The sequence below is a fragment of the Schistocerca nitens genome, unplaced genomic scaffold (assembly GCF_023898315.1).
Source record: "Schistocerca nitens isolate TAMUIC-IGC-003100 unplaced genomic scaffold, iqSchNite1.1 HiC_scaffold_362, whole genome shotgun sequence".
NCBI classification, from domain to species: domain Eukaryota; kingdom Metazoa; phylum Arthropoda; class Insecta; order Orthoptera; family Acrididae; genus Schistocerca; species Schistocerca nitens.
The window spans coordinates 299875-588232 of record NW_026045896.1 but is presented as its reverse complement, the minus strand read 5'-3'; positions in this window follow the sequence as shown (position 1 = coordinate 588232).

Below are 288358 nucleotides of genomic sequence, written 5' to 3'. Positions count from 1 at the left end.
AACAAAAGAAAATGCAATCATTAGCGCACTCCTAAGTCACCAGAATGTGTAATTTTATCTGTATTCTTAAACCATAATGAAAAAAAATTAAAACATCGAGCAGTTACTTACCAAAAAAACTTATTATTCATGAAGTCATCCACTGTACGTAGATACATTCGGTGTGAAGAATGCTATGTGCAAAGCACTAGCGATTTTATTGTAGAATATGTCGCCACTCCCACACACCTCTTGTCAACCTGCTAACGAAAGAAATTGTAAACATTAGCGCACTCCAAAGTCACCAAATGTGTAAATTTATGTGTATCTTTAAAGCATAATAAAAAAAATTTAAACAAATTGCTGTTACTTCCCAAAAAACAAATTATTCACGCAGTCATCCCCTGTACGTAGATACATTCGGTGTGAAGAATGCTATGTGCACAGCACTAGCGATTTTGTTGTAGAATATATCGCCGCTCCCACACATCTCTTGTCAACCTGCTAACAAAAGAAAATGCAATCATTAGCGCATTCCTAAGTCACCAGAATGTGTAATTTTACCTGTATTCTTAAACCATAATGAAAAAAAATTAAAACATCGAGCAGTTACTTACCAAAAAAACTTATTATTCATGAAGTCATCCACTGTACGTAGATACATTCGGTGTGAAGAATGCTATGTGCAAAGCACTAGCGATTTTCTTGTAGAATATGTCGCCACTCCCACACACCTCTTGTCAACCTGCTAACGAAAGAAAATGTAAACATTAGCGCACTCTAAAGTCACCAAATGTGTAAATTTATGTGTATCTTTAAAGCATGATAAAAAATTTTTAAACAAATAGCTGTTACTTCCCAAAAAACAAATTATTCACGCAGTCATCCCCTGTACGTAGATACATTCGGTGTGAAGAATGCTATGTGCACAGCACTAGCGATTTTCTTGTAGAATATATCGCCGCTCCCACACATCTCTTGTCAACCTGCTAACAAAAGAAAATGCAAACATTAGCGCACTCCTAAGTCACCAGAATGTGTAATTTTATCTGTATTCTTAATCCATAATGAAAAAAAATTAAAACATCGAGCAGTTACTTACCAAAAAAATTTATTATTCAGAAGTCATCCACTGTACGTAGATACATTCGGTGTGAAGAATGCTATGTGCAAAGCACTAGCGATTTTCTTGTAGAATATGTCGCCACTCCCACACACCTCTTGGCAACCCGCTAACGAAAGAAAATGTAAACATTAGCGCACTCCAAAGTCACCAAATGTGTAAATTTATGTGTATCTTTAAAGCATTATAAAAAAATTTTAAACAAATTGCTGTTACTTCCCAAAAAACAAATTATTCACGCAGTCATCCCCTGTACGTAGATACATTCGGTGTGAAGAATGCTATGTGCACAGCACTAGCGATTTTCTTGTAAAATATATCGCCGCTCCCACACATCTCTTGTCAACCTGCTAACAAAAGAAAATGCAATCATTAGCGCACTCCTAAGTCACCAGAATGTGTAATTTTATCTGTATTCTTAAACCATAATGAAGAAAAATTGAAACATCGAGCAGTTACTTACCAAAAAAACTTATTATTCATGAAGTCATCCACTGTACGTAGATACATTCGGTGTGATGAATGCTATGTGCAAAGCACTAGCGATTTTCTTGTAGAATATGTCGCCACTCCCACACACCTCTTGTCAACCTGCTAACGAAAGAAAATGTAAACATTAGCGCACTCCAAAGTCACCAAAAGTGTAAATTTATGTAAATCTTTAAAGCATAATAAAAAAATTTAAACAAATTTCTGTTACTTCCCAAAAAACAAATTATTCACGCAGTCATCCCCTGTACGTAGATACATTCGGTGTGACGAATGCTATGTGCACAGCACTAGCGATTTTCTTGTAGAATATATCGCCGCTCCCACACATCTCTTGTCAACCTGCTAACAAAAGAAAATGCAATCATTAGCGCACTCCTAAGTCACCAGAATGTGTAATTTTATCTGTATTCTTAAACCATAATGAAAAAAAATTAAAACATCGAGCAGTTACTTACCAAAAAAACTTATTATTCATGAAGTCATCCACTGTACGTAGATAGATTCGGTGTGAAGAATGCTATGTGCAAAGCACTAGCGATTTTATTGTAGAATATGTCGCCACTCCCACACACCTCTTGTCAACCTGCTAACGAAAGAAATTGTAAACATTAGCGCACTCAAAAGTCACCAAATGTGTAAATTTATGTGTATCTTTAAAGCATAATAAAAAAAATTTAAACAAATTGCTGTTACTTCCCAAAAAACAAATTATTCACGCAGTCATCCCCTGTACGTAGATACATTCGGTGTGAAGAATGCTATGTGCACAGCACTAGCGATTTTCTTGTAGAATATATCGCCGCTCCCACACATCTCTTGGCAACCTGCTAACAAAAGAAAATGCAATCATTAGCGCATTCCTAAGTCACCAGAATGTGTAATTTTACCTGTATTCTTAAACCATAATGAAAAAAAATTAAAACATCGAGCAGTTACTTACCAAAAAAACTTATTATTCATGAAGACATCCACTGTACGTAGATACATTCGGTGTGAAGAATGCTATGTGCAAAGCACTAGCGATTTTCTTGTAGAATATGTCGCCACTCCCACACACCTCTTGTCAACCTGCTAACGAAAGAAAATGTAAACATTAGCGCACTCTAAAGTCACCAAATGTGTAAATTTATGTGTATCTTTAAAGCATAATAAAAAATTTTTAAACAAATAGCTGTTACTTCCCAAAAAACAAATTATTCACGCAGTCATCCCCTGTACGTAGATACATTCGGTGTGAAGAATGCTATGTGCACAGCACTAGCGATTTTCTTGTAGAATATATCGCCGCTCCCACACATCTCTTGTCAACCTGCTAACAAAAGAAAATGCAATCATTAGCGCACTCCTAAGTCACCAGAATGTGTAATTTTATCTGTATTCTTAAACCATAATGAAAAAAAATTGAAACATCGAGCAGTTACTTACCAAAAAAACTTATTATTCATGAAGTCATCCACTGTACGTAGATACATTCGGTGTGAAGAATGCTATGTGCAAAGAACTAGCGATTTTCTTGTAGAATATGTCGCCACTCCCACACACCACTTGTCAACCTGCTAACGAAAGAAAAAGGAAACATTAGCGCACTCCAAAGTCACCAAAAGTGTAAATATATGTGAATCTTTAAAGCATAATAAAAAAAATTTAAACAAATTTCTGTTACTTCCCAAAAAACAAATTATTCTCGCAGTCATCCCCTGTACGTAGATACATTCGGTGTGAAGAATGCTATGTGCACAGCACTAGCGATTTTCTTGAAGAATATATCGCCGCTCCCACACATCTCTTGTCAACCTGCTAACAAAAGAAAATGCAATCATTAGCGCACTCCTAAGTCGACAGAATGTGTAATTTTATCTGTATTCTTAAACCATAATGAAAAAAAAATTAAAACATCGAGCAGTTACTTACCAAAAAAACTTATTATTCATGAAGTCATCCACTGTACGTAGATACATTCGGTGTGAAGAATGCTATGTGCAAAGCACTAGCGATTTTATTGTAGAATATGTCGCCACTCCCACACACCTCTTGTCAACCTGCTAACGAAAGAAAACGTAAACATTAGCGCACTCCAAAGTCACCAAATGTGTGAATTTATGTGTATCTTTAAAGCATAATAAAAAAAATTTAAACAAATTGCAGTTACCTCCCAAAAAACAAATTACTCACGCAGTCATCCCCTGTACGTAGATACATTCGGTGTGAAGAATGCTATGTGCACAGCACTAGCGATTTTCTTGTTGAATATATCGCCGGTCCCACACATCTCTTGTCAACCTGCTAACAAAAGAAAATGCAATCATTAGCGCACTCCTAAGTCACCAGAATGTGTAATTTTATCTGTATTCTTAAATCATAATGAAAACAATTAAAACATCGAGCACTTACTTACCAAAAAAACTTATTATTCAGAAGTCATCCACTGTACGTAGATACATTCGGTGTGAAGAATGCTATGTGCACAGCACTAGCGATTTTATTGTAGAATACATCGCCGCTCCCACACATCTCTTGTCAACCTGCTAACAAAAGAAAATTCAATCATTAGCGCACTCCTAAGTCACCAGAATGTGTAATTTTATCTGTATTCTTAAACCATAATGAAAAAAAATTAAAACATCGAGCAGTTACTTACCAAAAAAACTTATTATTCATGAAGTCATCCACTGTACGTAGATAAATTCGGTGTGAAGAACGCTATGTGCAAAGCACTAGCGATTTTCTTGTAGAATAGGTCGCCACTCCCACACACCTCTTGTCAACCTGCTAACGAAAGAAAATGTAAACATTAGGGCACTCCAAAGTCACCAAATGTGTAAATTTATGTGTATCTTTAAAGCATAATAAGAAAAATTTAAACAAATTGCTGTTACTTCCCAAAAAACAAATTATTCACGCAGTCATCCCCTGTACGTAGATACATTCGGTGTGTAGAATGCTAAGTGCACAGCACTAGCGATTTTCTTGTAGAATATATCGCCGCTCCCACACATCTCTTGTCAACCTGCTAACAAAAGAAAATGCAATCATTAGCGCATTCCAAAGTCACCAGAATGTGTAATTTTACCTGTATTCTTAAACCATAATGAAAAAATTAAAACATCGAGCAGTTACTTACCAAAAAAACTTATTATTCATGAAGTCATCCACTGTACGTAGATACATTCGGTGTGAAGAATGCTATGTGCAAGCACTAGCGATTTTATTGTAGAATATGTCGCCACTCCCACACACCTCTTGTCAACCTGCTAACGAAAGAAAATGTAAACATTAGCGCACTCCAAACTCACCAAATGTGTAAATTTATGTGTATCTTTAAAGCATAATAAAAAAAATTTAAACAAATTGCTGTTACTTCCCATAAAACTAATTATTCACGCAGTCATCCCCTGTACGTAGATACATTCGGTGTGAAGAATGCTAAGTGCACAGCACTAGCGATTTTCTTGTAGAATATATCGCCGCTCCCACACATCTCTTGTCAACCTGCTAACAAAAGAAAATGCAATCATTAGCGCATTCCAAAGTCACCAGAATGTGTAATTTTACCTGTATTCTTAAACCATAATGAAAAAATTAAAACATCGAGCAGTTACTTACCAAAAAAACTTATTATTCATGAAGTCATCCACTGTACGTAGATACATTCGGTGTGAAGAATGCTATGTGCAAAGCACTAGCGATTTTCTTGTAGAATATGTCGCCACTCCCACACACCTCTTGTCAACCTGCTAACGAAAGAAAATGTAAACATTAGCGCACTCCAAACTCACCAAATGTGTAAATTTATGTGTATCTTTAAAGCATAATAAAAAAAATTTAAACAAATTGCTGTTACTTCCCATAAAACAAATTATTCACGCAGTCATCCCCTGTACGTAGATACATTCGGTGTTAAGAATGCTATGTGCACAGCACTAGCGATTTTCTTGTTGAATACATCGCCGCTCCCACACATCTCTTGTCAACCTGCTAACAAAAGAAAATGCAATCATTAGCGCTCTCCTAAGTCACCAGAATGTGTAATTTTATCTGTATTCTTAAACCATAATGAAAAAAATTAAAACATCGAGCAGTTACTTACCAAAAAAACTTATTATTCATGAAGTCATCCACTGTACGTAGATACATTCGGTGTGAAGAATGCTATGTGCACAGCACTAGCGATTTTCTTGTAGAATATATCGCCGCTCCCACACATCTTTTGTCAACCTGCTAACAAAAGAAAATGCAAACATTAGCGCACTCCTAAGTCACCAGAATGTGTAATTTTATCTGTATTCATAATCCATAATGAAAAAAAATTAAAACATCGAGCAGTTACTTACCAAAAAAACTTATTATACATGAAGTCATCCACTGTACGTAGATACATTCGGTGTGAAGAATGCTATGTGCACAGCACTAGTGATTTTATTGTAGAATATATCGCCGCTCCCACACATCTCTTGTCAACCTGCTAACAAAAGAAAATGCAATCATTAGAGCACTCCTAAGTCACCAGAATGTGTAATTTTATCTGTATTCTTAAACCATAATGAAAAAAAAATTAAAACATCGAGCAGTTACTTACCAAAAAAACTTATTATTCATGAAGCCTTCCACTGTACGTAGATACATTCGGTGTGAAGAATGCTATGTGCAAAGCACTAGCGATTTTCTTGTAGAATATGTCGCCACTCCCACACACCTCTTGTCAACCTGCTAACGAAAGAAAATGTAAACATTAGCGCACTCCAAAGTCACCAAATGTGTAAATTTATGTGTATCTTTAAAGCATAATAAAAAAATTTAAACAAATTGCTGTTACTTCCCAAAAAACAAATTTTTCACGCAGTCATCCCCTGTACGTAGATACATTCGGTGTGAAGAATGCTATGTGCACAGCACTAGCGATTTTCTTGTAGAATATATCGCCGCTCCCACACATCTCTTGGCAACCTGCTAGCAAAAGAAAATGCTATCATTAGCGCAGTCCTAAGTCACCAGAATGTGTAATTTTATCTGTATTCTTAAACCATAATAAAAAAAAATTAAAACATCGAGCAGTTACTTACCAAAAAAACTTATTATTCAGAAGTCATCCACTGTACGTAGATGCATTCGGTGTGAAGAATGCTATGTGCAAAGCACTAGCGATTTTCTTGTAGAATATGTCGCCACTCCCACACACCTCTTGTCAACCTGCTAACGAAAGAAAATGTAAACATTAGCGCACTCCAAAGTCACCAAAAGTGTAAATATATGTGAATCTTTAAAGCATAATAAAAAAAATTAAGCAAATTTCTGTTACTTCCCAAAAAACAAATTATTCACGCAGTCATCCCCTGTACGTAGATACATTCGGTGTGAAGAATGCTATGTGCACAGCACTAGCGATTTTCTTGTAGAATATATCGCCGCTCCCACACATCTCTTATCAACCTGCTAACAAAAGAAAATGCAATCATTAGCGCACTCCTTAGTCACCAGAATGTGTAATTTTATCTGTATTCTTAAACCATAATGAAAAAAAATTAAAACATCGAGCAGTTACTTACCAAAAAAACTTATTATTCATGAAGTCATCCACTGCACGTAGATACATTCGGTATGAAGAATGCTATGTGCAAAGCACTAGCGATTTTCTTGTAGAATATGTCGCCTCTCCCACACACCTCTTGTCAACCTGCTAACGAAAGAAAATGTAAACATTAGCGCACTCCAAAGTCACCAAATGTGTAAATTTATGTGTATCTTTAAAGCATAATATAAAAAATTTAAACAAATTGCTGTTAATTCCCAAAAAACAAATTATTCACGCAGTCATCCCCTGTACGTAGATACATTCGGTGTGAAGAATGCTATGTGCACAGCACTAGCGATTTTCTTGTAGAATATATCGCCGCTCCCACACATCTCTTGTCAACCTGCTAACAAAAGAAAATGCAATCATTAGCGCACTCCTAAGTCACCAGAATGTGTAATTTTATCTGTATTCTTAAACCATAATGAAAAAAAAATTAAAACATCGAGCAGTTACTTACCAAAAAAATTATTACCCATGAAGTCATCCACTGTACGTAGATACATTCGGTGTGAAGAATGCTATGTGCAAAGCACTAGCGATTTTCTTGTAGAATATGTCGCCACTCCCACAGACCTCTTGTCAACCTGCTAACGAAAGAAAATGTAAACATTAGCGCACTCCAAAGTCACCAAATGTGTAAATTTATGTGTATCTTTAAAGCATAATAAAAAAAATTTAAACAAATTGCTGTTACTTCCCAAAAAACAAATTTTTCACGCAGTCATCCCATGTACGTAGATAAATTTATGTGTATCTTTAAAGCATAATAAAAAAATTTAAACAAATTGCTGTTACTTCCCAAAAAACAAATTTTTCACGCAGTCATCCCCTGTACGTAGATACATTCGGTGTGAAGAATGCTATGTGCACAGCACTAGCGATTTTCTTGTAGAATATATCGCCGCTCCCACACATCTCTTGGCAACCTGCTAACAAAAGAAAATGCAATCATTAGCGCACTCCTAAGTCACCAGAATGTGTAATTTTATCTGTATTCTTAAACCATAATGAAAAAAAATTAAAACATCGAGCAGTTACTTACCAAAAAAACTTATTATTCAGAAGTCATCCACTGTACGTAGATACATTCGGTGTGAAGAATGCTATGTGCAAAGCACTAGCGATTTTCTTGTAGAATATGTCGCCACTCCCACACACCTCTTGTCAACCTGCTAACGAAAGAAAATGTAAACATTAGCGCACTCCAAAGTCACCAAAAGTGTAAATTTATGTGAATCTTTAAAGAATAATAAAAAAAATTAAGCAAATTTCTGTTACTTCCCAAAAAACAAATTATTCACGCAGTCATCCCCTGTACGTAGATACATTCGGTGTGAAGAATGCTATGTGCACAGCACTAGCGATTTTCTTGTAGAATATATCGCCGCTCCCACACATCTCTTGTCAACCTGCTAACAAAAGAAAATGCAATCATTAGCGCATTCCTAAGTCACCAGAATGTGTAATTTTATCTGTATTCTTAAACCATAATGAAAAAAAATTAAAACATCGAGCAGTTACTTACCAAAAAAACTTATTATTCATGAAGTCATCCACTGCACGTAGATACATTCGGTATGAAGAATGCTATGTGCAAAGCACTAGCGATTTTCTTGTAGAATATGTCGCCTCTCCCACACACCTCTTGTCAACCTGCTAACGAAAGAAAATGTAAACATTAGCGCACTCCAAAGTCACCAAATGTGTAAATTTATGTGTATCTTTAAAGCATAATAAAAAAATTTAAACAAATTGCTGTTACTTCCCAAAAAACAAATTATTCACGCAGTCATCCCCTGTACGTAGATACATTCGGTGTGAGGAATGCTATGTGCACAGCACTAGCGATTTTCTTGTAGAATATATCGCCGCTCCCACACATCTCTTGTCATCCTGCTAACAAAAGAAAATGCAATCATTAGCGCACTCCAAAGTCACCAGAATGTGTAATTTTATCTGTATTCTTAAACCATAATGAAAAAAAATTAAAACATCGAGCAGTTACTTACCAAAAAAACTTATTATTCATGAAGTCATCCACTGTACGTAGATACATTCGGTATGAAGATTACTATGTGCAAAGCACTAGCGATTTTCTTGTAGAATATGTCGCCACTCCCACACACCTCTTGTCAACCTGCTAACGATAGAAAATGTAAACATTAGCGCACTCCAAAGTCACCAAAAGTGTAAATTTATGTGAATCTTTAAAGCATAATAAAAAAAATTAAGCAAATTTCTGTTACTTCCCAAAAAACAAATTATTCACGCAGTCATCCCCTGTACGTAGATACATTCGGTGTGAAGAATGCTATGTGCACAGCACTAGCGATTTTCTTGTAGAATATATCGCCGCTCCCACACATCTCTTGTCAACCTGCTAACAAAAGAAAATGCAATCATTAGCGCACTCCTAAGTCACCAGAATGTGTAATTTTTTCTGTATTCTTAAACCATAATGAAAAAAAATTAAAACATCGAGCAGTTACTTACCAAAAAAACTTATTATCCATGAAGTCATCCACTGTACGTAGATACATTCGGTGTGAAGAATGCTATGTGCAAAGCACTAGCGATTTTCTTGTAGAATATGTCGCCACTCCCACACACCTCTTGTCAACCTGCTAACGAAAGAAAATGTAAACATTAGCGCACTCCAAAGTCACCAAATGTGTAAATTTATGTGTATCATTACAGCATAATAAAAAAAATTTAAACAAATTGCTGTTACTTCCCATAAAACAAATTACTCACGCAGTCATCCCCTGTACGTAGATTCATTCGGTGTGAAGAATGCTATGTGCACAGCACTAGCGATTTTCTTGTTGAATATATCGCCGCTCCCACACATCTCTTGTCAACCTGCTAACAAAAGAAAATGCAATCATTAGCGCACACCTAAGTCACCAGAATGTGTAATTTTATCTGTATTCTTAAACCATAATGAAAAAAATTAAAACATCGAGCAGTTACTTACCAAAAAAACTTATTTTTCAGAAGTCATCCACTGTACGTAGATACATTCGGTGTGAAGAATTCTATGTGCAAAGCACTAGCGATTTTCTTGTAGAATATGTCGCCACTCCCACACACCTCTTGTCAACCTGCTAACGAAAGAAAATGTAAACATTAGCGCACTCCAAAGTCACCAAATGTGTAAATTTATGTGTATCTTTAAAGCATAATAAAAAAAATTTAAACAAATTGCTGTTACTTCCCAAAAAAACAAATTATTCACGCAGTCATCCCCTGTACGTAGATACATTCGGTGTGAAGAATGCTATGTGCACAGCACTAGCGATTTTCTTGTAGAATATATCACCGCTCCCACACATCTCTTGTCAACCTGCTAACAAAAGAAAATGCAATCATTAGCGCACTCCTAAGTCACCAGAATGTGTAATTTTATCAGTATTCTTAAACCATAATGAAAAAAAATTACAACATCGAGCAGTTACTTACTAAAAGAACTTACTATTCATGAAGTCATCCACTGTACGTAGATACATTCGGTGTGAAGAATGCTATGTGCGAAGCACTAGCGATTTTCTTGTAGAATATGTCGCCACTCCCACACACCTCTTGTCAACCTGCTAACGAAAGAAAATGTAAACATTAGCGCACTCCAAAGTCACCAAATGTGTAAATTTATGTGTATCTTTAAAGCATAATAAAAAAAATTTAAACAAATTTCTGTTACTTCCCAAAAAACAAATTATTCACGCAGTCATCCCCTGTACGTAGATACATGCGGTGTGAGGAATGCTATGTGCACAGCACTAGCGTTTTTCTTGTAGAATATATCGCCGCTCCCACACATCTCTTGTCATCCTGCTAACAAAAGAAAATGCAATCATTAGCGCACTCCTAAGTCACCAGAATGTGTAATTTTATCTGTATTCTTAATCCATAATGAAAGAAAATTAAAACATCGAGCAGTTACTTACCAAAAAAACTTATTATTCATGAAGTCATCCACTGTACGTAGATAGATTCGGTGTGAAGAATGCTATGTGCAAAGCACTAGCGATTTTCTTGTAGAATATGTCGCCACTCCCACACACCTCTTGTCAACCTGCTAACGAAAGAAAATGTAAACATTAGCGCACTCCAAAGTCACCAAATGTGTAAATTTATGTGTATCATTAAAGCATAATAAAAAAAATTTAAACAAATTGCTGTTACTTCCCAAAAAACAAATTATTCACGCAGTCATCCCCTGTACGTAGATACATTCGGTGTGAAGAATGCTATGTGCACAGCACTAGCGATTTTCTTGTTGAATATATCGCCGCTCCCACACATCTCTTGTCAACCTGCTAACAAAAGAAAATGCAATCATTAGCGCACTCCTAAGTCACCAGAACGTGTAATTTTATCTGTATTCTTAAACCATAATGAAAAAAAAATTGAAACATCGAGCAGTTACTTACCAAAAAAACTTATTATTCATGAAGTCATCCACTGTACGTAGATACATTCGGTGTGAAGAATGCTATGTGCAAAGCACTAGCGATTTTCTTGTAGAATATGTCGCCACTCCCACACACCTCTTGTCAACCTGCTAACGAAAGAAAATGTAAACATTAGCGCACTCCAAAGTCACCAAATGTGTAAATTTATGTGTATCTTTAAAGCATAATAAAAAAAATTTAAACAAATTGCTGTTACTTCCCAAAAAAACAAATTATTCACGCAGTCATCCCCTGTACGTAGATACATTCGGTGTGAAGAATGCTATGTGCACAGCACTAGCGATTTTCTTGTAGAATATATCACCGCTCCCACACATCTCTTGTCAACCTGCTAACAAAAGAAAATGCAATCATTAGCGCACTCCTAAGTCACCAGAATGTGTAATTTTATCAGTATTCTTAAACCATAATGAAAAAAAATTACAACATCGAGCAGTTACTTACTAAAAGAACTTACTATTCATGAAGTCATCCACTGTACGTAGATACATTCGGTGTGAAGAATGCTATGTGCGAAGCACTAGCGATTTTCTTGTAGAATATGTCGCCACTCCCACACACCTCTTGTCAACCTGCTAACGAAAGAAAATGTAAACATTAGCGCACTCCAAAGTCACCAAATGTGTAAATTTATGTGTATCTTTAAAGCATAATAAAAAAATTTAAACAAATTTCTGTTACTTCCCAAAAAACAAATTATTCACGCAGTCATCCCCTGTACGTAGATACATGCGGTGTGAGGAATGCTATGTGCACAGCACTAGCGTTTTTCTTGTAGAATATATCGCCGCTCCCACACATCTCTTGTCATCCTGCTAACAAAAGAAAATGCAATCATTAGCGCACTCCTAAGTCACCAGAATGTGTAATTTTATCTGTATTCTTAATCCATAATGAAAGAAAATTAAAACATCGAGCAGTTACTTACCAAAAAAACTTATTATTCATGAAGTCATCCACTGTACGTAGATAGATTCGGTGTGAAGAATGCTATGTGCACAGCACTAGCGATTTTCTTGTTGAATATATCGCCGCTCCCACACATCTCTTGTCAACCTGCTAACAAAAGAAATTGCAAACATTAGCGCACTCCTAAGTCACCAGAATGTGTAATTTTATCTCTATTCTTAATCCATAATGAAAGAAAATTAAAACATCGAGCAGTTACTTACCAAAAAAACTTATTATTCATGAAGTCATCCACTGTACGTAGATAGATTCGGTGTGAAGAATGCTATGTGCAAAGCACTAGCGATTTTCTTGTAGAATATGTCGCCACTCCCACACACCTCTTGTCAACCTGCTAACGAAAGAAAATGTAAACATTAGCGCACTCCAAAGTCACCAAATGTGTAAATTTATGTGTATCATTAAAGCATAATAAAAAAAATTTAAACAAATTGCTGTTACTTCCCAAAAAACAAATTATTCACGCAGTCATCCCCTGTACGTAGATACATTCGGTGTGAAGAATGCTATGTGCACAGCACTAGCGATTTTCTTGTTGAATATATCGCCGCTCCCACACATCTCTTGTCAACCTGCTAACAAAAGAAAATGCAATCATTAGCGCACTCCTAAGTCACCAGAACGTGTAATTTTATCTGTATTCTTAAACCATAATGAAAAAAAAATTGAAACATCGAGCAGTTACTTACCAAAAAAACTTATTATTCATGAAGTCATCCACTGTACGTAGATACATTCGGTGTGAAGAATGCTATGTGCAAAGCACTAGCGATTTTCTTGTAGAATATGTCGCCACTCCCGCATACCTCTTGTCAACCTGCTAACGAAAGAAAATGTAAACATTAGCGCACTCCAAAGTCACCAAATGTGTAAATTTATGTGTATCTATTAAGCATAATAAAAAAATTTAAACAAATTGCTGTTACTTCCCAAAAAACAAATTATTCACGCAGTCATCCCCTGTACGTAGATACATTCGGTGTGAGGAATGCTATGTGCACAGCACTAGCGATTTTCTTGTAGAATATATCGCCGCTCCCACACATCTCTTGTCAACCTGCTAACAAAAGAAAATGCAATCATTAGCGCACTCCTAAGTCACCAGAATGTGTAATTTTATCTGTATTCTTAAACCATAATGAAAAAAAATTAAAACATCGAGCAGTTACTTACCAAAAAAACTTATTACTCATGAAGTCATCCACTGCACGTAGATAGATTCGGTGTGAAGAATGCTATGTGCAAAGCACTAGCGATTTTCTTGCAGAATATGTCGCCACTCCCACACACCTTTTGTCAACCTGTTAACGAAAGAAAACGTAAACATTAGCGCACTCCAAAGTCACCAAATGTGTAAATTTATGTGTATCTGTAAAGCATAATAAAAGAAATTTAAACAAATTGCTGTTACTTCCCAAAAAACAAATTATTCACGCAGTCATCCCCTGTACGTAGATACATTCGGTGTGAAGAATGCTATGTGCACAGCACTAGCGATTTTCTTGTAGAATATATCGCCGCTCCCACACATCTCTTGTCAACCTGCTAACAAAAGAAAATGCAATCATTAGCGCACTCCTAAGTCACCAGAATGTGTAATTTTATCAGTATTCTTTAACCATAATGAAAAAAAATTAAAACATCGAGCAGTTACTTACCAAAAAAACTTATTATTCATGAAGTCATCCACTGTACGTAGATACATTCGGTATGAAGAATGCTATGTGCAAAGCACTAGCGATTTTCTTGTGGAATATGTCGCCACTCCCACACACCTCTTGTCAACCTGCTAACGAAAGAAAATGTAAACATTAGCGCACTCCAAAGTCACCAAATGTGTAACTTTATGGGTATCATTAAAGCATAATAAAAAAATTTAAACAAATTGCTGTTACTTCCCAAAAAACAAATTATTCACGCAGTCATCCCCTGTACGTAGATACATTCGGTGTGAAGAATGCTATGTGCACAGCACTAGCGATTTTCTTGTTGAATATATCGCCGCTCCCACACATCTCTTGTCAACCTGCTAACAAAAGAAAATGCAATCATTAGCGCACTCCTAAGTCACCAGAACGTGTAATTTTATCTGTATTCTTAAACCATAATGAAAAAAAATTAAAACATCGAGCAGTTACTTACCAAAAAAACTTATTATTCAGAAGTCATCCACTGTACGTAGATACATTCGGTGTGAAGAATGCTATGTCGAAAGCACTAGCGATTTTCTTGTAGAATATGTCGCCACTCCCACACACCGCTTGTCAACCTGCTAACGAAAGAAAATGTAAACATTAGCGCACTCCAAAGTCACCAAATGTGTAAATTTATGTGTATCATTAAAGCATAATAAAAAAAATTTAAAAAAATTGCTGTTACTTCCCAAAAAACAAATTATTCACGCAGTCATCCCCTGTACGTAGATACATTCGGTGTGAAGAATGCTAAGTGCACAGCACTAGCGATTATCTTGTAGAATATATTGCCGCTCCCACACATCTCTTGTCAACCTGCTAACAAAAGAAAATGCAATCATTAGCGCACACCTAAGTCACCAGAATGTGTAATTGTATCGGTATTCTTAAACCATAATGAAAAAAAATTACAACATCGAGCAGTTACTTACCAAAAAAACTTATTATTCATGAAGTCATCCACTGTACGTAGATACATTCGGTGTGAAGAATGCTATGTGCAAAGCACTAGCGATTTTCTTGTAGAATATGTCGCCACTCCCACACACCTCTTGTCAACCTGCTAACGAAAGAAAACGTAAACATTAGCGCACTCCAAAGTCACCAAATGTGTAAATTTATGTGTATCTTTAAAGCATAATAAAAAAATTTAAACAAATTGCTGTTACTTCCCAAAAAACAAATTATTCACGCAGTCATCCCCTGTACGTAGATACAATCGGTGTGAGGAATGCTATGTGCACAGCACTAGCGATTTTCTTGTAGAATATATCGCCGCTCCCACACATCTCTTGTCATCCTGCTAACAAAAGAAAATGCAATCATTAGCGCACTCCAAAGTCACCAGAATGTGTAATTTTATCTGTATTCTTAATCCATAATGAAAGAAAATTAAAACATCGAGCAGTTACTTACCAAAAAAACTTATTATTCATGAAGTCATCCACTGTACGTAGATACATTCGGTATGAAGAATACTATGTGCAAAGCACTAGCGATTTTCTTGTAGAATATGTCGCCACTCCCACACACCTCTTGTCAACCTGCTAACGATAGAAAATGTAAACATTAGCGCACTCCAAACTCACCAAATGTGTAAATTTATGTGTATCTTTAAAGCATAATAAAAAAAATTTAAACAAATTGCTGTTACTTCCCAAAAATGCTATGTGCACAGCACAGCACAGCACTAGCGATTTTCTTGTAGAATATATCACCGCTCCCACACATCTCTTGTCAACCTGCTAACAAAAGAAAATGCATTCATTAGCGCACTCCTAAGTCACCAGAATGTGTAATTTTATCAGTATTCTTAAACCATAATGAAAAAAAATTACACGAGCAGTTACTTACCAAAAGAACTTACTATTCATGAAGTCATCCACTGTACGTAGATACATTCGGTGTGAAGAATGCTATGTGCGAAGCACTAGCGATTTTCTTGTAGAATATGTCGCCACTCCCACACACCTCTTGTCAACCTGCTAACGAAAGAAAATGTAAACATTAGCGCACTCCAAAGTCACCAAATGTGTAAATTTATGTGTATCTTTAAAGCATAATAAAAAAAATTTAAACAAATTTCTGTTACTTCCCAAAAAACAAATTATTCACGCAGTCATCCCCTGTACGTAGATACATGCGGTGTGAGGAACGCTATGTGCACAGCACTAGCGTTTTTCTTGTAGAATATATCGCCGCTCCCACACATCTCTTGTCATCCTGCTAACAAAAGAAAATGCAATCATTAGCGCACTCCTAAGTCACCAGAATGTGTAATTTTATCTGTATTCTTAAACCATAATGAAAAAAAATTAAAACATCGAGCAGTTACTTACCAAAAAAACTTATTATTCATGAAGTCATCCACTGTACGTAGATACATTCGGTATGAAGAATGCTATGTGCAAAGCACTAGCGATTTTCTTGTAGAATATGTCGCCACTCCCACACACCTCTTGTCAACCTGCTAACGAAAGAAAATGTAAACATTAGCGCACTCCAAAGTCACCAAATGTGTAAATTTATGTGTATCTTTAAAGCATAATATAAGAAATTTAAACAAATTTCTGTTACTTCCCAAAAAACAAATTACTCACGCTGTCATCTCTTGTACGTAGATACATTCGGTGTGAAGAATGCTATGTGCACAGCACTAGCGATTTTCTTGTTGAATATATCGCCGCTCCCACACATCTCTTGTCATCCTGCTAACAAAAGAAAATGCAAACATTAGCGCACTCCTAAGTCACCAGAATGTGTAATTTTATCTGTATTCTTAATCCATAATGAAAGAAAATTAAAACATCGAGCAGTTACTTACCAAAAAAACTTATTATTCATGAAGTCATCCACTGTACGTAGATAGATTCGGTGTGAAGAATGCTATGTGCAAAGCACTAGCGATTTTCTTGTAGAATATGTCGCCACTCCCACACACCTCTTGTCAACCTGCTAACGAAAGAAAATGTAAACATTAGCGCACTCCAAAGTCACCAAATGTGTAAATTTATGTGTATCATTAAAGCATAATAAAAAAAATTTAAACAAATTGCTGTTACTTCCCAAAAAACAAATTATTCACGCAGTCATCCCCTGTACGTAGATACATTCGGTGTGAAGAATGCTATGTGCACAGCACTAGCGATTTTCTTGTTGAATATATCGCCGCTCCCACACATCTCTTGTCAACCTGCTAACAAAAGAAAATGCAATCATTAGCGCACTCCTAAGTCACCAGAACGTGTATTTTATCTGTATTCTTAAACCATAATGAAAAAAAAATTGAAACATCGAGCAGTTACTTACCAAAAAAACTTATTATTCATGAAGTCATCCACTGTACGTAGATACATTCGGTGTGAAGAATGCTATGTGCAAAGCACTAGCGATTTTCTTGTAGAATATGTCGCCACTCCCGCATACCTCTTGTCAACCTGCTAACGAAAGAAAATGTAAACATTAGCGCACTCCAAAGGCACCAAATGTGTAAATTTATGTGTATCTATAAAGCATAATAAAAAAATTTAAACAAATTGCTGTTACTTCCCAAAAAACAAATTATTCACGCAGTCATCCCCTGTACGTAGATACATTCGGTGTGAGGAATGCTATGTGCACAGCACTAGCGATTTTCTTGTAGAATATATCGCCGCTCCCACACATCTCTTGTCAACCTGCTAACAAAAGAAAATGCAATCATTAGCGCACTCCTAAGTCACCAGAATGTGTAATTTTATCTGTATTCTTAATCCATAATGAAAAAAAATTAAAACATCGAGCAGTTACTTACCAAAAAAACTTATTACTCATGAAGTCATCCACTGCACGTAGATAGATTTGGTGTGAAGAATGCTATGTGCAAAGCACTAGCGATTTTCTTGCAGAATATGTCGCCACTCCCACACACCTTTTGTCAACCTGTTAACGAAAGAAAACGTAAACATTAGCGCACTCAAAAGTCACCAAATGTGTAAATTTATGTGTATCTGTAAAGCATAATAAAAGAAATTTAAACAAATTGCTGTTACTTCCCAAAAAACAAATTATTCACGCAGTCATCCCCTGTACGTAGATACATTCGGTGTGAAGAATGCTATGTGCACAGCACTAGCGATTTTCTTGTAGAATATATCGCCGCTCCCACACATCTCTTGTCAACCTGCTAACAAAAGAAAATGCAATCATTAGCGCACTCCTAAGTCACCAGAATGTGTAATTTTATCAGTATTCTTTAACCATAATGAAAAAAAATTAAAACATCGAGCAGTTACTTACCAAAAAAACTTATTATCCATGAAGTCATCCACTGTACGTAGATACATTCGGTGTGAAGAATGCTATGTGGAAAGCACTAGCGATTTTCTTGTAGAATATGTCGCCACTCCCACACACCTCTTGTCAACCTGCTAACGAAAGAAAATGTAAACATTAGCCCACTCCAAAGTCACCAAATGTGTAAATTTATGTGTATCATTAAAGCATAATAAAAAAAATTTAAACAAATTGCTGTTACTTCCCAAAAAACAAATTATTCACGCAGTCATCCCCTGTACGTAGATACATTCGGTGTGAAGAATGCTAAGTGCACAGCACTAGCGATTTTCTTGTAGAATATATTGCCGCTCCCACACATCTCTTGTCAACCTGCTAACAAAAGAAAATGCAATCATTAGCGCATTCCTAAGTCACCAGAATGTGTAATTTTACCTGTATTCTTAAACCATAATGAAAAAAAATTAAAACATCGAGCAGTTACTTACCAAAAAAACTTATTATTCATGAAGTCATCCACTGTACGTAGATACATTCGGTATGAAGAATGCTATGTGCAAAGCACTAGCGATTTTCTTGTGGAATATGTCGCCACTCCCACACACCTCTTGTCAACCTGCTAACGAAAGAAAATGTAAACATTAGCGCACTCCAAAGTCACCAAATGTGTAACTTTATGGGTATCATTAAAGCATAATAAAAAAATTTAAACAAATTGCTCTTACTTCCCAAAAAACAAATTATTCACGCAGTCATCCCCTGTACGTAGATACATTCGGTGTGAAGAATTGTAAGTGCACAGCACTAGCGATTTTCTTGTAGAATATATTGCCGCTCCCACACATCTCTTGTCAAACTGCTAACAAAAGAAAATGCAATTATTAGCGCATTCCTAAGTCACCAGAATGTGTAATTTTATCTGTATTCTTAAACCATAATGAAAAAAAATTAAAACATCGAGCAGTTACTTACCAAAAAAACTTATTATTCATGAAGTCATCCACTGTACGTAGATACATTCGGTATGAAGAATGCTATGTGCAAAGCACTAGCGATTTTCTTGTAGAATATGTCGCCACTCCCACACACCGCTTGTCAACCTGCTAACGAAAGAAAATGTAAACATTAGCGCACTCCAAAGTCACCAAATGTGTAAATTTATGTGTATCTTTAAAGCATAATATAAAAAATTGAAACAAATTGCTGTTACTTCCCAAAAAACAAATTATTCACGCAGTCATCCCCTGTACGTAGATACATTCGGTGTGAAGAATGCTATGTGCACAGCACTAGCGATTTTCTTGTTGAATATATCGCCGCTCCCACACATCTCTTGTCAACCTGCTAACAAAAGAAAATGCAATCATTAGCGCACTCCTAAGTCACCAGAACGTGTAATTTTATCTGTATTCTTAAACCATAATGAAAAAAAATTAAAACATCGAGCAGTTACTTACCAAAAAAACTTATTATTCAGAAGTCATCCACTGTACGTAGATACATTCGGTGTGAAGAATGCTATGTGGAAAGCACTAGCGATTTTCTTGTAGAATATGTCGCCACTCCCACACACCGCTTGTCAACCTGCTAACGAAAGAAAATGTAAACATTAGCGCACTCCAAAGTCACCAAATGTGTAAATTTATGTGTATCATTAAAGCATAATAAAAAAAATTTAAAAAAATTGCTGTTACTTCCCAAAAAACAAATTATTCACGCAGTCATCCCCTGTACGTAGATACATTCGGTGTGAAGAATGCTAAGTGCACAGCACTAGCGATTTTCTTGTAGAATATATTGCCGCTCCCACACATCTCTTGTCAACCTGCTAACAAAAGAAAATGCAATCATTAGCGCATTCCTAAGTCACCAGAATGTGTAATTTTACCTGTATTCTTAAACCATAATGAAAAAAAATTAAAACATCGAGCAGTTACTTACCAAAAAACTTATTATTCATGAAGTCATCCACTGTACGTAGATACATTCGGTGTGAAGAATGCTATGTGCAAAGCACTAGCGATTTTCTTGTAGAATATGTCGCCACTCCCACACACCTCTTGTCAACCTGCTAACGAAAGAAAATGTAAACATTATCGCACTCCAAAGTCACCAAATGTGTAAATTTATGTGTATCTTTAAAGCATAATAATAAAAATTTAAACAAATTTCTGTTACTTCCCAAAAAACAAATTATTCACGCAGTCATCCCCTGTACGTAGATACATTCGGTGTGAGGAATGCTATGTGCGCAGCACTAGCGATTTTCTTGTAGAATATATCGCCGCTCCCACACATCTCTTGTCATCCTGCTAACAAAAGAAAATACAATCATTAGCGCAGTCCTAAGTCACCAGAATGTGTAATTTTATCTGTATTCTTAAACCATAATGAAAAAAAATTAAAACATCGAGCAGTTACTTACCAAAAAAACTTATTATCCATGAAGTCATCCACTGTACGTAGATACATTCGGTGTGAAGAATGCTATGTGCAAAGCACTAGCGATTTTCTTGTAGAATATGTCGCCACTCCCACACACCTCTTGTCAACCTGCTAACGAAAGAAAATGTAAACATTAGCGCACTCCAAAGTCACCAAATGTGTAACTTTATGTGTATCATTAAAGCATAATAAAAAAAATTTAAACAAATTGCTGTTACTTCCCAAAAAACAAATTATTCACGCAGTCATCCCCTGTACGTAGATACATTCGGTGTGAAGAATGCTAAGTGCACAGCACTAGCGATTTTCTTGTAGAATATATTGCCGCTCCCACACATCTGTTGTCAACCGGCTAACAAAAGAAAATGCAATCATTAGCGCATTCCTAAGTCACCAGAATGTGTAATTTTACCTGTATTCTTAAACCATAATGAAAAAAAATTAAAACATCGAGCAGTTACTTATCAAAAAACTTATTATTCATGAAGTCATCCACTGTACGTAGATACATTCGGCGTGAAGAATGTTATGTGCAAAGCACTAGCGATTTTCTTGTAGAATATGTCGCCACTCCCACACACCTCTTTTCAACCTGCTAACGAAAGAAAATGTAAACATTAGCGCACTCCAAAGTCACCAAATGGGTAAATTTATGTGTATCTTTAAAGCATAATAAAAAAAATTTAAACAAATTGCTGTTACTTCCCAAAAAACAAATTATTCACGCAGTCCTTCCCTGTACGTAGATACATTCGGTGTGAAGAATGCTATGTGCACAGCACTAGCGATTTTCTTGTTGAATATATCGCCGCTCCCACACATCTCTTGTCAACCTGCTAACAAAAGAAAATGAAATCATTAGCACACTCCTAAGTCACCAGAATGTGTAATTTTATCTGTATTCTTAAACCATAATGAAAAAAGATTAAAACATCGAGCAGTTACTTACCAAAAAAACTTATTATTCATGAAGTCATCCACTGTACGTAGATACATTCGGTATGAAGAATGCTATGTGCAAAGCACTAGCGATTTTCTTGTAGAATATGTCGCCACTCCCACACTCCTCTTGTCAACCTGCTAACGAAAGAAAATGTAAACATTAGCGCACTCCAAAGTCACCAAATGTGTAAATTTATGTGTATCTTTAAAGCATAATATAAAAAATTTAAACAAATTGTTGTTACTTCCCAAAAAACAAATTATTCACACAGTCATCCCCTGTACGTAGATACATTCGGTGTGAAGAATGCTATGTGCACAGCACTAGCGATTTTCTTGTTGAATATATCGCCGCTCCCACACATCTCTTGTCAACCTGCTAACAAAAGAAAATGCAATCATTAGCGCACTCCTAAGTCACCAGAACGTGTAATTTTATCTGTATTCTTAAACCATAATGAAAAAAAATTGAAACATCGAGCAGTTACTTACCAAAAAAACTTATTATTCATGAAGTCATCCACTGTACGTAGATACATTCGGTGTGAAGCATGCTATGTGCAAAGCACTAGCGATTTTCTTGTAGAATATGTCTCCACTTCCACATACCTCTTGTCAACCTGCTAACGAAAGAAAATGTAAACATTAGCGCACTCCAAAGTCACCAAATGTGTAAATTTATGTGTATCTATAAAGCATAATAAAAAAAATTTAAACAAATTGCTGTTACTTCCCAAAAAACAAATTATTCACGCAGTCATCCCCTGTATGTAGATACATTCGGTGTGAGGAATGCTATGTGCACAGCACTAACGATTTTCTTGTAGAATATATCGCCGCTCCCACACATCTCTTGTCAACCTGCTAACAAAAGAAAATGCAATCATTAGCGCACTCCTAAGTCACCAGAATGTATAATTTTATCTGTATTCTTAATCCATAATGAAAAAAAATTAAAACATCGAGCAGTTACTTACCAAAAAAACTTATTATTCATGAAGTCATCCACTGCACGTAGATAGATTCGGTGTGAAGAATGCTATGTGCAAAGCACTAGCGATTTTCTTGCAGAATATGTCGCCACTCCCACACACCTTTTGTCAACCTGTTAACGAAAGAAAACGTAATCATTAGCGCACTCCAAAGTCACCAAATGTGTAAATTTATGTGTATCTTTAAAGCATAATAAAAAAAATTTAAACAAATTGCTGTTACTTCCCAAAAAACAAATTATTCACGCAGTCATCCCCTGTACGTAGATACATTCGGTGTGAAGAATTCTATGTGCACAGCACTAGCGATTTTCTTGTAGAATATATCGCCGCTCCCACACATCTCTTGTCAACCTGCTAACAAAAGAAAATGCAAACATTAGCGCACTCCTAAGTCACCAGAATGTGTAATTTTATCTGTATTCTTAATCCATAATGAAAAAAAATTAAAACATCGAGCAGTTACTTACCAAAAAAAATTATTATTCATGAAGTCATCCACTGTACGTAGATACATTCGGTGTGAAGAATGCTATGTGCACAGCACTAGCGATTTTCTTGTAGAATATATCGCCGCTCCCACACATCTCTTGTCAACCTGCTAACAAAAGAAAATGCAATCATTAGCGCACTCCTAAGTCACCAGAATGTGTAATTTTATCTGTATTCTTAAACCATAATGAAAAAAAAATAAAACTTCGAGCAGTTACTTACCAAAAAAACTTATTATTCATGAAGTCATCCACTATACGTAGATACATTCGGTGTGAAGAATGCTATGTGCAAAGCACTAGCGATTTTCTTGTTGAATATATCGCCGCTCCCACACATCTCTTGTCAACCTGCTAACAAAAGAAAATGCAATCATTAGCGCATTCCTAAGTCACCAGAATGTGTAATTTTACCTGTATTCTTAAACCATAATGAAAACAAATTAAAACATCGAGCAGTTACTTACCAAAAAACTTATTATTCATGAAGTCATCCGCTGTACGTAGATACATTCGGCGTGAAGAATGCTATGTGCAAAGCACAAGCGATTTTCTTGTAGAATATGTCGCCACTCCCCCACACCTCTTGTCAACCTGCTAACGAAAGAAAATGTAAACATTAGCGCACTCCAAAGTCACCAAATGTGTAAATTTATGTGTATCTTTAAAGCATAATAAAAAAAATTTAAACAAATTGCTGTTACTTCCCAAAAAACAAATTATTCACGCAGTCATCCACTGAACGTAGATACATTCGGTGTGAAGAATGCTATGTGCACAGCACTAGCGATTTTCTTGTTGAATATATCGCCGCTCCCACACATCTCTTGTCAACCTGCTAACAAAAGAAAATGCAATCATTAGCACACTCCTAAGTCACCAGAATGTGTAATTTTATCTGTATTCTTAAACCATAATGAAAAAAAATTAAAACATCGAGCAGTTACTTACCAAAAAAACTTATTATTCATGAAGTCATCCACTGTACGTAGATACATTCGGTATGAAGAATGCTATGTGCAAAGCACTAGCGATTTTCTTGTAGAATATGTCGCCACTCCCACACACCGCTTGTCAACCTGCTAACGAAAGAAAATGTAAACATTAGCGCACTCCAAAGTCACCAAATGTGTAGCTTTATGTGTATCTTCAAAGCATAATATAAAAAATTTAAACAAATTGCTGTTACTTCCCAAAAAACAAATTATTCACGCAGTCATCCCCTGTACGTAGATACATTCGGTGTGAAGAATGCTATGTGCACAGCACTAGCGATTTTCTTGTTGATTATATCGCCGCTCCCACACATCTCTTGTCAACCTGCTAACAAAAGAAAATGCAATCATTAGCGCACTCCTAAGTCACCAGAACGTGTAATTTTATCTGTATTCTTAAACCATAATGAAAAAAAATTAAAACATCGAGCAGTTACTTACCAAAAAAACATATTATTCATGAAGTCATCCACTGTACGTAGATACATTCGGTGTGAAGAATGCTATGTGGAAAGCACTAGCGATTTTCTTGTAGAATATGTCGCCACTCCCACACACCTCTTGTCAACCTGCTAACGAAAGAAAATGTAAACATTAGCCCACTCCAAAGTCACCAAATGTGTAAATTTATGTGTATCATTAAAGCATAATAAAAAAAATTTAAACAAATTGCTGTTACTTCCCAAAAAACAAATTATTCACGCAGTCATCCCCTGTACGTAGATACATTCGGTGTGAAGAATGCTAAGTGCACAGCACTAGCGATTTTCTTGTAGAATATATTGCCGCTCCCACACATCTCTTGTCAACCTGCTAACAAAAGAAAATGCAATCATTAGCGCATTCCTAAGTCGCCAGAATGTGTAATTTTACCTGTATTCTTAAACCATAATGAAAAAAAATTAAAACATCGAGCAGTTACTTACCAAAAAACTTATTATTCATGAAGTCATCCACTGTACGTAGATACATTCGGTGTGAAGAATGCTATGTGCAAAGCACTAGCGATTTTCTTGTAGAATATGTCGCCACTCCCACACACCTCTTGTCAACCTGCTAGCGAAAGAAAATGTAAACATTAGCGCACTCCAAAGTCACCAAATGTGGAAATTTATGTGTATCTTTAAAGCATAATAATAAAAATTTAAACAAATTTCTGTTACTTCCCAAAAAACAAATTATTGACGCAGTCATCCCCTGTACGTAGATACATTCGGTGTGAGGAATGCTATGTGCGCAGCACTAGCGATTTTCTTGTAGAATATATCGCCGCTCCCACACATCTCTTGTCATCCTGCTAACAAAAGAAAATGCAATCATTAGCGCAGTCCTAAGTCACCAGAATGTGTAATTTTATTTGTATTCTTAAACCATAATGAAAAAAAATTAAAACATCGAGCAGTTACTTACCAAAAAAACTTATTATTCATGAAGTCATCCACTGTATGTAGATACATTCGGTATGAAGAATGCTATGTGCAAAGCACTAGCGATTTTCTTGTAGAATATGTCGCCACTCCCACACACCTCTTGTCAACCTGCTAACGAAAGAAAATGTAAACATTAGCGCACTCCAAAGTCACCAAAAGTGTAAATTTATGTGAATCTTTAAAGCATAACAAAAAAAATTAAGCAAATTTCTGTTACTTCCCAAAAAACAAATTATTCACGCAGTCATCCCCTGTACATAGATACATTCGGTGTGAAGATTGCTATGTGCACAGCACTAGCGATTTTCTTGTAGAATATATCGCCGCTCCCACACATCTCTTGTCAACCTGCTAACAAAAGAAAATGCAATCATTAGCGCACTCCTAAGTCACCAGAATGTGTAATTTTATCAGTATTCTTTAACCATAATGAAAAAAAATTAAAACATCGAGCAGTTACTTACCAAAAAAACTTGTTATCCATGAAGTCATCCACTGTACGTAGATACATTCGGTGTGAAGAATGCTATGTGCAAAGCACTAGCGATTTTCTAGTAGAATATGTCGCCACTCCCACACACCTCTTGTCAACCTGCTAACGAAAGAAAATGTAAACATTAGCGCACTCCAAAGTCACCAAATGTGTAAATTTATGTGTATCTTTAAAGCATAATAAAAAAATTTAAACAAATTGCTGTTACTTCCCAAAAAACAAATTACTCACGCAGTCATCCCCTGTACGTAGATACATTCGGTGTGAAGAATGCTATGTGCACAGCACTAGCGATTTTCTTGTAGAATATATCGCCGCTCCCACACATCTCTTGCCGACCTGCTAACAAAAGAAAATGCAATCATTAGCACACTCCTAAGTCACCAGTATGTGTAATTTTATCTGTATTCTTAAACCATAATGAAAAAAAATTAAAACATCGAGCAGTTACTTACCAAAAAAACTTATTATTCATGAAGTCATCCACTGTACGTAGATACATTCGGTATGAAGAATGCTATGTGCAAAGCACTAGCCATTTTCTTGTAGAATATGTCGCCACTCCCACACACCTCTTGTCAACCTGCTAACGAAAGAAAATGTAAACATTAGCGCACTCCAAAGTCACCAAATGTGTAAATTTATGTGTATCTTTAAAAAATAATATAAAAAATTTAAACAAATTGTTGTTACTTCCCAAAAAACAAATTATTCACGCAGTCATCCCCTGTACGTAGATACATTCGGTGTGAAGAATGCTATGTGCACAGCACTAGCGATTTTCTTGTTGAATATATCGCCGCTCCCACACATCTCTTGTCAACCCTCTAACAAAAGAAAATGCAATCATTAGCGCACTCCTAAGTCACCAGAATGTGTAATTTTATCTGTATTCTTAATCCATAATGAAAAAAAATTAAAACATCGAGCAGTTACTTACCAAAAAAACTTAATATTCATGAAGTCATCCACTGCACGTAGATAGATTCGGTGTGAAGAATGCTATGTGCAAAGCACTAGCGATTTTCTTGCAGAATATGTCGCGACTCCCACACACCTTTTGTCAACCTGTTAACGAAAGAAAACGTAAACATTAGCGCACTCCAAAGTCACCAAAAGTGTAAATTTATGTGTATCTTTAAAGCATAAGAAAAAAAATTTAAACAAATTGCTGTTACTTCCCAAAAAACAAACTATTCACGCAGTCATCCCCTGTACGTAGATACATTCGGTGTGAAGAATGCTATGTGCCCAGCACTAGCGATTTTCTTGTAGAATATATCGCCGCTCCCACACATCTCTTGTCAACCTGCTAACAAAAGAAAATGTAATCATTAGCGCAGTCCTAAGTCACCAGAATGTGTAATCTTATCTGTATTCTTAAACCATAATGAAAAAAAAATAAAACATCGAGCAGTTACTTACCAAAAAAACTTATTATTCATGAAGTCATCCACTATACGTAGATACATTCGGTGTGAAGAATGCTATGTGCAAAGCACTAGCGATTTTCTTGCTGAATATATCGCCGCTCCCACACATCTCTTGTCAACCTGCTAACAAAAGAAAATGCAATCATTAGCGCACTCCTAAGTCACCAGAATGTGTAATTTTATCTGTATTCTTAAACCATAATGAAAAAAAATTGAAACATCGAGCAGTTACTTACCAAAAAAACTATTAATCATGAGGTCATCCACTGTACGTAGATACATTCGGTGTGAAGAATGCTATGTGCAAAGCACTAGCGATTTTCTTGTAGAATATGTCGCCACTCCCACATACCTCTTGTCAACCTGCTAACGAAAGAAAATGTAAACATTAGCGCACTCCAAAGTCACCAAATGTGTAAATTTATGTGTATCATTAAAGCATAATAAAAAAAATTTAAACAAATTGCTGTTACTTCCCAAAAAACAAATTATTCACGCAGTCATCCCCTGTACATAGATACATTCGGTGTGAAGAATGCTATGTGCACAGCACTAGCGATTTTCTTGTTGAATATATCGCCGCTCCCACACATCTCTTGTCAACCTGCTAACAAAAGAAAATGCAATCATTAGCACACTCCTAAGTCACCAGAATGTGTAATTTTATCTGTATTCTTAAACCATAATGAAAAAAAATTAAAACATCGAGCAGTTACTTACCAAAAAAACTTATTATTCATGAAGTCATCCACTGTACGTAGATACATTCGGTATGAAGAATGCTATGTGCAAAGCACTAGCGATTTTCTTGTAGAATATGTCGCCACTCCCACACACCGCTTGTCAACCTGCTAACGAAAGAAAATGTAAACATTAGCGCACTCCAAAGTCACCAAATGTGTAAATTTATGTGTATCTTTAAAGCATAATATAAAAAATTTAAACAAATTGCTGTTACTTCCCAAAAAACAAATTATTCACGCAGTCATCCCCTGTACGTAGATACATTCGGTGTAAAGAATGCTATGTGCACAGCACTAGCGATTTTCTTGTTGAATATATCGCCGCTCCCACACATCTCTTGTCAACCTGCTAACAAAAGAAAATGCAATCATTAGCGCACTCCTAAGTCACCAGAACGTGTAATTTTATCTGTATTCTTAAACCATAATGAAAAAAAATTGAAACATCGAGCAGTTACTTACCAAAAAAACTTATTATTCATGAAGTCATCCACTGTACGTAGATACATTCGGTGTGAAGAATGCTATGTGCAAAGCACTAGCGATTTTCTTGTAGAATATGTCGCCACTCCCACACACCTCTTGTCAACCTGCTAACGAAAGAAAATGTAAACATTAGCGCACTCCAATGTCACCAAATGTGTAAATTTATGTGTATCTTTAAAGCATAAGAAAAAAATTTAGACAAATTGCTGTTACTTCCCAAAAAACAAATTTTTCACGCAGTTATCCCCTGTATGTAGATACATTCGGTGTGAAGAATGCTAAGTGCACAGCACTAGCGATTTTCTTCTAGAATATATCGCCGCTCCCACACATCTCTTGTCAACCTGCTAACAAAAGAAAGTGCTATCATTAGCGCACTCCTAAGTCACCAGAATGTGTAATTTTATCTGTATTGTTAAACCATAATGAAAAAAATTGAAACATCGAGCAGTTACTTACCAAAAAAACTTATTATTCATGAAGTCATCCACTGTACGTAGATACATTCGGTGTGATGAATGCTATGTGCAAAGCACTAGCGATTTTCTTGTAGAATATGTCGCCACTCCCACATACCACTTGTCAACCTGCTAACGAAAGAAAAAGTAAACATTAGCGCACTCCAAAGTCACCAAAAGTGTAAATTTATGTGAATCTTTAAAGCATAATAAAAAAAAAATTTAAACAAATTTCTGTTACTTCCCAAAAAACAAATTATTCACGCAGTCGTCCCCTGTACGTAGATACATTCGGTGTGAAGAATGCTATGTGCACAGCACTAGCGATTTTCTTGTAGAATATATCGCCGCTCCCACACATCTCTTGTCAACCTGCTAACAAAAGAAAATGCAATCATTAGCGCACTCCTAAGTCACCAGAATGTGTAATTTTATCTGTATTCTTAAACCATAATGAAAAAAAATTAAAGCATCGAGCAGTTACTTACCAAAAAAACTTATTATCCATGAAGTCATCCACTGTACGTAGATACATTCGGTGTGAAGAATGCTATGTGCAAAGCACTAGCGATTTTCTTGTAGAATATGTCGCCACTCCCACACACCTCTTGTCAACCTGCTAACGAAAGAAAATGTAAACATTAGCGCACTCCAAAGTCACCAAATGTGTAAATTTATGTGTATCTTTAAAGCATAATAAAAAAAATTTAAACAAATTGCTGTTACTTCCAAAAAAACAAATTTTTCACGCAGTCATCCCCTGTACGTAGATACATTCGGTGTGAAGAATGCTAAGTGCACAGCACTAGCGATTTTCTTGTAGAATATATCGCCGCTCCCACACATGTCTTGTCAACCTGCTAACAAAGGAAAATGCTATCATTAGCGCCCTCCTAAGTCACCAGAATGTGTAATTTTATCTGTATTCTTAAACCATAATGAAAAAAATTAAAACATCGATCAGTTTCTTACCAAAAAAACTTATTATTCATGAAGTCATCCACTATACGTAGATACATTCGGTGTTAAGAATGCTAAGTGCACAGCACTAGCGATTTTCTTGTAGAATATATCGCCACTCCCACACACCTCTTGTCAACCTGCTAACGACAGAAAATGTAAACATTAGCGCACTCCAATGTCACTAAATGTGTAAATTTATGTGTACCTTTAAAGCATAATTAAAAAATTTAAACAAATTGCTGTTACTTCCCAAAAAACAAATTATTCACGCAGTCATCCCCTGTACGTAGATACATTCGGTGTGAAGAATGCTAAGTGCACAGCACTAGCGATTTTCTTGTAGAATATATCGCCGCTCCCACACATGTCTTGTCAACCTGCTAACAAAAGAAAATGCAATCATTAGCGCACTCCTAAGTCACCAGAATGTGTAATTTTATCTGTATTCTTAAACCATAATGAAAAAAATTAAAACATCGATCAGTTACTTACCAAAAAAACTTATTATCCATGAAGTCATCCACTGTACGTAGATACATTCGGTGTGATGAATGCTATGTGCAACGCACTAGCGATTTTCTTGTAGAATATGTCGCCACTCCCACACACCTCTTGTCAACTTGCTAACGAAAGAAAATGTAAACATTAGCGCACTCCAAAGTCACCAAAAGTGTAAATTTATGTGGATCTTTAAAGCATAATAAAAAAAATTTAAACAAATTTCTGTTACTTCCCAAAAAACAAATTATTCACGCAGTCATCCCCTGTACGTAGATACATTCGGTGTGAAGAATGCTATGTGCACAGCACTAGCGATTTTCTTGTTGAATATATCGCCGCTCCCACACATCTCTTGTCAACCTGCTAACAAAAGAAAATGCAATCATTAGCGCACTCCTAAGTCACCAGAATGTGTAATTTTATCTGTATTCTTAAACCATAATGGAAAAAATTAGAACATCGAGCAGTTACTTCCGAAAAAAACTTATTATCCATGAAGTCATCCACTGTACGTAGATACATTCGGTGTGAAGAATGCTATGTGCAAAGCACTAGCGATTTTCTTGTAGAATATGTCGCCACTCCCACACACCTCTTGTCAACCTGCTAACGAAAGAAAATGTAAACATTAGCGCACTCCAAAGACACCAAATGTGTAAATTTATGTGTATCTTTAAAGCATAATAAAAAAAATTTAAACAAATTGCTGTTATTTCCCAAAAAACAAATTTTTCACGCAGTCATCCACTGTACGTAGATACATTCGGTGTGAAGAATGCTAAGTGCAAAGCACTAGCGATTTTCTTGTAGAGTATATCGCCGCTCCCACACATCTCTTGTCAACCTGCTAACAAAAGAAAATGCAATCATTAGCGCACTCCTAAGTCACCAGAATGTGTAATTTTATCTCTATTCTTAAACCATAATGAAAAAAAATTAAAACATCGAGCTGTCACATACCAAAAAAAACTTATTATTCATGAAGTCATCCGCTGTACGTAGATACATTCGGTGTGAAGAATGCTATGTGCAAAGCAATAGCGATTTTCTTGTAGAATATGTCGCCACTCCCACACACCTCTTGTCAACCTGCTGACGAAAGAAAATGTAAACATTAGCGCACTCCAAAGTCACCAAAAGTGTAAATTTATGTGAATCTTTAAAGCATAATAAAAAAAATTTAAACAAATTGCTGTTACTTCCCAAAAAACAAATTATTCACGCAGTCATCCCCTGTACGTAGATACATTCGGTGTGAAGAATGCTATGTGCACAGCACTAGCGATTTTCTTGTAGAATATATCGCCGCTCCCACACATCTCTTGTCAACCTGCTAACAAAAGAAAATGCAATCATTAGCGCACTCCTAAGTCACCAGAATGTGTAATTTTATCTGTATTCTTAAACCATAGTGAAAAAAAAATTAAAACATCGAGCAGTTACTTACGAAAAAAACTTATTATCCATGAAGTCATCCACTGTACGTAGATACATTCGGTGTGAAGAATGCTATGTGCAAAGCACTAACGATTTTCTCGTAGAATATGTCGCCACTCCCAAACACCTCTTGTCAACCTGCTAACGAAAGAAAATGTAAACATTAGCGCACACCAAAGTCACCAAATGTGTAAATTTATGTGTATCTTTAAAGCATAATACAAAAAATTTAAACAAATTGCTGTTACTTCCCAAAAAACTAATTATTCACGCAGTCATCCCCTGTACGTAAATACATTCGGTGTGAAGAATGCTATGTGCACAGCACTAGCGATTTTATTGTAGAATATATCGCCGCTCCCACACATCTCTTGTCAACCTGCTAACAAAAGAAAAAGCAATCATTAGCGCACTGCTAAGTCACCAGAATGTGTAATTTTATCTGTATTCTTAAACCAAAAAGAAAAAAATTTAAAACATCGAGCAGTTACTTACCAAAAAAACTTATTATTCATTAAGTCATCTACTGTACGTAGATACATTCGGTGTGAAGAATGCTATGTGCAAAGCACTAGCGATTTTCTTGCAGAATATGTCGCCATTCCCACACACCTCTGGTCAACCTGCTAACGAAAGAAAACGTAAACATTAGCGCACTCCAAAGTCACCATATGTGTAAATATATGTGTATCTTTAAAGCATAATAAAAAAAATTTAAACAAATTGCTGTTACTTCCCAAAAAACTAATTATTCACGCAGTCATCCCCTGTACGTAGATACATTCGGTGTGAAGAATGCTATGTGCACAGCACTAGCGATTTTCTTGTTGAATATATCGCCGCTCCCACACATCTCTTGTCAACCGGCTAACAAAAGAAAATGCAATCATCAGCGCACTCCTAAGTCACCAGAATGTGTAATTTTATCTGTATTCTTAAACCATAATGAAAAAAAAATTAAAACATCGAGCAGTTACTTACCAAAAAAACTTATTATTCATGAAGTCATCCACTGTACGTAGATACATTCGGTGTGAAGAATGCTATGTGCAAAGCACTAGCGATTTTCTTGTAGAATATGTCGCCACTCCCACACACCTCTTGTCAACCTGCTAACGAAAGAAAATGTAAACATTAGCGCACTCCAAAGTCACCAAAGGTGTAAATTTATGTGTATCTTTAAAGCATAATAAAAAAATTTAAACAAATTGCTGTTACTTCCCAAAAAACAAATTTTTCACGCAGTCATCCCCTGTACGTAGATACATTCGGTGTGAAGATTGCTAAGTGCACAGCACTGGCGATTTTCTTGTAGAATATATCGCCGCTCCCACACATCTCTTGTCAACCTGCTAACAAAAGAAAATGCAAATATTAGCGCACTCCTAAGTCACCAGAATGTGTAATTTTATCTGTATTCTTAAACCATAATGAAAAAAATGAAAACATCGAGCAGTCACTTACCAAAAAAAACTTATTATTCATGAAGTCATCCACTGTACGTAGATACATTCGGTGTGAAGAATGCTATGTGCAAAACACTAGCGATTTTCTTGTAGAATATGTCGCCACTCCCACACACCTCTTCTCAACCTGCTAACGAAAGAAAATGTAATCATTAGCGCACTCCAAAGTCACCAAATGTGTAAATTTATGTGTATCTTTAAAGCATAATAAAAAAAATTTAAACAAATTGCTGTTACTTCCCAAAAAACAAATTATTCACGCAGTCATCCCCTGTACGTAGATACATTCGGTGTGAAGAATGCTATGTGCACAGCACTAGCGATTTTCTTGTAGAATATATCGCCGCTCCCACACATCTCTTGACAACCTGCTAACAAACGAAAATGCAATCATTAGCGCACTCTTAAGTCACCAGAATGTGTAATTTTATCTGTATTCTTAAACAATAATGAAAAAAAATTGAAACATCGAGCAGTTAATTACCAAAAAAACTTATTATTCATGAAGTCATCTACTGTACGTAGATACATTCGGTGTGAAGAATGATATGTGCAAAGCACTAGCGATTTTCTTGTAGAATATGTCGCCACTCCCACACACCTCTTGTCAACCTGCTAACGAAAGTAAATGTAAACATTAGCGCACTCCAAAGTCACCAAAAGTGTAAATTTATGTGAACCTTTAAAGCATAATAAAAAAAATTTAAACAAATTTCTGTTACTTCCTAAAAAACAAATTATTCACGCAGTCATCCCCTGTACGTAGATACATTCGGTGTGAAGAATGCTATGTGCACAGCTCTAGCGATTTTCTTGTAGAATATATCGCCGCTCCCACACATCTCTTGTCAACCTGCTAACAAAAGAAAATGCAATCATTAGCGCACTCCTCAGTCACCAGAATGTGTAATTTTATCTGTATTCTTAAACCATAATGAAAAAAATTAAAACATCGAGCTGTTACTTACCAAAAAAACTTATTATTCGTGAAGTCATCCACTGTACGTAGATACATTCGGTGTGAAGAATGCTATGTGCAAAGCACTAGCGATTTTCTTGTAGAATATATCGCCGCTCCCACACATCTCTTGTCAACCTGCTAACAAAAGAAAATGCATTCATTAGCGCACTCATAAGTCACCAGAATGTGTAATTTTATCTGTATTCTTAAACCATAATGAAAAAAATTAAAACATCGAGCTGTTACTTACCAAAAAAACTTATTATTCGTGAAGTCATCCACTGTACGTAGATACATTCGGTGTGAAGAATGCTATGTGCAAAGCACTAGCGATTTTCTTGTAGAATATATCGCCGCTCCCACACATCTCTTGTCAACCTGCTAACAAAAGAAAATGCATTCATTAGCGCACTCATAAGTCACCAGAATGTGTAATTTTATCTGTATTCTTAAACCATAATGAAAAAAATTAAAACATCGAGCTGTTACTTACCAAAAAAACTTATTATTCGTGAAGTCATCCACTGTACGTAGATACATTCGGTGTGAAGAATGCTATGTGCAAAGCACTAGCGATTTTCTTGCAGAATATGTCGCCACTCCCACACACCTCTTGTCAACCTGCTAACGAAAGAAAATGTAAACATTAGCGCACTCCAAAGTCCCCAAATGCGTAAATTTATGTGTATCTTCAAAGCATAATAAAGAAAAATTAAACAAATTGCTGTTACTTCCCAAAAAACTAATTATTCACGCAGTCATCCCCTGTACGTAGATACATTCGGTATGAAGAATGCTATGTGCACAGCACTAGCGATTTTCTTGTAGAATATATCGCCGCTCCCACACATCTCTTGTCAACCTGCTAACAAAAGAAAATGCAATCATTAGCGCACTCCTAAGTCACCAGAATATGTAATTTTATCTGTATTCTTATACCATAATGAAAAAAAATTGAAACATCGAGCAGTTACTTACTAAAAAACTTATTATTCATGAAGTCATTCACTGTACGTAGATACATTCGGTGTGATGAATGCTATGTGCAACGCACTAGCGATTTTCTTGTAGAATATGTCGCCACTCCCACACACCTCTTGTCAACCTGCTGACGAAAGAAAATGTAAACATTAGCGCACTCCAAAGTCACCAAAAGTGTAAATTTATGTGGATCTTTAAAGCATAATAAAAAAAATTTAAACAAATTTCTGTTACTTCCCAAAAAACAAATTATTCACGCAGTCATCCCCTGTACGTAGATACATTCGGTGTGAAGAATGCTATGTGCACAGCACTAGCGATTTTCTTGTAGAATATATCGCCGCTCCCACACATCTCTTGTCAACCTGCTAACAAAAGAAAATGCAATCATTAGCGCACTCATAAGTCACCAGAATGTGTAATTTTATCTGTATTCTTAAACCATAATGAAAAAAAATTAAAACATCGAGCAGTTACTTACCAAAAAAACTTATTATCCATGAAGTCATCCACTGTACGTAGATACATTCGGTGTGAAGTATGCTATGTGCAAAGCACTAGCGATTTTCTTGTAGAATATGTCGCCACTCCCACACACCTCTTGTCAACCTGCTAACGAAAGAAAATGTAAACATTAGCGCACTCCAAAGACACCAAATGTGTAAATTTATGTGTATCTTTAAAGCATAATAAAAAAAATTTAAACAAATTGCTGTTATTTACCAAAAAACAAATTTTTCACGCAGTCATCCACTGTACGTAGATACATTCGGTGTGAAGAATGCTAAGTGCAAAGCACTAGCGATTTTCTTGTAGAATATATCGCCGCTCCCACACATCTCTTGTCAACCTGCTAACAAAAGAAAATGCAATCATTAGCGCACTCCTAAGTCACCAGAATGTGTAATTTTATCTCTATTCTTAAACCATAATGAAAAAAAAATAAAACATCGAGCTGTCACATACCAAAAAAAACTTATTATTCATGAAGTTACCGCTGTACGTAGATACATTCGGTGTGAAGAATGCTATGTGCAAAGCAATAGCGATTTTCTTGTAGAATATGTCGCCACTCCCACACACCTCTTGTCAACCTGCTAACGAAAGAAAATGTAAACATTAGCGCACTCCAAAGACACCAAATGTGTAAATTTATGTGTATCTTTAAAGCATAATAAAAAAAATTTAAACAAATTGCTGTTACTTCCCAAAAAACAAATTATTCACGCAGTCATCCCCTGTACGTAGATACATTCGGTGTGAAGAATACTATGTGCACAGCACTAGCGATTTTCTTGTTGAATATATCGCCGCTCCCACACATCTCTTGTCAACTTGCTAACAAAAGAAAATGCAATCATTAGCGCACTCCTAAGTCACCAGAATGTGTAATTTTATCTGTATTCTTAAACCATAATGAAAAAAATTAAAACATCGGGCAGTTACTTACCAAAAAAACATATTATTCAGAAGTCATCCACTGTACGTAGATACATTCGGTGTGAAGAATGCTAAGTGCAAAGCACTAGCGATTTTCTTGTAGAATATGTCGCCACTCCCACACACCTCTTGTCAACCTGCTAACGAAAGAAAATGTAATCATTAGCGCACTCCAAAGTCACCAAATGTGTATATTTATATGTATCTTTAAAGCATAATAAAAAAAATTTAAACAAATTGCTGTTACTTCCCAAAAAACAAATTATTCACGCAGTCATCCCCTGTACGTAGATACATTCGGTGTGAAGAATGCTATGTGCACAGCACTAGCGATTTTCTTGTAGAATATATCGCCGCTCCCACACATCTCTTGTCAACCTGCGAACAAAAGAAAATGCAATCATTAGCGCACTCCTAAGTCACCAGAATGTGTAATTGTATCTGTATTCTTAAACCATAATGAAAAAAAATTGAAACATCGAGCAGTTACTTACCAAAAAAACTTATTATTCATGAAGTCATCCACTGTACGTAGATACATTCGGTGTGAAGAATGCTATGTGCAAAGCACTAGCGATTTTCTTGTAGAATATGTCGCCACTCCCACACACCTCTTGTCAACCTGCTAACGAAAGAAAATGTAAACATTAGCGCACTCCAAAGTGTCCAAAAGTGTAAATTTATGTGAATCTTTAAAGCATAATAAAAAAAATTTAAACAAATTGCTGTTACTTCCCAAAAAACAAATTATTCACGCAGTCATCCCCTGTACGTAGATACATTCGGTGTGAAGAATGCTATGTGCACAGCACTAGCGATTTTCTTGTAGAATATATCGCCGCTCCCACACATCTCTTGTCAACCTGCTAACAAAAGAAAATGCAATCATTAGCGCACTCCTAAGTCACCAGAATGTGTAATTTTATCTGTATTCTTAAACCATAATGAAAAAAAAATTAAAACATCGAGCAGTTACTTACGAAAAAAACTTATTATCCATTTAGTCATCCACTGTACGTAGATACATTCGGTGTGAAGAATGCTATGTGCAAAGCACTAACGATTTTCTTGTAGAATATGTCGCCACTCCCAAACACCTCTTGTCAACCTGCTAACGAAAGAAAATGTAAACATTAGCGCACTCCAAAGTCACCAAATGTGTAAATTTATGTGTATCTTTAAAGCATAATAAAAAAAATTTAAACAAATTGCTGTTACTTCCCAAAAAACTAATTATTCACGCAGTCATCCCCTGTACGTAAATACATTCGGTGTGAAGAATGCTATGTGCACAGCACTAGCGATTTTATTGTAGAATATATCGCCGCTCCCACACATCTCTTGTCAACCTGCTAACAAAAGAAAAAGCAATCATTAGCGCACTCCTAAGTCACCAGAATGTGTAATTTTATCTGTATTCTTAAACCAAAAAGAAAAAAATTTAAAACATCGAGCAGTTACTTACCAAAAAAACTTATTATTCATTAAGTCATCCACTGTACGTAGATAGATTCGGTGTGAAGAATGCTATGTGCAAAGCACTAGCGATTTTCTTGCAGAATATGTCGCCACTCCCACACACCTCTGGTCAACCTGCTAACGAAAGAAAACGTAAACATTAGCGCACTCCAAAGTCACCATATGTGTAAATATATGTGTATCTTTAAAGCATAATAAAAAAAATTTAAACAAATTGCTGTTACTTCCCAAAAAACTAATTATTCACGCAGTCATCCCCTGTACGTAGATACATTCGGTGTGAAGAATGCTATGTGCACAGCACTAGCGATTTTCTTGTTGAATATATCGCCGCTCCCACACATCTCTTGTCAACCTGCTAACAAAAGAAAATGCAAATATTAGCGCACTCCTAAGTCACCAGAATGTGTAATTTTATCTGTATTCTTAAACCATAATGAAAAAAATGAAAACATCGAGCAGTCACTTACCAAAAAAAACTTATTATTCATGAAGTCATCCACTGTACGTAGATACATTCGGTGTGAAGAATGCTATGTGCAAAACACTAGCGATTTTCTTGTAGAATATGTCGCCACTCCCACACACCTCTTGTCAACCTGCTAACGAAAGAAAATGTAATCATTAGCGCACTCCAAAGTCACCAAATGTGTAAATTTATGTGTATCTTTAAAGCATAATAAAAAAAATTAAAACAAATTGCTGTTACTTCCCAAAAAACAAATTATTCACGCAGTCATCCCCTGTACGTAGATACATTCGGTGTGAAGAATACTATGTGCACAGCACTAGCGATTTTCTTGTTGAATATATCGCCGCTCCCACACATCTCTTGTCAACTTGCTAACAAAAGAAAATGCAATCATTAGCGCACTCCTAAGTCACCAGAATGTGTAATTTTATCTGTATTCTTAAACCATAATGAAAAAAATTAAAACATCGGGCAGTTACTTACCAAAAAAACATATTATTCAGAAGTCATCCACTGTACGTAGATACATTCGGTGTGAAGAATGCTAAGTGCAAAGCACTAGCGATTTTCTTGTAGAATATGTCGCCACTCCCACACACCTCTTGTCAACCTGCTAACGAAAGAAAATGTAATCATTAGCGCACTCCAAAGTCACCAAATGTGTAAATTTATATGTATCTTTAAAGCATAATAAAAAAAATTTAAACAAATTGCTGTTACTTCCCAAAAAACAAATTATTCACGCAGTCATCCCCTGTACGTAGATACATTCGGTGTGAAGAATGCTATGTGCACAGCACTAGCGATTTTCTTGTAGAATATATCGCCGCTCCCACACATCTCTTGTCAACCTGCGAACAAAAGAAAATGCAATCATTAGCGCACTCCTAAGTCACCAGAATGTGTAATTGTATCTGTATTCTTAAACCATAATGAAAAAAAATTGAAACATCGAGCAGTTACTTACCAAAAAAACTTATTATTCATGAAGTCATCCACTGTACGTAGATACATTCGGTGTGAAGAATGCTATGTGCAAAGCACTAGCGATTTTCTTGTAGAATATGTCGCCACTCCCACACACCTCTTGTCAACCTGCTAACGAAAGAAAATGTAAACATTAGCGCACTCCAAAGTGTCCAAAAGTGTAAATTTATGTGAATCTTTAAAGCATAATAAAAAAAATTTAAACAAATTGCTGTTACTTCCCAAAAAACAAATTATTCACGCAGTCATCCCCTGTACGTAGATACATTCGGTGTGAAGAATGCTATGTGCACAGCACTAGCGATTTTCTTGTAGAATATATCGCCGCTCCTACACATCTCTTGTCAACCTGCTAACAAAAGAAAATGCAATCATTAGCGCACTCCTAAGTCACCAGAATGTGTAATTTTATCTGTATTCTTAAACCATAATGAAAAAAAAATTAAAACATCGAGCAGTTACTTACGAAAAAAACTTATTATCCATTTAGTCATCCACTGTACGTAGATACATTCGGTGTGAAGAATGCTATGTGCAAAGCACTAACGATTTTCTTGTAGAATATGTCGCCACTCCCAAACACCTCTTGTCAACCTGCTAACGAAAGAAAATGTAAACATTAGCGCACTCCAAAGTCACCAAATGTGTAAATTTATGTGTATCTTTAAAGCATAATAAAAAAAATTTAAACAAATTGCTGTTACTTCCCAAAAAACTAATTATTCACGCAGTCATCCCCTGTACGTAAATACATTCGGTGTGAAGAATGCTATGTGCACAGCACTAGCGATTTTATTGTAGAATATATCGCCGCTCCCACACATCTCTTGTCAACCTGCTAACAAAAGAAAAAGCAATCATTAGCGCACTCCTAAGTCACCAGAATGTGTAATTTTATCTGTATTCTTAAACCAAAAAGAAAAAAATTTAAAACATCGAGCAGTTACTTACCAAAAAAACTTATTATTCATTAAATCATCCACTGTACGTAGATAGATTCGGTGTGAAGAATGCTATGTGCAAAGCACTAGCGATTTTCTTGCAGAATATGTCGCCACTCCCACACACCTCTGGTCAACCTGCTAACGAAAGAAAACGTAAACATTAGCGCACTCCAAAGTCACCATATGTGTAAATATATGTGTATCTTTAAAGCATAATAAAAAAAATTTAAACAAATTGCTGTTACTTCCCAAAAAACTAATTATTCACGCAGTCATCCCCTGTACGTAGATACATTCGGTGTGAAGAATGCTATGTGCACAGCACTAGCGATTTTCTTGTTGAATATATCGCCGCTCCCACACATCTCTTGTCAACCTGCTAACAAAAGAAAATGCAAATATTAGCGCACTCCTAAGTCACCAGAATGTGTAATTTTATCTGTATTCTTAAACCATAATGAAAAAAATGAAAACATCGAGCAGTCACTTACCAAAAAAAACTTATTATTCATGAAGTCATCCACTGTACGTAGATACATTCGGTGTGAAGAATGCTATGTGCAAAACACTAGCGATTTTCTTGTAGAATATGTCGCCACTCCCACATACCTCCTGTCAACCTGCTAACGAAAGAAAATGTAATCATTAGCGCACTCCAAAGTCACCAAATGTGTAAATTTATGTGTATCTTTAAAGCATAATAAAAAAAATTAAAACAAATTGCTGTTACTTCCCAAAAAACAAATTATTCACGCAGTCTTCCCCTGTACGTAGATACATTCGGTGTGAAGAATGCTATGTGCACAGCACTAGCGATTTTCTTGTAGAATATACCGCCGCTCCCACACATCTCTTGACAACCTGCTAACAAAAGAAAATGCAATCATTAGCGCACTCCTAAGTCACCAGAATGTGTAATTTTATCTGTATTCTTAAACCATAATGAAAAAAAATTGAAACATCGAGCAGTTAATTACCAAAAAAACTTATTATTCATGAAGTCATCTACTGTACGTAGATACATTCGGTGTGAAGAATGATATGTGCAAAGCACTAGCGATTTTCTTGTAGAATATGTCGCCACTCCCACACACCTCTTGTCAACCTGCTAACGAAAGAAAATGTAAACATTAGCGCACTCCAAAGTCACCAAAAGTGTAAATTTATGTGAACCTTTAAAGCATAATAAAAAAAATTTAAACAAATTTCTGTTACTTCCTAAAAAACAAATTATTCACGCAGTCATCCCCTGTACGTAGATACATTCGGTGTGAAGAATGCTATGTGCACAGCACTAGCGATTTTATTGTAGAATATATCGCCGCTCCCACACATCTCTTGTCAACCTGCTAACAAAAGAAAATGCAATCATTAGCGCACTCCTAAGTCACCAGATTGTGTAATTTTATCTGTATTCATAATCCATAATGAAAAAAATTAAAACGTCGAGCTGTTACTTACCAAAAAAACTTATTATTCATGGAGTCATCCACTGTACGTAGATAGATTCGGTGTGAAGAATGCTATGTGCAAAGCACTAGCGATTTTCTTGCAGAAAATGTCGCCACTCCCACACACCACTTGTCAACCTGCTAACGAAAGAAAATGTAAACATTAGCGCACTCCAAAGTCACCAAATGTGTAAATTTATGTGTATCTTTAAAGCATGATAAAAAATTTAAGCAAATTGCTGTTACTTCCCAAAAAACTAATTATTCACGCAGTCATCCCCTGTACGTAGATACATTCGGTATGAAGAATGCTATGTGCACAGCACTAGCGATTTTCTTGTAGAATATATCGCCGCTCCCACACATCTCTTGTCAACCTGCTAACAAAAGAAAATGCATTCATTAGCGCACTCATAAGTCACCAGAATGTGTAATTTTATCTGTATTCTTAAACCATAATGAAAAAAATTAAAACATCGAGCTGTTACTTACCAAAAAAACTTATTATTCGTGAAGTCATCCACTGTACGTAGATACATTCGGTGTGAAGAATGCTATGTGCAAAGCACTAGCGATTTTCTTGCAGAATATGTCGCCACTCCCACACACCTCTTGTCAACCTGCTAACGAAAGAAAATGTAAACATTAGCGCACTCCAAAGTCCCCAAATGCGTAAATTTATGTGTATCTTTAAAGCATAATAAAGAAAAATTAAACAAATTGCTGTTACTTCCCAAAAAACTAATTATTCACGCAGTCATCCCCTGTACGTAGATACATTCGGTATGAAGAATGCTATGTGCACAGCACTAGCGATTTTCTTGTAGAATATATCGCCGCTCCCACACATCTCTTGTCAACCTGCTAACAAAAGAAAATGCAATCATTAGCGCACTCCTAAGTCACCAGAATGTGTAATTTTATCTGTATTCTTAAACCATAATGAAAAAAATTAAAACATCGAGCTGTTACTTACCAAAAAAACTTATTTTTCGTGAAGTCATCCACTGTACGTAGATACATTCGGTGTGAAGAATGCTATGTGCAAAGCACTAGCGATTTTCTTGTAGAATATATCGCCGCTCCCACACATCTCTTGTCAACCTGCTAACAAAAGAAAATGCAATCATTAGCGCACTCCTAAGTCACCAGAATGTGTAATTTTGTCTGTATTCTTAAACCATAATGAAAAAAAATTAAAACATCGAGCAGTTACTTACCAAAAAAACTTATTATTCATGAAGTCATCCACTACACGTAGATACATTCGGTGTGAAGAATGCTATGTGTTAAAGCACTAGCGATTTTCTTGTAGAATATGTCGCCACTCTCACACACATCTTGTCATCCTGCTTACGAAAGAAAATGTAAACATTAGCGCACTCCAATGTCACCAAATGTGTAAATTTATGTGTATCTTTAAAGCATAATAAAAAAAAAAAAATTAAACAAATTGCTGTTACTTCCCAAAAAACAAATTATTCACGCAGTCATCCCCTGTACGTAGATACATTCGGTGTGAAGAATGCTATGTGCCGCCGGCCGAAGTGGCCGTGCGGTTACAGGCGCTGCAGTCTGGAACCGCAAGACCGCTACGGTCGCAGGTTCGAATCCTGCCTCGGGCATGGATGTTTGTGATGTCCTTAGGTTAGTTAGGTTTAACTAGTTCTAAGTTCTAGGGGGCTAATGACCTAGCAGTTGAGTCCCATAGTGCTCAGAGCCATTTGAACCAATGCTATGTGCACAGCAATAGCGATTTTCTTGTTGAATTTATCGCCGCTCCCACACATCTCTTGTCAACCTCCTAACAAAAGAAAATGCAATCATTAGCGCACTCCTAAGTCACCAGAATGTGTAATTTTATCTGTATTCTTAAACCACAAAGAAAAAAAATTGAAAGATCGAGCAGTTACTTACCAAAAAAACTTATTATTCAGAAGTCATCCGCTGTACGTAGATACATTCGGTGTGAAGAATGATATGTGCAAAGCACTAGCGATTTTCTTGTAGAATATGTCGCCACTCCCACACACCTCTTGTCAACCTGCTAACGAAAGAAAATGTAAACTTTAGCGCACTCCAAAGTCACCAAAAGTGTAAATTTGTGTGAATCTTTAAAGCATAATAAAAAAATTAGACAAATTGCTGTTACTTCCCAAAAAGCTAATTATTCACGCAGTCATCCCCTGTACGTAGATACATTCGGTGTGAAGAATGCTATGTGCACAGAACTAGCGATTTTCTTGTAGAATATATCGCCGCTCCCACACATCTCGTGTCAACCTGCTAACAAAAGAAAATGCAATCATTAGCGCACTCCTAAGTCACCAGAATGTGTAATTTTATCTCTATTCTTAAACCATAATGAAAAAAAATTAAAACATCGAGTAGTTACTTACCAAAAAAACTTATTATTCATGAAGTCATCCATTCTACGTAGATACATTCGGTGTGAAGAATGCTATGTGCAAAGCACTAGCGATTTTCTTGTAGAATATGTCGCCACTCCCATACACCTCTTGTCAACCTGCTAACGAAAGAAAATGTAAACGTTAGCGCACTCCAAAGTCACCAAATGTGTAAATTTATGTGTATTTTTAAAGCATAATAAAAAAAATTTAAACAAATTGCTGTTACTTCCCAAAAAACTAATTATTCACGCAGTCATCCCCTGTACGTAGATACATTCGGAGTGAAGAATGCTATGTGCACAGCACTAGCGATTTTATTGTAGAATATATCGCCGCTCCCACACATCTCTTGTCAAGCTGCTAACAAAAGAAAATGCAATCATTAGCGCACTCCTAAGTCACCAGAATGTGTAATTTTATCTGTATTCATAATCCATAATGAAAAAAAATTAAAACAGCGAGCAGTTACTTACCAAAAAAACTTATTATTCATGAAGTCATCCACTGTACGTAGATACATTCGGTGAGAAGAATGCTATGTGCAAAGCACTAGCGATTTTCTTGTAGAATATGTCGCCACTCCCACACACCTCTTGTCAACCTGCTAACGAAAGAAAATGTAAACATTAGCGCACTCCAAAGTCACCAAATGTTTAAATTTATGTGTATCTTTAAAGCATAATAAAAAAAATTTAAACAAATTGCTGTTACTTCCCAAAAAAAAAATTATTCACGCAGTCATCCCCTGTACGTAGATACATTCGGTGTGAAGAATGCTATGTGCACAGCACTAGCGATTTTCTTGTAGAATATATCGCCGCTCCCATACATCTCTTGTCAACCTGCTAACAAAAGAAAATGCAATCATTAGCGCACTCCTAAGTCACCAGAATGTGTAATTTTATCTGTATTCTTAAACCATAATGAAAAAAAATTAAAACATCGAGCTGTTACTTACCAAAAAAACTTATTATTCATGAAGTCATCCACTGTATGTAGATACATTCGGTGTGAAGAATGCTATGTGCAAAGCACTAGCGATTTTCTTGTAGAATATGTCGCCACTCCCACACACCTCTTGTCAACCTGCTAACGAAAGAAAATGTAAACATTAGCGCACTCCAAAGTCACCAAATGTGTAAATTTATGTGTATCTTTAAAGCATAATAAAAAAAATTTAAACAAATTGCTGTTACTTCCCAAAAAACTAATTATTTACGCAGTCATCCCCTGTACGTAGATACATTCGGTGTGAAGAATGCTATGTGCACTGCACTAGCGATTTTCTTGTAGAATATATCGCCGCTCCCACATATCTCTTGTCAACCTGCTAACAAAAGAAAATGCAATCATTAGCGCACTCCTAAGTCACCAGAATGTGTAATTTTATCTGTATTCATAATACATAATGAAAAAAAATTAAAACATCGAGCAGTTACTTACCAAAAAAACTTATTATTCATGAAGTCATCCACTGTACGTAGATACATTCGGTGTGAAGAATGCTATGTGCAAAGCACTAGCGATTTTCTTGCAGAATATGTCGCCACTCCCACACACCTCTTGTCAACCTGCTAACGAAAGAAAACGTAAACATTAGCGCACTGCAAGTCACCAAATGTGAAAATTTATGTGTATCTTTAAAGCATAATAAAAAAATTTAAACAAATTGCTGTTACTTCCCAAAAAACAAATTACTCACGCAGTCATCCCCTGTACGTAGATACATTCGGTGTGAAGAATGCTATGTGCAAAGCACTACCGATTTTCTTGTAGAATATGTCGCCACTCCCACACACCTCTTGTCAACCTGCTAACGAATGAAAATGTAAACATTAGCGCACTCCAAAGTCACCAAAAGTTTAAATTTATGTGTATCTTTAAAGCATAATAAAAAAAATTTAAACAGATAGCTGTTACTTCCCAAAAAACTAATTATTCACGCAGTCATCCCCTGTACGTAGATACATTCGGAGTGCAGAATGCTATGTGCACAGAACTAGCGATTTTATTGTAGAATATATCGCCGCTCCCACACATCTCTTGTCAACCTGCTAACAAAAGAAAATGCAATCATTAGCGCACTCCTAAGTCACCAGAATGTGTAATTTTATCTGTATTCATAATCCATAATGATAAAAAAAATTAAAACATCGAGCAGTTACTTACCAAAAAAACTTATTATTCATGAAGTCATCCACTGTACGTAGATAGATTCGGTGTGAAGAATGCTATGTGTTAAAGCACTAGCGATTTTCTTGTAGAATATGTCGCCACTCTCACACACCTCTTGTCAACCTGCTAACGAAAGAAAATGTAAACATTAGCGCACTCCAAAGTCACCAAATGTGTAAATTTATGTGTATCTTTAAAGCATACTAAAAAAATTTAAACAAATTGCTGTTACTTCCCAAAAAACAAATTATTCACGCAGTCATCCCCTGTACGTAGATACATTCGGTGTGAAGAATGCTATGTGCACTGCACTAGCGATTTTCTTGTAGAATATATCGCCGCTCCCACATATCTCTTGTCAACCTGCTAACAAAAGAAAATGCAATCATTAGCGCACTCCTAAGTCACCAGAATTTGTAATTTTATCTGTATTCTTAAACCATAATGAAAAAGAATTGAAACATCGAGCAGTTACTTACCAAAAAAACTTATTATACATGAATTCATCCACTGTACGTAGATACATTCGGTGTGAAGAATGCTATGTGCAAAGCACTAGCGATTTTCTTGTAGAATATGTCGTCACTCCCACACACCTCTTGTCAACATGCTAACGAAAGGAAATGTAAACATCAGCGCACTCCAAAGTCACCAAAAGTGTAAATTTATGTGAATCTTTAAAGCATAATAAAAAAAATTTAAACAATTTTCTGTTACTTCCCAAAAAACAAATTATTCACGCAGTCATCCCCTGTACGTAGATACATTCGGTGTGAAGAATGCTATGTGCACAGAACTAGCGATTTTCATGTAGAATATATCGCCGCTCCCACACATCTCGTGTCAACCTGCTAACAAAAGAAAATGCAATCATTAGCGCACTCCTAAGTCACCAGAATGTGTAATTTTATCTCTATTCTTAAACCATAATGAAAAAAAATTAAAACATCGAGCAGTTACTTACCAAAAAAACTTATTATTCATGAAGTCATCCACTGTACGTAGATACATTCGGTGTGAAGAATGCTATGTGCAAAGCACTAGCGATTTTCTTGCAGAATATGTCGCCACTCCCACACACTTCTTGTCAACCTGCTAACGAAAGAAAACGTAAACATTAGCGCACTGCAAGTCACCAAATGTGAAAATTTATGTGTATCTTTAAAGCATAATAAAAAAATTTAAACAAATTGCTGTTACTTCCCAAAAAACAAATTACTCACGCAGTCATCCCCTGTACGTAGATACATTCGGTGTGAAGAATGCTATGTGCAAAGCACTACCGATTTTCTTGTAGAATATGTCGCCACTCCCACACACCTCTTGTCAACCTGCTAACGAATGAAAATGTAAACATTAGCGCACTCCAAAGTCACCAAAAGTTTAAAATTATGTGTATTTTTAAAGCATAATAAAAAAATTTAAACAGATAGCTGTTACTTCCCAAAAAACTAATTATTCACGCAGTCATCCCCTGTACGTAGATACATTCGGAGTGCAGAATGCTATGTGCACAGCACTAGCGATTTTATTGTAGAATATATCGCCGCTCCCACACATCTCTTGTCAACCTGCTAACAAAAGAAAATGCAATCATTAGCGCACTCCTAAGTCACCAGAATGTGTAATTTTATCTGTATTCATAATCCATAATGATAAAAAAAATAAAACATCGAGCAGTTACTTACCAAAAAAACTTATTATTCATGAAGTCATCCACTGTACGTAGATAGATTCGGTGTGAAGAATGCTATGTGCAAAGCACCAGCGATTTTCTTGTAGAATGTATCGCCGCTCCCACACATCTCTTGTCAACCTGCTAACAAAAGAAAATGCAATCATTAGCGCACTCCTAAGTCACCAGAATGTGTAATTTTATCTGTATTCTTAAACCATAATGAAAAAAATTAAAACATCGAGCTGTTACTTACCAAAAAAACTTATTATTCATGAAGTCATCCACTGTACGTAGATACATTCGGTGTGAAGAATGCTGTGTGCAAAGAACTAGCGATTTTCTTGTAGAATATATCGCCACTCTCACACACCTCTTGTCAACCTGCTAACGAAAGAAAATGTAAACATTAGCGCACTCCAAAGTCACCAAATGTGTAAATTTATGTGTATCTTTAAAGCATAATAAAAAATTTAAACAAATTGCTGTTACTTCCCAAAAAACTAATTATTCACGCAGTCATCCCCTGTACGTAGATACATTCGGTGTGAAGAATGCTATGTGCACAGAACTAGCGATTTTCTTGTAGAATATATCGCCGCTCCCACACATCTCGTGTCAACCTGCTAACAAAAGAAAATGCAATCATTAGCGCACTCCTAAGTCACCAGAATGTGTAATTTTATCTCTATTCTTAAACCATAATGAAAAAAAATTAAAACATCGAGCAGTTACTTACCAAAAAAACTTATTATTCATGAAGTCATCCCTTCTACGTAGATACATTCGGTGTGAAGAATGCTATGTGCAAAGCACTAGCGATTTTCTTGTAGAATATGTCGCCACTCCCTTACACCTCTTGTCAACCTGCTAACGAAAGAAAATGTAAACGTTAGCGCACTCCAAAGTCACCAAATGTGTAAATTTATGTGTATTTTTAAAGCATAATAAAAAAAATTTAAACAAATTGCTGTTACTTCCCAAAAAACTGATAATTCACGCAGTCATCCCCTGTACGTAGATACATTCGGAGTGAAGAATGCTATGTGCACAGCACTAGCGATTTTATTGTAGAATATATCGCCGCTCCCACACATCTCTTGTCAACCTGCTAACAAAAGAAAATGCAATCATTAGCGCACTCCTAAGTCACCAGAATGTGTAATTTTATCTGTATTCATAATCCATAATGAAAAAAAATTAAAACAGCGAGCAGTTACTTACCAAAAAAACTTATTATTCATGAAGTCATCCACTGTACGTAGATACATTCGGTGAGAAGAATGCTATGTGCAAAGCACTAGCGATTTTCTTGTAGAATATGTCGCCACTCCCACACACCTCTTGTCAACCTGCTAACGAAAGAAAATGTAAACATTAGCGCACTCCAAAGTCACCAAATGTTTAAATTTATGTGTATCTTTAAAGCATAATAAAAAAAATTTAAACAAATTGCTGTTACTTCCCAAAAAAAAAATTATTCACGCAGTCATCCCCTGTACGTAGATACATTCGGTGTGAAGAATGCTATGTGCACAGCACTAGCGATTTTCTTGTAGAATATATCGCCGCTCCCATACATCTCCTGTCAACCTGCTAACAAAAGAAAATGCAATCATTAGCGCACTCCTAAGTCACCAGAATGTGTAATTTTATCTGTATTCTTAAACCATAATGAAAAAAAATTAAAACATCGAGCTGTTACTTACCAAAAAAACTTATTATTCATGAAGTCATCCACTGTATGTAGATACATTCGGTGTGAAGAATGCTATGTGCAAAGCACTAGCGATTTTCTTGTAGAATATGTCGCCACTCCCACACACCTCTTGTCAACCTGCTAACGAAAGAAAATGTAAACATTAGCGCACTCCAAAGTCACCAAATGTGTAAATTTATGTGTATCTTTAAAGCATAATAAAAAAAATTTAAACAAATTGCTGTTACTTCCCAAAAAACTAATTATTTACGCAGTCATCCCCTGTACGTAGATACATTCGGTGTGAAGAATGCTATGTGCACTGCACTAGCGATTTTCTTGTAGAATATATCGCCGCTCCCACATATCTCTTGTCAACCTGCTAACAAAAGAAAATGCAATCATTAGCGCACTCCTAAGTCACCAGAATGTGTAATTTTATCTGTATTCATAATACATAATGAAAAAAAATTAAAACATCGAGCAGTTACTTACCAAAAAAACTTATTATTCATGAAGTCATCCACTGTACGTAGATACATTCGGTGTGAAGAATGCTATGTGCAAAGCACTAGCGATTTTCTTGCAGAATATGTCGCCACTCCCACACACCTCTTGTCAACCTGCTAACGAAAGAAAACGTAAACATTAGCGCACTGCAAGTCACCAAATGTGAAAATTTATGTGTATCTTTAAAGCATAATAAAAAAATTTAAACAAATTGCTGTTACTTCCCAAAAAACAAATTACTCACGCAGTCATCCCCTGTACGTAGATACATTCGGTGTGAAGAATGCTATGTGCAAAGCACTACCGATTTTCTTGTAGAATATGTCGCCACTCCCACACACCTCTTGTCAACCTGCTAACGAATGAAAATGTAAACATTAGCGCACTCCAAAGTCACCAAAAGTTTAAATTTATGTGTATCTTTAAAGCATAATAAAAAAAATTTAAACAGATAGCTGTTACTTCCCAAAAAACTAATTATTCACGCAGTCATCCCCTGTACGTAGATACATTCGGAGTGCAGAATGCTATGTGCACAGCACTAGCGATTTTATTGTAGAATATATCGCCGCTCCCACACATCTCTTGTCAACCTGCTAACAAAAGAAAATGCAATCATTAGCGCACTCCTAAGTCACCAGAATGTGTAATTTTATCTGTATTCATAATCCATAATGATAAAAAAAATTAAAACATCGAGCAGTTACTTACCAAAAAAACTTATTATTCATGAAGTCATCCACTGTACGTAGATAGATTCGGTGTGAAGAATGCTATGTGCAAAGCACCAGCGATTTTCTTGTAGAATGTATCGCCGCTCCCACACATCTCTTGTCAACCTGCTAACAAAAGAAAATGCAATCATTAGCGCACTCCTAAGTCACCAGAATGTGTAATTTTATCTGTATTCTTAAACCATAATGAAAAAAAAATTAAGACATCGAGTTGTTACTTACCAAAAAAACTTATTATTCATGAAGTCATCCACTACACGTAGATACATTAGGTGTGAAGAATGCTATGTGTTAAAGCACTAGCGATTTTCTTGTAGAATATGTCGCCACTCTCACACACCTCTTGTCAACCTGCCAACGAAAGAAAATGTAAACATTAGCGCACTCCAAAGTCACCAAATGTGTAAATTTATGTGTATCTTTAAAGCATACTAAAAAAATTATACAAATTGCTGTTACTTCCCAAAAAACAAATTATTCACGCAATCATCCCCTGTACGTAGATACATTCGGTGTGAAGAATGCTATGTGCACTGCACTAGCGATTTTCTTGTAGAATATATCGCCGCTCCCACATATCTCTTGTCAACCTGCTAACAAAAGAAAATGCAATCATTAGCGCACTCCTAAGTCACCAGAATTTGTAATTTTATCTGTATTCTTAAACCATAATGAAAAAGAATTGAAACATCGAGCAGTTACTTTCCAAAAAAACTTATTATACATAAAGTCATCCACTGTACGTAGATACATTCGGTGTGAAGAATGCTATGTGCAAAGCACTAGCGATTTTCTTGTAGAATATGTCGTCACTCCCACACACCTCTTGTCAACATGCTAACGAAAGGAAATGTAAACATTAGCGCACTCCAAAGTCACCAAAAGTGTAAATTTATGTGAATCTTTAAAGCATAATAAAAAAAATTTAAACAAATTTCTGTTACTTCCCAAAAAAACAAATTATTCACGCAGTCATCCCCTGTACGTAGATACATTCGGTGTGAAGAATGCTATGTGCACAGAACTAGCGATTTTCTTGTAGAATATATCGCCGCTCCCACACATCTCGTGTCAACCTGCTAACAAAAGAAAATGCAATCATTAGCGCACTCCTAAGTCACCAGAATGTGTAATTTTATCTGTATTCTTAAACCATAATGAAAAAAATTAAAACATCGAGCTGTTACTTACCAAAAAAACTTATTATTCATGAAGTCATCCACTGTACGTAGATACATTCGGTGTGAAGAATGCTATGTGCAAAGCACTAGCGATTTTCTTGTAGAATATATCGCCACTCACACACACCTCTTGTCAACCTGCTAACAAAAGAAAATGTAAACATTAGCGCACTCCAAAGTCACCAAATGTGTAAATTTATGTGTATCTTTAAAGCATAATAAAAAAAATTTAAACAAATTGCTGTTACTTCCCAAAAAACTAATTATTCACGCAGTCATCCCCTGTACGTAGATACATTCGGTGTGAAGAATGCTATGTGCACTGCACTAGCGATTTTCTTGTAGAATATATCGCCGCTCCCACATATCTCTTGTCAACCTGCTAACAAAAGAAAATGCAATCATTAGCGCACTCCTAAGTCACCAGAATGTGTAATTTTATCTGTATTCATAATCCATAATGAAAAAAAATTAAAACATCGAGCAGTTACTTACCAAAAAAACTTATTATTCATGAAGTCATCCACTGTACGTAGATACATTCGGTGTGAAGAATGCTATGTGCAAAGCACTAGCGATTTTCTTGCAGAATATGTCGCCACTCCCACACACCTCTTGTCAACCTGCTAACGAAAGAAAACGTAAACATTAGCGCACTGCAAGTCACCAAATGTGAAAATTTATGTGTATCTTTAAAGCATAATAAAAAAATTTAAACAAATTGCTGTTACTTCCCAAAAAACAAATTACTCACGCAGTCATCCCCTGTACGTAGATACATTCGGTGTGAAGAATGCTATGTGCAAAGCACTACCGATTTTCTTGTAGAATATGTCGCCACTCCCACACACCTCTTGTCAACCTGCTAACGAATGAAAATGTAAACATTAGCGCACTCCAAAGTCACCAAAAGTTTAAATTTATGTGTATTTTTAAAGCATAATAAAAAAAACTTAAACAGATAGCTGTTACTTCCCAAAAAACTAATTATTCACGCAGTCATCCCCTGTACGTAGATACATTCGGAGTGCAGAATGCTATGTGCACAGCACTAGCGATTTTATTGTAGAATATATCGCCGCTCCCACACATCTCTTGTCAACCTGCTAACAAAAGAAAATGCAATCATTAGCGCACTCCTAAGTCACCAGAATGTGTAATTTTATCTGTATTCATAATCCATAATGATAAAAAAAATAAAACATCGAGCAGTTACTTACCAAAAAAACTTATTATTCATGAAGTCATCCACTGTACGTAGATAGATTCGGTGTGAAGAATGCTATGTGCAAAGCACCAGCGATTTTCTTGTAGAATGTATCGCCGCTCCCACACATCTCTTGTCAACCTGCTAACAAAAGAAAATGCAATCATTAGCGCACTCCTAAGTCACCAGAATGTGTAATTTTATCTGTATTCTTAAACCATAATGAAAAAAATTAAAACATCGAGCTGTTACTTACCAAAAAAACTTATTATTCATGAAGTCATCCACTGTACGTAGATACATTCGGTGTGAAGAATGCTGTGTGCAAAGCACTAGCGATTTTCTTGTAGAATATATCGCCACTCTCACACACCTCTTGTCAACCTGCTAACGAACGAGAATGTAAACATTAGCGCACTCCAAAGTCACCAAATGTGTAAATTTATGTGTATCTTTAAAGCATAATAAAAAAATTTAAACAAATTGCTGTTACTTCCCAAAAAACTAATTATTCACGCAGTCATCCCCTGTACGTAGATACATTCGGTGTGAAGAATGCTATGTGCACTGCACTAGCGATTTTCTTGTAGAATATATCGCCGCTCCCACATATCTCTTGTCAACCTGCTAACAAAAGAAAATGCAATCATTAGCGCACTCCTAAGTCACCAGAATGTGTAATTTTATCTGTATTCATAATCCATAATGAAAAAAAATTAAAACATCGAGCAGTTACTTACCAAAAAAACTTATTATTCATGAAGTCATCCACTGTACGTAGATACATTCGGTGTGAAGAATGCTATGTGCAAAGCACTAGCGATTTTCTTGCAGAATATGTCGCCACTCCCACACACCTCTTGTCAACCTGCTAACGAAAGAAAACGTAAACATTAGCGCACTGCAAGTCACCAAATGTGAAAATTTATGTGTATCTTTAAAGCATAATAAAAAAATTTAAACAAATTGCTGTTACTTCCCAAAAAACAAATTACTCACGCAGTCATCCCCTGTACGTAGATACATTCGGTGTGAAGAATGCTATGTGCAAAGCACTACCGATTTTCTTGTAGAATATGTCGCCACTCCCACACACCTCTTGTCAACCTGCTAACGAATGAAAATGTAAACATTAGCGCACTCCAAAGTCACCAAAAGTTTAAATTTATGTGTATTTTTAAAGCATAATAAAAAAAATTTAAACAGATAGCTGTTACTTCCCAAAAAACTAATTATTCACGCAGTCATCCCCTGTACGTAGATACATTCGGAGAGCAGAATGATATGTGCACAGCACTAGCGATTTTATTGTAGAATATATCGCCGCTCCCACACATCTCTTGTCAACCTGCTAACAAAAGAAAATGCAATCATTAGCGCACTCCTAAGTCACCAGAATGTGTAATTTTATCTGTATTCTTAAACCATAATGAAAAAAATTAAAACATCGAGCTGTTACTTACCAAAAAAACTTATTATTCATGAAGTCATCCACTGTACGTTGATACATTCGGTGTGAAGAATGCTGTGTGCAAAGCACTAGCGATTTTCTTGTAGAATATATCGCCACTCTCACACACCTCTTGTCAACCTGCTAACGAAAGAAAATGTAAACATTAGCGCACTCCAAAGTCACCAAATGTGTAAATTTATGTGTATCTTTAAAGCATAATAAAAAAATTTAAACAAATTGCTGTTACTTCCCAAAAAACAAATTACTCACGCAGTCATCCCCTGTACGTAGATACATTCGGTGTGAAGAATGCTATGTGCAAAGCACTACCGATTTTCTTGTAGAATATGTCGCCACTCCCACACACCTCTTGTCAACCTGCTAACGAATGAAAATGTAAACATTAGCGCACTCCAAAGTCACCAAAAGTTTAAATTTATGTGTATCTTTAAAGCATAATAAAAAAAATTTAAACAGATAGCTGTTACTTCCCAAAAAACACATTATACACGCAGTCATCCCCTGTACGTAGATACATTCGGTGTGAGGAATGCTATGTGAACAGCACTAGCGATTGTCTTGTAGAATATATCGCCGCTCTCACACATCTCTTGTCAACCTGCTAACAAAATAAAATGCAATCATTAGCGCACTCCTAAGTCACCAGAATGTGTAATTTTATCTGTTTTCTTAAACCATAATGAAAAAAAAATTAAAACATCGAGCTGTTACTTACCAAAAAAACTTATTATTCATGAAGTCATCCACTACACGTAGATACATTCTGTGTGAAGAATGCTATGTGTTAAAGCACTAGCGATTTTCTTGTAGAATATGTCGCCACTCCCACACACCTCTTGTCAACCTGCTAACGAAAGAAAATGTAAACATTAACGCACTCCAAAGTCACCAAATGTTTAAATTTATGTGTATCTTTAAAGCATAATAAAAATATTTAAACAAATTGCTGTTACTTCCCAAAAAACAAATTATTCACGCAGTCATCCCCTGTACGTAGATACATTCGGTGTGAAGAATGCTATGTGCACAGCACTAGCGACTTTCTTGTAGAATATATCGCCGCTCCCACACATCTCTTGTCAACCTGCTAACAAAAGAAAATGCAATCATTAGCGCACTCCTAAGTCACCAGAATGTGTAATTTTATCTGTATTCTTAAACCATAATGAAACAAATTAAAACATCGAGCTGTTACTTACCAAAAAAACTTATTATTCATGAAGTCATCCACTGTACGTAGATACATTCGGTGTGAAGAATGCTATGTGCACAGCACTAGCGATTTTCTTGTAGAATATATCGGTGCTCCCACACATCTCTTGTCAACCTGCTAACAAAAGAAAATGCAATCATTAGCGCACTCCTAAGTCACCAGAATGTGTAATTTTATCTGTATTCTTAAACCATAATGAAAAAAATTAAAACATCGAGCTGTTACTTACCAAAAAAACTTATTATTCATGAAGTCATCCACTGTACGTAGATATATTCGGTGTGAAGAATGCTATGTGCAAAGCACTAGCGATTTTCTTGTAGAATATATCGCCACTCTCACACACCTCTTGTCAACCTGCTAACGAAAGAAAATGTAAACATTAGCGCACTCCAAAGTCACCAAATGTGTAAATTCATGTGTATCTTTAAAGCATAATAAAAAAATTTAAACAAATTGCTGTTACTTCCCAAAAAACTAATTATTCACGCAGTCATCCCCTGTACGTAGATACATTCGGTGTGAAGAATGCTATGTGCACTGCACTAGCGATTTTCTTGTAGAATATATCGCCGCTCCCACATATCTCTTGTCAACCTGCTAACAAAAGAAAATGCAATCATTAGCGCACTCCTAAGTCACCAGAATGTGTAATTTTATCTGTATTCATAATCCATAATGAAAAAAAATTAAAACATCGAGCAGTTACTTACCAAAAAAACTTATTATTCATGAAGTCATCCACTGTACGTAGATACATTCGGTGTGAAGAATGCTATGTGCAAAGCACTAGCGATTTTCTTGCAGAATATGTCGCCACTCCCACACACCTCTTGTCAACCTGCTAACGAAAGAAAACGTAAACATTAGCGCACTGCAAGTCACCAAATGTGAAAATTTATGTGTATCTTTAAAGCATAATAAAAAAATTTAAACAAATTGCTGTTACTTCCCAAAAAACAAATTACTCACGCAGTCATTCCCTGTACGTAGATACATTCGGTGTGAAGAATGCTATGTGCAAGGCACTACCGATTTTCTTGTGGAATATGTCGCCACTCCCACACACCTCTTGTCAACCTGCTAACGAATGAAAATGTAAACATTAGCGCACTCCAAAGTCACCAAAAGTTTAAATTTATGTGTATCTTTAAAGCATAATAAAAAAAATTTAAACAGATAGCTGTTACTTCCCAAAAAACTAATTATTCACGTAGTCATCCCCTGTACGTAGATACATTCGGAGTGCAGAATGCTATTTGCACAGCACTAGCGATTTTATTGTAGAATATATCGCCGCTCCCACACATCTCTTGTCAACCTGCTAACAAAAGAAAATGCAATCATTAGCGCACTCCTAACTCACCAGAATGTGTAATTTTATCTGTATTCATAATCCATAATGATAAAAAAAATTAAAACATCGAGCAGTTACTTACCAAAAAAACTTAATATTCATGAAGTCATCCACTACACGTAGATACATTCGGTGTGAAGAATGCTATGTGCACTGCACTAGCGATTTTCTTGTTGAATATATCGCCGCTCCCACACATCTCTTGTCAACCTGCTAACAAAGGAAAATGCAATCATTAGCGCACTCCTAAGTCACCAGAATTTGTAATTTTATCTGTATTCTTAAACCATAATGAAAAAAAATTGAAACATCGAGCAGTTACTTACCAAAAAAACTTATTATTCATGAAGTCATCCACTGTACGTAGATACATTCGGTGTGAAGAATGCTATGTGCAAAGCACTAGCGATTTTCTTGTAGAATATGTCGTCACTCCCACACACCTCTTGTCAACATGCTAACGAAAGGAAATGTAAACATTAGCGCACTCCAAAGTCACCAAAAATGTAAATTTATGTGAATCTTTAAAGCATAATAAAAAAAATTTAAACAAATTTCTGTTACTTCCCAAAAAACAAATTATTCACGCAGTCATCCCCTGTACGTAGATACATTCGGTGTGAAGAATGCTATGTGCACAGCACTAGCGATTTTCTTGTAGAATATATCGCCGCTCCCACACATCTCTTGTCAACCTGCTAACAAAAGAAAATGCAATCATTAGCGCACTCCTAAGTCACCAGAATGTGTAATTTTATCTCTATTCTTAAACCATAATGAAAAAAAATTAAAACATCGAGCAGTTACTTACCAAAAAAACTTATTATCCATGAAGTCATCCACTGTACGTAGATACATTCGGTGTGAGGAATGCTACGTGCAAAGCACTAGCTATTTTCTTGTAGAATATGTCGCCACTCCCACACACCTCTTGTCAACCTGCTAACGAAAGAAAATGTAAACATTAGCGTACTCCAAAGTCACCAAATGTGTAAATTTATGTGTAACTTTAAAGCATAATAAAAAAATTTAAACAAATTGCTGTTACTTCCCAAAAAACTAATTATTCACGCAGTCATCCCCTGTACGTAGATACATTCGGAGTGAAGAATGCTATGTGCACAGCACTAGCGATTTTCTCGTAGAATATATCGCCGCTCCCACACATCTCTTGTCAACCTTCTAACAAAAGAAAATGCAATCATTAGCGCAGTCCTAAGTCACCAGAATGTGTAATTTTATCTGTATTCTTAAACCATAAAGAAAAAAAATTAAAACATCGAGCAGTTACTTACCAAAAAAACTTATTATTCATGAAGTCATCCACTGTACGTAGATAGATTCGGTGTGAAGAATGCTATGTGCAAAGCACTAGCGATTTTCTTGCAGAATATGTCGCCACTCCCACACACCTCTTGTCAACCTGCTAACGAAAGAAAACGTAAACATTAGCGCACTCCAAAGTCACCAAATGTGTAAATTTATGTGTATCTCTAAAGCATGATAAAAAATTTAAACAAATTGCTGTTACTTCCCAAAAAACAAATTATTCACGCAGTCATCCTCTGTACGTAGATACATTCGGTGTGAAGAATGCTATGTGCACAGCACTAGCGATTTTCTTGTAGAATATATCGCCGCTCCCACACGTCTCCTGTCAACCTGCTAACAAAAGAAAATGCAATCATTAGCGCACTCCTAAGTCACCAGAATGTGTAATTTTATCTGTATTCTTAAACCATAATGAAAAAAATTAAAACATCGAGCTGTTACTTACCAAAAAAACTTATTATTCACGCAGTCATCCCCTGTACGTAGATACATTCGGAGTGAAGAATGCTATGTGCACAGCACTAGCGATTTTATTGTAGAATATATCGCCGCTCCCACACATCTCTTGTCAACCTGCTAACAAAAGAAAATGCAATCATTAGCGCACTCCTAAGTCAGCAGAATGTGTAATTTTATCTGTATTCATAATCCATAATGAAAAAAATTTAAAACATCGAGCTGTTACTTACCAAAAAAACTTATTATTCATGAAGTCATCCACTGTACGTAGATAGATTCGGTGTGAAGAATGCTATGTGCACAGCACTAGCGATTTTCTTGTAGAATATATCGCCGCTCCCACACATCTCTTGTCAACCTGCTAACAAAAGAAAATGCAGTCATTAGCGCTCTCCTAAGTCACCAGAATGTGTACTTTTATCTGTATTCTTAAACCATAATGAAAAAAATTAAAACATCGAGGTGTTACTTACCAAAAAAACTTATTATTCATGAAGTCATCCACTGTACGTAGATACATTCGGTGTGAAGAATGCTATGTGCAAAGCACTAGCGATTTTCTTGTAGAATATATCGCCGCTCCCACACATCTCTTGTCAACCTGCTAACAAAAGAAAATGCAATCATTAGCGCACTCCTAAGTCACCAGAATGTGTAATTTTATCTGTATTCTTAAACCATACTGAAAAAAAATTAAAACATCGAGCTGTTACTTACCAAAAAAACTTATTATTCATGAAGTCATCCACTACACGTAGATACATTATGTGTGAAGAATGCTATGTGTTAAAGCACTAGCGATTTTCTTGTAGAATATGTCGCCACTCTCACACACCTCTTGTCAACCTGCTAACGAAAGAAAATGTAAACATTAGCGCACTCCAAAGTCACCAAATGTGTAAATTTATGTGTATCTTTAAAGAATAATAAAAAAAATTTAAACAAATTGCTGTTACTTCCCAAAAAACAAATTATTCACGCAGTCATCCCCTGTACGTAGATACATTCGGTGTGAAGAATGCTATGTGCACTGCACTAGCGATTTTCTTGTAGAATATATCGCCGCTCCCACATATCTCTTGTCAACCTGCTAACAAAAGAAAATGCAATCATTAGCGCACTCCTAAGTCACCAGAATTTGTAATTTTATCTGTATTCTTAAACCATAATGAAAAAAATTTGAAATATCGAGCAGTTACTTACCAAAAAAACTTATTATTCATGAAGTCATCCACTGTACGTAGATACATTCGGTGTGAAGAATGCTATGTGCAAAGCACTAGCGATTTTCTTGTTGAATATGTCGTCACTCCCACACACCTCTTGTCAACATGCTAACGAAAGGAAATGTAAACATTAGCGCACTCCAAAGTCACCAAAAGTGTAAATTTATGTGAATCTTTAAAGCATAATAAAAAAAATTTAAACAAATTTCTGTTACTTCCCAAAAAACAAATTATTCACGCAGTCATCCCCTGTACGTAGATACATTCGGTGTGAAGAATGCTATGTGCACAGCACTAGCGATTTTCTTGTAGAATATATCGTCGCTCCCACACATCTCTTGTCAACCTGCTAACAAAAGAAAATGCAATCATTAGCTCACTTCTAAGTCACCAGAATGTGTAATTTTATCTCTATTCTTAAACCATAATGAAAAAAAACATTAAAACATCGAGCAGTTACTTACCAAAAAAACTTATTATCCATGAAGTCATCCACTGTACGTAGATACATTCGGTGTGAAGAATGCTACATGCAAAGCACTAGCTATTTTCTTGTAGAATATGTCGCCACTCCCACACATCTCTTGTCAACCTGCTAACAAAAGAAAATGCAATCATTATCGCACTCCTAAGTCACCAGAATGTGTAATTTTATCTCTATTCTTAAACCATAATGAAAAAAAACATTAAAACATCGAGCAGTTACTTACCAAAAAAACTTATTATCCATGAAGTCATCCACTGTACGTAGATAGATTCGGTGTGAAGAATGCTATGTGCAAAGCACTAGCGATTTTCTTGTAGAATTTGTCGCCACTCCCACACACCTCTTGTCAACCTGCTAACGAAAGAAAATGCAATCATTAGCGCACTCCCAAGTCACCAAAAGTGTAAATTTATGTGAATCTTTAAAGCATAATAAAAAAATTTTAAAAAAAAATTTCTGTTACTTCCCAAAAAACACATTATTCACGCAGTCATCCCCTGTACGTAGATACATTCGGTGTGAGGAATGCTATGTGCACAGCACTAGCGATTTTCTTGTAGAATATATCGCCGCTCGCACACATCTCTTGTCAACCTGCTAACAAAAGAAAATGCAATCATTAGCGCAGTCCTAAGTCACCAGAATGTGTAATTTTATCTGTGTTCTTAAACCATAATGAAAAAAATTAAAACATCGAGCAGTTACTTACCAAAAAAACTTATTATCCATGAAGTCATCCACTGTACGTAGATACATTCGGTGTGAAGAATGCTATGTGCACAGCACTAGCGATTTTCTTGTAGAATATATCGCCGCTCCCACACATCTCTTGTCAACTTGCTAACAAAAGAAAATGCAATCATTAGCGCACTCCTATGTCACCAGAATGTGTAATTTTATCTGTATTCTTAAACCATAATGAAAAAAAAATTAAAACATCGAGCTGTTACTTACCAAAAAACTTATTATTCATGAAGTCATCCACTGTACGTAGATACATTCGGTGTGAAGAATGCTATGTGCAAAGCACTAGCGATTTTCTTGTAGAATATGTCGCCACTCCTACAGACCTCTTGTCAACCTGCTAACGAAAGAAAATGTAAACATTAGCGCACTCCAAAGTCACCAAATGTGTAAATTTATGTGTATCTTTAAAGCATAATAAAAAAATTTAATCAAATTGCTGTTACTTCCCAAAAAAAAAATTATTCACGCAGTCATCCCCTGTACGTAGATACATTCGGTGTGAAGAATGCTATGTGCACAGCACTAGCGATTTTCTTGTAGAATATATCGCCGCTCCCACACATCTCTTGTCAACCTGCTAACAAAAGAAAATGCAATCATTAGCGCACTCCTAAGTCACCAGAATGTGTAATTTTATCTGTATTCTTACACCATAATGAAAAAAAATTAAAACATCGAGCAGTTACTTACCAAAAAAACTTATTATTCATGAAGTCATCCACTGTACGTAGATACATTCGGTGTGAAGAATGCTATGTGCAAAGCACTAGCGATTTTCTTGTAGAATATGTCGCCACACCCACACACCTCTTGTCAACCTGCTAGCGAAAGAAAATGTAAACATTAACGCACTCCAAAGTCGCCAAATGTTTAAATTTATATGTATCTTTAAAGCATAATAAAAAAAATTTAAACAAATTGCTGTTACTTCCCAAAAAACAAATTATTCACGCAGTCATCCCCTGTACGTAGATACATTCGGAGTGAAGAATGCTATGTGCACAGCACTAGCGATTTTATTGTAGAATATATCGCCGCTCCCACACATCTCTTGTCAACCTGCTAACAAAAGAAAATTCAATCATTAGCGCACTCCTAAGTCACCAGAATGTGTAATTATATCTGTATTCATAATCCATAATGAAAAAAATTTAAAACATCGAGCTGTTACTTACCAAAAAAACTTATTATTCATGAAGTCATCCACTGTACGTAGATAGATTCGGTGTGAAGAATGCTATGTGCAAAGCACTAGCGATTTTCTTGCAGAATATGTCGCCACTCCCACAAACCTCTTCTCAACCTGCTAACGAAAGAAAACGTAAACATTAGCGCACTCCAAAGTCACCAAATGTGTAAATTTATATGTATCTTTAAAGCATGATAAAAAATTTAAACAAATTGCTGTTACTTCCCAAAAAACAAATTATTCAAGAAGTCATCCACTACACGTAGATACATTTGGTGTGAAGAATGCTATGTGTTAAAGCACTAGCGATTTTCTTGTAGAATATGTCCCCACTCTCACACACCTCTTGTCAACCTGCTAACGAAAGAAAATGTAAACATTAGCGCACTCCAAAGTCACCAAATGGGTAAATTTATGTGTATCTTTAAAGCATAATAAGAAAAATTTAAACAAATTGCTGTTACTTCCCAAAAAACAAATTATTCACGCAGTCATCCCCTGTACGTAGATACATTCGGTGAGAAGAATGCTATGTGCACTGCACTAGCGATTTTCTTGTAGAATATATCGCCGCTCGCACACATCTCTTGTCAACCTGCTAACAAAAGAAAATGGAATCATTAGCGCAGTCCTAAGTCACCAGAATGTGTAATTTTATCTGTATTCTTAAACCATAATGAAAAAAATTAAAACATCGAGCAGTTACTTACCAAAAAAACTTATTATCCATGAAGTCATCCACTGTACGTAGATACATTCGGTGTGAAGAATGCTATGTGCAAAGCACTAGCGATTTTCTTGTAGAATATGTCGCCACTTCCACACACCTCTTGTCAACCTGCTAACGAAAGAAAACGTAAACATTAGCGCACTCCAAAGTCACCAAATGTGTAAATTTATGTGTACCTTTAAAGCATGATAAAAAAATTTAAACAAATTGCTGTTACTTCCCAAAAAACAAATTACTCACGCAGTCATCCCCTGTACGTAGATACATTCGGTGTGAAGAATGCTATGTGCACAGCACTAGCGATTTTCTTGTAGAATATATCGCCGCTCCCACACATCTCTTGTCAACTTGCTAACAAAAGAAAATGCAATCATTAGCGCACTCCTAAGTCACCAGAATGTGTAATTTTATTTGTATTCTTAAACCATAATGAAAAAAAAATTAAAACATCGAGCTGTTACTTACCAAAAAACTTATTATTCATGAAGTCATCCACTGTACGTAGATACATTCGGTGTGAAGAATGCTATGTGCAAAGCACTAGCGATTTTCTTGTAGAATATGTCGCCACTCCCACAGACCTCTTGTCAACCTGCTAACGAAAGAAAATGTAAACATTAGCGCACTCCAAAGTCACCAAATGTGTAAATTTATGTGTATCTTTAAAGCATAATAAAAAAAATTTAATGAAATTGCTGTTACTTCCCAAAAAAAAAAATTATTCACGCAGTCATCCCCTGTACGTAGATACATTCGGTGTGAAGAATGCTATGTGCACAGCACTAGCGATTTTCTTGTAGAATATATCGCCGCTCCCACACATCTCTTGTCAACCTGCTAACAAAAGAAAATGCAATCATTAGCGCACTCCTAAGTCACCAGAATGTGTAATTTTATCTGTATTCTTAAACCATAATGAAACAAATTAAAACATCGAGCTGTTACTTACCAAAAAAACTTATTATTCATGAAGTCATCCACTGTACGTAGATACATTCGGTGTGAAGAATGCTATGTGCACAGCACTAGCGATTTTCTTGTAGAATATATCGGTGCTCCCACACATCTCTTGTCAACCTGCTAACAAAAGAAAATGCAATCATTAGCGCACTCCTAAGTCACCAGAATGTGTAATTTTATCTGTATTCTTAAACCATAATGAAAAAAATTAAAACATCGAGCTGTTACTTACCAAAAAAACTTATTATTCATGAAGTCATCCACTGTACGTAGATATATTCGGTGTGAAGAATGCTATGTGCAAAGCACTAGCGATTTTCTTGTAGAATATATCGCCACTCTCACACACCTCTTGTCAACCTGCTAACGAAAGAAAATGTAAACATTAGCGCACTCCAAAGTCACCAAATGTGTAAATTTATGTGTATCTTTAAAGCATAATAAAAAAATTTAAACAAATTGCTGTTACTTCCCAAAAAACAAATTACTCACGCAGTCATCCCCTGTACGTAGATACATTCGGTGTGAAGAATGCTATGTGCAAAGCACTACCGATTTTCTTGTAGAATATGTCGCCACTCCCACACACCTCTTGTCAACCTGCTAACGAATGAAAATGTAAACATTAGCGCACTCCAAAGTCACCAAAAGTTTAAATTTATGTGTATCTTTAAAGCATAATAAAAAAAATTTAAACAGATAGCTGTTACTTCCCAAAAAACACATTATACACGCAGTCATCCCCTGTACGTAGATACATTCGGTGTGAGGAATGCTATGTGAACAGCACTAGCGATTTTCTTGTAGAATATATCGCCGCTCTCACACATCTCTTGTCAACCTGCTAACAAAAGAAAATGCAATCATTAGCGCACTCCTAAGTCACCAGAATGTGTAATTTTATCTGTTTTCTTAAACCATAATGAAAAAAAAATTAAAACATCGAGCTGTTACTTACCAAAAAAACTTATTATTCATGAAGTCATCCACTACACGTAGATACATTCTGTGTGAAGAATGCTATGTGTTAAAGCACTAGCGATTTTCTTGTAGAATATGTCGCCACTCCCACACACCTCTTGTCAACCTGCTAACGAAAGAAAATGTAAACATTAACGCACTCCAAAGTCACCAAATGTTTAAATTTATGTGTATCTTTAAAGCATAATAAAAATATTTAAACAAATTGCTGTTACTTCCCAAAAAACAAATTATTCACGCAGTCATCCCCTGTACGTAGATACATTCGGTGTGAAGAATGCTATGTGCACAGCACTAGCGACTTTCTTGTAGAATATATCGCCGCTCCCACACATCTCTTGTCAACCTGCTAACAAAAGAAAATGCAATCATTAGCGCACTCCTAAGTCACCAGAATGTGTAATTTTATCTGTATTCTTAAACCATAATGAAACAAATTAAAACATCGAGCTGTTACTTACCAAAAAAACTTATTATTCATGAAGTCATCCACTGTACGTAGATACATTCGGTGTGAAGAATGCTATGTGCACAGCACTAGCGATTTTCTTGTAGAATATATCGGTGCTCCCACACATCTCTTGTCAACCTGCTAACAAAAGAAAATGCAATCATTAGCGCACTCCTAAGTCACCAGAATGTGTAATTTTATCTGTATTCTTAAACCATAATGAAAAAAATTAAAACATCGAGCTGTTACTTACCAAAAAAACTTATTATTCATGAAGTCATCCACTGTACGTAGATATATTCGGTGTGAAGAATGCTATGTGCAAAGCACTAGCGATTTTCTTGTAGAATATATCGCCACTCTCACACACCTCTTGTCAACCTGCTAACGAAAGAAAATGTAAACATTAGCGCACTCCAAAGTCACCAAATGTGTAAATTCATGTGTATCTTTAAAGCATAATAAAAAAATTTAAACAAATTGCTGTTACTTCCCAAAAAACTAATTATTCACGCAGTCATCCCCTGTACGTAGATACATTCGGTGTGAAGAATGCTATGTGCACTGCACTAGCGATTTTCTTGTAGAATATATCGCCGCTCCCACATATCTCTTGTCAACCTGCTAACAAAAGAAAATGCAATCATTAGCGCACTCCTAAGTCACCAGAATGTGTAATTTTATCTGTATTCATAATCCATAATGAAAAAAAATTAAAACATCGAGCAGTTACTTACCAAAAAAACTTATTATTCATGAAGTCATCCACTGTACGTAGATACATTCGGTGTGAAGAATGCTATGTGCAAAGCACTAGCGATTTTCTTGCAGAATATGTCGCCACTCCCACACACCTCTTGTCAACCTGCTAACGAAAGAAAACGTAAACATTAGCGCACTGCAAGTCACCAAATGTGAAAATTTATGTGTATCTTTAAAGCATAATAAAAAAATTTAAACAAATTGCTGTTACTTCCCAAAAAACAAATTACTCACGCAGTCATTCCCTGTACGTAGATACATTCGGTGTGAAGAATGCTATGTGCAAGGCACTACCGATTTTCTTGTGGAATATGTCGCCACTCCCACACACCTCTTGTCAACCTGCTAACGAATGAAAATGTAAACATTAGCGCACTCCAAAGTCACCAAAAGTTTAAATTTATGTGTATCTTTAAAGCATAATAAAAAAAATTTAAACAGATAGCTGTTACTTCCCAAAAAACTAATTATTCACGTAGTCATCCCCTGTACGTAGATACATTCGGAGTGCAGAATGCTATTTGCACAGCACTAGCGATTTTATTGTAGAATATATCGCCGCTCCCACACATCTCTTGTCAACCTGCTAACAAAAGAAAATGCAATCATTAGCGCACTCCTAACTCACCAGAATGTGTAATTTTATCTGTATTCATAATCCATAATGATAAAAAAAATTAAAACATCGAGCAGTTACTTACCAAAAAAACTTAATATTCATGAAGTCATCCACTACACGTAGATACATTCGGTGTGAAGAATGCTATGTGCACTGCACTAGCGATTTTCTTGTTGAATATATCGCCGCTCCCACACATCTCTTGTCAACCTGCTAACAAAGGAAAATGCAATCATTAGCGCACTCCTAAGTCACCAGAATTTGTAATTTTATCTGTATTCTTAAACCATAATGAAAAAAAATTGAAACATCGAGCAGTTACTTACCAAAAAAACTTATTATTCATGAAGTCATCCACTGTACGTAGATACATTCGGTGTGAAGAATGCTATGTGCAAAGCACTAGCGATTTTCTTGTAGAATATGTCGTCACTCCCACACACCTCTTGTCAACATGCTAACGAAAGGAAATGTAAACATTAGCGCACTCCAAAGTCACCAAAAATGTAAATTTATGTGAATCTTTAAAGCATAATAAAAAAAATTTAAACAAATTTCTGTTACTTCCCAAAAAACAAATTATTCACGCAGTCATCCCCTGTACGTAGATACATTCGGTGTGAAGAATGCTATGTGCACAGCACTAGCGATTTTCTTGTAGAATATATCGCCGCTCCCACACATCTCTTGTCAACCTGCTAACAAAAGAAAATGCAATCATTAGCGCACTCCTAAGTCACCAGAATGTGTAATTTTATCTCTATTCTTAAACCATAATGAAAAAAAATTAAAACATCGAGCAGTTACTTACCAAAAAAACTTATTATCCATGAAGTCATCCACTGTACGTAGATACATTCGGTGTGAGGAATGCTACGTGCAAAGCACTAGCTATTTTCTTGTAGAATATGTCGCCACTCCCACACACCTCTTGTCAACCTGCTAACGAAAGAAAATGTAAACATTAGCGTACTCCAAAGTCACCAAATGTGTAAATTTATGTGTAACTTTAAAGCATAATAAAAAAATTTAAACAAATTGCTGTTACTTCCCAAAAAACTAATTATTCACGCAGTCATCCCCTGTACGTAGATACATTCGGAGTGAAGAATGCTATGTGCACAGCACTAGCGATTTTCTCGTAGAATATATCGCCGCTCCCACACATCTCTTGTCAACCTTCTAACAAAAGAAAATGCAATCATTAGCGCAGTCCTAAGTCACCAGAATGTGTAATTTTATCTGTATTCTTAAACCATAAAGAAAAAAAATTAAAACATCGAGCAGTTACTTACCAAAAAAACTTATTATTCATGAAGTCATCCACTGTACGTAGATAGATTCGGTGTGAAGAATGCTATGTGCAAAGCACTAGCGATTTTCTTGCAGAATATGTCGCCACTCCCACACACCTCTTGTCAACCTGCTAACGAAAGAAAACGTAAACATTAGCGCACTCCAAAGTCACCAAATGTGTAAATTTATGTGTATCTCTAAAGCATGATAAAAAATTTAAACAAATTGCTGTTACTTCCCAAAAAACAAATTATTCACGCAGTCATCCTCTGTACGTAGATACATTCGGTGTGAAGAATGCTATGTGCACAGCACTAGCGATTTTCTTGTAGAATATATCGCCGCTCCCACACGTCTCCTGTCAACCTGCTAACAAAAGAAAATGCAATCATTAGCGCACTCCTAAGTCACCAGAATGTGTAATTTTATCTGTATTCTTAAACCATAATGAAAAAAATTAAAACATCGAGCTGTTACTTACCAAAAAAACTTATTATTCACGCAGTCATCCCCTGTACGTAGATACATTCGGAGTGAAGAATGCTATGTGCACAGCACTAGCGATTTTATTGTAGAATATATCGCCGCTCCCACACATCTCTTGTCAACCTGCTAACAAAAGAAAATGCAATCATTAGCGCACTCCTAAGTCAGCAGAATGTGTAATTTTATCTGTATTCATAATCCATAATGAAAAAAATTTAAAACATCGAGCTGTTACTTACCAAAAAAACTTATTATTCATGAAGTCATCCACTGTACGTAGATATATTCGGTGTGAAGAATGCTATGTGCACAGCACTAGCGATTTTCTTGTAGAATATATCGCCGCTCCCACACATCTCTTGTCAACCTGCTAACAAAAGAAAATGCAGTCATTAGCGCTCTCCTAAGTCACCAGAATGTGTACTTTTATCTGTATTCTTAAACCATAATGAAAAAAATTAAAACATCGAGGTGTTACTTACCAAAAAAACTTATTATTCATGAAGTCATCCACTGTACGTAGATACATTCGGTGTGAAGAATGCTATGTGCAAAGCACTAGCGATTTTCTTGTAGAATATATCGCCGCTCCCACACATCTCTTGTCAACCTGCTAACAAAAGAAAATGCAATCATTAGCGCACTCCTAAGTCACCAGAATGTGTAATTTTATCTGTATTCTTAAACCATACTGAAAAAAAAATTAAAACATCGAGCTGTTACTTACCAAAAAAACTTATTATTCATGAAGTCATCCACTACACGTAGATACATTATGTGTGAAGAATGCTATGTGTTAAAGCACTAGCGATTTTCTTGTAGAATATGTCGCCACTCTCACACACCTCTTGTCAACCTGCTAACGAAAGAAAATGTAAACATTAGCGCACTCCAAAGTCACCAAATGTGTAAATTTATGTGTATCTTTAAAGAATAATAAAAAAAATTTAAACAAATTGCTGTTACTTCCCAAAAAACAAATTATTCACGCAGTCATCCCCTGTACGTAGATACATTCGGTGTGAAGAATGCTATGTGCACTGCACTAGCGATTTTCTTGTAGAATATATCGCCGCTCCCACATATCTCTTGTCAACCTGCTAACAAAAGAAAATGCAATCATTAGCGCACTCCTAAGTCACCAGAATTTGTAATTTTATCTGTATTCTTAAACCATAATGAAAAAAATTTGAAATATCGAGCAGTTACTTACCAAAAAAACTTATTATTCATGAAGTCATCCACTGTACGTAGATACATTCGGTGTGAAGAATGCTATGTGCAAAGCACTAGCGATTTTCTTGTTGAATATGTCGTCACTCCCACACACCTCTTGTCAACATGCTAACGAAAGGAAATGTAAACATTAGCGCACTCCAAAGTCACCAAAAGTGTAAATTTATGTGAATCTTTAAAGCATAATAAAAAAAATTTAAACAAATTTCTGTTACTTCCCAAAAAACAAATTATTCACGCAGTCATCCCCTGTACGTAGATACATTCGGTGTGAAGAATGCTATGTGCACAGCACTAGCGATTTTCTTGTAGAATATATCGTCGCTCCCACACATCTCTTGTCAACCTGCTAACAAAAGAAAATGCAATCATTAGCTCACTTCTAAGTCACCAGAATGTGTAATTTTATCTCTATTCTTAAACCATAATGAAAAAAAACATTAAAACATCGAGCAGTTACTTACCAAAAAAACTTATTATCCATGAAGTCATCCACTGTACGTAGATACATTCGGTGTGAAGAATGCTACATGCAAAGCACTAGCTATTTTCTTGTAGAATATGTCGCCACTCCCACACATCTCTTGTCAACCTGCTAACAAAAGAAAATGCAATCATTATCGCACTCCTAAGTCACCAGAATGTGTAATTTTATCTCTATTCTTAAACCATAATGAAAAAAAACATTAAAACATCGAGCAGTTACTTACCAAAAAAACTTATTATCCATGAAGTCATCCACTGTACGTAGATAGATTCGGTGTGAAGAATGCTATGTGCAAAGCACTAGCGATTTTCTTGTAGAATTTGTCGCCACTCCCACACACCTCTTGTCAACCTGCTAACGAAAGAAAATGCAATCATTAGCGCACTCCCAAGTCACCAAAAGTGTAAATTTATGTGAATCTTTAAAGCATAATAAAAAAATTTTAAAAAAAAATTTCTGTTACTTCCCAAAAAACACATTATTCACGCAGTCATCCCCTGTACGTAGATACATTCGGTGTGAGGAATGCTATGTGCACAGCACTAGCGATTTTCTTGTAGAATATATCGCCGCTCGCACACATCTCTTGTCAACCTGCTAACAAAAGAAAATGCAATCATTAGCGCAGTCCTAAGTCACCAGAATGTGTAATTTTATCTGTATTCTTAAACCATAATGAAAAAAATTAAAACATCGAGCAGTTACTTACCAAAAAAACTTATTATCCATGAAGTCATCCACTGTACGTAGATACATTCGGTGTGAAGAATGCTATGTGCACAGCACTAGCGATTTTCTTGTAGAATATATCGCCGCTCCCACACATCTCTTGTCAACTTGCTAACAAAAGAAAATGCAATCATTAGCGCACTCCTATGTCACCAGAATGTGTAATTTTATCTGTATTCTTAAACCATAATGAAAAAAAAATTAAAACATCGAGCTGTTACTTACCAAAAAACTTATTATTCATGAAGTCATCCACTGTACGTAGATACATTCGGTGTGAAGAATGCTATGTGCAAAGCACTAGCGATTTTCTTGTAGAATATGTCGCCACTCCTACAGACCTCTTGTCAACCTGCTAACGAAAGAAAATGTAAACATTAGCGCACTCCAAAGACACCAAATGTGTAAATTTATGTGTATCTTTAAAGCATAATAAAAAAATTTAATCAAATTGCTGTTACTTCCCAAAAAAAAAATTATTCACGCAGTCATCCCCTGTACGTAGATACATTCGGTGTGAAGAATGCTATGTGCACAGCACTAGCGATTTTCTTGTAGAATATATCGCCGCTACCACACATCTCTTGTCAACCTGCTAACAAAAGAAAATGCAATCATTAGCGCACTCCTAAGTCACCAGAATGTGTAATTTTATCTGTATTCTTACACCATAATGAAAAAAAATTAAAACATCGAGCAGTTACTTACCAAAAAAACTTATTATTCATGAAGTCATCCACTGTACGTAGATACATTCGGTGTGAAGAATGCTATGTGCAAAGCACTAGCGATTTTCTTGTAGAATATGTCGCCACACCCACACACCTCTTGTCAACCTGCTAGCGAAAGAAAATGTAAACATTAACGCACTCCAAAGTCGCCAAATGTTTAAATTTATATGTATCTTTAAAGCATAATAAAAAAAATTTAAACAAATTGCTGTTACTTCCCAAAAAACAAATTATTCACGCAGTCATCCCCTGTACGTAGATACATTCGGAGTGAAGAATGCTATGTGCACAGCACTAGCGATTTTATTGTAGAATATATCGCCGCTCCCACACATCTCTTGTCAACCTGCTAACAAAAGAAAATTCAATCATTAGCGCACTCCTAAGTCACCAGAATGTGTAATTATATCTGTATTCATAATCCATAATGAAAAAAATTTAAAACATCGAGCTGTTACTTACCAAAAAAACTTATTATTCATGAAGTCATCCACTGTACGTAGATAGATTCGGTGTGAAGAATGCTATGTGCAAAGCACTAGCGATTTTCTTGCAGAATATGTCGCCACTCCCACAAACCTCTTCTCAACCTGCTAACGAAAGAAAACGTAAACATTAGCGCACTCCAAAGTCACCAAATGTGTAAATTTATATGTATCTTTAAAGCATGATAAAAAATTTAAACAAATTGCTGTTACTTCCCAAAAAACAAATTATTCAAGAAGTCATCCACTACACGTAGATACATTTGGTGTGAAGAATGCTATGTGTTAAAGCACTAGCGATTTTCTTGTAGAATATGTCCCCACTCTCACACACCTCTTGTCAACCTGCTAACGAAAGAAAATGTAAACATTAGCGCACTCCAAAGTCACCAAATGGGTAAATTTATGTGTATCTTTAAAGCATAATAAGAAAAATTTAAACAAATTGCTGTTACTTCCCAAAAAACAAATTATTCACGCAGTCATCCCCTGTACGTAGATACATTCGGTGAGAAGAATGCTATGTGCACTGCACTAGCGATTTTCTTGTAGAATATATCGCCGCTCGCACACATCTCTTGTCAACCTGCTAACAAAAGAAAATGCAATCATTAGCGCAGTCCTAAGTCACCAGAATGTGTAATTTTATCTGTATTCTTAAACCATAATGAAAAAAATTAAAACATCGAGCAGTTACTTACCAAAAAAACTTATTATCCATGAAATCATCCACTGTACGTAGATACATTCGGTGTGAAGAATGCTATGTGCAAAGCACTAGCGATTTTCTTGTAGAATATGTCGCCACTTCCACACACCTCTTGTCAACCTGCTAACGAAAGAAAACGTAAACATTAGCGCACTCCAAAGTCACCAAATGTGTAAATTTATGTGTATCTTTAAAGCATGATAAAAAAATTTAAACAAATTGCTGTTACTTCCCAAAAAACAAATTACTCACGCAGTCATCCCCTGTACGTAGATACATTCGGTGTGAAGAATGCTATGTGCACAGCACTAGCGATTTTCTTGTAGAATATATCGCCGCTCCCACACATCTCTTGTCAACTTGCTAACAAAAGAAAATGCAATCATTAGCGCACTCCTAAGTCACCAGAATGTGTAATTTTATTTGTATTCTTAAACCATAATGAAAAAAAAATTAAAACATCGAGCTGTTACTTACCAAAGAACTTATTATTCATGAAGTCATCCACTGTACGTAGATACATTCGGTGTGAAGAATGCTATGTGCAAAGCACTAGCGATTTTCTTGTAGAATATGTCGCCACTCCCACAGACCTCTTGTCAACCTGCTAACGAAAGAAAATGTAAACATTAGCGCACTCCAAAGTCACCAAATGTGTAAATTTATGTGTATCTTTAAAGCATAATAAAAAAAATTTAATGAAATTGCTGTTACTTCCCAAAAAAAAAAATTATTCACGCAGTCATCCCCTGTACGTAGATACATTCGGTGTGAAGAATGCTATGTGCACAGCACTAGCGATTTTCTTGTAGAATATATCGCCGCTCCCACACATCTCTTGTCAACCTGCTAACAAAAGAAAATGCAATCATTAGCGCACTCCTAAGTCACCAGAATGTGTAATTTTATCTGTATTCTTAAACCATAATAAAAAAATTAAAACATCGAGCAGTTACTTACCAAAAAAACTTATTATTCATGAAGTCATCCACTGTACGTAGATACATTCGGTGTGAAGAATGCTATGTGCAAAGCACTAGCGATTTTCTTGTAGAATATGACGCCACTCCCACACACCTCTTGTCAACATGCTAACGAAAGGAAATGTAAACATTAGCGCACTCCAAAGTCACCAAAAGTGTAAATTTATGTGAATCTTTAAAGCATAATAAAAAAAAATTTAAACAAACTTCTGTTACTTCCCAAAAAACAAATTATTCACGCAGTCATCCCCTGTACGTAGATACATTCGGTGTGAAGAATACTATGTGCACAGCAATAGCGATTTTCTTGTAGAATATGTCGCCGCTCCCACACATCTCTTGTCAACCTGCTAACAAAAGAAAATGCAATCATTAGCGCACTCCTAAGTCACCAGAATGTGTAATTTTATCTGTATTCTTAAACCATACTGAAAAAAAAATTAAAACATCGAGCTGTTACTTACCAAAAAAACTTATTATTCATGAAGTCATCCACTACACGTAGATACATTATGTGTGAAGAATGCTATGTGTTAAAGCACTAGCGATTTTCTTGTAGAATATGTCGCCACTCTCACACACCTCTTGTCAACCTGCTAACGAAAGAAAATGTAAACATTAGCGCACTCCAAAGTCACCAAATGTGTAAATTTATGTGTATCTTTAAAGAATAATAAAAAAAATTTAAACAAATTGCTGTTACTTCCCAAAAAACAAATTATTCACGCAGTCATCCCCTGTACGTAGATACATTCGGTGTGAAGAATGCTATGTGCACTGCACTAGCGATTTTCTTGTAGAATATATCGCCGCTCCCACATATCTCTTGTCAACCTGCTAACAAAAGAAAATGCAATCATTAGCGCACTCCTAAGTCACCAGAATTTGTAATTTTATCTGTATTCTTAAACCATAATGAAAAAAATTTGAAATATCGAGCAGTTACTTACCAAAAAAACTTATTATTCATGAAGTCATCCACTGTACGTAGATACATTCGGTGTGAAGAATGCTATGTGCAAAGCACTAGCGATTTTCTTGTTGAATATGTCGTCACTCCCACACACCTCTTGTCAACATGCTAACGAAAGGAAATGTAAACATTAGCGCACTCCAAAGTCACCAAAAGTGTAAATTTATGTGAATCTTTAAAGCATAATAAAAAAAATTTAAACAAATTTCTGTTACTTCCCAAAAAACAAATTATTCACGCAGTCATCCCCTGTACGTAGATACATTCGGTGTGAAGAATGCTATGTGCACAGCACTAGCGATTTTCTTGTAGAATATGTCGCCGCTCCCACACATCTCTTGTCAACCTGCTAACAAAAGAAAATGCAATCATTAGCTCACTTCTAAGTCACCAGAATGTGTAATTTTATCTCTATTCTTAAACCATAATGAAAAAAAACATTAAAACATCGAGCAGTTACTTACCAAAAAAACTTATTATCCATGAAGTCATCCACTGTACGTAGATACATTCGGTGTGAAGAATGCTACATGCAAAGCACTAGCTATTTTCTTGTAGAATATGTCGCCACTCCCACACATCTCTTGTCAACCTGCTAACAAAAGAAAATGCAATCATTATCGCACTCCTAAGTCACCAGAATGTGTAATTTTATCTCTATTCTTAAACCATAATGAAAAAAAACATTAAAACATCGAGCAGTTACTTACCAAAAAAACTTATTATCCATGAAGTCATCCACTGTACGTAGATAGATTCGGTGTGAAGAATGCTATGTGCAAAGCACTAGCGATTTTCTTGTAGAATTTGTCGCCACTCCCACACACCTCTTGTCAACCTGCTAACGAAAGAAAATGCAATCATTAGCGCACTCCCAAGTCACCAAAAGTGTAAATTTATGTGAATCTTTAAAGCATAATAAAAAAAATTTTAAAAAAAATTTCTGTTACTTCCCAAAAAACACATTATTCACGCAGTCATCCCCTGTACGTAGATACATTCGGTGTGAGGAATGCTATGTGCACAGCACTAGCGATTTTCTTGTAGAATATATCGCCGCTCGCACACATCTCTTGTCAACCTGCTAACAAAAGAAAATGCAATCATTAGCGCAGTCCTAAGTCACCAGAATGTGTAATTTTATCTGTATTCTTAAACCATAATGAAAAAAATTAAAACATCGAGCAGTTACTTACCAAAAAAACTTATTATCCATGAAGTCATCCACTGTACGTAGATACATTCGGTGTGAAGAATGCTATGTGCACAGCACTAGCGATTTTCTTGTAGAATATATCGCCGCTCCCACACATCTCTTGTCAACTTGCTAACAAAAGAAAATGCAATCATTAGCGCACTCCTATGTCACCAGAATGTGTAATTTTATCTGTATTCTTAAACCATAATGAAAAAAAAATTAAAACATCGAGCTGTTACTTACCAAAAAACTTATTATTCATGAAGTCATCCACTGTACGTAGATACATTCGGTGTGAAGAATGCTATGTGCAAAGCACTAGCGATTTTCTTGTAGAATATGTCGCCACTCCTACAGACCTCTTGTCAACCTGCTAACGAAAGAAAATGTAAACATTAGCGCACTCCAAAGTCACCAAATGTGTAAATTTATGTGTATCTTTAAAGCATAATAAAAAAATTTAATCAAATTGCTGTTACTTCCCAAAAAAAAAATTATTCACGCAGTCATCCCCTGTACGTAGATACATTCGGTGTGAAGAATGCTATGTGCACAGCACTAGCGATTTTCTTGTAGAATATATCGCCGCTCCCACACATCTCTTGTCAACCTGCTAACAAAAGAAAATGCAATCATTAGCGCACTCCTAAGTCACCAGAATGTGTAATTTTATCTGTATTCTTACACCATAATGAAAAAAAATTAAAACATCGAGCAGTTACTTACCAAAAAAACTTATTATTCATGAAGTCATCCACTGTACGTAGATACATTCGGTGTGAAGAATGCTATGTGCAAAGCACTAGCGATTTTCTTGTAGAATATGTCGCCACACCCACACACCTCTTGTCAACCTGCTAGCGAAAGAAAATGTAAACATTAACGCACTCCAAAGTCGCCAAATGTTTAAATTTATATGTATCTTTAAAGCATAATAAAAAAAATTTAAACAAATTGCTGTTACTTCCCAAAAAACAAATTATTCACGCAGTCATCCCCTGTTCGTAGATACATTCGGAGTGAAGAATGCTATGTGCACAGCACTAGCGATTTTATTGTAGAATATATCGCCGCTCCCACACATCTCTTGTCAACCTGCTAACAAAAGAAAATTCAATCATTAGCGCACTCCTAAGTCACCAGAATGTGTAATTATATCTGTATTCATAATCCATAATGAAAAAAATTTAAAACATCGAGCTGTTACTTACCAAAAAAACTTATTATTCATGAAGTCATCCACTGTACGTAGATAGATTCGGTGTGAAGAATGCTATGTGCAAAGCACTAGCGATTTTCTTGCAGAATATGTCGCCACTCCCATAAACCTCTTCTCAACCTGCTAACGAAAGAAAACGTAAACATTAGCGCACTCCAAAGTCACCAAATGTGTAAATTTATATGTATCTTTAAAGCATGATAAAAAATTTAAACAAATTGCTGTTACTTCCCAAAAAACAAATTATTCAAGAAGTCATCCACTACACGTAGATACATTTGGTGTGAAGAATGCTATGTGTTAAAGCACTAGCGATTTTCTTGTAGAATATGTCCCCACTCTCACACACCTCTTGTCAACCTGCTAACGAAAGAAAATGTAAACATTAGCGCACTCCAAAGTCACCAAATGGGTAAATTTATGTGTATCTTTAAAGCATAATAAGAAAAATTTAAACAAATTGCTGTTACTTCCCAAAAAACAAATTATTCACGCAGTCATCCCCTGTACGTAGATACATTCGGTGAGAAGAATGCTATGTGCACTGCACTAGCGATTTTCTTGTAGAATATATCGCCGCTCGCACACATCTCTTGTCAACCTGCTAACAAAAGAAAATGCAATCATTAGCGCAGTCCTAAGTCACCAGAATGTGTAATTTTATCTGTATTCTTAAACCATAATGAAAAAAATTAAAACATCGAGCAGTTACTTACCAAAAAAACTTATTATCCATGAAGTCATCCACTGTACGTAGATACATTCGGTGTGAAGAATGCTATGTGCAAAGCACTAGCGATTTTCTTGTAGAATATGTCGCCACTTCCACACACCTCTTGTCAACCTGCTAACGAAAGAAAACGTAAACATTAGCGCACTCCAAAGTCACCAAATGTGTAAATTTATGTGTATCTTTAAAGCATGATAAAAAAATTTAAACAAATTGCTGTTACTTCCCAAAAAACAAATTACTCACGCAGTCATCCCCTGTACGTAGATACATTCGGTGTGAAGAATGCTATGTGCACAGCACTAGCGATTTTCTTGTAGAATATATCGCCGCTCCCACACATCTCTTGTCAACTTGCTAACAAAAGAAAATGCAATCATTAGCGCACTCCTAAGTCACCAGAATGTGTAATTTTATTTGTATTCTTAAACCATAATGAAAAAAAAATTAAAACATCGAGCTGTTACTTACCAAAAAACTTATTATTCATGAAGTCATCCACTGTACGTAGATACATTCGGTGTGAAGAATGCTATGTGCAAAGCACTAGCGATTTTCTTGTAGAATATGTCGCCACTCCCACAGACCTCTTGTCAACCTGCTAACGAAAGAAAATGTAAACATTAGCGCACTCCAAAGTCACCAAATGTGTAAATTTATGTGTATCTTTAAAGCATAATAAAAAAAATTTAATGAAATTGCTGTTACTTCCCAAAAAAAAAAATTATTCACGCAGTCATCCCCTGTACGTAGATACATTCGGTGTGAAGAATGCTATGTGCACAGCACTAGCGATTTTCTTGTAGAATATATCGCCGCTCCCACACATCTCTTGTCAACCTGCTAACAAAAGAAAATGCAATCATTAGCGCACTCCTAAGTCACCAGAATGTGTAATTTTATCTGTATTCTTAAACCATAATAAAAAAATTAAAACATCGAGCAGTTACTTACCAAAAAAACTTATTATTCATGAAGTCATCCACTGTACGTAGATACATTCGGTGTGAAGAATGCTATGTGCAAAGCACTAGCGATTTTCTTGTAGAATATGACGCCACTCCCACACACCTCTTGTCAACATGCTAACGAAAGGAAATGTAAACATTAGCGCACTCCAAAGTCACCAAAAGTGTAAATTTATGTGAATCTTTAAAGCATAATAAAAAAAAATTTAAACAAATTTCTGTTACTTCCCAAAAAACAAATTATTCACGCAGTCATCCCCTGTACGTAGATACATTCGGTGTGAAGAATACTATGTGCACAGCACTAGCGATTTTCTTGTAGAATATGTCGCCGCTCCCACACATCTCTTGTCAACCTGCTAACAAAAGAAAATGCAATCATTAGCGCACTCCTAAGTCACCAGAATGTGTAATTTTATCTGTATTCTTAAACCATAATGAAAAAAAATTGAAACATCGAGCAGTTACTTACCAAAAAAACTTATTATTCATGGAGTCATCCACTGTACGTAGATACATTCGGTGTGAAGAATGCTATGTGCAAAGCACTAGCGATTTTCTTGTAGAATATGACGCCACTCCCACACACCTCTTGTCAACATGCTAACGAAAGTAAATGTAAACATTAGCGCATTCCAAAGTCACCAAAAGTGTAAATTTATGTGAATCTTTAAAGCATAAAAAAAAAATTTAAACAAATTGCTGTTACTTCCCAAAAAACAAATTATTCACGCAGTCATCCCCTGTACGTAGATACATTCGGAGTGAAGAATGCTATGTGCACAGCACTAGCGATTTTATTGTAGAATATATCGCCGCTCCCACACATCTCTTGTCAACCTGCTAACAAAAGAAAATGCAATCATTAGCGCACTCCTAAGTCACCAGAATGTGTAATTATATCTGTATTCATAATCCATAATGAAAAAAATTTAAAACATCGAGCTGTTACTTACCAAAAAAACTTATTATTCATGAAGTCATCCACTGTACGTAGATAGATTCGGTGTGAAGAATGCTATGTGCAAAGCACTAGCGATTTTCTTGCAGAATATGTCGCCACTCCCACACACCTCTTGTCAACCTGCTAACGCAAGAAAACGTAAACATTAGCGCACTCCAAAGTCACCAAATGTTTAAATTTATATGTATCTTTAAAGCATGATAAAAAATTTAAACAAATTGCTGTTACTTCCCAAAAAACAAATTATTCATGAAGTCATCCACTACACGTAGATACATTCGGTGTGAAGAATGCTATGTGTTAAAGCACTAGCGATTTTCTTGTAGAATATGTCCCCACTCTCACACACCTCTTGTCAACCTGCTAACGAAAGAAAATGTAAACATTAGCGCACTCCAAAGTCACCAAATTGGTAAATTTATGTGTATCTTTAAAGCATAATAAGAAAAATTTAAACAAATTGCTGTTACTTCCCAAAAAACAAATTATTCACGGAGTCATCCCCTGTACGTAGATACATTCGGTGAGAAGAATGCTATGTGCACTGCACTAGCGATTTTCTTGTAGAATATATCGCCGCTCCCACATATCTCTTGTCAACCGGCTAACAAAAGAAAATGCAATCATTAGCGCACTCCTAAGTCACCAAAATGTGTAATTTTATCTGTATTCTTAAACCATAATGAAAAAAAATTGAAACATCGAGCAGTTACTTACCAATAAAACTTATTATTCATGAAGACATCCACTGTACGTAGATACATTCGGTGTGAAGAATGCTATGTGCACAGCACTAGCGATTTTCTTGTAGAATATATCGCCGCTCCCACACATCTCTTGTCAACCTGCTAACAAAAGAAAATGCAATCATTAGCGCACTCCTAAGTCACCAGAATGTGTAATTTTATCTGTATTCATAATCCATAATGAAAAAAAATTAAAACATCGAGCAGTTACTTACCAAAAAAACTTATTATTCATGAAGTCATCCACTGTACGTAGATACATTCGGTGTGAAGAATGCTATGTGCAAAGCACTAGCGATTTTCTTGCAGAATATGTCGCCACTCCCACACACCTCTTGTCAACCTGCTAACGAAAGAAAACCTAAACATTAGCGCACTGCAAAGTCACCAAATGTGTAAATATATGTGTATCTTTAAAGCATGATAAAAAAATTTAAACAAATTGCTGTTACTTCCCAAAAAACAAATTACTCACGCAGTCATCCCCTATACGTAGATACATTCGGTGTGAAGAATGCTATGTGCACTGCACTAGCGATTTTCTTGTAGAATATATCGCCTATCCCACACATCTCTTGTCAACCTGCTAACCAAAGAAAATGCAATCATTAGCGCACTCCTAAGTCACCAGAATGTGTCATTTTATCTGTATTCTTAAACCATAATGAAAAAAAATTGAAACATCGACCAGTTACTTACCAAAAAAACTTATTATTCATGAAGTCATCCACTGTACGTAGATACATTCGGTGTGAAGAATGCTATGTGCAAAGCACTAGCTATTTTCTTGTAGAATATGACGCCACTCCCACACACCTCTTGTCAACATGCTAACGAAAGGAAATGTAAACATTAGCGCACTCCAAAGTCACCAAAAGTGTAAATTTATGTGAATCTTTAAAGCATAATAAAAAAAAATTTAAACAAATTTCTGTTACTTCCCAAAAAACAAATTATTCACGCAGTCATCCCCTGTACGTAGATACATTCGGTGTGAAGAATACTATGTGCACAGCACTAGCGATTTTCTTGTAGAATATGTCGCCGCTCCCACACATCTCTTGTCAACCTGCTAACAAAAGAAAATGCAATCATTAGCGCACTCCTAAGTCACCAGAATGTGTAATTTTATCTGTATTCTTAAACCATAATGGAAAAAATTGAAACATCGAGCAGTTACTTACCAAAAAAACTTATTATTCATGAAGTCATCCACTGTCCGTAGATACATTCGGTGTGAAGAATGCTATGTGCAAAGCACTAGCGATTTTCTTGTAGAATATGACGCCACTCCCACACACCTCTTGTCAACATGCTAACGAAAGGAAATGTAAACATTAGCGCACTCCAAAGTCACCAAAAGTGTAAATTTATGTGAATCTTGAAAGCATAATAAAAAAAAATTTAAACAAATTTCTGTTACTTCGCAAAAAACAAATTATTCACGCAGTCATCCCCTGTACGTAGATACATTCGGTGTGAAGAATGCTAAGTGCACAGCACTAGCGATTTTCTTGTAGAATATATCGCCGCTCCCACACATCTCTTGTCAACCTGCTAACAAAAGAAAATGCAATCATTAGCGCACTCCTAAGTCACCAGAATGTGTAATTTTATCTCTATTCTTCAACCATAATGAAAAAAAATTAAAACATCGAGCAGTTACTTACCGAAAAAACTTATTATCCATGAAGTCATCCACTGTACGTAGATACATTCGGTGTGAAGAATGCTATGTGCAAAGCACTAGCGATTTTCTTGTAGAATATGTCGCCACTCCCACACACCTCTTGTCAACCTGCTTACGAAAGAAAATGTAAACATTAGCGCACTCCAAAGTCACCAAAAGTGTTAATTTATGTGTATCTTTAAAGCATAATAAAAAAAATTTAAACAAATAGCTGTTACTTCCCAAAAAACAAATTATTCACGCAGTCATCCCCTGTACGTAGATACATTCGGAGTGAAGAATGCTATGTGCACAGCACTAGCGATTTTATTGTAGAATATATCGCCGCTCCCACACATCTCTTGTCAACCTGCTAACAAAAGAAAATGCAATCATTAGCGCACTCCTAAGTCACCAGAATGTGTAATTTTATCTGTATTCATAATCCATAATGATAAAAAAATTCAAACATCGAGCAGTTACTTACCAAAAAAACTTATTATTCATGAAGTCATCCACTGGAAGTAGATAGATTCGGTGTGAAGAATGCTATGTGCAAAGCACTAGCGATTTTCTTGTAGAATGTATCGCCGCTCCCACACATCTCTTGTCAACCTGCTAACAAAAAAGAAAATGCATTCATTAGCGCACTCCTAAGTCACCAGAATGTGTAATTTTATCTGTATTCTTAAACCATAATGAAAAAAAAATTAAAACATCGAGTTGTTACTTACCAAAAAAACTTATTATTCATGAAGACATCCACTACACGTAGATACATTCGGTGTGAAGAATGCTATGTGTTAAACCACTAGCGATTTTCTTGTAGAATATGTCGCCACTCTCACACACCTCTTGTCAACCTGCTAACGAAAGAAAATGTAAACATTAGCGCACTCCAAAGTCACCAAATGTGTAAATTTACGTATATCTTTAAAGCATGATAAAAGAATTTAAACAAATTGCTGTTACTTCCCAAAAAACAAATTATTCACGCAGTCATCCCCTGTACGTAGATACATTCGGTGTGAAGAATGCTATGTGCACAGCACTAGCGATTTTCTTGTAGAATATATCGCCGCTCCCACACATCTCCCGTCAACCTGCTAACAAAAGAAAGTGCAATCATTAGCGCACTCCTAAGTCACCAGAATGTGTAAGTTTATCTGTATTCTTAAACCATAATGAAAAAAATTAAAACATCGAGCTGTTACTTACCAAAAAAACTTATTATTCATGAAGTCATCCACTGTACGTAGATACATTCGGTGTGAAGAATGCTATGTGCAAAGCACTAGCGATTTTGTTGTAGAATATGTCGCCACTCCCACACACCTCTTGTCAACCTGCTAACAAAAGAAAATGTAAACATTAGCGCACTCCAAAGTCACCAAATGTGTAAATTTATGTGTATATTTAAAGCACAATAAAAAAAATGTAAACAAATTGCTGTTACTTCCCAAAAAACTAATTATTCACGCAGTCATCCCCTGTACGTGGATACATTCTGTGTGAAGAATGCTATGTGCACAGCACTAGGGATTTTCTTGTAGAATATATCGCCGCTCCCACACATCTCTTGTCAACCTGCTAACAAAAGGAAATGCAATCATTAGCGCACCCCTAAGACACCAGAATGTGTAATTTTATCTGTATTCTTAAACCACAATGATAAAAATTTAAAACATCGAGCTGTTACTTACCAAAAAAACTTATTATTCATGAAGTCATCCACTGTACGTGGATACATTCGGTGTGAAGAATGCTATGTGCAAAGCACTAGCGATTTTCTTGTAGAATATATCGCCGCTCCCACACATCTCTTGTCAACCTGCTAACGAAAGAAAATGTAAACATTAGCGCACTCCAAAGTCACCAAATGTGTAAATTTATGTGTATCTTTAAAGCATAATAAAAAAAATTTAAACAAATCGCTGTTACTTCCCAAAAAAGAAATATTCACGCAGTCATCCCCTGTACGTAGATACATTCGGTGTGAAGAATGCTATGTGCACAGCACTAGCGATTTTCTTGTAGAATATACCGCCGCTCCCACACATCTCTTGTCAACTTGCTAACAAAAGAAAATGCAATCATTAGCGCACTCCTAAGTCACCAGAATGTGTAATTTTCTCTGTATTCTTAAACCATAATGAAAAAAAATTAAAACATCGAGCAGTTACTTACCAAAAAAACTTATTATTCATGAAGTCATCCACTGTACGTAGATAAATTAGGTGTGAAGAATGCTGTGTGCAAAGCACTAGCGATTTTCTTGTAGAATATGTCGCCACTCCCACACACCTCTTGTCAACCTGCTAACGAAAGAAAATGTAAACATTAGCGCACTCCAAAGTCACCAAATGTGTAAATTTATGTGTATCTTTAAAGCATAATAAAAAAAATTTAAACAAATTGCTGTTACTTCCCAAAAAACTAATTATTCACGCAGTCATCCCCTGTACGTAGATACATTCGGTGTGAAGAATGCTATGTGCACTGCACTAGCGATTTTCTTGTAGAATATATCGCCGCTCCCACATACCTCTTGTCAACCTGCTAACAAAAGAAAATGCAATCATTAGCGCACTCCTAAGTCACCAGAATGTGTAATTTTATCTGTATTCTTAAACCATAATGAAAAAAAAATTAAAACATCGAGCTGTTACTTACCAAAAAAACTTATTATTCATGAAGTCATCCACTGTACGTGGATACATTCGGTGTGAAGAATGCTATGTGCAAAGCACTAGCGATTTTCTTGTAGAATATGTCGCCATTACCACACACCTCTTGTCAACCTGCTAACGAAAGAAAATGTAAACATTAGCGCACTCCAAAGTCACCAACGGTGTAAATTTACGTATATCTTTAAAGCATGATAAAAGAATTTATACAAATTGCTGTTACTTCCCAAAAAACAAATTACTCACGCAGTCATCCCCTGTACGTAGATACATTCGGTGTGAAGAATGCTATGTGCACAGCACTAGCGATTTTCTTGTAGAATATATCGCTGCTCCCACACATCTCTTGTCAACTTGCTAACAAAAGAAAATGCAATCATTAGCGCACTCCTAAGTCACCAGAATGTGTAATTTTATCTGTATTCTTAAACCATAATGAAAAAAAAATTAAAACATCGAGCTGTTACTTACCAAAAAAACTTATTATTCATGAAGCCATCCACTGTACGTGGATACATTCGGTGTGAAGAATGCTATGTGCAAAGCACTAGCGATTTTCTTGTAGAATATATCGCCGCTCCCACACATCTCTTGTCAACCTGCTAACGAAAGAAAATGTAAACATTAGCGCACTCCAAAGTCACCAAATGTGTAAATTTATGTGTATCTTTAAAGCATAATAAAAAAAATTTAAACAAATCGCTGTTACTTCCCAAAAAAGAAATATTCACGCAGTCATCCCCTGTACGTAGATACATTCGGTGTGAAGAATGCTATGTGCACAGCACTAGCGATTTTCTTGTAGAATATACCGCCGCTCCCACACATCTCTTGTCAACTTGCTAACAAAAGAAAATGTAATCATTAGCGCACTCCTAAGTCACCAGAATGTGTAATTTTATCTGTATTCTTAAACCATAATGAAAAAAAATTAAAACATCGAGCAGTTACTTACCAAAAAAACTTATTATTCATGAAGTCATCCACTGTACGTAGATACATTAAGTGTGAAGAATGCTGTGTGCAAAGCACTAGCGATTTTCTTGTAGAATATGTCGCCACTCCCACACACCTCTTGTCAACCTGCTAACGAAAGAAAATGTAAACATTAGCGCACTCCAAAGTCACCAAATGTGTAAATTTATGTGTATCTTTAAAGCATAATAAAAAAAATTTAAACAAATTGCTGTTACTTCCCAAAAAACTAATTATTCACGCAGTCATCCCCTGTACGTAGATACATTCGGTGTGAAGAATGCTATGTGCACTGCACTAGCGATTTTCTTGTAGAATATATCGCCGCTCCCACATATCTATTGTCAACCTGCTAACAAAAGAAAATGCAATCATTAGCGCACTCCTAAGTCACCAGAATGTGTAATTTTATCTGTATTCTTAAACCATAATGAAAAAAAATTGAAACATCGAGCAATTACTTACCAAAAAAACTTATTATTCATGAAGTCATCCACTGTAGGTAGATACATTCGGTGTGAAGAATGCTATGTGCAAAGCACTAGCGATTTTCTTGTAGAATATGTCGCCACTCCCACACACCTCTTGTCAACCTGCTAACGAAAGAAAATGTAAACATTAGCGCACTCCAAAGTCACCAAATGTGTAAATTTACGTATATCTTTAAAGCATGATAAAAGAATTTAAACAAATTGCTGTTACTTCCCAAAAAACAAATTACTCACGCAGTCATCCCCTGTACGTAGATACGTTCGGTGTGAAGAATGCTATGTGCACAGCACTAGCGATTTTCTTGTAGAATATATCGCTGCTCCCACACATCTCTTGTCAACTTGCTAACAAAAGAAAATGCAATCATTAGCGCACTCCTAAGTCACCAGAATGTGTAATTTTATCTGTATTCTTAGACCATAATGAAAAAAAAAATTAAAACATCGAGCTGTTACTTACCAAAAAAACTTATTATTCATGAAGTCATCCACTGTACGTAGATACATTCGGTGTGAAGAATGCTATGTGCAAAGCACTAGCGATTTTCTTGTAGAATATGTCGCCACTCCCATACACCTATTGTCAACCTGCTAACAAAAGAAAATGTAAACATTAGCGCACTCCAAAGTCACCAAATGTGTAAATTTATGTGTATATTTAAAGCACAATAAAAAAAATGTAAACAAATTGCTGTTACTTCCCAAAAAACTAATTATTCACGCAGTCATCCCCTGTACGTGGATACATTCTGTGTGAAGAATGCTATGTGCACAGCACTAGGGATTTTCTTGTAGAATATATCGCCGCTCCCACACATCTCTTGTCAACCTGCTAACAAAAGGAAATGCAATCATTAGCGCACCCCTAAGACACCAGAATGTGTAATTTTATCTGTATTCTTAAACCACAATGATAAAAATTTAAAACATCGAGCTGTTACTTACCAAAAAAACTTATTATTCATGAAGTCATCCACTGTACGTGGATACATTCGGTGTGAAGAATGCTATGTGCAAAGCACTAGCGATTTTCTTGTAGAATATATCGCCGCTCCCACACATCTCTTGTCAACCTGCTAACGAAAGAAAATGTAAACATTAGCGCACTCCAAAGTCACCAAATGTGTAAATTTATGTGTATCTTTAAAGCATAATAAAAAAAATTTAAACAAATCGCTGTTACTTCCCAAAAAAGAAATATTCACGCAGTCATCCCCTGTACGTAGATACATTCGGTGTGAAGAATGCTATGTGCACAGCACTAGCGATTTTCTTGTAGAATATACCGCCGCTCCCACACATCTCTTGTCAACTTGCTAACAAAAGAAAATGTAATCATTAGCGCACTCCTAAGTCACCAGAATGTGTAATTTTATCTGTATTCTTAAACCATAATGAAAAAAAATTAAAACATCGAGCAGTTACTTACCAAAAAAACTTATTATTCATGAAGTCATCCACTGTACGTAGATACATTAAGTGTGAAGAATGCTGTGTGCAAAGCACTAGCGATTTTCTTGTAGAATATGTCGCCACTCCCACACACCTCTTGTCAACCTGCTAACGAAAGAAAATGTAAACATTAGCGCACTCCAAAGTCACCAAATGTGTAAATTTATGTGTATCTTTAAAGCATAATAAAAAAAATTTAAACAAATTGCTGTTACTTCCCAAAAAACTAATTATTCACGCAGTCATCCCCTGTACGTAGATACATTCGGTGTGAAGAATGCTATGTGCACTGCACTAGCGATTTTCTTGTAGAATATATCGCCGCTCCCACATATCTCTTGTCAACCTGCTAACAAAAGAAAATGCAATCATTAGCGCACTCCTAAGTCACCAGAATGTGTAATTTTATCTGTATTCTTAAACCATAATGAAAAAAAATTGAAACATCGAGCAATTACTTACCAAAAAAACTTATTATTCATGAAGTCATCCACTGTAGGTAGATACATTCGGTGTGAAGAATGCTATGTGCAAAGCACTAGCGATTTTCTTGTAGAATATGTCGCCACTCCCACACACCTCTTGTCAACCTGCTAACGAAAGAAAATGTAAACATTAGCGCACTCCAAAGTCACCAAATGTGTAAATTTACGTATATCTTTAAAGCATGATAAAAGAATTTAAACAAATTGCTGTTACTTCCCAAAAAACAAATTACTCACGCAGTCATCCCCTGTACGTAGATACGTTCGGTGTGAAGAATGCTATGTGCACAGCACTAGCGATTTTCTTGTAGAATATATCGCTGCTCCCACACATCTCTTGTCAACTTGCTAACAAAAGAAAATGCAATCATTAGCGCACTCCTAAGTCACCAGAATGTGTAATTTTATCTGTATTCTTAGACCATAATGAAAAAAAAAATTAAAACATCGAGCTGTTACTTACCAAAAAAACTTATTATTCATGAAGTCATCCACTGTACGTAGATACATTCGGTGTGAAGAATGCTATGTGCAAAGCACTAGCGATTTTCTTGTAGAATATGTCGCCACTCCCATACACCTATTGTCAACCTGCTAACGAAAGAAAATGTAAACATTAGCGCACTCCAAAGTCACCAAATATGTAAATTTACGTGTATCTTTAAAGCATAATAAAAAAAATTTAAACAAATTGCTGTTACTTCCCAAAAAACAAATTATTCACGCAGTCATCCCCTGTACGTAGATACATTCGGTGTGAAGAATGCTTTGTCCACTGCACTAGCGATTTTCTTGTAGAATATATCGCCGCTCCCACACATCTCTTGTCAACCTGCTAACAAAAGAAAATGCAATCATTAGCGCACTCCTAAGTCACCAGAATGTGTAATTTTATCTGTATTCTTAAACCATAATGAAAAAAAAAAATAAAACATCGAGCAGTTACTTACCAAAAAAACTTATTATTCATGAAGTCATCCACTGTACGTAGATACATTCGGTGTGAAGAATGCTATGTGCAAAGCACTAGCGATTTTCTTGTAGAATATGTCGCCACTCCCATACACCTCTTGTCAACCTGCTAACGAAAGAAAATGTAAACATTAGCCCACTCCAAAGTCACCAAATATGTAAATTTATGTGTATCTTTAAAGCATAATAAAAAAAATTTAAACAAATTGCTGTTACTTCCCAAAAAACAAATTATTCACGCAGTCATCCCCTGTACGTAGATACATTCGGTGTGAAGAATGCTATGTGCACAGCACTAGCGATTTTCTTGTAGAATATATCGCCGCTCCCACACATCTCTTGTCAACCTGCTAACAAAAGAAAATGCAATCATTAGCGCACTCCTAAGTCACCAGAATGTGTAATTTTATCTGTATTCTTAAACCATAATGAAAAAAAATTAAAACATCGAGCAGTCACTTACCAAAAAAAACTTATTATTCATGAAGTCATCCACTGTACGTAGATAGATTCGGTGTGAAGAATGCTATGTGCAAAGCACTAGCGATTTTGTTGTAGAATATGTCGCCACTCCCACACACCTCTTGTCAACCTGCTAACAAAAGAAAATGTAAACATTAGCGCACTCCAAAGTCACCAAATGTGTAAATTTATGTGTATATTTAAAGCACAATAAAAAAATTTAAACAAATTGCTGTTACTTCCCAAAAAACTAATTATTCACGCAGTCATCCCCTGTACGTAGATACATTCGGTGTGAAAAATGCTATGTGCACAGCACTAGCGATTTTCTTGTAGAATACATCGCCGCTCCCACACATCTCTTGTCAACCTGCTAACAAAAGAAAATGCAATCATTAGCGCACCCCTAAGACACCAGAATGTATAATTTTATCTGTATTCTTAAACCACAATGAAAAAAATTTAAAACATCGAGCTGTTACTTACGAAAAAAACTTATTATTCATGAAGTCACACACTGTACGTAAATACATTCGGTGTGAAGAATGCTATGTGCAAAGCACTAGCGATTTTCTTGTAGAATATATCGCCGCTCCCACACATCTCTTGTCAACCTGCTAACGAAAGAAAATATAAACATTAGCGCACTCCAAAGTCACCAAATGTGTAAATTTATGTGTATCTTTAAAGCATAATAAAAAAAATTTAAACAAATCGCTGTTACTTCCCAAAAAAGAAATATTCACGCAGTCATCCCCTGTACGTAGATACATTCGGTGTGAAGAATGCTATGTGCACAGCACTAGCGATTTTCTTGTAGAATATACCGCCGCTCCCACACATCTCTTGTCAACTTGCTAACAAAAGAAAATGCAATCATTAGCGCACTCCTAAGTCACCAGAATGTGTAATTTTATCTGTATTCTTAAACCACAATGAAAAAAAATTAAAACATCGAGCAGTTACTTACCAAAAAAACTTATTATTCATGAAGTCATCCACTGTACGTAGATACATTAGGTGTGAAGAATGCTGTGTGCAAAGCACTAGCGATTTTCTTGTAGAATATGTCGCCACTCCCACACACCTCTTGTCAACCTGCTAACGAAAGAAAATGTAAACATTGGCGCACTCCAAAGTCACCAAATGTGTAAATTTATGTGTATCTTTAAAGCATAATAAAAAAAATTTAAACAAATTGCTGTTACTTCCAAAAAACTAATTATTCACGCAGTCATCCCCTGTACGTAGATACATTCGGTGTGAAGAATGCTATGTGCACTGCACTAGCGATTTTCTTGTAGAATATATCGCCGCTCCCACATATCTCTTGTCAACCTGCTAACAAAAGAAAATGCAATCATTAGCGCACTCCTAAGTCACCAGAATGTGTAATTTTATCTGTATTCTTAAACCATAATGAAAAAAAATTGAAACATCGAGCAATTACTTACCAAAAAAACTTATTATTCATGAAGTCATCCACTGTAGGTAGATACATTCGGTGTGAAGAATGCTATGTGCAAAGCACTAGCGATTTTCTTGTAGAATATGTCGCCACCCCCACACACCTCTTGTCAACCTGCTAACGAAAGAAAATGTAAACATTAGCGCACTCCAAAGTCACCAAATGTGTAAATTTATGTATATCTTTAAAGCATGATAAAAGAATTTAAACAAATTGCTGTTACTTCCCAAAAAACAAATTACTCACGCAGTCATCCCCTGTACGTAGATACATTCGGTGTGAAGAATGCTATGTGCACAGCACTAGCGATTTTCTTGTAGAATATATCGCTGCTCCCACACATCTCTTGTCAACTTGCTAACAAAAGAAAATGCAATCATTAGCGCACTCCTAAGTCACCAGAATGTGTAATTTTATCTGTATTCTTAAACCATAATGAAAAAAAAATTAAAACATCGAGCTCTTACTTACCAAAAAAACTTATTATTCATGAAGTCATCCACTGTACGTAGATACATTTGGTGTGAAGAATGCCATGTGCAAAGCACTAGCGATTTTCTTGTAGAATATGTCGCCACTCCCATACACCTCTTGTCAACCTGCTAACGAAAGAAAATGTAAACATTAGCGCACTCCAAAGTCACCAAATATGTAAATTTATGTGTATCTTTAAAGCATAATAAAAAAAATTTAAACAAATTGCTGTTACTTCCCAAAAAACAAATTATTCACGCAGTCATCCCCTGTACGTAGATACATTCGGTGTGAAGAATGCTATGTCCACTGCACTAGCGATTTTCTTGTAGAATATATCGCCGCTCCCACACATCTCTTGTCAACCTGCTAACAAAAGAAAATGCAATCATTAGCGCACTCCTAAGTCACCGGAATGTGTAATTTTATCTGTATTCTGAAACCATAATGAAAAAAATTAAAACATCGAGCTGTTACTTACCAAAAAAACTTATTATTCATGAAGTCATCCACTGTACGTAGATACATTCGGTGTGAAGAATGCTATGTGCAAAGCACTAGCGATTTTGTTGTAGAATATGTCGCCACTCCCACACACCTCTTGTCAACCTGCTAACAAAAGAAAATGTAAACATTAGCGCACTCCAAAGTCACCAAATGTGTAAATTTATGTGTATATTTAAAGCACAATAAAAAAAATGTAAACAAATTGCTGTTACTTCCCAAAAAACTAATTATTCACGCAGTCATCCCCTGTACGTGGATACATTCTGTGTGAAGAATGCTATGTGCACAGCACTAGGGATTTTCTTGTAGAATATATCGCCGCTCCCACACATCTCTTGTCAACCTGCTAACAAAAGGAAATGCAATCATTAGCGCACCCCTAAGACACCAGAATGTGTAATTTTATCTGTATTCTTAAACCACAATGATAAAAATTTAAAACATCGAGCTGTTACTTACCAAAAAAACTTATTATTCATGAAGACATCCACTGTACGTGGATACATTCGGTGTGAAGAATGCTATGTGCAAAGCACTAGCGATTTTCTTGTAGAATATATCGCCGCTCCCACACATCTCTTGTCAACCTGCTAACGAAAGAAAATGTAAACATTAGCGCACTCCAAAGTCACCAAATGTGTAAATTTATGTGTATCTTTAAAGCATAATAAAAAAAATTTAAACAAATCGCTGTTACTTCCCAAAAAAGAAATATTCACGCAGTCATCCCCTGTACGTAGATACATTCGGTGTGAAGAATGCTATGTGCACTGCACTAGCGATTTTCTTGTAGAATATATCGCCGCTCCCACATACCTCTTGTCAACCTGCTAACAAAAGAAAATGCAATCATTAGCGCACTCCTAAGTCACCAGAATGTGTAATTTTATCTGTATTCTTAAACCATAATGAAAAAAAATTGAAACATCGAGCAGTTACTTACCAAAAAAACTTATTATTCATGAAGTCATCCACTGTAGGTAGATACATTCGGTGTGAAGAATGCTATGTGCAAAGCACTAGCGATTTTCTTGTAGAATATGTCGCCATTACCACACACCTCTTGTCAACCTGCTAACGAAAGAAAATGTAAACATTAGCGCACTCCAAAGTCACCAACGGTGTAAATTTACGTATATCTTTAAAGCATGATAAAAGAATTTATACAAATTGCTGTTACTTCCCAAAAAACAAATTACTCACGCAGTCATCCCCTGTACGTAGATACATTCGGTGTGAAGAATGCTATGTGCACAGCACTAGCGATTTTCTTGTAGAATATATCGCTGCTCCCACACATCTCTTGTCAACTTGCTAACAAAAGAAAATGCAATCATTAGCGCACTCCTAAGTCACCAGAATGTGTAATTTTATCTGTATTCTTAAACCATAATGAAAAAAAAATTAAAACATCGAGCTGTTACTTACCAAAAAAACTTATTATTCATGAAGTCATCCACTGTACGTGGATACATTCGGTGTGAAGAATGCTATGTGCAAAGCACTAGCGATTTTCTTGTAGAATATATCGCCGCTCCCACACATCTCTTGTCAACCTGCTAACGAAAGAAAATGTAAACATTAGCGCACTCCAAAGTCACCAAATGTGTAAATTTATGTGTATCTTTAAAGCATAATAAAAAAAATTTAAACAAATCGCTGTTACTTCCCAAAAAAGAAATATTCACGCAGTCATCCCCTGTACGTAGATACATTCGGTGTGAAGAATGCTATGTGCACAGCACTAGCGATTTTCTTGTAGAATATACCGCCGCTCCCACACATCTCTTGTCAACTTGCTAACAAAAGAAAATGTAATCATTAGCGCACTCCTAAGTCACCAGAATGTGTAATTTTATCTGTATTCTTAAACCATAATGAAAAAAAATTAAAACATCGAGCAGTTACTTACCAAAAAAACTTATTATTCATGAAGTCATCCACTGTACGTAGATACATTAAGTGTGAAGAATGCTGTGTGCAAAGAAATAGCGATTTTCTTGTAGAATATGTCGCCACTCCCACACACCTCTTGTCAACCTGCTAACGAAAGAAAATGTAAACATTAGCGCACTCCAAAGTCACCAAATGTGTAAATTTATGTGTATCTTTAAAGCATAATAAAAAAAATTTAAACAAATTGCTGTTACTTCCCAAAAAACTAATTATTCACGCAGTCATCCCCTGTACGTAGATACATTCGGTGTGAAGAATGCTATGTGCACTGCACTAGCCATTTTCTTGTAGAATATATCGCCGCTCCCACACATCTCTTGTCAACCTGCTAACAAAAGAAAATGCAATCATTAGCGCACTCCTAAGTCACCAGAATGTGTAATTTTATCTGTATTCTTAAACCATAATGAAAAAAAAAAATAAAACATCGAGCAGTTACTTACCAAAAAAACTTATTATTCATGAAGTCATCCACTGTACGTAGATACATTCGGTGTGAAGAATGCTATGTGCAAAGCACTAGCGATTTTCTTGTAGAATATGTCGCCACTCCCACACACCTCTTGTCAACCTGCTAACGAAAGAAAATGTAAACATTAGCGCACTCCAAAGTCACCAAATGTGTAAATTTACGTATATCTTTAAAGCATGATAAAAGAATTTAAACAAATTGCTGTTACTTCCCAAAAAACAAATTACTCACGCAGTCATCCCCTGTACGTAGATACGTTCGGTGTGAAGAATGCTATGTGCACAGCACTAGCGATTTTCTTGTAGAATATATCGCTGCTCCCACACATCTCTTGTCAACTTGCTAACAAAAGAAAATGCAATCATTAGCGCACTCCTAAGTCACCAGAATGTGTCATTTTATCTGTATTCTTAGACCATAATGAAAAAAAAAATTAAAACATCGAGCTGTTACTTACCAAAAAAACTTATTATTCATGAAGTCATCCACTGTACGTAGATACATTCGGTGTGAAGAATGCTATGTGCAAAGCACTAGCGATTTTCTTGTAGAATATGTCGCCACTCCCATACACCTATTGTCAACCTGCTAACAAAAGAAAATGTAAACATTAGCGCACTCCAAAGTCACCAAATGTGTAAATTTATGTGTATATTTAAAGCACAATAAAAAAAATGTAAACAAATTGCTGTTACTTCCCAAAAAACTAATTATTCACGCAGTCATCCCCTGTACGTGGATACATTCTGTGTGAAGAATGCTATGTGCACAGCACTAGGGATTTTCTTGTAGAATATATCGCCGCTCCCACACATCTCTTGTCAACCTGCTAACAAAAGGAAATGCAATCATTAGCGCACCCCTAAGACACCAGAATGTGTAATTTTATCTGTATTCTTAAACCACAATGATAAAAATTTAAAACATCGAGCTGTTACTTACCAAAAAAACTTATTATTCATGAAGTCATCCACTGTACGTGGATACATTCGGTATGAAGAATGCTATGTGCAAAGCACTAGCGATTTTCTTGTAGAATATATCGCCGCTCCCACACATCTCTTGTCAACCTGCTAACGAAAGAAAATGTAAACATTAGCGCACTCCAAAGTCACCAAATGTGTAAATTTATGTGTATCTTTAAAGCATAATAAAAAAAATTTAAACAAATCGTTGTTACTTCCCAAAAAAGAAATATTCACGCAGTCATCCCCTGTACGTAGATACATTCGGTGTGAAGAATGCTATGTGCACAGCACTAGCGATTTTCTTGTAGAATATACCGCCGCTCCCACACATCTCTTGTCAACTTGCTAACAAAAGAAAATGCAATCATTAGCGCACTCCTAAGTCACCAGAATGTGTAATTTTCTCTGTATTCTTAAACCATAATGAAAAAAAATTAAAACATCGAGCAGTTACTTACCAAAAAAACTTTTTATTCATGAAGTCATCCACTGTACGTAGATAAATTAGGTGTGAAGAATGCTGTGTGCAAAGCACTAGCGATTTTCTCGTAGAATATGTCGCCACTCCCACACACCTCTTGTCAACCTGCTAACGAAAGAAAATGTAAACATTAGCGCACTCCAAAGTCACCAAATGTGTAAATTTATGTGTATCTTTAAAGCATAATAAAAAAAATTTAAACAAATTGCTGTTACTTCCCAAAAAACTAATTATTCACGCAGTCATCCCCTGTACGTAGATACATTCGGTGTGAAGAATGCTATGTGCACTGCACTAGCGATTTTCTTGTAGAATATATCGGCGCTCCCACATACCTCTTGTCAACCTGCTAACAAAAGAAAATGCAATCATTAGCGCACTCCTAAGTCACCAGAATGTGTAATTTTATCTGTATTCTTAAACCATAATGAAAAAAAATTGAAACATCGAGCAGTTACTTACCAAAAAAACTTATTATTCATGAAGTCATCCACTGTAGGTAGATACATTCGGTGTGAAGAATGCTATGTGCAAAGCACTAGCGATTTTCTTGTAGAATATGTCGCCATTACCACACACCTCTTGTCAACCTGCTAACGAAAGAAAATGTAAACATTAGCGCACTCCAAAGTCACCAACGGTGTAAATTTACGTATATCTTTAAAGCATGATAAAAGAATTTATACAAATTGCTGTTACTTCCCAAAAAACAAATTACTCACGCAGTCATCCCCTGTACGTAGATACATTCGGTGTGAAGAATGCTATGTGCACAGCACTAGCGATTTTCTTGTAGAATATATCGCTGCTCCCACACATCTCTTGTCAACTTGCTAACAAAAGAAAATGCAATCATTAGCGCACTCCTAAGTCACCAGAATGTGTAATTTTATCTGTATTCTTAAACCATAATGAAAAAAAAATTAAAACATCGAGCTGTTACTTACCAAAAAAACTTATTATTCATGAAGTCATCCACTGTACGTGGATACATTCGGTGTGAAGAATGCTATGTGCAAAGCACTAGCGATTTTCTTGTAGAATATATCGCCGCTCCCACACATCTCTTGTCAACCTGCTAACGAAAGAAAATGTAAACATTAGCGCACTCCAAAGTCACCAAATGTGTAAATTTATGTGTATCTTTAAAGCATAATAAAAAAAATTTAAACAAATCGCTGTTACTTCCCAAAAAAGAAATATTCACGCAGTCATCCCCTGTACGTAGATACATTCGGTGTGAAGAATGCTATGTGCACAGCACTAGCGATTTTCTTGTAGAATATACCGCCGCTCCCACACATCTCTTGTCAACTTGCTAACAAAAGAAAATGTAATCATTAGCGCACTCCTAAGTCACCAGAATGTGTAATTTTATCTGTATTCTTAAACCATAATGAAAAAAAATTGAAACATCGAGCAGTTACTTACCAAAAAAACTTATTATTCATGAAGTCATCCACTGTACGTAGATACATTAAGTGTGAAGAATGCTGTGTGCAAAGCACTAGCGATTTTCTTGTAGAATATGTCGCCACTCCCACACACCTCTTGTCAACCTGCTAACGAAAGAAAATGTAAACATTAGCGCACTCCAAAGTCACCAAATGTGTAAATTTATGTGTATCTTTAAAGCATAATAAAAAAAATTTAAACAAATTGCTGTTACTTCCCAAAAAACTAATTATTCACGCAGTCATCCCCTGTACGTAGATACATTCGGTGTGAAGAATGCTATGTGCACTGCACTAGCGATTTTCTTGTAGAATATATCGCCGCTCCCACATATCTCTTGTCAACCTGCTAACAAAAGAAAATGCAATCATTAGCGCACTCCTAAGTCACCAGAATGTGTAATTTTATCTGTATTCTTAAACCATAATGAAAAAAAATTGAAACATCGAGCAATTACTTACCAAAAAAACTTATTATTCATGAAGTCATCCACTGTACGTAGATACATTCGGTGTGAAGAATGCTATGTGCAAAGCACTAGCGATTTTCTTGTAGAATATGTCGCCACTCCCACACACCTCTTGTCAACCTGCTAACGAAAGAAAATGTAAACATTAGCGCACTCCAAAGTCACCAAATGTGTAAATTTACGTATATCTTTAAAGCATGATAAAAGAATTTAAACAAATTGCTGTTACTTCCCAAAAAACAAATTACTCACGCAGTCATCCCCTGTACGTAGATACGTTCGGTGTGAAGAATGCTATGTGCACAGCACTAGCGATTTTCTTGTAGAATATATCGCTGCTCCCACACATCTCTTGTCAACTTGCTAACAAAAGAAAATGCAATCATTAGCGCACTCCTAAGTCACCAGAATGTGTAATTTTATCTGTATTCTTAGACCATAATGAAAAAAAAAATTAAAACATCGAGCTGTTACTTACCAAAAAAACTTATTATTCATGAAGTCATCCACTGTACGTAGATACATTCGGTGTGAAGAATGCTATGTGCAAAGCACTAGCGATTTTCTTGTAGAATATGTCGCCACTCCCATACACCTATTGTCAACCTGCTAACGAAAGAAAATGTAAACATTAGCCCACTCCAAAGTCACCAAATATGTAAATTTATGTGTATCTTTAAAGCATAATAAAAAAAATTTAAACAAATTGCTGTTACTTCCCAAAAAACAAATTATTCACGCAGTCATCCCCTGTACGTAGATACATTCGGTGTGAAGAATGCTATGTGCACAGCACTAGCGATTTTCTTGTAGAATATATCGCCGCTCCCACACATCTCTTGTCAACCTGCTAACAAAAGAAAATGCAATCATTAGCGCACTCCTAAGTCACCAGAATGTGTAATTTTATCTGTATTCTTAAACCATAATGAAAAAAAATTAAAACATCGAGCAGTCACTTACCAAAAAAAACTTATTATTCATGAAGTCATCCACTGTACGTAGATAGATTCGGTGTGAAGAATGCTATGTGCAAAGCACTAGCGATTTTGTTGTACAATATGTCGCCACTCCCACACACCTCTTGTCAACCTGCTAACAAAGGAAAATGTAAACATTAGCGCACTCCAAAGTCACCAAATGTGTAAATTTATGTGTATATTTAAAGCACAATAAAAAAATTTAAACAAATTGCTGTTACTTCCCAAAAAACTAATTATTCACGCAGTCATCCCCTGTACGTAGATTCATTCGGTGTGAAAAATGCTATGTGCACAGCACTAGCGACTTTCTTGTAGAATACATCGCCGCTCCCACACATCTCTTGTCAACCTGCTAACAAAAGAAAATGCAATCATTAGCGCACCCCAAAGACACCAGAATGTATAATTTTATCTGTATTCTTAAACCACAATGAAAAAAATTTAAAACATCGAGCTGTTACTTACGAAAAAAACTTATTATTCATGAAGTCACACACTGTACGTAAATACATTCGGTGTGAAGAATGCTATGTGCAAAGCACTAGCGATTTTCTTGTAGAATATATCGCCGCTCCCACACATCTCTTGTCAACCTGCTAACGAAAGAAAATATAAACATTAGCGCACTCCAAAGTCACCAAATGTGTAAATTTATGTGTATCTTTAAAGCATAATAAAAAAAATTTAAACAAATCGCTGTTACTTCCCAAAAAAGAAATATTCACGCAGTCATCCCCTGTACGTAGATACATTCGGTGTGAAGAATGCTATGTGCACAGCACTAGCGATTTTCTTGTAGAATATACCGCCGCTCCCACACATCTCTTGTCAACTTGCTAACAAAAGAAAATGCAATCATTAGCGCACTCCTAAGTCACCAGAATGTGTAATTTTATCTGTATTCTTAAACCATAATGAAAAAAAATTAAAACATCGAGCAGTTACTTACCAAAAAAACTTATTATTCATGAAGTCATCCACTGTACGTAGATACATTAGGTGTGAAGAATGCTGTGTGCAAAGCACTAGCGATTTTCTTGTAGAATATGTCGCCACTCCCACACACCTCTTGTCAACCTGCTAACGAAAGAAAATGTAAACATTGGCGCACTCCAAAGTCACCAAATGTGTAAATTTATGTGTATCTTTAAAGCATAATAAAAAAAATTTAAACAAATTGCTGTTACTTCCAAAAAACTAATTATTCACGCAGTCATCCCCTGTACGTAGATACATTCGGTGTGAAGAATGCTATGTGCACTGCACTAGCGATTTTCTTGTAGAATATATCGCCGCTCCCACATATCTCTTGTCAACCTGCTAACAAAAGAAAATGCAATCATTAGCGCACTCCTAAGTCACCAGAATGTGTAATTTTATCTGTATTCTTAAACCATAATGAAAAAAAATTGAAACATCGAGCAATTACTTACCAAAAAAACTTATTATTCATGAAGTCATCCACTGTAGGTAGATACATTCGGTGTGAAGAATGCTATGTGCAAAGCACTAGCGATTTTCTTGTAGAATATGTCGCCACCCCCACACACCTCTTGTCAACCTGCTAACGAAAGAAAATGTAAACATTAGCGCACTCCAAAGTCACCAAATGTGTAAATTTATGTATATCTTTAAAGCATGATAAAAGAATTTAAACAAATTGCTGTTACTTCCCAAAAAACAAATTACTCACGCAGTCATCCCCTGTACGTAGATACATTCGGTGTGAAGAATGCTATGTGCACAGCACTAGCGATTTTCTTGTAGAATATATCGCTGCTCCCACACATCTCTTGTCAACTTGCTAACAAAAGAAAATGCAATCATTAGCGCACTCCTAAGTCACCAGAATGTGTAATTTTATCTGTATTCTTAAACCATAATGAAAAAAAAATTAAAACATCGAGCTCTTACTTACCAAAAAAACTTATTATTCATGAAGTCATCCACTGTACGTAGATACATTCGGTGTGAAGAATGCTATGTGCAAAGCACTAGCGATTTTCTTGTAGAATATGTCGCCACTCCCATACACCTCTTGTCAACCTGCTAACGAAAGAAAATGTAAACATTAGCGCACTCCAAAGTCACCAAATATGTAAATTTATGTGTATCTTTAAAGCATAATAAAAAAATTTAAACAAATTGCTGTTACTTCCCAAAAAACAAATTATTCACGCAGTCATCCCCTGTACGTAGATACATTCGGTGTGAAGAATGCTATGTCCACTGCACTAGCGATTTTCTTGTAGAATATATCGCCGCTCCCACACATCTCTTGTCAACCTGCTAACAAAAGAAAATGCAATCATTAGCGCACTCCTAAGTCACCGGAATGTGTAATTTTATCTGTATTCTGAAACCATAATGAAAAAAAAATTAAAACATCGAGCAGTTACTTACCAAAAAAACTTATTATTCATGAAGTCATCCACTGTACGTAGATACATTCGGTGTGAAGAATGCTATGTGCAAAGCACTAGATATTTTCTTGTAGAATATGTCGCCACTCCCATACACCTCTTGTCCACCTGCTAACGAAAGAAAATGAAAACATTAGCGCACTCCAAAGTCACCAAATATGTAAATTTATGTGTATCTTTAAAGCATAATAAAAAAAATTTAAACAAATTGCTGTTACTTCCCAAAAAACAAATTATTCACGCAGTCATCCCCTGTACGTAGATACATTCGGTGTGAAGAATGCTATGTGCACAGCACTAGCGATTTTCTTGTAGAATATATCGCCGCTCCCACACATCTCTTGTCAACCTGCTAACAAAAGAAAATGCAATCATTAGCGCACTCCTAAGTCACCAGAATGTGTAATTTTATCTCTATTCTTAAACCATAATGAAAAAAAAATTAAAACATCGAGCAGTTACTTACCAAAAAAACTTATTATTCATGAAGTCATCCACTGTACGTAGATACATTCGGTGTGAAGAATGCTATGTGCAAAGCACTAGCGATTTTCTTGTAGAATATGTCGCCACTCCCACACACCTCTTGCCAACCTGCTAACGAAAGAAAATGTAAACATTAGCGCACTCCAAAGTCACCATATATGTAAATTTATGTGTATCTTTAAAGCATAATAAAAAAATTTAAACAAATTGCTGTTACTTCCCAAAAAACAAATTTTTCACGCAGTCATCCCCTGTACGTAGATACATTCGGTGTGAAGAATGCTAAGTGCACAGCACTAGCGATTTTCTTGTAGAATATATCGCCGCTCCCACACATCTCTTGTCAACCTGCTAACAAAAGAAAATGCAATCATTAGCGCACTCCTAAGTCACCAGAATGTGTAATTTTATCTGTATTCTTAAACCATAATGAAAACAAATTAAAACATCGAGCAGTCACTTACCAAAAAAAACTTATTATTCATGAAGTCATCCCCTGTACGTAGATACATTCGGTGTGAAGAATGCTATGTGCAAAGCACTAGCCATTTTCTTGTAGAATATATCGCTGCTCCCACACATCTCTTGTCAACTTGCTAACAAAAGAAAATGCAATCATTGGCGCACTCCTAAGTCACCAGAATGTCTAATTTTATCTGTATTCTTAAACCATAAAGAAAAAAAAATTAAAACATCGAGCTGTTACTTACCAAAAAAACTTATTATTCATGAAGTCATCCACTGTACGTAGATACATTCGGTGTGAAGAATGCTATGTGCAAAGCACTAGCGATTTTCTTGTAGAATATGTCGCCACTCCCATACACCTCTTGTCAACCTGCTAACGAAAGAAAATGTAAACATTAGCGCACTCCAAAGTCACCAAATATGTAAATTTATGTGTATCTTTAATGCATAATAAAAAAAATTTAAACAAATTGCTGTTACTTCCCAAAAAACAAATTATTCACGCAGTCATCCCCTGTACGTAGATACATTCGGTGTGAAGAATGCTATGTGCACAGCACTAGCGATTTTCTTGTAGAATATATCGCCGCTCCCACACATCTCTTGTCAACCTGCTAACAAAGGAAAATGCAATCATTAGCGCACTCCTAAGTCACCAGAATGTGTAATTTTATCTGTATTCTTAAACCATAATGAAAAAAAATTAAAACATCGAGCAGTTACTTACCAAAAAAACTTATTATTCATGAAGTCATCCACTGTACGTAGATACATTCGGTGTGAAGAATGCTATGTGCAAAGCACTAGCGATTTTCTTGTAGAATATGTCGCCACTCCCACACACCTCTTGTCAACCTGCTAACGAAAGAAAATGTAAACATTAGCGCACTCCAAAGTCACCAGATGTGTAAATTTATGTGTATCTTTAAAGCATAATAAAAAAATTTAAACAAATTTCTCTTACTTCCAGAAAACAAATTTTTCACGCAGTCATCCCCTGTACGTAGATACATTCGGTTTGAAGAATGCTAAGTGCACAGCACTAGCGATTTTCTTGTAGAATATATCGCCGCTCCCACACATCTCTTGTCAACCTGCTAACAAAAGAAAATGCAATCATTAGCGCACTCCTAAGTCACCAGAATGTGTAATTTTATCTGTATTCTTAAACCATAATGAAAAAAAATTAAAACATCGAGCAGTTACTTACCAAAAAAACTTATTATTCATGAAGTCATCCACTGTACGTAGATAGATTCGGTGTGAAGAATGCTATGTGCAAAGCACTAGCGATTTTCTTCTAGAAGGTGTCGCCACTCCCACACACATCTTGTCAACCTGCTAACGAAAGAAAATGTAAACATTAGCGCACTCCAAAGTCACCAAATGTGTAAATTTATGTGTATCTTTAAAGCATAATAAAAAAAATTTATACAAATTCCTGTTACTTCCCAAAAAACAAATTTTTCACGCAGTCATCCCCTGTACGTAGATACATTCGGTGTGAAGAATGCCATGTGCACAGCACTAGCGATTTTCTTGTAGAATATATCGCCGCTCCCACACATCTCTTGTCAACCTGCTAACAAAAGAAAATGCAATCATTAGCGCACTCCTAAGTCACCAGAATGTGTAATTTTATCTCTATTCTTCAACCATAATGAAAAAAAATTAAAACATCGAGCAGTCACTTACCAAAAAAACTTATTATTCATGAAGTCATCCACTGTACGTAGATACATTCGGTGTGAAGAATGCTATGTGCAAAGCACTAGCGATTTTCTTGTTGAATATATCGCCGCTCCCACACATCTCTTGTCAACCTGCTAACAAAAGAAAGTGCAATCATTAGCGCACTCCTAAGTCACCAGAATGTGTAATTTTATCTGTATTCTTAAACCATAATGAAAAAAAATTAAAACGTCGAGCAGTTATTTACCAAAAAAACTTATTATTCAGAAGTCATCCACTGTACGTAGATACATTCGGTGTGAAGAATGCTATGTGCAAAGCACTAGCGATTTTCTTGTAGAATATGTCGCCACTCCCACACACCTCTTGTCAACCTGCTAACGAAAGAAAATGTAAACATTAGCGCACTCCAAAGTCACCAAATGTGTAAATTTATGTGTATCTTTAAAGCATAATAAAAAAAATTTAAACAAATTGCTGTTACTTCCCAAAAAACTAATTATTCACGCAGTCATCCCCTGTACGTAGATACATTCGGTGTGAAGAATGCTATGTGCACAGCACTAGCGATTTTCTTGTTGAATATATCGCCGCTCCCACACATCTCTTGTCAACCTGCTAACAAAAGAAAATGCAATCATTAGCGCACTCCTAAGTCACCAGAATGTGTAATTTTATCTGTATTCTTAAACCATAATGAAAAAAAAATTGAAACATCGAGCAGTTACTTACCAAAAAAACTTATTATTCAGAAGTCATCCACTGTACGTAGATACATTCGGTGTGAAGAATGCTATGTGCAAAGCACTAGCGATTTTCTTGTAGAATATGTCGCCACTCCCACACACCTCTTGTCAACCTGCTAACGAAAGAAAATGTAAACATTAGCGCACTTCAAAGTCACCAAAAGTGTAAATTTATGTAAATCTTTAAAGCATAATAAAAAAAATTTAAACAAATTTCTGTTACTTCCCAAAAAACTAATTATTCACGCAGTCATCCCCTGTACGTAGATACATTCGGTGTGAAGAATGCTATGTGCACTGCACTAGCGATTTTCTTGTAGAATATATCGCCGCTCCCACACACCTCTTGTCAACCCTCTAACAAAAGAAAATGCAATCATTAGCGCACTCCTAAGTCACCAGAATGTGTAATTTTATCTGTATTCTTAAACCATAATAAAAAAAATTAAAACATCGAGCAGTTACTTACCAAAAAAACATATTATTCATGAAGTCATCCACTGTACGTAGATACATTCGGTGTGAAGAATGCTATGTGCTAAGCACTAGCGATTTTCTTGTAGAATATGTCGCCACACCCACACACCTCTTGTCAACCTGCTAACGAAAGAAAATGTAAACATTAGCGCACTCCAAAGTCACCAAATGTGTAAATTTATGTGTATCTTTAAAGCATGATAAAAAAAATTTAAACAAATTGCTGTTACTTCCCAAAAAACTAATTATTAACGCAGTCATCCCCTGTACGTAGATACATTCGGTGTGAAGAATGCTATGTGCACTGCACTAGCGATTTTCTTGTAGAATATATCGCCGCTCCCACATATCTCTTGTCAACCTGCTAACAAAAGAAAATGCAATCATTAGCGCACTCCTAAGTCACCAGAATTTGTAATTTTATCTGTATTCTTAAACCATAATGAAAAAAATTAAAACATCGAACAGTTACTTTCCAAAAAAACTTATTATTCATGAAGTCATCCACTGTACGTAGATACATTCGGTGTGAAGAATGCTATGTGCAAAGCACTAGCGATTTTCTTGTAGAATATTTCGCCATTCCCACACACCTCTTGTCAACCTGCTAACGAAAGAAAATGTAAACATTAGCGCACTCCAAAGTCACCAAATATGTAAATTTATGTGTATCTTTAAAGCATAATAAAAAAAATTTAAACAAATTGCTGTTACTTCCCAAAAAACAAATTATTCACGCAGTCATCCCCTGTACGTAGATACATTCGGTGTGAAGAATGCTATGTGCACAGCACTAGCGATTTTCTTGTAGAATATATCGCCGCTCCCACACATCTCTTGTCAACCTGCTAACAAAAGAAAATGCAATCATTAGCGCACTCCTAAGTCACCAGAATGTGTAATTTTATCTCTATTCTTAAACCATAATGAAAAAAAAATTAAAACATCGAGCAGTTACTTACCAAAAAAACTTATTATTCATTAAGTCATCCACTGTACGTAGATACATTCGGTGTGAAGAATGCTATGTGCAAAGCACTAGCGATTTTCTTGTAGAATATGTCGCCACTCCCACACACCTCTTGCCAACCTGCTAACGAAAGAAAATGTAAACATTAGCGCACTCCAAAGTCACCATATATGTAAATTTATGTGTATCTTTAAAGCATAATAAAAAAATTTAAACAAATTGCTGTTACTTCCCAAAAAACAAATTTTTCACGCAGTCATCCCCTGTACGTAGATACATTCGGTGTGAAGAATGCTAAGTGCACAGCACTAGTGATTTTCTTGTAGAATATATCGCCGCTCCCACACATCTCTTGTCAACCTGCTAACAAAAGAAAATGCAATCATTAGCGCACTCCTAAGTCACCAGAATGTGTAATTTTATCTGTATTCTTAAACCATAATGAAAAAAATTTAAAACATCGAGCAGTCACTTACCAAAAAAAACTTATTATTCATGAAGTCATCCCCTGTACGTAGATACATTCGGTGTGAAGAATGCTATGTGCACAGCACTAGCGATTTTCTTGTAGAATATATCGCTGCTCCCACACATCTCTTGTCAACTTGCTAACAAAAGAAAATGCAATCATTGGCGCACTCCTAAGTCACCAGAATGTCTAATTTTATCTGTATTCTTAAACCATAAAGAAAAAAAAAATTAAAACATCGAGCTGTTACTTACCAAAAAAACTTATATTCATGAAGTCATCCACTGTACGTAGATACATTCGGTGTGAAGAATGCTATGTGCAAAGCACTAGCGATTTTCTTGTAGAATATGTCGCCACTCCCATACACCTCTTGTCAACCTGCTAACGAAAGAAAATGTAAACATTAGCGCACTCCAAAGTCACCAAATATGTAAATTTATGTGTATCTTTAAAGCATAATAAAAAAATTTAAACAAATTGCTCTTACTTCCAGAAAACAAATTTTTCACGCAGTCATCCCCTGTACGTAGATACATTCGGTGTGAAGAATGCTAAGTGCACAGCACTAGCGATTTTCTTGTAGAATATATCGCCGCTCCCACACATCTCTTGTCAACCTGCTAACAAAAGAAAATGCAATCATTAGCGCACTCCTAAGTCACCAGAATGTGTAATTTTATCTGTATTCTTAAACCATAATGAAAAAAAATTAAAACATCGAGCAGTTACTTACCAAAAAAACTTATTATTCATGAAGTCATCCACTGTACGTAGATACATTCGGTGTGAAGAATGCTATGTGCAAAGCACTAGCGATTTTCTTCTAGAAGGTGTCGCCACTCCCACACACATCTTGTCAACCTGCTAACGAAAGAAAATGTAAACATTAGCGCACTCCTAAGTCACCAGAATGTGTAATTTTATCTGTATTCTTAAACCATTATGAAAAAAAAAATTAAAACATCGAGCAGTTACTTACCAAAAAAACTTATTATTCATGAAGTCATCCACTGTACGTAGATATATTCGGTGTGAAGAATGCTATGTGCAAAGCACTAGCGATTTTCTTGTAGAATATGTCGCCACTCCCACACACCTCTTGTCAACCTGCTAACGAAAGAAAATGTAAACATTAGCGCACTCCAAAGTCACCAAATGTGTAAATTTATGTGTATCTTTAAAGCATAATAAAAAAAATTTAAACAAATTCCTGTTACTTCCCAAAAAACAAATTTTTCACGCAGTCATCCCCTGTACGTAGATACATTCGGTGTGAAGAATGCCATGTGCACAGCACTAGCGATTTTCTTGTAGAATATATCGCCGCTCCCACACATCTCTTGTCAACCTGCTAACAAAAGAAAATGCAATCATTAGCGCACTCCTAAGTCACCAGAATGTGTAATTTTATCTCTATTATTATACCATAATGAAAAAAAATTAAAACATCGAGCAGTCACTTACCAAAAAAACTTATTATTCATGAAGTCATCCACTGTACGTAGATACATTCGGTGTGAAGAATGCTATGTGCAAAGCACTAGCGATTTTCTTGTTGAATATATCGCCGCTCCCACACATCTCTTGTCAACCTGCTAACAAAAGAAAGTGCAATCATTAGCGCACTCCTAAGTCACCAGAATGTGTAATTTTATCTGTATTCTTAAACCATAATGAAAAAAAATTAAAACATCGAGCAGTTATTTACCAAAAAAACTTATTATTCAGAAGTCATCCACTGTACGTAGATACATTCGGTGTGAAGAATGCTATGTGCAAAGTACTAGCGATTTTCTTGTAGAATATGTCGCCACTCCCACACACCTCTTGTCAACCTGCTAACGAAAGAAAATGTAAACATTAGCGCACTCCAAAGTCACCAAATGTGTAAATTTATGTGTATCTTTAAAGCATAATAAAAAAAATTTAAACAAATTGCTGTTACTTCCCAAAAAACAAATTATTCACGCAGTCATCCCCTGTAGGTAGATACATTCGGTGTGAAGAATGCTATGTGCACAGCACTAGCGATTTTCTTGTTGAATATATCGCCGCTCCCACACATCTCTTGTCAACCTGCTAACAAAAGAAAATGCAATCATTAGCGCACTCCTAAGTCACCAGAATGTGTAATTTTATCTGTATTCTTAAACCATAATGAAAAAAAAATTGAAACATCGAGCAGTTACTTACCAAAAAAACTTATTATTCAGAAGTCATCCACTGTACGTAGATACATTCGGTGTGAAGAATGCTATGTGCAAAGCACTAGCGATTTTCTTGTAGAATATGTCGCCACTCCCACACACCTCTTGTCAACCTGCTAACGAAAGAAAATGTTAACATTAGCGCACTTCAAAGTCACCAAAAGTGTAAATTTATGTAAATCTTTAAAGCATAATAAAAAAAATTTAAACAAATTTCTGTTACTTCCCAAAAAACTAATTATTCACGCAGTCATCCCCTGTACGTAGATACATTCGGTGTGAAGAATGCTATGTGCACTGCACTAGCGATTTTCTTGTAGAATATATCGCCGCTCCCACACACCTCTTGTCAACCTTCTAACAAAAGAAAATGCAATCATTAGCGCACTCCTAAGTCACCAGAATGTGTAATCTTATCTGTATTCTTAAACCATAATAAAAAAAATTAAAACATCGAGCAGTTACTTACCAAAAAAACATATTATTCATGAAGTCATCCACTGTACGTAGATACATTCGGTGTGAAGAATGCTATGTGCTAAGCACTAGCGATTTTCTTGTAAAATATGTTGCCACTCCCACACACCTCTTGTCAACCTGCTAACGAAAGAAAATGTAAACATTAGCGCACTCCAAAGTCACCAAATGTGTAAATTTATGTGTATCTTTAAAGCATAATAAAAAAAATTTAAACAAATTGCTGTTACTTCCCAAAAAACTAATTATTAACGCAGTCATCCCCTGTACGTAGATACATTCGGTGTGAAGAATGCTATGTGCACTGAACTAGCGATTTTCTTGTAGAATATATCGCCGCTCCCACATATCTCTTGTCAACCGGCTAACAAAAGAAAATGCTATCATTAGCGCACTCCTAAGTCACCAGAATGTGTAATTTTATCTGTATTCTTAAACCATAATGAAAAAAAATTGAAACATCGAGCAGTTACTTACCAAAAAAACTTATTATTCATGAAGTCATCCACTGTACGTAGATACATTCGGTGTGAAGAATGCTATGTGCAAAGCACTAGCGATTTTCTTGTAGAATATGTCGCCACTCCCACACACCTCTTGTCAACCTGCTAACGAAAGAAAATGTAAACATTAGTGCACTACAAAGTCACCAAAAGTGTAAATTTATGTGTATCTTTAAAGCATAATAAAAAAAATTTAAACAAATTGCTGTTACTTCCCAAAAAACAAATTATTCACGCAGTCATCCCCTGTAGGTAGATACATTCGGTGTGAAGAGTGCTATGTGCACAGCACTAGCGATTTTCTTGTTGAATATATCGCCGCTCCCACACATCTCTTGTCAACCTGCTAACAAAAGAAAATGCAATCATTAGCGCACTCCTAAGTCACCAGAATGTGTAATTTTATCTGTATTCTTAAACGATAGTGAAAAAAAATTGAAACATCGAGCAGTTACTTACCAAAAAAACTTATTAATCATGAAGTCATCCACTGTACGTAAATACATTCGGAGTGAAGAATGTTATGTGCAAAGCACTAGCGATTTTCTTGTAGAATAAGTCGCCACTGCCACACATCTCTTGTCAACCTGCTAACGAAAGAAAATGTAAACATTAGCGCGCTCCAAAGTCACCAAATGTGTAAATTTATGTGTATCTTTACAGCATAATAAAAAAAATTTAAACAAATTGCTGTTACTTCCCAAAAAACTATTTATTCACGCAGTCATCCCCTGTACGTAGATACATTCGGTGTGAAGAATGCTATGTGCACAGCACTAGCGATTTTCTTGTAGAATATATCGCCGCTCCCACACATCTCTTGTCAACCTGCTAACAAAAGAAAATGCAATCATTAGCGCACTCCTAAGTCACCAGTATGTGTAATTTTATCTGTATTCTTAAACCATAATGAAAAAAAATTAAAACATCGAGCAGTTACTTACCAAAAAAACTTATTATTCATGAAGTCATCCACTGTACGTAGATACATTCGGTGTGAAGAATGCTATGTGCAAAGCACTAGCGATTTTCTTGTAGAATATGTCGCCACTCCCACACACCTCTTGTCAACCTGCTAACGAAAGAAAATGTAAACATTAGCGCACTCCAAAGTCACCAAATGTGTAAATTTATGTGTATCTTTACAGCATAATAAAAAAAATTTAAACAAATTGCTGTTACTTCCCAAAAAACTAATTATTCACGCAGTCATCCCCTGTACGTAGATACATTCGGTGTGAAGAATGCTATGTGCACTGAACTAGCGATTTTCTTGTAGAATATATCGCCGCTCCCACATATCTCTTGTCAACCGGCTAACAAAAGAAAATGCAATCATTAGCGCACTCCTAAGTCACCAGAATGTGTAATTTTATCTGTATTCTTAAACCATAATGAATAAAAATTGAAACATCGAGCAGTTACTTACCAAAAAAACTTATTATTCATGAAGTCATCCACTGTACGTAGATACATTCGGTGTGAAGAATGCTATGTGCAAAGCACTAGCGATTTTCTTGTAGAATATGTCGCCACTCCCACACACCTCTTGTCAACCTGCTAACGAAAGAAAATGTAAACATTAGCGCACTACAAAGTCACCAAAAGTGTATATTTATGTGAATCTTTAAAGCATAATAAAAAAAATTTAAACAAATTTCTATTACTTCCCAAAAAACAAATTATTCACGCAGTCATCCTCTGTACGTAGATACATTCGGTGTGAAGAATGCTATGTGCAAAGCACTAGCGATTTTCTTGTTGAATATATCGCCGCTCCCACACATCTCTTGTCAACCTGCTAACAAAAGAAAATGCAATCATTAGCGCACTCCTAAGTCACCAGAATGTGTAATTTTATCTCTATTCTTAAAACATAATGAAAAAAAATTAAAACATCGAGCAGTTACTTACCAAAAAAACTTATTATTCAGAAGTCATCCACTGTACGTAGATACATTCGGTGTGAAGAATGCTATGTGCAAAGCACTAGCGATTTTCTTGTAGAATATGTCGCCACTCCCACACACCTCTTGTCAACCTGCTAACGAAAGAAAATGTAAACATTAGCGCACTCCAAAGTCACCAAATGTGTAAATTTATGTGTATCTTTAAAGCATGATAAAAAAAATTTAAACAAATTGCTGTTACTTCCCAAAAAACTAATTATTCACGCAGTCATCCCCTGTACGTAGATACATTCGGAGTGAAGAATGCTAAGTGCACAGCACTAGCGATTTTCTTGTTGAATATATCGCCGCTCCCACACATCTCTTGTCAAACTGCTAACAAAAGAAAATGCAATCATTAGCGCACTCCTAAGTCACCAGAATGTGTAATTTTATCTGTATTCTTAAACGATAGTGAAAAAAAATTGAAACATCGAGCAGTTACTTACCAAAAAAACTTATTAATCATGAAGTCATCCACTGTACGTAGATACATTCGGTGTGAAGAATGCTATGTGCAAAGCACTAGCGATTTTCTTGTAGAATATGTCGCCACTCCCACACACCTCTTGTCAACCTGCTAACGAAAGAAAATGTTAACATTAGCGCACTCCAAAGTCACCAAAAATTGAAAATTTATGTGAATCTTTAAAGCATAATAAAAAAAAATTTAAACAAATTTCTGTTACTTCCCAAAAAACAAATTATTCACGCAGTCATCCCCTGTACGTAGATACATTCGGTGTGAAGAATGCTATGTGCACTGCACTAGCGATTTTCTTGTAGAATATATCGCCGCTCCCACACATCTCTTGTCAACCTGCTAACAAAAGAAAATGCAATCATTAGCGCACTCCTAAGTCACCAGAATGTGTAATTTTATCTGTATTCTTAAACCATAATGAAAAAAAATTAAAACATCGAGCAGTTACTTACCAAAAAATCTTATTATTCATGAAGTCATCCACTGTACGTAGATACATTCGGTGTGAAGAATGCTATGTGCAAAGCACTAGCGATTTTCTTGTAGAATAAGTCGCCACTGCCACACACCTCTTGTCAACCTGCTAACGAAAGAAAATGTAAACATTAGCGCACTCCAAAGTTACCAAATGTGTAAATTTATGTGTATCTTTACAGCATAATAAAAAAAATTTAAACAAATTGCTGTTACTTCCCAAAAAAACTAATTATTCACGCAGTCATCCCCTGTACGTAGATACATTCGGTGTGAAGAATGCTATGTGCACTGAACTAGCGATTTTCTTGTAGAATATATCTCCGCTCCCACATATCTCTTGTCAACCTGCTAACAAAAGAAAATGCAATCATTAGCGCACTCCTAAGTCACCAGAATGTGTAATTTTATCTGTATTCTTAAACCATAATGAAAAAAAATTGAAACATCGAGCAGTTACTTACCAAAAAAACTTATTATTCATGAAGTCATCCACTGTACGTAGATACATTCGGTGTGATGAATGCTATGTGCAAAGCACTAGCGATTTTCTTGTAGAATATGTCGCCACTCCCACACACCTCTTGTCAACCTGCTAACGAAAGAAAATGTAAACATTAGCGCACTCCAAAGTCACCAAATGTGTAAATTTATGTGTATCTTTAAAGCATAGTAAAAAAAATTTAAACAAATTGCTGTTACTTCCCAATAAACTAATTATTCACGCAGTCATCCCCTGTACGTAGATACATTCGGTGTGAAGAATGCTATGTGCACTGCACTAGCGATTTTCTTGTAGAATATATCGCCGCTGCCACACATCTCTTGTCAACCTGCTAACAAAAGAAAATGCAATCATTAGCGCACTCCTAAGTCACCAGAATGTGTAATTTTATCTGTATTCTTAAACGATAATGAAAAAAAAATTGAAACATCGAGCAGTTACTTACCAAAAAAACTTATTAATCATGAAGTCATCCACTGTACGTAGATACATTCGGTGTGAAGAATACTATGTGCAAAGCACTAGCGATTTTCTTGTAGAATAAGTCGCCACTGCCACACACCTCTTGTCAACCTGCTAACGAAAGAAAATGTAAACATTAGCGCACTCCAAAGTCACCAAATGTGTAAATTTATGTGTATCTTTACAGCATAATAAAAAAAATTTAAACAAATTGCTGTTACTTCCCAAAAAAACTTATTATTCACGCAGTCATCCCCTGTACGTAGATACATTCGGTGTGAAGAATGCTATGTGCACTGAACTAGCGATTTTCTTGTAGAATATATCGCCGCTCCCACATATCTCTTGTCAACCTGCTAACAAAAGAAAATGCAATCATTAGCGCACTCCTAAGTCACCAGAATGTGTAATTTTATCTGTATTCTTAAACCATAATGAAAAAAAATTGAAACATCGAGCAGTTACTTACCAAAAAAACTTATTATTCATGAAGTCATCCACTGTACGTAGATACATTCGGTGTGAAGAATGCTATGTGCACAGCACTAGCGATTTTCATGTAGAATATGTCGCCACTCCCACACACCTCTTGTCAACCTGCTAACCAAAGAAAATGTAAACATTAGCGCACTCCAAAGTCACCAAATGTGTAAATTTATGTGTATCTTTAAAGCATAATAAAAAAAATTTAAACAAATTGCTGTTACTTCCCAAAAAACTAATTATTCACGCAGTCATCCCCTGTACGTAGATACATTCGGTGTGAAGAATGCTATGTGCACTGCACTAGCGATTTTCTTGTAGAATATATCGCCGCTCCCACACATCTCTTGTCAACCTGCTAACAAAAGAAAATGCAATCATTAGCGCACTCCTAAGTCACCAGAATGTGTAATTTTATCTCTATTCTTAAAACATAATGAAAAAAAATTAAAACATCGAGCAGTTACTTACCAAAAAAACTTATTATTCAGAAGTCATCCACTGTACGTAGATACATTCGGTGTGAAGAATGCTATGTGCAAAGCACTAGCGATTTTCTTGTAGAATATGTCGCCACTCCCACACACCTCTTGTCAACCTGCTAACGAAAGAAAATGTAAACATTAGCGCACTCCAAAGTCACCAAATGTGTAAATTTATGTGTATCTTTAAAGCATAATAAAAAAAATTTAAACAAATTGCTGTTACTTCCCAAAAAACTAATTATTCACGCAGTCATCCCCTGTACGTAGATACATTCGGTGTGAAGAATGCTATGTGCACTGCACTAGCGATTTTCTTGTAGAATATATCGCCGCTCCCACACATCTCTTGTCAACCTGCTAACAAAAGAAAATGCAATCATTAGCGCACTCCTAAGTCACCAGAATGTGTAATTTTATCTGTATTCTTAAACCATAATGAAAAAAAATTAAAACATCGAGCAGTTACTTACCAAAAAAACTTATTATTCATGAAGTCATCCACTGTACGTAGATACATTCGGTGTGAAGAATGCTATGTGCAAAGCACTAGCGATTTTCTTGTAGAATAAGTCGCCACTGCCACACACCTCTTGTCAACCTGCTAACGAAAGAAAATGTAAACATTAGCGCACTCCAAAGTTACCAAATGTGTAAATTTATGTGTATCTTTACAGCATAATAAAAAAAATTTAAACAAATTGCTGTTACTTCCCAAAAAAACTAATTATTCACGCAGTCATCCCCTGTACGTAGATACATTCGGTGTGAAGAATGCTATGTGCACTGAACTAGCGATTTTCTTGTAGAATATATCTCCGCTCCCACATATCTCTTGTCAACCTGCTAACAAAAGAAAATGCAATCATTAGCGCACTCCTAAGTCACCAGAATGTGTAATTTTATCTGTATTCTTAAACCATAATGAAAAAAAATTGAAACATCGAGCAGTTACTTACCAAAAAAACTTATTATTCATGAAGTCATCCACTGTACGTAGATACATTCGGTGTGAAGAATGCTATGTGCAAAGCACTAGCGATTTTCTTGTAGAATATGTCGCCACTCCCACACACCTCTTGTCAACCTGCTAACGAAAGAAAATGTAAACATTAGCGCACTCCAAAGTCACCAAATGTGTAAATTTATGTGTATCTTTAAAGCATAGTAAAAAAAATTTAAACAAATTGCTGTTACTTCCCAATAAACTAATTATTCACGCAGTCATCCCCTGTACGTAGATACATTCGGTGTGAAGAATGCTATGTGCACTGCACTAGCGATTTTCTTGTAGAATATATCGCCGCTGCCACACATCTCTTGTCAACCTGCTAACAAAAGAAAATGCAATCATTAGCGCACTCCTAAGTCACCAGAATGTGTAATTTTATCTGTATTCTTAAACGATAATGAAAAAAAAATTGAAACATCGAGCAGTTACTTACCAAAAAAACTTATTAATCATGAAGTCATCCACTGTACGTAGATACATTCGGTGTGAAGAATACTATGTGCAAAGCACTAGCGATTTTCTTGTAGAATAAGTCGCCACTGCCACACACCTCTTGTCAACCTGCTAACGAAAGAAAATGTAAACATTAGCGCACTCCAAAGTCACCAAATGTGTAAATTTATGTGTATCTTTACAGCATAATAAAAAAAATTTAAACAAATTGCTGTTACTTCCCAAAAAAACTTATTATTCACGCAGTCATCCCCTGTACGTAGATACATTCGCTGTGAAGAATGCTATGTGCACTGAACTAGCGATTTTCTTGTAGAATATATCGCCGCTCCCACATATCTCTTGTCAACCTGCTAACAAAAGAAAATGCAATCATTAGCGCACTCCTAAGTCACCAGAACGTGTAATTTTATCTGTATTCTTAAACCATAATGAAAAAAAATTGAAACATCGAGCAGTTACTTACCAAAAAAACTTATTATTCATGAAGTCATCCACTGTACGTAGATACATTCGGTGTGAAGAATGCTATGTGCACAGCACTAGCGATTTTCTTGTAGAATATGTCGCCACTCCCACACACCTCTTGTCAACCTGCTAACCAAAGAAAATGTAAACATTAGCGCACTCCAAAGTCACCAAATGTGTAAATTTATGTGTATCTTTAAAGCATAATAAAAAAAATTTAAACAAATTGCTGTTACTTCCCAAAAAACTAATTATTCACGCAGTCATCCCCTGTACGTAGATACATTCGGTGTGAAGAATGCTATGTGCACTGCACTAGCGATTTTCTTGTAGAATATATCGCCGCTCCCACATATCCCTTGTCAACCTGCTAACAAAAGAAAATGCAATCATTAGCGCACTCCTAAGTCACCAGAATGTGTAATTTTATCTGTATTCTTAAACCATAATGAAAAAATTTGAAACATCGAGCAGTTACTTACCAAAAAAACTTATTATTCATGAAGTCATCCACTGTACGTAGATACATTCGGTGTGAAGAATGCTATGTGCAAAGCACTAGCGATTTTCTTGTAGAATATGTCGCCACTCCCACACACCTCTTGTCAACCTGCTAACGAAAGAAAATGTAAACATTAGCGCACTCCAAAGTCACCAAATGTGTAAATTTATGTGAATCTTTAAAGCATAATAAAAAAAATTTAAACAAATTGCTGTTACTTCCCAAAAAACAAATTATTCACGCAGTCATCCCCTGTACGTAGATACATTCGGTGTGAAGAATGCTATGTGCACTGCACTAGCGATTTTCTTGTTGAATATATCGCCGCTCCCACACATCTCTTGTCAACCTGCTAACAAAAGAAAATGCAATCATTAGCGCACTCCTAAGTCACCAGAATGTATAATTTTATCTCTATTCATAAACCATAATGAAAAAAAATTTAAACATCGAGCAGTTACTTACCAAAAAAACTTATTATTCAGAAGTCATCCACTGTACGTAGATACATTCGGTGTGAAGAATGCTATGTGCAAAGCACTAGCGATTTTCTTGTAGAATATGTCGCCACTCCCACACACCTCTTGTCAACCTGCTAACGAAAGAAAATGTAAACATTAGCGCACTCCAAAGTCACCAAATGTGTAAATTTATGTGTATCTTTAAAGCATAATAAAAAAATTTAAACAAATTGCTGTTACTTCCCAAAAAAACAAATTATTCACGCAGTCATCCCCTGTACGTAGATACATTCGGTGTGAAGAATGCTATGTGCACAGCACTAGCGATTTTCTTGTTGAATATATCGCCGCTCCCACACATCTCTTGTCAACCTGCTAACAAAAGAAAATGCAATCATTAGCGCACTCCTAAGTCACCAGAATGTGTAATTTTATCAGTATTCTTAAACGATAATGAAAAAAAATTCAAACATCGAGCAGTTACTTATCAAAAAAACTTATTATTCATGAAGTCATCCACTGTACGTAGATAGATTCGGTGTGAAGAATGCTATGTGCAAAGCACTAGCGATTTTCTTGTAGAATATGTCGCCACTCCCACACAACTCTTGTCAACCTGCTAACGAAAGAAAATGTAAACATTAGCGCACTCCAAAGTCACCAAAAGTGTAAATTTATGTGAATCTTTACAGCATAATAAAAAAAAATTTAAACAAATTTCGGTTACTTCCCAAAAAACAAATTATTCACGCAGTCATCCCCTGTACGTAGATACATTCGGTGTGAAGAATGCTATGTGCACTGCACTAGCGATTTTCTTGTAGAATATATCGCCGCTCCCACACATCTCTTGTCAACCTGCTAACAAAAGAAAATGCAATCATTAGCGCACTCCTAAGTCACCAGAATGTGTAATTTTATCTGTATTCTTAAACCATAATGAAAAAAAATTAAAACATCGAGCAGTTACTTACCAAAAAAACTTATTATTCATCAAGTCATCCACTGTACGTAGATACATTCGGTGTGAAGAATGCTATGTGCAAAGCACTAGCGATTTTCTTGTAGAATAAGTCGCCACTGCCACACACCTCTTGTCAACCTGCTAACGAAAGAAAATCTAAACATTAGCGCACTCCAAAGTCACCAAATGTGTAAATTTATGTGTATCTTTACAGCATAATAAAAAAAATTTAAACAAATTGCTGTTACTTCCCAAAAAACTAATTATTCACGCAGTCATCCCCTGTACGTAGATACATTCGGTGTGAAGACTGCTATGTGCACAGCACTAGCGATTTTCTTGTAGAATATATCGCCGCTCCCACATATCTCTTGTCAACCTGCTAACAAAAGAAAATGCAATCATTAGCGCACTCCTAAGTCACCAGAATGTGTAATTTTATCTGTATTCTTAAACCATAATGAAAAAAAAATTAAAACATCGAGCAGTTACTTACCAAAAAAACTTATTATTCATGAAGTCATCCACTGTACGTAGATACATTCGGTGTGAAGAATGCTATGTGCAAAGCACTAGCGATTTTCTTGTAGAATATGTCGCCACTCCCACACACCTCTTGTCAACCTGCTAACGAAAGAAAATGTAAACATTAGCGCACTCCAAAGTCACCAAATGTGTAAATTTATGTGTATCTTTAAAGCATAATAAAAAAAATTTAAACAAATTGCTGTTACTTCCCAAAAAACAAATTATTCACGCAGTCATCCCCTGTACGTAGATACATTCGGTGTGAAGAATGCTATGTGCACAGCACTAGCGATTTTCTTGTAGAATATATCGCCGCTCCCACACATCTCTTGTCAACCTGCTAACAAAAGAAAATGCAATCATTAGCGCACTCCTAAGTCACCAGAATGTGTAATTTTATCTCTATTCTTAAACCATAATGAAAAAAAAAATTAAAACATCGAGCAGTTACTTACCAAAAAAACTTATTATTCATGAAGTCATCCACTGTACGTAGATACATTCGGTGTGAAGAATGCTATGTGCAAAGCACTAGCGATTTTCTTGTAGAATATGTCGCCACTCCCACACACCTCTTGTCAACCTGCTAACGAAAGGAAATGTAAACATTAGCGCACTCCAAAGTCACCAAATGTGTAAATTTATGTGTATCTATAAAGCATAATAAAAAAATTTAAACAAATTGCTGTTACTTCCCAAAAAACAAATTTTTCACGCAGTCATCCCCTGTACGTAGATACATTCGGTGTGAAGAATGCTATGTCCACTGCACTAGCGATTTTCTTGTAGAATATATCGCCGCTCCCACACATCTCTTGTCAACCTGCTAACAAAAGAAAATGCAATCATTAGCGCACTCCTAAGTCACCAGAATGTGTAATTTTATCTGTATTCTTAAACGATAATGAAAAAAAAATTGAAACATCGAGCAGTTACTTACCAAAAAAACTTATTAATCATGAAGTCATCCACTGTACGTAGATACATTCGGTGTGAAGAATGCTATGTGCAAAGCACTAGCGATTTTCTTGTAGAATATGTCGCCACTCCCACACACCTCTTGTCAACCTGCTAACGAAAGAAAATGTAAACATTAGCGCACTCCAAAGTCACCAAATGTGTAAATTTATGTGTATCTTTCAAGCATAATAAAAAAAATTTAAACAAATTGCTGTTACTTCCCAAAAAACAAATTATTCACGCAGTCATCCCCTGTACGCAGATACATTCGGTGTGAAGAATGCTATGTGCACAGCACTAGCGATTTTCTTGTAGAATATATCGCCGCTCCCACACATCTCTTGTCAACCTGCTAACAAAAGAAAATGCAATCATTAGCGCACTCCTAAGTCACCAGAATGTGTAATTTTATCTGTATTCTTAAACCATAATGAAAAAAAAATTAAAACATCGAGCTGTTACTTACCAAAAACACTTATTATTCATGAAGTCATCCACTGTACGTAGATACATTCGGTGTGAAGAATGCTATGTGCAAAGCACTAGCGATTTTCTTGTAGAATATGTCGCCACTCCCACACACCTCTTGTCATCCTGCTATCGAAAGAAAATGTAAACATTAGCGCATTCCAAAGTCACCAAATGTGTAAATTTATGTGTATCTTTAAAGCATAATAAAAAAAATTTAAACAAATTGCTGTTACTTCCCAAAAAACAAATTATTCACGCAGTCATCCCCTGTACGTAGATACATTCGGTGTGAAGAATGCTATGTGCACAGCACTAGCGATTTTCTTGTAGAATATATCGCCGCTCCCACACATCTCTTGTCAACCTGCTAACAAAAGAAAATGCAATCATTAGCGCACTCCTAAGTCACCAGAATGTGTAATTTTATCTCTATTCTTAAACCATAATGAAAAAAAAAATTAAAACATCGAGCAGTTACTTACCAAAAAAACTTATTATTCATGAAGTCATCCACTGTACGTAGATACATTCGGTGTGAAGAATGCTATGTGCAAAGCACTAGCGATTTTCTTGTAGAATATGTCGCCACTCCCACACACCTCTTGTCAACCTGCTAACGAAAGGAAATGTAAACATTAGCGCACTCCAAAGTCACCAAATGTGTAAATTTATGTGTATCTTTAAAGCATAATAAAAAAAATTTAAACAAATTGCTGTTACTTCCCAAAAAACAAATTATTCACGCAGTCATCCCCTGTACGCAGATACATTCGCTGTGAAGAATGCTGTGTGCACAGCACTAGCGATTTTCTTGTTGAATATATCGCCGCTCCCACACATCTCTTGTCAACCTGCTAACAAAAGAAAATGAAATCATTAGCGCACTCCTAAGTCACCAGAATGTGTAATTTTATCTTTATTCTTAAACCATAATGAAAAAAATTTGAAACATCGAGCAGTTACTTACCAAAAAAACTTATTATTCATGAAGTCATCCACTGTACGTAGATACATTCGGTGTGAAGAATGCTATGTGCAAAGCACTAGCGATTTTCTTGTAGAATATGTCGCCACTCCCACACACCTCTTGTCAACCTGCTAACGAACGAAAATGTAAACATTAGCGCACTCCAAAGTCACCAAAAGTGTAAATTTATGTGAATCTTTAAAGCATAATAAAAAAAATTTAAACAAATTTCTGTTACTTCCCAAAAAACAAATTATTCACGCAGTCATCCCCTGTACGTAGATACATTCGGTGTGAAGAATGCTATGTGCACAGCACTAGCGATTTTCTTGTAGAATATATCGCCGCTCCCACATATCTCTTGTCAACCTGCTAACAAAAGAAAATGCAATCATTAGCGCACTCCTAAGTCACCAGAATGTGTAATTTTATCTGTATTCTTAAACCATAATGAAAAAAAATTAAAACATCGAGCAGTTACTTACCAAAAAAACTTATTATCCATGAAGTCATCCACTGTACGTAGATACATTCGGTGTGAAGAATGCTATGTGCACAGCACTAGCGATTTTCTTGTAGAATATGTCGCCACTCCCACACACCTCTTGTCAACCTGCTAACGAAAGAAAATGTAAACATTAGCGCACTCCAAAGTCACCAAATGTGTAAATTTATGTGTATCTTTAAAGCATAATAAAAAAAATTTAAACAAATTGCTGTTACTTCCCAAAAAACTAATTATTCACGCAGTCATCCCCTGTACGTAGATACATTCGGTGTGAAGAATGCTATGTGCACTGCACTAGCGATTTTCTTGTAGAATATATCGCCGCTCCCACATATCTCTTGTCAACCTGGTAACAAAAGAAAATGCAATCATTAGCGCACTCCTAAGTCACCAGAATGTGTAATTTTTTCTGTATTCTTAAACCATAATGAAAAAAAATTGAAACATCGAGCAGTTACTTACCAAAAAAACTTATTATTCATGAAGTCATCCACTGTACGTAGATACATTCGGTGTGAAGAATGCTATGTGCAAAGCACTAGCGATTTTCTTGTAGAATATATCGCCGCTCCCACACATCTCTTGTCAACCTGCTAACAAAAGAAAATGCAATCATTAGCGCACTCCTAAGTCACCAGAATGAGTAATTTTATCTCTATTCATAAACCATTATGAAAAAAATTAAAACATCGAGCAGTTACTTACCAAAAAAACTTATTATTCAGAAGTCATCCTCTGTACGTAGATACATTCGGTGTGAAGAATGCTATGTGCAAAGCACTAGCGATTTTCTTGTAGAATATGTCGCCACTCCCACACACCTCTTGTCAACCTGCTAACGAAAGGAAATGTAAACATTAGCGCACTCCAAAGTCACCAAATGTGTAAATTTATGTGTATCTTTAAAGCATAATAAAAAAAATTTAAACAAATTGCTGTTACTTCCCAAAAAACAAATTATTCACGCAGTCATCCCCTGTACGCAGATACATTCGCTGTGAAGAATGCTGTGTGCACAGCACTAGCGATTTTCTTGTTGAATATATCGCCGCTCCCACACATCTCTTGTCAACCTGCTAACAAAAGAAAATGAAATCATTAGCGCACTCCTAAGTCACCAGAATGTGTAATTTTATCTGTATTCTTAAACCATAATGAAAAAAATTTGAAACATCGAGCAGTTACTTACCAAAAAAACTTATTATTCATGAAGTCATCCACTGTACGTAGATACATTCGGTGTGAAGAATGCTATGTGCAAAGCACTAGCGATTTTCTTGTAGAATATGTCGCCACTCCCACACACCTCTTGTCAACCTGCTAACGAACGAAAATGTAAACATTAGCGCACTCCAAAGTCACCAAAAGTGTAAATTTATGTGAATCTTTAAAGCATAATAAAAAAAATTTAAACAAATTTTTGTTACTTCCCAAAAAACAAATTATTCACGCAGTCATCCCCTGTACGTAGATACATTCGGTGTGAAGAATGCTATGTGCACAGCACTAGCGATTTTCTTGTAGAATATATCGCCGCTCCCACATATCTCTTGTCAACCTGCTAACAAAAGAAAATGCAATCATTAGCGCACTCCTAAGTCACCAGAATGTGTAATTTTATCTGTATTCTTAAACCATAATGAAAAAAAATTAAAACATCGAGCAGTTACTTACCAAAAAAACTTATTATCCATGAAGTCATCCACTGTACGTAGATACATTCGGTGTGAAGAATGCTATGTGCACAGCACTAGCGATTTTCTTGTAGAATATGTCGCCACTCCCACACACCTCTTGTCAACCTGCTAACGAAAGAAAATGTATACATTAGCGCACTCCAAAGTCATCAAATGTGTAAATTTATGTGTATCTTTAAAGCATGATAAAAAAAATTTAAACAAATTGCTGTTACTTCCCAAAAAACTAATTATTCACGCAGTCATCCCCTGTACGTAGATACATTCGGTGTGAAGAATGCTATGTGCACTGCACTAGCGATTTTCTTGTAGAATATATCGCCGCTCCCACATATCTCTTGTCAACCTGGTAACAAAAGAAAATGCAATCATTAGCGCACTCCTAAGTCACCAGAATGTGTAATTTTATCTGTATTCTTAAACCATAATGAAAAAAATTTGAAACATCGAGCAGTTACTTACCAAAAAAACTTATTATTCATGAAGTCATCCACTGTACGTAGATACATTCGGTGTGAAGAATGCTATGTGCAAAGCACTAGCGATTTTCTTGTAGAATATGTCGCCACTCCCACACACCTCTTGTCAACCTGCTAACGAAAGAAAATGTAAACATTAGCGCACTCCAAAGTCGACAAAAGAGTAAATTTATGTGAATCTTTAAAGCATAATAAAAAAAATTTAAACAAATTTCTGTTACTTCCCAAAAAACAAATTATTCACGCAGTCATCCCCTGTACGTAGATACATTCGGTGTGAAGAATGCTATGTGCACAGCACTAGCGATTTTCTTGTAGAATATATCGCCGCTCCCACGCATCTCTTGTCAACCTCCTAACAAAAGAAAATGCAATCATTAGCGCACTCCTAAGTCACCAGAATGTGTAATTTTATCTCTATTCTTAAACCATAATAAAAAAAAAATTAAAACATCGAGCTGTTACTTACCAAAAAAACTTATTAATCATGAAGTCATCCACTGTACGTAGATACATTCGATGTGAAGAATGCTATGTGCAAGGCACTAGCGATTTTCTTGTAGAATATGTCGCCACTCCCACACACCTCTTGTCAACCTGCTAACGAAAGAAAATGTAAACATTAGCGCACTCCAAAGTCACCAAATGTGTAAATTTATGTGTATCTTTAAAGCATAATAAAAAAATTTAAACAAATTGCTGTTACTTCCCAAAAAACAAATTTTTCACGCAGTCATCCCCTGTACGTAGATACATTCGGTGTGAACAATGCTAAGTGCACAGCACTAGCGATTTTCTTGTAGAATATATCGCCGCTCCCACACATCTCTTGTCAACCTGCTAACAAAAGAAAATGCAATCATTAGCGCACTCCTAAGTCACCAGAATGTGTAATTTTATCTCTATTCTTAAACCATAACGAAAAAAAAATTAAAACATCGAGCAGTCACTTACCATAAAAAACTTATTATTCATGAAGTCATCCACTGTACGTAGATACATTCGGTGTGAAGAATGCTATGTGCAAAGCACTAGCGATTTTCTTGTAGAATATGTCGCCACTCCCACACACCTCTTGTCAACCTGCTAACGAAAGAAAATGTAAACATTAGCGCACTCCAAAGTCACCAAATGTGTAAATTTATGTGTTTCTTTAAAGCATAATAAAAAAAATATAAACAAATTGCTGTTACTTCCCAAAAAACAAATTTTTCACGCAGTCATCCCCTGTACGTAGATACATTCGCTGTGAAGAATGCTAAGTGCACAGCACTAGCGATTTTCTTGTAGAATATATCGCCGCTCCCACACATCTCTTGTCAACCTGCTAACAAAAGAAAATGCAATCATTAGCGCACTCCTAAGTCACCAGAATGTGTAATTTTATCTGTATTCTTAAACCATAATGAAAAAAAATTAAAACATCGAGCAGTCACTTACCAAAAAAAACTTATTATTCATGAAGTCATCCACTGTATGTAGATAGATTCGGTGTGAAGAATGCTATGTGCAAAGCACTAGCGATTTTCTTGTAAAATATGTTGCCACTCCCACACACCTCTTGTCAACCTGCTAACGAAAGAAAATGTAAACATTAGCGCACTCCAAAGCCACCAAAGGTGTAAATTATTTGAATCTTTAAAGCATAATAAAAAAATTTAAACAAATTTCTGTTACTTCCCAAAAAACAAATTTTTCACGCAGTCATCCCCTGTACGTAGATACATTCGGTGTGAAGAATGCTAAGTGCACAGCACTAGCGATTTTCTTGTAGAACATATCGCCGCTCCCACACATCTCTTGTCAACCTGCTAACAAAAGAAAATGCAATCATTAGCGCACTCCTAAGTCACCAGAATGTGTAATTTTATCTCTATTCTTAAACCATAACGAAAAAAAAATTAAAACATCGAGCAGTCACTTACCATAAAAAACTTATTATTCATGAAGTCATCCACTGTACGTAGATACATTCGGTGTGAAGAATGCTATGTGCAAAGCACTAGCGATTTTCTTGTAGAATATGTCGCCACTCCCACACACCTCTTGTCAACCTGCTAACGAAAGAAAATGTAAACATTAGCGCACTCCAAAGTCACCAAATGTGTAAATTTATGTGTATCTTTAAAGCATAATAAAAAAATTTAAACAAATTGCTGTTACTTCCCAAAAAACAAATTTTTCACGCAGTCATCCCCTGTACGTAGATACATTCGGTGTGAACAATGCTAAGTGCACAGCACTAGCGATTTTCTTGTAGAATATATCGCCGCTCCCACACATCTCTTGTCAACCTGCTAACAAAAGAAAATGCAATCATTAGCGCACTCCTAAGTCACCAGAATGTGTAATTTTATCTCTATTCTTAAACCATAACGAAAAAAAAATTAAAACATCGAGCAGTCACTTACCATAAAAAACTTATTATTCATGAAGTCATCCACTGTACGTAGATACATTCGGTGTGAAGAATGCTATGTGCAAAGCACTAGCGATTTTCTTGTAGAATATGTCGCCACTCCCACACACCTCTTGTCAACCTGCTAACGAAAGAAAATGTAAACATTAGCGCACTCCAAAGTCACCAAATGTGTAAATTTATGTGTTTCTTTAAAGCATAATAAAAAAAATATAAACAAATTGCTGTTACTTCCCAAAAAACAAATTTTTCACGCAGTCATCCCCTGTACGTAGATACATTCGCTGTGAAGAATGCTAAGTGCACAGCACTAGCGATTTTCTTGTAGAATATATCGCCGCTCCCACACATCTCTTGTCAACCTGCTAACAAAAGAAAATGCAATCATTAGCGCACTCCTAAGTCACCAGAATGTGTAATTTTATCTGTATTCTTAAACCATAATGAAAAAAAATTAAAACATCGAGCAGTCACTTACCAAAAAAAACTTATTATTCATGAAGTCATCCACTGTATGTAGATAGATTCGGTGTGAAGAATGCTATGTGCAAAGCACTAGCGATTTTCTTGTAAAATATGTTGCCACTCCCACACACCTCTTGTCAACCTGCTAACGAAAGAAAATGTAAACATTAGCGCACTCCAAAGCCACCAAAGGTGTAAATTATTTGAATCTTTAAAGCATAATAAAAAAATTTAAACAAATTTCTGTTACTTCCCAAAAAACAAATTTTTCACGCAGTCATCCCCTGTACGTAGATACATTCGGTGTGAAGAATGCTAAGTGCACAGCACTAGCGATTTTCTTGTAGAACATATCGCCGCTCCCACACATCTCTTGTCAACCTGCTAACAAAAGAAAATGCAATCATTAGCGCACTCCTAAGTCACCAGAATGTGTAATTTTATCTCTATTCTTAAACCATAACGAAAAAAAAATTAAAACATCGAGCAGTCACTTACCATAAAAAACTTATTATTCATGAAGTCATCCACTGTACGTAGATACATTCGGTGTGAAGAATGCTATGTGCAAAGCACTAGCGATTTTCTTGTAGAATATGTCGCCACTCCCACACACCTCTTGTCAACCTGCTAACGAAAGAAAATGTACACATTAGCGCACTCCAAAGTCACCAAATGTGTAAATTTATGTGTTTCTTTAAAGCATAATAAAAAAAATTTAAACAAATTGCTGTTACTTCCCAAAAAACAAATTATTCACGCAGTCATCCCCTGTACGTAGATACATTCGGTGTGAAGAATGCTATGTGCAAAGCACTAGCGATTTTCTTGTTGAATATATCGCCGCTCCCACACATCTCTTGTCAACCTGCTAACAAAAGAAAATGCAATCATTAGCGCTCTCCTAAGTCACCAGAATGTGTAATTTTATCTCTATTCATAAACCATAATGAAAAAAAATTAAAACATCGAGCAGTTACTTACCAAAAAAACTTATTATTCAGAAGTCATCCACTGTACGTAGATACATTCGGTGTGAAGAATGCTATGTGCAAAGCACTAGCGATTTTCTTGTACAATATGTCGCCACTCCCACACACCTCTTGTCAACCTGCTAATGAAAGAAAATGTAAACATTAGCGCACTCCAAAGTCACCAAATGTGTAAATTTATGTGTATCTTTAAAGCATAACAAAAAAAAATTAAACAAATTGCATTTACTTCCCAAAAACAAATTATTCACGCAGTCATCCCCTGTACGCAGATACATTCGGTGTGAAGAATGCTATGTGCACAGCACTAGCGATTTTCTTGTTGAATAAATTTCCGCTCCCACACATCTCTTGTCAACCTGCTAACAAAAGAAAATGCAATCATTAGCGCACTCCTAAGTCACCAGAATGTATAATTTTATCTGTATTCTTAAACCATAATGAAAAAAAATTGAAACATCGAGCAGTTACTTACCAAAAAAACTTATTATTCATGAAGTCATCCACTGTACGTAGATACATTCGGTGTGAAGAATGCTATGTGCAAAGCACTAGCGATTTTCTTGTAGAATATGTCGCCACTCCCACACACCTCTTGTCAACCTGCTAACGAAAGAAAATGTAAACATTAGCGCACTCCTAAGTCACCAGAATGTGTAATTTTATCTGTATTCTTAAACCATAATGAAAAAAATTAAAACATCGAGCAGTTACTTACCAAAAAAACTTATTATTCATGAAGTCATCCACTGTACGTAGATACATTCGATTGTGAAGAATGCTATGTGCAAAGCACTAGCGATTTTCTTGTAGAATATGTCGCCACTCCCACACACCTCTTGTCAACCTGCTAACGAAAGAAAATGTAAACATTAGCGCACTCCAAAGTCACCAAAAGTGTAAATTTATGTGTATCTTTACAGCATAATAAAAAAAATTTAAACAAATTGCTGTTACTTCCCAAAAAACTAATTATTCACGCAGTCATCCCCTGTACGTAGATGCATTCGGTGTGAAGAATGCTATGTGCACTGAACTAGCGATTTTCTTGTAGAATATATCGCCGCTCCCACATATCTCTTGTCAACCTGCTAACAAAAGAAAATGCAATCATTAGCGCACTCCTAAGTCACCAGAATGTGTAATTTTATCTGTATTCTTAAACCATAATGAAAAAAAATTAAAACATCGAGCAGTTACTTACCAAAAAAACTTATTATTCAGAAGTCATCCACTGTACGTAGATACATTCGGTGTGAAGAATGCTATGTGCAAAGCACTAGCGATTTTCTTGTAGAATATGTCGCCACTCCCACACACCTCTTGTCAACCTGCTAACGAAAGAAAATGTAAACATTAGCGCACTCCAAAGTCACCAAAAGTGTAAATTTATGTGTATCTTTGAAGCATAATAAAAAAAATTTAAACAAATTTCTGTTACTTCCCAAAAAACAAATTATTCACGCAGTCATCCCCTGTACGTAGATACATTCGGTGTGAAGAATGCTATGTGCACAGCACTAGCGATTTTCTTGTAGAATATATCGCCGCTCCCACACATCTCTTGTCAACCTCCTAACAAAAGAAAATGCAATCATTAGCGCACTCCTAAGTCACCAGAATGTGTAATTTTATCTCTATTCTTAATCCATAATGAAAAAAAAATTAAAACATCGAGCTGTTACTTACCAAAAAAACTTATTATTCATGAAGTCATCCACTGTACGTAGATACATTCGATGTGAAGAATGCTATGTGCAAAGCACTAGCGGTTCTCTTGTAGAATATGTCGCCACTCCCACACACCTCTTGTCAACCTGCTAACCAAAGAAAATGTAAACATTAGCGCACTCCAAAGTCACCAAATGTGTAAATTTATGTGTATCTCTAAAGCATAATAAAAAAATTTAAACAAATTGCTGTTACTTCCCAAAAAACAAATTTTTCACGCAGTCATCCCCTGTACGTAGATACATTCGGTGTGAAGAATGCTAAGTGCACAGCACTAGCGATTTTCTTGTAGAATATATCGCCGCTCCCACACATCTCTTGTCAACCTGCTAACAAAAGAAAATGCAATCATTAGCGCATTCCTAAGTCACCAGAATGTGTAATTTTATCTGTATTCTTAAACCATAATGAAAAAAAATTAAAACATCGAGCAGTTACTTACCAAAAAAACTTATTATTCATGAAGTCATCCACTGTACGTAGATACATTCGGTGTGAAGAATGCTATGTGCAAAGCACTAGCGATTTTCTTGTAGAATATGTTGCCACTCCCACACACCTCTTGTCAACCTGCTAACGAAAGAAAATGTAAACATTAGCGCACTCCAAAGTCACCAAAGGTGTAAATTATTTGAATCTTTAAAGCATAATAAAAAAATTTAAACAAATTTCCGTTACTTCCCAAAAAACAAATTTTTCACGCAGTCATCCCCTGTACGTAGATACATTCGGTGTGAAGAATGCTAAGTGCACAGCACTAGCGATTTTCTTGTAGAATATATCGCCGCTCCCACACATCTCTTGTCAACCTGCTAACAAAAGAAAATGCAATCATTAGCGCACTCCTAAGTCACCAGAATGTGTAATTTTATCTCTATTCATAAACCATAATGAAAAAAATTTGAAACATCGAGCAGTTACTTACCAAAAAAACTTATTATTCATGAAGTCATCCACTGTACGTACATACATTCGGTGTGAAGAATGCTATGTGCAAAGCACTAGCGATTTTCTTGTAGAATATGTCGCCACTCCCACACACCTCTTGTCAACCTGCTAACGAAAGAAAATGTAAACATTAGCGCACTCCAAAGTCACCAAAAGAGTAAATTTATGTGAATCTTTAAAGCATAATAAAAAAAATTTAAACAAATTTCTGTTACTTCCCAAAAAACAAATTATTCACGCAGTCATCCCCTGTACGTAGATACATTCGGTGTGAAGAATGCTATGTGCACAGCACTAGCGATTTTCTTGTTGAATATATCGCCGCTCGCACACATCTCTTGTCAACCTCCTAACAAAAGAAAATGCAATCATTAGCACACTCCTAAGTCACCAGAATGTGTAATTTTATCTGTATTCTTAAACCATTATGAAAAAAAAATTAAAACATCGAGATGTTACTTACCAAAAAAACTTATTATTCGTGAAGTCATCCACTGTACGTAGATACATTCGGTGTGAAGAATGCTATGTGCAAAGCACTAGCGATTTTCTTGTACAATATGTCGCCACCCCCACACACCTCTTGTCAACCTGCTAACGAAAGAAAATGTAAACATTAGCGCACTCCAAAGTCACCAAATGTGTAAATTTATGTGTATCTTTAAAGCATAATAAAAAAAATTTAAACAAATTGCTGTTACTTCCCAAAAAACAAATTATTCACGCAGTCATCCCCTGTACGTAGATACATTCGGTGTGAAGAATGCTATGTGCACAGCACTAGCGATTTTCTTGTAGAATATATCGCCGCTCCCACACATCTCTTGTCAACCTGCTAACAAAAGAAAAAGCAATCATTAGCGCACTCCTAAGTCACCAGAATGTGTAATTTTATCTGTATTCTTAAACCATAATGAAAAAAAAATTAAAACATCGAGCAGTTACTTACCAAAAAAACTTATTATTCATGAAGTCATCCACTGTACGTAGATACATTCGGTGTGAAGAATGCTATGTGCAAAGCACTAGCGATTTTCTTGTAGAATATGTCGCCACTCCCACACACCTCTTGTCAACCTGCTAACGAAAGAAAATGTAAACATTAGCGCACTCCAAAGTCACCAAATGTGTAAATTTATGTGTATCTTTAAAGCATAATAAAAAAAATTTAAACAAATTGCTGTTACTTCTCAAAAAACAAATTATTCACGCAGTCATCCCCTGTACGTAGATACATTCGGTGTGAAGAATGCTATGTGCACAGCACTAGCGATTTTCTTGTAGAATATATCGCCGCTCCCACACATCTCTTGTCAACCTGCTAACAAAAGAAAATGCAATCATTAGCGCACTCCTAAGTCACCAGAATGTGTAATTTTATCTGTATTCTTAAACCATAATGAAAAAAATATTAAAACATCGAGCAGTTACTTACCAAAAAAACTTATTATTCATGAAGTCATCCACTGTACGTAGATACATTCGGTGTGAAGAATGCTACGTGCAAAGCACTAGCGATTTTCTTGTAGAATATGTCGCCACTCCCTCACACCCCTTGTCAACCTGCTAACGAAAGAAAATGTAAACATTAGCGCACTCCAAAGTCACCAAATGTGTAAATTTATGTGTATCTTTAAAGCATAATAAAAAAATTTAAACAAATTGCTGTTACTTCCCAAAAAACAAATTTTTCACGCAGTCATCCCCTGTACGTAGATACATTCGGTGTGAAGAATGCTAAGTGCACAGCACTAGCGATTTTCTTGTAGAATATATCGCCGCTCCCACACATCTCTTGTAAACCTGCTAACAAAAGAAAATGCAATCATTAGCGCACTCCTAAGTCACCAGAATGTGTAATTTTATCTCCATTCTTAAACCATAATGTAAAAAAAATTAAAACGTCGAGCAGTCACTTACCATAAAAAACTTATTATTCATGAAGTCACCCACTGTACGTAGATACATTCGGTGTGAAGAATGCTATGTGCAAAGCACTAGCGATTTTCTTGTAGAATATGTCGCCACTCCCACACACCTCTTGTCAACCTGCTAACGAAAGAAAATGTAAACATTAGCGCACTCCAAAGTCACCAAATGTGTAAATTTATGTGTATCTTTAAAGCATAATAAAAAAAATTTAAACAAATTGCTGTTACCCTCCAAAAAACAAATTATTCACGCAGTCATCCCCTGTACGTAGATACATTCGGTGTGAAGAATGTTATGTGCAAAGCACTAGCTATTTTCTTGTTGAATATATCGCCGCTCCCACACATCTCTTGTCAACCTGCTAACAAAAGAAAATGCAATCATTAGCGCACTCCTAAGTCACCAGAATGTGTAATTTTATCTGTATTCTTAAACCATAATGAAAAAAAATTGAAACATCGAGCAGTTACTTACCAAAAAAACTTATTATCCATGAAGTCATCCACTGTACGTAGATACATTCGGTGTGAAGAATGCTATGTGCACAGCACTAGCGATTTTCTTGTAGAATATGTCGCCACTCCCACACACCTCTTGTCAACCTGCTAACGAAAGAAAATGTAAACATTAGCGCACTGTCACCAAAAGTGTAAATTTATGTGTATCTTTAAAGCATAACAAAAAAAAATTTAAACAAATTTCTGTTACTTCCCAAAAAACAAATTATTCACGCAGTCATCCACTGTACGTAGATACATTCGGTGTGAAGAATGCTATGTGCAAAGCACTAGCGATTTTCTTGTAGAATATGTCGCCACTCCCACACACCTCTTGTCAACCTGCTAACGAAAGAAAATGTAAACATTAGCGCACTCCAAAGTCACCAAATGTGTAAATTTATGTGTTTCTTTAAAGCATAATAAAAAAAATTTAAACAAATTGCTGTTACTTCCCAAAAAACAAATTATTCACGCAGTCATCCCCTGTACGTAGATACATTCGGTGTGAAGAATGCTATGTGCAAAGCACTAGCGATTTTCTTGTTGAATATATCGCCGCTCCCACACATCTCTTGTCAACCTGCTAACAAAAGAAAATGCAATCATTAGCGCTCTCCTAAGTCACCAGAATGTGTAATTTTATCTCTATTCATAAACCATAATGAAAAAAAATTAAAACATCGAGCAGTTACTTACCAAAAAAACTTATTATTCAGAAGTCATCCACTGTACGTAGATACATTCGGTGTGAAGAATGCTATGTGCAAAGCACTAGCGATTTTCTTGTACAATATGTCGCCACTCCCACACACCTCTTGTCAACCTGCTAATGAAAGAAAATGTAAACATTAGCGCACTCCAAAGTCACCAAATGTGTAAATTTATGTGTATCTTTAAAGCATAACAAAAAAAAAATTAAACAAATTGCATTTACTTCCCAAAAACAAATTATTCACGCAGTCATCCCCTGTACGCAGATACATTCGGTGTGAAGAATGCTATGTGCACAGCACTAGCGATTTTCTTGTTGAATAAATTTCCGCTCCCACACATCTCTTGTCAACCTGCTAACAAAAGAAAATGCAATCATTAGCGCACTCCTAAGTCACCAGAATGTATAATTTTATCTGTATTCTTAAACCATAATGAAAAAAAAATTGAAACATCGAGCAGTTACTTACCAAAAAAACTTATTATTCATGAAGTCATCCACTGTACGTAGATACATTCGGTGTGAAGAATGCTATGTGCAAAGCACTAGCGATTTTCTTGTAGAATATGTCGCCACTCCCACACACCTCTTGTCAACCTGCTAACGAAAGAAAATGTAAACATTAGCGCACTGTCACCAAAAGTGTAAATTTATGTGTATCTTTAAAGCATAACAAAAAAAAATTTAAACAAATTTCTGTTACTTCCCAAAAAACAAATTATTCACGCAGTCATCCACTGTACGTAGATACATTCGGTGTGAAGAATGCTATGTGCAAAGCACTAGCGATTTTCTTGTAGAATATGTCGCCACTCCCACACACCTCTTGTCAACCTGCTAACGAAAGAAAATGTAAACATTAGCGCACTCCAAAGTCACCAAATGTGTAAATTTATGTGTTTCTTTAAAGCATAATAAAAAAAATTTAAACAAATTGCTGTTACTTCCCAAAAAACAAATTATTCACGCAGTCATCCCCTGTACGTAGATACATTCGGTGTGAAGAATGCTATGTGCAAAGCACTAGCGATTTTCTTGTTGAATATATCGCCGCTCCCACACATCTCTTGTCAACCTGCTAACAAAAGAAAATGCAATCATTAGCGCTCTCCTAAGTCACCAGAATGTGTAATTTTATCTCTATTCATAAACCATAATGAAAAAAAATTAAAACATCGAGCAGTTACTTGCCAAAAAAACTTATTATTCAGAAGTCATCCACTGTACGTAGATACATTCGGTGTGAAGAATGCTATGTGCAAAGCACTAGCGATTTTCTTGTACAATATGTCGCCACTCCCACACACCTCTTGTCAACCTGCTAATGAAAGAAAATGTAAACATTAGCGCACTCCAAAGTCACCAAATGTGTAAATTTATGTGTATCTTTAAAGCATAACAAAAAAAAATTAAACAAATTGCATTTACTTCCCAAAAACAAATTATTCACGCAGTCATCCCCTGTACGCAGATACATTCGGTGTGAAGAATGCTATGTGCACAGCACTAGCGATTTTCTTGTTGAATAAATTTCCGCTCCCACACATCTCTTGTCAACCTGCTAACAAAAGAAAATGCAATCATTAGCGCACTCCTAAGTCACCAGAATGTATAATTTTATCTGTATTCTTAAACCATAATGAAAAAAAATTGAAACATCGAGCAGTTACTTACCAAAAAAACTTATTATTCATGAAGTCATCCACTGTACGTAGATACATTCGGTGTGAAGAATGCTATGTGCAAAGCACTAGCGATTTTCTTGTAGAATATGTCGCCACTCCCACACACCTCTTGTCAACCTGCTAACCAAAGAAAATGTAAACATTAGCGCACTCCAAAGTCACCAAATGTGTAAATTTATGTGTATCTCTAAAGCATAATAAAAAAATTTAAACAAATTGCTGTTACTTCCCAAAAAACAAATTTTTCACGCAGTCATCCCCTGTACGTAGATACATTCGGTGTGAAGAATGCTAAGTGCACAGCACTAGCGATTTTCTTGTAGAATATATCGCCGCTCCCACACATCTCTTGTCAACCTGCTAACAAAAGAAAATGCAATCATTAGCGCACTCCTAAGTCACCAGAATGTGTAATTTTATCTGTATTCTTAAACCATAATGAAAAAAAATTAAAACATCGAGCAGTTACTTACCAAAAAAACTTATTATTCATGAAGTCATCCACTGTACGTAGATACATTCGGTGTGAAGAATGCTATGTGCAAAGCACTAGCGATTTTCTTGTAGAATATGTTGCCACTCCCACACACCTCTTGTCAACCTGCTAACGAAAGAAAATGTAAACATTAGCGCACTCCAAAGTCACCAAAGGTGTAAATTATTTGAATCTTTAAAGCATAATAAAAAAATTTAAACAAATTTCCGTTACTTCCCAAAAAACAAATTTTTCACGCAGTCATCCCCTGTACGTAGATACATTCGGTGTGAAGAATGCTAAGTGCACAGCACTAGCGATTTTCTTGTAGAATATATCGCCGCTCCCACACATCTCTTGTCAACCTGCTAACAAAAGAAAATGCAATCATTAGCGCACTCCTAAGTCACCAGAATGTGTAATTTTATCTCTATTCTTAAACCATAACGAAAAAAAATTAAAACATCGAGCAGTCACTTACCATAAAAAACTTATTATCCATGAAGTCATCCACTGTACGTAGATACATTCGGTGTGAAGAATGCTATGTGCAAAGCACTAGCGATTTTCTTGTAGAATATGTCGCCACTCCCACACACCTCTTGTCAACCTGCTAACGAAAGAAAATGTAAACATTAGCGCACTCCAAAGTCACCAAATGTGTAAATTTATGTGTTTCTTTAAAGCATAATAAAAAAAATTTGAACAAATTGCTGTTACTTCCCAAAAAACAAATTATTCACGCAGTCATCCCCTGTACGTAGATACATTCGGTGTGAAGAATGCTATGTGCAAAGCACTAGCGATTTTCTTGTTGAATATATCGCCGCTCCCACACATCTCTTGTCAACCTGCTAACAAAAGAAAATGCAATCATTAGCGCACTCCTAAGTCACCAGAATGTGTAATTTTATCTCTATTCATAAACCATAATGAAAAAAATTTGAAACATCGAGCAGTTACTTACCAAAAAAACTTATTATTCATGAAGTCATCCACTGTACGTACATACATTCGGTGTGAAGAATGCTATGTGCAAAGCACTAGCGATTTTCTTGTAGAATATGTCGCCACTCCCACACACCTCTTGTCAACCTGCTAACGAAAGAAAATGTAAACATTAGCGCACTCCAAAGTCACCAAAAGAGTAAATTTATGTGAATCTTTAAAGCATAATAAAAAAAATTTAAACAAATTTCTGTTACTTCCCAAAAAACAAATTATTCACGCAGTCATCCCCTGTACGTAGATACATTCGGTGTGAAGAATGCTATGTGCACAGCACTAGCGATTTTCTTGTTGAATATATCGCCGCTCTTACACATCTCTTGTCAACCTCCTAACAAAAGAAAATGCAATCATTAGCACACTCCTAAGTCACCAGAATGTGTAATTTTATCTGTATTCTTAAACCATTATGAAAAAAAAATTAAAACATCGAGATGTTACTTACCAAAAAAACTTATTATTCATGAAGTCATCCACTGTACGTAGATACATTCGGTGTGAAGAATGCTATGTGCAAAGCACTAGCGATTTTCTTGTACAATATGTCGCCACTCCCACACACCTCTTGTCAACCTGCTAACGAAAGAAAATGTAAACATTAGCGCACTCCAAAGTCACCAAATGTGTAAATTTATGTGTATCTTTAAAGCATAATAAAAAAAATTTAAACAAATTGCTGTTACTTCCCAAAAAAGAAATTATTCACGCAGTCATCCCCTGTACGTAGATACATTCGGTGTGAAGAATGCTATGTGCACAGCACTAGCGATTTTCTTGTAGAATATATCGCCGCTCCCACACATCTCTTGTCAACCTGCTAACAAAAGAAAATGCAATCATTAGCGCACTCCTAAGTCACCAGAATGTGTAATTTTATCTGTATTCTTAAACCATAATGAAAAAAAAATTAAAACATCGAGCAGTTACTTAGCAAAAAAACTTATTATTCATGAAGTCATCCACTGTACGTAGATACATTCGGTGTGAAGAATGCTATGTGCAAAGCACTAGCGATTTTCTTGTAGAATATGTCGCCACTCCCACACACCTCTTGTCAACCTGCTAACGAAAGAAAATGTAAGCATTAGCGCACTCCAAAGTCACCAAATGTGTAAATTTATGTGTATCTTTAAAGCATAATAAAAAAATTTAAACAAATTGCTGTTACTTCCCAAAAAACAAATTTTTCACGCAGTCATCCCCTGTACGTAGATACATTCGGTGTGAAGAATGCTAAGTGCACAGCACTAGCGATTTTCTTGTAGAATATATCGCCGCTCCCACACATCTCTTGTAAACCTGCTAACAAAAGAAAATGCAATCATTAGCGCACTCCTAAGTCACCAGAATGTGTAATTTTATCTCCATTCTTAAACCATAATGTAAAAAAAATTAAAACGTCGAGCAGTCACTTACCATAAAAAACTTATTATTCATGAAGTCACCCACTGTACGTAGATACATTCGGTGTGAAGAATGCTATGTGCAAAGCACTAGCGATTTTCTTGTAGAATATGTCGCCACTCCCACACACCTCTTGTCAACCTGCTAACGAAAGAAAATGTAAACATTAGCGCACTCCAAAGTCACCAAATGTGTAAATTTATGTGTATCTTTAAAGCATAATAAAAAAAATTTAAACAAATTGCTGTTACCCTCCAAAAAACAAATTATTCACGCAGTCATCCCCTGTACGTAGATACATTCGGTGTGAAGAATGTTATGTGCAAAGCACTAGCTATTTTCTTGTTGAATATATCGCCGCTCCCACACATCTCTTGTCAACCTGCTAACAAAAGAAAATGCAATCATTAGCGCACTCCTAAGTCACCAGAATGTGTAATTTTATCTGTATTCTTAAACCATAATGAAAAAAAATTGAAACATCGAGCAGTTACTTACCAAAAAAACTTATTATCCATGAAGTCATCCACTGTACGTAGATACATTCGGTGTGAAGAATGCTATGTGCACAGCACTAGCGATTTTCTTGTAGAATATGTCGCCACTCCCACACACCTCTTGTCAACCTGCTAACGAAAGAAAATGTAAACATTAGCGCACTGTCACCAAAAGTGTAAATTTATGTGTATCTTTAAAGCATAACAAAAAAAAATTTAAACAAATTTCTGTTACTTCCCAAAAAAAAAATTATTCACGCAGTCATCCACTGTACGTAGATACATTCGGTGTGAAGAATGCTATGTGCACTGCACTAGCGATTTTCTTGTAGAATATATCGCCGCTCCCACACATCTATTGTCAACCTGCTAACAAAAGAAAATGCAATCATTAGCGCACTCCTAAGTCACCAGAATGTGTAATTTTATCTGTATTCTTAAACCATAATGAAAAAAAATTAAAACATCGAGCAGTTACTTACCAAAAAAACATATTATTCATGAAGTCATCCACTGTACGTAGATACATTCGGTGTGAAGAATGCTATGTGCAAAGCACTAGCGATTTTCTTGTAGAATATGTCGCCACTCCCACACACCTCTTGTCAACCTGCTAACGAAAGAAAATGTAAACATTAGCGCACTCCAAAGTCACCAAAAGAGTAAATTTATGTGAATCTTTAAAGCATAATAAAAAAAATTTAAACAAAAATCTGTTACTTCCCAAAAAACAAATTATTCACGCAGTCATCCCCTGTACGTAGATACATTCGGTGTGAAGAATGCTATGTGCACAGCACTAGCGATTTTCTTGTTGAATATATCGCCGCTCCCACACATCTCTTGTCAACCTCCTAACAAAAGAAAATGCAATCATTAGCACACTCCTAAGTCACCAGAATGTGTAATTTTATCTGTATTCTTAAACCATAATGAAAAAAAAATTAAAACATCGAGCTGTAAATTACCAAAAAAACTTATTATTCATGAAGTCATCCACTGTACGTAGATACATTCGGTGTGAAGAATGCTATGTGCAAAGCACTAGCGATTTTCTTGTAGAATATGTGGCCACTCCCACACACCCCTTGTCAACCTGCTAACGAAAGAAAATGTAAACATTAGCGCACTCCAAAGTCACCAAATGTGTAAATTTATGTGTATCTTTAAAGCATAATAAAAACATTTAAACAAATTGCTGTTACTTCCCAAAAAACAAATTATTCACGCAGTCATCCCCTGTACGTAGATACATTCGGTGTGAAGAATGCTATGTGCACAGCACTAGCGATTTTCTTGTAGAATATATCGCCGCTCCCACACATCTCTTGTCAACCTGCTAACAAAAGAAAATGCAATCATTAGCGCACTCCTAAGTCATCAGAATGTGTAATTTTATCTGTATTCTTAAACCATAATGAAAAAAAAATTAAAACATCGAGCAGTTACTTACCAAAAAAACTTATTATTCATGAAGTCATCCACTGTACGTAGATACATTCGGTGTGAAGAATGCTATGTGCAAAGCACTAGCGATTTTCTTGTAGAATATGTCGCCACTCCCACACACCCCTTGTCAACCTGCTAACGAAAGAAAATGTAAACATTAGCGCACTCCAAAGTCACCAAATGTGTAAATTTATGTGTATCTTTAAAGCATAATAAAAAAATTTAAACAAATTTCTGTTACTTCCCAAAAAACAAATTATTCACGCAGTCATCCCCTGTACGTAGATACATTCGGTGTGAAGAATGCTAAGTGCACAGCACTAGCGATTTTCTTGTAGAATATATCGCCGCTCCCACACATCTCTTGTCAACCAGCTAACAAAAGAAAATGCAATCATTAGCGCACTCCTAAGTCACCAGAATGTGTAATTTTATCTCTATTCTTAAACCATAATGTCAAAAAAATTAAAACGTCGAGCAGTCACTTACCATAAAAAACTTATTATTCATGAAGTCATCCACTGTACGTAGATACATTCGGTGTGAAGAATGCTATGTGCAAAGCACTAGCGATTTTCTTGTAGAATATGTCGCCACTCCCACACACCTCTTGTCAACCTGCTAACGAAAGAAAATGTAAACATTAGCGCACTCCAAAGTCACCAAATGTGTAAATTTATGTGTATCTTTAAAGCATATTCAAAAAAATTTAAACAAATTGCTGTTACCCTCTAAAAAACAAATTATTCACGCAGTCATACCCTGTACGTAGATACATTCGGTGTGAAGAATGCTATGTGCAAAGCACTAGCGATTTTCTTGTTGAATATATCGCCGCTCCCACACATCTCTTGTCAACCTGCTAACAAAAGAAAATGCAATCATTAGCGCACTCCTAAGTCACCAGAATGTGTAATTTTATCCCTATTCATAAATCATAATGAAAAAAAATTAAAACATCGAGCAGTTACTTACCAAAAAAACTTATTATTCAGAAGTCATCCACTGTACGTAGATACATTCGGTGTGAAGAATGCTATGTGCAAAGCACTAGCGATTTTCTTGTAGAATATGTCGCCACACCCACACACCTCTTGTCAACCTGCTAACGAAAGAAAATGTAAACATTAGCGCACTCCAAAGTCACCAAATGTGTAAATTTATGTGTATCTTTAAAGCATAATAAAAAAAATTTAAACAAATTGCTGTTACTTCCCAAAAACAAATTATTCACGCAGTCATCCCCTGTACGCAGATACATTCGGTGTGAAGAATGCTATGTGCACAGCACTAGCGATTTTCTTGTTGAATATATCGCCGCTCCCACACATCTCTTGTCAACCTGCTAACAGAAGAAAATGCAATCATTAGCGCACTCCTAAGTCACCAGAATGTGTAATTTTATCTGTATTCTTAAACCATAATGAAAAAAAATTGAAACATCGTGCAGTTACTTACCAAAAAAACTTATTATTCATGAAGTCATCCACTGTACGTAGATACATTCGGTGTGAAGAATGCTATGTGCAAAGCACTAGCGATTTTCTTGTAGAATATGTCGCCACTCCCACACACCTCTTGTCAACCTGCTAACGAAAGAAAATGTAAACATTAGCGCACTCCAAAGTCACCAAAAGTGTAAATTTATGTGAATCTTTAAAGCATAATAAAAAAAAATTTAAACAAATTTCTGTTACTTCCCAAAAAACAAATTATTCACGCAGTCATCCCCTGTACGTAGATACATTTGGTGTGAAGAATGCTATGTGCACAGCACTAGCGATTTTCTTGTAGAATATATCGCCGCTCCCACATATCTCTTGTCAACCTGCTAACAAAAGAAAATGCAATCATTAGCGCACTCCTAAGTCACCAGAATGTGTAATTTTATCTGTATTCTTAAACCATAATGGAAAAAAAATTAAAACATCGAGCAGTTACTTACCAAAAAAACTTATTATCCATGAAGTCTTCCACTGTACGTAGATACATTCGGTGTGAAGAATGCTATGTGCAAAGCACTAGCGATTTTCTTGCAGAATATGTCGCCACTCCCACACACCACTTGTCAACCTGCTAACGAAAGAAAACGTAAACATTAGCGCACTCCAAAGTCACCAAATGTGTAAATTTATGTGTATCTTTACAGCATGATAAAAAAATTTAAACAAATTGCTGTTACTTCCCAAAAAACAAATTACTCACGCAGTGATCCCCTGTACGTAGATACATTCGGTGTGAAGAATGCTATGTGCAAAGCACTAGCGATTTTCTTGTAGAATATATCGCCGCTCCCACACATCTCTTGTCAACTTGCTAACAAAAGAAAATGCAATCATTAGCGCACTCCTAAGTCACCAGAATGTGTAATTTTATCTGTATTCTTAAACCATAATGAAAAAAAAATTAAAACATCGAGCTGTTCCTTACCAAAAAAACTTATTATTCCTGAAGTCATCCACTGTACGTAGATACATTCGGTGTGAAGAATGCTATGTGCAAAGCACTAGCGATTTTCTTGTAGAATATGTCGCCACTTCCACACACCTCCTGTCAACCTGCTAACGAAAAAAAATGTAAACATTAGCGCACTCCAAAGTCACCAAATGTGTAAATTTATGTGTATCTTTAAAGCATAATAAAAAAAATTTAAACAAATTGCTGTTACTTCCCAAAAAAACAAATTATTCACGCAGTCATCCCCTGTACGTAGATACATTCGGTGTGAAGAATGCTATGTGCACAGCACTAGCGATTTTCTTGTAGAATATATCGCCGCTCCCACACATCTTTTGTCAACCTGCTAACAAAAGAAAATGCAATCATTAGCGCACTCCTAAGTCACCAGAATGTGTAATTTTATCTGTATTCTTAAACCATAATGAAAAAAAAATTAAAACATCGAGCAGTTACTTACCAAAAAAACTTATTAATAATGAAGTCATCCACTGTACGTAGATACATTCGGTGTGAAGAATGCTATGTGCAAAGCACTAGCGATTTTCTTGTAGAATATGTCGCCACTCCCACACACCTCTTGTCAACCTGCTAACGAAAGAAAATGTAAACATTAGCGCACTCCAAAGTCACCAAATGTGTAAATTTATGTGTATCTTTAAAGCATAATAAAAAAATTTAAACAAATTGCTGTTACTTCCCAAAAAACAAATTATTCACGCAGTCATCCCCTGTACGTAGATACATTCGGTGTGAAGAATGCTAAGTGCACAGCACTAGCGATTTTCTTGTAGAATATATCGCCGCTCCCACGCATCTCTTGTCAACCTGCTAACAAAAGAAAATGCAATCATTAGCGCACTCCTAAGTCCCCAGAATGTGTAATTTTATCTCTATTCTTAAACCATAATGTAAAAAAAATTAAAACATCGAGCAGTCACTTACCATAAAAAACTTATTATTCATGAAGTCATCCACTGTACGTAGATACATTCGGTGTGAAGAATGCTATGTGCAAAGCACTAGCGATTTTCTTGTAGAATATATCGCCACTCCCACACACCTCTTGTCAACCTGCTAACGAAAGAAAATGTAAACATTAGCGCACTCCAAAGTCACCAAATGTGTAAATTTATGTGTATCTTTAAAGCATAATAAAAAAAATTTAATCAAATTGCTGTTACTTCCCAAAAACAAATTATTCACGCAGTCATCCCCTGTACGCAGATACATTCGGTGTGAAGAATGCTATGTGCACAGCACTAGCGATTTTCTTGTTGAATATATCGCCGCTCCCACACATCTCTTATCAACCTGCTAACAAAAGAAAATGCAATCATTAGCGCACTCCTAAGTCACCAGAATGTGTAATTTTATCTGTATTCTTAAACCATAATGAAAATGAAAAAAAATTGAAACATCGAGCAGTTACTTACCAAAAAAACTTATTATTCATGACGTCATCCACTGTACGTAGATACATTCGGTGTGAAGAATGCTATGTGCAAAGCACTAGCGATTTTCTTGTAGAATATGTCGCCACTCCCACACACCTCCTGTCAACCTGCTAACGAAAGAAAATGTAAACATTAGCGCACTCCAAAGTCACCAAAAGTGTAAATTTATGTGAATCTTTAAAGCATAATAAAAAAAATTTAAACAAATTGCTGTTACTTCCCAAAAACAAATTATTCACGCAGTCATCGCCTGTACGCAGATACATTCGGTGTGAAGAATGCTATGTGCACAGCACTAGCGATTTTCTTGTTGAATATATCGCCGCTCCCACACATCTCTTGTCAACCTGCTAACAAAAGAAAATGCAATCATTAGCGCACTCCTAAGTCACCAGAATGTGTAATTTTATCTGTATTCTTAAACCATAATGAAAAAAAATTGAAACATCGAGCAGTTACTTACCAAAAAAACTTATTATTCATGAAGTCATCCACTGTACGTAGATACATTCGGTGTGAAGAATGCTATGTGCAAAGCACTAGCGATTTTCTTGTAGAATATGTCGCCACTTCCACACACCTCCTGTCAACCTGCTAACGAAAGAAAATGTAAACATTAGCGCACTCCAAAGTCACCAAATGTGTAAATTTATGTGTATCTTTAAAGCATAATAAAAAAAATTTAAACAAATTGCTGTTACTTCCCAAAAAACAAATTATTCACGCAGTCATCCCCTGTACGTAGATACATTCGGTGTGAAGAATGCTATGTGCACAGCACTAGCGATTTTCTTGTAGAATATATCGCCGCTCCCACACATCTTTTGTCAACCTGCTAACAAAAGAAAATGCAATCATTAGCGCACTCCTAAGTCACCAGAATGTGTAATTTTATCTGTATTCTTAAACCATAATGAAAAAAAAATTAAAACATCGAGCAGTTACTTACCAAAAAAACTTATTAATCATGAAGTCATCCACTGTACGTAGATACATTCGGTGTGAAGAATGCTATGTGCAAAGCACTAGCGATTTTCTTGTAGAATATGTCGCCACTCCCACACACCTCTTGTCAACCTGCTAACGAAAGAAAATATAAACATTAGCGCACTCCAAAGTCACCAAATGTGTAAATTTATGTGTATCTTTAAAGCATAATAAAAAAATTTAAACAAATTTCTGTTACTTCCCAAAAAACAAATTATTCACGCAGTCATCCCCTGTACGTAGATACATTCGGTGTGAAGAATGCTAAGTGCACAGCACTAGCGATTTTCTTGTAGAATATATCGCCGCTCCCACGCATCTCTTGTCAACCTGCTAACAAAAGAAAATGCAATCATTAGCGCACTCCTAAGCCCCAGAATGTGTAATTTTATCTCTATTCTTAAACCATAATGTAAAAAAAATTAAAACATCGAGCAGTCACTTACCATAAAAAACTTATTATTCATGAAGTCATCCACTGTACGTAGATACATTCGGTGTGAAGAATGCTATGTGCAAAGCACTAGCGATTTTCTTGTAGAATATGTCGCCACTCCCACACACCTCTTGTCAACCTGCTAACGAAAGAAAATGTAAACATTAGCGCACTCCAAAGTCACCAAATGTGTAAATTTATGTGTATCTTTAAAGCATAATAAAAAAAATGTAAACAAATTGCTGTTACTTCCCAAAAAACAAATTATTCACGCAGTCATCCCCTGTACGTAGATACATTCGGTGTGAAGAATGCTATGTGCACAGCACTAGCGATTTTCTTGTTGAATATATCGCCGCTCCCACACATCTCTTGTCAACCTGCTAACAAAAGAAAATGCAATCATTAGCGCACTCCTAAGTCACCAGAATGTGTAATTTTATCTCTATTCATAAACCATAATGAAAAAAAATTAAAACATCGAGCAGTTACTTACCAAAAGAACTTATTATTCAGAAGTCATCCACTGTACGTAGATACATTCGGTGTGAAGAATGCTATGTGCAAAGCACTAGCGATTTTCTTGTAGAATATGTCGCCACTCCCACACACCTTTTGTCAACCTGCTAACGAAAGAAAATGTAAACATTAGCGCACTCCAAAGTCACCAAATGTGTAAATTTATGTGTATCTTTAAAGCATAATAAAAAAAATTTAATCAAATTGCTGTTACTTCCCAAAAACAAATTATTCACGCAGTCATCCCCTGTACGCAGATACATTCGGTGTGAAGAATGCTATGTGCACAGCACTAGCGATTTTCTTGTTGAATATATCGCCGCTCCCACACATCTCTTATCAACCTGCTAACAAAAGAAAATGCAATCATTAGCGCACTCCTAAGTCACCAGAATGTGTAATTTTATCTGTATTCTTAAACCATAATGAAAATGAAAAAAAATTGAAACATCGAGCAGTTACTTACCAAAAAAACTTATTATTCATGACGTCATCCACTGTACGTAGATACATTCGGTGTGAAGAATGCTATGTGCACAGCACTAGCGAATTTCTTGTAGAATATATCGCCGCCCCCTCATATCTCTTGTCAACCTGCTAACAAAAGAAAATGCAATCATTAGCGCACTCCTAAGTCGCCAGAATGTGTAATTTTATCTGTATTCTTAAACCATAATGAAAAAAAATTAAAACATCGAGCAGTTACTTACCAAAAAAACTAATTATCCATGAAGTCTTCCACTGTACGTAGATACATTCGGTGTGAAGAATGCTATGTGCAAAGCACTAGCGATTTTCTTGTAGAATATGTCGCCACTCCCACACACCTCTTGTCAACCTGCTAACGAAAGAAAATGTAAACATTAGCGCACTCCAAAGTCACCAAATGTGTAAATTTATGTGTATCTTTAAAGAATAATAAAAAAAATTTAAACAAATTGCTGTTACTTCCCAAAAAACTATTTATTCACGCAGTCATCCCCTGTACGTAGATACATTCGGTGTGAAGAATGCTCTGTGCACAGCACTAGCGATTTTATTGTAGAATATATCGCCGCTCCCACATATCTCTTGTCAACCTGCTAACAAAAAAAAATTCAATCATTAGCGCACTCCTAAGTCACCAGAATGTGTAATTCTATCTGTATTCATAATCCATAATGAAAAAAAATTAAAACATCGAGCAGTTACTTACCAAAAAACTTATTATTCATGAAGTCATCCACTGTACGTAGATAGATTCGGTGTGAAGAATGCTATGTGCAAAGCACTAGCGATTTTCTTGCAGAATATCTCGCCACTCCCACACACCACTTGTCAACCTGCTAACGAAAGAAAACGTAAACATTAGCGCACTCCAAAGTCACCAAATGTGTAAATTTACGTGTATCTTTACAGCATGATAAAAAAATTTAAACAAATTGCTGTTACTTCCCAAACAACAAATTACTCACGCTGTGATCCCCTGTACGTACATACATTCGGTGTGAAGAATGCTATGTGCAAAGCACTAGCGATTTTCTTGTAGAATATGTCGCCACTCCCACACACCTCTTGTCAACCTGCTAACGAAAGAAAATGTAAACATTAGCGCACTCCAAAGTCACCAAATGTGTAAATTTATGTGTATCTTTAAAGCATAATAAAAAAAATGTAAACAAATTGCTGTTACTTCCCAAAAAACAAATTATTCACGCAGTCATCCCCTGTACGTAGATACATTCGGTGTGAAGAATGCTATGTGCAAAGCACTAGCGATTTTCTTGTTGAATATATCGCCGCTCCCACACATCTCTTGTCAACCTGCTAACAAAAGAAAATGCAATCATTAGCGCACTCCTAAGTCACCAGAATGTGTAATTTTATCTCTATTCATAAACCATAATGAAAAAAATTGAAACATCGAGCAGTTACTTACCAAAAAAACTTATTATACATGAAGTCATACACTGTACGTAGATACATTCGGTGTGAAGAATGCTATGTGCAAAGCACTAGCGATTTTCTTGTAGAATATGTCGCCACTCCCACACACCTCTTGTCAACCGGCTAACGAAAAAAATGTAAACATTAGCGCACTCCAAAGTCACCAAAAGTGTAAATTTATGTGAATCTTTAAAGCATAATAAAAAAAATTTAAACAAATTGCTGTTACTTCCCAAAAACAAATTATTCACGCAGTCATCCCCTGTACGCAGATACATTCGGTGTGAAGAATGCTATGTGCACAGCACTAGCGATTTTCTTGTTGAATATATCGCCGCTCCCACACATCTCTTGTCAACCTGCTAACAAAAGAAAATGCAATCATTAGCGCACTCCTAAGTCACCAGAATGTGTAATTTTATCTGTATTCTTAAACCATAATGAAAAAAAATTGAAACATCGAGCAGTTACTTACCAAAAAAACTTATTATTCATGAAGTCATCCACTGTACGTAGATACATTCGGTGTGAAGAATGCTATGTGCAAAGCACTAGCGATTTTCTTGTAGAATATGTCGCCACTCCCACACACCTCTTGTCAACCTGCTAACCAAAGAAAATGTAAACATTAGCGCACTCCAAAGTCACCAAAAGTGTAAATTTATGTGAATCTTTAAAGCATAATAAAAAAAATTTAAACAAATTTCTGTTACTTCTCAAAAAACAAATTATTCACGCAGTCATCCCCTGTACGTAGATACATTCGGTGTGAAGAATGCTATGTGCACAGCAATAGCGATTTTCTTGTAGAATATATCGCCGCTCCCACACATCTCTTGTCAACCTGCTAACAAAAGAAAATGCAATCATTAGCGCACTCCTAAGTCACCAGAATGTGTAATTTTATCTGTATTCTTAAACCATAATGAAAAAAAAATTAAAACATCGAGCAGTTACTTACCAAAAAAACTTATTATTCATGAAGTCATCCACTGTACGTAGATACATTCGGTGTGAAGAATGCTATGTGCAAAGCACTAGCGATTTTCTTGTAGAATATGTCGCCACTCCCACACACCCCTTGTCAACCTGCTAACGAAAGAAAATGTAAACATTAGCGCACTCCAAAGTCACCAAATGTGTAAATTTATGTGTATCTTTAAAGCATAATAAAAAAATTTAAACAAATTGCTGTTACTTCCCAAAAAACAAATTATTCACGCAGTCATCCCCTGTACGTAGATACATTCGGTGTGAAGAATGCTAAGTGCACAGCACTAGCGATTTTCTTGTAGAATATATCGCCGCTCCCACACATCTCTTGTCAACCTGCTAACAAAAGAAAATGCAATCATTAGCGCACTCCTAAGTCACCAGAATGTGTAATTTTATCTCTATTCTTAAACCATAATGTAAAAAAAATTAAAACGTCGAGCAGTCACTTACCATAAAAAACTTATTATTCATGAAGTCATCCACTGTACGTAGATACATTCGGTGTGAAGAATGCTATGTGCAAAGCACTAGCGATTTTCTTGTAGAATATGTCGCCACTCCCACACACCTCTTGTCAACCTGCTAACGAAAGAAAATGTAAACATTAGCGCACTCCAAAGTCACCAAATGTGTAAATTTATGTGTATCTTTAAAGCATAATAAAAAAAATTTAAACAAATTGCTGTTACCCTCCAAAAAACAAATTATTCACGCAGTCATCCCCTGTACGTAGATACATTCGGTGTGAAGAATGCTATGTGCAAAGCACTAGCGATTTTCTTGTTGAATATATCGCCGCTCCCACACATCTCTTGTCAACCTGCTAACAAAAGAAAATGCAATCCATAGCGCACTCCTAAGTCACCAGAATGTGTAATTTTATCTCTATTCATAAACCATAATGAAAAAAAATTGAAACATCGAGCAGTTACTTACCAAAAAAATTTATTATTCATGAAGTCATCCACTGTACGTAGATACATTCGGTGTGAAGAATGCTATGTGCAAAGCACTAGCGATTTTCTTGTAGAATATGTCGCCACTCCCACACACCTCTTGTCAACCTGCTAACGAAAGAAAATGTAAACATTAGCGCACTCCAAAGTCACCAAAAGTGTAAATTTATGTGAATCTTTAAAGCATAATAAAAAAATTTAAACAAATTTCTGTTACTTCCCAAAAAACAAATTATTCACGCAGTCATCCCCTGTACGTAGATACATTCGGTGTGAAGAATGCTATGTGCACAGCACTAGCGATTTTCTTGTAGAATATATCGCCGCTCCCACATATCTCTTGTCAACCTGCTAACAAAAGAAAATTCAATCATTAGCGCACTCCTAAGTCACCAGAATGTGTAATTCTATCTGTATTCATAATCCATAATGAAAAAAAATTAAAACATCGAGCAGTTACTTACCAAAAAACTTATTATTCACGAAGTCATCCACTGTACGTAGATAGATTCGGTGTGAAGAATGCTATGTGCAAAGCACTAGCGATTTTCTTGCAGAATATGTCGCCACTCCCACACACCACTTGTCAACCTGCTAACGAAAGAAAACGTAAACATTAGCGCACTTCAAAGTCACCAAATGTGTAAATTCATGTGTATCTTTACAGCATGATAAAAAAATTTAAACAAATTGCTGTTACTTCCCAAAAAACAAATTACTCACGCAGTGATCCCCTGTACGTAGATACATTCGGTGTGAAGAATGCTATGTGCAAAGCACTAGCGATTTTCTTGTAGAATATATCGCCGCTCCCACACATCTCTTGTCAACTTGCTAACAAAAGAAAATGCAATCATTAGCGCACTCCTAAGTCACCAGAATGTGTAATTTTATCTGTATTCTTAAACCATAATGAAAAAAAATTTAAAACATCGAGCTGTTCCTTACCAAAAAAAGTTATTATTCCTGAAGTCATCCACTGTACGTAGATACATTCGGTGTGAAGAATGCTATGTGCAAAGCACTAGCGATTTTCTTGTAGAATATGTCGCCACTTCCACACACCTCCTGTCAACCTGCTAACGAAAGAAAATGTAAACATTAGCGCACTCCAAAGTCACCAAATGTGTAAATTTATGTGTATCTTTAAAGCATAATAAAAAAAATTTAAACAAATTGCTGTTACTTCCCAAAAAACAAATTATTCATGCAGTCATCCCCTGTACGTAGATACATTCGGTGTGAAGAATGCTATGTGCACAGCACTAGCGATTTTCTTGTAGAATATATCGCCGCTCCCACACATCTTTTGTCAACCTGCTAACAAAAGAAAATGCAATCATTAGCGCACTCCTAAGTCACCAGAATGTGTAATTTTATCTGTATTCTTAAACCATAATGAAAAAAAAATTAAAACATCGAGCAGTTACTTACCAAAAAAACTTATTAATCATGAAGTCATCCACTGTAGGTAGATACATTCGGTGTGAAGAATGCTATGTGCAAAGCACTAGCGATTTTCTTGTAGAATATGTCGCCACTCCCACACACCTCTTGTCAACCAGCTAACGAAAGAAAATGTAAACATTAGCGCACTCCAAAGTCACCAAATGTGTAAATTTATGTGTATCTTTAAAGCATAATAAAAAAATTTAAACAAATTGCTGTTACTTCACAAAAAACAAATTATTCACGCAGTCATCCCCTGTACGTAGATACATTCGGTGTGAAGAATGCTAAGTGCACAGCACTAGCGATTTTCTTGTAGAATATATCGCCGCTCCCACACATCTCTTGTCAACCTGCTAACAAAAGAAAATGCAATCATTAGCGCACTCCTAAGTCACCAGAATGTGTAATTTTATCTCTATTCATCAACCATAATGAAAAAAAATTAAAACATCGAGCAGTTACTTACCAAAAAAACTTATTATTCAGAAGTCATCCACTGTACGTAGATACATTCGGTGTGAAGAATGCTATGTGCAAAGCACTAGCGATTTTCTTGTAGAATATGTCGCCACTCCCACACACCTCTTGTCAACCTGCTAACGAAAGAAAATATAAACATTAGCGCACTCCAAAGTCACCAAATGTGTAAATTTATGTGTATCTTTAAAGCATAATAAAAAAAATTTAAACAAATTGCTGTTACTTCCCAAAAACAAATTATTCACGCAGTCATCCCCTGTACGCAGATACATTCGGTGTGAAGAATGCTATGTGCAAAGCACTAGCGATTTTCTTGTTGAATATATCGCCGCTCCCACACATCTCTTGTCAACCTGCTAACAAAAGAAAATGCAATCATTAGCGCACTCCTAAGTCACCAGAATGTGTAATTTTATCTCTATTCATCAACCATAATTAAAAAAAAATTAAAACATCGAGCAGTTACTTACCAAAAAAACTTATTATTCAGAAGTCATCCACTGTACGTAGATACATTCGGTGTGAAGAATGCTATGTGCAAAGCACTAGCGATTTTCTTGTAGAATATGTCGCCACTCCCACACACCTCTTGTCAACCTGCTAACGAAAGAAAATATAAACATTAGCGCACTCCAAAGTCACCAAATGTGTAAATTTATGTGTATCTTTAAAGCATAATAAAAAAAATGTAAACAAATTGCTGTTACTTCCCAAAAACAAATTATTCACGCAGTCATCCCCTGTACGCAGATACATTCGGTGTGAAGAATGCTATGTGCACAGCACTAGCGATTTTCTTGTTGAATATATCGCCGCTCCCACACATCTCTTGTCAACCTGCTAACAAAAGAAAATGCAATCATTAGCGCACTCCTAAGTCACCAGAACGTGTAATTTTATCTGTATTCTTAAACCATAATGAAAAAAAATTGAAACATCGAGCAGTTACTTACCAAAAAACTTATTATTCATGAAGTCATCCACTGTACGTAGATACATTCGGTGTGAAGAATGCTATGTGCAAAGCCCTAGCGATTTTCTTGTAGAATATGTCGCCACTCCCACACACCTCTTGTCAACCTGCTAACGAAAGAAAATGTAAACATTAGCGCACTCCAAAGTCACCAAATGTGTAAATTTATGTGAATCTTTAAAGCATAATAAAAAAAATTTAAACAAATTGCTGTTACTTCCCAAAAACAAATTATTCACGCAGTCATCCCCTGTACGCAGATACATTCGGTGTGAAGAATGCTATGTGCACAGCACTAGCGATTTTCTTGTTGAATATATCGCCGCTCCCACACATCTCTTGTCAACCTGCTAACAAAAGAAAATGCAATCATTAGCGCACTCCTAAGTCACCAGAATGTGTAATTTTATCTGTATTCTTAAACCATAATGAAAAAAAATTGAAACATCGAGCAGTTACTTACCAAAAAAACTTATTATTCATGAAGTCATCCACTGTACGTAGATACATTCGGTGTGAAGAATGCTATGTGCAAAGCACTAGCGATTTTCTTGTAGAATATGTCGCCACTCCCACACACCTCTTGTCAACCTGCTAACCAAAGAAAATGTAAACATTAGCGCACTCCAAAGTCACCAAAAGTGTAAATTTATGTGAATCTTTAAAGCATAATAAAAAAAATTTAAACAAATTTCTGTTACTTCTCAAAAAACAAATTATTCACGCAGTCATCCCCTGTACGTAGATACATTCGGTGTGAAGAATGCTATGTGCACAGCAATAGCGATTTTCTTGTAGAATATATCGCCGCTCCCACACATCTCTTGTCAACCTGCTAACAAAAGAAAATGCAATCATTAGCGCACTCCTAAGTCACCAGAATGTGTAATTTTATCTGTATTCTTAAACCATAATGAAAAAAAAATTAAAACATCGAGCAGTTACTTACCAAAAAAACTTATTATTCATGAAGTCATCCACTGTACGTAGATACATTCGGTGTGAAGAATGCTATGTGCAAAGCACTAGCGATTTTCTTGTAGAATATGTCGCCACTCCCACACACCCCTTGTCAACCTGCTAACGAAAGAAAATGTAAACATTAGCGCACTCCAAAGTCACCAAATGTGTAAATTTATGTGTATCTTTAAAGCATAATAAAAAAATTTAAACAAATTGCTGTTACTTCCCAAAAAACAAATTATTCACGCAGTCATCCCCTGTACGTAGATACATTCGGTGTGAAGAATGCTAAGTGCACAGCACTAGCGATTTTCTTGTAGAATATATCGCCGCTCCCACACATCTCTTGTCAACCTGCTAACAAAAGAAAATGCAATCATTAGCGCACTCCTAAGTCACCAGAATGTGTAATTTTATCTCTATTCTTAAACCATAATGTAAAAAAAATTAAAACGTCGAGCAGTCACTTACCATAAAAAACTTATTATTCATGAAGTCATCCACTGTACGTAGATACATTCGGTGTGAAGAATGCTATGTGCAAAGCACTAGCGATTTTCTTGTAGAATATGTCGCCACTCCCACACACCTCTTGTCAACCTGCTAACGAAAGAAAATGTAAACATTAGCGCACTCCAAAGTCACCAAATGTGTAAATTTATGTGTATCTTTAAAGCATAATAAAAAAAATTTAAACAAATTGCTGTTACCCTCCAAAAAACAAATTATTCACGCAGTCATCCCCTGTACGTAGATACATTCGGTGTGAAGAATGCTATGTGCAAAGCACTAGCGATTTTCTTGTTGAATATATCGCCGCTCCCACACATCTCTTGTCAACCTGCTAACAAAAGAAAATGCAATCCATAGCGCACTCCTAAGTCACCAGAATGTGTAATTTTATCTCTATTCATAAACCATAATGAAAAAAAATTGAAACATCGAGCAGTTACTTACCAAAAAAACTTATTATTCATGAAGTCATCCACTGTACGTAGATACATTCGGTGTGAAGAATGCTATGTGCAAAGCACTAGCGATTTTCTTGTAGAATATGTCGCCACTCCCACACACCTCTTGTCAACCTGCTAACGAAAGAAAATGTAAACATTAGCGCACTCCAAAGTCACCAAAAGTGTAAATTTATGTGAATCTTTAAAGCATAATAAAAAAAATTTAAACAAATTTCTGTTACTTCCCAAAAAACAAATTATTCACGCAGTCATCCCCTGTACGTAGATACATTCGGTGTGAAGAATGCTATGTGCACAGCACTAGCGATTTTCTTGTAGAATATATCGCCGCTCCCACATATCTCTTGTCAACCTGCTAACAAAAGAAAATGCAATCATTAGCGCACTCCTAAGTCACCAGAATGTGTAATTTTATCTGTATTCTTAAACCATAATGAAAAAAAATTAAAACATCGAGCAGTTACTTACCAAAAAAACTTATTATCCATGAAGTCTTCCACTGTACGTAGATACATTCGGTGTGAAGAATGCTATGTGCAAAGCACTAGCGATTTTCTTGTAGAATATGTCGCCACTCCCACACACCTCTTGTCAACCTGCTAACGAAAGAAAATGTAAACATTAGCGCACTCCAAAGTCACCAAATGTGTAAATTTATGTGTATCTTTAAAGAATAATAAAAAAATTTAAACAAATTGCTGTTACTTCCCAAAAAACTTTTTATTCACGCAGTCATCCCCTGTACGTAGATACATTCGGTGTGAAGAATGCTATGTGCACAGCACTAGCGATTTTCTTGTAGAATATATCGCCGCTCCCACATATCTCTTGTCAACCTGCTAACAAAAGAAAATTCAATCATTAGCGCACTCCTAAGTCACCAGAATGTGTAATTCTATCTGTATTCATAATCCATAATGAAAAAAAATTAAAACATCGAGCAGTTACTTACCAAAAAACTTATTATTCACGAAGTCATCCACTGTACGTAGATAGATTCGGTGTGAAGAATGCTATGTGCAAAGCACTAGCGATTTTCTTGCAGAATATGTCGCCACTCCCACACACCACTTGTCAACCTGCTAACGAAAGAAAACGTAAACATTAGCGCACTTCAAAGTCACCAAATGTGTAAATTCATGTGTATCTTTACAGCATGATAAAAAAATTTAAACAAATTGCTGTTACTTCCCAAAAAACAAATTACTCACGCAGTGATCCCCTGTACGTAGATACATTCGGTGTGAAGAATGCTATGTGCAAAGCACTAGCGATTTTCTTGTAGAATATATCGCCGCTCCCACACATCTCTTGTCAACTTGCTAACAAAAGAAAATGCAATCATTAGCGCACTCCTAAGTCACCAGAATGTGTAATTTTATCTGTATTCTTAAACCATAATGAAAAAAAAAATTAAAACATCGAGCTGTTCCTTACCAAAAAAACTTATTAATCATGAAGTCATCCACTGTAGGTAGATACATTCGGTGTGAAGAATGCTATGTGCAAAGCACTAGCGATTTTCTTGTAGAATATGTCGCCACTCCCACACACCTCTTGTCAACCAGCTAACGAAAGAAAATGTAAACATTAGCGCACTCCAAAGTCACCAAATGTGTAAATTTATGTGTATCTTTAAAGCATAATAAAAAAATTTAAACAAATTGCTGTTACTTCACAAAAAACAAATTATTCACGCAGTCATCCCCTGTACGTAGATACATTCGGTGTGAAGAATGCTAAGTGCACAGCACTAGCGATTTTCTTGTAGAATATATCGCCGCTCCCACACATCTCTTGTCAACCTGCTAACAAAAGAAAATGCAATCATTAGCGCACTCCTAAGTCACCAGAATGTGTAATTTTATCTCTATTCATCAACCATAATGAAAAAAAATTAAAACATCGAGCAGTTACTTACCAAAAAAACTTATTATTCAGAAGTCATCCACTGTACGTAGATACATTCGGTGTGAAGAATGCTATGTGCAAAGCACTAGCGATTTTCTTGTAGAATATGTCGCCACTCCCACACACCTCTTGTCAACCTGCTAACGAAAGAAAATATAAACATTAGCGCACTCCAAAGTCACCAAATGTGTAAATTTATGTGTATCTTTAAAGCATAATAAAAAAAATTTAAACAAATTGCTGTTACTTCCCAAAAACAAATTATTCACGCAGTCATCCCCTGTACGCAGATACATTCGGTGTGAAGAATGCTATGTGCAAAGCACTAGCGATTTTCTTGTTGAATATATCGCCGCTCCCACACATCTCTTGTCAACCTGCTAACAAAAGAAAATGCAATCATTAGCGCACTCCTAAGTCACCAGAATGTGTAATTTTATCTCTATTCATCAACCATAATTAAAAAAAATTAAAACATCGAGCAGTTACTTACCAAAAAAACTTATTATTCAGAAGTCATCCACTGTACGTAGATACATTCGGTGTGAAGAATGCTATGTGCAAAGCACTAGCGATTTTCTTGTAGAATATGTCGCCACTCCCACACACCTCTTGTCAACCTGCTAACGAAAGAAAATATAAACATTAGCGCACTCCAAAGTCACCAAATGTGTAAATTTATGTGTATCTTTAAAGCATAATAAAAAAAATGTAAACAAATTGCTGTTACTTCCCAAAAACAAATTATTCACGCAGTCATCCCCTGTACGCAGATACATTCGGTGTGAAGAATGCTATGTGCACAGCACTAGCGATTTTCTTGTTGAATATATCGCCGCTCCCACACATCTCTTGTCAACCTGCTAACAAAAGAAAATGCAATCATTAGCGCACTCCTAAGTCACCAGAACGTGTAATTTTATCTGTATTCTTAAACCATAATGAAAAAAAATTGAAACATCGAGCAGTTACTTACCAAAAAACTTATTATTCATGAAGTCATCCACTGTACGTAGATACATTCGGTGTGAAGAATGCTATGTGCAAAGCCCTAGCGATTTTCTTGTAGAATATGTCGCCACTCCCACACACCTCTTGTCAACCTGCTAACGAAAGAAAATGTAAACATTAGCGCACTCCAAAGTCACCAAATGTGTAAATTTATGTGAATCTTTAAAGCATAATAAAAAAAATTTAAACAAATTGCTGTTACTTCCCAAAAACAAATTATTCACGCAGTCATCCCCTGTACGCAGATACATTCGGTGTGAAGAATGCTATGTGCACAGCACTAGCGATTTTCTTGTTGAATATATCGCCGCTCCCACACATCTCTTGTCAACCTGCTAACAAAAGAAAATGCAATCATTAGCGCACTCCTAAGTCACCAGAATGTGTAATTTTATCTGTATTCTTAAACCATAATGAAAAAAAATTGAAACATCGAGCAGTTACTTACCAAAAAAACTTATTATTCATGAAGTCATCCACTGTACGTAGATACATTCGGTGTGAAGAATGCTATGTGCAAAGCACTAGCGATTTTCTTGTAGAATATGTCGCCACTCCCACACATCTCTTGTCAACCTGCTAACGAAAGAAAATGTAAACATTAGCGCACTCCAAAGTCACCAAATGTGTAAATTTATGTGAATATTTTAAGCATAATAAAAAAATTTAAACAAATTTCTGTTACTTCCCAAAAAACAAATTATTCACGCAGTCATCCCCTGTACGTAGATACATTCGGTGTGAAGAATGCTATGTGCAAAGCACTAGCGATTTTCTTGTAGAATATATCGCCGCTCCCACACATCTTTTGTCAACCTGCTAACAAAAGAAAATGCAATCATTAGCGCACTCCTAAGTCACCAGAATGTGTAATTTTATCTGTATTCTTAAACCATAATGAAAAAAAAAATTAAAACATCGAGCAGTTACTTACCAAAAAAACTTATTAATCATGAAGTCATCCACTGTACGTAGATACATTCGGTGTGAAGAATGCTATGTGCAAAGCACTAGCGATTTTCTTGTAGAATATGTCGCCACTCCCACACACCTCTTGTCAACCAGCTAACGAAAGAAAATGTAAACATTAGCGCACTCCAAAGTCACCAAATGTGTAAATTTATGTGAATCTTTAAAGCATAATAAAAAAATTTAAACAAATTGCTGTTACTTCCCAAAAAACAAATTATTCACGCAGTCATCCCCTGTACGTAGATACATTCGGTGTGAAGAATGCTAAGTGCACAGCACTAGCGATTTTCTTGTAGAATATATCGCCGCTCCCACACATCTCTTGTCAACCTGCTAACAAAAGAAAATGCAATCATTAGCGCACTTCTAAGTCACCAGAATGTGTAATTTTATCTCTATTCATCAACCATAATGAAAAAAAATTAAAACATCGAGCAGTTACTTACCAAAAAAACTTATTATTCAGAAGTCATCCACTGTACGTAGATACATTCGGTGTGAAGAATGCTATGTGCAAAGCACTAGCGATTTTCTTGTACAATATGTCGCCACTCCCACACACCTCTTGTCAACCTGCTAACGAAAGAAAATATAAACATTAGCGCACTCCAAAGTCACCAAATGTGTAAATTTATGTGTATCTTTAAAGCATAATAAAAAAAATTTAAACAAATTGCTGTTACTTCCCAAAAACAAATTATTCACGCAGTCATCCCCTGTACGCAGATACATTCGGTGTGAAGAATGCTATGTGCAAAGCACTAGCGATTTTCTTGTTGAATATATCGCCGCTCCCACACATCTCTTGTCAACCTGCTAACAAAAGAAAATGCAATCATTAGCGCACTCCTAAGCCACCAGAATGTGTAATTTTATCTCTATTCATCAACCATAATGAAAAAAAATTAAAACATCGAGCAGTTACTTACCAAAAAAACTTATTATTCAGAAGTCATCCACTGTACGTAGATACATTCGGTGTGAAGAATGCTATGTGCAAAGCACTAGCGATTTTCTTGTAGAATATGTCGCCACTCCCACACACCTCTTGTCAACCTGCTAACGAAAGAAAATATAAACATTAGCGCACTCCAAAGTCACCAAATGTGTAAATTTATGTCTATCTTTAAAGCATAATAAAAAAAATTTAAACAAATTGCTGTTACTTCCCAAAAACAAATTATTCACGCAGTCATCCCCTGTACGCAGATACATTCGGTGTGAAGAATGCTATGTGCACAGCACTAGCGATTTTCTTGTTGAATATATCGCCGCTCCCACACATCTCTTGTCAACCTGCTAACAAAAGAAAATGCAATCATTAGCGCACTCCTAAGTCACCAGAACGTGTAATTTTATCTGTATTCTTAAACCATAATGAAAAAAAATTGAAACATCGAGCAGTTACTTACCAAAAAAACTTATTATTCATGAAGTCATCCACTGTACGTAGATACATTCGGTGTGAAGAATGCTATGTGCAAAGCCCTAGCGATTTTCTTGTAGAATATGTCGTCACTCCCACACACCTCTTGTCAACCTGCTAACGAAAGAAAATGTAAACATTAGCGCACTCCAAAGTCACCAAAAGTGTAAATTTATGTGAATCCTTAAAGCATAATAAAAAAAATTTAAACAAATTGCTGTTACTTCCCAAAAACAAATTATTCACGCAGTCATCCCCTGTACGCAGATTCATTCGGTGTGAAGAATGCTATGTGCACAGCACTAGCGATTTTCTTGTTGAATATATCGCCGCTCCCACACATCTCTTGTCAACCTGCTAACAAAAGAAAATGCAATCATTAGCGCACTCCTAAGTCACCAGAATGTGTAATTTTATCTGTATTCTTAAACCATAATGAAAAAAAATTGAAACATCGAGCAGTTACTTACCAAAAAAACTTATTATTCATGAAGTCATCCACTGTACGTAGATACATTCGGTGTGAAGAATGCTATGTGCAAAGCACTAGCGATTTTCTTGTAGAATATGTCGCCACTCCCACACATCTCTTGTCAACCTGCTAACGAAAGAAAATGTGAACATTAGCGCACTCCAAAGTCACCAAATGTGTAAATTTATGTGAATCTTTTAAGCATAATAAAAAAAATTTAAACAAATTTCTGTTACTTCCCAAAAAACAAATTATTCACGCAGTCATCCCCTGTACGTAGATACATTCGGTGTGAAGAATGCTATGTGCACAGCACTAGCGATTTTCTTGTAGAATATATCGCCGCTCCCACATATCTCTTGTCAACCTGCTAACAAAAGAAAATGCAATCATTAGCGCACTCCTAAGTCACCAGAATGTGTAATTTTATCTGTATTCTTAAACCATAATGAAAAAAAATTAAAACATCGAGCAGTTACTTACCAAAAAAACTTATTATCCATGAAGTCATCCACTGTACGTAGATACATTCGGTGTGAAGAATGCTATGTGCAAAGCACTAGCGATTTTCATGCAGAATATGTCGCCACTCCCACACACCACTTGTCAACCTGCTAACGAAAGAAAACGTAAACATTAGCGCACTCCAAAGTCATCAAATGTGTAAATTTATGTGTATGTTTACAGCATGATAAAAAAATTTAAACAAATTGCTGTTACTTCCCAAAAAACAAATTACTCACGCAGTGATCCCCTGTACGTAGATACATTTGGTGTGAAGAATGCTATGTGCAAAGCCCTAGCGATTTTCTTGTAGAATATATCGCCGCTCCCACACATCTCTTGTCAACTTGCTAACAAAAGAAAATGCAATCATTAGCGCACTCCTAAGTCACCAGAATGTGTAATTTTATCTGTATTCTTAAACCATAATGAAAAAAAAAAATTAAAACATCGAGCTGTTCCTTACCAAAAAAACTTATTATTCCTGAAGTCATCCACTGTACGTAGATACATTCGGTGTGAAGAATGCTATGTGCAAAGCACTAGCGATTTTCTTGTAGAATATGTCGCCACTCCCACACACCTCCTGTCAACCTGCTAACGAAAGAAAATGTAAACATTAGCGCACTCCAAAGTCACCAAATGTGTAAATTTATGTGAATCTTTAAAGCATAATAAAAAAAATTTAAACAAATTTCTGTTACTTCCCAAAAAACAAATTATTCACGCAGTCATCCCCTGTACGTAGATACATTCGGTGTAAAGAATGCTATGTGCACTGCACTAGCGATTTTCTTGTAGAATATATCGCCGCTCCCACACATCTCTTGTCAACCTGCTAACAAAAGAAAATGCAATCATTAGCGCACTCCTAAGTCACCAGAATGTGTAATTTTATCTGTATTCTTAAACCATAATGAAAAAAAATTAAAACATCGAGCAGTTACTTACCAAAAAAACTTATTATTCATGAAGTCATCCACTGTACGTAGATACATTCGGTGTGAAGAATGCTATGTGCAAAGCACTAGCGATTTTCTTGTAGAATAAGTCGCCACTCCCACACACCTCTTGTCAACCTGCTAACGAAAGAAAATGTAAACATTAGCGCACTCCAAAGTCGCCAAATGTTTAAATTTATGTGTGTCTTTAAAGCATAATAAAAAAAATTTAAACAAATTGGTGTTACTTCCCAAAAAACAAATTATTCACGCAGTCATCCCCTGTACGTAGATACATTCGGTGTGAAGAATTCTATGTGCACAGCACTAGCGATTTTCTTGTTGAATATATCGCCGCTCCCACACATCTCTTGTCAACCTGCTAACAAAAGAAAATGCAATCATTAGCGCACTCATAAGTCACCAGAATGTGTAATTTTATCTGTATTCTTAAACCATAATGAAAAAAAAATTAAAACATCGAGCAGTTACTTACCAAAAAAACTTATTAATCATGAAGTCATCCACTGTACGTAGATACATTCGGTGTGAAGAATGCTATGTGCAAAGCACTAGCGATTTTCTTGTAGAATATGTCGCCACTCCCACAAACCTCTTGTCAACCTGCTAACTAAAGAAAATGTAAACATTAGCGCAATCCAAAGTCACCAAATGTGTAAATTTATGTGTATCTTTAAAGCATAATAAAAAAAATTTAAACAAATTGCTATTACTTCCCAAAAAACAAATTTTTCACGCAGTCGTCCCCTGTACGTAGATACATTCGGTGTGAAGAATGCTAAGTGCACAGCACTAGCGATTTTCTTGTAGAATATATCGCCGCTCCCACACATCTCTTGTCAACCTGCTAACAAAAGAAAATGCAATCATTAGCGCACTCCTAAGTGACCAGAATGTGTAAATTTATCTCTATTCTTAAACCATAATGAAAAAAAATTAAAACATCGAGCAGTCACTTACCAAAAAAAACTTATTATTCATGAAGTCATCCACTGTACGTAGATACATTCGGTGTGAAGAATGCTATGTGCAAAGCACTAGCGATTTTCTTGTAGAATATGTCGCCACTCCCATACACCTCTTGTCAACCTGCTAACGAAAGAAAATGTAAACATTAGCGCACTATAAAGTCACCAAATGTGTAAATTTATGTGTATCTTTAAAGCGTAATAAAAAAAATTTAAACAAATTGCTGTTACTTCCCAAAAAACAAATTATACACGCAGTCATCCCCTGTACGTAGATACATTCGGTGTGAAGAATGCTATGTGCACAGCACTAGCGATTTTCTTGTTGAATATATCGCCGCTCCCACACATCTCTTGTCAACCTGCTAACAAAAGAAAATGCAATCATTAGCGCACTCCTAAGTCACCAGAATGTGTAATTTTATCTGTTTTCTTAAACCATAATGAAAAAAAATTGAAACATCGAGCAGTTACTTACCAAAAAAACTTATTATTCATGAAGTCATCCACTGTACGTAGATACATTCGGTGTGAAGAATGCTATGTGCAAAGCACTAGCGATTTTCTTGTAGAATATGTCGCCACTCCCACACACCTCTTGTCAACATGCTAACGAAAGAAAATGTAAACATTAGCGTACTCCAAAGTCACCAAAAGTGTAAATTTATGTGAATCTTTAAAGCATAATAAAAAAAATTTAAACAAATTTCTGTTACTTCCCAAAAAACAAATTATTCACGCAGTCATCCCCTGTACGTAGATACATTCGGTGTGAAGAATGCTATGTGCACAGCACTAGCGATTTTCTTGTAGAATATATCGCCGCTCCCACATATCTCTTGTCAACCTGCTAACAAAAGAAAATGCAATCATTAACGCACTCCTAAGTCACCAGAATGTGTAATTTTATCTGTTTTCTTAAACCATAATGAAAAAAAATTAAAACATCGAGCAGTTACTTACCAAAAAAACTTATTATCCATGAAGTCATCCACTGTACGTAGATACATTCGGTGTGAAGAATGCTATGTGCAAAGCACTAGCGATTTTCTTGTAGAATATGTCGCCACTCCCACACACCTCTTGTCAACCTGCTAACGAAAGAATATGGAAACATTAGCGCACTCCAAAGTCACCAAATGTGTAAATTTATGTGTATCTTTAAAGCATGATAAAAAAAATTTAAACAAATTGCTGTTACTTCCCAAATAACTATTGATTCACGCAGTCATCCCCTGTACGTAGATACATTCGGTGTGAAGAATGCTATGTGCACAGCACTAGCGATTTTCTTGTAGAATATATCGCCGCTCCCACATATCTCTTGTCAACCTGCTAACAAAAGAAAATTCAATCATTAGCGCATTCCTAAGTCACCAGAATGTGTAATTCTACCTGTATTCATAATCCATAATGAAAAAACATTAAAACATCGAGCAGTTACTTACCAAAAAACTTATTATTCATGAAGTCATCCACTGTACGTAGATAGATTCGGTGTGAAGAATGCTATGTGCAAAGCACTAGCGATTTTCTTGCAGAATATGTCGCCACTCCCACACACCACTTGTCAACCTGCTAACGAAAGAAAACGTAAACATTAGCGCACTCCAAAGTCACCAAATGTGTAAATTTATGTGTATCTTTACAGCATGATAAAAAAATTTAAACAAATTGCTGTTACTTCCCAAAAAACAAATTACTCACGCAGTGATCCCCTGTACGTAGATACATTCGGTGTGAAGAATGCTATGTGCAAAGCCCTAGCGATTTTCTTGTAGAATATGTCGCCGCTCCCACACATCTCTTGTCAACTTGCTAACAAAAGAAAATGCAATCATTAGCGCACTCCTAAGTCACCAGAATGTGTAATTTTATCTGTATTCTTAAACCATAATGAAAAAAAAAATTAAAAGATCGAGCAGTTACTTACCAAAAAACCTTATAAATCATGAAGTCATCCACTGTACGTAGATACATTCGGTGTGAAGAATGCTATGTGCAAAGCACTAGCTATTTTCTTGTAGAATTAGTCGCCACTCCCACACACCTCTTGTCAACCTGCTAACGAAAGAAAATGTAAACATTAGCGCACTCCAAAGTCGCCAAATGTTTAAATTTATGTGTATCTTTAAAGCATAATAAAAAAAATTTAAACAAATTGCTGTTACTTCCCAAAAAACAAATTATTCACGCAGTCATCCCCTGTACGTAGATACATTCGGTGTGAAGAATTCTATGTGCACAGCACTAGCGATTTTCTTGTAGAATATATCGCCGCTCCCACACATCTCCTGTCAACCTGCTAACAAAAGAAAATGCAATCATTAGCGCACTCCTAAGTCACCAGAATGTGTAATTTTATCTGTATTCTTAAACCATAATGAAAAAAAAATTAAAACATCGAGCAGTTACTTAACAAAAAACTTATTAATCATGAAGTCATCCACTGTACGTAGATACATTCGTTGTTAAGAATGCTATGTGCAAAGCACTAGCGATTTTCTTGTAGAATATGTCGCCACTCCCACACACCTCTTGTCAACATGCTAACGAAAGAAAATGTAAACATTAGCGCACTCCAAAGTCACCAAAAGTGTAAATTTATGTGAATCTTTAAAGCATAATAAAAAAAATTTAAACAAATTTCTGTTACTTCCCAAAAAACTAATTATTCACGCAGTCATCCCCTGTACGTAGATACATTCGGTGTGAAGAATGCTATGTGCACAGCACTAGCGACTTTCTTGTAGAATATATCGCCGCTCCCACATATCTATTGTCAACCTGCTAACAAAAGAAAATGCAATCATTAGCGCACTCCTAAGTCACCAGAATGTGTAATTTTATCTGTATTCTTAAACCATAATGAAAAAAATTAAAACATCGAGCAGTTACTTACCAAAAAAACTTATTATTCATGAAGTCATCCACTGTACGTAGATACATTCGGTGTGAAGAATGCTATGTGCAAAGCACTAGCGATTTTCTTGTAGAATAAGTCGCCACTCCCACACACCTCTTGTCAACCTGCTAACGAAAGAAAATGTAAACATTAGCGCACTCCAAAGTCGCCAAATGTTTAAATTTATGTGTGTCTTTAAAGCATAATAAAAAAAATTTAAACAAATTGCTGTTACTTCCCAAAAAACAAATTATTCACGCAGTCATCCCCTGTACGTAGATGCATTCGGTGTGAAGAATTCTATGTGCACAGCACTAGCGATTTTCTTGTTGAATATATCGCCGCTCCCACACATCTCCTGTCAACCTGATAACAAAAGAAAATGCAATCATTAGCGCACTCCTAAGTCACCAGAATGTGTAATTTTATCTGTATTCTTAAACCATAATGAAAAAAAAATTAAAACATCGAGCAGTTACTTACCAAAAAAACTTATTATTCATGAAGTCATCCACTGTACGTAGATACATTCGGTGTGAAGAATGCTATGTGCAAAGCACTAGCGATTTTCTTGTAGAATAAGTCGCCACTCCCACACACCTCTTGTCAACCTGCTAACGAAAGAAAATGTAAACATTAGCGCACTCCAAAGTCGCCAAATGTTTAAATTTATGTGTGTCTTTAAAGCATAATAAAAAAAATTTAAACAAATTTCTGTTACTTCCCAAAAAACAAATTATTCACGCAGTCATCCCCTGTACGTAGATACATTCGGTGTGAAGAATGCTAAGTGCACAGCACTAGCGATTTTCTTGTAGAATATATCGCCGCTCCCACACATCTCTTGTCAACCTGCTAACAAAAGAAAATGCAATCATTAGCGCACTCCTAAGTCACCAGAATGTGTAATTTTATCTGTATTCTTAAACCATAATGAAAAAAAATTAAAACATCGAGCAGTTACTTACCAAAAAAACTTATTATTCATGAAGTCATCCACTGTACGTAGATACATTCGGTGTGAAGAATGCTATGTGCAAAGCACTAGCGATTTTCTTGTAGAATAAGTCGCCACTCCCACACACCTCTTGTCAACCTGCTAACGAAAGAAAATGTAAACATTAGCCCACTCCAAAGTCGCCAATGTTTAAATTTATGTGTGTCTTTAAAGCATAATAAAAAAAATTTAAACAAATTGCTGTTACTTCCCAAAAAACAAATTATTCACGCAGTCATCCCCTGTACGTAGATACATTCGGTGTGAAGAATTCTATGTGCACAGCACTAGCGATTTTCTTGTTGAATATATCGCCGCTCCCACACATCTCCTGTCAACCTGATAACAAAAGAAAATGCAATCATTAGCGCACTCCTAAGTCACCAGAATGTGTAATTTTATCTGTATTCTTAAACCATAATGAAAAAAAATTAAAACATCGAGCAGTTACTTACCAAAAAAACTTATTATTCATGAAGTCATCCACTGTACGTAGATACATTCGGTGTGAAGAATGCTATGTGCAAAGCACTAGCGATTTTCTTGTAGAATAAGTCGCCACTCCCACACACCTCTTGTCAACATGCTAACGAAAGAAAATGTAAACTTTAGCGCACTCCAAAGTCGCCAAATGTTTAAATTTATGTGTGTCTTTAAAGCATAATAAAAAAAATTTAAAAAAATTGCTGTTACTTCCCAAAAAACAAATTATTCACGCAGTCATCCCCTGTACGTAGATACATTCGGTGTGAAGAATGCTATGTGCACAGCACTAGCGATTTTCTTGTAGAATATATCGCCGCTCCCACATATCTCTTGTCAACCTGCTAACAAAAGAAAATGCAATCATTAACGCACTCCTAAGTCACCAGAATGTGTAATTTTATCTGTTTTCTTAAACCATAATGAAAAAAAATTAAAACATCGAGCAGTTACTTACCAAAAAAACTTATTATCCATGAAGTCATCCACTGTACGTAGATACATTCGGTGTGAAGAATGCTATGTGCAAAGCAATAGCGATTTTTTTATAGAATATGTCGCCACTCCCACACACCTCTTGTCAACCTGCTAACGAAAGAATATGTAAACATTAGCGCACTCCAAAGTCACCAAATGTGTAAATTTATGTGTATCTTTAAAGCATAATAAAAAAAATTTAAACAAATTGCTGTTACTTCCCAAAAAACTATTTATTCACGCAGTCATCCCCTGTACGTAGATACATTCGGTGTGAAGAATGCTATGTGCACAGCACTAGCGATTTTATTGTAGAATATATCGCCGCTCCCACATATCTCTTGTCAACCTGCTAACAAAAGAAAATTCAATCATTAGCGCACTCCTAAGTCACCAGAATTTGTAATTCTATCTGTATTCATAATCCATAATGAAAAAAAATTAAGACATCGAGCAGTTACTTACCAAAAAACTTATTATTCATGAAGTCATCCACTTTACGTAGATAGATTCGGTGTGAAGAATGCTATGTGCAAAGCACTAGCGATTTTCTTGCAGAATATGTCGCCACTCCCACACACCACTTGTCAACCTGCTAACGAAAGAAAACGTAAACATTAGCGCACTCCAAAGTCACCAAATGTTTAAATTTATGTGTATCTTTACAGCATGATAAAAAAATTTAAACAAATTGCTGTTACTTCCCAAAAAACAAATTACTCACGCAGTGATCCCCTGTACGTAGATACATTCGGTGTGAAGAATGCTATGTGCAAAGCCCTAGCGATTTTCTTGTAGAATTTGTCGCCGCTCCCACACATCTCTTGTCAACTTGCTAACAAAAGAAAATGCAATCATTAGCGCACTCCTAAGTCACCAGAATGTGTAATTTTATCTGTATTCTTAAACCATAATGAAAAAAAAAACTAAAACATCGCGCAGTTACTTACCAAAAAAACTTATTAATCATGAAGTCATCCACTGTACGTAGATACATTCGGTGTGAAGAATGCTATGTGCAAAGCACTAGCGATTTTCTTGTAGAATATGTCGCCACTCCCACACACCTCTTGTCAACCTGCTAACAAAAGAAAATGTAAACATTAGCGCACTCCAAAGTCACCAAATGTGTAAATTTATGTGTATCTTTAAAGCATAATAAAAAAAATTTAAACAAATTGCTGTTACTTCCCAAAAAACAAATTATTCACGCAGTCATCCCCTGTACGTAGATACATTCGGTGTGAAGAATGCTATGTGCACAGCACTAGCGATTTTCTTGTAGAATATATCGCCGCTCCCACATATCTCTTGTCAACCTGCTAACAAAAGAAAATGCAATCATTAGCGCACTCCTAAGTCACCAGAATGCGTAATTTTATCTGTATTCTTAAACCATAATGAAAAAAAATTAAAACATCGAGCAGTTACTTACCAAAAAAACTTATTATTCATGAAGTCATCCACTGTACGTAGATAGATTCGGTGTGAAGAATGCTATGTGCAAAGCACTAGTGATTTTCTTGCAGAATATGTCGCCACTCCCACACACCACTTGTCAACCTGCTAACGAAAGAAAACGTAAACATTAGCGCACTCCAAAGTCACCAGATGTGTAAATTTATGTGTATCTTTACAGCATGATATAAAATTTAAACAAATTGCTGTTACTTCCCAAAAAACAAATTACTCACGCAGTGATCCCCTGTACGTAGATACATTCGGTGTGAAGAATGCTATGTGCAAAGCCCTAGCGATTTTCTTGTAGAATATGTCGCCACTTCCACACACCTCCTGTCAACCTGCTAACGAAAGAAAATGTAAACATTAGCGCACTCCAAAGTCACCAAATGTGTAAATTTATGTGTATCTTTAAAGCATAATAAAAAAAATTTAAACAAATTGCTGTTACTTCCCAAAAAACAAATTATGCACGCAGTCATCCCCTGTACGTAGATACATTCGGTGTGAAGAATGCTATGTGGACAGCACTAGCGATTTTCTTGTAGAATATATCGCCGCTCCCACACATCTTTTGTCAACCTGCTAACAAAAGAAAATGCAATCATTAGCGCACTCCTAAGTCACCAGAATGAGTAATTTTATCTGTATTCTTAAACCATAATGAAAAAAAAATTAAAACATCGAGCAGTTACTTACCAAAAAACCTTATTAATCATGAAGTCATCCACTGTACGTAGATACATTCGGTGTGAAGAATGCTATGTGCAAAGCACTAGCGATTTTCGTGTAGAATATGTCGCCACTCCCACACACCTCTTGTCAACCTGCTAACGAAAGAAAATGTAAACATTAGCGCACTCCAAAGTCACCAAATGTGTAAATTTATGTGAATCTTTAAAGCATAATAAAAAAAAAAAAAAAAATTTAAACAAATTTCTGTTACTTCCCAAAAAACAAATTATTCACGCAGTCATCCCCTGTACGTAGATACATTCGGTGTAAAGAATGGGCCGGCCGAAGTGGCCGTGCGGTTAAAGGCGCTGCAGTCTGGAACCGCAAGACCGCTACGGTCGCAGGTTCGAATCCTGCCTCGGGCATGGCTGTTTGTGATGTCCTTAGGTTAGTTAGGTTTAACTAGTTCTAAGTTCTAGGGGACTAATAACCTCAGCAGTTGAGTCCCATAGTGCTCAGAGCCATTTGAACCATTTTTTGTAAAGAATGCTATGTGCACTGCACTAGCGATTTTCTTGTAGAATATATCGCCGCTCCCACACATCTCTTGTCAACCTGCTAACAAAAGAAAATGCAATCATTTGCGCACTCCTAAGTCACCAGAATGTGTAATTTTATCTGTATTCTTAAACCATAATGAAAAAAAATTAAAACATCGAGCAGTTACTTACCAAAAAAACTTATTATTCATGAAGTCATCCACTGTACGTAGATACATTCGGTGTGAAGAATGCTATGTGCAAAGCACTAGCGATTTTCTTGTAGAATAAGTCGCCACTCCCACACACCTCTTGTCAACCTGCTAACGAAAGAAAATGTAAACATTAGCGCACTCCAAAGTCGCCAAATGTTTAAATTTATGTGTATCTTTAAAGCATAATAAAAAAAATTTAAACAAGTTGCTGTTACTTCCCAAAAAACAAATTATTCACTCAGTCATCCCCTGTACGTAGATACATTCGGTGTGAAAAATTCTATGTGCACAGCACTAGCGATTTTCTTGTAGAATATATCGCCGCTCCCACACATCTCCTGTCAACCTGCTAACAAAAGAAAATGCAGTCATTAGCGCACTCCTAAGTCACCAGAATGTGTAATTTTATCTGTATTCTTAAACCATAGTGAAAAAAAAAATTAAAACATTGAGCAGTTACTTACCAAAAAAACTTATTAATCATGAAGTCATCCACTGTACGTAGATACATTCGGTGTGAAGAATGCTATGTGCAAAGCACTAGCGATTTTCTTGTAGAATATGTCGCCACTCCCACACACCTCTTGTCAACATGCTAACGAAAGAAAATGTAAACATTAGCGCACTCCAAAGTCACCAAAAGTGTAAATTTATGTGAATCTTTAAAGCATAATAAAAAAAATTTAAACAAATTTCTGTTACTTCCCGAAAAACTAATTATTCACGCAGTCATCCCCTGTACGTAGATACATTCGGTGTGAAGAATGCTATGTGCACAGCACTAGCGATTTTCTTGTAGAATATAACGCCGCTTCCACATATCTCTTGTCAACCTGCTAACAAAAGAAAATGCAATCATTAGCGCACTCCTAAGTCACCAGAATGTGTAATTCTATCTGTATTCATAATCCATAATGAAAAAAAATTAAAACATCGAGCAGTTACTTACCAAAAAACTTATTATTCATGAAGTCATCCACTGTACGTAGATAGATTCGGTGTGAAGAATGCTATGTGCAAAGCACTAGCGATTTTCTTGCAGAACATGTCGCCACTCCCACAGACCACTTGTCAACCTGCTAACGAAAGAAAACGTAAACATTAGCGCACTCCAAAGTCACCAAATGTGTAAATTTATGTGTATCTTTACAGCATGATAAAAAAATTTAAACAAATTGCTGTTACTTCCCAAAAAACAAATTACTCACGCAGTGATCCCCTGTACGTAGATACATTCGGTGTGAAGAATGCTATGTGCAAAGCCCTAGCGATTTTCTTGTAGAATATATCGCCGCTCCCACACATCTCTTGTCAACTTGCTAACAAAAGAAAATGCAATCATTAGCGCACTCCTAAGTCACCAGAATGTGTAATTTTATCTGTATTCTTAAACCATAATGAAAAAAAAATTAAAACATCGAGCTGTTCCTTAACAAAAAAACTTATTATTCCTGAAGTCATCCACTGCACGTAGATACATTCGGTGTGAAGAATGCTATGTGCAAAGCACTAGCGATTTTCTTGTAGAATATGTCGCCACTTCCACACACCTCCTGTCAACCTGCTAACGAAAGAAAATGTAAACATTAGCGCACTCCAAAGTCACCAAATGTGTAAATTTATGTGTATCTTTAAAGCATAATAAAAAAAATTTAAACAAATTGCTGTTACTTCCCAAAAAACAAATTATTCACGCAGTCATCCCCTGTACGTAGATACATTCGGTGTGAAGAATGCTATGTGGACAGCACTAGCGATTTTCTTGTATAATATATCGCCGCTCCCACACATCTTTTGTCAACCTGCTAACAAAAGAAAATGCAATCATTAGCGCACTCCTAAGTCACCAGAATGTGTAATTTTATCTGTATTCTTAAACCATAATGAAAAAAAATTAAAACATCGAGCAGTTACTTACCAAAAAAACTTATTAATCATGAAGTCATCCACTGTACGTAGATACATTCGGTGTGAAGAATGCTATGTGCAAAGCACTAGCGATTTTCTTGTAGAATATGTCGCCACTCCCACACACCTCTTGTCAACCTGCTAACGAAAGAAAATGTAAACATTAGCGCACTCCAAAGTCACCAAATGTGTAAATTTATGTGAATCTTTAAAGCATAATAAAAAAAAATTTAAACAAATTGCTGTTACTTCCCAAAAAACAAATTATTCACGCAGTCATCCCCTGTACGTAGATACATTCGGTGTGAAGAATGCTATGTGGACAGCACTAGCGATTTTCTTGTAGAATATATCGCCTCTCCCACACATCTCTTGTCAACCTGCTAACAAAAGAAAATGCAATCATTAGCGCACCCCTAAGTCACCAGAATATGTAATTTTATCTGTATTCTTGAACGATAATGAAAAAAAATTGAAACATGGAGCAGTTACTTACCAAAAAAACTTATTATTCATGAAGTCATCCACTGTACGTAGATACATTCGGTGTGAAGAATGCTATGTGCAAAGCACTAGCGATTTTCTTGTGGAATATGTCGCACTCCCACACACCTCTTGTCAACCTGCTAACGAAAGAAAATGTAAACATTAGCGCACTCCAAAGTCACCAAATGTATAAATTTATGTGTATCGTTAAAGCATAATAAAAAAAATTTAAACAAATTGCTGTTACTTCCCAAAAAACTAATTATTCACTCAGTCATCCCCTGTACGTAGATACATTCGGTGTGAAGAATGCTATGTTCACAGCACTAGCGATTTTCTTGTAGAATATATCGCCGCTCCCACACATCTCTTGTCAACCTCCTAACAAAAGAAAATGCAATCATTAGAGCACTCCTAAGTCACCACAATGTGTAATTTTATCTGTATTCTTAAACCATAATGAAACAAAATTAAAACATCGAGCTGTTACTTACCAAAAAAACTTATCATTCATGAAGTCATCCACTGTACGTAGATACATTCGGTGTGAAGAATGCTATGTCCACTGCACTAGCGATTTTCTTGTAGAATATATCGCCGCTCCCACACATCTCTTGTCAACCTGCTAACAAAAGAAAATGCAATCCTTAGCGCACTCCTAAGTCACCAGAATGTGTAAGTTTATCTGTATTCTTAAACCATAATGAAACAAAATTAAAACATCGAGCTGTTACTTACCAAAAAAACTTATTATTCATGAAGTCATCCACTGTACGTAGATACATTCGGTGTGAAGAATGCTATGTGCAAAGCACTAGCGATTTTCTTGTAGAATATGTCGCCACTCCCACACACCTCTTGTCAACCTGCTAACGAAAGAAAATGTAAACATTAGCGCACTTAAAAGTCACCAAATGTGTAAATTTATGTGTATCTTTAAAGCATAATAAAAAAATTTAGACAAATTTCTGTTACTTCCCAAAAAACAAATTATTCACGCAGTCATCCCCTGTACGTAGATACATTCGGTGTGAAGAATGCTATGTGCACAGCACTAGCGATTTTCTTGTAGAATATATCGCCGGTCCCACACATCTCTTGTCAACCTGCTAACAAAAGAAAATGCAATCATTAGCCCACTCCTAAGTCACCAGAATGTGTAATTTTATCTGTATTCTTAAACCATAATGAAAGAAAATTAAAACATCGAGCTGTTACTTACCAAAAAAACTTATTATTCATGAAGTCATCCACTGTACGTAGATACATTCGGTGTGAAGAATGCTATGTGCAAAGCACTAGCGATTTTCTTGTAGAATATGTCGCCGCTCCCACACATCTCTTGTCAACCTGCTAACAAAAAAAAAATGCAATCATTAGCGCACACCTAAGTCAACAGAATGTGTAATTTTATCTATATTCTTAAACCATAATGAAACAAAATTAAAACATCGAGCTGTTACTTACCAAAAAAACCTAGTATTCATGAAGTCATCCACTGTACGTAGATACATTCGGTGAGAAGAATGCTATGTACAAAGCACTAGCGATTTTCTTGTAGAATATGTCGCCACTCCCACACACCTCTTGTCAACCTGCTAACGAAAGAAAATGTAAACAATAGCGCACTCCAAAGTCACCAAATGTGTAAATTTATGTGTATCTTCAAAGCATAATAAAAAAAATTTAAACAAATTGCTGTTACTTCCCAAAAAACAAATCATTCACGCAGTCATCCCCTGTACGTAGATACATTCGGAGTGAACAATGCTATGTGCACAGCACTAGCGATTTTCTTGTAGAATATATCGCCGCTCCCACACTTCTCTTGTCAACCTGCTAACAAAAGAAAATGCAATTATTAGCGCACTCCTAAGTCACCAGAATGTGTAATTTTATCTGTATTCTTAAACCATAATGAAAAAAAAAAATTAAAACATCGAGAAGTTACTTACAAAAAAACTTATTATTCATGCAGTCATACACTGTACGTAGATACATTCGGTCAGAAGAATGCTATGTGTACAGCACTAGCGATTTTCTTGTAGAATATATCGCCGCTCCCACACATCTCTTGTCAACCTGCTAACAAAAGAAAATGCAATAATTACCGCACTCCTAAGTCACCAGAATGTGTAATTTTATCTGTATTCTTAAAACATAATGAAAAAAAAATTAAAACATCAAGCAGTTACTTACCAAAAAAACTTATTATTCATGCAGTCATACACTGTACGCAGATACATTCGGTGAGAAGATTGCTATGTGCACAGCACTAGCGATTTTCTCGCAGAATATATCGCCGCTCCCACACATCTCTTGTCAACCTGCTAACAAAAGAAAATGCAATCATTAGCGCACTCCTAAGTCACCAGAATGTGTAATTTTATCTGTTTTCTTAAACCGTATTGAAAAAAAAATTAAAACATCGAGCAGTTACTTACCAAAAAAACTTATTATTCATTCAGTCATACACTGTACGTAGATACATTCGGTGAGAAGAATACTATGTGCACAGAACTAGCGAATTTCTTGTAGAATATATCGCCGCTCCCACACATCTCTTGTCAACCTGCTAACAAAAGAAAATGCAATCATTAGCGCACTCCTAAGTCACCAGAATGTGTAATTTTATCAGTATTCTTAAACGATAATGAAAAAAAATTAAAACATCGAGCAGTTACTTACCAAAAAAACTTATTATTCATGCAGTCATACACTTTACGTAGATACATTCGGTAAGAAGAATGCTATGTGCACAGCACTAGCGATTTTCTCGTAGAATATATCGCCGCTCCCACACATCTCTTGTCAACCTGCTAAAAAAAGAAAATGCAATCATTACCGCACTCCTAACTCACCAGAATGTGTAATTTTATCTGTATTCTTAAACCATAATGAAAAAAAATTTAAACATCGTGCAGTTACTTACCAAAAAAACTTATTATTCATGCAGTCATACACTGTACGTAGATACATTCAGTGAGAAGAATGCTATGTGCACAGCACTAGCGATTTTCTTGTAGAATAAATCGCCGCTCCCACACATCTCTTGTCAACCTGCTAACAAAAGAAAATGCAATCATTAGCGCACTCCTAAGTCACCAGAATGTGTAATTTTATCTGTATTCTTAAACCACAATGAAAAAAAAATGAAAACATCGAGCAGTTACTTACCAAAAAAACTTATTATTCATGAAGTCATACACTGTACGTAGATACATTCGGTGAGAAGAATGCTATGTGCACAGCACTAGCGATTTTCTTGTAGAATATATCGCCGCTCCCACACATCTCTTGTCAACCTGCTAACAAAAGAAAATGCAATCATTAGCGCACTCCTAAGTCACCAGAATGTGTAATTTTATCTGTATTCTTAAACCATAATGAAAAAAAAATTAAAACATCGAGCAGTTACTTTCGAAAAAAACTTATTATTCATGCAGTCATACACTGTACGTAGATACATTCGGTGTGATGAATGCTATGTGCAAAGCACTAGCGATTTTCTTGTAGAATATGTCGCCACTCCCACACACCTCTTGTCAACCTGCTAACGAAAGAAAATGTAAACATTAGCGCACTTAAAAGTCACCAAATGTTTAAATTTATGTGTATCTTTAAAGCATAATAAAAAAATTTAAACAAATTGCTGTTACTTACCAAAAAACAAATTATTCACGCAGTCATCCCCTGTACGTAGATACATTCGGAGTGAGGAATGCTATGTGCACAGCACTAGCGATTTTCTTGTAGAATATATCGCCGCTCCCACACATCTCTTGTCAACCTGCTAACAAAAGAAAATGCAATCATTAGCGCACTCCTAAGTCACCAGAATGTGTAATTTTATCTGTATTGTTAAACCATAATGAAAAAAAATTAAAACAACGAGCAGTTACTTACCAAAAAATCTTATTATTCATGCTGTCATACACTGTACGTAGATACATTCGGTGAGAAGAATGCTATGTGCACAGCACCAGCGATTTTCTTGTAGAATATATCGCCGCTCCCACACATATCTTGTCAACCTGCTAACAAAAGAAAAAACAATCATTAGCGCACTCCTAAGTCACCAGAATGTGTAATTTTATCTGTATTCTTAAACCATAATGAAAAAAAAATTAAAACATCGAGCAGTTACTTACCAAAAAAACTTATTATTCATGCAGTCATACACTGTACGTAGATACATTTGGTGAGAAGAATGCTATGTGCACAGCACTAGCGATTTTCTTGTAGAATATATCGCCGCTCCCACACATCTCTTGTCAACCTGCTAACAAAAGAAAATGCAATCATTAGCGCACTCCTAAGTCACCAGAATGTGTAATTTTATCTGTATTCTTAAACCATAATGAAAAAAAATTAAAACATCGAGCAGTTACTTACCAAAAAAACTTATTATTCATGAAGTCATCCACTGTACGTAGATACATTCGGTGTGAAGAATGCTATGTGCAAAGCACTAGCGATTTTCTTGTAGAATAAGTCGCCACTCCCACACACCTCTTGTCAACCTGCTAACGAAAGAAAATGTAAACATTAGCGCACTCCAAAGTCGCCAAATGTTTAAATTTATGTATATATTTAAAGCATAATAAAAAAATTTAAACAAATTGCTGTTACTTCCCAAAAAACAAATTATTCACGCAGTCATCCCCTGTACGTAGATACATTCGGTGTGAAGAATTCTATGTGCACAGCACTAGCGATTTTCTTGTAGAATATATCGCCGCTCCCACACATCTCCTGTCAACCTGCTAACAAAAGAAAATGCAGTCATTAGCGCACTCCTAAGTCACCAGAATGTGTAATTTTATCTGTATTCTTAAACCATAATGAAAAAAAAATTAAAACATTGAGCAGTTACTTACCAAAAAAACTTATTTATCATGAAGTCATCCACTGTACGTAGATACATTCGGTGTGAAGAATGCTATGTGCAAAGCACTAGCGATTTTCTTGTAGAATATGTCGCCACTCCCACACACCTCTTGTCAACATGCTAACGAAAGAAAATGTAAACATTAGCGCACTCCAAAGTCACCAAAAGTGTAAATTTATGTGAATCTTTAAAGCATAATAAAAAAAATTTAAACAAATTTCTGTTACTTCCCGAAAAACTAATTATTCACGCAGTCATCCCCTGTACGTAGATACATTCGGTGTGAAGAATGCTATGTGCACAGCACTAGCGATTTTCTTGTAGAATATAACGCCGCTTCCACATATCTCTTGTCAACCTGCTAACAAAAGAAAATGCAATCATTAGCGCACTCCTAAGTCACCAGAATGTGTAATTTTATCTGTATTCTTAAACCATAATGAAAAAAAATTAAAACATCGAGCAGTTACTTACCAAAAAAACTTATTATCCATAAAGTCATCCACTGTACGTAGATACATTCGGTGTGAAGAATGCTATGTGCAAAGCACTAGCGATTTTCTTGTAGAATATGTCGCCACTCCCACACACCTCTTGTCAACCTGCTAACGAAAGAATATGTATACATTAGCGCACTCCAAAGTCACCAAATGTGTAAATTTATGTGTATCTTTAAAGCATAATAGAAAAAATTTAAACAAATTGCTGTTACTTCCCAAAAAACTATTTATTCACGCAGTCATCCCCTGTACGTAGATACATTCGGTGTGAAGAATGCTATGTGCACAGCACTAGCGATTTTATTGTAGAATATATCGCCGCTCCCACATATCTCTTGTCAACCTGCTAACAAAAGAAAATTCAATCATTAGCGCACTCCTAAGTCACCAGAATGTGTAATTCTATCTGTATTCATAATCCATAATGAAAAAAAATTAAAACATCGAGCAGTTACTTACCAAAAAAACTTGTTATTGGTGCAGTCATACACTGTACGTAGATACATTCGGTGTGATGAATGCTATGTGCAAAGCACTAGCGATTTTCTTGCAGAACATGTCGCCACTCCCACAGACCACTTGTCAACCTGCTAACGAAAGAAAACGTAAACATTAGCGCACTCCAAAGTCACCAAATGTGTAAATTTATGTGTATCTTTACAGCATGATAAAAAAATTTAAACAAATTGCTGTTACTTCCCAAAAAACAAATTACTCACGCAGTGATCCCCTGTACGTAGATACATTCGGTGTGAAGAATGCTATGTGCAAAGCCCTAGAGATTTTCTTGTAGAATATATCGCCGCTCCCACACATCTCTTGTCAACTTACTAACAAAAGAAAATGCAATCATTAGCGCACTCCTAAGTCACCAGAATGTGTAATTTTATCGGTATTCTTAAACCATAATGAAAAAAAAATTAAAACATCGAGCTGTTCCTTACCAAAAAAACTTATTATTCCTGAAGTCATCCACTGTACGTAGATACATTCGGTGTGAAGAATGCTATGTGCAAAGCACTAGCGATTTTCTTGTAGAATATGTCGCCACTTCCACACACCTCCTGTCAACCTGCTAACGAAAGAAAATGTAAACATTAGCGCACTCCAAAGTCACCAAATGTGTAAATTTATGTGTATCTTTAAAGCATAATAAAAAAAATTTAAACAAATTGCTGTTACTTCCCAAAAAACAAATTATTCACGCAGTCATCCCCTGTACGTAGATACATTCGGTGTGAAGAATGCTATGTGGACAGCACTAGCGATTTTCTTGTAGAATATATCGCCGCTCCCACACATCTTTTGTCAACCTGCTAACAAAAGAAAATGCAATCATTAGCGCACTCCTAAGTCACCAGAATGTGTAATTTTATCTGTATTCTTAAACCATAATGAAAAAAAATTAAAACATCGAGCAGTTACTTACCAAAAAAACTTATTAATCATGAAGTCATCCACTGTACGTAGATACATTCGGTGTGAAGAATGCTATGTGCAAAGCACTAGCGATTTTCTTGTAGAATATGTCGCCACTCCCACACACCTCTTGTCAACCTGCTAACGAAAGAAAATGTAAACATTAGCGCACTCCAAAGTCACCAAATGTGTAAATTTATGTGAATCTTTAAAGCATAATAAAAAAAATTTAAACAAATTTCTGTTACTTCCCAAAAAACAAATTATTCATGCAGTCATCCCCTGTACGTAGATACATTCGGTGTAAAGAATGCTATGTGCACTGCACTAGCGATTTTCTTGTAGAATATATCGCCGCTCCCACACATCTCTTGTCAACCTGCTAACAAAAGAAAATGCAATCATTAGCGCACTCCTAAGTCACCAGAATGTGTAATTTTATCTGTATTCTTAAACCATAATGAAACAAAATTAAAACATCGAGCTGTTACTTACCAAAAAAACTTATTATTCATGAAGTCATCCACTGTACGTAGATACATTCGGTGTGAAGAATGCTATGTGCAAAGCACTAGCGATTTTCTTGTAGAATATGTCGCCACTCCCACACACCTCTTGTCAACCTGCTAACGAAAGAAAATGTAAACATTAGCGCACTCCAAAGTCACCAAATGTGTAAATTTATGTGTATCTTTAAAGCATAATAAAAAAATTTAGACAAATTTCTGTTACTTCCCAAAAAACAAATTATTCACGCAGTCATCCCCTGTACGTAGATACATTCGGTGTGAAGAATGCTATGTGCACAGCACTAGCGATTTTCTTGTAGAATATATCGCCGCTCCCACATATCTCTTGTCAACCTGCTAACAAAAGAAAATTCAATCATTAGCGCACTCCTAGGTCACCAGAATGTGTAATTTTATCTGTATTCTTAAACCATAATGAAAAAAAATTAAAACATCGAGATGTTACTTACCAAAAAAACTTATTATTCATGAAGTCATCCACTGTACGTAGATACTTTCGGTGTGAAGAATGCTATGTGCAAAGCACTAGCGATTTTCTTGTAGAATATATCGCCGCTCCCACACATCTCTTGTCAACCTGCTAACAAAAAAAAATGCAATCATTAGCGCACTCCTAAGTCAACAGAATGTGTAATTTTATCTATATTCTTAAACCATAATGAAACAAAATTAAAACATCGAGCTGTTACTTACCAAAAAAACCTATTATTCATGAAGTCATCCACTGTACGTAGATACATTCGGTGAGAAGAATGCTATGTGCAAAGCACAAGCGATTTTCTTGTAGAATATATCGCCACTCCCACACACCTCTTGTCAACCTGCTAACGAAAGAAAATGTAAACAATAGCGCACTCCAAAGTCACCAAATGTGTAAATTTATGTGTATCTTCAACGCATAATAAAAAAAATTTAAACAAATTGCTGTTACTTCCCAAAAAACAAATTATTCACGCAGTCATCCCCTGTACGTAGATACATTCGGAGTGAGGAATGCTATGTGCACAGCACTAGCGATTTTCTTGTAGAATAAATCGCCGCTCCCACACATCTCTTGTCAACCTGCTAACAAAAGAAAATGCAATCATTAGCGCACTCCTAAGTCACCAGAATGTGTAATTTTATCTGTATTCTTAAACCATAATGAAAAAAAAATGAAAACATCGAGCAGTTACTTACCAAAAAAACTTATTATTCATGCAGTCATACACTGTACGTAGATACATTCGGTGAGAAGAATGCTATGTGCACAGCACTAGCGATTATCTTGTAGAATATATCGCCGCTCCCACACAACTCTTGTCAACCTGCTAACAAAAGAAAATGCAATCATTAGCGCACTCCTAAGTCACCAGAATGTGTAATTTTATCTGTATTCTTAAACCATAATGAAAAAAAAATTAAAACATCGAGCAGTTACTTACGAAAAAAACTTATTATTCATGCAGTCATACACTGTACGTAGATACACTCGGTGTGATGAATGCTATGTGCAAAGCACTAGCGATTTTCTTGTAGAATATGTCGCCACTCCCACACACCTCTTGTCAACCTGCTAACGAAAGAAAATGTAAACATTAGCGCACTTAAAAGTCACCAAATGTTTAAATTTATGTGTATCTTTAAAGCATAATAAAAAAATTTAAACAAATTGCTGTTACTTCCCAAAAAACAAATTATTCACGCAGTCATCCCCTGTACGTTGATACATTCGGAGTGAGGAATGCTATGTGCACAGCACTAGCGATTTTCTTGTAGAATACGTCGTCGCTCCCACACATCTCTTGTCAACCCGCTAACAAAAAAGAATGCAATCACTAGCGCACTCCTAAGTCAACAGAATGTGTAATTTTATCTGTATTCTTAAACCATAATGAAAAAAAATTAAAACATCGAGCTGTTACTTACCAAAAAAATTATTATTCATGAAGTCATCCACTGTACGTAGATACATTCGGTGTGAAAAATGCAATGTTTTAAAGCACTAGCGATTTTCTTGTAGAATATGTCGACACTCTCACACACCTCTTGTCAACCTGCTAACGAAAGAAAATGTAAACATTAGCGCACTCCAAAGTCACCAAATGTGTAAATTTATGTGTATCTTTAAAGCATAATAAAAAAATTTAAAGAAATTGCTGTTACTTACCAAAAAACAAATTATTCACGCAGTCATCCCCTGTACGTAGATACATTCGGAGTGAGGAATGCTATGTGCACAGCACTAGCGATTTTCTTGTAGAATTTATCGCCGCTCCCACACAATACTTGTCAACCTGCTAACAAAAGATAATGCAATCATTAGCGCACTCCTAAGTCACCAGAATGTGTAATTTTATCTGTATTGTTAAACCATAATGAAAAAAAAATTAAAACATCGAGCAGTTACTTACCAAAAAATCTTATTATTCATGCAGTCATACACTGTACGTAGATACATTCGGTGAGAAGAATGCTATGTGCACAGCACCAGCGATTTTCTTGTAGAATATATCGCCGCTCCCACACATATCTTGTCAACCTCCTAACAAAAGAAAAAACAATCATTAGCGCACTCCTAAGTCACCAGAATGTGTAATTTTATCTGTATTCTTAAACCATAATGAAAAAAAAATTAAAACATCGAGCAGTTACTTACCAAAAAAACTTATTATTCATGCAGTCATACACTGTACGTAGATGCATTTGGTGAGAAGAATGCTATGTGCACAGCACTAGCGATTTTCTTGTAGAATATATCGCCGCTCCCACACATCTCTTGTCAACCTGCTAACAAAAGAAAATGCAATCATTAGCGCACTCCTAAGTCACCAGAATGTGTAATTTTATCTGTATTCTTAAACCATAATGACAAAAAAATTAAAACATCGAGCTGTTACTTACCAAAAAAACTTATTATTCATGCAGTCATCCACTGTACGTAGATACATTCGGTGTGATGAATGCTATGTGCAAAGCACTAGCGATTTTCTTGTAGAATATGTCGCCACTCCCACACACCTCTTGTCAACCTGCTAACGAAAGAAAATGTAAACATTAGCGCACTCCAAAGTCACCAAATGTGTAAATTTATCTGTATTCTTAAACCATAATGAAAAAAATTAAAACATCGAGCAGTTACTTACAAAAAAAACTTATTATTCATGCAGTCATACACTGTACGTAGATACATTAGGTGAGAAGAATGCTATGTGCACAGCACTAGCGATTTTCTTGTAGAATATATCGCCGCTCCCACACATCTCTTGTCAACCTGCTAACAAAAGAAAATGCAATCACTAGCGCACTCCTAAGTCACCAGAATGTGTAATTTTATCTGTATTCTTAAACCATAATGAAAAAAAAATTAAAACATCGAGCAGTTACTTACGAAAAAAACTTATTATTCATGCAGTCATACACTGTACGAAGATACATTCGGTGTGATGAATGCTATGTGCAAAGCACTAGCGATTTTCTTGTAGAATATGTCGCCACTCCCACACACCTCTTGTCAACCTGCTAACGAAAGACAATGTAAACATTAGCGCACTTAAAAGTCACCAAATGTTTAAATCTATGTGTATCTTTAAAGCATAATAAAAAAATTTAAACAAATTGCTGTTACTTCCCAAAAAAACAAATTATTCACGCAGTCATCCCCTGTACGTAGATACATTCGGTGTGAAGAATGCTATGTGCACAGCACTAGCGATTTTCTTGTAGAATATATCGCCGCTCCCACACATCTCTTGTCAACCCGCTAACAAAGAAAAATGCAATCATTAGCGCACTCCTAAGTCAACAGAATGTGTAATTTTATCTGTATTCTTAAACCATAATGAAAAAAAAAATTAAAACATCGAGCTGTTACTTACCAAAAAAATTATTATTCATGAAGTCATCCACTGTACGTAGATACATTCGGTGTGAAGACTGCTAAGTGTTAAAGCACTAGTGATTTTCTTGTAGAATATGTCGCCACTGTCACACACCTCTTGTCAACCTGCTAACGAAAGAAAATGTAAACATTAGCGCACTCCAAAGTCACCAAATGTGTAAATTCATGTGTATCTTTAAAGCATAATAAAAAAAATTTAAACAAATTGATGTTACTTCCCAAAAGGCAAATTATTCACGCAGTCATCCCCTGTACGTAGATACATTTGGTGTGAAGAATGCTATGTGCACAGCACTAGCGATTTTCTTGTAGAATATATCGCCACTCCCACACATCTCTTGTCAACCTGCTAACAAAAGAAAATGCAATCATTAGCACACTCCTAAGTCACCAGAATGTGTAATTTTATCTGCATTCTTAAACCATAATGATAAAAAAATTAAAACATCGAGCTGTTACTTACCAAAAAAACTTATTATTCATGAAGTCATCCACTGTACGTAGATACATTCGGTGTGAAGAATGCTATGTGCAAAGCACTAGCGATTTTCTTGTAGAATATGTCGCCGCTTCCACACATCTCTTATCAACCTGCTGACAAAAAAAAATGCAATCATTAGCGCACTCCTAAGTCAACAGAATGTGTAATTTTATCTATATTCTTAAACCATAATGAAACAAAATTAAAACATCGAGCTGTTACTTACCAAAGAAACCTATTATTCATGAAGTCATCCACTGTACGTAGATACATTCGGTGAGAAGAATGCTATGTACAAAGCACTAGCGATTTTCTTGTAGAAAATGTCGCCACTCCCACACACCTCTTGTCAACCTGCTAACGAAAGAAAATGTAAACAATAGCGCACTCCAAAGTCACCAAATGTGTAAATTTATGTGTATCTTCAAAGCATAATAAAAAAAATTTAAACAAATTGCTGTTACCTCCCAAAAAACAAATTATTCACGCAGTCATCCCCTGTACGTAGATACATTCGGAGTGAACAATGCTATGTGCACAGCACTAGCGATTTTCTTGTATAATATATCGCCGCTCCCACACATCTCTTGTCAACCTGCTAACAAAAGAAAATGCAATCATTAGCGCACTCCTAAGTCACCAGAATGTGTAATTTTATCTGTATTCTTAAACCATAATGAAAAAAAAATGAAAACATCGAGCAGTTACTTACCAAAAAAACTTATTATTCATGCAGTCATACACTCTACGTAGATACATTCGGTGAGAAGAATGCTATGTGCACAGCACTAGCGATTTTCCTGTAGAATATATCGACGCTCCCACACACCTCTTGTCAACCTGCTAACAAAAGAAAATGCAATCATTTGCGCACTCCTAAGTCACCAGAATGTGTAATTTTATCTGTATTCTTAAACGATAATGAAAAAAAATTAAAACATCGAGCAGTTACTTACCAAAAAAACTTATTATTCATGCAGTCATACACTGTACGTAGATACATTCGGTGAGAAGAATGCTATGTGCACAGCACTAGCGATTTTCTCGTAGAATATATCGCCGCTCAAAGACATCTCTTGTCAACCTGATAAAAAAAGAAAATGCAATCATTACCGCACTCCTAAGTCACCAGAATGTGTAATTTTATCTGTATTCTTAAACCATAATGAAAAAAAATTTAAACATCTTGCAGTTACTTACCAAAAAAACTTATTATTCATGCAGTCATACACTGTACGTAGATACATTCAGTGAGAAGAATCCTATGTGCACAGCACTAGCGATTTTCTTCTAGAATATATCGCCGCTCCCACACATCTCTTGTCAACCTGCTAACAAAAGAAAATGCAATCATTAGCGCACTCCTAAGTCACCAGAATGTGTAATTTTATCTGTATTCTTAAACCATAATGAAAAAAAAAATGAAAACATCGAGCAGTTACTTACCAAAAAAACTTATTATTCATGCAGTCATACACTGTACGTAGATACATTCGGTGAGAAGAATGCTATGTGCACAGCACTAGCGATTTTCTTGTAGAATATATCGCCGCTCCCACACATCTCTTGTCAACCTGCTAACAAAAGAAAATGCAATCATTAGCGCACTCCTAAGTCACCAGAATGGGTAATTTTATCTGTATTCTTAAACCATAATGAAAAAAAAATTAAAACATCGAGCAGTTACTTACGAAAAAAACTTATTATTCATGCAGTCATACACTGTACGTAGATACATTCGGTGTGATGAATGCTATGTGCAAAGCACTAGCGATTTTCTTGTAGAATATGTCGCCACTCCCACACACCTCTTGTCAACCTGCTAACGAAAGAAAATGTAAACATTAGCGCACTTAAAAGTCACCAAATGTTTAAATTTATATGTATCTTTAAAGCATAATAAAAAATTTAAACAAATTGCTGTTACTTCCCAAAATACAAATTATTCACGCAGTCATCCCCTGTACGTAGATACATTCGGTGTGAAGAATGCTATGTGCACAGCACTAGCGATTTTCTTGTAGAATATATCGCCGCTCCCACACATCTCTTGTCAACCCGCTAACAAAAAAGAATGCAGTCACTAGCGCACTCCTAAGTCAACAGAATGTGTAATTTTATCTGTATTCTTAAACCATAATGAAAAAAAATTAAATCATCGAGCTGTTACTTACCAAAAAAATTATTATTCATGAAGTCATCCACTGTACGTAGATACATTCGGTGTGAAGAATGCTATGTGTTAAAGCACTAGCGATTTTCTTGTAGAATATGTCGCCACTCTCACACACCTCTTGTCAACCTGCTAACGAAAGAAAATTTAAACATTAGCGCACTCCAAAGTCACCAAATGTGTAAATTCATGTGTATCTTTAAAGCATAATAAAAAAAATTTAAACAAATTGATGTTACTTCCCAAAAGGCAAATTATTCACGCAGTCATCCCCTGTACGTAGATATATTCGGAGTGAGGAATGCTATGTGCACAGCACTAGCGATTTTCTTGTAGAATATATCGCCGCTCCCACACATCTCTTGTCAACCTGCTAACAAAAGAAAATGCAATCATTAGCGCACTCCTAAGTCACCAGAATGTGTAATTTTATCTGTATTGTTAAACCATAATGAAAAAAAAAATAAAACATCGAGCAGTTACTTACCAAAAAATCTTATTATTCATGCAGTCATACACTGTACCTAGATACATTCGGTGTGAAGAATGCTATGTGCACAGCACCAGCGATTTTCTTGTAGAATATATCGCCGCTCCCACACATATCTTCTCAACCTGCTAACAAAAGAAAAAACAATCATTAGCGCACTCCTAAGTCACCAGAATGTGTAATTTTATCTGTATTCTTAAACCAAAATGAAAAAAAAAATTAAAACATCGAGCAGTTACTTACCAAAAAAACTTATTATTCATGCAGTCATACACTGTACGTAGATACATTTGGTGAGAAGAGTGCTATGTGCACAGCACTAGCGATTTTCTTGTAGAATATATCGCCGCTCCCACACATCTCTTGTCAACCTGCTAACAAAAGAAAATGCAATCATTAGCGCACTCCTAAGTCACCAGAATGTGTAATTTTATCTGTATTCTTAAACCATAATGAAACAAAATTAAAACATCGAGCTGTTACTTACCAAAAAAACTTATTATTCATGCAGTCATCCACTGTACGTAGATACATTCGGTGTGATGAATGCTATGTGCAAAGCACTAGCGATTTTCTTGTAGAATATGTCGCCACTCCCACACACCTCTTGTCAACCTGCTAACGAAAGAAAATGTAAACATTAGCGCACTCCAAAGTCACCAAATGTGTAAATTTATGTGTATCTTTAAAGCATAATAAAAAAATTTAAACAAATTGCTGTTACTTCCCAAAAAACAAATTACTCACGCAGTCATCCCCTGTACGTAGATACATTCGCAGTGAGGAATGCTATGTGCACAGCACTAGCGATTTTCTTGTAGAATATATCGCCGCTCCCACACATCTCTTGTCAACCTGCTAACAAAAGAAAATGCAATCATTAGCGCAGTCCTAAGTCACCAGAATGTGTAATTTTATCTGTATTCTTAAACCATAATGAAAAAAAAACTAAAACATCGAGCAGTTGCTTACCAAAAAAACTTATTATTCATGCAGTCATACACTGTACGTAGATACATTCGGTGAGAAGAATTCTATGTGCACAGCACTAGCGATTTTCTCGTTGAATATATCGCCGCTCCCACACATCTCTTGTCAACCTGCTAACAAAAGAAAATGCAATCATTAGCGCACTCCTAAGTCACCAGAATGGGTAATTTTATCTGTATTCTTAAACCATAATGAAAAAAAATTAAAACATCGAGCAGTTACTTACCAAAAAAACTTATTATTCATGCAGTCATACACTGTACGTAGATACATTCGGTGAGAAGACTGCTATGTGCACAGCACTAGCGATTTTCTTGTAGAATATATCGCCGCTCCCACACATCTCTTGTCAACCAGCTAACAAACGAAAATGCAATCATTAGCGCACTCCTAAGTCATCAGAATGTTTAATTTTATCTGTATTCTTAAACCATAATGAAAAAAAAATTAAAACATCGATCTGTTACTTAACAAAAAAACTTATTATTCATGCAGTCATACACTGTACGTAGATACATTCGGTGAGAAGAATGCTATGTGCACAGCACTAGCGATTTTCTTGTAGAATATATCGCCGCTCCCACACATCTCTTGTCAACCTGCTAACAAAAGAAAGTGCAATCATTAGCGCACTCCTAAGTCACCAGAATGTGTAATTTTATCTGTATTCTTAAACCATAATGAAAAAAAAAATTAAAACATCGAGCAGTTACTTACCAAAAAAACTTGTTATTCATGCAGTCATACACTGTACGTAGATACATTCGGTGAGAAGAATGCTATGTGCACAGCACTAGCGATTTTCTTGTAGAATATATCGCCGCTCCCACACATCTCTTGTCAACCTGCTAACAAAAGAAAATGCAATCATTAGCGCACTCCTAAGTCACCAGAATGTGTAATTTTATCTGTATTCTTAAACCATAATGAATAATTTAAAACATCGAGCTGTTACATACCAAAAAAACTTATTATTCATGAAGTCATCCACTGTACGTAGATACACTCGGTGTGATGAATGCTATGTGCATAGCACTAGCGATTTTCTTGTAGAATATGTCGCCACTCCCACACACCTCTTGTCAACCTGCTAACGAAGGATAATGTAAACATTAGCGCACTCCAAAGTCACCAAATGTGTAAATTTATGTGTATCTTTAAAGCATAATAAAAAAATTTAAACAAATTGCTGCTACTTCCCATAATACAAATTATTCACGCAGTCATCCCCTGTACGTAGATACATTCGGAGTGAGGAATGCTATGTGCACAGCACTAGCGATTTTCTTGTAGAATATATCGCCGCTCCCACACATCTCTTGTCAGCCTGCTAACAAAAGAAAATGCAATCATTAGTGCACTCCTAAGTCACCAGAATGTGTCATTTCATCTATATTCTTAAACCATAATGAAAAAAAAAATTAAAACATCGAGCAGTTACTTACCAAAAAAACTTATTATTCATGCAGTCATACACTGTACGTAGATACATTCGGTGAGAAGAATGCTATGTGCACAGCACTAGCGATTTTCTTGTAGAATATATCGCCGCTCCCACACATCTCTTGTCAACCTGCTAACAAAAGAAAATGCAATCATTAGCGCACTCCTAAGTCACCAGAATGTGTAATTTTATCTGTACTCTTAAACCATAATGAAAAAAAAATTAAAACATCAAGCAGTTACTTACCAAAAAAACTTATTATTCATGCAGTCATACACTGTACGTAGATACATTCGGTGAGAAGAATGCTATGTGCACAGCACTAGCGATTTTCCTGTAGAATATATCGACGCTCCCACACACCTCTTGTCAACCTGCTAACAAAAGAAAATGCAATCATTTGCGCACTCCTAAGTCACCAGAATGTGTAATTTTATCTGTATTCTTAAACGATAATGAAAAAAAATTAAAACATCGAGCAGTTACTTACCAAAAAAACTTATTATTCATGCAGTCATACACTGTACGTAGATACATTCGGTGAGAAGAATGCTATGTGCACAGCACTAGCGATTTTCTCGTAGAATATATCGCCGCTCAAAGACATCTCTTGTCAACCTGATAAAAAAAGAAAATGCAATCATTACCGCACTCCTAAGTCACCAGAATGTGTAATTTTATCTGTATTCTTAAACCATAATGAAAAAAAATTTAAACATCTTGCAGTTACTTACCAAAAAAACTTATTATTCATGCAGTCATACACTGTACGTAGATACATTCAGTGAGAAGAATCCTATGTGCACAGCACTAGCGATTTTCTTCTAGAATATATCGCCGCTCCCACACATCTCTTGTCAACCTGCTAACAAAAGAAAATGCAATCATTAGCGCACTCCTAAGTCACCAGAATGTGTAATTTTATCTGTATTCTTAAACCATAATGAAAAAAAAAATGAAAACATCGAGCAGTTACTTACCAAAAAAACTTATTATTCATGCAGTCATACACTGTACGTAGATACATTCGGTGAGAAGAATGCTATGTGCACAGCACTAGCGATTTTCTTGTAGAATATATCGCCGCTCCCACACATCTCTTGTCAACCTGCTAACAAAAGAAAATGCAATCATTAGCGCACTCCTAAGTCACCAGAATGTGTAATTTTATCTGTATTCTTAAACCATAATGAATAATTTAAAACATCGAGCTGTTACATACCAAAAAAACTTATTATTCATGAAGTCATCCACTGTACGTAGATACACTCGGTGTGATGAATGCTATGTGCATAGCACTAGCGATTTTCTTGTAGAATATGTCGCCACTCCCACACACCTCTTGTCAACCTGCTAACGAAGGATAATGTAAACATTAGCGCACTCCAAAGTCACCAAATGTGTAAATTTATGTGTATCTTTAAAGCATAATAAAAAAATTTAAACAAATTGCTGCTACTTCCCATAATACAAATTATTCACGCAGTCATCCCCTGTACGTAGATACATTCGGAGTGAGGAATGCTATGTGCACAGCACTAGCGATTTTCTTGTAGAATATATCGCCGCTCCCACACATCTCTTGTCAGCCTGCTAACAAAAGAAAATGCAATCATTAGTGCACTCCTAAGTCACCAGAATGTGTAATTTCATCTATATTCTTAAACCATAATGAAAAAAAAAATTAAAACATCGAGCAGTTACTTACCAAAAAAACTTATTATTCATGCAGTCATACACTGTACGTAGATACATTCGGTGAGAAGAATGCTATGTGCACAGCACTAGCGATTTTCTTGTAGAATATATCGCCGCTCCCACACATCTCTTGTCAACCTGCTAACAAAAGAAAATGCAATCATTAGCGCACTCCTAAGTCACCAGAATGTGTAATTTTATCTGTACTCTTAAACCATAATGAAAAAAAAATTAAAACATCAAGCAGTTACTTACCAAAAAAACTTATTATTCATGCAGTCATACACTGTACGTAGATACATTCGGTGAGAAGAATGCTATGTGCACAGCACTAGCGATTTTCCTGTAGAATATATCGACGCTCCCACACACCTCTTGTCAACCTGCTAACAAAAGAAAATGCAATCATTTGCGCACTCCTAAGTCACCAGAATGTGTAATTTTATCTGTATTCTTAAACGATAATGAAAAAAAATTAAAACATCGAGCAGTTACTTACCAAAAAAACTTATTATTCATGCAGTCATACACTGTACGTAGATACATTCGGTGAGAAGAATGCTATGTGCACAGCACTAGCGATTTTCTCGTAGAATATATCGCCGCTCAAAGACATCTCTTGTCAACCTGATAAAAAAAGAAAATGCAATCATTACCGCACTCCTAAGTCACCAGAATGTGTAATTTTATCTGTATTCTTAAACCATAATGAAAAAAAATTTAAACATCTTGCAGTTACTTACCAAAAAAACTTATTATTCATGCAGTCATACACTGTACGTAGATACATTCAGTGAGAAGAATCCTATGTGCACAGCACTAGCGATTTTCTTCTAGAATATATCGCCGCTCCCACACATCTCTTGTCAACCTGCTAACAAAAGAAAATGCAATCATTAGCGCACTCCTAAGTCACCAGAATGTGTAATTTTATCTGTATTCTTAAACCATAATGAAAAAAAAAATGAAAACATCGAGCAGTTACTTACCAAAAAAACTTATTATTCATGCAGTCATACACTGTACGTAGATACATTCGGTGAGAAGAATGCTATGTGCACAGCACTAGCGATTTTCTTGTAGAATATATCGCCGCTCCCACACATCTCTTGTCAACCTGCTAACAAAAGAAAATGCAATCATTAGCGCACTCCTAAGTCACCAGAATGGGTAATTTTATCTGTATTCTTAAACCATAATGAAAAAAAAATTAAAACATCGAGCAGTTACTTACGAAAAAAACTTATTATTCATGCAGTCATACACTGTACGTAGATACATTCGGTGTGATGAATGCTATGTGCAAAGCACTAGCGATTTTCTTGTAGAATATGTCGCCACTCCCACACACCTCTTGTCAACCTGCTAACGAAAGAAAATGTAAACATTAGCGCACTTAAAAGTCACCAAATGTTTAAATTTATATGTATCTTTAAAGCATAATAAAAAATTTAAACAAATTGCTGTTACTTCCCAAAATACAAATTATTCACGCAGTCATCCCCTGTACGTAGATACATTCGGTGTGAAGAATGCTATGTGCACAGCACTAGCGATTTTCTTGTAGAATATATCGCCGCTCCCACACATCTCTTGTCAACCCGCTAACAAAAAAGAATGCAGTCACTAGCGCACTCCTAAGTCAACAGAATGTGTAATTTTATCTGTATTCTTAAACCATAATGAAAAAAAATTAAATCATCGAGCTGTTACTTACCAAAAAAATTATTATTCATGAAGTCATCCACTGTACGTAGATACATTCGGTGTGAAGAATGCTATGTGTTAAAGCACTAGCGATTTTCTTGTAGAATATGTCGCCACTCTCACACACCTCTTGTCAACCTGCTAACGAAAGAAAATTTAAACATTAGCGCACTCCAAAGTCACCAAATGTGTAAATTCATGTGTATCTTTAAAGCATAATAAAAAAAATTTAAACAAATTGATGTTACTTCCCAAAAGGCAAATTATTCACGCAGTCATCCCCTGTACGTAGATATATTCGGAGTGAGGAATGCTATGTGCACAGCACTAGCGATTTTCTTGTAGAATATATCGCCGCTCCCACACATCTCTTGTCAACCTGCTAACAAAAGAAAATGCAATCATTAGCGCACTCCTAAGTCACCAGAATGTGTAATTTTATCTGTATTGTTAAACCATAATGAAAAAAAAAAATAAAACATCGAGCAGTTACTTACCAAAAAATCTTATTATTCATGCAGTCATACACTGTACCTAGATACATTCGGTGTGAAGAATGCTATGTGCACAGCACCAGCGATTTTCTTGTAGAATATATCGCCGCTCCCACACATATCTTCTCAACCTGCTAACAAAAGAAAAAACAATCATTAGCGCACTCCTAAGTCACCAGAATGTGTAATTTTATCTGTATTCTTAAACCAAAATGAAAAAAAAAATTAAAACATCGAGCAGTTACTTACCAAAAAAACTTATTATTCATGCAGTCATACACTGTACGTAGATACATTTGGTGAGAAGAATGCTATGTGCACAGCACTAGCGATTTTCTTGTAGAATATATCGCCGCTCCCACACATCTCTTGTCAACCTGCTAACAAAAGAAAATGCAATCATTAGCGCACTCCTAAGTCACCAGAATGTGTAATTTTATCTGTATTCTTAAACCATAATGAAACAAAATTAAAACATCGAGCTGTTACTTACCAAAAAAACTTATTATTCATGCAGTCATCCACTGTACGTAGATACATTCGGTGTGATGAATGCTATGTGCAAAGCACTAGCGATTTTCTTGTAGAATATGTCGCCACTCCCACACACCTCTTGTCAACCTGCTAACGAAAGAAAATGTAAACATTAGCGCACTCCAAAGTCACCAAATGTGTAAATTTATGTGTATCTTTAAAGCATAATAAAAAAATTTAAACAAATTGCTGTTACTTCCCAAAAAACAAATTACTCACGCAGTCATCCCCTGTACGTAGATACATTCGCAGTGAGGAATGCTATGTGCACAGCACTAGCGATTTTCTTGTAGAATATATCGCCGCTCCCACACATCTCTTGTCAACCTGCTAACAAAAGAAAATGCAATCATTAGCGCAGTCCTAAGTCACCAGAATGTGTAATTTTATCTGTATTCTTAAACCATAATGAAAAAAAAACTAAAACATCGAGCAGTTGCTTACCAAAAAAACTTATTATTCATGCAGTCATACACTGTACGTAGATACATTCGGTGAGAAGAATTCTATGTGCACAGCACTAGCGATTTTCTCGTTGAATATATCGCCGCTCCCACACATCTCTTGTCAACCTGCTAACAAAAGAAAATGCAATCATTAGCGCACTCCTAAGTCACCAGAATGGGTAATTTTATCTGTATTCTTAAACCATAATGAAAAAAAATTAAAACATCGAGCAGTTACTTACCAAAAAAACTTATTATTCATGCAGTCATACACTGTACGTAGATACATTCGGTGAGAAGACTGCTATGTGCACAGCACTAGCGATTTTCTTGTAGAATATTTCGCCGCTCCCACACATCTCTTGTCAACCAGCTAACAAACGAAAATGCAATCATTAGCGCACTCCTAAGTCATCAGAATGTTTAATTTTATCTGTATTCTTAAACCATAATGAAAAAAAAATTAAAACATCGATCTGTTACTTAACAAAAAAACTTATTATTCATGCAGTCATACACTGTACGTAGATACATTCGGTGAGAAGAATGCTATGTGCACAGCACTAGCGATTTTCTTGTAGAATATATCGCCGCTCCCACACATCTCTTGTCAACCTGCTAACAAAAGAAAGTGCAATCATTAGCGCACTCCTAAGTCACCAGAATGTGTAATTTTATCTGTATTCTTAAACCATAATGAAAAAAAAAATTAAAACATCGAGCAGTTACTTACCAAAAAAACTTGTTATTCATGCAGTCATACACTGTACGTAGATACATTCGGTGAGAAGAATGCTATGTGCACAGCACTAGCGATTTTCTTGTAGAATATATCGCCGCTCCCACACATCTCTTGTCAACCTGCTAACAAAAGAAAATGCAATCATTAGCGCACTCCTAAGTCACCAGAATGTGTAATTTTATCTGTATTCTTAAACCATAATGAATAATTTAAAACATCGAGCTGTTACATACCAAAAAAACTTATTATTCATGAAGTCATCCACTGTACGTAGATACACTCGGTGTGATGAATGCTATGTGCATAGCACTAGCGATTTTCTTGTAGAATATGTCGCCACTCCCACACACCTCTTGTCAACCTGCTAACGAAGGATAATGTAAACATTAGCGCACTCCAAAGTCACCAAATGTGTAAATTTATGTGTATCTTTAAAGCATAATAAAAAAATTTAAACAAATTGCTGCTACTTCCCATAATACAAATTATTCACGCAGTCATCCCCTGTACGTAGATACATTCGGAGTGAGGAATGCTATGTGCACAGCACTAGCGATTTTCTTGTAGAATATATCGCCGCTCCCACACATCTCTTGTCAGCCTGCTAACAAAAGAAAATGCAATCATTAGTGCACTCCTAAGTCACCAGAATGTGTAATTTCATCTATATTCTTAAACCATAATGAAAAAAAAATTAAAACATCGAGCAGTTACTTACCAAAAAAACTTATTATTCATGCAGTCATACACTGTACGTAGATACATTCGGTGAGAAGAATGCTATGTGCACAGCACTAGCGATTTTCTTGTAGAATATATCGCCGCTCCCACACATCTCTTGTCAACCTGCTAACAAAAGAAAATGCAATCATTAGCGCTCTCCTAAGTCAACAGAATGTGTAATTTTATATGTATTCTTAAACCATAATGAAAAAAAATTAAAACATCGAGCAGTTACTTACCAGAAAAACTTATTATTCATGCAGTCATACACTGTATGTAGATACATTCGGTGATAAGAATGCTATGTGCACAGCACTAGCGATTTTCTTGTAGAATATATCGCCGCTCCCACACATCTCTTGTCAACCTGCTAACAAAAGAAAATGCAATCATTAGCGCACTCCTAAGTCACTAGAATGTGTAATTTTATCTGTATTCTTAAACCATAATGAAAAAAAATTAAAACATCGAGCAGTTACTTACCAAAAAAACTTATTATGCATGCAGTCATACACTCTACGTAGATACATTCGGTGAGAAGAATGCTATGTGCACAGCACTAGCGATTTTCTCGTAGAATATATCGCCGCTCCCACACATCTCTTGTCAACCTGCTAACAGAAGAAAATGCAATCATTAGCGCACGCCTAAGTCACCAGAATGTGTAATTTTATCTGTATTCTTGAACCATAATGAAAAAAAATTAAAACATCGAGCAGTTACTTACCAAAAAAACTTATTATTCATGCAGTCATACATTGTACGTAGATACATTCGGTGAGAAGAATGCTATGTGCACAGCACTAGCGATTTTCTTGTAGAATATATCGCCGCTCCCACACATCTCTTGTCAACCTGCTAACAAAAGAAAATGCAATCATTAGCGCACTCCTAAGTCATCAGAATGTCTAATTATATCTGTATTCTTAACCCATTATGAAAAAAAATTAAAACATCGAGCAGTTACTTACCAAAAAAACTTATTATTCATGCAGTCATACACTGTACGTAGATACATTCGGTGAGAAGAATGCTATGTGCACAGCACTAGCGATTTTCTTGTAGAATATATCGCCGCTCCCACACATCTCTTGTCAACCTGCTAACAAAAGAAAATGCAATCATTAGCGCACTCCTAAGTCACCAGAATGTGTAATTTCATCTATATTCTTATACCATAATGAAAAAAAAATTAAAACATCGAGCTGTTACTTACCAAAAAAACTTATTATTCATGCAGTCATCCACTGTACGTAGATACATTCGGTGTGATGAATGCTATGTGCAAAGCACTAGCGATTTTCTTGTAGAATATGTCGCCACTCCCACACACCTCTTGTCAACCTGCTAACGAAAGAAAATGTAAACATTAGCGCACTCCAAAGTCACCAAATGTGTAAATTTATGTGTATCTTTAAAGCATAATAAAAAAATTTAAACAAATTGCTGTTACTTCCCAAAAAACAAATTACTCACGCAGTCATCCCCTGTACGTAGATACATTCGCAGTGAGGAATGCTATGTGCACAGCACTAGCGATTTTCTTGTAGAATATATCGCCGCTCCCACACATCTCTTGTCAACCTGCTAACAAAAGAAAATGCAATCATTAGCGCAGTCCTAAGTCACCAGAATGTGTAATTTTATCTGTATTCTTAAACCATAATGAAAAAAAAACTAAAACATCGAGCAGTTGCTTACCAAAAAAACTTATTATTCATGCAGTCATACACTGTACGTAGATACATTCGGTGAGAAGAATTCTATGTGCACAGCACTAGCGATTTTCTCGTTGAATATATCGCCGCTCCCACACATCTCTTGTCAACCTGCTAACAAAAGAAAATGCAATCATTAGCGCACTCCTAAGTCACCAGAATGGGTAATTTTATCTGTATTCTTAAACCATAATGAAAAAAAATTAAAACATCGAGCAGTTACTTACCAAAAAAACTTATTATTCATGCAGTCATACACTGTACGTAGATACATTCGGTGGGAAGACTGCTATGTGCACAGCACTAGCGATTTTCTTGTAGAATATATCGCCGCTCCCACACATCTCTTGTCAACCAGCTAACAAACGAAAATGCAATCATTAGCGCACTCCTAAGTCATCAGAATGTTTAATTTTATCTGTATTCTTAAACCATAATGAAAAAAAAATTAAAACATCGATCTGTTACTTAACAAAAAAACTTATTATTCATGCAGTCATACACTGTACGTAGATACATTCGGTGAGAAGAATGCTATGTGCACAGCACTAGCGATTTTCTTGTAGAATATATCGCCGCTCCCACACATCTCTTGTCAACCTGCTAACAAAAGAAAGTGCAATCATTAGCGCACTCCTAAGTCACCAGAATGTGTAATTTTATCCGTATTCTTAAACCATAATGAAAAAAAAAATTAAAACATCGAGCAGTTACTTACCAAAAAAACTTGTTATTCATGCAGTCATACACTGTACGTAGATACATTCGGTGAGAAGAATGCTATGTGCACAGCACTAGCGATTTTCTTGTAGAATATATCGCCGCTCCCACACATCTCTTGTCAACCTGCTAACAAAAGAAAATGCAATCATTAGCGCACTCCTAAGTCACCAGAATGTGTAATTTTATCTGTATTCTTAAACCATAATGAATAATTTAAAACATCGAGCTGTTACATACCAAAAAAACTTATTATTCATGAAGTCATCCACTGTACGTAGATACACTCGGTGTGATGAATGCTATGTGCATAGCACTAGCGATTTTCTTGTAGAATATGTCGCCACTCCCACACACCTCTTGTCAACCTGCTAACGAAGGATAATGTAAACATTAGCGCACTCCAAAGTCACCAAATGTGTAAATTTATGTGTATCTTTAAAGCATAATAAAAAAATTTAAACAAATTGCTGCTACTTCCCATAATACAAATTATTCACGCAGTCATCCCCTGTACGTAGATACATTCGGAGTGAGGAATGCTATGTGCACAGCACTAGCGATTTTCTTGTAGAATATATCGCCGCTCCCACACATCTCTTGTCAGCCTGCTAACAAAAGAAAATGCAATCATTAGTGCACTCCTAAGTCACCAGAATGTGTAATTTCATCTATATTCTTAAACCATAATGAAAAAAAAAATTAAAACATCGAGCAGTTACTTACCAAAAAAACTTATTATTCATGCAGTCATACACTGTACGTAGATACATTCGGTGAGAAGAATGCTATGTGCACAGCACTAGCGATTTTCTTGTAGAATATATCGCCGCTCCCACACATCTCTTGTCAACCTGCTAACAAAAGAAAATGCAATCATTAGCGCTCTCCTAAGTCAACAGAATGTGTAATTTTATATGTATTCTTAAACCATAATGAAAAAAAATTAAAACATCGAGCAGTTACTTACCAGAAAAACTTATTATTCATGCAGTCATACACTGTATGTAGATACATTCGGTGATAAGAATGCTATGTGCACAGCACTAGCGATTTTCTTGTAGAATATATCGCCGCTCCCACACATCTCTTGTCAACCTGCTAACAAAAGAAAATGCAATCATTAGCGCACTCCTAAGTCACTAGAATGTGTAATTTTATCTGTATTCTTAAACCATAATGAAAAAAAATTAAAACATCGAGCAGTTACTTACCAAAAAAACTTATTATGCATGCAGTCATACACTCTACGTAGATACATTCGGTGTGAAGAATGCTATGTGCACAGCACTAGCGATTTTCTCGTAGAATATATCGCCGCTCCCACACATCTCTTGTCAACCTGCTAACAGAAGAAAATGCAATCATTAGCGCACGCCTAAGTCACCAGAATGTGTAATTTTATCTGTATTCTTGAACCATAATGAAAAAAAATTAAAACATCGAGCAGTTACTTACCAAAAAAACTTATTATTCATGCAGTCATACATTGTACGTAGATACATTCGGTGAGAAGAATGCTATGTGCACAGCACTAGCGATTTTCTTGTAGAATATATCGCCGCTCCCACACATCTCTTGTCAACCTGCTAACAAAAGAAAATGCAATCATTAGCGCACTCCTAAGTCATCAGAATGTCTAATTATATCTGTATTCTTAACCCATTATGAAAAAAAATTAAAACATCGAGCAGTTACTTACCAAAAAAACTTATTATTCATGCAGTCATACACTGTACGTAGATACATTCGGTGAGAAGAATGCTATGTGCACAGCACTAGCGATTTTCTTGTAGAATATATCGCCGCTCCCACACATCTCTTGTCAACCTGCTAACAAAAGAAAATGCAATCATTAGCGCACTCCTAAGTCACCAGAATGTGTAATTTCATCTATATTCTTATACCATAATGAAAAAAAAATTAAAACGTCGAGCAGTTACTTACCAAAAAAACTTATTATTCATGCAGTCATACACTGTACGTAGATACATTCGGTGAGAAGAATGCTATGCGCACAGCACTAGCGATTTTCTTGTAGAATATATCGCCGCTCCCACACATCTCTTGTCAACCTGCTAACAAAAGAAAATGCAATCATTAGCGCACTCCTAAATCACCAGAATGAGTAATTTTATCTGTATTCTTAAACCATAATGAAAAAAAAATTAATACATCGAGCAGTTACTTACCAAACAAACTTATTATTCATGCAGTCATACACTGTACGTAGATACATTCGGTGTGATGAATGCTATGTTCAAAGCACTAGCGATTTTCTTGTAGAATATGTCGCCACTCCCACACACCTCTTGTCAACCTGCTAACGAAAGAAAATGTAAACATTAGCGCACTCCAAAGTCACCAAATGTGTAAATTTATGTGTATCTTTAAACCATAATAAAAAAAATTTAATCAAATTGCTGTTAATTCCCAAAAAGAAATTATTCACGCAGTCATACCCTGTACGTAGATACATTCGGTGTGAAGAATGCTATGTGCACAGCACTAGCGATTTTCTTGTAGAATATATCGTCGCTCCCACACATCTCTTGTCAACCTCCTAACAAAAGAAAATGCAATCATTAGCGCACTCCTAAGTCACCAGAATGTGTAATTTTATCTGTATTCTTAAACCACAATGAGAAAAAATTATAACATCGAGCTCTTACTTACCAAAAAAACTTATTATTCATGAAGTCATCCACTGTACGAAGATACATTCGGTGTGAAGAATGCTATTTGCAAAGCACTAGCGATTTTCTTGTAGAATATGTCGCCACTCCCACACACCTCTTGTCAACCTGCTAACGAAAGAAACTGTAAACATTAGCGCACTCCAAAGTCACCGAATGTGTAAATTTATGTGTATCTTTAAAGCAAAATAAAAAAATTTAAACATATAGCTGATACTTCACAAAAAACAAATTATTCACGCAGTCATCCACTGTACGTAGATACATTCGGAGTGAGGAATGCTATGTGCACAGCACTAGCGATTTTCTTGTAGAATACGTCGTCTCTCCCACACATCTCTTGTCAACCTGCTAACAAATGAAAATGCAATCATTAGCGCACTCCTAAGACACCAGAATGTGTAATTTTATCTGTATTCTTAAACCATAATGAAAAAAAAATTAAAACATCGAGCTGTTACTTACCAAAAAAACTTATTATTCATGAAGTCATCCACTGTACGTAGATACATTCGGTGTGAAGAATGCTATGTGCAAAGCACTAGCGATTTTCTTGTAGAATATGTCGCCACTCCCACACACCTCTTGTCAACCTGCTAACGAAAGAAAATGTAAACATTAGCGCACTCCAAAGTCACCAAATGTGTAATTTTATCTGTATCATTAAAGCATAATAAAAAAATTTAAACAAATTGCTGTTACTTCCCAAAAAACAAATGATTCACGCAGTCATCCCCTGTACGCAGATACATTCGGTGAGAAGAATGCTATGTGCACAGCACTAGCGATTTTCTTATAGAATATATCGCCGCTCCCACACATCTCTTGTCAACCTGCTAACAAAAGAAAATGCAATCATTAGCGCACTCCTAAGTCACCAGAATGTGTAATTTCATCTATATTCTTATAACATAATGAAAAAAAAATTAAAACATCGAGCAGTTACTTACCAAAAAAACTTATTATTCATGCAGTCATACACTGTAGGTAGATACCTTCGGTGTGATGAATGCTATGTGCAAAGCACTAGCGATTTTCTTGTAGAATATATCGCCGCTCAAACACATCCCTTGTCAACCTGCTAACAAAAGAAAATCCAATCATTAGCGCACTCCTAAGTCACCAGAATGTGTAATTTTATCTGTATTCTTAAACCATAATTAAAAAAATTAAAACATCGAGCAGTTACTTACCAAAAAAACTTATTATTCATGCAGTCATACACTGTACGTAGATACATTCGGTGAGAAGAATGCTATGTGCACAGCACTAGCGATTTCCTTGTAGAATATATCGCCGCTCCCACACATCTCTTGTCAACCTGCTAACAAAAGAAAATGCAATCATAACGCTCTCCTAAGTCACCAGAATGTGTAATTTTATCTGAATTCTTAAACCATAATGAAAAAAAAATTAAAACATCGAGCAGTTACTTACCAAAAAAACTTGTTATTGGTGCAGTCATACACTGTACGTAGATACATTCGGTGTGATGAATGCTATGTGCAAAGCACTAGCGATTTTCTTGTAGAATATGTCGCCACTCCCACACACCTCTTGTCAACCTGCTAACGAAAGAAAATGTAAACATTAGCGCACTCCAAAGTCACTAAATGTGTAAATTTATGTGTATCTTTAAAGCATAATAAAAAAAATTTAAACAAATTGCTGTTACTTCCCAAAAAACAAATTATTCACGCAGTCATCCAATGTACGTAGATACATTCGGAGTGAGGAATGCTATGTGCACAGCACTAGCGATTTTCTTGTAGAATATGTCGTCGCTCCCACACATCTCTTGTCAACCTGCTAACAAAAGAAAATTCAATCATTAGCGCACTCCTAAGTCACCAGAATGTGTAATTTTATCTGTATTCTTAAACCATAATGAAAAAAAATGAAAACATCGAGCAGTTACTTACCAAAAAAACTTATTATTCATGCAGTCATACACTGTACGTAGATACATTCGGTGTGATGAATGCTATGTGCAAAGCACTAGCGATTTTCTTGTAGAGTATGTCGCCACTCCCACACACCTCTTGTCAACCTGCTAACGTAAGAAAATGTAAACATTACCGCACTCCAAAGTCACCAAATGTGTAAATTTATGTGTATCTTTAAAGCATAATAAAAAAATTAAACAAATTGCTGTTACTTCCCAAAAAACAAATTATTCACGCAGTCATCCCCTGTACGTAGATATATTCGGTGAGAAGAATGCTATGTGCACAGCACTAGCGATTTTCTCGTAGAATATATCGCCACTCCCACACACCTCTTGTCAACCTGCTAACGAAAGAAAATGTAAACATTAGCGCACTCCAAAGTCATCGAATGTGTAATTTTATGTGCATCTTTAAAGCAAAATAAAAAAATTTAAACATATTGCTGATACTTCACAAAAAACAAATTATTCACGCAGTCATCCGCTGTACGTAGATACATTCGGAGTGAGGAATGCTATGTGCAAAGCACTAGCGATTTTCTTGTAGAATACGTCGTCGCTTCCACACATCTCTTGTCAACCTGCTAACAAATGAAAATGCAATCATTAGCGCACTCCTAAGACACCAGAATGTGTAATTTTATCGGTATTCTTAAACCATAATGAAAAAAAAATTAAAACATCGAGCTGTTACTTACCAAAAAAACTTATTATTCATGAAGTCATCCACTGTACGTAGATACATTCGGTGTGAAGAATGCTATGTGCACAGCACTAGCGATTTCCTTGTAGAATATATCGCCGCTCCCACACATCTCTTGTCAACCTGCTAACAAAAGAAAATGCAATCATAACGCTCTCCTAAGTCACCAGAATGTGTAATTTTATCTGAATTCTTAAACCATAATGAAAAAAAAATTAAAACATCGAGCAGTTACTTACCAAAAAAACTTGTTATTGGTGCAGTCATACACTGTACGTAGATACATTCGGTGTGATGAATGCTATGTGCAAAGCACTAGCGATTTTCTTGTAGAATATGTCGCCACTCCCACACACCTCTTGTCAACCTGCTAACGAAAGAAAATGTAAACATTAGCGCACTCCAAAGTCACTAAATGTGTAAATTTATGTGTATCCTTAAAGCATAATAAAAAAAATTTAAACAAATTGCTGTTACTTCCCAAAAAACAAATTATTCACGCAGTCATCCCCTGTACGTAGATACATTCGGTGAGAAGAATGCTATGTTCACAGCACTAGCGATTTTCTTGTAGAATATATCGCCGCTCCCACACATCTCTTGTCAACCTGCTAACAAAAGAAAATGCAATCATTAGCGCGCTCCTAAGTCACCAGAATGTGTAGTTTCATCTATATTCTTATACCATAATGAAAAAAAAATTAAAACATCGAGCAGTTACTTACCAAAAAAACTTATTATTCATGCAGTCATACACTGTACGTAGATACATTCGGTGTGATGAATGCTATGTGCAAAGCACTAGCGATTTTCTTGTAGAATATGTCGCCGCTCCCACACATCCCTTGTCAACCTGCTAACAAAAGAAAATGCAATCATTAGCGCACTCCTAAGTCACCAGAATGTGTAATTTTATCTGTATTCTTAAACCATAATTAAAAAAATTAAAACATCGAGAAGTTACTTACCAAAAAAACTTATTATTCATGCAGTCATACACTGTACGTAGATACATTCGGTGAGAAGAATGCTATGTGCACAGCACTAGCGATTTCCTTGTAGAATATATCGCCGCTCCCACACATCTCTTGTCAACCTGCTAACAAAAGAAAATGCAATCATTAGCGCTCTCCTAAGTCACCAGAATGTGTAATTTTATCTGAGTTCTTAAACCATAATGAAAAAAAATTAAAACATCGAGCAGTTACTTACCAAAAAAACTTGTTATTGGTGCAGTCACACACTGTACGTAGATACATTCGGTGTGATGAATGCTATGCGCAAAGCACTAGCGATTTTCTTGTAGAATATGTCGCCACTCCCACACACCTCTTGTCAACCTGCTAACGAAAGAAAATGTAAACATTAGCGCACTCCAAAGTCACCAAATGTGTAAATTTATGTGTATCTTTATTTATTTATTTATTTATTTATTTATTTACCCTGGCAAGATTAGGGCCATCAGGCCCTCTCTTACATCTAACCAGGCATTCTACTTATTTTACATTCATATGTTTTAGTAGGCATGTTAAACTACATCTAGTACAAAAAGTGAAATAAACAATTTGAAAGGTACACCTGGAAAAATACATACATATAGAGTTTATAATCTTAGATCACAAGTAATAATTAGACATTATTGAACAGACAGATTTGAGATAAGAGTGCTGGCAGCAGGGAGTATGAGGGAGACTCATGGTGAAGGGAGGAGAAGAATAGAGAGACATGTTGAAACATAATTAAGGAAATATAAAGGAAAAGAATATTGCGTGGATAATAGAGATAGATGAAGAGGAAGGCATCTCAAGAGCAACATAGGAGACGCTAGCTTTGCTATTTGACAGATGAGGGGATTGTCCTTGTACATTAATTTTGTGGAGAACTTTATGAGGATGATAGTAGGAAATGCTTCAACTTCTTCTTAAAAGCAGCAGGAGATTGAATTTTGCGCAAGGTAAGGGGCAGTTTGTTCCAGAGGCGGACAGCGGCAACTGAGAAGGAGTTTGCAAAAGTTTTTGTTTTGTGAGTGGGCACAGTTAGGATACCAAATAAGAGTGACCTCGTGTTTCGATTGTGATGACATGACAGGTTTTTAATCTCTGAAGCAAGGTACTGGGGTGTTTGCGCCTCGAGGAGTCGGTGGAGTAGACGTAGAGTGTGGTAGTCGCGCAATTTGTCCGGCCGCAGCCACCCTAGCTGGGAGTATGAAGCACTAACATGATCGTATCGGCGAATGTTGCAGGTGTAACGCACACAGGCATTCATGGTTAGCTCTAGCCGTCTTTTGTTTTCACTGCTCATGCCTTGTTGAATCACATCACAATAGTAGAGGTTCGGTAGAACGAGTGCTTGCACGAGCTGGCGTTTCAAGTCCTGTGGAAATATGTTCCGAAACTTTTTGAGAGCATAGAGACAAGCAGACGTCTTTCGGCACACTGCGACTGTATTCTCCGCCCAGTTGAGATGCTCATCCAAAGTTACACCCAAGTTCTTCACTGTTTTCTGATATGGTATTGGAGTACCGTCGAGCAGAATAGGAGGTAGCCGTTCGCGGAAATCTGAACTTATTAATTTCTGATGGGCTATTAAGATTACTTGCGTCTTTTTTGCATTTAGTTTAAGCCCCAGGTTTTTCGCCCATGTCACTACTGAAGACAGATCATCGTTCATCTGAGCGATTGCAGTGTTTACATCTTCCGGTCTGACGCTTAGGTAGAGCTGGAGGTCGTCGGCATAGAAATGATATTTACAGGAGGACAGAACCGATGAAATATCGTTGACATATAAAGAAAACAAAAGTGGTCCTAAGACTGATCCTTGTGGCACTCCCGAGGAAACATGTTTCCAGGAAGATTTTTCATTTACGCAGACAACACATTGCTGTCTGTCTTTTAAGTAGCTTTCAAACCATCTCATTGCACTTTCAGAGAAATTAAGCTGTTGCATTTTTCTGAGCATTATGTCAAAGTTAACAGTGTCAAAAGCTTTGCTGAAGTCCAGTAGCGTCAATATTGTTGCCTTTCGATTGTCGATGGCATATTTCAGGTCATCAGTTACTTTAATTAGAGCAGTGTTTGTGCTGTGATGTTTACGGAAACCGGATTGAAATTTGTCATATAGGCTGAATTCATGCAAGTGTTCAGTGATTTGGTCATGAACAATATATTCAAGTGCTTTGGAAACAGCAGGCAGTATGCTAATTGGTCGGTAATCACTAGGCAGTTGCGGGTTTTCGATCTTAGGGATGGGTCGAATTAGGCTTCTTTTCCATGCAGTGGGATATATTCCGTTCACGAGGGAAAAATTAAATATGTCAGTTAAGACAGGCACTAAGATATCGGCAACATTCTTAATCATGGTTATACCGATACTGTCGTTGCCTATTGCATCAGAAGAGATTCTCATTATTGCTTTTCTTGCCGTATTTGTTGTTACATGTTTTAGATGGAAGGTATCGTTGTTAGTTATCCTGTTTAGGGATTCTTGTGGACGGTAATTATCAGCTGTGCTGGTATTCAGAGGTGCAGAGAAGAATTCATTTAATTCGTTAGCTGACACATGAAAAGTGGTTTCCGATTTTGCCTTTCCGACCCCCAAGCTACGGAGATTCTTCCATAGAGTCGTGGGCGTCAGATCGCTGCATACAAGGGAGCGAGCGTGCCTGATTTTAGCATTGCGAATGCATTGTTTCACTCTGTTCCGTAGCTTTCTATATTCTTCGAAACGCTCGGGTTTCGGATCTGCCTTGAAACGCCTGTGGGCAGCATCCCTATTAGTCATCATTTGACGTAATTCAGCTGTCAGCCATGGAGCAGGAGATTTTCTTACACGGATTGTGCGCACAGGTGCATGTTTGTCATAGAGGGCAGTGAGTTTATCACCAAGTTCATTAATTTTGCCGTCGATTGTGGGTTTTCTGGTTATTTGATGCCATGAGATTTCTGAGCAATCGGCTGTTAGAGCGTCAAGGTCAATACGTTTCATGTTCCTACAAGTTATGTAGCGCGATTTGATCCTTGGGGGCTGCACAGAGTAGGCCAGGAATATTACATCATGTGCTGAGAGGCCAGGGGCCGATGTTTGACCAACATCTCTTACTTTGTCAGTCTGTTTCGTTGCGATTACGTCTATAAGAGTATGACTGTGCGCCGTATGGTGTGTAGGTTGTAATGGAAGAATGTTCATGCTATTGCAACTAAACAGTCTTCTTAGGTTTATTGCGGAGGGAGTGTCTCTTAGCAGGTCTATGTTCAAGTCACCCATTACGATGACATGTTCGTATTGACACTGAAGTGAATGTAATTCCGACTGGAAGGAACTCATTGAGCTTATTTTTGGCGGCTTGTACACGACGCCAGTCAAGAATTTCCGACTTTGTATATTTATTTCAATGAACATGAATTCAGCCTCTTTTTCTTCAGCAGGATTTGACGTACATAAGACTTTCGCTTTGAGATCTGTTCGTATATACGCACCGACGCCGCCACCTCGATTTTTTGATCTGTCTGCCCTAAGAAATGTGTACCCTGGGAGATTAATAGATGCAGAGGATATGTGTGGTTTCAACCACGTTTCGGATAAGAGGATTACGTGGTAGTTTAGTTGGTTGAAGAGGAGGCTAAGTTCTTCGTAATGTGCAGGTAAAGACTGGATGTTGCAGTGAGCTGCTAAAAGCTCTGACGCGTTCCGCTGAGCAGCCTGAAGTAGGGTGGCAGACTGGTTTGTCCCTTTGTTAGGCACTACCTGCCGCGAGGGGCACTGGCCGCTGCTTCCGCCAAGTGACATAACACAGGGGTGTCCGAGATTTTGCGCGCCCTGTGTGTGACACCGCGAGTGCCGAAAGAAAGGCGACTGCTAGAGATTTCCTGAGGTTGCGGGAGTATAGAAAATGGATTAGTGGTATTCGGTGCAAGGAGAATATGACCAAAACAGTGACGGCTGTGTGTCACTGTGTATCCTCTGTCGTACGAGGAGAAATGTAATTAGCGTATTTGAAACAGCTTAGGGTGGAAATAAGGGAAAAGGGAGTGATTTAAGAGGCCGCTGCTGCCAGCAGAGAGAAGTAAGCTTAATAATTAATAGATTATCGTAGGAAGCTAGAATTAAATTGAAATTTACTAAAGTGATGCTGGTAGTGATTATCGTAGGAAGCTACAATTAAATTGAAATTTGCTAAAGTGATACTGATAGTGATTTTTGTTATGAACAATTTAAACCGAAGAGATGGGTGATTAATGAACTAAAGGAGAGACTAATAATTGCAATAGAACTAATTCAGAACGGAAGAGAATAAACTGAGGAAATGAAAAAAGTATTAGCAGTAACTAAAATTAAGTAATGGTTACAGCTACAGACACAAAAAAATAGTGAAAAGTTAATACAGTTACAAAGACAATTAGTTGAAGGTACAAATATGGGTATAATTAAAAAATTAATAAAATTACAAGACTATATCTGAGTATAGGGCTGTTACAATTTGCAAATGGTGTTAAGTTTGCACTTTTGGCTCGAGTAGCTTCACTTAATACTATTCAGTTCTGTCATGTTTGTGACTGTCTTCTTTCCAGCTGCCGTCTTAATGATTACTCTGCCATCCTGAGTCCACACATTCTGAAGACCGAAATGGGATATGGCACTGTTTAAAAGCTTTAGCCGTTCGTGTGTCAGATCTTCCCTTATTGTAAGCCCTGTCCTTGCTAACTTCTTCTTCTGGGTAAAGATCTCTGCCCTTTTACGGTACGAGATAAATTTAATTATTATTGGACGTGGTTTGGTGGCACCTGGTAGTTTTCGTCCCACCCGATGGCTCCTGTCAATGTCTGCCTTGGTCACTTCTACGCCTAATTTTTCACGCGCAACCTGTATAAGCAGGTTGTCCGTGTCTTCTTCTTTATTTTCTACTACTCCAAACAGTCGTAGACTATTTCGCCTTTGGTACTGTTCTAGTTCGTCAGTTGCGGCAGATAGTTTCACTTCCAACTCTCGTGCCTTTTTCTCGTATTCAGACACAGACTTTTTTAGTGCTGTAATTTCGGCAGTATTGGCCTCAACAGTTTCACGCATTTTGGCCAATACTGCTGCCGTTACAGTGTCTGATATAGTGCCTGCTATCAGATCGAGATTGTTTTTATCGCGAAGCGCAGCGTTTACCTCAGAGCGGACCAGCTCCGCTATGCCGGGAGCCGCGGCCGCACCTTCCGCCAAGAGCGGGCCCGCCGCACCTGCTGCTTCCCCGCTGCTGGACGCGCTGTTGTTCACTCTTCTGTTTACCATTTTCTCGAAGATATTGGCGGAGCACAGAAAAAAAAATAGCACTACTGCACAGAACATAATAAAAAAAATTTAAACAAATTGCTGTTACTTCACAAAAAAAAAATTATTCACGCACTCATCCCCTGTACGTAGATACATTCGGAGTGAGGAATGCTATGTGCAAAGCACTAGCGATTTTCTTGTAGAATATATCGCCGCTCCCACACATCCCTTGTCAACCTGCTAACAAAAGAAAATGCAATCATTAGCGCACTCCTAAGTCACCAGAATGTGTAATTTTATCTGTATTCTTAAACCATAATTAAAAAAATTAAAACATCGAGCAGTTACTTACCAAAAAAACTTATTATTCATGCAGTCATACACTGTACGTAGATACATTCAGTGAGAAGAATGCTATGTGCACAGCACTAGCGATTTCCTTGTAGAATATATCGCCGCTCCCACACATCTCTTGTCAACCTGCTAACAAAAGAAAATGCAATCATTAGCGCTCTCCTAAGTCACCAGAATGTGTAATTTTATCTGAATTCTTAAACCATAATGAAAAAAAAATTAAAACATCGAGCAGTTACTTACCAAAAAAACTTGTTATTGGTGCAGTCATACACTGTACGTAGATACATTCGGTGTGAAGAATGCTATTTGCAAAGCACTAGCGATTTTCTTGTAGAATATGTCGCCACTCCCACACACCTCTTGTCAACCTGCTAACGAAAGAAAATGTAAACATTAGCGCACTCCAAAGTCATCGAATGTGTAAATTTATGTGTATCTTTAAAGCAAAATAAAAAAATTTAAACATATTGCTGACACTTCACAAAAAACAAATTATTCACGCAGTCATCCCCTGTACGTAGATACATTCGGAGTGAGGAATGCTATGTGCACAGCACTAGCGATTTTCTTGTAGAATACGTCGTCGCTCCCTCACATCTCTTGTCAACCTGCTAACAAATGAAAATGCAATCATTAGCGCACTCCTAAGACACCAGAATGTGTAATTTTATCGGTATTCTTAAACCATAATGAAAAAAAAATTAAAACATCGAGCTGTTACTTACCAAAAAACTTATTATTCATGAAGTCATCCACTGTACGTAGATACATTCGGTGTGAAGAATGCTATGTGCAAAGCACTAGCGATTTTCTTGTAGAATATGTCGCCACTCCCACACACCTCTTGTCAACCTGCTAACGAAAGAAAATGTAAACATTAGCGCACTCCAAAGTCACCAAATGTGTAATTTTATGTGTATCATTAAAGCATAATAAGAAAATTTAAACAAATTGCTGTTACTTCCCAAAAAACAAATTATTCACGCAGTCATCCCCTGTACGTAGATACATTCGGTGAGAAGAATGCTATGTGCACAGCACTAGCGATTTTCTTATAGAATATATCGCCGCTCCCACACATCTCTTGTCAACCTGCTAACAAAAGAAAATGCAATCATTAGCGCACTCCTAAGTCACCAGAATGTGTAATTTCATCTATATTCTTATAACATAATGAAAACAAAATTAAAACATCGAGCAGTTACTTACCAAAAAAACTTATTATTCATGCAGTCATACACTGTACGTACATACATTCGGTGTGATGAATGCTATGTGTAAAGCACTAGCGATTTTCTTGTAGAATATATCGCCGCTCAAACACATCCCTTGTCAACCTGCTAACAAAAGAAAATGCAATCATTAGCGCACTCCTAAATCACCAGAATGTGTAATTTTATCTGTATTCTTAAACCATAATTAAAAAAATTAAAACATCGAGCAGTTACTTACCAAAAAAACTTATTATTCATGCAGTCATACACTGTACGTAGATACATTCGGTGTGATGAATGCTATGTGTAAAGCACTAGCGATTTTCTTGTAGAATATGTCGCCGCTCCCACACATCCCTTGTCAACCTGCTAACAAAAGAAAATGAAATCATTAGCGCACTCCTAAGTCACCAGAATGTGTAATTTTATCTGTATTCTTAAACCATAATTAAAAAAATTAAAACATCGAGAAGTTACTTACCAAAAAAACTTATTATTCATGCAGTCATACACTGTACGTAGATACATTCGGTGAGAAGAATGCTATGTGCACAGCACTAGCGATTTCCTTGTAGAATATATCGCCGCTCCCACACATCTCTTGTCAACCTGCTAACAAAAGAAAATGCAATCATTAGCGCTCTCCTAAGTCACCAGAATGTGTAATTTTATCTGAATTCTTAAACCATAATGAAAAAAAAATTAAAACATCGAGCAGTTACTTACCAAAAAAACTTGTTATTGGTGCAGTCACACACTGTACGTAGATACATTCGGTGTGATGAATGCTATGCGCAAAGCACTAGCGATTTTCTTGTAGAATATGTCGCCACTCCCACACACCTCTTGTCAACCTGCTAACGAAAGAAAATGTAAACATTAGCGCACTCCAAAGTCACCAAATGTGTAAATTTATGTGTATCTTTAAAGCATAATAAAAAAAATTTAAACAAATTGCTGTTACTTCCAAAAAAAAAAATTATTCACGCACTCATCCCCTTTACGTAGATACATTCGGAGTGAGGAATGCTATGTGCAAAGCACTAGCGATTTTCTTGTAGAATATATCGCCGCTCCCACACATCCCTTGTCAACCTGCTAACAAAAGAAAATGCAATCATTAGCGCACTCCTAAGTCACCAGAATGTGTAATTTTATCTGTATTCTTAAACCATAATTAAAAAAATTAAAACATCGAGCAGTTACTCACCAAAAAAACTTATTATTCATGCAGTCATACACTGTACGTAGATACATTCGGTGAGAAGAATGCTATGTGCACAGCACTAGCGATTTCCTTGTAGAATATATCGCCGCTCCCACACATCTCTTGTCAACCTGCTAACAAAAGAAAATGCAATCATTAGCGCTCTCCTAAGTCACCAGAATGTGTAATTTTATCTGAATTCTTAAACCTTAATGAAAAAAAAATTAAAACATCGAGCAGTTACTTACCAAAAAAACTTGTTATTGGTGCAGTCATACACTGTACGTAGATACATTCGGTGTGATGAATGCTATGTGCAAAGCACTAGCGATTTTCTTGTAGAATATGTCGCCACTCCCACACACCTCTTGTCAACCTGCTAACGAAAGAAAATGTAAACATTAGCGCACTCCAAAGTCACCAAATGTGTAAATTTATGTGTATCTTTAAAGCATAATAAAAAAAATTTAAACAAATTGCTGTTACTTCCCAAAAAACAAATTATTCACGCACTGATCCCCTGTACGTAGATACATTCGGAGTGAGGAATGCTATGTGCACAGCACTAGCGATTTTCTTGTAGAATATGTCGTCGCTCCCACACATCTCTTGTCAACCTGCTAACAAAAGAAAATTCAATCATTAGCGCACTCCTCAGTCACCAGAATGTGTAATTTTATCTGTATTCTTAAACCATAATGAAAAAAAAATTAAAACATCGAGCTGTTACTTAACAAAAAAACTTATTATTCATGCAGTCATGCACTGTACGTAGATACATTCGGTGTGATGAATGCTATGTGCAAAGCACTAGCGATTTTCTTGTAGAATATATCGCCGCTCCCACACATCCCTTGTCAACCTGCTAACAAAAGAAAATGCAATCATTAGCGCACTCCTAAGTCACCAGAATGTGTAATTTTATCTGTGTTCTTAAACCATAATTAAAAAAATTAAAACATCGAGCGGTTACTTACCAAAAAAACTTGTTATTGGTGCAGTCATACACTGTACGTAGATACATTCGGTGAGAAGAATGCTATGTGCACAGCACTAGCGATTTCCTTGTAGAATATATCGCCACTCCCACACATCTCTTGTCAACCTGCTAACAAAAGAAAATGCAATCATTAGCGCTCTCCTAAGTCACCAGAATGTGTAATTTTATCTGAATTCTTAAACCATAATGAAAAAAAATTTAAAACATCGAGCAGTTACTTCCCAAAAAAACTTGTTATTGGTGCAGTCATACACTGTACGTAGATACATTCGGTGTGAAGAATGCTATGTGCAAAGCACTAGCGATTTTCTTGTAGAATATGTCGCCACTCCCACACACCTCTTGAAACCTGCTAACGAAAGAAAATGTAAACATTAGCGCACTCCAAAGTCACCAAATGTGTAAATTTATGTGTATCTTTAAAGCATAATAAAAAAAATTTAAACTAATTGCTGTTGCTTCCCAAAAAACAAATTACTCACGCAGTCATCCCCTGTACGTAGATACATTCGGAGTGAAGAATGCTATGTGCACAGCACTAGCGATTTTCTGGTAGAATATATCGCCGCTCCCACACATCTCTTGTCAACCAGCTAACAAAAGAAAATACAATCATTAGCGCACTCCTAAGTCACCAGAATGTGTAATTTTATCTGTATTCTTAAATCATAATTAAAAAAAATTAAAACATCGAGCAGTTACTTACCAAAAAAACTTATTATTCATGCAGTCATACACTGTACGTAGATACATTCGGTGAGAAGAATGCTATGCGCACAGCACTAGCGATTTTCTTGTAGAATATATCGCCGCTCTCACACATCTCTTGTCAACCTGCTAACAAAAGAAAATGCAATCATTAGCGCTCTCCTAAGTCACCAGAATGTGTAATTTTATCTGTATTCTTAAACCATAATGAAAAAAAAATTAAAACATCGAGCAGTTACTTACCAAAAAAACTTATTATGCATGCAGTCATACACTGTACGTAGTTACATTCGGTGTGATGAATGCTATGTGCAAAGCACTAACGATTTTCTTGTAGAATATGTCGCCACTCCCACACACCTCTTGTCAACCTGCTAACGAAAGAAAATGTAAACATTAGCGCACTCCAAAGTCACCAAATGTGTAAATTTATGTGTATCTTTAAAGCATAATAAAATAAATTTAATCAAATTGCTGTTAATTCCCAAAAAGAAATTATTCACGCAGTCATCCCCTGTACGTAGATACATTCGGTGTGAAGAATGCTATGTGCACAGCACTAGCGATTTTCTTGTAGAATATATCGCCGCTCCCACACATCCCTTGTCAACCTGCTAACAAAAGAATATGCAATCATTAGCGCACTCCTAAGTCACCAGAATGTGTAATTTTATCTGTATTATTAAACCATAATTTAAAAAATTAAAACATCGAGCAGTTACTTACCAAAAACACTTATTATTCATGCAGTCTTACACTGTACGTAGATACATTCGGTGAGAAGAATGCTATGTGCACAGCACTAGCGATTTCCTTGTAGAATATATCGCCGCTCCCACACATCTCTTGTCAACCTGCTAACAAAGGAAAATGCAATCATTAGCGCTCTCCTAAGTCACCAGAATGTGTAATTTTATCTGAATTCTTAAACCATAATGAAAAAAAATTAAAACATCGAGCAGTTACTTACCAAAAAAACTTGTTGTTGGTGCAGTCATACACTGTACGTAGATACATTCGGTGTGATGAATGCTATGTGCAAAGCACTAGCGATTTTCTTGTAGAATATGTCGCCTCTCCCACACACCTGTTGAAACCTGCTAACGAAAGAAAATGTAAACATTAGCGCACTCCAAAGTCACCAAATGTGTAAATTTATGTGTATATTTAAAGCATAATAAAAAAAATTTCAACTAATTGCTGTTACTTCCCAAAAAACAAATTATTCACGCAGTCATCCCCTGTACGTAGATACATTCGGAGTGAGGAATGCTATGTGCACAGCACTAGCGATTTTATTGTAGAATATGTCGTCGCTCCCACACATCTCTTGTCAACCTGCTAACAAAAGAAAATTCAATCATTAGCGCACTCCTAAGTCACCAGAATGTGTAATTTTATCTGTATTCTTAAACCATAATGAAAAAAAAATTAAAACATCGAGCAGTTACTTACCACAAAAACTTATTATTCATGCAGTCATACACTGTACGTAGATACATTCGGTGTGATGAATGCTATGTGCAAAGCACTAGCGATTTTCTTGTAGAATATGTCGCCACTCCCACACACCTCTTGTCAACCTGCTAACGAAAGAAAATGTAAACATTAGCGCACTCCAAAGTCACCAAATGTGTAATTTTATGTATATCTTTAAAGCATAATAAAAAAATTTAAACAAATTGCTGTTACTTCCCAAAAAACAAATTATTCACGCAGTCATACACTGTACGTAGATACATTCGGTGAGAAGAATGCTATGTGCACAGCACTAGCGATTTTCTTGTAGAATATATCGCCGCTCCCACACATCTCTTGTCAAACTGCTAACAAAATAAAATGCAATCATTAGCGCACTCCTAAGTCACCAGAATGTGTAATTTCATCTATATTCTTATACCATAATGAAAAAAAAATTAAAAGATCGAGCAGTTACTTACCAAAAAAACTTATTATTCATGAAGTCATACACTGTACGTAGATACATTCGGTGTGATGAATGCTATGTGCAAAGCACTAGCGATTTTCTTGTAGAATATATCGCCGCTCCCACACATCCCTTGTCAACCTGCAAACAAAAGAAAATGCAATCATTAGCGCACTCCTAAGTCACCAGAATGTGTAATTTTACCTGTATTCTTAAACCATAATTAAAAAAATTAAAACATCGAGCAGTTACTTACCAAAAAAACTTATTATTCATGCAGTCATACACTGTACGTAGATACATTCGGTGAGAAGAATGCTATGTGCACAGCACTAGCGATTTCCTTGTAGAATATATCGCCGCTCCCACACATCTCTTGTCAACCTCCTAACAATTGAAAATGCAATCGTTAGCGCTCTCCTAAGTCACCAGAATGTGTAATTTTATCTGAATTCTTAAACCATAATGAAAAAAAATTAAAACATCGAGCAGTTACTTACCAAAAAAACTTGTTATTGGTGCAGTCATACACTTTACGTAGATACATTCGGTGTGATGAATGCTATGTGCAAAGCACTAGCGATTTTCTTGTAGAATATGTCGCCACTCCCACACACCTCTTGAAACCTGCTAACGAAAGAAAATGTAAACATTAGCGCACTCCAAAGTCACCAAATGTGTAAATTTATGTGTATCTTGAAAGCATAAAAAAAAAATTTCAACTAATTGCTGTTACTTCCCAAAAAAACAAATTATTCACGCAGTCATCCCCTGTACGTAGATACATTCGGTGAGAAGAATGCTATGTGCACAGCACTAGCGATTTTCTTGTAGAATATGTCGTCGCTCCCACACATCTCTTGTCAACCTGCTAACAAAAGAAAATTCAATCATTAGCGCACTCCTAAGACACCAGAATGTGTAATTTTATCTGTATTCTTAAACCATAATGAAAAAAAATTAAAACATCGAGCTGTTACTTACCAAAAAAACTTATTATTCATGAAGTCATCCACTGTACGTAGATACATTCGGTGTGAAGAATGCTATGTGCAAAGCACTAGCGATTTTCTTGTAGAATATGTCGCCACTCCCACACACCTCTTGTCAACCTGCTAACGAAAGAAAATGTAAACATTAGCGCACTCCAAAGTCACCAAATGTGTAATTTTATGTGTATCTTTAAAGCATAATAAAAAAATTTAAACAAATTGCTGTTACTTCCCAAAAAACAAATTATTCACGCAGTCATCCCCTCTACGTAGATACATTTGGTGAGAAGAATGCTATGTGCACAGCACTAGCGATTTTCTTGTAGAATATATCGCCGCTCCCACACATCTCTTGTCAACCTGCTAACAAAAGAAAATGCAATCATTAGCGCAGTCCTAAGTCACCAGAATGTGTAATTTCATGTATATTCTTATACCATAATGAAAAGAAAATTAAAACAGCGAGCAGTTACTTACCAAAAAAAACTTATTATTCATGCAGTCATACTCTCTACGTAGATACATTCGGTGTGATGAATGCTATGTGCAAAGCACTAGCGATTTTCTTGTAGAATATATCGCCGCTCCCACACACCCCTTGTCAACCTGCTAACAAAAGAAAATGCAATCATTAGCGCACTCCTAAGTCACCAGAATGTGTAATTTTATCTGTATTCTTAAACCATAATTTAAAAAATTAGAACATCGAGCAGTTACTTACCAAAAAAACTTATTATTCATGCAGTCATACACTGTACGTAGATACATTCTGTGAGAAGAATGCTATGTGCACAGCACTAGCGATTTCCTTGTAGAATATATCGCCGCTCCCACACATCTCTTGTCAACCTGCTAACAAAAGAAAATGCAATCATTAGCGCTCTCCTAAGTCACCAGAATGTGTAATTTTATCTGAATTCTTAAACCATAATGAAAAAAAAATTAAAACATCGAGCAGTTACTTACCAAAAATACTTGTTATTGTTGCAGTTATACATTGTACGTAGATACATTCGGTGTGATGAATGCTATGTGCAAAGCACTAGCGATTTTCTTGTAGAATATATCGCCACTCCCACACACCTCTTGTCAACCTGCTAACGAAAGAAAATGTAAACATTAGCGCACTCCAAAGTCACCAAATGTGTAAATTTACGTGTATCTTTAAAGCATAATAAAAAAAATTTAAACAAATTGATGTTTCTTCCCAAAAAAAAAATTATTTACGCACTCATCCCCTGTACGTAGATACATTCGGAGTGAGGAATGCTATGTGCACAGCACTAGCGATTTTCTTGTAGAATATGTCGTCGCTCCCACACATCTCTTGTCAACCTCCTAACATAAGAAAATGCAATCATTAGCGCACTCCTAAGTCACCAGAATGTGTAATTTTATCTGTATTCTTAAACCATAATGAAAAAAAATTAAAACATCGAGCTGTTACTTACCAAAAAAACTTATTATTCATGAAGTCATCCACTGTACGTAGATACATTCGGTGTGAAGAATGCTATGTGCAAACCACTAGCGATTTTCTTGTAGAATATGTCGCCACTCCCACACACCTCTTGTCAACCTGCTAACGAAAGAAAATGTAAACATTAGCGCACTCCAAAGACACCAAATGTGTAAATTTATGTCTATCTTTAAAGCATAATAAAAAAATTTAAACAAATTGCTGTTACTTCCCAAAAAACAAACTACTCACGCAGTCATCCCCTGTACGTAGATATATTCGGAGTGAGGAATGCTATGTGCACAGCACTAGCGATTTTCTTGTAGAATACGTCGTCGCTCCCACACATCTCTTGTCAACCTGCTAACAAAAGAAAATGCAATCATTAGCGCACTCCTAAGTCACCAGAATGTGAAATTTCATCTATATTCTTATACCATAATGAAAAAAAATTAAAACATCGAGCTGTTACTTACCAAAAAAACTTATTATTCATGAAGTCATCCACTGTACGTAGATACACTCGGTGTGAAGAATGCTATGTGCAAAGCACTAGCGATTTTCTTGTAGAATATGTCGCCACTCCCACACACCTCTTGTCAACCTGCTAACGAAAGAAAATGTAAACATTAGCGCACTCCAAAGTCACCAAATGTGTAAATTTATGTGTATCTTTAAAGCATAATAAAAAAAAATTTAAACGAATTGCTGTTACTTCCCAAAAAACAAATTATTCACGCAGTCATCCCCTGTACGTAGATATATTCGGAGTGAGGAATGCTATGTGCACAGCACTAGCGATTTTCTTGTAGAATACGTCGTCGCTCCCACACATCTCTTGTCAACCTGCTAACAAATGAAAATGCAATCATTAGCGCACACCTAAGTCACCAGAATGTGTAATTTCATCTATATTCTTATACCATAATGAAAAAAATTAAAACATCGAGCTGTTACTTACCAAAAAAACTTATTATCCATGAAGTCATCCACTGTACGTAGATAAATTCGGTGTGAAGAATGCTATGTGCAAAGGACTAGCGATTTTCTTGTAGAATATGTCGCCACTCCCACACACCTCTTGTCAACCTGCTAACGAAAGAAAATGTAAACATTAGCGCACTCCAAATGTGTAATTTTATGTGTATCTATAAAGCATAATAAAAAAATTTAAACAAATTGCTGTTACTTCCCAAAAAACAAATTATTCACGCAGTCATCCCCTGTACGTAGATACATTCGGTGAGAAGAATGCTATGTGCACAGCACTAGCGATTTTCTTGTAGAATATATCGCCGCTCCCACACATCTCTTGTCAACCTGCTAACAAAAGAAAATGCAATCATTAGCGCACTCCTAAGTCACCAGAATGCGTAATTTCATCTATATTCTTATACCATAATGAAAAAAAAATTAAAACATCGAGCAGTTACTTACCAAAAAAACTTATTATACATGCAGTCATACACTGTACGTAGATACATTCGGTGTGATGAATGCTATGTGCAAAGCACTAGCGATTTTCTTGTAGAATATATCGCCGCTCCCTCACATCCCTTGTCAACCTGCTAACAAAAGAAAATGCAATCCTTAGCGCACTCCTGAGTCACCAGAATGTGTAATTTTATCTGTATTCTTAAACCATAATTAAAAAAATTAAAACATCGAGCAGTTACTTACCAAAAAAACTTATTATTCATGCAGTCATACACTGTACGTAGATACATTCGGTGAGAAGAATGCTATGTGCACAGCACTAGCGATTTCCTTGTAGAATATATCGCCGCTCCCACACATCTCTTGTCAACCTGCTAACAAAAGAAAATGCAATCATTAGCGCTCTCCTAAGTCACCAGAATGTGTAATTTTATCTGAATTCTTAAACCATAATGAAAAAAAAATTAAAACATCGAGCAGTTACTTACCAAAAAAACTTGTTATTGTTGCAGTCATACACTGTACGTAGATACATTCGGTGTGATGAATGCTATGTGCAAAGCACTAGCGATTTTCTTGTAGAATATGTCGCCACTCCCACACACCTCTTGTCAACCTGCTAACGAAAGAAAATGTAAACATTAGCGCACTCCAAAGTCACCAAATGTGTAAATTTATGTGTATCTTTAAAGCATAATAAAAAAAAATTTAAACAAATTGCTGTTACTTCCCAAAAAACAAATTATTCACGCAGTCATCCCCTGTACGTAGATATATTCGGAGTGAGGAATGCTATGTGCACAGCACTAGCGATTTTCTTGTAGAATACGTCGTCGCTCCCACACATCTCTTGTCAACCTGCTAACAAATGAAAATGCAATCATTAGCGCACACCTAAGTCACCAGAATGTGTAATTTCATCTATATTCTTATACCATAATGAAAAAAAATTAAAACATCGAGCTGTTACTTACCAAAAAAACTTATTATTCATGAAGTCATCCACTGTACGTAGATACACTCGGTGTGAAGAATGCTATGTGCAAAGCACTAGCGATTTTCTTGTAGAATATATCGCCGCTCCCACACACCCCTTGTCAACCTGCTAACAAAAGAAAATGCAATCATTAGCGCACTCCTAAGTCACCAGAATGTGTAATTTTATCTGTATTCTTAAACCATAATTTAAAAAATTAGAACATCGAGCAGTTACTTACCAAAAAAACTTATTATTCATGCAGTCATACACTGTACGTAGATACATTCCGAGTGAAGATTGCTATGTGCACAGCACTAGCGATTTTCTTGTAGAATATATCGCCGCTCCCACACATCTCTTGTCAACCTGCTAACAAAAGAAAATGCAATCATTAGCGCACTCCTAAGTCACCAGAATGTGTAATTTTATCTGTATTCTTAAACCATAATGAAAAAAAAAATTAAAACATCGAGCAGTTACTTACCAAAATAACTTATTATTCATGCAGTCATACACTGTACGTAGATACTTTCGGTGTGATGAATGCTATGTGCAAAGCACTAGCGATTTTCTTGTAGAATATGTCGCCACTCCCACACACCTCTTGTCAACCTGATAACGAAAGAAAATGTAAACATTAGCGCACTCCAAAGACACCAAATGTGTAAATTTATGTCTATCTTTAAAGCATAATAAAAAAATTTAAACAAATTGCTGTTACTTCCCAAAAAACAAATTATTCACGCAGTCATCCCCTGTACGTAGATATATTCGGAGTGAGGAATGCTATGTGCACAGCACTAGCGATTTTCTTGTAGAATACGTCGTCGCTCCCACACATCTCTTGTCAACCTGCTAACAAATGAAAATGCAATCATTAGCGCACACCTAAGTCACCAGAATGTGTAATTTCATCTATATTCTTATACCATAATGAAAAAAAATTAAAACATCGAGCTGTTACTTACCAAAAAAACTTATTATTCATGAAGTCATCCGCTGTACGTAGATACACTTGGTGTGAAGAATGCTATGTGCAAAGCACTAGCGATTTTCTTGTAGAATACGTCGCCACTCCCACACACCTCTTGTCAACCTGCTAACGAAAGAAAATGTATACATTAGCGCACTCCAAAGTCACCAAATGTGTAAATTTATGTGTATCTTTAAAGCATAATAAAAAAAATTTAAACAAATTGTTGTTACTTCCCAAAAAACAAATTATTCACGCAGTCATCTCCTGTACGTAGATACATACGGAGTGAAGAATGCTATGTGCACAGCACTAGCGATTTTCATGTAGAATATATCGCCGCTCCCACACACCTCTAGTCAACCTGCTAACGAAAGAAAATGTAAACATTAGCGCACTCCAAAGACACCAAATGTGTAAATTTATGTGTATCTTTAAAGCATAATAAAAAAAAATTTAAACAAATTGCTGTTACTTCCAAAAAAACAAATTATTCACGCAGTCATCCCCTGTACGTAGATACATTCGGTGAGAAGAATGCTATGTGCACAGCACTAGCGATTTTCTTGTAGAATATATCGCCGCTCCCACACATCTCTTGTCAACCTGCTAACAAAAGAAAATGCAATCATTAGCGCACTCCTAAGTCACCAGAATGTGTAATTTCATCTATATTCTTATACCATAATGAAAAAAAAATTAAAACATCGAGCAGTTACTTACCAAAAAAACTTATTATACATGCAGTCATACACTGTACGTAGATACATTCGGTGTGATGAATGCTATGTGCAAAGCACTAGCGATTTTCTTGTAGAATATATCGCCGCTCCCACACATCCCTTGTCAACCTGCTAACAAAAGAAAATGCAATCCTTAGCGCACTCCTAAGTCACCAGAATGTGTAATTTTATCTGTATTCTTAAACCATAATTAAAAAAATTAAAACATCGAGCAGTTACTTACCAAAAAAACTTATTATTCATGCAGTCATACACTGTACGTAGATACATTCGGTGAGAAGAATGCTATGTGCACAGCACTAGCGATTTCCTTGTAGAATATATCGCCGCTCCCACACATCTCTTGTCAACCTCCTAACAATTGAAAATGCAATCATTAGCGCTCTCCTAAGTCACCAGAATGTGTAATTTTATCTGAATTCTTAAACCATAATGAAAAAAAAATTAAAACATCGAGCAGTTACTTACCAAAAAAACTTGTTATTGTTGCAGTCATACACTGTACGTAGATACATTCGGTGTGATGAATGCTATGTGCAAATCACTAGCGATTTTCTTGTAGAATATGTCGCCACTCCCACACACCTCTTGTCAACCTGCTAACGAAAGAAAATGTAAACATTAGCGCACTCCAAAGTCACCAAATGTGTAAATTTATGTGTATCTTTAAAGCATAATAAAAAAAAATTTAAACAAATTGCTGTTACTTCCCAAAAAACAAATTATTTACGCACTCATCCCCTGTACGTAGATACATTCGGAGTGAGGAATGCTATGTGCACAGCACTAGCGATTTTCTTGTAGAATACGTCGTCGCTCCCACACATCTCTTGTCATACTGCTAACAAATGAAAATGCAATCATTAGCGCACACCTAAGTCACCAGAATGTGTAATTTCATCTATATTCTTATACCATAATGAAAAAAAATTAAAACATCGAGCTGTTACTTACCAAAAAAACTTATTATTCATGAAGTCATCCACTGTACGTAGATACACTCGGTGTGAAGAATGCTATGTGCAAAGCACTAGCGATTTTCTTGTAGAATATGTCGCCACTCCCACACACCTCTTGTCAACCTGCTAACGAAAGAAAATGTAAATATTAGCGCACTCCAAAGTCACCAAATGTGTAAATTTATGTGTATCTTTAAAGCATAATAAAAAAAAATTTAAACAAATTGCTGTTACTTCCCAAAAAACAAATTATTCACGCAGTCATCCCCTGTACGTAGATATATTCGGAGTGAGGAATGCTATGTGCACAGCACTAGCGATTTTCTTGTAGAATACGTCGTCGCTCCCACACATCTCTTGTCAACCTGCTAACAAATGAAAATGCAATCATTAGCGCGCACCTAAGTCACCAGAATGTGTAATTTCATCTATATTCTTATACCATAATGAAAAAAAATTAAAACATCGAGCTGTTACTTACCAAAAAAACTTATTATTCATGAAGTCATCCACTGTACGTAGATACACTCGGTGTGAAGAATGCTATGTGCAAAGCACTAGCGATTTTCTTGTAGAATATGTCGCCACTCCCACACACCTCTTGTCAACCTGCTAACGAAAGAAAATGTAAACATTAGCGCACTCCAAAGTCACCAAATGTGTAAATTTATGTGTATCTTTAAAGCATAATAAAAAAAATTTAAACAAATTGCTGTTACTTCCCAAAAAACAAATTATTCACGCAGTCATCCCCCGTACGAAGATACATTCCGAGTGAAGATTGCTATGTGCACAGCACTAGCGATTTTCTTGTAGAATATATCGCCGCTCCCACACATCTCTTGTCAACCTGCTAACAAAAGAAAATGCAATCATAAGCGCACTCCTAAGGCACCAGAATGTGTAATTTTATCTGTATTCTTAAACCATAATGAAAAAAAAAAATTAAAACATCGAGCAGTTACTTACCAAAATAACTTATTATTCATGCAGTCATACACTGTACGTAGATACTTTCGGTGTGATGAATGCTATGTGCAAAGCACTAGCGATTTTCTTGTAGAATATGTCGCCACTCCCACACACCTCTTGTCAACCTGCTAACGAATGAAAATGTAAACATTAGCGCACTCCAAAGACACCAAATGTGTAAATTTATGTCTATCTTTAAAGCATAATAAAAAAATTTAAACAAATTGCTGTTACTTCCCAAAAAACAAATTATTCACGCAGTCATCCCCTGTACGTAGATATATTCGGAGTGAGGAATGCTATGTGCACAGCACTAGCGATTTTCTTGTAGAATACGTCGTCGCTCCCACACATCTCTTGTCAACCTGCTAACAAATGAAAATGCAATCATTAGCGCACACCTAAGTCACCAGAATGTGTAATTTCATCTATATTCTTATACCATAATGAAAAAAAATTAAAACATCGAGCTGTTACTTACCAAAAAAACTTATTATTCATGAAGTCATCCACTGTACGTAGATACACTCGGTGTGAAGAATGCTATGTGCAAAGCACTAGCGATTTTCTTGTAGAATATGTCGCCACTCCCACACACCTCTTGTCAACCTGCTAACGAAAGAAAATGTATACATTAGCGCACTCCAAAGTCACCAAATGTGTAAATTTATGTGTATCTTTAAAGCATAATAAAAAAAATTTAAACAAATTGTTGTTACTTCCCAAAAAACAAATTATTCACGCAGTCATCTCCTGTACGTAGATACATACGGAGTGAAGAATGCTATGTGCACAGCACTAGCGATTTTCTTGTAGAATATATCGCCGCTCCCACACACCTCTTGTCAACCTGCTAACGAAAGAAAATGTAAACATTAGCGCACTCCAAAGACACCAAATGTGTAAATTTATGTGTATCTTTAAAGCATAATAAAAAAAAATTTAAACAAATTGCTGTTACTTCCAAAAAAACAAATTATTCACGCAGTCATCCCCTGTACGTAGATACATTCGGTCAGAAGAATGCTATGTGCACAGCACTAGCGATTTTCTTGTAGAATATATCGCCGCTCCCACACATCTCTTGTCAACCTGCTAACAAAAGAAAATGCAATCATTAGCGCACTCCTAAGTCACCAGAATGTGTAATTTCATCTATATTCTTATACCATAATGAAAAAAAAATTAAAACATCGAGCAGTTACTTACCAAAAAAACTTATTATACATGCAGTCATACACTGTACGTAGATACATTCGGTGTGATGAATGCTATGTGCAAAGCACTAGCGATTTTCTTGTAGAATATATCGCCGCTCCCACACATCCCTTGTCAACCTGCTAACAAAAGAAAATGCAATCCTTAGCGCACTCCTAAGTCACCAGAATGTGTAATTTTATCTGTATTCTTAAACCATAATTAAAAAAATTAAAACATCGAGCAGTTACTTACCAAAAAAACTTATTATTCATGCAGTCATACACTGTACGTAGATACATTCGGTGAGAAGAATGCTATGTGCACAGCACTAGCGATTTCCTTGTAGAATATATCGCCGCTCCCACACATCTCTTGTCAACCTCCTAACAATTGAAAGTGCAATCATTAGCGCTCTCCTAAGTCACCAGAATGTGTAATTTTATCTGAATTCTTAAACCATAATGAAAAAAAAATTAAAACATCGAGCAGTTACTTACCAAAAAAACTTGTTATTGTTGCAGTCATACACTGTACGTAGATACATTCGGTGTGATGAATGCTATGTGCAAATCACTAGCGATTTTCTTGTAGAATATGTCGCCACTCCCACACACCTCTTGTCAACCTGCTAACGAAAGAAAATGTAAACATTAGCGCACTCCAAAGTCACCAAATGTGTAAATTTATGTGTATCTTTAAAGCATAATAAAAAAAAATTTAAACAAATTGCTGTTACTTCCCAAAAAACAAATTATTTACGCACTCATCCCCTGTACGTAGATACATTCGGAGTGAGGAATGCTATGTGCACAGCACTAGCGATTTTCTTGTAGAATACGTCGTCGCTCCCACACATCTCTTGTCAACCTGCTAACAAATGAAAATGCAATCATTAGCGCACACCTAAGTCACCAGAATGTGTAATTTCATCTATATTCTTATACCATAATGAAAAAAAATTAAAACATCGAGCTGTTACTTACCAAAAAAACTTATTATTCATGAAGTCATCCACTGTACGTAGATACACTCGGTGTGAAGAATGCTATGTGCAAAGCACTAGCGATTTTCTTGTAGAATATGTCGCCACTCCCACACACCTCTTGTCAACCTGCTAACGAAAGAAAATGTAAACATTAGCGCACTCCAAAGTCACCAAATGTGTAAATTTATGTGTATCTTTAAAGCATAATAAAAAAAAATTTAAACAAACTGCTGTTACTTCCCAAAAAACAAATTATTCACGCAGTCATCCCCTGTACGAAGATACATTCCGAGTGAAGATTGCTATGTGCACAGCACTAGCGATTTTCTTGTAGAATATATCGCCGCTCCCACACATCACTTGTCAACCTGCTAACAAAAGAAAATGCAATCATTAGCGCACTCCTAAGTCACCAGAATGTGTAATTTTATCTGTATTCTTAAACCATAATGAAAAAAAAATTAAAACATCGAGCAGTTACTTACCAAAAAAACTTATTATTCATGCAGTCATACACTGTACGTAGATACTTTCGGTGTGATGAATGCTATGTGCAAAGCACTAGCGATTTTCTTGTAGAATATGTCGCCACTCCCACACACCTCTTGTCAACCTGCTAACGAAAGAAAATGTAAACATTAGCGCACTCCAAAGTCACCAAATGTGTAAATTTATGTGTATCTTTAAAGCATAATAAAAAAAAATTTAAACAAATTGTTGTTACTTCCCAAAAAACAAATTATTCACGCAGTCATCTCCTGTACGTAGATACATACGGAGTGAAGAATGCTATGTGCACAGCACTAGCGATTTTCTTGTAGAATATATCGCCGCTCCCACACACCTCTTGTCAACCTGCTAACGAAAGAAAATGTAAACATTAGCGCACTCCAAAGACACCAAATGTGTAAATTTATGTGTATCTTTAAAGCATAATAAAAAAAAATTTAAACAAATTGCTGTTACTTCCAAAAAAACAAATTATTCACGCAGTCATCCCCTGTACGTAGATACATTCGGTCAGAAGAATGCTATGTGCACAGCACTAGCGATTTTCTTGTAGAATATATCGCCGCTCCCACACATCTCTTGTCAACCTGCTAACAAAAGAAAATGCAATCATTAGCGCACTCCTAAGTCACCAGAATGTGTAATTTCATCTATATTCTTATACCATAATGAAAAAAAAATTAAAACATCGAGCAGTTACTTACCAAAAAAACTTATTATACATGCAGTCATACACTGTACGTAGATACATTCGGTGTGATGAATGCTATGTGCAAAGCACTAGCGATTTTCTTGTAGAATATATCGCCGCTCCCACACATCCCTTGTCAACCTGCTAACAAAAGAAAATGCAATCCTTAGCGCACTCCTAAGTCACCAGAATGTGTAATTTTATCTGTATTCTTAAACCATAATTAAAAAAATTAAAACATCGAGCAGTTACTTACCAAAAAAACTTATTATTCATGCAGTCATACACTGTACGTAGATACATTCGGTGAGAAGAATGCTATGTGCACAGCACTAGCGATTTCCTTGTAGAATATATCGCCGCTCCCACACATCTCTTGTCAACCTCCTAACAATTGAAAATGCAATCATTAGCGCTCTCCTAAGTCACCAGAATGTGTAATTTTATCTGAATTCTTAAACCATAATGAAAAAAAAATTAAAACATCGAGCAGTTACTTACCAAAAAAACTTGTTATTGTTGCAGTCATACACTGTACGTAGATACATTCGGTGTGATGAATGCTATGTGCAAATCACTAGCGATTTTCTTGTAGAATATGTCGCCACTCCCACACACCTCTTGTCAACCTGCTAACGAAAGAAAATGTAAACATTAGCGCACTCCAAAGTCACCAAATGTGTAAATTTATGTGTATCTTTAAAGCATAATAAAAAAAAATTTAAACAAATTGCTGTTACTTCCCAAAAAACAAATTATTTACGCACTCATCCCCTGTACGTAGATACATTCGGAGTGAGGAATGCTATGTGCACAGCACTAGCGATTTTCTTGTAGAATACGTCGTCGCTCCCACACATCTCTTGTCATACTGCTAACAAATGAAAATGCAATCATTAGCGCACACCTAAGTCACCAGAATGTGTAATTTCATCTATATTCTTATACCATAATGAAAAAAAATTAAAACATCGAGCTGTTACTTACCAAAAAAACTTATTATTCATGAAGTCATCCACTGTACGTAGATACACTCGGTGTGAAGAATGCTATGTGCAAAGCACTAGCGATTTTCTTGTAGAATATGTCGCCACTCCCACACACCTCTTGTCAACCTGCTAACGAAAGAAAATGTAAACATTAGCGCACTCCAAAGTCACCAAATGTGTAAATTTATGTGTATCTTTAAAGCATAATAAAAAAAAATTTAAACAAATTGCTGTTACTTCCCAAAAAACAAATTATTCACGCAGTCATCCCCTGTACGTAGATATATTCGGAGTGAGGAATGCTATGTGCACAGCACTAGCGATTTTCTTGTAGAATACGTCGTCGCTCCCACACATCTCTTGTCAACCTGCTAACAAATGAAAATGCAATCATTAGCGCGCACCTAAGTCACCAGAATGTGTAATTTCATCTATATTCTTATACCATAATGAAAAAAAATTAAAACATCGAGCTGTTACTTACCAAAAAAACTTATTATTCATGAAGTCATCCACTGTACGTAGATACACTCGGTGTGAAGAATGCTATGTGCAAAGCACTAGCGATTTTCTTGTAGAATATGTCGCCACTCCCACACACCTCTTGTCAACCTGCTAACGAAAGAAAATGTAAACATTAGCGCACTCCAAAGTCACCAAATGTGTAAATTTATGTGTATCTTTAAAGCATAATAAAAAAAATTTAAACAAATTGCTGTTACTTCCCAAAAAACAAATTATTCACGCAGTCATCCCCCGTACGAAGATACATTCCGAGTGAAGATTGCTATGTGCACAGCACTAGCGATTTTCTTGTAGAATATATCGCCGCTCCCACACATCTCTTGTCAACCTGCTAACAAAAGAAAATGCAATCATAAGCGCACTCCTAAGTCACCAGAATGTGTAATTTTATCTGTATTCTTAAACCATAATGAAAAAAAAAAATTAAAACATCGAGCAGTTACTTACCAAAATAACTTATTATTCATGCAGTCATACACTGTACGTAGATACTTTCGGTGTGATGAATGCTATGTGCAAAGCACTAGCGATTTTCTTGTAGAATATGTCGCCACTCCCACACACCTCTTGTCAACCTGCTAACGAATGAAAATGTAAACATTAGCGCACTCCAAAGACACCAAATGTGTAAATTTATGTCTATCTTTAAAGCATAATAAAAAAATTTAAACAAATTGCTGTTACTTCCCAAAAAACAAATTATTCACGCAGTCATCCCCTGTACGTAGATATATTCGGAGTGAGGAATGCTATGTGCACAGCACTAGCGATTTTCTTGTAGAATACGTCGTCGCTCCCACACATCTCTTGTCAACCTGCTAACAAATGAAAATGCAATCATTAGCGCACACCTAAGTCACCAGAATGTGTAATTTCATCTATATTCTTATACCATAATGAAAAAAAATTAAAACATCGAGCTGTTACTTACCAAAAAAACTTATTATTCATGAAGTCATCCACTGTACGTAGATACACTCGGTGTGAAGAATGCTATGTGCAAAGCACTAGCGATTTTCTTGTAGAATATGTCGCCACTCCCACACACCTCTTGTCAACCTGCTAACGAAAGAAAATGTATACATTAGCGCACTCCAAAGTCACCAAATGTGTAAATTTATGTGTATCTTTAAAGCATAATAAAAAAAATTTAAACAAATTGTTGTTACTTCCCAAAAAACAAATTATTCACGCAGTCATCTCCTGTACGTAGATACATACGGAGTGAAGAATGCTATGTGCACAGCACTAGCGATTTTCTTGTAGAATATATCGCCGCTCCCACACACCTCTTGTCAACCTGCTAACGAAAGAAAATGTAAACATTAGCGCACTCCAAAGACACCAAATGTGTAAATTTATGTGTATCTTTAAAGCATAATAAAAAAAAATTTAAACAAATTGCTGTTACTTCCAAAAAAACAAATTATTCACGCAGTCATCCCCTGTACGTAGATACATTCGGTCAGAAGAATGCTATGTGCACAGCACTAGCGATTTTCTTGTAGAATATATCGCCGCTCCCACACATCTCTTGTCAACCTGCTAACAAAAGAAAATGCAATCATTAGCGCACTCCTAAGTCACCAGAATGTGTAATTTCATCTATATTCTTATACCATAATGAAAAAAAAATTAAAACATCGAGCAGTTACTTACCAAAAAAACTTATTATACATGCAGTCATACACTGTACGTAGATACATTCGGTGTGATGAATGCTATGTGCAAAGCACTAGCGATTTTCTTGTAGAATATATCGCCGCTCCCACACATCCCTTGTCAACCTGCTAACAAAAGAAAATGCAATCCTTAGCGCACTCCTAAGTCACCAGAATGTGTAATTTTATCTGTATTCTTAAACCATAATTAAAAAAATTAAAACATCGAGCAGTTACTTACCAAAAAAACTTATTATTCATGCAGTCATACACTGTACGTAGATACATTCGGTGAGAAGAATGCTATGTGCACAGCACTAGCGATTTCCTTGTAGAATATATCGCCGCTCCCACACATCTCTTGTCAACCTCCTAACAATTGAAAGTGCAATCATTAGCGCTCTCCTAAGTCACCAGAATGTGTAATTTTATCTGAATTCTTAAACCATAATGAAAAAAAAATTAAAACATCGAGCAGTTACTTACCAAAAAAACTTGTTATTGTTGCAGTCATACACTGTACGTAGATACATTCGGTGTGATGAATGCTATGTGCAAATCACTAGCGATTTTCTTGTAGAATATGTCGCCACTCCCACACACCTCTTGTCAACCTGCTAACGAAAGAAAATGTAAACATTAGCGCACTCCAAAGTCACCAAATGTGTAAATTTATGTGTATCTTTAAAGCATAATAAAAAAAAATTTAAACAAATTGCTGTTACTTCCCAAAAAACAAATTATTTACGCACTCATCCCCTGTACGTAGATACATTCGGAGTGAGGAATGCTATGTGCACAGCACTAGCGATTTTCTTGTAGAATACGTCGTCGCTCCCACACATCTCTTGTCAACCTGCTAACAAATGAAAATGCAATCATTAGCGCACACCTAAGTCACCAGAATGTGTAATTTCATCTATATTCTTATACCATAATGAAAAAAAATTAAAACATCGAGCTGTTACTTACCAAAAAAACTTATTATTCATGAAGTCATCCACTGTACGTAGATACACTCGGTGTGAAGAATGCTATGTGCAAAGCACTAGCGATTTTCTTGTAGAATATGTCGCCACTCCCACACACCTCTTGTCAACCTGCTAACGAAAGAAAATGTAAACATTAGCGCACTCCAAAGTCACCAAATGTGTAAATTTATGTGTATCTTTAAAGCATAATAAAAAAAAATTTAAACAAACTGCTGTTACTTCCCAAAAAACAAATTATTCACGCAGTCATCCCCTGTACGAAGATACATTCCGAGTGAAGATTGCTATGTGCACAGCACTAGCGATTTTCTTGTAGAATATATCGCCGCTCCCACACATCACTTGTCAACCTGCTAACAAAAGAAAATGCAATCATTAGCGCACTCCTAAGTCACCAGAATGTGTAATTTTATCTGTATTCTTAAACCATAATGAAAAAAAAATTAAAACATCGAGCAGTTACTTACCAAAAAAACTTATTATTCATGCAGTCATACACTGTACGTAGATACTTTCGGTGTGATGAATGCTATGTGCAAAGCACTAGCGATTTTCTTGTAGAATATGTCGCCACTCCCACACACCTCTTGTCAACCTGCTAACGAAAGAAAATGTAAACATTAGCGCACTCCAAAGTCACCAAATGTGTAAATTTATGTGTATCTTTAAAGCATAATAAAAAAAATTTAAACAAATTGTTGTTACTTCCCAAAAAACAAATTATTCACGCAGTCATCTCCTGTACGTAGATACATACGGAGTGAAGAATGCTATGTGCACAGCACTAGCGATTTTCTTGTAGAATATATCGCCGCTCCCACACATCTCTTGTCAACCTGCTAACAAAAGAAAATGCAATCATTAGCGCACTCCTAAGTCACCAGAATGTGTAATTTTATCTGTATTCTTAAACCATAATGAAAAAAAAATAAAACATCGAGCTCTTACTTACCAAAAAAACTTATTATTCATGAAGTCATCCACTGTACGTAGATACATTCGGTGTGAAGAATGCTATTTGCAAAGCACTAGCGATTTTCTTGTAGAATATGTCGCCACTCCCACACACCTCTTGTCAACCTGCTAACGAAAGAAAATGTAAACATTAGCGCACTCCAAAGTCACCAAATGTGTAAATTTATGTGTATCTTTAAAGCATAATAAAAACATTTAAACAAATTGCCGATACTTCCCAAAAATCAAATTAATCACTCAGTCTTCCCCTGTACGTAGATACATTCGGAGTGAGGAATGCTATGTGCACAGCACTAGCGATTTTCTTGTAGAATACGTCCTCGCTCCCACACATCTCTTGTCAACCTGCTAACAAATGAAAATGCAATCATTAGCGCACTCCTAAGACACCAGAATGTGTAATTTTATCTGTATTCTTAAACCATAATGAAAAAAAAAATTAAAACATCGAGCTGTTACTTACCAAAAAAACTTATTATTCATGAAGTCATCCACTGTACGTAGATACATTCGGTGTGAAGAATGCTATTTGCAAAGCACTAGCGTTTTTCTTGTAGAATATGTCGCCACTCCCACACACCTCTTGTCAACCTGCTAACGAAAGAAAATGTAAACATTAGCGCACTCCAAAGTCACCAGAATGTGTAATTTTATCCGTATCTTTAAAGCATAATAAAAAAAATTTAAACAAATTGCTGTTACTTCGAAAAAAACAAATTATTCACGCAGTCATCCCCTGTACGTAGATACATTCGGTGTGAAGAATGCTATGTGCACAGCACTAGCGATTTTCTTGTAGAATATATCGCCGTTCCCACACATCTCCTGTCAACCTGCTAACAAAAGAAAATGCAATTATTAGCGCACTCCTAAGTCACCAGAATGTGTAATTTCATCTATATTCTTTTACCATAATGAAAAGAAAATTAAAACGTCGAGCAGTTACTTACCAAAAAAACTTATTATTCATGCAGTCATACACTGTACGTAGATACATTCGGTGTGATGAATGTTATGTGCAAAGCACTAGCGATTTTCTTGTAGAATATATCGCCGCTCCCACACATCTCTTGTCAACCTGCTAACAAAAGAAAATGCAATCATTAGCGCACTCCTAAGTCACCAGAATGTGTAATTTTATCTGTATTCTTAAACCATAATTTAAAAAATTAAAACATCGAGCAGTTACTTACCAAAAAAACTTGTTATTGGTGCAGTCATACACTGTACGTAGATACATTCGGTGTGATGAATGCTATGTGCAAAGCACTAGCGATTTTCTTGTAGAATACGTCGCCGCTCCCACACCCCTTTTGTCAACCTGCTAACGAAAGAAAATGTAAACATTAGCGCACTCCAAAGTCACCAAATGTGTAAATTTATGTGTATCTTTAAAGCATAATAAAAAAATTTAAACAAATTGCTGTTACTTCCCAAAAAACAAATTATTCACGCAGTCATCCCCTGTTCGTAGATACATTCGGAGTGAGGAATGCTATGTGCACAGCACTAGCGATTTTCTTGTAGAATATGTCGTCGCTCCCGCACATCTCTTGTCAACCTCCTAACAAAAGAAAATGCAATCATTAGCGCACTCCTTAGTCAACAGAATGTGTAATTTTATCTGTATTCTTAAACCACAATGAAGAAAAATTAAAACATCGAGCTGTTACTTACCAAAAAAATTTATTATTCATGAAGTCATCCACTGTACGTAGATACATTCGGTGTGAAGAATGCTATGTGCACAGCACTAGCGATTTTCTTGTAGAATATGTCGCCACTCCCACACACCTCTTGTCAACCTGCTAACGAAACAAAATGTAAACATTAGCGCACTCCAAAGTCACCAAATGTGTAAATTAATGTGTATCTTTAAAGCATAATAAAAAAAATTTAAACAAATTGCTGTTACTTCCCAAAAACAAATTATTCACGCACTTATCCCCTGTACGTAGATACATTCGGAGTGAGGAATGCTATGTGCACAGCACTAGCGATTTTCTTGTAGAATATGTCGTCGCTCCCACACATCTCCTGTTAACCTCCTAACATAAGAAAATGCAATCATTAGCGCACTCCTAAGTCACCAGAATGTGTATTTTTATCTGTATTCTTAAACCATAATGAAAAAAAATTAAAACATCGAGCTGTTACTTACCAAAAAAACTTATTATTCATGAAGTCATCCACTGTACGTAGATACATTCGGTGTGAAGAATGCTATCTGCAAAGCACCACCGATTTTCTTGTAGAATATGTCGCCACTCCCACACACCTCTTGTCAACCTGCTACCGAAAGAAAATGTAAACATTAGCGCACTCCAAAGACACCAAATGTGTAAATTTATGTCTATCTTTAAAGCATAATAAAAAAATTTAAACAAATTGCTGTTACTTCCCAAAAAACAAATTATTCACGCAGTCATCCCCTGTACGTAGATATATTCGGAGTGAGGAATGCTATGTGCACAGCACTAGCGATTTTCTTGTAGAATACGTCGTCGCTCCCACACATCTCTTGTCAACCTGCTAACAAATGAAAATGCAATCATTAGCGCACTCCTAAGTCACCAGAATGTGTAATTTTATCTGTATTCTTAAACCATAATGAAAAAAAAATTACAACATCGAGCAGTTACTTACCAAAAAAACTTATTATTCATGCAGTCATACACTGTACGTTGATACTTTCGGTGTGATGAATGCTATGTGCAAAGCACTAGCGATTTTCTTGTAGAATATGTCGCCACTCCCACACACCTCTTGTCAACCTGCTAACGAAAGAAAATGTAAACATTAGCGCACTCCAAAGTCACCAAATGTGTAAATTTCTGTGTATCTTTAAAGCATAATAAAAAAAATTTAAACAAATTGCTGTTACTTCCCAAAAAACAAATTATTCACGCAGTCATCTCCTGTACGTAGATACATACGGAGTGAAGAATGCTATGTGCACAGCACTAGCGATTTTCTTGTAGAATATATCGCCGCTCCCACACATCTCTTGTCAACCTGCTAACAAAAGAAAATGCAATCATTAGCGCACTCCTAAGTCACCAGAATGTGTAATTTTATCTGTATTCTTAAACCATAATGAAAAAAAAATTAAAACATCGAGCAGTTACTTACCAAAAAAACTTATTATTCATGCAGTCATACACTGTACCTAGATACTTTCGGTGTGATGAATGCTATGTGCAAAGCACTAGCGATTTTCTTGTAGAATATGTCGCCACTCCCACACACCTCTTGTCAACCTGCTAACGGAAGAAAATGTAAACATTAGCGCACTCCAAAGTCACCAAATGTGTAAATTTATGTGTATCTTTAAAGCATAATAAAAAAAATTTAATCACATTGCTGTTACTTCCCAAAAAGAAATTATTCACGCAGTCATCCCCTGTACGTAGATACATTCGGTGTGAAGAATGCTATGTGCACAGCACTAGCGATTTTCTTGTAGAATATGTCGTCGCTCCCACACATCTCTTGTCAACCTCCTAACAAAAGAAAATGCAATCATTAGCGCACTCCTAAGTCACCAGAATGTGTAATTTTATCTGTATTCTTAAACCATAATGAAAAAAAATTAAAACGTCGAGCTCTTACTTACCAAAAAAACTTATTATTCATGAAGTCATCCACTGTACGTAGATACATTCGGTGTGAAGAATGCTATTTGCAAAGCACTAGCGATTTTCTTTTAGAATATGTCGCCACTCCCACACACCTCTTCTCAACCTGCTAACGAAAGAAAATGTAAACATTAGCGCACTCCAAAGTCACCAAATGTGTAGATTTATGTGTATCTTTAAAGCATAATAAAAAAATTTAAACAAATTGCCGATACTTCACAAAAAACAAATTATTCACGCAGTCATCCCCTGTACGTAGATACATTCGGAGTGAGGAATGCTATGTGCACAGCACTAGCGATTTTCTTGTAGAATACGTCGTCGCTCCCACACATCTCTTGTCAACCTGCTAACAAATGAAAATGCAATCATTAGCGCACTACTAAGACACCAGTATGTGTAATTTTATCTGTATTCTTAAACCATAATGAAAAAAAAATTAAAACATCGAGCTGTTACTTACCAAAAAAACTTATTATTCATGAAGTCATCCACTGTACGTAGATACATTCGGTGTGAAGAATGCTATGTGCAAAGCACTAGCGATTTTCTTGTAGAATACGTCGTCGCTCCCACACATCTCTTGTCAACCTGCTAACAAAAGAAAATGCAATCATTAGCGCACTCCAAAGTCACCAAATGTGTAATTTTATGTGTATCTTTAAAGCATAATAAAAAAAATTTAAACAAATTGCTGTTACTTCCCAAAAAACAAATTATTCACGCAGTCATCCCCTGTACGTAGATACATTCTGTGAGAAGAATGCTATGTGCACAGCACTAGCGATTTTCTTGTAGAATATATCGCCGCTCCCACACATCTCTTGTCAACCTGCTAACAAAAGAAAATGCAATCATTAGCGCACTCCTAAGTCACCAGAATGTGTAATTTTATCTGTATTCTTAAACCATAATTAAAAAAATTAAAACATCGAGCAGTTACTTACCAAAAAAACTTATTATTCATGCAGTCATACACTGTACGTAGATGCATTCGTTGAGAAGAATGCTATGTGCACAGCACTAGCGATTTTCTTGTAGAATATATCGCCGCTCCCACACATCTCTTGTCAACCTGCTAACTAAAGAAAATGCAATCATTAGCGCTCTCCTAAGGCACCAGAATGTGTAATTCTGTCTGTATTCTTAAACCATAATGAAAAAAAAATTAAAACATCGAGCAGTTACTTACCAAAAAAACTTGTTATTGGTGCAGTCATACACTGTGCGTAGATACATTCGGTGTGATGAATGCTATGTGCAAAGCACTAGCGATTTTCTTGTAGAATATGTCGCCACTCCCACACACCTCTTGTCAACCTGCTAACGAAAGAAAATGTAAACATTAGCGCACTCCAAAGTCACCAAATGTGTAAATTTATGTATATCTTTAAAGCATAATAAAAAAATTTAAACAAATTGCTGTTACTTCCCAAAAAAAAAAATTATTCACGCAGTCATCCCCTGTACGTAGGTAGATACATTCGGAGTGAGGAATGCTATGTGCACAGCACTAGCGATTTTCTTGTAGAATATGTCGTCGCTCCCGCACATCTCTTGTCAACCTGCTAAAAAAAGAAAATGCAATCATTAGCGCACTCCTTAGTCAACAGAATGTGTAATTTTATCTGTATTCTTAAACCATAATGAAAAAAAATTAAAACATCGAGCTGTTACTTACCAAAAAAACTTATTATTCATGAAGTCATACACTGTACGTAGATACATTCGGTCTGATGAATGCTATGTGCAAAGCACTAGCGATTTTCTTGTAGAATATTTCGCCACTCCCACACACCTCTTGTTAACCTGCTAACGAAAGAAAATGTAAACATTAGCGCACTCCAAAGCCACCAAATGTGTAAATTTATGTGTATCTTTAAAGCATAATAAAAAAAAATTTAAACAAATTGCTGTTACTTCCCGAAAAACAAATTATTCACGTAGTCATCCCCTGTACGTAGATACATTCGGAGTGAGGAATGCTATGTGCACAGCACTAGCGATTTTCTTGTAGAATATGTCGTCGCTCCCACACAACTCTTGTCAACCTCCTAACAAAAGAAAATGCAATCATTAGCGCAGTCCTTAGTCACCAGAATGTGTAATTTTATCTGTATTCTTAAACCATAATGAAAAAAAATTAAACATCGAGCTGTTACTTACCAAAAAACCTTATTATTCATGAAGTCATCCACTGTACGTAGATACATTCGGTGTGAAGAATGCTATGTGCAAAGCACTAGCGATTTTCTTGTAGAATATGTCGCCACTCCCACACACCTCTTGTCAACCTGCTAACGAAAGAAATTGTAAACAGTAGCGCACTCCAAAGTAACCAAATGTTTAAATTTATGTGTATCTTTAAAGCATAATAAAAATATTTTAAACAAATTGCTGTTACTTCCCAAAAAACAAATTATTCACGCAGTCATCCCCTGTACGTAGAAACATTCCGAGGGAAGAATGCTATGTGCACAGCACTAGCGATTTTCTTGTAGAATATATCGCCGCTCCCACACATCTCTTGTCAACCTGCTAACAAAAGAAAATGCAATCATTAGCGCACTCCTAAGTCACCAGAATGTGTAATTTTATCTGTATTCTTAAACCATAATGAAAAAAAAATTAAAACATCGAGCAGTTACTTACCAAAAAAACTTGTTATTCATGCAGTCATACACTGTACGTAGATACATTCGGTGTGATGAATGCTATGTGCAAAGCACTAGCGATTTTCTTGTAGAATATGTCGCCACTCCCACACACCTCTTGTCAACCTGCTAACGAAAGAAAATGTAAACATTAGCGCACTCCAAAGTCACCAAATGTGTAAATTTATGTGTATCTTTAATGCATAATAAAAAAAATTTAAACAAATTGCTGTTACTTCCCAAAAAACAAATTATTCACGCAGTCATCCCCTGTACGTAGATACATTCGGAGTGAGGAATGCTATGTGCACAGCACTAGCGATTTTCTTGTAGAATACGTCGTCGCTCCCACACATCTCTTGTCAACGTGCTAACAAAAGTAAATGCAATCATAAGCGCACTCCTAAGTCACCGGAATGTGTAATTTTATCTGTATTCTTAAACCATAATGAAAAAAAAATTAAAACATCGAGCAGTTACTTACACAAGAAAACTTATTATTCATGCAGTCATACACTGTACGTAGATACATTCGGTGAGAAGAATGCTATGTGCACAGCACTAGCGATTTTCTTGTAGAATATATCGCCGCTCCCACATATCTCTTGTCAACCTGCTAACAAAAGAAAATGCAATCACTAGCGCACTCCTAAGTCACCAGAATGTGTAATTTTATCTGTATTCTTAAACAATAATGAAAAAAAATTTGATCATCGAGCAGCTACATACCAAAAAAACTTATTATTCATGAAGTCATCCACAGTACGTAGATTAAAATTAAAACATCGAGCAGTTACTTACCAAAAAAACTCATTTTTCATGCAGTCATACACTGTACGTAGATACATTCGGTGAGAAGAATGCTATGTGCACAGCACTAGCGATTTTCTTGTAGAATATATCGCCGCTCCCACACATCTCTTGTCAACCTGCTAACAAAAGAAAATGCAATCATTAGCGCACTCCTAAGTCACCAGAATGTGTAATTTTATCTGTATTCTTAAACCATAATGAAAAGAAATTAAAACATCGAGCAGTTACTTACCAAAAAAACTTATTACTCATGCAGTCATACACTGTACGTAGATACATTCGGTGTGATGAATGCTATGTGCAAAGCACTAGCGATTTTCTTGTAGAATATATCGCCGCTCCCACACATCTCTTGTCAACCTGCTAACAAAAGAAAATGCAATCATTAGCGCACTCCTAAGTCACCAGAATGTGTAATTTTATCTGTATTCTTAAACCATAATGAAAAAAAAATTAAAACATTGAGCAGTTACTTACCAAAAAAACTTATTATTCATGCAGTCATACACTGTACGTAGATACTTTCGGTGTGATGAATGCTATGTGCAAAGCACTAGCGATTTTCTTGTAGAATATGTCGCCACTCCCACACACCTCTTGTCAACCTGCTAACGAAAGAAAATGTAAACATTAGCGCACTCCAAAGTCACCAAATGTGTAATTTTATGTGTATCTTTAAAGCATAATAAAAAAAATTTAAACAAATTGCTGTTACTTCCCAAAAAACAAATTATTCGCGCAGTCATCCCCTGTACGTAGATACATTCGGTGTGAAGAATGCTATGTGCACAGCACTAGCGATTTTCTTGTAGAATATATCGCCGCTCCCACACATCTCCTGTCAACCTGCTAACAAAAGAAAATGCAATTATTAGCGCACTCCTAAGTCACCAGAATGTGTAATTTCATCTATATTCTTTTACCATAATGAAAAGAAAATTAAAACGTCGAGCAGTTACTTACCAAAAAAACTTATTATTCATGCAGTCATACACTGTACGTAGATACATTCGGTGTGATGAATGTTATGTGCAAAGCACTAGCGATTTTCTTGTAGAATATATCGCCGCTCCCACACATCTCTTGTCAACCTGCTAACAAAAGAAAATGCAATCATTAGCGCACTCCTAAGTCACCAGAATGTGTAATTTTATCTGTATTCTTAAACCATAATTTAAAAAATTAAAACATCGAGCAGTTACTTACCAAAAAAACTTGTTATTGGTGCAGTCATACACTGTACGTAGATACATTCGGTGTGATGAATGCTATGTGCAAAGCACTAGCGATTTTCTTGTAGAATACGTCGCCGCTCCCACACACCTTTTGTCAACCTGCTAACGAAAGAAAATGTAAACATTAGCGCACTCCAAAGTCACCAAATGTGTAAATTTATGTGTATCTTTACAGCATAATAAAAAAATTTAAACAAATTGCTTTTACTTCCCAAAAAACAAATTATTCACGCAGTCATCCCCTGTTCGTAGATACATTCGGAGTGAGGAATGCTATGTGCACAGCACTAGCGATTTTCTTGTAGAATATGTCGTCGCTCCCGCACATCTCTTGTCAACCTCCTAACAAAAGAAAATGCAATCATTAGCGCACTCCTTAGTCAACAGAATGTGTAATTTTATCTGTATTCTTAAACCACAATGAAAAAAAATTAAAACATCGAGCTGTTACTTACCAAAAAAACTTATTATTCATGAAGTCATCCACTGTACGTAGATACATTCGGTGTGAAGAATGCTATGTGCACAGCACTAGCGATTTTCTTGTAGAATATGTCGCCACTCCCACACACCTCTTGTCAACCTGCTAACGAAAGAAAATGTAAACATTAGCGCACTCCAAAGTCACCAAATGTGTAAATTAATGTGTATCTTTAAAGCATAATAAAAAAAATTTAAACAAATTGCTGTTACTTCCCAAAAACAAATTATTCACGCACTTATCCCCTGTACGTAGATACATTCGGAGTGAGGAATGCTATGTGCACAGCACTAGCGATTTTCTTGTAGAATATGTCGTCGCTCCCACACATCTCCTGTTAACCTCCTAACATAAGAAAATGCAATCATTAGCGCACTCCTAAGTCACCAGAATGTGTAATTTTATCTGTATTCTTAAACCATAATGAAAAAAAATTAAAACATCGAGCTTTTACTTACCAAAAAAACTTATTATTCATGAAGTCATCCACTGTACGTAGATACATTCGGTGTGAAGAATGCTATGTGCAAAGCACTACCGATTTTCTTGTAGAATATGTCGCCACTCCCACACACCTCTTGTCAACCTGCTAACGAAAGAAAATGTAAACATTAGCGCACTCCAAAGACACCAAATGTGTAAATTTATGTCTATCTTTAAAGCATAATAAAAAAATTTAAACAAATTGCTGTTACTTCACAAAAAACAAATTATTCACGCAGTCATCCCCTGTACGTAGATATATTCGGAGTGAGGAATGCTATGTGCACAGCACTAGCGATTTTCTTGTAGAATACGTCGTCGCTCCCACACATCTCTTGTCAACCTGCTAACAAATGAAAATGCAAACATTAGCGCACTCCTAAGTCACCAGAATGTGTAATTTTATCTGTATTCTTAAACCATAATGAAAAAAAAATTACAACATCGAGCAGTTACTTACCAAAAAAACTTATTATTCATGCAGTCATACACTGTACGTTGATACTTTCGGTGTGATGAATGCTATGTGCAAAGCACTAGCGATTTTCTTGTAGAATATGTCGCCACTCCCACACAACTCTTGTCAACCTGCTAACGAAAGAAAATGTAAACATTAGCGCACTCCAAAGTCACCAAATGTGTAAATTTATGTGTATCTTTAAAGCATAATAAAAAAATTTAAACAAATTGCCGATACTTCACAAAAAACAAATTATTCACGCAGTCATCCCCTGTACGTAGATACATTCGGAGTGAGGAATGCTATGTGCACAGCACTAGCGATTTTCTTGTAGAATACGTCGTCGCTCCCACACACCTCTTGTCAACCTGCTAACAAATGAAAATGCAATCATTAGCGCACTCCTAAGACACCAGAATGTGTAATTTTATCTGTATTCTTAAACCATAATGAAAAAAAAATTAAAACATCGAGCTGTTACTTACCAAAAAAACTTATTATTCATGAAGTCATCCACTGTACGTAGATACATTCGGTGTGAAGAATGCTATGTGCAAAGCACTAGCGATTTTCTTGTAGAATACGTCGTCGCTCCCACACATCTCTTGTCAACCTGCTAACAAAAGAAAATGCAATCATTAGCGCACTCCTAAGTCACCAGAATGTGTAATTTTATCTGTATTCTTAAACCATAATGAAAAAAAATTAAAACATCGAGCTCTTACTTACCAAAAAAACTTATTATTCATGAAGTCATCCACTGTACGTAGATACATTCGGTGTGAAGATGCTATTTGCAAAGCACTAGCGATTTTCTTGTAGAATATGTCGCCACTCCCACACACCTCTTGTCAACCTGCTAACGAAAGAAAATGTAAACATTAGCGTACTCCAAAGTCACCAAATGTGTAAATTTATGTGTATCTTTAAAGCATAGTAAAAAAATTTAAACAAATTGCCGATACTTCACAAAAAACAAATTATTCACGCAGTCATCCCCTGTACGTAGATACATTCGGAGTGAGGAATGCTATGTGCACAGCACTAGCGATTTTCTTGTAGAATACGTCGTCGCTCCCACACATCTCTTGTCAACCTGCTAACAAATGAAAATGCAATCATTAGCGCACTCCTAAGACACCAGAATGTGTAATTTTATCTGTATTCTTAAACCATAATGAAAAAAAAATTAAAACATCGAGCTGTTACTTACCAAAAAAACTTATTATTCATGAAGTCATCCACTGTACGTAGATACATTCGGTGTGAAGATGCTATTTGCAAAGCACTAGCGATTTTCTTGTAGAATATGTCGCCACTCCCACACACCTCTTGTCAACCTGCTAACGAAAGAAAATGTAAACATTAGCGCACTCCAAAGTCACCAAATGTGTAAATTTATGTGTATCTTTAAAGCATAATAAAAAAAATTTAAACAAATTGCTGTTACTTCCCAAAAAACAAATTATTAACGCAGTCATCTCCTGTACGTAGATACATACGGAGTGAAGAATGCTATGTGCACAGCACTAGCTATTTTCTTGTAGAATATATCGCCGCTCCCACACATCTCTTGTCAACCTGCTAAGAAAAGAAAATGCAATCGTTAGCGCACTCCTAAGTCACCAGAATGTGTAATTTTATCTGTATTCTTAAACCATAATGAAAAAAAAATTACAACATCGAGCAGTTACTTACCAAAAAAACTTATTATTCATGCAGTCATACACTGTACGTTGATACTTTCGGTGTGATGAATGCTATGTGCAAAGCACTAGCGATTTTCTTGTAGAATATGTCGCCACTCCCACACAACTCTTGTCAACCTGCTAACGAAAGAAAATGTAAACATTAGCGCACTCCAAAGTCACCAAATGTGTAAATTTATGTGTATCTTTAAAGCATAATAAAAAAATTTAAACAAATTGCCGATACTTCACAAAAAACAAATTATTCACGCAGTCATCCCCTGTACGTAGATACATTCGGAGTGAGGAATGCTATGTGCACAGCACTAGCGATTTTCTTGTAGAATACGTCGTCGCTCCCACACACCTCTTGTCAACCTGCTAACAAATGAAAATGCAATCATTAGCGCACTCCTAAGACACCAGAATGTGTAATTTTATCTGTATTCTTAAACCATAATGAAAAAAAAATTAAAACATCGAGCTGTTACTTACCAAAAAAACTTATTATTCATGAAGTCATCCACTGTACGTAGATACATTCGGTGTGAAGAATGCTATGTGCAAAGCACTAGCGATTTTCTTGTAGAATACGTCGTCGCTCCCACACATCTCTTGTCAACCTGCTAACAAAAGAAAATGCAATCATTAGCGCACTCCTAAGTCACCAGAATGTGTAATTTTATCTGTATTCTTAAACCATAATGAAAAAAAATTAAAACATCGAGCTCTTACTTACCAAAAAAACTTATTATTCATGAAGTCATCCACTGTACGTAGATACATTCGGTGTGAAGATGCTATTTGCAAAGCACTAGCGATTTTCTTGTAGAATATGTCGCCACTCCCACACACCTCTTGTCAACCTGCTAACGAAAGAAAATGTAAACATTAGCGTACTCCAAAGTCACCAAATGTGTAAATTTATGTGTATCTTTAAAGCATAGTAAAAAAATTTAAACAAATTGCCGATACTTCACAAAAAACAAATTATTCAAGCAGTCATCCCCTGTACGTAGATACATTCGGAGTGAGGAATGCTATGTGCACAGCACTAGCGATTTTCTTGTAGAATATGTCGCCACTCCCACACACCTCTTGTCAACCTTCTAACGGAAGAAAATGTAAACATTAGCGCACTCCAAAGTCACCAAATGTGTAAATTTATGTGTATCTTTAAAGCATAATAAAAAAAATTTAATCACATTGCTGTTACTTCCCAAAAAGAAATTATTCACGCAGTCATCCCCTGTACGTAGATACATTCGGTGTGAAGAATGCTATGTGCACAGCACTAGCGATTTTCTTGTAGAATATGTCGTCGCTCCCACACATCTCTTGTCAACCTCCTAACAAAAGAAAATGCAATCATTAGCGCACTCCTAAGACACCAGAATGTGTAATTTTATCTGTATTCTTATACCATAATGAAAAAAAAATTAAAACATCGAGCTCTTACTTACCAAAAAAACTTATTATTCATGAAGTCATCCACTGTACGTAGATACATTCGGTGTGAAGAATGCTATTTGCAAAGCACTAGCGTTTTTCTTGTAGAATATGTCGCCACTCCCACACACCTCTTGTCAACCTGCTAACGAAAGAAAATGTAAACATTAGCGCACTCCAAAGTCACCAAATGTGTAATTTTATGTGTATCTTTAAAGCATAATAAAAAAAATTTAAACAAATTGCTGTTACTTCCCAAAAAACAAATTATTCGCGCAGTCATCCCCTGTACGTAGATACATTCGGTGTGAAGAATGCTATGTGCACAGCACTAGCGATTTTCTTGTAGAATATATCGCCGCTCCCACACATCTCCTGTCAACCTGCTAACAAAAGAAAATGCAATTATTAGCGCACTCCTAAGTCACCAGAATGTGTAATTTCATCTATATTCTTTTACCATAATGAAAAGAAAATTAAAACGTCGAGCAGTTACTTACCAAAAAAACTTATTATTCATGCAGTCATACACTGTACGTAGATACATTCGGTGTGATGAATGTTATGTGCAAAGCACTAGCGATTTTCTTGTAGAATATATCGCCGCTCCCACACATCTCTTGTCAACCTGCTAACAAAAGAAAATGCAATCATTAGCGAACTCCTAAGTCACCAGAATGTGTAATTTTATCTGTATTCTTAAACCATAATTTAAAAAATTAAAACATCGAGCAGTTACTTACCAAAAAAACTTGTTATTGGTGCAGTCATACACTGTACGTAGATACATTCGGTGTGATGAATGCTATGTGCAAAGCACTACCGATTTTCTTGTAGAATATGTCGCCACTCCCACACACCTCTTGTCAACCTGCTAACGAAAGAAAATGTAAACATTAGCGCACTCCAAAGACACCAAATGTGTAAATTTATGTCTATCTTTAAAGCATGATAAAAAAATTTAAACAAATTGCTGTTACTTCACAAAAAACAAATTATTCACGCAGTCATCCCCTGTACGTAGATATATTCGGAGTGAGGAATGCTATGTGCACAGCACTAGCGATTTTCTTGTAGAATATGTCGTCGCTCCCACACATCTCCTGTTAACCTCCTAACATAAGAAAATGCAATCATTAGCGCACTCCTAAGTCACCAGAATGTGTAATTTTATCTGCATTCTTAAACCATAATGAAAAAAAATTAAAACATCGAGCTCTTACTTACCAAAAAAACTTATTATTCATGAAGTCATCCACTGTACGTAGATACATTCGGTGTGAAGAATGCTATGTGCAAAGCACTACCGATTTTCTTGTAGAATATGTCGCCACTCCCACACACCTCTTGTCAACCTGCTAACGAAAGAAAATGTAAACATTAGCGCACTCCAAAGACACCAAATGTGTAAATTTATGTGTATCTTTAAAGCATAGTAAAAAAATTTAAACAAATTGCCGATACTTCACAAAAAACAAATTATTCACGCAGTCATCCCCTGTACGTAGATACATTCGGAGTGAGGAATGCTATGTGCACAGCACTAGCGATTTTCTTGTAGAATACGTCGTCGCTCCCACACATCTCTTGTCAACCTGCTAACAAATGAAAATGCAATCATTAGCGCACTCCTAAGACACCAGAATGTGTAATTTTATCTGTATTCTTAAACCATAATGAAAAAAAAATTAAAACATCGAGCTGTTACTTACCAAAAAAACTTATTATTCATGAAGTCATCCACTGTACGTAGATACATTCGGTGTGAAGATGCTATTTGCAAAGCACTAGCGATTTTCTTGTAGAATATGTCGCCACTCCCACACACCTCTTGTCAACCTGCTAACGAAAGAAAATGTAAACATTAGCGCACTCCAAAGTCACCAAATGTGTAAATTTATGTGTATCTTTAAAGCATAATAAAAAAAATTTAAACAAATTGCTGTTACTTCCCAAAAAACAAATTATTAACGCAGTCATCTCCTGTACGTAGATACATACGGAGTGAAGAATGCTATGTGCACAGCACTAGCTATTTTCTTGTAGAATATATCGCCGCTCCCACACATCTCTTGTCAACCTGCTAAGAAAAGAAAATGCAATCGTTAGCGCACTCCTAAGTCACCAGAATGTGTAATTTTATCTGTATTCTTAAACCATAATGAAAAAAAATTAAAACATCGAGCTGTTACTTACCAAAAAAACTTATTATTCATGAAGTCATCCACTGTACGTAGATACATTCGGTGTGAAGAATGCTATGTGCAAAGCACTACCGATTTTCTTGTAGAATATGTCGCCACTCCCACACACCTCTTGTCAACCTGGTAACGAAAGAAAATGTAAACATTAGCGCACTCCAAAGACACCAAATGTGTAAATTTATGTCTATCTTTAAAGCATAATAGTAAAATTTAAACAAATTGCTGTTACTTCCCAAAAAACAAATTATTCACGCAGTCATCCCCTGTACGTAGATATATTCGGAGTGAGGAATGCTATGTGCACAGCACTAGCGATTTTCTTGTAGAATACGTCGTCGCTCCCACACATCTCTTGTCAACCTGCTAACAAATGAAAATGCAATCATTAGCGCACTCCCAAGTCACCAGAATGTGTAATTTTATCTGTATTCTTAAACCATAATGAAAAAAAAAATTACAACATCGAGCAGTTACTTACCAAAAAAACTTATTATTCATGCAGTCATACACTGTACGTTGATACTTTCGGTGTGATGAATGCTATGTGCAAAGCACTAGCGATTTTCTTGTAGAATATGTCGCCACTCCCACACACCTCTTGTCAACCTGCTAACGAAAGAAAATGTAAACATTAGCGCACTCCAAAGTCACCAAATGTGTAAATTTATGTGTATCTTTAAAGCATAATAAAAAAAATTTAAACAAATTGCCGTTACTTCCCAAAAAACAAATTATTCACGCAGTCATCTCCTGTACGTAGATACATACGGAGTGAAGAATGCTATGTGCACAGCACTAGCGATTTTCTTGTAGAATATATCGCCGCTCCCACACATCTCTTGTCAACCTGCTAACAAAAGAAAATGCAATCATTAGCGCACTCCTAAGTCACCAGAATGTGTAATTTTATCTGTATTCTTAAACCATAATGAAAAAAAAATTAAAACATCGAGCAGTTACTTACCAAAAAAACTTATTATTCATGCAGTCATACACTGTACGTAGATACTTTCGGTGTGATGAATGCTATGTGCAAAGCACTAGCGATTTTCTTGTAGAATATGTCGCCACTCCCACACACCTCTTGTCAACCTGCTAACGGAAGAAAATGTAAACATTAGCGCACTCCAAAGTCACCAAATGTGTAAATTTATGTGTATCTTTAAAGCATAATAAAAAAAATTTAATCACATTGCTGTTACTTCCCAAAAAGAAATTATTCACGCAGTCATCCCCTGTACGTAGATACATTCGGTGTGAAGAATGCTATGTGCACAGCACTAGCGATTTTCTTGTAGAATATGTCGTCGCTCCCACACATCTCTTGTCAACCTCCTAACAAAAGAAAATGCAATCATTAGCGCACTCCTAAGTCACCAGAATGTGTAATTTTATCTGTATCCTTAAACCATAATGAAAAAAAATTAAAACATCGAGCTCTTACTTACCAAAAAAACTTATTATTCATGAACTCATCCACTGTACGTAGATACATTCGGTGTGAAGAATGCTATGTGCACAGCACTAGCGATTTTCTTGTAGAATACGTCGTCGCTCCCACACATCTCTTGTCAACCTGCTAACAAATGAAAATGCAATCATTAGCGCACAGCACTCCAAAGTCACCAAATGTGTAAATTTATGTGTATCTTTAAAGCATAATAAAAAAATTTAAACAAATTGCCGATACTTCACAAAAAACAAATTATTCACGCAGTCATCCCCTGTACGTAGATACATTCGGAGTGAGGAATGCTATGTGCACAGCACTAGCGATTTTCTTGTAGAATACGTCGTCGCTCCCACACATCTCTTGTCAACCTGCTAACAAATGAAAATGCAATCATTAGCGCACTCCTAAGACACCAGAATGTGTAATTTTATCTGTATTCTTAAACCATAATGAAAAAAAAATTAAAACATCGAGCTGTTACTTACCAAAAAAACTTATTATTCATGAAGTCATCCACTGTACGTAGATACATTCGGTGTGAAGAATGCTATGTGCAAAGCACTAGCGATTTTCTTGTAGAATATGTCGTCGCTCCCACACATCTATTGTCAACCTGCTAACAAAAGAAAATGCAATCATTAGCGCACTCCTAAGTCACCAGAATGTGTAATTTTATCTGTATTCTTAAACCATAATGAAAAAAAATTAAAACATCGAGCTCTTACTTACCAAAAAAACTTATTATTCATGAAGTCATCCACTGTACGTAGATACATTCGGTGTGAAGATGCTATTTGCAAAGCACTAGCGATTTTCTTGTAGAATATGTCGCCACTCCCACACACCTCTTCTCAACCTGCTAACAAAAGAAAATGCAATCATTAGCGCACTCCTAAGTCACCAGAATGTGTAATTTTATCTGTATTCTTAAACCATAATTTAAAAAATTAAAACATCGAGCAGTTACTTACCAAAAAAACTTGTTATTGGTGCAGTCATACACTGTACGTAGATACATTCGGTGTGATGAATGCTATGTGCAAAGCACTAGCGATTTTCTTGTAGAATACGTCGCCGCTCCCACACACCTCTTGTCAACCTGCTAACGAAAGAAAATGTAAACATTAGCGCACTCCAAAGTCACCAAATGTGTAAATTTATGTGTATCTTTAAAGCATAATAAAAAAATTTAAACAAATTGCTGTTACTTCCCAAAAAACAAATTATTCACGCAGTCATCCCCTGTTCGTAGATACATTCGGAGTGAGGAATGCTATCTGCACAGCACTAGCGATTTTCTTGTAGAATATGTCGTCGCTCCCGCACATCTCTTGTCAACCTCCTAACATAAGAAAATGCAATCATTAGCGCACTCCTAAGTCACCAGAATGTGTAATTTTATCTGTATTCTTAAACCATAATGAAAAAAAATTAAAACATCTAGCTGTTACTTACCAAAAAAACTTATTATTCATGAAGTCATCCACTGTACGTAGATACATTCGGTGTGAAGAATGCTATGTGCAAAGCACTACCGATTTTCTTGTAGAATATGTCGCCACTCCCACACACCTCTTGTCAACCTGCTAACGAAAGAAAATGTAAACATTAGCGCACTCCAAAGACACCAAATGTGTAAATTTATGTCTATCTTTAAAGCATAATAAAAAAATTTAAACAAATTGCTGTTACTTCCCAAAAAACAAATTATTCACGCAGTCATCCCCTGTACGTAGATATATTCGGAGTGAGGAATGCTATGTGCACAGTACTAGCGATTTTCTTGTAGAATACGTCGTCGCTCCCACACATCACTTGTCAACCTGCTAACAAATGAAAATGCAATCATTAGCGCACTCCTAAGTCACCAAAATGTGTAATTTTATCTGTATTCTTAAACCATAATGAAAAAAATATTACAACATCGAGCAGTTACTTACCAAAAAAACTTATTATTCATGCAGTCATACACTGTACGTTGATACTTTCGGTGTGATGAATGCTATGTGCAAAGCACTAGCGATTTTCTTGTAGAATATGTCGCCACTCCCACACACCTCTTGTCAACCTGCTAACGAAAGAAAATGTAAACATTAGCGCACTCCAAAGTCACCAAATGTGTAAATTTATGTGTATCTTTAAAGCATAATAAAAAAAATTTAAACAAATTGCCGTTACTTCCCAAAAAACAAATTATTCACGCAGTCATCTCCTGTACGTAGATACATACGGAGTGAAGAATGCTATGTGCACAGCACTAGCGATTTTCCTGTAGAATATATCGCCGCTCCCACACATCTCTGGTCAACCTGCTAACAAAAGAAAATGCAATCATTAGCGCACTCCTAAGTCACCAGAATGTGTAATTTTATCTGTATTCTTAAACCATAATGAAAAAAAAATTAAAACATCGAGCAGTTACTTACCAAAAAAACTTATTATTCATGCAGTCATACACTGTACGTAGATACTTTCGGTGTGATGAATGCTATGTGCAAAGCACTAGCGATTTTCTTGTAGAATATGTCGCCACTCCCACACACCTCTTGTCAACCTGCTAACGGAAGAAAATGTAAACATTAGCGCACTCCAAAGTCACCAAATGTGTAAATTTATGTGTATCTTTAAAGCATAATAAAAAAAATTTAATCACATTGCTGTTACTTCCCAAAAAGAAATTATTCACGCAGTCATCCCCTGTACGTAGATACATTCGGTGTGAAGAATGCTATGTGCACAGCACTAGCGATTTTCTTGTAGAATATGTCGTCGCTCCCACACATCTCTTGTCAACCTCCTAACAAAAGAAAATGCAATCATTAGCGCACTCCTAAGTCACCAGAATGTGTAATTTTATCTGTATTCTTAAACCATAATGAAAAAAAATTAAAACATCGAGCTCTTACTTACCAAAAAAACTTATTATTCATGAAGTCATCCACTGTACGTAGATACATTCGGTGTGAAGAATGCTATTTGCAAAGCACTAGCGATTTTCTTGTAGAATATGTCGCCACTCCCACACACCTCTTCTCAACCTGCTAACGAAAGAAAATGTAAACATTAGCGCACTCCAAAGTCACCAAATGTGTAAATTTATGTGTATCTTTAAAGCATAATAAAAAAATTTAAACAAATTGCCGATACTTCACAAAAAACAAATTATTCACGCAGTCATCCCCTGTACGTAGATACATTCGGAGTGAGGAATGCTATGTGCACAGCACTAGCGATTTTCTTGTAGAATACGTCGTCGCTCCCACACATCTCTTGTCAACCTGCTAACAAATGAAAATGCAATCATTAGCGCACTCCTAAGACACCAGAATGTGTAATTTTATCTGTATTCTTAAACCATAATGAAAAAAAAATTAAAACATCGAGCTGTTACTTACCAAAAAAACTTATTATTCATGAAGTCATCCACTGTACGTAGATACATTCGGTGTGAAGAATGCTATGTGCAAAGCACTAGCGATTTTCTTGTAGAATACGTCGTCGCTCCCACACATCTCTTGTCAACCTGCTAACAAAAGAAAATGCAATCATTAGCGCACTCCTAAGTCACCAGAATGTGTAATTTTATCTGTATTCTTAAACCATAATGAAAAAAAATTAAAACATCGAGCTCTTACTTACCAAAAAAACTTATTATTCATGAAGTCATCCACTGTACGTAGATACATTCGGTGCGAAGATGCTATTTGCAAAGCACTAGCGATTTTCTTGTAGAATATGTCGCCACTCCCACACACCTCTTGTCAACCTGCTAACGAAAGAAAATGTAAACATTAGCGTACTCCAAAGTCACCAAATGTGTAAATTTATGTGTATCTTTAAAGCATAATAAAAAAATTTAAACAAATTGCCGATACTTCACAAAAAACAAATTATTCACGCAGTCATCCCCTGTACGTAGATACATTCGGAGTGAGGAATGCTATGTGCACAGCACTAGCGATTTTCTTGTAGAATACGTCGTCGCTCCCACACATCTCTTGTCAACCTGCTAACAAAAGAAAATGCAATCATTAGCGCACTCCTAAGTCACCAGAATGTGTAATTTTATCTGTATTCTTAAACCATAATGAAAAAAAATTAAAACATCGAGCTGTTACTTACCAAAAAAACTTATTATTCATGAAGTCATCCACTGTACGTAGATACATTCGGTGTGAAGAATGCTATGTGCAAAGCACTACCGATTTTCTTGTAGAATATGTCGCCACTCCCACACACCTCTTGTCAACCTGCTAACGAAAGAAAATGTAAACATTAGCGCACTCCAAAGACACCAAATGTGTAAATTTATGTCTATCTTTAAAGCATAATAAAAAAATTTAAGCAAATTGCCGATACTTCACAAAAACAAATTATTCACGCAGTCATCCCCTGTACGTAGATATATTCGGAGTGAGGAATGCTATGTGCACAGCACTAGCGATTTTCTTGTAGAATACGTCGTCGCTCCCACACATCTCTTGTCAACCTGCTAACAAATGAAAATGCAATCATTAGCGCACTCCTAAGTCACCAGAATGTGTAATTTTATCTGTATTCTTAAACCATAATGAAAAAAAAATTACAACATCGAGCAGTTACTTACCAAAAAAACTTATTATTCATGCAGTCATACACTGTACGTTGATACTTTCGGTGTGATGAATGCTATGTGCAAAGCACTAGCGATTTTCCTGTAGAATATGTCGCCACTCCCACACACCTCTTGTCAACCTGCTAACAAAAGAAAATGCAATCATTAGCGCACTCCTAAGTCACCAGAATGTGTAATTTTATCTGTATTCTTAAACCATAATGAAAAAAAATTAAAACATCGAGCAGTTACTTACCAAAAAAACTTATTATTCATGCAGTCATACACTGTACGTAGATACTTTCGGTGTGATGAATGCTATGTGCAAAGCACTAGCGATTTTCTTGTAGAATATGTCGCCACTCCCACACACCTCTTGTCAACCTGCTAACGGAAGAAAATGTAAACATTAGCGCACTCCAAAGTCACCAAATGTGTAAATTTATGTGTATCTTTAAAGCATAATAAAAAAATTTAAGCAAATTGCCGATACTTCACAAAAACAAATTATTCACGCAGTCATCCCCTGTACGTAGATACATTCGGAGTGAGGAATGCTATGTGCACAGCACTAGCGATTTTCTTGTAGAATACGTCGTCGCTCCCACACATCTCTTGTCAACCTGCTAACAAATGAAAATGCAATCATTAGCGCACTCCTAAGACACCAGAATGTGTAATTTTATCTGTATTCTTAAACCATAATGAAAAAAAAATTAAAACATCGAGCTGTTACTTACCAAAAAAACTTATTATTCATGAAGTCATCCACTGTACGTAGATACATTCGGTGTGAAGAATGCTATGTGCAAAGCACTAGCGATTTTCTTGTAGAATACGTCGTCGCTCCCACACATCTCTTGTCAACCTGCTAACAAATGAAAATGCAATCATTAGCGCACTCCTAAGACACCAGAATGTGTAATTTTATCTGTATTCTTAAACCATAATGAAAAAAAAATTAAAACATCGAGCTGTTACTTACCAAAAAAACTTATTATTCATGAAGTCATCCCCTGTACGTAGATACATTCGGAGTGAGGAATGCTATGTGCACAGCACTAGCGATTTTCTTGTAGAATACGTCGTCGCTCCCACACATCTCTTGTCAACCTGCTAACACAAGAAAATGCAATCATTAGCGCACTCCTAAGTCACCAGAATGTGTAATTTTATCTGTATTCTTAAACCATAATGAAAAAAAATTAAAACATCGAGCTCTTACTTACCAAAAAAACTTGTTATTCATGAAGTCATCCACTGTACGTAGATACATTCGGTGCGAAGATGCTATTTGCAAAGCACTAGCGATTTTCTTGTAGAATATGTCGCCACTCCCACACACCTCTTGTCAACCTGCTAACGAAAGAAAATGTAAACATTAGCGTACTCCAAAGTCACCAAATGTGTAAATTTATGTGTATCTTTAAAGCATAATAAAAAAATTTAAACAAATTGCCGATACTTCACAAAAAACAAATTATTCACGCAGTCATCCCCTGTACGTAGATACATTCGGAGTGAGGAATGCTATGTGCACAGCACTAGCGATTTTCTTGTAGAATACGTCGTCGCTCCCACACATCTCTTGTCAACCTGCTAACAAAAGAAAATGCAATCATTAGCGCACTCCTAAGTCACCAGAATGTGTAATTTTATCTGTATTCTTAAACCATAATGAAAAAAAATTAAAACATCGAGCTGTTACTTACCAAAAAAACTTATTATTCATGAAGTCATCCACTGTACGTAGATACATTCGGTGTGAAGAATGCTATGTGCAAAGCACTAGCGATTTTCTTGTAGAATATGTCGCCACTCCCACACACCTCTTGTCAACCTGCTAACGGAAGAAAATGTAAACATTAGCGTACTCCAAAGTCACCAAATGTGTAAATTTATGTGTATCTTTAAAGCATAATAAAAAAATTTAAACAAATTGCCGATACTTCACAAAAAACAAATTATTCACGCAGTCATCCCCTGTACGTAGATACATTCGGAGTGAGGAATGCTATGTGCACAGCACTAGCGATTTTCTTGTAGAATACGTCGTCGCTCCCACACATCTCTTGTCAACCTGCTAACAAAAGAAAATGCAATCATTAGCGCACTCCTAAGTCACCAGAATGTGTAATTTTATCTGTATTCTTAAACCATAATGAAAAAAAATTAAAACATCGAGCTGTTACTTACCAAAAAAACTTATTATTCATGAAGTCATCCACTGTACGTAGATACATTCGGTGTGAAGAATGCTATGTGCAAAGCACTACCGATTTTCTTGTAGAATATGTCGCCACTCCCACACACCTCTTGTCAACCTGCTAACGGAAGAAAATGTAAACATTAGCGCACTCCAAAGTCACCAAATGTGTAAATTTATGTGTATCTTTAAAGCATAATAAAAAAATTTAAGCAAATTGCCGATACTTCACAAAAACAAATTATTCACGCAGTCATCCCCTGTACGTAGATACATTCGGAGTGAGGAATGCTATGTGCACAGCACTAGCGATTTTCTTGTAGAATACGTCGTCGCTCCCACACATCTCTTGTCAACCTGCTAACAAATGAAAATGCAATCATTAGCGCACTCCTAAGACACCAGAATGTGTAATTTTATCTGTATTCTTAAACCATAATGAAAAAAAAATTAAAACATCGAGCTGTTACTTACCAAAAAAACTTATTATTCATGAAGTCATCCCCTGTACGTAGATACATTCGGAGTGAGGAATGCTATGTGCACAGCACTAGCGATTTTCTTGTAGAATACGTCGTCGCTCCCACACATCTCTTGTCAACCTGCTAACAAATGAAAATGCAATCATTAGCGCACTCCTAAGACACCAGAATGTGTAATTTTATCTGTATTCTTAAACCATAATGAAAAAAAAATTAAAACATCGAGCTGTTACTTACCAAAAAAACTTATTATTCATGAAGTCATCCCCTGTACGTAGATACATTCGGAGTGAGGAATGCTATGTGCACAGCACTAGCGATTTTCTTGTAGAATACGTCGTCGCTCCCACACATCCCTTGTCAACCTGCTAACACAAGAAAATGCAATCATTAGCGCACTCCTAAGTCACCAGAATGTGTAATTTTATCTGTATTCTTAAACCATAATGAAAAAAAATTAAAACATCGAGCTCTTACTTACCAAAAAAACTTGTTATTCATGAAGTCATCCACTGTACGTAGATACATTCGGTGCGAAGATGCTATTTGCAAAGCACTAGCGATTTTCTTGTAGAATATGTCGCCACTCCCACACACCTCTTGTCAACCTGCTAACGAAAGAAAATGTAAACATTAGCGTACTCCAAAGTCACCAAATGTGTAAATTTATGTGTATCTTTAAAGCATAATAAAAAAATTTAAACAAATTGCCGATACTTCACAAAAAACAAATTATTCACGCAGTCATCCCCTGTACGTAGATACATTCGGAGTGAGGAATGCTATGTGCACAGCACTAGCGATTTTCTTGTAGAATACGTCGTCGCTCCCACACATCTCTTGTCAACCTGCTAACAAAAGAAAATGCAATCATTAGCGCACTCCTAAGTCACCAGAATGTGTAATTTTATCTGTATTCTTAAACCATAATGAAAAAAAATTAAAACATCGAGCTGTTACTTACCAAAAAAACTTATTATTCATGAAGTCATCCACTGTACGTAGATACATTCGGTGTGAAGAATGCTATGTGCAAAGCACTACCGATTTTCTTGTAGAATATGTCGCCACTCCCACACACCTCTTGTCAACCTGCTAACGAAAGAAAATGTAAACATTAGCGCACTCCAAAGACACCAAATGTGTAAATTTATGTCTATCTTTAAAGCATAATAAAAAAATTTAAGCAAATTGCTGTTACTTCCCAAAAAACAAATTATTCACGCAGTCATCCCCTGTACGTAGATATATTCGGAGTGAGGAATGCTATGTGCACAGCACTAGCGATTTTCTTGTAGAATACGTCGTCGCTCCCACACATCTCTTGTCAACCTGCTAACAAATGAAAATGCAATCATTAGCGCACTCCTAAGTCACCAGAATGTGTAATTTTATCTGTATTCTTAAACCATAATGAAAAAAAAATTACAACATCGAGCAGTTACTTACCAAAAAAACTTATTATTCATGCAGTCATACACTGTACGTTGATACTTTCGGTGTGATGAATGCTATGTGCAAAGCACTACCGATTTTCTTGTAGAATATGTCGCCACTCCCACACACCTCTTGTCAACCTGCTAACGAAAGAAAATGTAAACATTAGCGCACTCCAAAGACACCAAATGTGTAAATTTATGTCTATCTTTAAAGCATAATAAAAAAATTTAAGCAAATTGCCGATACTTCACAAAAACAAATTATTCACGCAGTCATCCCCTGTACGTAGATATATTCGGAGTGAGGAATGCTATGTGCACAGCACTAGCGATTTTCTTGTAGAATACGTCGTCGCTCCCACACATCTCTTGTCAACCTGCTAACAAATGAAAATGCAATCATTAGCGCACTCCTAAGTCACCAGAATGTGTAATTTTATCTGTATTCTTAAACCATAATGAAAAAAAAATTACAACATCGAGCAGTTACTTACCAAAAAAACTTATTATTCATGCAGTCATACACTGTACGTTGATACTTTCGGTGTGATGAATGCTATGTGCAAAGCACTAGCGATTTTCCTGTAGAATATGTCGCCACTCCCACACACCTCTTGTCAACCTGCTAACAAAAGAAAATGCAATCATTAGCGCACTCCTAAGTCACCAGAATGTGTAATTTTATCTGTATTCTTAAACCATAATGAAAAAAAATTAAAACATCGAGCAGTTACTTACCAAAAAAACTTATTATTCATGCAGTCATACACTGTACGTAGATACTTTCGGTGTGATGAATGCTATGTGCAAAGCACTAGCGATTTTCTTGTAGAATATGTCGCCACTCCCACACACCTCTTGTCAACCTGCTAACGGAAGAAAATGTAAACATTAGCGCACTCCAAAGTCACCAAATGTGTAAATTTATGTGTATCTTTAAAGCATAATAAAAAAATTTAAGCAAATTGCCGATACTTCACAAAAACAAATTATTCACGCAGTCATCCCCTGTACGTAGATACATTCGGAGTGAGGAATGCTATGTGCACAGCACTAGCGATTTTCTTGTAGAATACGTCGTCGCTCCCACACATCTCTTGTCAACCTGCTAACAAATGAAAATGCAATCATTAGCGCACTCCTAAGACACCAGAATGTGTAATTTTATCTGTATTCTTAAACCATAATGAAAAAAAAATTAAAACATCGAGCTGTTACTTACCAAAAAAACTTATTATTCATGAAGTCATCCACTGTACGTAGATACATTCGGTGTGAAGAATGCTATGTGCAAAGCACTAGCGATTTTCTTGTAGAATACGTCGTCGCTCCCACACATCTCTTGTCAACCTGCTAACAAATGAAAATGCAATCATTAGCGCACTCCTAAGACACCAGAATGTGTAATTTTATCTGTATTCTTAAACCATAATGAAAAAAAAATTAAAACATCGAGCTGTTACTTACCAAAAAAACTTATTATTCATGAAGTCATCCCCTGTACGTAGATACATTCGGAGTGAGGAATGCTATGTGCACAGCACTAGCGATTTTCTTGTAGAATACGTCGTCGCTCCCACACATCTCTTGTCAACCTGCTAACAAATGAAAATGCAATCATTAGCGCACTCCTAAGACACCAGAATGTGTAATTTTATCTGTATTCTTAAACCATAATGAAAAAAAAATTAAAACATCGAGCTGTTACTTACCAAAAAAACTTATTATTCATGAAGTCATCCCCTGTACGTAGATACATTCGGAGTGAGGAATGCTATGTGCACAGCACTAGCGATTTTCTTGTAGAATACGTCGTCGCTCCCACACATCTCTTGTCAACCTGCTAACAAATGAAAATGCAATCATTAGCGCACTCCTAAGACACCAGAATGTGTAATTTTATCTGTATTCTTAAACCATAATGAAAAAAAAATTAAAACATCGAGCTGTTACTTACCAAAAAAACTTATTATTCATGAAGTCATCCCCTGTACGTAGATACATTCGGAGTGAGGAATGCTATGTGCACAGCACTAGCGATTTTCTTGTAGAATACGTCGTCGCTCCCACACATCCCTTGTCAACCTGCTAACACAAGAAAATGCAATCATTAGCGCACTCCTAAGTCACCAGAATGTGTAATTTTATCTGTATTCTTAAACCATAATGAAAAAAAATTAAAACATCGAGCTCTTACTTACCAAAAAAACTTGTTATTCATGAAGTCATCCACTGTACGTAGATACATTCGGTGCGAAGATGCTATTTGCAAAGCACTAGCGATTTTCTTGTAGAATATGTCGCCACTCCCACACACCTCTTGTCAACCTGCTAACGAAAGAAAATGTAAACATTAGCGTACTCCAAAGTCACCAAATGTGTAAATTTATGTGTATCTTTAAAGCATAATAAAAAAATTTAAACAAATTGCCGATACTTCACAAAAAACAAATTATTCACGCAGTCATCCCCTGTACGTAGATACATTCGGAGTGAGGAATGCTATGTGCACAGCACTAGCGATTTTCTTGTAGAATACGTCGTCGCTCCCACACATCTCTTGTCAACCTGCTAACAAAAGAAAATGCAATCATTAGCGCACTCCTAAGTCACCAGAATGTGTAATTTTATCTGTATTCTTAAACCATAATGAAAAAAAATTAAAACATCGAGCTGTTACTTACCAAAAAAACTTATTATTCATGAAGTCATCCACTGTACGTAGATACATTCGGTGTGAAGAATGCTATGTGCAAAGCACTACCGATTTTCTTGTAGAATATGTCGCCACTCCCACACACCTCTTGTCAACCTGCTAACGAAAGAAAATGTAAACATTAGCGCACTCCAAAGACACCAAATGTGTAAATTTATGTCTATCTTTAAAGCATAATAAAAAAATTTAAGCAAATTGCTGTTACTTCCCAAAAAACAAATTATTCACGCAGTCATCCCCTGTACGTAGATATATTCGGAGTGAGGAATGCTATGTGCACAGCACTAGCGATTTTCTTGTAGAATACGTCGTCGCTCCCACACATCTCTTGTCAACCTGCTAACAAATGAAAATGCAATCATTAGCGCACTCCTAAGTCACCAGAATGTGTAATTTTATCTGTATTCTTAAACCATAATGAAAAAAAAATTACAACATCGAGCAGTTACTTACCAAAAAAACTTATTATTCATGCAGTCATACACTGTACGTTGATACTTTCGGTGTGATGAATGCTATGTGCAAAGCACTAGCGATTTTCTTGTAGAATATGTCGCCACTCCCACACACCTCTTGTCAACCTGCTAACGAAAGAAAATGTAAACATTAGCGCACTCCAAAGTCACCAAATGTGTAAATTTATGTGTATCTTTAAAGCATAATAAAAAAAATTTAAACAAATTGCCGTTACTTCCCAAAAAACAAATTATTCACGCAGTCATCTCCTGTACGTAGATACATACGGAGTGAAGAATGCTATGTGCACAGCACTAGCGATTTTCTTGTAGAATATATCGCCGCTCCCACACATCTCTTGTCAACCTGCTAACAAAAGAAAATGCAATCATTAGCGCACTCCTAAGTCACCAGAATGTGTAATTTTATCTGTATTCTTAAACCATAATGAAAAAAAAATTAAAACATCGAGCAGTTACTTACCAAAAAAACTTATTATTCATGCAGTCATACACTGTACGTAGATACTTTCGGTGTGATGAATGCTATGTGCAAAGCACTAGCGATTTTCTTGTAGAATATGTCGCCACTCCCACACACCTCTTGTCAACCTGCTAACGGAAGAAAATGTAAACATTAGCGCACTCCAAAGTCACCAAATGTGTAAATTTATGTGTATCTTTAAAGCATAATAAAAAAAATTTAATCACATTGCTGTTACTTCCCAAAAAGAAATTATTCACGCAGTCATCCCCTGTACGTAGATACATTCGGTGTGAAGAATGCTATGTGCACAGCACTAGCGATTTTCTTGTAGAATATGTCGTCGCTCCCACACATCTCTTGTCAACCTCCTAACAAAAGAAAATGCAATCATTAGCGCACTCCTAAGTCACCAGAATGTGTAATTTTATCTGTATCCTTAAACCATAATGAAAAAAAATTAAAACATCGAGCTCTTACTTACCAAAAAAACTTATTATTCATGAACTCATCCACTGTACGTAGATACATTCGGTGTGAAGAATGCTATTTGCAAAGCACTAGCGATTTTCTTGTAGAATATGTCGCCACTCCCACACACCTCTTCTCAACCTGCTAACGAAAGAAAATGTAAACATTAGCGCACTCCAAAGTCACCAAATGTGTAAATTTATGTGTATCTTTAAAGCATAATAAAAAAATTTAAACAAATTGCCTATACTTCACAAAAAACAAATTATTCACGCAGTCATCCCCTGTACGTAGATACATTCGGAGTGAGGAATGCTATGTGCACAGCACTAACGATTTTCTTGTAGAATACGTCGTCGCTCCCACACATCTCTTGTCAACCTGCTAACAAATGAAAATGCAATCATTAGCGCACTCCTAAGACACCAGAATGTGTAATTTTATCTGTATTCTTAAACCATAATGAAAAAAAAATTAAAACATCGAGCTGTTACTTACCAAAAAAACTTATTATTCATGAAGTCATCCACTGTACGTAGATACATTCGGTGTGAAGAATGCTATGTGCAAAGCACTAGCGATTTTCTTGTAGAATATGTCGTCGCTCCCACACATCTATTGTCAACCTGCTAACAAAAGAAAATGCAATCATTAGCGCACTCCTAAGTCACCAGAATGTGTAATTTTATCTGTATTCTTAAACCATAATGAAAAAAAATTAAAACATCGAGCTCTTACTTACCAAAAAAACTTATTATTCATGAAGTCATCCACTGTACGTAGATACATTCGGTGTGAAGATGCTATTTGCAAAGCACTAGCGATTTTCTTGTAGAATATGTCGCCACTCCCACACACCTCTTCTCAACCTGCTAACAAAAGAAAATGCAATCATTAGCGCACTCCTAAGTCACCAGAATGTGTAATTTTATCTGTATTCTTAAACCATAATTTAAAAAATTAAAACATCGAGCAGTTACTTACCAAAAAAACTTGTTATTGGTGCAGTCATACACTGTACGTAGATACATTCGGTGTGATGAATGCTATGTGCAAAGCACTAGCGATTTTCTTGTAGAATACGTCGCCGCTCCCACACACCTCTTGTCAACCTGCTAACGAAAGAAAATGTAAACATTAGCGCACTCCAAAGTCACCAAATGTGTAAATTTATGTGTATCTTTAAAGCATAATAAAAAAATTTAAACAAATTGCTGTTACTTCCCAAAAAACAAATTATTCACGCAGTCATCCCCTGTTCGTAGATACATTCGGAGTGAGGAATGCTATGTGCACAGCACTAGCGATTTTCTTGTAGAATATGTCGTCGCTCCCGCACATCTCTTGTCAACCTCCTAACATAAGAAAATGCAATCATTAGCGCACTCCTAAGTCACCAGAATGTGTAATTTTATCTGTATTCTTAAACCATAATGAAAAAAAATTAAAACATCTAGCTGTTACTTACCAAAAAAACTTATTATTCATGAAGTCATCCACTGTACGTAGATACATTCGGTGTGAAGAATGCTATGTGCAAAGCACTACCGATTTTCTTGTAGAATATGTCGCCACTCCCACACACCTCTTGTCAACCTGCTAACGAAAGAAAATGTAAACATTAGCGCACTCCAAAGACACCAAATGTGTAAATTTATGTCTATCTTTAAAGCATAATAAAAAAATTTAAACAAATTGCTGTTACTTCCCAAAAAACAAATTATTCACGCAGTCATCCCCTGTACGTAGATATATTCGGAGTGAGGAATGCTATGTGCACAGTACTAGCGATTTTCTTGTAGAATACGTCGTCGCTCCCACACATCTCTTGTCAACCTGCTAACAAATGAAAATGCAATCATTAGCGCACTCCTAAGTCACCAAAATGTGTAATTTTATCTGTATTCTTAAACCATAATGAAAAAAAAATTACAACATCGAGCAGTTACTTACCAAAAAAACTTATTATTCATGCAGTCATACACTGTACGTTGATACTTTCGGTGTGATGAATGCTATGTGCAAAGCACTAGCGATTTTCTTGTAGAATATGTCGCCACTCCCACACACCTCTTGTCAACCTGCTAACGAAAGAAAATGTAAACATTAGCGCACTCCAAAGTCACCAAATGTGTAAATTTATGTGTATCTTTAAAGCATAATAAAAAAAATTTAAACAAATTGCCGTTACTTCCCAAAAAACAAATTATTCACGCAGTCATCTCCTGTACGTAGATACATACGGAGTGAAGAATGCTATGTGCACAGCACTAGCGATTTTCTTGTAGAATATATCGCCGCTCCCACACATCTCTGGTCAACCTGCTAACAAAAGAAAATGCAATCATTAGCGCACTCCTAAGTCACCAGAATGTGTAATTTTATCTGTATTCTTAAACCATAATGAAAAAAAAATTAAAACATCGAGCAGTTACTTACCAAAAAAACTTATTATTCATGCAGTCATACACTGTACGTAGATACTTTCGGTGTGATGAATGCTATGTGCAAAGCACTAGCGATTTTCTTGTAGAATATGTCGCCACTCCCACACACCTCTTGTCAACCTGCTAACGGAAGAAAATGTAAACATTAGCGCACTCCAAAGTCACCAAATGTGTAAATTTATGTGTATCTTTAAAGCATAATAAAAAAAATTTAATCACATTGCTGTTACTTCCCAAAAAGAAATTATTCACGCAGTCATCCCCTGTACGTAGATACATTCGGTGTGAAGAATGCTATGTGCACAGCACTAGCGATTTTCTTGTAGAATATGTCGTCGCTCCCACACATCTCTTGTCAACCTCCTAACAAAAGAAAATGCAATCATTAGCGCACTCCTAAGTCACCAGAATGTGTAATTTTATCTGTATTCTTAAACCATAATGAAAAAAAATTAAAACATCGAGCTCTTACTTACCAAAAAAACTTATTATTCATGAAGTCATCCACTGTACGTAGATACATTCGGTGTGAAGAATGCTATTTGCAAAGCACTAGCGATTTTCTTGTAGAATATGTCGCCACTCCCACACACCTCTTCTCAACCTGCTAACGAAAGAAAATGTAAACATTAGCGCACTCCAAAGTCACCAAATGTGTAAATTTATGTGTATCTTTAAAGCATAATAAAAAAATTTAAACAAATTGCCGATACTTCACAAAAAACAAATTATTCACGCAGTCATCCCCTGTACGTAGATACATTCGGAGTGAGGAATGCTATGTGCACAGCACTAGCGATTTTCTTGTAGAATACGTCGTCGCTCCCACACATCTCTTGTCAACCTGCTAACAAATGAAAATGCAATCATTAGCGCACTCCTAAGACACCAGAATGTGTAATTTTATCTGTATTCTTAAACCATAATGAAAAAAAAATTAAAACATCGAGCTGTTACTTACCAAAAAAACTTATTATTCATGAAGTCATCCACTGTACGTAGATACATTCGGTGTGAAGAATGCTATGTGCAAAGCACTAGCGATTTTCTTGTAGAATACGTCGTCGCTCCCACACATCTCTTGTCAACCTGCTAACAAAAGAAAATGCAATCATTAGCGCACTCCTAAGTCACCAGAATGTGTAATTTTATCTGTATTCTTAAACCGTAATGAAAAAAAATTAAAACATCGAGCTCTTACTTACCAAAAAAACTTATTATTCATGAAGTCATCCACTGTACGTAGATACATTCGGTGCGAAGATGCTATTTGCAAAGCACTAGCGATTTTCTTGTAGAATATGTCGCCACTCCCACACACCTCTTGTCAACCTGCTAACGAAAGAAAATGTAAACATTAGCGTACTCCAAAGTCACCAAATGTGTAAATTTATGTGTATCTTTAAAGCATGATAAAAAAATTTAAACAAATTGCCGATACTTCACAAAAAACAAATTATTCACGCAGTCATCCCCTGTACGTAGATACATTCGGAGTGAGGAATGCTATGTGCACAGCACTAGCGATTTTCTTGTAGAATACGTCGTCGCTCCCACACATCTCTTGTCAACCTGCTAACAAAAGAAAATGCAATCATTAGCGCACTCCTAAGTCACCAGAATGTGTAATTTTATCTGTATTCTTAAACCATAATGAAAAAAAATTAAAACATCGAGCTGTTACTTACCAAAAAAACTTATTATTCATGAAGTCATCCACTGTACGTAGATACATTCGGTGTGAAGAATGCTATGTGCAAAGCACTACCGATTTTCTTGTAGAATATGTCGCCACTCCCACACACCTCTTGTCAACCTGCTAACGAAAGAAAATGTAAACATTAGCGCACTCCAAAGACACCAAATGTGTAAATTTATGTCTATCTTTAAAGCATAATAAAAAAATTTAAGCAAATTGCCGATACTTCACAAAAACAAATTATTCACGCAGTCATCCCCTGTACGTAGATATATTCGGAGTGAGGAATGCTATGTGCACAGCACTAGCGATTTTCTTGTAGAATACGTCGTCGCTCCCACACATCTCTTGTCAACCTGCTAACAAATGAAAATGCAATCATTAGCGCACTCCTAAGTCACCAGAATGTGTAATTTTATCTGTATTCTTAAACCATAATGAAAAAAAAATTACAACATCGAGCAGTTACTTACCAAAAAAACTTATTATTCATGCAGTCATACACTGTACGTTGATACTTTCGGTGTGATGAATGCTATGTGCAAAGCACTAGCGATTTTCCTGTAGAATATGTCGCCACTCCCACACACCTCTTGTCAACCTGCTAACAAAAGAAAATGCAATCATTTGCGCACTCCTAAGTCACCAGAATGTGTAATTTTATCTGTATTCTTAAACCATAATGAAAAAAAATTAAAACATCGAGCAGTTACTTACCAAAAAAAACTTATTATTCATGCAGTCATACACTGTACGTAGATACTTTCGGTGTGATGAATGCTATGTGCAAAGCACTAGCGATTTTCTTGTAGAATATGTCGCCACTCCCACACACCTCTTGTCAACCTGCTAACGGAAGAAAATGTAAACATTAGCGCACTCCAAAGTCACCAAATGTGTAAATTTATGTGTATCTTTAAAGCATAATAAAAAAAATTTAATCACATTGCTGTTACTTCCCAAAAAGAAATTATTCACGCAGTCATCCCCTGTACGTAGATACATTCGGTGTGAAGTATGCTATGTGCACAGCACTAGCGATTTTCTTGTAGAATATGTCGTCGCTCCCACACATCTCTTGTCAACCTCCTAACAAAAGAAAATGCAATCATTAGCGCACTCCTAAGTCACCAGAATGTGTAATTTTATCTGTATTCTTAAACCATAATGAAAAAAAATTAAAACATCGAGCTCTTACTTACCAAAAAAACTTATTATTCATGAAGTCATCCACTGTACGTAGATACATTCGGTGTGAAGAATGCTATTTGCAAAGCACTAGCGATTTTCTTGTAGAATATGTCGCCACTCCCACACACCTCTTCTCAACCTGCTAACGAAAGAAAATGTAAACATTAGCGCACTCCAAAGTCACCAAATGTGTAAATTTATGTGTATCTTTAAAGCATAATAAAAAAATTTAAGCAAATTGCCGATACTTCACAAAAACAAATTATTCACGCAGTCATCCCCTGTACGTAGATACATTCGGAGTGAGGAATGCTATGTGCACAGCACTAGCGATTTTCTTGTAGAATACGTCGTCGCTCCCACACATCTCTTGTCAACCTGCTAACAAATGAAAATGCAATCATTAGCGCACTCCTAAGACACCAGAATGTGTAATTTTATCTGTATTCTTAAACCATAATGAAAAAAAATTAAAACATCGAGCTGTTACTTACCAAAAAAACTTATTATTCATGAAGTCATCCACTGTACGTAGATACATTCGGTGTGAAGAATGCTATGTGCAAAGCACTAGCGATTTTCTTGTAGAATACGTCGTCGCTCCCACACATCTCTTGTCAACCTGCTAACAAAAGAAAATGCAATCATTAGCGCACTCCTAAGTCACCAGAATGTGTAATTTTATCTGTATTCTTAAACCATAATGAAAAAAAATTAAAACATCGAGCTCTTACTTACCAAAAAAACTTATTATTCATGAAGTCATCCACTGTACGTAGATACATTCGGTGCGAAGATGCTATTTGCAAAGCACTAGCGATTTTCTTGTAGAATATGTCGCCACTCCCACACACCTCTTGTCAACCTGCTAACGAAAGAAAATGTAAACATTAGCGTACTCCAAAGTCACCAAATGTGTAAATTTATGTGTATCTTTAAAGCATAATAAAAAAATTTAAACAAATTGCCGATACTTCACAAAAAACAAATTATTCACGCAGTCATCCCCTGTACGTAGATACATTCGGAGTGAGGAATGCTATGTGCACAGCACTAGCGATTTTCTTGTAGAATACGTCGTCGCTCCCACACATCTCTTGTCAACCTGCTAACAAAAGAAAATGCAATCATTAGCGCACTCCTAAGTCACCAGAATGTGTAATTTTATCTGTATTCTTAAACCATAATGAAAAAAAATTAAAACATCGAGCTGTTACTTACCAAAAAAACTTATTATTCATGAAGTCATCCACTGTACGTAGATACATTCGGTGTGAAGAATGCTATGTGCAAAGCACTACCGATTTTCTTGTAGAATATGTCGCCACTCCCACACACCTCTTGTCAACCTGCTAACGAAAGAAAATGTAAACATTAGCGCACTCCAAAGACACCAAATGTGTAAATTTATGTCTATCTTTAAAGCATAATAAAAAAATTTAAACAAATTGCTGTTACTTCCCAAAAAACAAATTATTCACGCAGTCATCCCCTGTACGTAGATATATTCGGAGTGAGGAATGCTATGTGCACAGCACTAGCGATTTTCTTGTAGAATACGTCGTCGCTCCCACACATCTCTTGTCAACCTGCTAACAAATGAAAATGCAATCATTAGCGCACTCCTAAGTCACCAGAATGTGTAATTTTATCTGTATTCTTAAACCATAATGAAAAAAAAATTACAACATCGAGCAGTTACTTACCAAAAAAACTTATTATTCATGCAGTCATACACTGTACGTTGATACTTTCGGTGTGATGAATGCTATGTGCAAAGCACTAGCGATTTTCCTGTAGAATATGTCGCCACTCCCACACACCTCTTGTCAACCTGCTAACAAAAGAAAATGCAATCATTTGCGCACTCCTAAGTCACCAGAATGTGTAATTTTATCTGTATTCTTAAACCATAATGAAAAAAAATTAAAACATCGAGCAGTTACTTACCAAAAAAACTTATTATTCATGCAGTCATACACTGTACGTAGATACTTTCGGTGTGATGAATGCTATGTGCAAAGCACTAGCGATTTTCTTGTAGAATATGTCGCCACTCCCACACACCTCTTGTCAACCTGCTAACGGAAGAAAATGTAAACATTAGCGCACTCCAAAGTCACCAAATGTGTAAATTTATGTGTATCTTTAAAGCATAATAAAAAAAATTTAATCACATTGCTGTTACTTCCCAAAAAGAAATTATTCACGCAGTCATCCCCTGTACGTAGATACATTCGGTGTGAAGTATGCTATGTGCACAGCACTAGCGATTTTCTTGTAGAATATGTCGTCGCTCCCACACATCTCTTGTCAACCTCCTAACAAAAGAAAATGCAATCATTAGCGCACTCCTAAGTCACCAGAATGTGTAATTTTATCTGTATTCTTAAACCATAATGAAAAAAAATTAAAACATCGAGCTCTTACTTACCAAAAAAACTTATTATTCATGAAGTCATCCACTGTACGTAGATACATTCGGTGTGAAGAATGCTATTTGCAAAGCACTAGCGATTTTCTTGTAGAATATGTCGCCACTCCCACACACCTCTTCTCAACCTGCTAACGAAAGAAAATGTAAACATTAGCGCACTCCAAAGTCACCAAATGTGTAAATTTATGTGTATCTTTAAAGCATAATAAAAAAATTTAAGCAAATTGCCGATACTTCACAAAAACAAATTATTCACGCAGTCATCCCCTGTACGTAGATACATTCGGAGTGAGGAATGCTATGTGCACAGCACTAGCGATTTTCTTGTAGAATACGTCGTCGCTCCCACACATCTCTTGTCAACCTGCTAACAAATGAAAATGCAATCATTAGCGCACTCCTAAGACACCAGAATGTGTAATTTTATCTGTATTCTTAAACCATAATGAAAAAAAAATTAAAACATCGAGCTGTTACTTACCAAAAAAACTTATTATTCATGAAGTCATCCACTGTACGTAGATACATTCGGTGTGAAGAATGCTATGTGCAAAGCACTAGCGATTTTCTTGTAGAATACGTCGTCGCTCCCACACATCTCTTGTCAACCTGCTAACAAAAGAAAATGCAATCATTAGCGCACTCCTAAGTCACCAGAATGTGTAATTTTATCTGTATTCTTAAACCATAATGAAAAAAAATTAAAACATCGAGCTCTTACTTAATAAAAAAACTTATTATTCATGAAGTCATCCACTGTACGTAGATACATTCGGTGTGAAGATGCTATTTGCAAAGCACTAGCGATTTTCTTGTAGAATATGTCGCCACTCCCACACACCTCTTGTCAACCTGCTAACGAAAGAAAATGTAAACATTAGCGTACTCCAAAGTCACCAAATGTGTAAATTTATGTGTATCTTTAAAGCATAATAAAAAAATTTAAACAAATTGCCGATACTTCACAAAAAAAAAATTATTCACGCAGTCATCCCCTGTACGTAGATACATTCGGAGTGAGGAATGCTATGTGCACAGCACTAGCGATTTTCTTGTAGAATACGTCGTCGCTCCCACACATCTCTTGTCAACCTGCTAACAAATGAAAATGCAATCATTAGCGCACTCCTAAGACACCAGAATGTGTAATTTTATCTGTATTCTTAAACCATAATGAAAAAAAAATTAAAACATCGAGCTGTTACTTACCAAAAAAACTTATTATTCATGAAGTCATCCACTGTACGTAGATACATTCGGTGTGAAGATGCTATTTGCAAAGTACTAGCGATTTTCTTGTAGAATATGTCGCCACTCCCACACACCTCTTGTCAACCTGCTAACGAAAGAAAATGTAAACATTAGCGCACTCCAAAGTCACCAAATGTGTAAATTTATGTGTATCTTTAAAGCAGAATAAAAAAAATTTAAACAAATTGCTGTTACTTCCCAAAAAACAAATTACTCACGCAGTCATCTCCTGTACGTAGATACATACGGAGTTAAGAATGCTATGTGCACAGCACTAGCTATTTTCTTGTAGAATATATCGCCGCTCCCACACATCTCTTGTCAACCTGCTAACAAAAGAAAATGCAATCATTAGCGCACTCCTAAGTCACCAGAATGTGTAATTTTATCTGTATTCTTAAACCATAATGAAAAAAAAATTAAAACATCGAGCAGTTACTTACCAAAAAAACTTATTATTCTTGCAGTCATACACTGTACGTAGATACTTTCGGTGTGATGAATGCTATGTGCAAAGCACTAGCGATTTTCTTGTAGAATATGTCGCCACTCCCACACACCTCTTGTCAACCTGCTAACGGAAGAAAATGTAAACATTAGCGCACTCCAAAGTCACCAAATGTGTAAATTTATGTGTATCTTTAAAGCATAATAAAAAAAATTTAATCACATTGCGGTTACTTCCCAAAAAGAAATTATTCACGCAGTCATCCCCTGTACGTAGATACATTCGGTGTGAAGAATGCTATGTGCACAGCACTAGCGATTTTCTTGTAGAATATGTCGTCGCTCCCACACATCTCTTGTCAACCTCCTAACAAAAGAAAATGCAATCATTAGCGCACTCCTAAGTCACCAGAATGTGTAATTTTATCTGTATTCTTAAACCATAATGAAAAAAAATTAAAACATCGAGCTCTTACTTACCAAAAAAACTTATTATTCATGAAGTCATCCACTGTACGTAGATACATTCGGTGTGAAGAATGCTATTTGCAAAGCACTAGCGATTTTCTTGTAGAATATGTCGCCACTCCCACACACCTCTTCTCAACCTGCTAACGAAAGAAAATGTAAACGTTAGCGCACTCCAAAGTCACCAAATGTGTAAATTTATGTGTATCTTTAAAGCATAATAAAAAAATTTAAACAAATTGCCGATACTTCACAAAAAACAAATTATTCACGCAGTCATCCCCTGTACGTAGATACATTCGGAGTGAGGAATGCTATGTGCACAGCACTAGCGATTTTCTTGTAGAATACGTCGTCGCTCCCACACATCTCTTGTCAACCTGCTAACAAATGAAAATGCAATCATTAGCGCACTCCTAAGACACCAGAATGTGTAATTTCATCTGTATTCTTAAACCATAATGAAAAAAAAATTAAAACATCGAGCTGTTACTTACCAAAAAAACTTATTATTCATGAAGTCATCCACTGTACGTAGATACATTCGGTGTGAAGAATGCTATGTGCAAAGCACTAGCGATTTTCTTGTAGAATACGTCGTCGCTCCCACACATCTCTTGTCAACCTGCTAACAAAAGAAAATGCAATCATTAGCGCACTCCTAAGTCACCAGAATGTGTAATTTTATCTGTATTCTTAAACCATAATGAAAAAAAATTAAAACATCGAGCTCTTACTTACCAAAAAAACTTATTATTCATGAAGTCATCCACTGTACGTAGATACATTCGGTGTGAAGATGCTATTTGCAAAGCACTAGCGATTTTCTTGTAGAATATGTCGCCACTCCCACACACCTCTTGTCAACCTGCTAACGAAAGAAAATGTAAACATTAGCGCACTCCAAAGTCACCAAATGTGTAAATTTATGTGTATCTTTAAAGCATAATAAAAAAATTTAAACAAATTGCCGCTACTTCACAAAAAACAAATTATTCACGCAGTCATCCCCTGTACGTAGATACATTCGGAGTGAGGAATGCTATGTGCACAGCACTAGCGATTTTCTTGTAGAATACGTCGTCGCTCCCACACATCTCTTGTCAACCTGCTAACAAATGAAAATGCAATCATTAGCGCACTCCTAAGACACCAAAATGTGTAATTTTATCTGTATTCTTAAACCATAATGAAAAAAAAATTAAAACATCGAGCTGTTACTTACCAAAAAAACTTATTATTCATGAAGTCATCCACTGTACGTAGATACATTCGGTGTGAAGAATGCTATGTGCAAAGCACTAGCGATTTTCTTGTACAATATGTCGCCACTCCCACACACCCCTTGTCAACCTGCTAACGAAAGAAAATGTAAACATTAGCGCACTCCAAAGTCACCAAATGTGTAATTTTATGTGTATCTTTAAAGCATAATAAAAAAAATTTAAACAAATTGCTGTTACTTCCCAAAAAACAAATTATTCACGCAGTCATCCCCTGTACGTAGATACATTCTGTGAGAAGAATGCTATGTGCACAGCACTAGCGATTTTCTTGTAGAATATATCGCCGCTCCCACACATCTCTTGTCAACCTGCTAACTAAAGAAAATGCAATCATTACCGCACTCCTAAGTCACCAGAATGTGTAATTTCATCTATATTCTTATACCATAATGAAAAGAAAATTAAAACATGGAGGAGTTACTTACCAAAAAAACTTATTGTTCATGCAGTCATACACTGTACGTAGATACATTCGGTGTGATGAATGCTATGTGCAAAGCACTAGCGATTTTCTTGTAGAATATATCGCCGCTCCCACACATCTCTTGTCAACCTGCTAACAAAAGAAAATGCAATCATTAGCGCACTCCTAAGTCACCAGAATGTGTAATTTTATCTGTATTCTTAAACCATAATTAAAAAAATTAAAACATCGAGCAGTTACTTACCAAAAAAACTTATTATTCATGCAGTCATACACTGTACGTAGATGCATTCGTTGAGAAGAATGCTATGTGCACAGCACTAGCGATTTTCTTGTAGAATATATCGCCGCTCCCACACATCTCTTGTCAACCTGCTAACTAAAGAAAATGCAATCATTAGCGCTCTCCTAAGTCACCAGAATGTGTAATTCTGTCTGTATTCTTAAACCATAATGAAAAAAAAATTAAAACATCGAGCAGTTACTTACCAAAAAAACTTGTTATTGGTGCAGTCATACACTGTGCGTAGATACATTCGGTGTGATGAATGCTATGTGCAAAGCACTAGCGATTTTCTTGTAGAATATGTCGCCACTCCCACACACCTCTTGTCAACCTGCTAACGAAAGAAAATGTAAACATTAGCGCACTCCAAAGTCACCAAATGTGTAAATTTATGTATATCTTTAAAGCATAATAAAAAAATTTAAACAAATTGCTGTTACTTCCCAAAAAAAAAATTATTCACGCAGTCATCCCCTGTACGTAGGTAGATACATTCGGAGTGGGGAATGCTATGTGCACAGCACTAGCGATTTTCTTGTAGAATATGTCGTCGCTCCCGCACATCTCTTGTCAACCTCCTAACAAAAGAAAATGCAATCATTAGCGCACTCCTTAGTCAACAGAATGTGTAATTTTATCTGTATTCTTAAACCATAATGAAAAAAAATTAAAACATCGAGCTGTTACTTACCAAAAAAACTTATTATTCATGAAGTCATACACTGTACGTAGATACATTCGGTGTGATGAATGCTATGTGCAAAGCACTAGCGATTTTCTTGTAGAATATTTCGCCACTCCCACACACCACCTGTCAACCTGCTAACGAAAGAAAATGTAAACATTAGCGCACTCCAAAGTCACCAAATGTGTAAATTTATGTGTATCTTTAAAGCATAATAAAAAAAATTTGAACAAATTGCTGTTACTTCCCAAAAAACAAATTATTCACGCAGTCATCCCCTGTACGTAGATACATTCTGTGAGAAGAATGCTATGTGCACAGCACTAGCGATTTTCTTGTAGAATATATCGCCGCTCCCACACATCTCTTGTCAACCTGCTAACTAAAGAAAATGCAATCATTACCGCACTCCTAAGTCACCAGAATGTGTAATTTCATCTATATTCTTATACCATAATGAAAAGAAAATTAAAACATGGAGCAATTACTTACCAAAAAAACTTATTATTCATGCAGTCATACACTGTACGTAGATACATTCGGTGTGATGAATGCTATGTGCAAAGCACTAGCGATTTTCTTGTAGAATATATCGCCGCTCCCACACATCTCTTGTCAACCTGCTAACAAAAGAAAATGCAATCATTAGCGCACTCCTAAGTCACCAGAATGTGTAATTTTATCTGTATTCTTAAACCATAATTAAAAAAATTAAAACATCGAGCAGTTACTTACCAAAAAAACTTATTATTCATGCAGTCATACACTGTACGTAGATGCATTCGTTGAGAAGAATGCTATGTGCACAGCACTAGCGATTTTCTTGTAGAATATATCGCCGGTCCCACACATCTCTTGTCAACCTGCTAACTAAAGAAAATGCAATCATTAGCGCTCTCCTAAGTCACCAGAATGTGTAATTCTGTCTGTATTCTTAAACCATAATGAAAAAAAAATTAAAACATCGAGCAGTTACTTACCAAAAAAACTTGTTATTGGTGCAGTCATACACTGTGCGTAGATACATTCGGTGTGTTGAATGCTATGTGCAAAGCACTAGCGATTTTCTTGTAGAATATGTCGCCACTCCCACACACCTCTTGTCAACCTGCTAACGAAAGAAAATGTAAACATTAGCGCACTCCAAAGTCACCAAATGTGTAAATTTATGTATATCTTTAAAGCATAATAAAAAAATTTAAACAAATTGCTGTTACTTCCCAAAAAAAAAATTATTCACGCAGTCATCCCCTGTACGTAGGTAGATACATTCGGAGTGAGGAATGCTATGTGCACAGCACTAGCGATTTTCTTGTAGAATATGTCGTCGCTCCCGCACATCTCTTGTCAACCTCCTAACAAAAGAAAATGCAATCATTAGCGCACTCCTTAGTCAACAGAATGTGTAATTTTATCTGTATTCTTAAACCATAATGAAAAAAAATTAAAACATCGAGCTGTTACTTACCAAAAAAACTTATTATTCATGAAGTCATACACTGTACGTAGATACATTCGGTGTGATGAATGCTATGTGCAAAGCACTAGCGATTTTCTTGTAGAATATTTCGCCACTCCCACACACCTCTTGTTAACCTGCTAACGAAAGAAAAAGTAAACATTAGCGCACTCCAAAGTCACCAAATGTGTAAATTTATGTGTATCTTTAAAGCATAATAAAAAAAAATTTAAACAAATTGCTGTTACTTCCCGAAAAACAAATTATTCACGCAGTCATCCCCTGTACGTAGATACATTCGGAGTGAGGAATGCTATGTGCACAGCACTAGCGATTTTCTTGTAGAATATGTCGTCGCTCCCACACAACTCTTGTCAACCTCCTAACAAAAGAAAATGCAATCATTAGCGCAGTCCTTAGTCACCAGAATGTGTAATTTTATCTGTATTCTTAAACCATAATGAAAAAAAATTAAAACATCGAGCTGTTACTTACCAAAAAAACTTATTATTCATGAAGTCATCCACTGTACGTAGATACATTCGGTGTGAAGAATGCTATGTGCAAAGCACCAGCGATTTTCTTGTAGAATATGTCGCCACTCCCACACACCTCTTGTCAACCTGCTAACGAAAGAAATTGTAAACAGTAGCGCACTCCAAAGTCACCAAATGTTTAAATTTATGTGTATCTTTAAAGCATAATAAAAAAATTTTAAACAAATTGCTGTTACTTCCCAAAAAACAAATTATTCACGCAGTCATCCCCTGTACGTAGAAACATTCCGAGGGAAGAATGCTATGTGCACAGCACTAGCGATTTTCTTGTAGAATATATCGCCGCTCCCACACATCTCTTGTCAACCTGCTAACAAAAGAAAATGCAATCATTAGCGCACTCCTAAGTCACCAGAATGTGTAATTTTATCTGTATTCTTAAACCATAATGAAAAAAAAATTAAAACATCGAGCAGTTACTTACCAAAAAAACTTGTTACTCATGCAGTCATACACTGTACGTAGATACATTCGGTGTGATGAATGCTATGTGCAAAGCACTAGCGATTTTCTTGTAGAATATGTCGCCACTCCCACACACCTCTTGTCAACCTGCTAACGAAAGAAAATGTTAACATTAGCGCACTCCAAAGTCACCAAATGTGTAAATTTATGTGTATCTTTAAAGCATAATAAAAAAAATTTAAACAAATTGCTGTTACTTCCCAAAAAACAAATTATTCACGCAGTCATCCCCTGTACGTAGATACATTCGGAGTGAGGAATGCTATGTGCACAGCACTAGCGATTTTCTTGTAGAATACGTCGTCGCTCCCACACATCTCTTGTCAACGTGCTAACAAAAGTAAATGCAATCATAAGCGCACTCCTAAGTCACCGGAATGTGTAATTTTATCTGTATTCTAAAACCATAATGAAAAAAAAATTAAAACATCGAGCAGTTACTTACCAAGAAAACTTATTATTCATGCAGTCATACACTGTACGTAGATACATTCGGTGAGAAGAATGCTATGTGCACAGCACTAGCGATTTTCTTGTAGAATATATCGCCGCTCCCACACATCTCTTGTCAACCTGCTAACAAAAGAATTTGCAATCATTAGCGCACTCCTAAGTCACCAGAATGTGTAATTTTATCTGTATTCTTAAACCATAAAGAAAAGAAATTAAAACATCGAGCAGTTACTTACCAAAAAAACTTATTATTCATGCAGTCATACACTGTACGTAGATACATTCGGTGTGATGAATGCTATGTGCAAAGCACTAGCGATTTTCTTGTAGAATATGTCGCCACTCCCACACACCTCTTGTCAACCTGCTAACGAAAGAATATGTAAACATTAGCGCACTCCAAAGTCACCAAATGTGTAAATTTATGTGTATCTTTAAAGCATAATAAAAAAATTTAAACAAATTGCTGATACTTCCCAAAAAACAAATTATTCACGCAGTCATCCCCTGTACGTAGATATATTCGGAGTGAGGAATGCTATGTGCACAGCACTAGCGATTTTCTTGTAGAATACGTCGTCGCTCCCACACATCTCTTGTCAACCTGCTAACAAATGAAAATGCAATCATTAGCGCACTCCTAAGTCACCAGAATGTGTAATTTCATCTATATTCTTATACCATAATGAAAAAAAAATTAAAACATCGAGCAGTTACTTACCAAAAAAACTTATTATTCATGCACTCATACACTGTACGTAGATACATTCGGTGTGATGAATGCTATGTGCAAAGCACTAGCGATTTTCTTGTAGAATATATCGCCGCTCCCACACATCTCTTGTCAACCTGCTAACAAAAGAAAATGCAATCATTAGCGCACTCCTAAGTCACCAGAATGTGTAATTTTATCTGTATTCTTAAACCATAATTAAAAAAATTAAAACATCGAGCAGTTACTTACCAAAAAAACTTATTATCCATGCAGTCATACACTGTACGTAGATACATTCGGTGAGAAGAATGCTATGTGCACAGCACTAGCGATTTTCTTGTAGAATATATCGCCGCTCTCACACATCTCTTGTCAACGTGCTAACAAAAGAAAATGCAATCATTAGCGCACTCCTAAGTCACCAGAATGTGTAATTTTATCTGTATTCTTAAACTATAATGAAAAAAAATTAAAACTTCGAGCAGTTACTTACCAAAAAAACTTATTATTCATGCAGTCATACACTGTACGTAGATACATTCGGTGTGATGAATGCTATGTGCAAAGCACTAGCGATTTTCTTGTAGAATATTTCGCCACTCCCACACACCTCTTCTCAACCTGCTAACGAAAGAAAATGTAAACATTAGCGCACTCCAAAGTCACCAAATGTGTAAATTTCTGTGTATCTTTAAAGCATAATAAAAAAAATTTAAATAATTGCTGTTACATCCCAAAAAACAAATTATTCACGCAGTCATCCCCTGTACGTAGATACATTCGGAGTGAAGATTGCTATGTGCACAGCACTAGCGATTTTCTTGTAGAATATGCCGTCGCTGCCACACATCTCTTGTCAACCTCCTAACAAAACAATTTGCAATCATTAGCGCACTCCTAAGTCACCAGAATGTGTAATTTTATCTGTATTCTCAAACCATAATGAAAAAAAATTAAAACATCGAGCTCTTACTTACCAAAAAATTTTATTATTCATGAAGTCATCCACTGTACGTAGATACATTCGGTGTGAAGAATGCTATGTGCAAAGCACTAGCGATTTTCTTGTAGAATATGTCGCCACTCCCACACACCTCTTGTCAACCTGCTAACAAAAGAAAATGTAAACATTAGCGCACTCCAAAGTCACCAAATGTGTAAATTTATGTGTATCTTTAAAGCATAATAAAAAAATTTTAAACAAATTGCTGTTACTTCCCAAAAAACAAATTATTCACGCAGTCATCCCCTGTACGTAGAAACATTCCGAGGGAAGAATGCTATGTGCACAGCACCAGCGATGTTCTTGTAGAATATATCGCCGCTCCCACACATCTCTTGTCAACCTGCTAACAAAAGAAAATGCAATCATTAGCGCACTCGTAAGTCACCAGAATGTGTAATTTTATCTGTATTCTTAAACCATAATGAAAAAAAAATTAAAACATCGAGCAGTTACTTACCAAAAAAACTTGTTATTCATGCAGTCATACACTGTACGTAGATACATTCGGTGTGATGAATGCTATGTGCAAAGCACTAGCGATTTTCTTGTAGAATATGTCGCCACTCCCACACACCTCTTGTCAACCTGCTAACGAAAGAAAATGTAAACATTAGCGCACTCCAAAGTCACCAAATGTGTAAATTTATGTGTATCTTTAAAGCATAATAAAAAAAATTTAAACAAATTGCTGTTACTTCCCAAAAAACAAATTATTCACGCAGTCATCCCCTGTACGTAGATACATTCGGAGTGAAGATTGCTATGTGCACAGCACTAGCGATTTTCTTGTAGAATATGCCGTCGCTCCCACACATCTCTTGTCAACCTCCTAACAAAAGAATTTGCAATCATTAGCGCACTCCTAAGTTACCAGAATGTGTAATTTTATCTGTATTCTCAAACCATTATGAAAAAAAATTAAAACATCGAGCTCTTATCTACCAAAAAATTTTATTATTCATGAAGTCATCCACTGTACGTAGATACATTCGGTGTGAAGAATGCTATGTGCAAAGCACTAGCGATTTTCTTGTAGAATATGTCGCCACTCCCACACACCTCTTGTCAACCTGCTAACAAAAGAAAATGTAAACATTAGCGCACTCCAAAGTCACCAAATGTGTAAATTTATGTGTATCTTTAAAGCATAAAAAAAAATTTAAACAAACCACTGTTACTTCCCAAAAAACAAATTATTCACGCAGTCATCCCCTGTACGTACATACATTCGGAGTGAGGAATGCTATGTGCACAGCACTAGCGATTTTCTTGTAGAATATATCGCCGCTCCCACACATCTCTTGTCAACCTGCTAACAATAGAAAATGCAATCATTAGCGCACTCCTAAGTCACCAGAATGTGTAATTTTATCTGTATTCTTAAACCATAATGAAAAAAAAAATTAAAACATCGTGCAGTTACTTACCAAAAAAACTTATTATTCATGCAGTCATACACTGTACGTAGATACATTCGGTGGGATGAATGCTATGTGCAAAGCACTAGCGATTTTCTTGTAGAATATGTCGCCACTCCCACACACCTCTTGTCAACCTGCTAACGAAAGAATATGTAAACATTAGCGCACTCCAAAGTCACCAAATGTGTAAATTTATGTGTATTTTTAAAGCATAATAAAAAAATTTAAACAAATTGCTGTTACTTCCCAAAAAACAAATTATTCACGCAGTCATCCCCTGTACGTAGATACATTCGGAGTGAGGAATGCTATGTGCACAGCACTAGCGATTTTCTTGTAGAATACGTCGTCGCTCCCACACATCTCTTGTCAACGTGCTAACAAAAGTAAATGCAATCATTAGCGCACTCCTAAGTCACCGGAATGTTTAATTTTATCTGTATTCTTAAACCATAATGAAAAAAAAATTAAAACATCGAGCAGTTACTTACCAAAAAAACTTATTATTCATGCAGTCATACACTGTACGTAGATACATTCGGTGAGAAGAATGCTATGTGCACAGCACTAGCGATTTTCTTGTAGAATATATCGCCGCTCCCACACATCTCTTGTCAACCTGCTAACAAAAGAAAATGCAATCATTAGCGCCCTCCTAAGTCACCAGAATGTGTAATGTTATCTGTATTCTTAAACCGTAATGAAAAAAAATTAAAACATCGAGCAGTTACTTACCAAAAAAACTCATTTTTCATGCAGTCATACACTGTACGTAGATACATTCGGTGAGAAGAATGCTATGTGCACAGCACTAGCGATTTTCTTGTAGAATATATCGCCGCTCCCACACATCTCTTGTCAACCTGCTAACAATAGAAAATGCAATCATTAGCGCACTCCTAAGTCACCAGAATGTGTAATTTTATCTGTATTCTTAAACCCTAATGAAAAGAAATTAAAACATCGAGCAGTTACTTACCAAAAAAACTTATTATTCATGCAGTCATACACTGTACGTAGATACATTCGGTGTGATGTATGCTATGTGCAAAGCACTAGCGATTTTCTTGTAGAATATGTCGCCACTCCCACACACCTCTTGTCAACCTGCTAACGAAAGAAAATGTAAACATTACCGCACTCCAAAGTCACCAAACGTGTAAATTTATGTGTATCTTTAAAGCATAATAAAAAAAATTTAAACAAATTGCTGTTACTTCCCAAAAAACAAATTATTCACGCAGTCATCCCCTGTACGTAGATACATTCGGAGTGAAGAATGCTATGTGCACAGCACTAGCGATTTTCTTGTAGAATATATCGCCGCTCCCACACATCTCTTGTCAACCTGCTAACAAAAGAAAATGCAATCATTAGCGCACTCCTAAGTCACCAGAATGTGTAATTTTATCTGTATTCTTAAACCATAATGGAAAAAAAATTAAAACATCGAGCAGTTACTTACCAAAAAAACTTATTATTCATGCAGTCTTACACTGTACGTAGATACATTCGGTGTGATGAATGCTATGTGCAAAGCACTAGCGATTTTCTTGTAGAATATGTCGCCACTCCCACACACCTCTTGTCAACCTGCTAACGAAAGAATATGTAAACATTAGCGCACTCCAAAGTTACCAAATGTGTAAATTTATGTGTATCTTTAAAGCATAATAAAAAAATTTAAACAAATTGCTGTTACTTCCCAAAAAACAAATTATTCACGCAGTCATCCCCTGTACGTAGATACATTCGGAGTGAGGAATGCTATGTGCACAGCACTAGCGATTTTCTTGTAGAATACGTCGTCGCTCCCACACATCTCTTGTCAACGTGCTAACAAAAGTAAATGCAATCATTAGCGCACTCCTAAGTCACCGGAATGTGTAATTTTATCTGTATTCTTAAACCATAAAGAAAAGAAATTAAAACATCGAGCAGTTACTTACCAAAAAAACTTATTATTCATGCAGTCATACACTGTACGTAGATACATACGGTGTGATGAATGCTATGTGCAAAGCACTAGCGATTTTCTTGTAGAATATGTCGCCACTCCCACACACCTCTTGTCAACCTGCTAACGAAAGAAAATGTAAACATTAGCGCACTCCAAAGTCACCAAATGTGTAAATTTATATGTATCTTTAAAGCATAATAAAAAAAATTTAAACAAATTGCTGTTACTTCCCAAAAAACAAATTATTCACGCAGTCATCCCCTGTACGTGGATACATTCGGTGAGAAGAATGCTATGTGCACAGCACTATCGATTTTCTTGTAGAATATATCGCCGCTCCCACACATCTCTTGTCAACCTGCTAACAAAAGAAAATGCAATCATTAGCGCACTCCTAAGTCACCAGAATGTGTAATTTCATCTATATTCTTATACCATAATGAAAAAAAAATTAAAACATCGAGCAGTTACTTACCAGAAAAACTTATTACTCATGCACTCATACACTGTACGTAGATACATTCGGTGTGATGAATGCTATGTGCAAAGCACTAGCGATTTTCTTGTAGAATATACCGCCGCTCCCACACATCTCTTGTCAACCTGCTAACTAAAGAAAATGCAATCATTAGCGCACTCCTAAGTCACCAGAATGTGTAATTTTATCTGTATTCTTAAACCATAATTAAAAAAATTAAAACATCGAGCAGTTACTTACCAAAAAAACTTATTATTCATGCAGTCATACACTGTACGTAGATACATTCGGTGAGAAGAATGCTATGTGCACAGCACTAGCGATTTTCTTGTAGAATATATCGCCGCTCCCACACATCTCTTGTCAACGTGCAAACAAAAGAAAATGCAATCATTAGCGCACTCCTTATTCAACAGAATGTGTAATTTTATCTGTATTCTTAAACTATAATGAAAAAAAAATTAAAACTTTGAGCAGTTACTTACCAAAAAAACTTATTATTCAGAAGTCATACACTGTACGTAGATACATTCGGTGTGATGAATGCTATGTGCAAAGCACTAGCGATTTTCTTGTAGAATATTTCGCCACTTCCACACATCTCTTGTCAACCTGCTAACGAAAGAAAATGTAAACATTAGCGCACTCCAAAGTCACCAAATGTGTAAATTTATGTGTATCTTTAAAGCATAATAAAAAAAATTTAAACAAATTGCTGTTACTTCCCGAAAAACAAATTATTCACGCAGTCATCCCCTGTACGTAGATACATTCGGAGTGAGGAATGCTATGTGCACAGCACTAGCGATTTTCTTGTAGAATATGTCGTCGCTCCCACGCAACTCTTGTCAACCTCCTAACAAAAGAAAATGCAATCATTAGCGCAGTCCTTAGTCACCAGAATGTGTAATTTTATCTGTATTCTTAAACCATAATGAAAAAAAATTAAAACATCGAGCTGTTACTTACCAAAAAAACTTATTATTCATGAAGTCATCCACTGTACGTAGATACATTCGGTGTGAAGAATGCTATGTGCAAAGCACTAGCGATTTTCTTGTAGAATATGTCGCCACTCCCACACACCTCTTGTCAACCTGCTAACGAAAGAAATTGTAAACAGTAGCGCACTCCAAAGTCACCAAATGTGTAAATTTATGTGTATCTTTAAAGCATAATAAAAAAATTTTAAACAAATTGCTGTTACTTCCCAAAAAACAAATTATTCACGCAGTCATCCCCTGTACGTAGAAACATTCCGAGGGAAGAATGCTATGTGCACAGCACTAGCGATTTTCTTGTAGAATATATCGCCGCTCCCACACATCTCTTGTCAACCTGCTAACAAAAGAAAATGCAATCATTAGCGCACTCCTAAGTCACCAGAATGTGTAATTTTATCTGTATTCTTAAACCATAATGAAAAAAAATTAAAACATCGAGCAGTTACTTACCAAAAAAACTTGTTATTCATGCAGTCATACACTGTACGTAGATACATTCGGTGTGATGAATGCTATGTGCAAAGCACTAGCGATTTTCTTGTAGAATATGTCGCCACTCCCACACACCTCTTGTAAACCTGCTAACGAAAGAAATTGTAAACATTAGCGCACTCCAAAGTCACCAAATGTGTAAATTTATGTGTATCTTTAAAGCATAATAAAAAAAATTTAAACAAATTGCTGTTACTTCCCAAAAAACAAATTATTCACGCAGTCATCCCCTGTACGTAGATACATTCGGAGTGAAGATTGCTATGTGCACAGCACTAGCGATTTTCTTGTAGAATATGCCGTCGCTCCCACACATCTCTTGTCAACCTCCTAACAAAACAATTTGCAATCATTAGCGCACTCCTAAGTCACCAGAATGTGTAATTTTATCTGTATTCTCAAACCATAATGAAAAAAAATTAAAACATCGAGCTCTTACTTACCAAAAAATTTTATTGTTCATGAAGTCATCCACTGTACGTAGATACATTCGGTGTGAAGAATGCTATGTGCAAAGCACTAGCGATTTTCTTGTAGAATATGTCGCCACTCCCACACACCTCTTGTCAACCTGCTAACAAAAGAAAATGTAAACATTAGCGCACCCCAAAGTCACCAAATGTGTAAATTTATGTGTATCTTTAAAGCATAAAAAAAATTTAAACAAATCGCTGTTACTTCCCAAAAAACAAATTATTCACGCAGTCATCCCCTGTACGTAGATACATTCGGAGTGAGGAATGCAATGTGCACAGCACTAGCGATTTTCTTGTAGA